The sequence below is a fragment of the Bubalus bubalis genome, chromosome 18 (genome assembly GCF_019923935.1).
Source record: "Bubalus bubalis isolate 160015118507 breed Murrah chromosome 18, NDDB_SH_1, whole genome shotgun sequence".
Classification (NCBI taxonomy): Eukaryota; Metazoa; Chordata; class Mammalia; order Artiodactyla; family Bovidae; genus Bubalus; species Bubalus bubalis.
Genome location: NC_059174.1, coordinates 43,567,858 through 43,820,669, shown reverse-complemented (window position 1 = coordinate 43,820,669; position 252,812 = coordinate 43,567,858). Strand labels below are relative to the sequence as shown.

Sequence of the window (252,812 nt, the reverse complement as noted above, 5' to 3'; positions counted from 1 at the left end):
CGAACCAAGGTCTCCCGCATTGCAGCTGGATTATTTACCACCTGAGCCACCAGGGAAGCCCAAGAATATGGGAGTGGGTAGCCTATCTCTTCTCCAGCAGATCTTCCTGGATCCAGGAATTGAACCAGGGTTTCCTGCATTGCAGGTGAATTCTTTACCAGCTGAGCTATTGGAGAAGCCCAGGCAAACTCTTATTTGCAGTATGTGGGATCTAGTTCCTTGACCAGGAATTGAACCCAGGCCCTCTGCACTGAGAGCATGGAGTCTTAGCCCCTGGACCACCAGGGAAGTCCCTATTTGTCCTTTGCTTTGGTTGCCCTGGCATGTTCCAGATCACTGCAGCTCCTGAAAGTTGTACAGGTATGACAGGTCCCTGAAACTTCACTGGGCTTACCCCCTCACCCTTTGGAGTGTGTGGATCCACAACATACTAGCTACATCTTGTTCATTCATTCTGATGAGCATGAGGTTATTGATTCAGCAGATCAATGCAGTATTTTGCAAGATAGAAGGCCAATTCAGATCTTTGGGGCCTATAATTGGACAGGGGCCTGAAGAGTGAATATATTTCTGGGGTAAGACTGTGAAGGTATACTATTAGCCATTCCAACTGAATACAAACTATTTTTTAAAGATTTATTTTGGCTGCAGCATGCGGGATCTAGTTCCCTGACCAGGGATAGAACCCAGGCCTCCTGCATTGGGAGCATGCAGTCTTAGCCCCTGAACCACCAGGGAAGTCCCTGCAAACTCTTTTTGAACCTCTTTCCTGTTAAGGATAGAATGTAATGCATTTGCCAGATCAATGGCCGAGTACTACGGACTGAGGCCGTGATAATTTGCACTAGCGAGACTGTCACATTTGTTACAGCAGCTGTGATTCTGAGTAGAACTTGACTGGATTTGCACTGTCATCTCTGAGATCTGTCTTGTTTTTGCAGGGGCCAAATTGGTCAGTTCCATGGAACTGTAATGAGGACCATTACCCTTTGATCCTTGAGCTTTTAACAGGGAGCTCCAATATCTGGTACCACCCTCCCCCTCCCCCATTTGGGATGCGATAGTGTGTGTTTTTTTAATATTTTTTAAATTTTTATTTATTTCTTCTTGGCTGTGCTGGGTCTTTGTTCCTGCATGCAGGCTACTCTCTAGCTGAGGTGGGTGGGCTTCTCCTTGCGGTGGCTTCTCTCGTTGCGGAGCCTGGGCTCTAGGGTACACGGCCTTTAGTAGCTGTGTGGCCACACGGCCTTCAGCTACAGGGGCTCCATTGCCCCATGGCATCTGGGATCTTAGTTCCCGGACCAGGAATCGAACCCACATACCCTGCATTGTAAGGTGGATTCTTAACCCCTGGTCTAGCAGGGAAGTCCCAGAGATATCATTTTTTTTTTTTTTTAATTTACTATCTCAGAAGGGAAAAGAAGTCAAAGTGGGGGTTGTGACAATTACTGTCTCTAATTACACTTTGGGGAGTGGGGAAATGACCACTGGGTGACGCTATGGACCCACTGGATCCACTGTGAACCAGGCCTGGTCCAGTATTCCATCTATCACCTGGGCTGTAGGGCCCCACTCTAACAGAGGGCCACCACGGCACACCAGAGCTCAGCGGATCTTTATCAAGCCGGACTCTGTCTTATGTCCTAGATTTATTCAGGTGGCCTCTTTCTGCGGGACACATTTTGGAGGAGGACTGAGGTATGATCACGAGATACACTTGCTTTGTGTTACCGGCTCATCCTGCGGGCTTGGTGTCTCCTTTAGTCAGTGGGTTCCAGATCTGAAAACTGACCTCCAGAAACTTGATGAGGAATCCTGACATTTTTGTTTCACTGGGAGGATTGCCCTTGGCCTCCTGACTGCCCGTTCTTGATTTCTTTGATTGTACAACTCGAGTAGGACATTTGTTGGCTGCCCATCTATTTCGCGTCCAGGGAACACCTTGTTCTCGAGGACTTCCTGTATGCCTGGTCACCTGGGGCCACTCTGACCTGACCACTCATTATAATGATTGCATCCACTTCTCTTTGGACGGGTCAGCATCACCACCAGACCTCGACTGTTTGGGGCTCCCTTGCCCTCGTTGCTGTTAGCGGCCCCTGTGCCGTGAGTGCTGACCCCACCAGCGCCGGGCCCACAGAGGCGAGCTGTCGTCCACCGTCTCAGTGATGCTGGGCTCCTCTTAAGTGCACGTTCCCTCTGCTAGGGGAAGCGGTGTGTCCACCAGGCCCTCCAGATGAGCGTACTCCTCCACTGGTTTTCCCCGCCTTAGGGCTTTAGCACATCCACTCCAGCCCACCCACTCCACAGAGCCCTTTAATTCTCCCTTCTACCATCTGACACAAAAATCCCGGCTTCCTAAACATACAGGCCATGCTGTTTTCTGTGCTTCTTTTTTAGCTTTTTAAAGGGTATTTATTTATTTGGCTGCACTGGTTCTTAGCTGCGGCATGTGAACTCTTAATTGTGGCATGTGGGATCTAAGCTCCCTGACCAGGGACTGAACCCAGGTCCCCTGCATTGGGAGCTCGGAGTCTTAGCCACTGGCCCACCAGGGAAGTCCCTTTCTGTGCTTCTAGCAGCATCTTCGCGCCACCTCCATGGTCCTTGCTAGGGAATCTTGCATCCCAGGAAAGTGCTGTCACGTCGATAAGATTTCCCATCAGTCTAGCCTTCTGTGTCTCTCCCACCATCTGACTTTGGATGATACACCTCCAAAATCCAGTCTCACCTGTGCTCTCCTGGCTCCTGCCAGTGCCTGTGGGCTCTAGTTCCTTTCCTTCCTTATCAAGTCCAGCACTGCCTTGGCCCGGTCATCGTGTGACTTGACCCCCAATTACAGGTCTAGTGACCGAAAGGGGAGATGGAGGCAGATCCTGGAGAGGCTTCATAAAGTCGCAGAACAGAGAGTCTGCATTTTTCCTAAAGGAATAAGGAAGTATTAACCCTTAATAGGGGCTTCCCAGGTGATGCTACTGGTAAAGAACCTGCCTGCCAATGCAGGAGACATAAGAGACACGACTTCCATCCCTGGGTAGGGAAGACTCCCTGGAGGAGGGCTTGCCAACCCACTCCAGTATTCTTGCCTGGAGAATCCCATGGACAGAGAAGCCTGATGGGCTACAGTCCGTGGGGTTGCAAAGAATTGGACACGACTGAAGTGACTTAGTAGCAGCAGCAGCAGCGGCAGCCCTTAATAGGGAAGAATGGGTTACTTCTGCAAGGCTCAGAGGGTTCAAGACAATTGAGAGATTTCAGATTTGGGGTGCATCAACTCAGATGTCCCATCTGAACTGTCAAGGGGCCATCCTCCCCCCATCAGAGCACAGTCTTGACACAGAGCTAAGTTAGGTTGAGTTTAATCTTCTTTGGAACTTGGCTGCTCTGAGATCCTCCTCTTTGCTCTCCCACCACAGGACTTGAGGACCTCCTTTCACACTTAGCTCTTATTTACTCTCAGCTTTTGGTTATCTTTTTTTCCAAAGGGCTAGTCAAGTTTAGCCATAGCCACCTAATTCCACTTATTTTGCTATTTCTCAGGGATCCAAATAGCTGCCCTCAGCATTGCATTTCCTTTCACAGGTGAACTATCTTAATTCATCAAAGGCGAACATTCTAACAATTGCACCGTCAGCGTGTTGTAATCCACCTACTCCTGTCGCCAGGCAGGAGATGGGTGAATTTGCCCCCACATCCCACCCAGCACCTGCTTTCTCAGACTCCTCAGCCCTTGCTGCTGTAGGAGGGGTTCCCCGGCAAGCGGAACTTACTAGCACGCAAGGGCTCGATAAGGGAGCGTTCCCAGGACCCAGAAGTCGCTCTCCAATGCTGTGTCAGTTTCCTGTTGCTGTTATAACAAGTTGCCGCAAACAGTGGCTCAGAGCAGCACAAGCTTACTACCTTACAGTTCCGGAGTTCAGAAGTTGAGAATGGGTCCTCAGGGCTGTGTTCCTTCTGAAGGCGCCAGGAAGAAGGCGTTTCCCTGCTTTTTCCAGTGTCTGGAGGCTTTCTGCCTTCCTTGGTTCATGGCTTCTTCCTTCCATCATTCTGACCTCTGCTTCCATTGTTTCCTCTTCCTCCCTGACTCTGACCCTTCTGCTTCCTTTAAGTTCTTTTTTAATTAAAAAAATTATTTCTTTACTTATTTATTTGGCTGCAGTGGGTCTTAGTGGTGGCACACGGGATCTTTAGTTGTGGCCTTTGACATCTTAGTGGCAGCATGTGGAATCTAGCTCCCAGCTGAAGGATCGAACCCAGACTTTCTGCATTGGGAACTTGGAATCTTAGCCACTGGACCACCAGGGAAGCCCCTGCCTCCCTTTATAAGGGCACTTGTGATTACATTGTGCCCCCCCTCCCCGGATGAGCCAGGATCACCACCCCACCTCTCAATCCTTAATAATAGTGGAGAAAATCTGTTGGCCCTGTAAACTAGCATATTCACAAGTTCTGGGGGTTAGGACGTGGACTCTTTGGGGGCCGTTGTTCAGACCAGGTAGGTGGAGCTTTGAGGCTGGATGGCCCTTCAGAATTGCTGTATGAGTGTGCCGGGCCTTTCGTTTCCATGTCGATTAGACACTGGGTGAGCCCTGGCTTTAAGCAAGCACCTGTCTTTAGCCTATGCGTGTGCCCGCTAAGTCCCTTCAGTTGTGTCCAACTCTTTTTGACCCCTGGGACTGCGGCCTGCCAGGCTTCTCTGTCCATGGGGTTCTCCAGGCAAGAATACTGGAGTGGGTTGCCATTTCTTCCTCCAGGGGATCTTCCTGACTCAGGAATCAAACCCATTTCTCTTGTGCCTCCTGCGGTGGCAGGTGGGGTCTTCATCACTAGCACCACCTGGGAAGCCCCTGTCTTTAGTCTAGACAATCCCATAAGAGCACTGTCTGCCAGCGGTGCTGCTGACCCTGGCGGCTCTGCCCTCCTGAGGGGCATCTGGGTGCCTCACCATGGCATCCACCACCATCCCTTTTCCTCCTTCCCTCATTGGCCACACAATCTTTTACCCCTGGACATTTGCACATGCTCTTTTCCTTCATCTCCCTCTTGTCCTGATCTGGGTGCAATCACCACTTCCTCCAGAAAGTCTTCCCTGACTTCTCTATCCAGGTCATCTGCACCACAGCCCTCCGGAGCTCAGGAAGCTGCACCTGCAGTGTTAACACATCATTAGCATCAGACTCCCCAGGTAGAGCGAGCTCTGTGAGGCAAGGATGGGGTTTGGTTTTGTTCACTACTGTGTCCCCTTCACTGAGTGCAGTGCGCCTCCCACAAGTGCTCAGAAGGTACTTGTTGAATAAGTGAATGAGGGGAACTATTGCTTTCTTAATTAGGTGGATACATCAAATTTGGCAGCATGAGTGGATAGCATTTGTCTATTTCTCTACTGATGACTATTTAAAGTGTTTCCAGTGTTTTAATAGCTAGTTCACATCATGCAGCAGTGATCATTTCCTGAATATTCTTGTCTTCCTGCCTGGAGTTTCTGCAAGACAGATTTCTAGAGATGGAACTGCAGGGCCCATGAGAGTGTCCCTGGGATGGGGACTGGGTCCAGTTCCTCCCTGGGCAGCGGGGTCATGGCGAGTCCCCTGCCTGAGTTTCTACTGTGGGCACAGAAGGAGCAGGGGGAGTGGGTGATGCACAGTGGGACAGAGAAGCAGCAAGCAGCCCTCCAGGGGAGCAGGGGTAAGCCCGATAAAGAGCCTTGGTGGCACTCCGGGTCCCGGGCTTGGGCCCCTGCAGCCCTTCTGTGTGTGTGTGTCCCCCCACCTTCCTGGGCCTCTCATCAGGTCCTCCTTCAACTGAAACTGCTGCCAACACTTTTCTTATACTTGCTACCAGAAGGCCCCAGCTGTTGTAAGCTCCAATCACGTCATTGATGTCTGAACATGTGACTTTTATATTTTACATGCCTTCCTTGGGAACTGAGGGGTGTGCGTGTGTGTGTGAGAGAGACAGACAGACAGAGAGATTCAGAAGGATCTGTGAAAACCTTTTTTAAAAATTTTTATTTATTCCTATTTATTTTTGGCTGTGCTGGGTCTTCGTTGTTGCACGGGCTTTTCTCTAGTTGTGACAAGCAGGGGGCTACTCTGGCTGTGGTGTGCTGGCATTCTCATTGCGGAGGCTTTCCTTGTTGCAGAGCACGGCTTCCAGGGCACACGGGCTTCAGCAGTTGCAGTGTGAGGGCTCAGTAGTTGCTGCTCCGCGGCTCTAGGGCACCGGCTCAATAGTTGTGGGGCATGGGCTTAGTTGCTCTGTCACGGGGGCTCTTCCTGGATTAGGGATCGAACCAGTGTCTCCTGCATTGGTAGGCAGATTCTTTACCACTGAGCCACCAGGGAAGCCCTGTGATAAACTTTTGTATATATTCCAGAGGCCTCTGAAAAGATGATGCATTCTCTGGGGGAAGTGGTGCAAAGTGACATTTATGCTATAAGCTTATCAGCGTTTCCTGAGGTTTGTGACAGGAGCTGGAGGCAGGCTGTTCCGGGAGAGTCTTTTGTGCACCTGCCCCGACTGGCTCAGACAGTAAAGAATCCGCCTGCAGTGCGGGAGCCCTGGGTTCCATCCCTGTGGTGGGAAGATCCCCTTGAGGAGGAAATGGCAGCCCACTCCAGTATTCTTGCCTGGAGAATCCCCCAGGACAGAGGAGCCTGGCGGGCTACAGTCCCTGGGGTAGCAAAGAGTCGGACACGACTGAGTGACCGCGTGCACACGTGCATGCACCCACCCTCCCCATCGTGTTCCTATAGGGGCAGCAGAAGCTCTCTGACCCGACTGAGTGGCTGAGGATCGATCCACGTGGGGGACCCACAGTCCCAGCGTCATCCCGCGTGCTGGGCCCTGGTTCTTAGCAGGAGCACACAGGAGCCAGCACCATGTGCCCCCAGCACCCAGCACAGTACCTGGCATGCGTGAAAGCTCAGGAAACCTGGTGTGGATGAGTGCCCATGGCCTCTCCTCTTATGGATCTTTCTTTTTTTTTTTTTCCTTTGTTTTTTATTTATTTATTTATTTTTTAATTTTATTTTATTTTTAAACTTTACATAACTGTATTAGTTTTGCCAAATATCAAAATGAATCCGCCACAGGTATACATGTGTTCCCCATCCTGAACCCTCCTCCCTCCTCCCTCCCCATTCCATCCCTCTGGGTCGTCCCAGTGCACCAGCCCCAAGCATCCAGCATCGTGCATCGAACCTGGACTGGCAACTCGTTTCATACATGATATTTTACATGTTTCAATGCCATTCTCCCAAATCTTCCCACCCTCTCCCTCTCTCACAGAGTCCATAAGACTGTTCTATACATCAGTGTCTCTTTTGCTGTCTCGTACACAGGGTTATTGTTACCATCTTTCTAAATTCCATATATATGCGTTAGTATACTGTATTGGATCTTTCTTTTTTTTTTTTTTTAAACGTTTTTTTCTTTTTAGCCTCACTGTGAGGCATGTAGGATCCTAGTTTCCTGATTGAACCTGAGTCCCCTGCAGTGGAAGCACAGAGTCTTAACCACTGGGCCGCCAAGGAAGTCCTTTTCTCAAAAAAAAAAAAAAAAATTATTATTTTATCTTTTGGCCGTGCCCTGCAGAAAGTGGGATCTTAGTTCCCCAATCAGGGATCAAAACTGCAAACCCTGCATTGGAAGGTCAGAATCTTTATCACAGGGCAGCCAGGGAAGTCCCTTATGCATTGTTTTTAACACATCTTTTTGGACATAGAAAAGCTGTCGCATCTCCAGATCTCAAAGCCCTCCTGTGGCTTCCCGTTGTTTCTAGCACAAACTCCAATCTCCTTATCACCACGAAGAGGTACTGTCCTCCCCACCCCACACACAGGAGGCAAGCGCCCTGCGGGAACTCAAGCCCACTCTGCCTGGGGGTGGGGGTGGGGTGGGGATTCCTTGGAGGGGTGTCCTTGGAGGCAGCCCTATGGGATGACACTCTTCTCGGCCATTGGGCTCCAGAGGCCGGTCACTCCCTGCCCCAGATCAGGGCCCTCAGCCTCACCCTGGGCCGTGCGACCTCACAGACCCCATTAGGCTGGCAACCCTGGCTGCAAGCCCACGGAGAGCCTGAGCCCTGAAAAATGATGGCGAACCTGGTCCTTGTGCCATTCATTCTCCTGTGACCCAGGCCTCCGCCAGGGTGAGTGCAGGGCTGGGCGCCGAGGGCACCTGCTTGGTGGGAGGTGCAGACAGTGTCTCCAAGTGAAATGCCAAGTGGAGACGAATGACTCCTGAGTTGTGGGCACCGGGTACGTGAGGCCTGGGTTGAGCCAGGTGGGGCCTGGGGGCTTGGACCCCCAGCCGCTCCCCCCACCCCTTCAAGGGGCAGAGCTGTGGGCTTTTCACCTTCACCCAGGTGCCCAGGATTTCCCAGAAACAGTTGCCTCGGCTTCATGCCTGAAACCTCAAACACAAATAATTTTCAATTTGCCTGGGAGTTTCAATCGCACAATCCAATGTTAAATAATAGATTAGATGCCTCAGGGAGAGAAACAGGATTTAAGCAGAAGAAATAAATAAAAGGAAAAGAAAAATTCAGCACATGGGCTTGGAGAGTAAGAATGCAGCTTTTCTTCCTGACCTACCTGCCTTCACTGCCCTGGTCCATCCTGTCTGGCTGGGTCGTCTTTCCCGAGTCAGCCCAAACTGCCCTTCGCCCACCTGGGTCTCCCCACCAGCAGGTCCCAGCCCCACTGCCAGGCTTTGTACCCCAAAGAGAGGCCCGACTCGCAGCCCAGGTGACGCCACCTAGCCCGCAGTCAGGCTGACCCACACACAGCGGTTCCAGATAGGTAGACACAGACTGTCCCAGGTGACAGGCAGGTGACAGGAATGACGTGATGGGGTTGGGTGCAGACACAGGTGTGGGACGAGGGCGTCCTTGGACCAAGAGGAGGCTGAAGAACGTATGTCTGTGAGGCATGACTTTCTACAAGCTCTGTGCTCCCCGCCGCCCACTCCCCTCCCCAGCCAGCTACAGTCGGTCCTTGTCATCACAAGAAATCACACCATCTCCAAGGTCACACATGCCCAACGCCCACCTTACTTCCTTTACAGAACCCCCCACCTTTCCCTGCCGGCAGCCCTTCCTGCCCTCACAGCCCTTCTTGTTGAGCCCAGATCCCTTGGGCCGCTGCTTCTGTCTCCCTTCCCTTCTTTCCACCCCATGTGCCCAGCAGGAGTCTAGTTCTAACCTTTTTCTGCAGAAGCATGAGAGCATGCTGGGGGATTCAAGGGCCAGAGTGCCAGGGGCTGAATCTTGGAACATCCTCTTCATAGCTGTGCGAGCTTGGGCAAATTACATAACCTCTCTGTGTGCCAGTTTCCTCTTCTGTAAAAACTGGGAGGATAAATGACTATACCTACCTTTCAGGGTTGTGGTGACGATTACATAAGGTAATATACATGAAATGCTTAGAGCAGTCTCCAGTATAGCAGTAAAGCCAGAATTCTTAACATTGCTTCAGAGGCCTAGGAGGGAACGAAGCGGAATCCTGGTGGTTCAGTGATTAAGATTCCATGCTTCCACTGCAGGGGACATGGATTCAATCCCTGGCTGAGGAATTAAGATCCCACATGGAAAAAAAGATGAAGGCACTTGACAAGCAGAGAAGTGCATGGATTCAGGATACACTTAGGGGACAGAGAGAATGACCTCCAGTCGGGGATGGAAGGCTGATGAGAGGCCTGGGGAGGAAAGCTGGGAGAGATGGGAGGTTCCCTGAGACAGCCGGCAGGGATGCGGTCTGAGGTCAGGGCTGGACGTGCCAGTTTGGGAGTCCACCGGACAGCAGAGTGTGGGTGGCGAGCTGGTCCAGGGAGCATGTAGATTGAGGGGTGACTGTCGAATTCAGAATATGGGATAGCTGGGGACTCAGAAGCGAGCCATTTCTGTGGGGGGGGGGGGGGCGGGGGGGATGGTGGTGTGGAACTGGCAGGCAGACCACAGTGGGTTCAAGAGCAAAAGGCTGGAGGAGGCGTGAGGTGGCGGGACAAGTTTTGCAGAGAAGGAGCAGACAGAAATGGGGCCAGGGCTGGAGGGCCTCTGGTTTGGGGGCTAAGGCTTCTTTGGTTTTGAAGACGGGGCGCTGCTGAAGCCTAATGAGCCAGCAGAGAGAGGGCAATGCCTCTGAGGAGGAGACAAGGGGCTGGGCTCCGAGACGGATTGGAGGGTGGACCCTGGCAGGGCAGGGGGAGGGGGGCAACTGGGCTCAATGCACTTGGAGCATCAGTTTGACAGAAGACGTGAGGGCCTATCTGGCCCTCCCCTTTCCTTTCACTGCACTAAGAGGCACTCTGTCAGTTCTGCACATTTCTGTGTGTGTGTGCACGCGTGCATGTGTGTGCCCATGTAGGCATGTGTGTGTGTGTGCACCCATGTGAGCATGTGTGTGGGGTGTGGCTGTGGTCACAGAAGGCTCGGGTCACCCTCTTGGACAGTGGAGGACGAATGCTTGCAGGCTGTTGGTGGCCCTGAGAGGTTTGTGATGGTGAACGTGCGGAGAGCCCAGCGAGTCCTCTCCTCTTGCAGCTGAGGGGGCAGGCTGCAGGGGTTGGCTGCTTTGGGGTTTGCCAGGGGCAGGAGACAGCAGGAACAATGGCCAAGGTGGGTCAGGGTGTGCCCCCAATCTAAGCTTGCCAAAGAGGGGAGTGAAGCCGGCAGGACTGAAGGCAGCACCCCGGCTGACCCCTGACCCCTCTGTCCGTGTGGACCGGTCTGTGCCCTCCAGGGCTTCCTGAAAGCTTACGTCCTCATTAGAGGGCGCTGGGGATGTTTGGGGTCCTCTGGAGCTGGTGGGTTTGAGACTGACCTCCACGGTCTGCCTGAAGAGAGAGTTGGGGAAGCACGGTCCCCGCGGCCCCAACCAAGGCTGGGAGGGGCAGCGGGCAGAAGACCAACACAGCCTCCTCTGTGTCTGGGGCACGCTCCGGACCGCAAGAGCCACACACAACCGGCGCGTTGCTGCCACCTCGTGGATCGGCCGGGGATGCTCAGGCCGCGGATCGGGAGTGAGGATTTAGCGCCCTCTGGTGGCCTAGTGCTGTCTCTGCCTGAGAAGGCGTGCGCCCTGCCGCGCCCCCTTCCCCGCCCGCTCCTTGAACTGCACTGACGTCGAGCGGGGCGGGGCGGTGGGCATGCACAAAAGCGAGGGCGCCCAGTCCTCTGGGTGGGATTCCAGCACCAGGTGCGGTTGCTGTGCAGCTCTGGGCGGGACTCCCTGTGCTTCAGTCTTTTCATCTATAAGGTAGAGGCGTGGTCAGGGCTGCCAGGAGGGGTGTATCAAGCAGCGCGTGGGCGTGGCCAGCATCACACCTGCCCATCAAGAGCGCTTTGATTCATGCCGGCACATTCTCGGGCCCCACAGTTTGGAATCACTCACTTTGACCTCTGACCCCGGACCCTTGTTCTGGGCTTCAGGTGCTCTCAGGAGCAGCCTGCCAGCCTACTCTCTCCCCTCCCCTCCTCTTTCAGAGGCCTACCCAGAGGTGGGGGAGGGGACCGAAGTTCCCAGGTGTCCCCAGCTCCTGCAGACCCCTGGGCACTGTCTGCTGTCATTTTGCAACTGAGTCTCCTGTGCAAAGGGCCCTTCTGCGCAGCGTGAGAAGTCAGGGAGCAGCGCCGGCCTCACCGTCAGGTCCGACCATCCAGAGGAGCCAAAGCTCAGGGCTTGCAGGCCCTCTCCCTCGCCTGGGCCCTGTAGACCCTGGAGGCCGCCCTCTCCAGCAAGAGGAGCCAAGGCTGACACACGCCGCCAGCCTCATCCAGGGTCATTGTACCCACCAGCATGGGGGCCCAGAGATGGGGCAGGATGATTTCAGCCCTGCTCAGCCCCAGACCGTCCACCCCCAGGTCCTGGAGAGCACCCTGGTCCATTCCTGGGGCCCTGTGCTTAGTGCTTAGTTGCTCAGTCGTATCCGACTCTTTGCAACCCTAGGGACTATATAGCCCACTAGGCACCTCTGTCCATGGGGATTCTCCAGGCAAGAATATTGGAGTGGGTTGCCATGCCCTCCTCCAGGAGATCTTCCCAACCCAGGGATTGAACCCAGGTCTCCCGCATTGCAGGCTGATTCTTTACAGTCTGAGCCACCAGGGGTCCTGGGGCCATGGATCAATACTAATCATCCTGTCCCAGCTCTGGTCCCCCAGCATTGGGTGAGGTGGGGGACATACCAGGAGGAAATTCGCTTGGTTAGCCATGGGTGCTCCCCAGAGAGGAGAGGGCTGAGAGGATGGTGGGAGAGGGAGGAGACCACCTCCTGCCCTCAGGTCTCTCCTGGGGCTCCCATCCCCCACCGAGGGGACTCAACCTGAGGATGAAATTGACAAACAAGCCCTGCCTGGAAGGGGAGAGGATGCTGGACAACTGTCCCTCCATCCACTGCCCACCCACCACTATCTGGAGGGCCAGGGCCCATGGTGACAGCAGACAGGAGGGTTTTGTCATGTCTTGGAGCCAGAGGTGCCGCTTGGCTTGACCTGGCATCTCATCTCCCCAGAGACTCTGGGGCTCACAGGCCTCATGGGGACCCAGGTTTGGGGGACATCTATTCTCTTTAACCGGCTTCCCAGGTGGCACTAGTGGTAAAGAACCAGCTTGCCAGTGCAGGAGATAGAAGAGATGTGGGTTCAATCCCTGGGTCAGGAAGATTCCCTGGAGGAGGGCACGACAACCCACTCCAGTATTCTCTCTTGCCTGGAGATTCCCACAGACAGAGGAGACTGGTGGGCTACAGTCCACAGGGTCGCAAAGAGTCAGACACGACGGAAATGACTTAGTTGCACACATTTTATTTAACACTCAGAGAGCTGGGCTCACGTCTGGGGAGGTCTTAGCCACTGTCAGGACAAAGGCCTGGTAGGGACTTCACTGTGGGTTGCCCCAGAAAGGGCCCTTTTGGAGGACCAAGCCCGCAAAGGGCACTGGGGGTTCAGTGGTTATTTTTTCTAACTTGATGGACCTGCATGACCCCTGGGGGGAGCCTGTAGCCCCTTCCTGGGTCCCTGACCTAAATGGCCCCCTTCAGACTATACCCCACAAAGTGGTGAACAAAGGAGAACTGTCCACAGTACCCCCAACCCCTCAACGCATATACAGGCTCACACGCATGTACACACACTCTCACCCCAGACACAGATGCCCATAAAACAGATTCCTGCCGCACCACTCACAAATATACACAAACACAGACTCGCATGCTACCTTCCTCCCCCAGAAACACACACACACTTTCCTGTATCAACAGTTAAGTCCACTGTCTCCAAGCCCTAGGGCTAGATGAGGCGGGGCTTGGGGGCTGGAGCTGGGTCCAGGACCACCTCAGTGTATCCAGGGTGAGGTCTCAGGGCTGGGCTTCTGGAGCTTGTGCTGGGAGCCATCAAATGGTGATCATGATCATGGCCTGGACTGTGTCCCCTGCCAGTACCACCAGAAGGAAAGACCCTCTTTGGTGGATGTTTTGTGTGTGTGCATGCGTGCTCAGTCACTTCAGTCATGTCTGACTCTTCAGTCATGTCCATGGACCGCAGCCCACCAGGCTCCTCTGTCCATGGAGATTCTCCAGGCAAGAACACTGGAGTGGGTTTCCACGCTCTCCTCCAGGGGATTTTCTCGACCCAGGGATGGAACCCCGGTCTCCTGTGTCTCCTGCATTAGCAGGCAGGTTCTTTACCGCTAGCGCACCTGGGAAGCCTGTGTTGTGTGTGTACATCTGCCCAACCCAGGCCTGGTTGTCTCTGTGAGATGACACAAGGTATCTTTTCCTACTTTCCAACACACACACACACACTAACATGGAAGGATGGTCCCCGGGGCAATCCTGATGGTCTCCAAGCAGCAGCACTGAGTGAAGGCACCCTGCAGGCTGCCCCAGCCTGGCTTCTCGGTCTCTCTTTGTTGAGCAGACCAGTGACATTGCCATGTGCGTACATACTAAGTTGCTTCAGTCATGTCTGACTTTGTGGGACCCTATGGACTACAGCCTGTCAGGCTCCTCTGTCCATGGGAATCTCCAGGCAAGAATACTGGAGACACATTTGCCAAATGTGTCCTCGACCAGAGACACTGTTTCTACATGGTGAATTCGGCCTCACTTTGTGGGCACCACAGCCCAGAAGAGGCAGTTTCTGGGTCATGGTGAGCCAGGCTCTCCCTGCCTCTTCTCACATTGACCTGGCCCTGGCCTGGGTATGGGTCAGCCTCTCAGCCTCTTCCTGCCTTCCACACCTTTAAGTCTCTCAGGCCCTGACCCCGGCCTCCTCCCTGACCCTCTGAATTCCTTCTGTCCAATGGCTCAGGTTGCTGTCAGCTGCAACCCAAGGAGAGGTCTTGCCCTACTCGGCATTCTTGGATGCCTGTGGCCTGGAGCAAGTAGGGGGCAGCCTCAACCCTCTTGTTCTACTACTTTTAGACTTTCTAGAGCCCAAAAAGAAAGATGGAGTAGCTCATGCCAGCGTGAGCCTGGCTGGGATCCAGTGGCCTGTTTCACCCTGCGGACCAGCAGCATCCTGTCAGGGTCTGGGCGCTTCCATCTTAGCACATGGGAACAGACAGGGAGCAGTCTCCCGGGAGGGATCCGCAGACAGGCCACAGAAAGACCCAGGAGGGCCTGCGGCAGACTGCTGGGGGACAGGCTGACAGAAAGATGAGACCCAAAGTGTCTGACAGACAGACGGCCCTAGAAACAGCCAGGCCGCACTTCCCATTAAAACAAGACCCCAAAACTGCCGTGGTCATGCCCACACTCAGAGCTCCAACACTTTCTCTGAGACCTTTCAAGAGTCACCCTGGCTTTTGACAATTTCAGAACCATTTCTGCATGTGACAGTGTAAGCTTTTGGAGGAGGTGGTTCCTCTACAGCTTCTCCCCTCCCTCCGCCAGTGCTGGTTCAAATAGAAGCAGGCAACCCTGGCGGCTTTGAGGTGTTCTGTCAGGAGAATGAAGTCAGGGATCAAGGCTAGTGTTGGGGGGTCTGCAGATGACATCATTGGGCCAAAGCCCTGCTTATCCCAAGGTTCAGAAAGCCAGAGACAGGACTTCCCTGGTGGTCCAGTGGTTAATAATCAGCTGGCCAATGCAGGGAACACGGACTCGATCCCTGGTCTAGGAAGATTCCACATGCCTCAGGGTAGTTAAGCCCATGCACCACAACTTCTGAACCTGTGCCCTCTAGAGCCCGAGCTCCGCAACAAGAGAAGCCACTGCAATGAGAAACCCTCCTACTGCAACTAGAGAAAGCTTGCGCACAGTAACAAAGACCCAGCACAGCCAATAAAATAAAATAGAAAAGCAAGCTAGGGGTGGCATCATTCTCACCCGGAAATGCCACAGCCCCTGAGACCCATGTGCAGTGGAGCAGTGACCGCAGGGGCAACCCCAAAGGACAGTTGGTCTGGAGAGCTTGTCAGTGCTTTGGCAGTCCCCAGAAAGCCCCCACAAAGTGCACTGATAGAAGGGCCTCCACGAGGGACAGGTATGTCTTCTTTCAGGATGAAGTGTGCCGGTACTGAGATCTCAGGACCTCGTTGGTGGCGTCCTGGCCTTGGGAGCCTGGGTGGAGACGCTACTGCGGGCCCTGAACCGGCACTGCTGGGGCCTCTGCTTCTGCGCATGCCCTGGGCGGGCCTGCAGGCGCCTGGCTCCCACCATCCTCCCAAGAGAGAAAGAGACCCAGAAAGCCCCGGGGAAGGGTCCCTGTGCTCCCGCACCAACACACAACGTATAGACACCCCTGCTCTGGAAACCATGTGCTTTATTTCAAACCTCATTCCAAGGGAAACTCCCCCCTGGGTCGTAGAAAAGCTGCAAACCCTGCGGTTTGGTTCAAGGCAATGCTAAGGGAAATCCCTTACTGCTGGGGCCCTCGTCCGCTGGGCCTCAGACTTCCCTGGTCATCCCTGGTCATCCTGACTCTTCACGGAGCTGGGTGTGGGCAGCCGGGACTCTGGAGTGTCCAGGTCACCGCCCTTCCCCACAGCCCCCAGCATCTTCCTTATTTGAGGAGTATGGAAGGGGGTTATGGGACGAGGGCCAGTGTCTGGTCCAAGGCCTGGGCCTCTGTCCCCCCCCCCCCCCAAGGGCCTGCGCCACCCTCAGAGCCCTGTTGCTCTGGGTACGTCTCAGCTCCCAGGTGAGGCCCCAAGGAGGTGTGGGATGCCCCTGCGGACCGGTGAGTGGGTGGGGCTGGCCCCGCCCCTCAGTACAGGTCTGCAAAGGGCTTGGAGTAGTTGAACATCAGGTAGTCCATGTAATAGAAGTCGTAGGTGCGCTGCCGCTGCAGGGTAGAGAGCTGGGCGAAGTACTGGTGGGTGATGCGGGCTGTCGTCCGCGCCTCCTCCGAGTGCCGGTCCTTGAACCGGGGGAAGGTCAGGTTCCGTGGCGCGTGGATGAGGCTCAGGAAGAAGTTGGCATCGTCCTCCATGCTCTCAAACTTGCCCACAAAGTCATAGTCGATGAGACAGGGGCTGCAGAGCCGGCTGACATGGTCCCAGTGGATGTCCATGCCCACCGGCCGGTGCACGTCCAGCAGGTACTGTACGAACTCGGGGAACCTTACGCCGGAGCCCGTCCGCAGGGCCTCCCGAGAGGCGTTGGCCCGGTACCGGGCCAGGATGGCCTTGCCGAAGACGGGGTGATAGTAGCTATTGGGGTGCTCGAACTTGTCGCGGAAGGCGGAGACCAGCCTCTCGAAGGGCTCGCGCACGAAGAGCATCTTGGTGTAGGTGCCCAGGCGGTGGAGGATGCCCTGGCGGTCGAAGGTGTCCAGCCGCTTGAGGGCGCTGCCGTAGTGCACGGTGTCGTGCTGGATGTCGGTGGTGGACGAGGCCAGCCCGGCCAGCACCATGAGCACGCGCTTCCAGTTGGAGCAGCCTGCCTTGGGCACCTCGCAGTACAGCACGCGGTGGCGGTCCTCCACGAAGATGCGGGACACGTGGCGGGGCGTGACCGCCCTGCGGCTGCTGCTCGCGCGGTACTTGGCGCACGCCTCCTGCATCACCCGCTTGCGCTCCCGCTGGGTCTCGCGCAGGCTGGCCCAGCGGCCGTCCAGGGCCCCGCGGGCTGGCCGGGCCAACGTGCCGGCCGAGCTGTTGGCTGGGAGGGCCGCCGCAGCCGGCATTTTCTTGATGAGCAGCCGTCGGCGGCGCTGCCGGGGTCGCAGACGGGCCCCCACGTTCAGCTGAGCTTGAGGGTCCTGGGACATCCGCAGGCTCAGGCCCCGCGGGGCGCGGCTGGACAAGTCTCGGGTGACCCTCTCCGTGGCTGCCTTAAAAGGACCATCCTGGGAACTGCCTGGTGGGAGGTCCTGGGGCGAGAAGAGAGGTTGGTTAGTAGCGTGGACAGATTGGCTGGGCACTAAGGCTCCCACGGGACCAGGCACTCGCCAAGGCCGGGGTCCCTGCCTCCTCTGTGGACTGAGGTTTTCTCAAATGAGGGCGAAGGGGACAGCCTGGCCCTGCAGGATGCAACCCCTTTGGTCTGAGCCCGCATACAGTCCCCAGAGCCCCGTCTCCCCTCAAGGGTCGTGGTGTGTGTGTGGCGGGGGTTGGGGGTGGGGGGCGGGGAGCAAGTGTTATTTTGGCCACGAGATGGCGCAGGTCTCCCAGGAACAACCTCCTGGCGAGGAGGCAAAGGGGGAGCTGGTGGCCTGAAGGAACCAGGCTCAGATTTAACGCTTCTATTAGCACAGGCGGGAGCCGCCATCCACGGGAAAGGGAAATTCATGGGTCCAAGGTCCCCGGCTTTGTTCCCAAGGCTCCTGGGAAAGGCAGGACACATTTTTCTTTCCAAGAATGGATTTAATGTGAGCTCTGAATTTCTTCCCTGGCCTCCCCAACCTTCCCCAAGCCGCCCATGCTGAGATTTATCAAACTCTCAGAACTCACGTTGTGCGGCTGCTGTGGCCTGATGCTGAACTTTATTCCTAAAAAGCAAACAGAGAGGATAGTATCGGCAGTGGAAGTACCACGTGGTCTCCTGTAAGCAGTGGAACCTGCCTGTAGGTTCCTGACTGTGGGCGCCTGGGCTTGAGGGGACTTGGTGTGAGCTTGATGAAAGAACAGTTCAGGGGGCCAGGAGGAGAGGCAAGGCATGGCGCAAGTGCCCCTCCACTTCCCTGACCCATGTGGAGAGTGGGGGTGCAGCAAAGACTTGGTCCCACCGGCTCCCACCTGGTGTTAACTTCTGAGCATCCTACATCCTAGTGTGACCTGGAGAGTCCAGAAGGTGCCCCGCCCACATACCTGCTCAATGGAGCGGCTGGGAACCTCACAGGCTGCCCCCACCTCACACCGTCATTAAGACACACGGAAGGGCCCCTTCAGGAAGATCTGTCCATCTTCTCTCTATGCCCTGGCTCTGTTAATATGGCACACTTGTGTCTGTACTTGGCACACAGGTCTGGGAGTGGACTCATTCCCCTTGGACTGGGGCCTCCCCACTGGCTCTGGAAAGTTCCTTCACCTCGGCATCTGCTTTGCAATTTGGGCCACTAGCTGGTCCTGGAGCTCTAGGATGAGCTGATCTCGTTCCGCCCACCCTGGTTTCCTCCAAAAGGCTGAGGAGAGCCCCACATAGTGGCTGATTGCAGGCAAGCCCTTACTGGGGACAAGGGGGAGATGGAGAGAGATCAGTGCATCACTGGCCACACCCTGACCCATGCCCTCTGCCCCCACCAAGAAGGTGCTTTGTCTGCACTGGGGCTGGGGTCACTCAGGACAAGTAAGCTTTGGAGAGGCAAATCTTTGGCCAAGGAGAGAGGATTTGGCCCATTTGAAGGGAGGTCTTGGGAGGATGAGAGGATTTCCTTCAAGGAGGTGGCACTATTTAGGAGTCTTGGCCTCCTTCCCCATCCCTACCGGGCCACAGAGGCATTGGGCTCTTCCCGCCCCTGTGCCATGTGAGTAGACATGGCTTCTCTGAGGCTTTGCCACAAGCCAGAGTCACAGTCAGAACCAACGATCCTTTAAACAAGCGGAGAGCTCCAGCTCCCAGCTGGCACAATGGAGCACTGCATAAGCCACACCTGGTTGAGTTCTGGCTGCTGCTTGGCGGGGGGGGGGGGGTTATTCTGGAGACACTTCCGCTGTTGTGTCTGTGCACTCGCAGAGTTCCAGTGTCTGGAGCCCAGCTGGCCAGGGGACAACCAGGCTCTCTGTCCCTGACCCAGGGACTCTGCCGATTCCTTGTGAGGTCCAGCTTTACAAGTTCAGCCCCTGCTATGACCTTGGCCTTATACTGCTCAGTCTGAGGATGTGCCCACAATTCTTCATTCATCAGCAAGTGAGGGTGGGAGGATGTGAGGTCAGCTCTCGGTTTGGAAACCTAAATTCCCTGAGCCTACCAGGACCTTTCCCAAGACCCCAAAGAGGTGCAAGTGAAGGCATAGCTTGTCACACTGCATCTTTCTTCTGCCGCAGTGCTCTTCTTTGACCTCTTTGTCCAGGGACTGACCCTTCCCTGGGCAAAGGGCAGAGTGTCCACACCTTTCTGGGCATCTCCCAGCTTATATGCATTATGTGTGCGTGTGTGCATGGGTCAGCTCTGAAACAGGCCTTCCTGACTCTTCCATGGAGAGAGGGAAGCTCCATGTAGAACTGACCGCACCCCTCAGGAGGGTGGGGTGTGAGCAGTGGGTGCTTAACCTTGAGGCAGAAGCCTCTAGAATTAAGCCCCTCACCAGGATCCCCCAGTCAGCCCACAGCCTCCTTTCCTTGGCTAGCCACCTCCCACCCCCACTGCACTCTCTCTTTATGCGGCCTGTCCCCAGGATGAGCTTCCTAAGCTCATTTCCAGCTGATATGCACGGGTTTCCTTCAGCAGCCGATGATCACAGATCCCTCCACCAGAAGGGCCCCTCTGCACACTCAGTTTTCCTCCACACTGCTGGGTTTCCTTAATTATTTTCTTCTGGTGACGGCAGCTGGCTCTGTTAAATCACCTCTCCTCCTCAGAGTCTCAGATACGGGAATTTACTCTGCTTGTCAATCCTGTCAGCTTGTCAGGGTGTGATGGTGCTTATTTATATTCCTTTTCTGGAGCAAATGAGTCATGCCAGATTTGGCCGAGAGTGGGGCTGAGAAGCCACTTACAGAAGGCATCTTGCCAGCAGGCAAAGTGAGACAAGGATGTGCTTGCAGAGGTCACAGCCTCTACAGCCATGACCTCCCGCTGGCACCATTCCCTCAGCCTGGAGGGTGGTGGACTGTGAGGCCTGACCCATTTTTATCTGTGCAGACTTCACAAGAGGGCCCTGAGCCTAAGGGCTTTCCAAGGCTGGTCAGGCCAGAGCTCTGAGTGCGGGCTGGCAATAAAGTTCTTGCTGACAGAGCCCAGGGCTGCGTGAGTCTCCTGACCTCTTGGGCACTTTTCCCCAACAAAGCCAACCTGGCCGCAATTGCCCCCTTTGAAAAAAAAAAGGATTACCTTGTGGAAAACCCAATAACAGATTTTATATGGAGCTTGAATTTGCCACAAGCTGAATGGTCATGACCCTTAAACTTATGGTAGCTTGTTTGCAAAGACTGTGAGCCCATCCCATTTGGCCACTTTGGAATAAAGAAACTTAACAATGGAATGTAACAGAAATGGCCCCATTGGCCAGAGGCTAAGTGTCCCTACTTTTTCCATCAAGGAAGTAGCTCTACATGCACTGCTCAGATAAAGGTTGAAAAAAAGACCACCTGCAGCTCTAAGATGTGACAGCTAGGAGATGTCTTGGGCATCTGAGACTTGGGGCGGGGGCGGGGGGTGGTGCGCGGGAGGTGGTCTGTGCATTCCCCAGAGGACTGCATTTCAGGACCCTGGACAGCTCTGGGGAGCCAGCCAGGGAAGTGCCTCTACTGCACAACCGGGAAAGTATTGCCACCAGGGGCCCTGGAACCCATGCCATGGGGAACCTGGAGGGGGCTTGGCCTCACTATAAGACCACCTGCCAAGCCCCCAAATAGGTGTACAACGCAGATGAAAGCCACAGCCCCGCCCTCTCTTCCATCCAATGTCACCACGCTGCCTCTCATCTCCTGTCCCCGGCCTTCACTCTGCGACAGGAACCCCCAGGGTCAGTCATGTATGCACTCTCCTTTCAGTGTCTGAGTCTCCTGTCCTCTCCCTTCAGCATAATATTAACTTTTAAGGGAGCCCTCTCCCCCCATACAGTAAGAAATAAACAACCACTTTCTCTCTCTGGACAGAGGACATTCGCAGAGCGGTTGAAACACATGCAGTACGATAAGAGTGAGCATCGGTGAGAATAAACAAGGCATGAGTTATTGAGGCTGCCAACTGTGCTCCACACTGTGAGCTCTTCATTGGCTGAAGGTTTTCTTCTGAGCGTCTGGCTGAAAAAGCTTTCTGGTTACCTGCCAAGGGGAGGCAGAGGCTGATGTGAGAGTGTGTGAGGCCAGTTTCCTATAATTAGGCCAGGCAGCCTGGACCTGAGGCAGAGCTGGGGAGGGGAGGTTTCAAGCATGTGGGCTGTTGAGGGGAGGGTCCCTTGCCCACCACTCCTCTCTGAATTACAAGAGGGAGACCTGCTGGGTTGCATTCAGAAGCCCCAATCCTGGATGCCCAGGACCCACTGGGGGTAGGGCTTGCAAACCAGTCTTTCAGTCAGGTTGTGTAGACAGGCAACACTGATGTGGGTCCAAACAGGACCCAAGTACTTAGAAAGGGCTGCCTCATGAGCCCCTGACCCCTTAGCCCCAGGTGGGTCATTTGAGGAGAGTGATTGCTATTCTGGCTGCTCAAATTCTAGCCCTGGGCCCTGACGGGCAGTGGGGAGAGGGTCCTGGCACTCTAAACACTGCAACCTTGGGGAAAGCATGGCCATCCAAAAGGAGTCAGACCTACAAAGTGGGGCAGAGATGGGAGAGAACTGGAGAGGCCACAGGACACGAGTGGAAGTTCAAAGACCCTGCCCTGTTGGGAGCTTCAGACTCGTGGTCCTTGGATTCCCCAGAGGTTTCTGCACTGAGCTGGGATTCCTTGGCTCCTTTCCCACAGCCTGGCTCTTCTAGTGACTTAGTCCACGTGGTGGACATCCCCATGCCCACACATCCACTTATGCTGCCCATCTGGCCAGGAACTCTAGGGGTTCAGGCTGGAGGGAGCCAGAAGGGACATTGAAGGCAAATCCCCCACTGCATCCTGGTTCCCTCGTGTACAAGAGTCAGCCTCCAGGCATCGGTCGCACCCCAGGTTCCCTGGCAGCTGCCTCTGGGGGATGAGTGCCGTCACCTGCTCTGCTGTTTCCACATCTCAATTAGAAAGAAATAGACACCTTCCACGTGTGCCAGGAGAAAGGCCTCCCTGCTCTGGGGCAGCTGCACAGCTGGCCAGTGTGCAGGACCTCACACAAGTGGTGATGAGCTACAAGGTGTGAAACGGGGATGCTGGCAGGAAAAAAACGCAGCCAGGGCACATGTACTGCCTTCCCACTGTGGTCAGAGAGGAAACCCCAAGGGAGCTGCTAGGCTCTACTCCACAGGAAATCTGAAAGGTTTCTGAATCAGGGTCCTCCAGAGAAACAACCAATAGGATATATATATATATATATATATATATATATATATATATATAATTTGTATATCATATAGCAGGGGGATTATTTTAAGGAATTGGCTCTTGTGATTGTGGGGGTTGGGTGAAATCTGCAGGGCAGGCCAACAGGCTAGAGATCCAGGGAAGAGCTGATGGTGCAGCTCAGGTCTGAGGGCCGTCTGGAGGCAGAATTCCTGCCTTCTTTCCTCCTGTGGCCTTCAACTGATTAGATGAGGCCCACCCACATATGGAGGTTAATCTGCTTTACTTGAAGTCTATTATTATTTTTTTTTTAATTAATGAGAAGGATTGGGGGGTGCTGTGCTAGGTCTCCGTTGCTGCACTCAGGCTTTCTCTAGTTGTGGTAAGCAGGGGCTACTCTTTGTACAGTCTTCTCATTGCAGTGGCTTCTCTTGTTAGAGCATGAGCTGTAGGTGCATGGGCTTCAGTATTTGCAGCAAGCAGGCTCAGCAGTTGCTGCATGCAGGCCCCAGAGCACACGGACTTTAGTAATTGCAGTGTGTGGGCACTTAGTCACTCCATGGCATGTGGGATCTTCCCAGACCAGGGATCAAATCTGTATTCCCTGCATTGGTAAGCAGACTGCTGACCACTGGACCGCTAGGGAAGTCCACTTAAAGTCCATTGATTTAAAGGTAATCACATCTAAAAAATTCCCTCCCAGTAACATCTAGACTGGTGTCTGACCAACTATCTGGGCACCATAGCCTAGTCAAGTTGACATATAAACTTGACCCTCACAGGAGGTATATTAATTTCCTAGGGCTGCTCTAACAGAGTATCACAAGGCTAGCTGGTTTAAAAATAACAAAAATTTATTCTCTCACAGTTCTGGAGGCCAGATGTCTGAAATGAAGGTGTCAGCAGGGCCCTGCTTCCTCTGAATGCTCAAGGGGAGCATCCTTGCTTGCTTTGTCTAGCTATCTGGCTGCCCCAGATGTTCCTTGGCTGCGGCAGTTTACATCCAATCTCTGCCTCCATCTTTTTAAGTCTTTATTGAATTTGTTACAATATTGCTTCTGTGTTGTGGTCTTTTGGCCAGGAGGCATGTTGGATCTTATCTCCCCAACCAGGGATTGAACTCACATCCTCTGCATTGGAAGGCAAAGTCTTGACTGTGGTACCACCAGGGAAGTGCCCCATGTCTCCATCTTCACAGGATTATTTTATGTACCTGTCTACTTGTCTCTTCTCCCTTGGCCATTCTGAATTTTTTGGTTGTTCAGTCATCATGTCTGACTCTGCCCCTCACCATCTCCCAGTTTGCCGAAGTTCATGTCCATTGAATCAGTGATACCATCCAACCATCTCATCCTCTTTTGCCCTTTTCTTCTTTTGCCTTCAGTTTTTCCCAGCATCAGGGTCTTTTCTAACAAGTCAGCTGTTTGCATCAGGTGGCCAAAGTCCTGGACATTCTGAATTAGGGCCCACCCTAATGACTTCATCTTGATGACATCAGACCCTATATATATATTATGGTCACCTTCACAGGTACTAGAGGTTGAGACTTCAACCTCTTTGGTGGGAAGTGGGGCACAATTCAAGCTCATAATGGGGGGGGAGTGACTTCAGGGGGCTTTAAGAGCACTGGCCAGAACTGCCCAGAGGAGGTGAGGGAACACTTGCACTGCAGGATTGGGTGGCCCAATCAGTAACAAAGGATTGTGTTAGTTCTCTGTGTTCTTGGGACAAGGACTGTGTCAATGTCTGGCACCAGGCCTGGCACACAGCAGGAGCTCAATAAATGCTTGAGGAAAAGCTGATGTTGCCTGAACTGAGAGCTGGCCCTGGAGTGGGGGATGGGTGTTGGGCTTCTCCAGGGTTCTGGCTGGAGTCCACCAACCCCCAGCAGGGCTTCTCCAGCTCAGCCTGGCAGCCTGGGGAGGGTCTGTGCATCTGGTGGCAGCTGCCAGCCAAGTGGCTGGATGGAGACATGTGCTGCCCTGGCCGAGGGTCTGTCCACCTACCCAGGCTATGCGGGCTTTGGGGGTCTGGGTGGTCAGAGCAAGGACACACTCAGCTGGCTGCCTCCCACTGCTACCTGGGGGGCCCCTGGCTGGGCCTGCCTCTGGGACCCCATGGTGGCCATTCCTCCTCTGACTCTTCCTACCAGCTCAGGCTCTGCCCTTTTGAGGGGCAAGCCCTGCCAAACCCCCTCTGGCCTCTGCCTGCCTACTTGTGAGCTGCTCTGTTCCTCTGGGCCGGTTGTTAATATATGCAGATTTGATGCAAAACAGAAGTTTAAACACTCTCAGCAATTAGAGGGCAGCTTGGACTGAGGGCACAGAATTCAGATGGAAGAAGCCTCACCAAAGGGCCTTAAATTCTCACTTGTGTTCACTGGAACATTCAACTCATTAAGTTCTCTGCTAGGGCCTCAGCGCACAGCCCTGCCATCTCTGCTGCCCCCAGGGCCCAGGGCACGAAAATGGGGCTCCAGGAGAGAGGGGGGCCCCAGACAAAGGTGCCGGCTGCTGCTGGAACCCAAAGATGGATGGCTCTGGGGTCGGAACCTGGACCTTGGGGAAAGGCAGGGGTCAGGCCAAACGTGCTCCCAGGCAGGACGGTGGGTGGTCCTGCAGGGCCCTGTCCTCTGGCCTCAGCCTCTGGATGGGGGAGCTTCTTCAAGTTGTTCTGAGACAACCAAACTCACAGTGGGGTCCCACAGTGACCCCTGACCCTTGGCCCAGACTTGAGCAAGGGTTTCCTCTCCCTTAACTGAGAGACTGCATCCCGAGTCACAGCTTTTAACAAGGGGTCAGTATATTGGGCTTCCCTTGTGGCTCAGCTGGTAAAGAATCCGCCTGCAATGCAGGAGACCTGGGTTCGATCCCTGGGTTGAGAAGTTCCCCTGGAGAAGGGAAAGGCTACCCACTCCAGTGTTCTGGCCAGAAGAATTCCATGGACTACAGTCCATGGGGTTGTGAGAGTTGGACATGATTGAGAGACTTTCAGTATATTTAAAGGGCTTCCCAGGTGGTCAGTGGTAAAGAGACCTCCTGCTAATGCAGGAGACATTGATTTGATCCCTGGAGGAGGAAATGGCAACCCACTCCAGTATTTTTGCCTGGAAAATCCCATGGACAGAGGAGCCTGGCGGGCTGCACTCCATAGGGTCGCAGAGTCGGACATGACTGACCATGCACACACAAGTCAGTATATGTAAAAAGAGGAAAAAAAGAAAATGAGAACACTGCTTTGTGACTTAACCTCCCTGAGCTTTAGTGTCCTCATCTGGTAAAGGGGATGAAAATACCTATCTTGTGGGTCTGCAAATGTGTAAATGAAGTGATGCACGGTGCTGGGCCCAGAGAGAGCTCAGAGGATGGAGGCCCCCGGCTCGTGATGCTCCCATCACCTGGGCACCTTTGCAGCGCCTGGGTTTCCCTGAGCCCAGCTCCTGCACCAGCGCAGGGACTCTGGGACCTGCCTGCAGGGGAGGGAAGTGGAAATCTTCCCGTTCTGGGCAGATGGGCACCTGACGGCTCTGACTGCTCCTTGCTTTGTTTAGTGATTCCATCCCCTCAACCCTATGATTAGGATCCACGATTCAGCTGAGTAGTTCCCTGTCAGCTCAGCCTTGGCTGTGAATTCCCTTGGAGCTGTCAGTGTGGCGCATCGGAGCTGCCTGTCAGTCAACCAGCCAGCCTGTTAGCTGCTCTGCAAAGCTCACAGCTGTGCTGCTGCCCACCCCCACACCTCTGTCCATCACCCGGTTGGGGGAGGGGTGTCCCTGAGCATCCTCTGTGTGCCTGCCTGTTCTCAGGGGAGGGGTCCTCAGCTCCCACTTTGAGGCTCCCCTCTGTCCAAGTCTGGGGTGACTCCATCGTGTCTGGGGGTGGGGGTGTGTGGCCCCCATGCACATGCCATGCACACGCAGCTACACTGCCGTGTGTGCACATCGATTAGAGCAGGAGTTGGTAGGTCTTGTGCTGTGTTTCACCACGAGTGCACCTGTGTGCTTCCTGCTGTGTGTTCTGGCCTGTGCTGGGTGGGGAGGGTGTGTTCACATCCAGGCACAGTTTCTGAGAGCATGTGGCACATGCTTTAGAGCAAGTCCCGCTTTTTTCTTCCTTTTACATATTCAACCTGGGCCTGGAAGGATAAGCAGGAGCGAGTGAATGCTGCTGCAGATGACAAAGAACCCAGTTCATGACACTTGCCAGCAAAGCCACAGTGGCCCCTGGCGGCCCCCATCCCTGCCTCCCCTGCATATAAGACCCGTGACAGTCACAGTCGCACGGGCGGCCACCATCTGTCCATTCGCCCCACACCGAGCACTGCATGTGCCAGGCAGTGTCTTAGGCACCGGCGACAGCGTCTTGGCTGTGAACGAGACAGTCATGGCTCTGCCCTCATGGAGTTTTCAGTCTAGTGAGGAGGTGAGGCACTGAACAGCAGCCTTCCATGTGTGAGGGGGCAATATAGGATGTGGTAGGCAGCATGTGGTGGGGGATGCCAGCAATCCCAGGGCATCAGGTGAGGTCTCCCTCAGGTAGTGACAATTAATTGACACTTGGGCTTCCTCAATGGCCCCATGGGTAAAGAATCTGCCTGCAGTTCAGGAGACACAAGGGATGCGGGTTCGATTCCTGGGTTGGGAAGATCCCCTGAAGTACGAAATGGCAACCAACTCCAGTATTCTTTCTTGGAGAATTCCACGGACAGAGGATCCTGGTGGGCTATAGCCTACGGGGTTGCAGAGTCAGATGTGACTGAGCAACTAAGTCCAAACGTGGGTAATGAGGGCATCTCTGGCAGACTTTGGTGGCCTTGCACCGTGATATCAGGTTTCATGGAAGGGCATCAAGAAACAGCAGGTCCAAGGCTGCAGAGGGCAAAGGCAGAAGGTCCTTCGCTTCTCTCCTAAGCCCTGAGGGGACGCCTAGAAGGGGTTTAAGCTGAGCGTTATTGTGAATTTAAGGGTCATTCTGAGGTGAAGAGTTGAAAACAGAGCAGAAAGTCTGGTCAGCGAATGTTGCCATTGTCTGGGCGGAGATGTCTGAGGCCTGGACCCAGGTGAGGATGGCCGAATATGGAGGAAAAGGGATCTTACCCGCTGGTGGTCCAGTGCGCAAGATGTCACCCTCCAATGCAGGGGGTGCAGATTTGATTCCTGGTTGGGGAGCTAAGATCCCATATGCCTCACATCCAAACTCCCCCAAACCCCAAAAAACATAAAACAGAAGCAGTATTGTAATATTCAATAAAGATGTTCCTTTAAAAAAAATCTTAAAGAAAGTGGAGAAAGATGTGAAGACTATTTCAGGAGGAATAGTCAGCAGTGGGCGTGCTGGTTAAGGTTTAACCACTGGCTCCGGGGGTGGTGGAGTGGGGGTGGGGAGGAGCCTAATTGGTAGTGTTTGCTGATTTCCGCGGTGTAAATACTCCTACCATGGCAGATTCCAAGCTACAGGTGTGAATGTGGAGTTGGGACCTCATGGGCTGGTACCAGCCGGCTCCCTGCATCAGCAGGACCCAGGGACTGACCGGGAGCAGAGTCAGGGATGCTGGCTTCTGACTTAAGCAGTGGGTAGATGCTGATGCCCCTTTCCGCAAAGGGAGGCAGATCCTGGCCGAGTCTGAGATGCCGATGGGTCTCCCAATGGCAGACATCCACGATCAGCATGATTGCCAATGCATGGCCATTTGGGGTGCCCTGCTAGGGACCAGCGCATCCATCCCTGAGCCCCTGGGCAGCCCTTTGTAGGAAACTGACTCCCCCAGGAGGCCTGAGGTGCCTCCCTCACCGAGTGGCCCCTGCAGCAGGTTGGGGGAGCATGTCAAGGAAGCATCAGCTAGATGGATTTACAGCTGAAGGAGGGGGAAGAAGGGAGGACAGGGTTAGCAGGTGTATAAGTGGGGGCACATTTGTGGCTCCTGGGGGGTCAGTGACAGTGTGGGACCAGCACTTTCCGAGGACAGAGAGCAGGGCTGAGGCAGCCAGTTACCTGAAGCCCCGGCAGTGAGCCTGGCCCGAGTCCTGCCTTTGTCCTGAGCCTGTGGGGAGCCACGGCTTCAGCTCTGAGTGGCCGTGGCCAGGTTAAATGGATGGATGTAATGTTCCTCCTGTTTGGCTGTCAGGGCCCCTGGTGACTGCTCTCCAGCCAGCTCTGCAGGAAAGGGCCTAGTTTGGCTTAAATATTGGTGAGTTTCCATCGGGGGTGGCCAGAAAATAAAAATGAGGGAGTCATTCTGGAGCCCGAGGCTGCAGTAGACCCACCAAGGGGCTGCCTGTTTGCAGGAAGAATGCCAACCACACCTACTGGCCCAGGCCTGTGACAGACGCTTCTTCACTGGAGCCGAGTCAGGTCATCAGAGGCTGCCGACAGGGCAGCCTCATTACCACGGTGGCCCGACCGCAAGATAATGATCGGTCTGGTTCTGGCCGGCTTCTGGATGTGACAATCCGGCCGCTGCGTCAATTACTGAGCTGTCTGTGGCTGTCAGACCCGTCACGGCTGTTGCCTGCGATACCCTGAAAAGCCACAAAGCAAATCCTTCTAGCTGATGCTTCCCTGAAGTGTCCCCCCACCCCCAACTGCTGCAGGGGCTGCTCGGTAAAGGAGGCGCCCCAGGCCCCCTGGGGGAGTCGGGTTCCAACAGAGCGCTGCCCAGGGGCTCAGAGATGGAAGCGCTGGTCCTTAGCAGGGTGCCCCAGATGGCCGTGCATGGCCACTGATCATGCCCAGAGGGGTCCCTGGCCTTGATTCCAGCACCACCCAGGCCCATCCTGTCTCTAGGGTCTCCTCCAGCCCAGCCAAGACCCTCAAGGGACAGCAGCATTTCAGAGGTCATCCTCTGTGTCCCTGAGCCGAATGCAGTTCCTGGTGACTCACAGATGGCAAAGGGCAGGCAGGGGACCCTGGCAGTCAACCCAGGTGTTCTCTGCCATTGGTCTGGAGAGATGCAATTCACAGCTAACCAGAACCTCAAGACAGGTCCTTGGAAGTGGAGTTGATCCAGTCAAGGATTGGGCCACCAGCAGCTCAGGAAGTCTCTGACCCGAGGATTTGGTCAGCTCTTCTTCCCTGGTAGCTCTGATGGTAAAGAATCCACTTACAATGCAGGAGACCCAGGTTTGATCCCTGGGTTGGGAAGATCTCCTGGAAAAGGGAATGGATAGCCACACCAGTATTCTTGCCTAGAGAATCCCATGGACAGAGGAGCCTGGTGGGCTACAGTCATGGGCTTGCAATGAGTCAGATATGACTGAGTGACTTAACACTTTTAGGGATTCCCTGGTGGCTCAGATGGTAAAGTATCTGCCTGTAGTGCAGGAGACCCAGGTTCAATCCCTGGGTCGGGAAGATCTGGAGAAGAAAATGGCTACCCACTCCAGTATTCTTGCCTGGAGAATTCCATGAACAGAGGAGACTGGTGGGCTACAGTCCATGGGGTTGCAGAATCAGACATGACTGAGTGACTATCACTTTTCCAAGAGGAAAGGCATTAACCCTGACCTTGGCAATGGCTGGCTGTGGAGATGCCCCTTCCCTGGACACCTGGCTAAAACCTACTTTCACTCCCTTCTGGCTGGCCAGCCCTTGGCTCCTCCCAGCTCAGCACCCAGAGGTCCAATCAGCAATGGACCACACTGGGCTCACAAGGGGCTGACCACAGCAGCCCCAGGCCATCCTCGGGAGCACAGACATCTGATCCTCCTGGCATTTGGGGGATGTCACTCTGAGAGGCACCCTTTGCAGGGAACGTGATGTCTGTGTTTGCCTGGGTGGGGCAGGGGCTGCCGGATTCCTGGCAGGCACTGTCTGAGGTCCTTGAACATTCCCTTCAAGGCTCAGTTCTCCTCTTAGCCTTGGCCTGCGAATCAGCAGCAAAGCCCTGGAAATTAGACCTGCCCACTTTGCAAAGAGAACACGGTCCCCATGTAATAGCTGCTCGAAGGGTGGTGAGGGTCACTGTGAACAGAGAGCTGAAGAAGATGTTCTGAGCTGTTTTTCTGCTTCCTTTGAAGTCCAACCAGCAGCTGCTCTCGGGACGACGAGCACAGATCACAGGCACAGACTTGGCCCCTCCCGGCTGTGTGCATTTCTTTCCGAATTAAGACTCCTGTCTGGATTGCCGGGCACGTGTTTTGGGCATCACTTTGCAGTCGAGAATGTGCAATTCCACAAAACAAAAGCAGCCCAACTCAGGCCTCCGTCCTTCCACATCTGTGTGCAGCAGAGGTGAGGGCCCACCCGTGTTAGTGTGTTTGCAGCCATCCTCTCTAGAATGAATGATTCGCTGGCTGGGTGAGAACGGCTCAGCCCACTGAGGCTTTTTCTGCAGGATTAAACGTCATTCCTTCTAATGACTTGATTTATGTCTGGAGGTTTACAGCTCCAAACAAAATATTGTGATGATGGCAATAAATCACACCAGGGATGCTTACAACGGCGACGAGCATGTTTGTTTGTTAGGGAGGTGATTACAGAATGAGGGGCTGCTGGGTAACAGCATATGTGGGGCAGGGAGTGTCTGGAGGGCATCAGGCAGAGGGACACCTGGATAGGTGGGTATCAGGCTTTGAATGCCCAAGGCTCGTGTGAGAATCTGTGGCTGGAGTTGGCAGAGATTTCGGAAGAGCTGGAAACTCACAGGGAGGTACCATCATGCTGGGTACTGGGGGAGGCTCATGGTTGGTGGACATCCCGAGAATATCATCTCCAGCTTTCAGCCACTGTCTGCCCTGCTGCACCCGCGCTGAGACTAAGAGCCAGCTGAGGTCGGGGCCCAGGAATCCACCCTCTCCGATTGAGAACACGAACCAGCTGAGGTCAGGGCCCAGGAATCCATGCATGCTTCTGGAGGCTACATTGCTCCTCTGTGCATCAAACAGCATCTGGAACACACTGGGGCCATTTTCCAGTCTGCAGCCCTGTCTTGGGTAAAGAGAGGACCTGGCTGGGCCAGGCTAGGATCACTTTGCAGGGCAGGACTCCTGGGTAGAATGAGGGCTGATTCCACTGCAGACAGGTGCCCCTGGCTGGCATCTCTCACTCACGATCTGCAAACAGAGGGTCTCCACACACCCCCTCCCACCCCCGCCCAACATACACTCTGGAGACCTCACCCTTCATAACAGAGTCCAGAGAGACTGAAGTCAACCTCAAGGCTTAGACAGGACCCCAGCCTGGGCTCAGGAAGAATTCCACAGCCCTGCTTCCCCAGCTCCCGTCCTCAGCTGAAGTCCTGAGGTCAGCCGAAGTCAGAGTCCTCAGGTGAAGTCAGAGACGCCATCCCCCGTGCCCCGAGTGTCTGTGAATGGTGGCAGGGCAGAGGCTGGAGATGGCACACAAGAGGGGGAACACTCAAGGGGCAGCCACAAAGCAACCTGGACCATTTCCACCAGCCCAAATGAAGCTCCCTTCTGGCCAGAAATCTGTGAGAGCACAAGCCTTTACGTTGGTAAAATGGATCCTGTCCCTGGCATCAAACTGGGGGAAAGGTGATGTGAGGAGGCTGGACTGGGGTCAAGTTTTGGGGAGAGGTCTGCTCATCCCTCAGGCTTCCCTGGTGGTTCAGTGGTAAAGAATCCACCTGCCAATGCAAGAGATGCAGGTTCGATCCCTAGGTCGGGCAGATTCCCTGTAAAAGGAAACAGCAACCCACTAATGGTATTCTTGCTTGGGAAATCCCATGGACAGAGAGGCCTGGTGGGCTACAGTCCATGGGGTTGCAAAAGAATCAGACATGACTTAGCAACTAAACAACAACAACTGCTCATTGCATGGGAACACAGCGGCTCTTCTGGTCCATGCACTCTCTTTCTAGGCAAAGAGATTGTTCTCAGAAGAGCCCAATGGCCTACAGTGCCACGTCAAAGACTGCGTGCCACTGGAGGTCATGACAAGAGGCAACTCAGGGATGCTGAGCACTGGGGGAAAGTGATGTATGACCACGTATTGGCTCCAGCCGCTGCTCACGGCACATTTAACTGGGAGGTGTGGGTGGGGAAATCGGGGCGGGGGAAGGCTCATGTGATACACATAGGATGTCTTCCACATCAGACGTGATGCAGCACAGGTGATGGATGGGAGATGGCATGTGAGTGGTGCAGAGGATAGTGGTGGGATGAGCAGAGGATGGCATGTGGGTGGTGGTGGTGGTGGATGGTGGGGAGATGGTTGGTAGACATGGATGGAACGTGGATAGTGGGTGAATGGGTTGAGGTCTGGGGGAGGGATTTTTTTAAAACAATTTTTTAATTGGAGTATAGCTGATCCCCTGGGAAAGGGAATGGCTACCCACTCCAGTATTCTTGCCTGGAGAATTCCATGGACAGAGGAGCCCTATGGGCTACAATCCACAGGGTCGCAGAGAGTTGGACAAGACTGAGAGACTAACACACACAGAGCTGATTTACAATGTTGTGTTGGTTTCAGACGCCCAGCAAAGTGAATCAGCTATGCATATACATACACTTGAAGCTGCACCTCCAATACTTTGGCCACCTGATGCAAAGAGACCGTTTATTGGAAAAGACCCTGCTTCTGGGAAAGGTTGAAGGCAAAAGGGGAAGGGGCAGCAGAGAATGAGACGGTTGGATGGCCACGCTGACTCAGTGGACATGAGTTTGAGCAAGCTCTGGGAGACAGTGGAGGGCAGGGTGTGCTGCGGTCCATGGTTCACAAGGAGTCAGACACGATTTAGCATCTGAACAACACACACACATAACCACTCTGATTTAGATTCTTTTCCCATATAGGTCATTACAGAGTGCTGAGTGGAGTTCCCTGTGCTGCACAGTAGGTCCTCATTAGTTACCTACTTGATGTCTAGCAGGCTGTACATGTCACTCAAGGAAAGGACTTGAGATGGAGGTTGGGCGAGGACTGGACAGGTGGGTAGCTGGAGGGGGGAGAGAGGGACGAGGAAGCTACACAGACACAGGCAGGCTCCAGCCCAGCCCCACTGGCCAACGATGCAGCCTGTGGCTGTGCCCTCCCTGGGAGCGAGATGGACAGAAAGCCCAGCCCCTGACCATTTTTGGCTTCCCTGAGGCTCAGGAGGTGGCCAGGGTACAGCGGCAGTGGTAACCCAGGACCCCCTCTGACCCCCTTGGGCCCTGAGTGTGCATCCTGGCTGCTTCAGAAGACGGCACGACCCTTTCCACCAAACGCGGAGAGCAATCTCCAGTATGTCCAGAGACAAAGCTTCTGTCCATCTTTGATGAAAACAAAGGCCAAAAAAAAAAAAAAAGTGTTGTCTGTTTTATAAAGTGTGGCAAATTTTGATAATGAAAACTTCAGAACATAGAAAACCGAAACCTTTCTAATTCCGGGCAGCTAAGGAATAATGGTAATGTGTTTCAACTTCAGAAGCAAGAAATAACCTTTTATCACCTAATTTAACAATGTTACTGGGAAAATATGTTAAGAGAATGTGAAAATGCTATTTAAATGATAAAATATGCTGTCCTGGATGGCAAGGATTCTAATTGCCACGCTCAGAGTCCAAACACACTTCCACGCCAGCTCCAACAGACACCGCTAATGACACGGTGTCCGTAACCAGGCACGGCAGAGAGGGTCAGCGCCTCTCCTGGGATCTGCCAGAACCCGACAGCTGTCTGGGCTCCGCGGCGCTCATCAAGAGCCCTGCCTTGTGAAGTACGAACCGGTTTGGTATTAATATTAATCGGCCAACACATTAATATTAATCAGTTAATATATACTTCCCATGACAACAAGAGATAAAGGAATCTTATTATGTGGGGGATCAGGGAACACGGAATTTCTAAGTGGATTTCTTTGGGATGCACGGCATGAAGGAGCCTAAGCCTCTTAGGCATGTCGTCTCCGCAGAGAGAGGAACTGGGGCGCGCATGTGGAAATATATGAGCAGGAAGCACCCGAGGTGGGATGGATCCTCTCCGGGGCAGCGAGACGTCTCCCCTAGCTGGTGAGCTGGTTGGTGGGAACGTGGCTGGGGGGAGGTGCGGGTGGCTCCCACATCCCTTCCTCTCTGAGGAAGAACCGTTCTTGGGGGGAGCAGCCTGCACAGCCCCCAAGGAGAGAATACAGTGACAGCCCTCGACCCCCAATCTTCCCGGTCCTGATGAAAGGGGGCTGGTGTGCTTCTGGAATTACTTACCTGGGGCCTGGAAGGTGCTGAGGACACAAGGGTGTCTCATGCACTTCTGCAGGGGAGGTTGTGCTGTTTTGCTTGAGGGCATGAGTCTCCGGTTACCTGTGTTGCTGGCGTCCAGGCTGCTGGCCCTGTCGGTGGCAGAGCCAGGGGCCAGGCCAGACCTGGCTGACTCCAGGCCTTTGTTCTAACCATGAGGTAACACTGCCTGCCAGCGTCTGGGGACAGTGGGCTGGCCAGGCAGGGCCTCACAGCAGGTCTCACCGAGTCATCACTACTGGCCTCACGTGGATAGGATGAGTACTCGGGCTGCCCACTCTGGGGTTCCTGGGAAGACCAGCCAGTTGGGCAGTGGCAGGGCCCTCTCCCACCAAGGACTGCCTTCCTGCACGCTCGCCTGCAGACAGCTTCCAGAGGCAAAAGCACATCTGAGCACAATTAACATTTTAAGCACTAATTATTTTCCTTGGGTGTCTAAGTCTGAGGATCCTTCAATCTCAGTTTAATTGGAGAAAAATGGTCATCAGTTATTGAACAGCGGGAAGGCGGCTCCACGCTTCCCCAGTACCGAGCCAAGCTGAAAATCATCCAGACATATGAGTCGCTGTGCGCGGGCCACAGGCAAGGGTGCGGTGGGCGGGCCTCAGGCACCCTGCCCTGCCCTCCCAGACATCTGCCCAGAAGGCTCTGGGGCCGAGTTAATTACTCGCCTTTTTGTCTTTTCCATTTTGCTCTACTTTCTGCAACAGCATCTGTTGCAAGAAAACCAAGTGCAAGAGGAAATGGGATTCATTATTAAAAGGAGAGCTTATAACGTTCCCTTCACTCCCCCTTGTACTTGATGATAATCTGAGCTCATAATGAAATCCTCAGGCCCTCCCTGGCGGGGCTGGGAGGGCTGGGGGGTTGGCAGAGGATGCCCTGGCCTGCAGCTGAGTGACACTGGTCCGAACACACACTGGCTGTTCAGTCCAGTGCCCACCGCTGCCTCTCCCCTCCCCTGGGGGTGGGCACCCGCTGTCCAGGGTCTCATGGGAGAACCATGAGGTTTTCGTGCCCACACTCGTGGAAAACCGAAAGGAACATTTTATTTTGCTTTGCCTATTTTTTCCCACTTTGATTCTCTCTGAGCAACCAATTAAAAGACTCATTAGTTCAGCAGCCCTGACAGGGAGCTGAGAAGGTGGCCCCCAGGAGCCTGGCGGCTGGTGAATCGGGGGAGTGAAAGCACTCTTCTGGCAGAACCTCTGTAGACGGGATGGCCTGGCCCAAGGCTGGGGGGCAGTGGGGTGGTCCGAGACACAGCCGGGTGCTAAATCTGTGGCTTCTCAGGGGACAGGCCCTCAGGTCCAAGTAGCCCTGGGGAGAAATGCACAAGAGACTCTAAGGAGAAAGGGTCTGACCCAGTGAGTGCCCTTGCTGGGGACCAGAGCCCCGGGTGAGGGCATCTAGTCGTGTGTGCAGCTGGGAAAGCTGAGTTCAGCTGTGTCCATCCGTGGTCATGTGACAGCCCCCTGTCCAAGAGCACATACTCCTACCCGCCCCCCGACTCCACTGGGTAACCTCCCCTAGTCAGGCCCTGTGACCCCACTCACTAATGACCCCACGGTGACACCTTCCTGCTCAGAATGCCCTTCTCCAGCCCCATGTCACTCTCAGCTTCCATATCCCTGGCCTCTCCTCCTTGGGAAGGGATCTGACACAGAGCAGCCTGATGCACTGATGCGGGGTCTGGGTCTTTCCTGGCCTGATCCCGCTGGCCTGCCTCTGGGTGCCATGGCCCCTCAATCACATCAGCTGCCTGGGATCACCCTTGACACAGGCTTTGGCTTCACCGAGGCCCTCGGGCCTGCAGGACTCAGGTGATACAGCCTGTGGACAGATGAAGGGCAGGAGCCACTCGGAGACCCGAGTGCCTGATACGGCCCCTCCCCATCTAAGATGGGGGCTTGCTGCACGTGCCTTCCCTCTGCAGGGGGCCCCTGCCTCCCTTCCCTGGAGCTCTGATCCTAGAGGGGTGGGTCTCCCATCTCAGCAACTTACCCTCAGCACCCAGAGACCACCCTGGGGGCCACTCAGGGAAGACCTCGCTCTGCTCCCACCCTGAGCCTGCTGTCCTGGTCAGTGAGGATATTTGTGTCGATTCCAGGTACCCTTGTAGAAACTCTGGACCCTTACAGAAGTCCACTAGGTTGGTGCCATTTTGACCCAAGTGGACTTACGAAGAGACGGAGATGCACACACATGAAGCCACCCAAGGACACACAGCTGGTCAGTGGCCGAGCCAGGATCTGAACCGAGTGCTCCTTGGCCCCGGGTCAGCTCTCCTCCCCACCACTGCTTTCTCACGGAGTCGTTCCTGCCTGGAGTCAGGGTCCTGCTGAGTGACGGACACAGGTGGCCTCGCTCCCTCTCCTCAGCACCTGGCCCCTCACCTGCACCCACAGGGCGTCTCTCAGGGTCGACTCCGGGGCAGGGGAATTTTCCTTGCTAACCCCTCTCCAGCTTCAGCCCTAGCCTCATCCAAAGCAGCATCTGGAACATCTCTGATGCCTTCAGGCATCTGTGTGCACCTGTGAGACGTGAGCTTCCCAACCTGACGTCTTTCTTTAGACTCCCCTTGGCTCTCTGCCTGCAGTCCCGGCTGCCTCCACCTGGGCTGTGGTCCCTCTTTTCCTGTGGCACCAGCTTCCAGATGAATGAAGGTGGCCTGGCCCTGAAGAGAGTCCCCACCAAGCCTGTGAGCAGCAGCAGTTCACTGGCCTGCAGACTCAGTTTAACCATCTCTATAATGGGAAATCAGTGGCTTTGTGTCCACAGGAAATTGTGTCTCCCAGAGGAAAGGGTGACATGAACAATCTGGTGAGGGAGTGTGCAGACCACTCCCCACCCATCCCCCAGCTGTGTTCTGATGGTAGGAGCCCCTGGGTGCCCAGGTCTGGATCACAACCTCCGTCTTCCCCCCACAGCAGGGAGCACTGCCCAGGCTGCAAGCAGAAGTGAACCCCCGGGAAGGAAGCCTCTGGTGAAGGGAACCTGGGCTGCTGGAGGGGACAGTGCTGGCACCAGAATGCAGGGGGTACCGTGTGACTCTGGGAGCAAGCCCTCCTGCTGGAAGCTGTGGCTCCATCTTCTGCCTTGGCAGGTTCCAGACCTGCTCCAGTATTTCATCTCCTCTCATGGAAAATGGCTTGATAACGATTACTGCGGGGAGGGTGGCAGGAGCTCATCCACTGGAGAGGAAAAGCAGAGTGCCCAAGCCTACGAAGTACCTGGGGTAAATTTAGATCTGAATGCTCAGTATCACAGGCTTCCCAGGTGGAGCTAGTGGTAAAGAACCCGTCTGCCAATGCAGGAGATATAAGAGATGCGGGTTCGATCCCTGGGTCGGGAAGACCCCCTGGAGGAGGGCATGGCAACCCACCCCAGTATTCTTTCCTGGAGACTCCCTTGGACAGAGGAACCTGGTGGGCTACAGTCTATAGTGTTGCAGAGTTGGACATGACTGAAGTGACTTAGCACGCGTGCTCAGTATCACACCGAGGGGTGGCCCGGCTCTCACAGCCCCTCCAGGTCAAAAGAAGAACTGCTTTGGATGAGGTGGGGGCAGATCCAGCCTCAGGCCTGAGGGCAGCCTTCCCCTTGGTTCCTGATAAGAGGTGGGTTCTGCACAGGGCAGTTCTGTCCATCATCTCCTCCTGCTGCCCATTCTGAGACAAACAGGAATCTCCATCCCCCAGACCACACTCAGAGCTTGTTAGGAGTGTAAAGTTTGCAGCTGCACCCAGGGGGTGGCTGCAGGGGGAATCAAGAGCAGCCTTGAGGCTGCTTCTACTGGTCTCTACCAAAAAGCCATGCCCCACGTGTGCAGGCGAAGACAAGTTCAAAGCTCAGAAGACGTCTTTAGAATTGCTTTTGTCACAAAACATTTCATTTACTCAAAATAAAATGTGTAATGGTATAAAGAAAAAGAATACAAACATCCAGGCATTCACCACCCAGCTTAAGAAACACAGCTTTATTAAATAGTATCAACATCACCCAGATTCCCTTGGCCCCTCTCCAACATCCCCATCCTGCCCGGCCAGGATGCCCACTGCACTGAATTCTGTGTTTATCATTCCCTTGCCTTTTAAAGGTCATTTTTCTTTTGCACGTGCTTATACTCCTAAGCAACTTGTTTATTTTTGCAAAGTAGCTTGGAATTGGCCATGGTGGGAGCAGTTACACCACAGACATTGGACAATGTGACAATGCTACACATCAGGGCTCGGTTGGCTTGTTCCCTGCCCCCAAAGCCCATTTCCCAGCGTGTGCCTGCTTGCAGGCCACCTCCGGGAGGGAGGCATCACCTTCTGGAAGAGGCTCCTGTCAGCTGAGGTCGAATCTCTGAATTAAGGGTGCAGCTGTGAGCCATTAGCAGTCCACACTTACGGTGGCAGGTGACAGGTGCATCACCGGGAAAGCAGAGCTGGGCGGGACACCCACAGCATCAACTGCAAAGAGTTATAGCAAGATCCAGATAAGATGTGGCCCCACAAATCTGTCCCCCTTGTTTTTTATTCTGTAGCTCACAGTATTTACAGGCCATTCCCTGGAGTCAAGCACATGCTTACCAGAGCTCTTCCCAACCTGAAATTATTTATGACTTGGCATTCAGGGAGGAAAAGCAATTTTCTCGAAATGTCTGATGTCATGATATATAGTCCATTTGACATGCATGTGCCCAAGCCCACTGCTCTGTGGGTCTGCCCCTCAATTACTATTACCCTGAATTAGCAAGGAAAATTAATACTGCTTGGCAGGGTACTAACTCAAATAGCATCCAAACAAAATGCCTAGAGAATCTTCTAGAAAAATACATACCTTGAAAGAAATTACCAAATGCACCGGTTATTTGGCCAGAGCATCGTTTCCCAGGGCTCTTTGGTTAAGTGATGCTGGAGTGAGGTCTGGTTTCATGGCTCATGGAGGCCCCTCCTAGCTACTCAAGGTTGCATGGCTGTGTACGGGTCACACCCCTTTACTGTAAACTCTAAGAACCGCGTGTATGCACGCTAAGTCGTGTCAATCGTGTCTGACTCTGTGCAACCCCACGGACCGTAGCCCACCAGGCTCCTCTGTCCACGGGATTCTCCGTGGACAAGAATTCTCCACAGGCAAGAATACTGGAGTGGGTTGCCATGCCCTCCTCCAGGGGATTTCCTGACCCAGGGATCGAACCCATGTCTCTTGTTTCCTGCATTGGCAGGTGGGTTCTTTACCACTAGCACCACCTGCATGAATGGAGAAACAAATTGTGGCATATCCATACAGTGGAATTTGTCCGTAAAAAGAAATAAGCTACACCATGGAGGATGCTCACAGACCTCGCGCTGAACAAAAGCAGCCTTTCTGTACATACTGCAGTATTTCAGATAAAATTCTACAACAGGCAAAACTAATCTCTAGTGTCAGAATAAGATGGGTGGCTACCCGAGGGATGGGGTGGAGGGAGGTGAATGAGTAGGCATATAAAACAGTGTTCTGGAGGTGAAGGAAATTCTGTATATCTTGATTGGGAAGATGGTATACATTTGTCAGAACTCACTTACACAGTGTTTTTCCTGTGTATAAATTATACCTCAATTAAACTGATAAAAAATTGTGTGAACACGTTTTAGAACTCTAAAGTGCCGTGTTAAAAACACTGCTATTTCCGCTTTACAGATATCATGCTCATATCTCAGAAACCAAATGGCAATTCCTGGAAGGAAAAGGCTTTTATAAAACTGAAAAAAAGAAGTGAATTCAATGACATTAGCAGGAACTTTCCTGGTAGTCCGCTGGCTAAGACTCCGTGCTCCCAATGCACAGGGCCCAGGTTTGATGCCACACACTGCAACTAAAGATCCCACGTGTTACAACCAAGACCAAGTGCAGCCAAATAAATAAACAAAAATAAATATAAAAGTGTTTTTCTTTTTCAAATAACATTAGCTGCAGTTAATTTTCAATGATTCTTGAGTAAGCAAAGCAATTTGGGAAAAAACTGCTCTCATAAAGGAAGCCTTTAGGCACATACGGGAGGGAGGAGCCAGGAGAGTGGGGGCTGGAAGTGCAGGGAGGCTGGGATCAGGTAAGATTTGGGGATGACTGGGTGAAGTGGCCACCATGGAAGCCCAGCGACACGACACTGCTCACAGCCGAGTTTCCCTCCAGAGATTGCTCTAGGCGGGGCTGCAGAAAGTCGCCTCACCCAAGGTCGCATCTTCCTGGGGCTGTCTCATCCAGTGACTGGCTGATGCAGACTGTGAAGGCTGCAGCCCCTTGCATGAATTCGGGGCCATCCCAGCTTCAAAGCTCCATGTGGGGCTGGCTGGCTACATCACAGTCTGACTTCTCCCTCTGCCCACTCTTGCTTCCCTCCCTTCCCCCACAGGTGTTGATCCAAGAGAACGCCCTCCTCACATAAATCCTGCACTTTCTCAGAGTCTGCTCTGCAGGAATCTGACCTTTGGTGCCAGAGATCTCAGAGAGTAGATGCTAAGGTGAGGGACAATGGAGTTGGCTGGCTCTTGCCTCTCTGGAAAGGTATCGAACGACTCTCATCTTCTGCAGCAAGAGGACCAGTCCTAGGACTTCACAGTAGGAGGAGCAGAGCTGCAGAGAAGGTTAATTCTCAGCAATGTCAAGCACCTGATGGAGAAGGAATGGGAACGGGAGAAATGGGGTGGGGATATCTGGATGGATGGATGTAAAGAGGAAAGGGACTATACTCCTGAGAGAGGTGAAGGACCCAGAAATATACATAGAACTTTATTCTGAGGGTGTTAGGTGAGAAATCAGAACATCAAGTTGAATGCTGCTGCTGCTGCTAAGTCGCTTCAGTCGTGTCCGACTCTGTGCAACCCCATAGACGGCAGCCCACCAGGCTCCCCAGTCCCTAAGTTGAATAAGGAGGGACAATTTATAGGGGAGCACTCTCCTGGGATACAGGATTGAGGAGTATGGCAAGGACCCCAGATGCTGCTGCTAAAACACTGCTAGGACGGCTCTTAGCAGCACAGTGAAGGCTATGGTCCACACAAATGAAGCAGACAAGATAGAACTGCTGTGGCAGACAGTGCAGGAAGAGATCAGAAGGCTCACAAAGGTGATCATGCCGGGGTGATGAATGAAAGGCTGGAGAACTCACCACATGACTGTGTTCTGCAGGAGGACTGGGGGGTGCTCCCCTATCTAAAGCAATAGAGAATGCACTGGTGAGAGGGGCACCAGTATCGATGAGAAGCTCAGTAGTGGCTCTCCTATGTAGGACAGGACTGAATAGAGAGCCATCATTAGAGATCAGGAGTCCCTGTTATCAAGAGATGATAGGCTCATGAAATAATATTACAAAACCCACATGGCAGTGCTCAGCCATCATAAACAAATTCTAATGAGCAGCAATGTCAGGGCATCAACCAAGAGGAGCTGACCTGCAGAAAGCTATGAAGAAGGATAATAGAACATGGCATCACAAGGGCAAGAAAGATGGGCAGCCATGAAGGGTATTGATCAACATATATAATGGGAAGAAGCCAAAGATGGACAACCAGGAGGCTGAGGGTAGCTGTTTCAATAAAATGGCATGATCTCTGGGCCAGTTTTCAAATCCAGAACTCAATGACTGAAGGGAGGTTGGGTCCCCAAGAGGATGAACCTTCTATCATCATGGCAACTGTGCATAGCAGGCCTTCCTCAAAGTGACTGGCAACCATTTAGTTGGATAAGTGCATGCTGCAGGGGTTGGGGGAAACAACACCTAAATATGTCTAGATTTTTATCTGAGTTGACATTTGTATCTTGGGACTTGGCTCTTGGAAACCTGACCTGTCATGTAGCCTTACTGGTAGAGTGAGAGAATATAGGGACCAGGTAATAAATTTGTCGACAAAGGTCCATATAATCAAAGCCATGGTTTTTCCAGTAGTCGTGTATGGGTGTGAGAGTTGGACCATAAAGAAGGCTGAGCACCAAAGAACTGATGCTTTCAAACTGTGGTGCTGGAGAAGACTCTTGAGAGTCCCTTGGACAGCAAGGAGATCAAACCAGTCAATCTTAAAGGAAATCAACCTTGAATATTCATTGGAAAGACTGATGCTAAGGCTGAAGCTCCAATACTTTGGCCACCTGATGCGAAGAGCCGACTCACTGGAAAAGACCCTGATGCTGGGAAAGATTGAGGGCAAGAGGAGAAGGGGATGAAAGAGGATGAGATGGCTGGATGGCATCATTAACTCAATGGACAGGAGTTTGTGAAACTCTAGGAGATAGTGAAGGACAGGGAAGCCTGGAGTGCTGCCATTCATGGGATCAAAAAAAGTCAGACACGACTGAGCAACTGAACAACAACAATTAATGGCCCATTAGCTGCTTCAAGTCAGGCTCACAGACTCCCCCACTCCAATGGTCATTTTCCCCATTACAACTGAAATGAACATATGTGATAGATGGCAGAGGCCCTATGTCCTGACCCATGGGATAAGAGCTACCATAGTAAGGAATGCCTAGGAAGCCTTTGGAATTTACTCTACTCCCTGAGCCAAGATATTAAATCAAAGGTAATATTTAATTTTCCATTTTGCCATTCCTGGGGAAATGGCAGAGATTAGTGATAACTTTAAAGACCTAAAAGATGCAGGAGTAGTCAAACCATCAAATTGCCATGTAATTCACCAGTCTAGTCCCTACAAATGACAAATGGATACTGGAGGATGACAGTAGATTGCTGCAGACTCTCAAGCTGTAGCCCCAACTGTAACCACTGTGTCAGGTGTGGTATCTTTGCTAGATTTACGTGGCCTCGGGTACATGGTATATGACCATGGTTTGACAAATAGATTCTTTTCCATCCCTGTCAAAAAAGAGTACCAGAAATAGTTCACGTTGACTTGGAATGGACAACAGTAGACGTTTAGTTTGCTCCAAAACTACTTTAACTCTCCTGTCCTCTGTCATAATATAGTTCCAATAAACTTCCTGCACATAAATCTCTGTCTCAGAGTCTGCTTTCCCAAGGAAGCAAGCATGCAAAAGCTTGAAATAGAAATACAGCTTTGCAATCAGAGGCTAAGCCCTGGTTCAAGGCCTGGCAAGACTGAGGCCCTCACAGAAGATCTGAGCAGAGTTGATTCAGATAGGATCATGTCCATAACTGCAAGGACTCATAGTGTGACTGAAGCAAAAGGCAGGATTCTTTCTGGAATCTAAGTTGTACTAAGAAGCATAGCAACTAGAAATTAGGTGATTGAAACCAGGCTGAGACCAGGCACTAAGACATGCCTGAAAATGGGAACCTGTGGTGGCAACTCAGCCAACTGGAAGAAGGGAGGCTGTTTTCAGGACAACGGACAGCTCCCAATAGCTTTTTTGGGGGGGCAGGCAGGTTGGGGGAGGGGCGGGCAGGTTGTGTTCTGCCAGGAGCCCTTGGAAATGCACAGTGTGAAGTCTGTCAAAAAACATCACTGTGGATAACCAGATGAAGTCCTAGCCATTAGCATGATCAAGTGAAATGACTGCAACTGAGTCTCAACATCATGAACTTTTCAGAAAGCTCAGAAGCAAAGATGCACACAGGATACCAGTTCTGGGGGCCAATATGAAAATAAAGCATTTATCTCTAGAAGGGCTCAATGTCCAGTGAGGAAGACTGGACAGGTGAACATGTAATGGCCTTTAGGGGTCCTTGAACCTCTGGAGATGGTAAGCTGGTAAGCAGGGTGTGAGTGTTTATGTGTGTACGTGTGTGGTGTGTGTGGTGTGTGTGTGTGTGTGTGTGTGTGTGTGTGTATGGATGAAAGAGAGAGAGAACAGGAGAAGAGAGAAAACAAGAGGAAGAGGAAGGCCCCCAAATGTTAAGATCCACTCCTCCGGTTGAAACTCCATGATGTGGTTTAATCTCAAGAGTCTAAGAGTATGTCTTAGGCTGCTGGCCTAGGCCTGTTTCACAGTGACTCTCCTCTGCCTAGAAAGGGTGCTTCCACTAATTCTCTGAAGTGACCTCGGCCAGCAATGTCTCTGACCCAGACTCACTTTCAAATGGCCACACAGCCCACAGGCCACAGGGAAACCCCAAGTCTTCTTGCCTGATAGGTGCTCAGACATTAAACTTTAGTGTGACACTCGGTTTTCACGACACAGATCTGCAAACATACCCACAGCCTTGGGGGTCACCGGGGCTGTCCCTTCACCTTCAGGGACTGGGAATTTCTGCTAAGGAACCCCACAACCCATAGTGAGGTACCCTTGTAGGAAGCTGCGAGAGGTCTGCTTGATGACCTGGCTTGACTTTCTCTACTCAGGACTTGCTGCACAGGTCTAGCACAGCCTCATATTTGCATTTAATTCCAGGACAAATTGTAGGCATTTATTACAAATTGATTTAGAAAATATTTTAAAGCACAGACTTCTTTTAAAAATTAGTATGGAAGGACTGATAAGGAATGTGACAAGGTCCCCATTCTTACTCCTGCTTCTTTCTGCAAGTTAACTTCCTCTACCTAGGCTGCACCTGACCAAAGCCTTGAGTGTGTGGCACCACTTTCCTGGCTTTAGGCTTGTCTGGTTCTCTACGTGTGTGTGTGTTAGTCACTCAGTCGTGTCTGACACTTTGCGACTCTAGGGATGGTAGCCCTCCAGACTCCTCTGTCCATGGGATTCTCCAGGCAAGAATACTGGAGTGGGTAGCCATTCCTTTCTCCAGGGGATCTTCCCAAGCCAGGGACTGCACCTTTGTCTCCTGTACTGCAGGCAGATTCTTTACCATATGAGCCACCAGGGAATGTTTATCAGCCCAAACCCCATCAGATCCCTTGATCTTCTCTTTCCGAGAGATGCCCAGAGCCTGGATGTCAGAGAAGACACAGCTCCCTACCCAGCCCTCACCCCTTCAGAAATCCATTTGTCACAGGGTATGTCTTGACCTTCCTCTCTCCATTTCTACCCACAGAGAGAAAGGGAGAAAGTGAAATGTAAGTTCATGGAGATTTTAGAAAGAGTCTCCTTTTAGCTGACTCTTGAAAATGAAGATGTCATTTTCAAACTATGACCTGAGCATTCAGGGAATATTAGAAGAGACAAATGTGTTTTTGTAAATACATAATACCTGTGAACTCTTGGGAACAGCGTTTTTGGGACTGGTGGAATAAGCCTTGAATTCCATTTAACACACGAGCAGACAGACGATTTCACACCCATGCATTCATAAATGTAAGTACTCCTCGAGTTTCATGCTGTGATTTTCAGCAAAAAGTAAATGAATGACTTAATTCTTATTTATTAGCTAGCCCTGAGCACACAGGATAAAACAAGTGTTATTTGGGATGAGTAAGTCCAGACATTGTGTGAAGTGTCTGAGGATAATCAGAGCCTCAGGGGAGGAAGACAACTGGTCACCCAGTCTGAAGAAGGGGAGGGAAGGAAAGAGGGAAGGTTTTCTGCTTCTATGACTTCCAGGGGAATGGGTGAAGATGGGGTGAGGCCAACCTTTCTCTGCTTGTTATCATTCTGTTTCGTGGGAGTGGGAGAAGTGTCAGCTTGGCTGGTAACAGCCATGGCTGAGAGTGGGTTGAGAAACAGATTAGGTGTTTGGAACACCTAACAGGAGAGTCACCTAAAAGGAGACTGTTTCTAAAATCTCCATGAACCTACATTTCACTTTTTCCCTTTCTCTCTGCAGGTGGAAATGGAGAGAGGAAGGTCAAGACATGCCCTGTGACTTTAATTGATAACTGGATTTCTGAAGGGGTGAGGGCTGGGTAGGGAGCTGTGTCTTGAATTTGGACACAGCCCACAACAGGGAGTTCAGCTGGAAGGGAGGGAAGGCAAGATTCTCACAGTCTTAATTAATCCTGGCAATTTCCTCTCCTCCCACTGTCCCCATCTCTGGCCATGCAAGCGTGTGTGCCCTTGTTAAAGAACTTGAGCCCCATCTTTCCAGATGTCCAAAAGAAAAAAGTTAAAGTGAAGTCGCTCAGTCGTGTCCGACTCTTTGCAACCCCATGGACTGTAGCCTACCAGGCTCCTCACTCCGTGGGATTCTCCAGGCAAGAGTACTAAAGTGGGTTGCCATTTCCTTCTCCAGGGGATCTTCCCAACCCAGGGATGGAACCCGGGTCTCCCACATTCCAGGCAGACGCTTTAACCTCTGAGCCACCAGGGAAGCCCCCGATGTCCCAGATGTCCAAGAGAACTGATATTGACATCAGAATAAAAGCACACACGTCTGTATTGGCTTTCTGACTCATTGGGTATCCATGACTCCCTGCATTGACAGAACTAAAGTTTTGCAGTAATATGGGAAAGTGTTTCATAAATTCCACTTGGCTACAGCCTCCCTGGGTTGTGGCATTTTGCCAAAAACCCAGGGATGGAGACCTCAGAATGGCCACAGAGTCTTTATAAAGGTTGACACAGGTCCTTCTGCCTCTGCAATCGTGCCATCTCCCCAATTAATTTTAATGACTCTGGGAAGGGCAGAGATCAAATGTTGCCCAAATTTTTGAAACACACATTTTCAAGGCCATTTGAAGTGGCCAGTCTGTGACCCCCATCCTCTCACCCTGGCCGAGGGCAGCCAGGGAGGATGGGAGACACAGAGTCCCCAGATCAGCTCTGGGATGTTATGAGCAGGCTGAGATTATGATATATTTATCTAGCAGAATGTTCTCTAGCTACATGTCATATCCTCATCAAGAATGGGAAAAGGGTAATTGGATTTAAATGTCAAGATGTTCCCAGTGTAGGGTGGAAGGCACACATCTATTTTCTCAGCTACACTGTTTTTTTGGTCTTATGATAATGAAAACTGCAACCACTTGTTGCTGAGGATGACAGGAGAAAATTCTCCAGGATTCGGAGCTAAATGCTGAGTCACAGCCCAGGGACCAGGTGGGCGAATGGCAAATGCAGAAGTCACGCGATAGGTGGTCAGAGAAAGAGGGAGAGCCCAGCATCAGGCACAGGGACAGGCTGGGCAGAGGACAAGCTGAAGGCCCCGGGGGAGCCCCAGGGGAAGTAATGGCTACAGCACCCAGCCCGGGAGGAGAGAATGACAAGCCCAGGTACTCCCTGAGGATAACTCCTTCTAGAAGTTCTGTCCTGCAGCCTTTTCCTTGATTTTGTGAAGCGGACTGTAAGGACCTGACAGCAAGGGGAAGTGAACTGTCTCAGCTCTAATCCAGGCCACCCTTATCCCCGGTCACCAGGCAGGTGATTTCTACTGCGGCTTTGAATGTATTTCCCACTGGCTCTGCACTTGGATGGAGAAGGACACACCACACATTGTTTCTTTCCTGTATGTTGGGGACAGAGCTGTGGGCTGCATCCTACAAGGCCACAGACCTCCAACTTTGTGATGGAGGGAGGTGGGGGAGCAGGGTAGTGTGTCCACTGGTGCTAGACCATCTCTTCAGGAATAGGAGGGGAGTCTGGCCAGGGCACTTCCCAAGCCCCAAGCACCTGGGACTTCTGCAGTGTCCCAGCCCCCCAAACTGCCCACACACACTGTCTGCCAAGTAGGCGGTCACCCGGATTGTCCTGGCAGGCACGTACTGCGCACCTAGTCTGAGCTGAAGCAGGGCTCCCTGAGTGCCTCACAAGGGTCCTCAGGGAGATCGCTTCTCTGCCAAAGCAAAGCCCCGCTCTCCAGAGAAGAGTGCATGTGTGTGCTAAGTCGCCTCGTTTGTGTCCGACTCTTTGCAACCCTATGTACTGTAGCTCACCAGGCTCCTCTGTCCATGGGACTCTCCAGGCAAGAATACTAGAGTGGGTTGCCATACCCTCCTCCAGGGGATCTTCTCAACCCAGGGATTGAGCCCCTGTCTCCTGTATTGGCAGGTGGATTCTTTACCTACTGAGTCACCAGGGAAGTCCCCTCTGGAGATGCAGTGCCTGGCTAAAGAAACAGCCAGGTGGGAGGGGAACTGGGTTAGCCCAGGGTGAGGTGGGGAGCCTTTTTATGTGCCAGCAGGAAGCACCACCCACTCCTTCTCTGGGAGGGCCCCTTGCGATTCTGCCTGCATCTGGGGTTGAGCCCTGGGTTAGACTAACACCTCCCCTGACAACATCCAGGCTTCTAGTTGACGAAGGGAGGCAGTCTCCCCAGGAGTTGGGATTGGAGTCCTAGAGGGCCCCCGGGGGTGGCAGGCAGGACCCCAGGGCAGTACTGAGTCTGACTTAATCAGTTCCTGGCCAGCGCTTCACTGCCGGTTCCCCCAAAGCACCTGGACTTTGAAGTTCTCTCTAATCCACCCTCCAGCCTCCGTTCCTGCCCTTCAGGGCCCAATTCTCAGTTCAGTAAGCATGACTGACAGGAATGGAAGCAAGTCATTCAGCCCGAGGGCAGAGTTTGGACTGCTGCTAGGAACTTGGTGGGGGCTTGCCTGGAAAATCCCACGGATGGAAGAGCCTGGTAGGCTACAGTCCGTGGAGTTGCAAAGAGTCGGACACGACTGACCGACTTCACCTTACCTTACCTCCCTGGTGGCTCAGTGGTAAGAATCTACCTGCCAATGCAGGAGACATGGGTTTGATCCCTGAGTCAAGAAGATCCCCTGGAGAAGGACATGGCAACCCACTGCAGTATTCTTGCTTGAAGAATCCCATGGACCGAGGAGCCTGGGGTGCTATGATCCATGGGGTCACAAAGAGTCAGACACGACTGAGGGACTAAACAACAACAGGAACTCCGAGGCGCACAGGCTTAGGAAGAGATTCCAGAGACTGCCTCCGCCCAGAAGGTCTCCAGGGCCATCTCCAGGCTGAGAGTCGATGCAGGGGGGCAAGGCTAGAGGCCCTTCCAAGAGGAGGCTGGGGCTCAGGTGTCTGTCTGGTCACCACAAGTTCTTGGCTTGGTTCCTCAACAGGGAGCTGTCCGCCTTATCAATGGTGGGATGACACCTTTGAAAAATGCCCCTGGTGGCTCAGACGGTAAAGAATCCGCCTGCAGTGCAGGAGACCCGGGTTTGATCCCTGGGTCAGGAAGATCCCCTGGAGAAGGGAATGGCTACCCACTCCAGTATTCTTGCCTGGAGAATCCCACGGACAGAGGAGCCTGGCGGGCTACAGTCCATGGGGTTGCAAAGAGTCGGACACGGCTGAGTGTCTTAACACACAAGGACATGGAGGAGATATTTGATTCCATTCACAGGTGTGAGTGATCCTACTGGTGGAAGGCAGAGTCTGGTTTTCTGTGGCTGATGTAGACAGAAGTATGTGTGTGTGTGTGTGTGTGTGTGTGTGTGAGACAGAGAGAGAGAGAGTGAGGGAGAGAAGACGGACTAGGGTGGACCCCCCTGGCCGTCGTGGGCTGGGAACCAGGACATGGGTCAGTGCTCAGCTGGAGGTTGGCACTGCCCCCTCTCCCATCCACGTCCTCACGCTGCCAGGGGCGTACTTGGTGCCTCTCCCCATCAATCTGTGAGTTCTCTTCTCCAACCCACCCCCGCTTACTCTGCGTGTGAAGTGTTTGAAGCCTTGTCTGGAGGTGCCCCCCTCACCCCCTGCTGGGAAGCAAGGTGGCTTCTGTGGTTGGATGAGGGGGTGGGAGAGGGAACCTGAAGCTGACCCCGCCTCTCCTCTCTTCCATCTCTCCCCAGCCAGGCTGTGTCCAGGGATTGTCTTTGTCTCTGCTAACAGCTGGGATTTTTCTAACAGAAAGCCAGGTCCGACACTGCTCCCCGCCAGCAAGCACATGCCTTTGAAGGTTGCCTCCTCCCAGCCCGGGGCCACGGGCTTTTCCACCTGAAATTGACTATAGCCTCTAGCTTCTCTTGACTGAGACACAGAGGACCCCGGGACAGAGACCCTGCTCACCCTCTGCTCAACTTGATGCAGGGAGCGGGGATGTTTGCTTTGGGGACCAACTGGGGGGGTTGATGGTTGTCACCGGGACCTCACCCCCAACTATCCAGGCACAATCTTTACTCTCCCGTCTCCTGGGTAGGAAAGGCACTCAGGGTAAGTCAGAGCTCCCAGGGAGGGGTGCTAGGCCTGATGGGAGTGGGGCAGGAAGCTGGGTCCCCACTCCCAGTGGACTCTGGAGCTGGCTCTCCTGCCCCACACAGGTGCCCTCCCGCCTTCTCTCTGCACTGAGCTCCTGTAACTGGAGTGACGAAGGCAGTGCATGCTCCTTGGAGGCAGGAGCCTGGGGTTTGGCCTGGCAGCCACCACCTCCTCCCCTTCCTCCCACCCCACCCGAAGGCAGCACCCCAAGTCATGTCATGGGGGCACAGCCCAGCAGACACACCCCAGTGCTGTCTGCTCACAGAGAAAGGAGCCTTAACTTGGAGAACCCACAGACGGTCAACCAAAGTCTCTGCAGCAGGCTGTGGATGTGCAGGGAGGCCCCCAGATCCATGCTGTTAGATGCCAGGTGTGCCACACACAGGAAGCCGCCACTCTGAGGTCACTTGTTCTCTGGGAGCTGAAGCTAGAACCAGGGCTGATCTATCAATCATACTCCATCTTGTGCAGGGAGGGTTATGGATGGCATACAAGATAAGACAGCATAAATTAAAAGAGGGACTGACAAAGGAAAAACAAGAGAGGGGCTATAAACGGATCCTGAAGCAAAGCTGAAAGGTGCATTTCACAATGACATATTCGCTTGAGAATAGGCTGTGATATAATAAAGAATATAACTGGTCTTTGTCCTCAGGTTATTGGCAGAGAGCTTATAAAAACCCTTGGAATTTCCTGAGTGGTAGGGGTCTTTGTTATGCTAACGAAGGGACTCTTGCTGGCCCTCCTGAGAGCTTCAGGATGGGAGCTGGTCACCAGAAGAAGGGTCAACCATCTGCTTAGAGGACAGGAACTTTTCAGCCCCTGATGGAAGAGGGGTGGGGCCCTGGAGACTGAGTTCCACCATTTGGTCAATGATTAACTGATCCTGCCTCCATTCAGAAACCTCAGCAAAAACACTGGACACTGAGGCTCAGAGGAGCTCCCGGTTAAACACAACGACGTGCCAGGAGGGTGACATGCCCTGACTCTACGGGGAAAGACGTGGACGCTCTGGATTCAGGACCTTCCCGTACCTGCCCTCTATGCACCCTTTATAATGAAACTGTAACTGTAAACATCCCACTTCCCTGGGTTCCATGAGACTGTCTAACTAGTTATCAAACTTGAGGGGATCAAGGGACCCCTGAATTTGAGCAGGGTGGGTAGCCTGGGGACCCCTCTTGTGGCTGGAGTCTGCATGACGCTTAGCTGTATGGAGGACTGTGGCCTCCCTGCGAGGTCTGATGCCAAGTCTTGAGTGTTGCAACTGCATTGTAGTACCCACCCCACTCCTAGTCACAGGAGAGACAACGTGGGCGCGAGCTTCCTGAGGGCCAGTGCGGAACAAGGGTTCTTGCCGATCTCATCCTTAGATTAAGGGGTCATGAGCTTCAGGGAGCTATTTTCCGGACCCTCCAAAGAAAGAGACAGCATCGCAGGGAACACATCCAGCTCTTGGCTGGGCCCAACGCTCAGTGTGGTGGCAGACCTGGCCGGGCTCCAGCATGTGCATGAAAGGCCCCCACACTTGCACCCCGATCTCTGCCACGTGATCAAGGTGCTGAAATGTCTCTCCTGTTTCCCCTGAGGCTATGAGCTGCTTCAGGTGGAAATGGGGTCTGAGGCAGCCAGCAAGGAAAACAGAACAACCTCATGCCTCTCCTCTGTCCAGGCTCTTCTTGGGCAAACCAGAGAATTGGGCCACACTTGGCCATGCAGGGCCCAGGGCTCCATGGGAAGACCTTGAACTTGTCCCCAATCATTGTGTGCAAGCATCCAGACACACAAAAACACACCCCATGAGCTGAAGGTCATGAGCCGAGTCCCCCTGAAACTGAGTTCCCCTACAAGTTTAGGGTTAACCTCTCTATCCAAAACTTTATTCTTTTTCCCGTCCTCTGCCTGTTTCTCTCAGGATTGAGGTGCAGCAAAGAAAAGGGGGAATCGAAGCTGAGCAAGACGCTGCAGGGCCTGCCTGGGTGCAGAGGCCTTTCTGTGGCCCGTTTATGGTTCGTAGAAAAAGGCTTCAGTCTCCACGGGTTTCCGTGAGTTTCAAAGAGCAGATTCAAGCAGTTATATTTAGGGAAATGAGGGAAGGCAGAAACAAAGGAAGAACAGTCAAGAGACAACAGTTCAGCAACAAAACAGAGTCCTAGTTCCTCCTCGAAGGATATGTGGTTGTTCTGCAGGAACTAAGACTCCCCCCGCCCCCATCCAGGTGGAGGCTGGTGACAACGTGCTGAAGACAGGTGTGTAGACCCCAGACTGGCTGGCACCAGAGGTTGATGATTGGGATTCCTGAAACACTACCAACCAATCAGAAGAAAGGCATTCCCCCTGCAGCCCTCACCCCAAATCTTACCTTTAAAAACCTTATGGCCCAGGGCTTCCCTGAAAGTCCAGGGGTTAAGACTAGGAGCTCCCAAAGCAGGGGGGGTGAGTTCAATCCCTAGTCGGGGAACTAAGATCCCACATGCCACATGTTGCAGCTCCCAAAATAAACAAGCAAATGCATGCTAAGTCACTCCAGTCCTGTCTGACTCTTTGTGACCCCACGGACTGTAGCCCACCAGTCCCCTCTGTCCATGGGATTTCCCAGGCAAGAATACTGGAGTGGGTTGCCATTTCCTCCTCCAGGGGATCTTCCCAACTTAGGGATCAAACCAGCGCCTCTTAAGTCTCTTGCATTGGCAGGTAGGTTCTTTACTACTAGTACCACCTGGGAAGCCCAAATAAACAAATAAAGTTAAAAAAAAAAAATCACCTTATGCTCTAGCCAGCCAGGAGGATGGATTTGAGACAAGCCTATGGGGCTTCCCTGGTGGCTCAGACGGTAAAGTGTCTGCCTGCAATGCGGGACACCCGGGTTCGATTCCTGGGTCAGGAAGATCCCCTGGAGAAGGAAATGGTAATCCACTACAGCACTCTTGCCTGGAAAATCCCATGGATGGAGGAGCTTGATAGGCTACAGTCCATAGTGTTGCAAAGAGTCGGACAGGACTGAGCGACTTCACTTTCACTTTCACTTTAAGTCTCACATCTCGGTTGGTGCTCACTCAATTAAGAACCCTTTCTGTGCTCTGAACTCTGATGGCTCCATTTGTTTGGCTTCACTCTGATGGTTCAGTTTGTTTGTGTGTCAGATACACACATCTGGGTTTGATAACAAAACAGCAAAGGGAGCAGCAGCAAATGCCAGACCCTGGGTGGGGCAGAGGCAACAATACCTTTGAATGAAAAAGAGGACAGGACTGCATAGCCCCAGGCTGAGCTTCATCCCCATATTATCTCATTTAATTCTCATAATGACCTTGTGAGGAAGGCTCTATGACTAATCTTGCAACCAATTTACAAATAGGGAAACTAGTCTCAGAGAAGTGAAGTTTCCCTGCTTCATCCTTGCCCCACCCGAGTTGTTCCTCCACACAGCACCAGAGTGATCCTTTACAATGTAAATCAGAAAATGTTATTTCCTTGTGAAAGCGCCTCAATCACATCCCACCTGTGGCCGGCCACTCCTCCCGAGCTGGTACCCAAGGAAGGTCCTGCCTGGTAACTTGCCTTGTGATCCCCTCTCCCTGCATGAGGGAGACCAGCCCCTAATACACAACACACAGGAGCCAGCTAATGTGATGCATGCCACTTCTGAGGGTAAATTATAGAGACACTGAGATGCCCCATCTGGTCTGCCCTGTCCTGCTTCCTTACTCTGAAAGAAGCCAGCTCCCAGGTTGTGAGTCATCCTATGGAGACGCCCACGCAGCAAGGAACCGAGGGAGTTCTTGGGCCTGGGAGGAACGACTCCTCCCAAAAGCGGTTTGGTTGAGCTTAGAAACAGATGCGCCCTCAGTCACACCTTCAAATGAGCCTGCCGCCCTGACTGCACCTTGACTGTGCCCCATTTCCCTCTGAGCTCTCACTGGATTTCCCTCCAAGTTCCATCAGTGACTGAGGCCTGGAGCTCTTGGGATGCCCAAAAGGCAGGGCATTCTGGAACAAAACTAGGGTGGACCCATTTCATCTGCATCTCACTCCTACTAGACGCCAGCAGAGCAGTTCCCTGCGTTTTGACAGCACCTGGTCAGATGCTCTTCCTGCCTGTCCCCAGCCCCTCCCACAGGACAAGATGCGGTCCACAGAGGGTGGATTGAAAGCTGGGCTAGAGCAGTCGGCACAGGGGTGTGAGCCTGCCTCCATCCTGAGGCCCAAGGCTCCCTCAAGGCGGCAAGCCTGCCTTAGGGTGCATTCTTTGCCTGGGAAGCCCCAGCCCCTCTGGACCCCAGCTCACAGTCTCCCAGGGAGCTGGAAGGGGTGGGGTCTACCTGCCTCCCTCCCCTGCTCCAGGCTTCCTCACACCTCTCTTCCCTAGTGGGCTCTGAGTCTCCTGAGGACAGGTCGGTTTAGTTCATGTCAGTCGCTCAGTCATGTCCGACTCTTTGTGACCCCATGGACTGCAACACACCAGGCTTCCCTGTTCATCCCCAACTCCAAGAGCTTGCTCAAACTCATGTCCATTGAGTCACTGATGCCATCCAACCATCTCATCCTCTGTCATCCCCTTCTCCTCCTGCCTTCAATCTTTTCCAGCATTGGGGTCTTTTCCAATGAGTCAGTTCTTCACATAAGGTGGCCAAAATATTAGAGTTTTAGCTTCAGCATCAGTCCTTCCAGTGAACATTCAGGACTAATTTCCTTTAAGATTGACTGGTTTGATCTCCCTGCAGTCCAAGGGACTCTCAAGAGTCTTCTCCAACACCACAGTTCAAAAGCATCAACTGATGCCTTTGAGAACAGGTACACACCTGGATACCTGCAGCCAGCCCCAGCAAGGCCAGAGGAGAGGCCAGGAAGCTGGATGACCCAAACCCAAGGATCAGGGGACATGCTGGAAGCTCTCTCCTGAGAGTGCTGAAGCCCCTGAGACATGGTTACATGAGGTCCAGCCTGAACATGCTCCTTCTTCACCTGGCACCAGTTGGCACTACTCCATCCCCCTTCTTTGGATCTAGCAGCACATCCATCATTGAGGGCTGCGCTATAAAGTCCTGGAAAAGCCGGGGGAAGAAGCAGATGCTATCCAGGAAGGTGAGGGTACCACCACCCCTGCATAGGAGCCACCCCAAAGCAGCAGCTGCATACGACCAGATGGATGACACAGACACCACCCCTCGCTCAGGCTGGAGCCGGGAGAGGATTCTGAACCAGATGGGGCTGTTTATTATCCTGACTTTGTCCAAGAAACGATGGGTTGGACAGAATATACCTGAAAGAGTAGCTAAGCAATCAGGCACAAAGTGGACTGGAGTGGGTGGTCTAGAGCTAAACAACTGAAATCTATTCTGGAAATAAAGTTCTGCCAGAGTTTTTGTAGACTGTCACAAAGGCGGGGCTATGAGCCTGCCACGAGGCTCAGGCTGGCTGGAGCCCCCGGGCTCTGCTCGTGGCAGGCCCACATCGGTGCCCATAGCCCTGCCCTTGACCCTCTGGGGACCACCCATGACCCGCCACAGGTGGTAGAGCCTGGCTAGGTTCCGGGCTCAGGCAGTGGGACCAGGGCAGCAAAGGGGAGGCATAGAGGTTTTGCAAACAGCACACAGAAGCTGGCCTGGAATGCAGCCACCCACCCGCTACAGCAGGAGACGTCCCCAGGGAGCAGATTCGCTTGGCACCTGGTCACAGTAATTACTGCTGAACTTTAAAACCGAACGCAGCAAAACCACAAATATTTAACATGTGGTCCTCCTCCCGGGGGGCACGCAGGAAACAGGAGCAAATGGCCAGCTTCACAACATGAACTCAGAGTCTGCTCGCACAACAGATTAATAAAGAAGCCAGCTGAGACAAGGGACCCCCAGCGAACAGCAGCCAGCCCCCCACTCCCAGTGCCACTCCTTGGGGCAGTCGCAAACTCCCAGCTCCCCTGAGGGCCACATGTCACACATGTGCACAGACACTCGTGTGCATGGATGCACCTGCTCACAGGCTTGCAGCCCGCTCCCCCTGCCCTGTCCTCGGGGGTCCCAGAGCCAGGACTCCTGAGGTGATGCTAAGAGCTGCTGTGAGAGCCTCCTGGGTTAGCACGAGACTGGTCTAGCCCTGTCTTTCCATCCTAAGCTCTGCAAATGGAAGGCCTCCAGGAGGGGATGCCCACAGTGCCGGATCTCCCTGCTGGCAGGAATCCAGGTTCAGCCTTGGAGCCAGAACACACATGATTCTGAAGACAGCCATGTGTCCAGCACTGTGACCTGGGCACACCTGGGGAGCCCGACACACAGCTGTTGGCTCCTGCGTGATTCTGGACAAAGCGCGTCATCCCATCACTACATGTACTTGGGAGGGGGACTCACCAGGTCGGGAGCAATGGGGGAGTGCGGCCAGGCCCGTGCTGTTGTGGGGGCTGTGGGGAGGGAGCAGCGCAGAGGCTGGGCAGATGGGAAGCCCCGATGTCCCCTTTTCCTCTGGCTCCCTTGGCTCACAATCCTCAGCCCACAGCTCTCTTGCCTCTTGCCAGGGGAGCCTCTCCTTCGTGGCGTGGTGGTCGTGATGAAGATGCAAACCCACAGGCACCTTTGCTAAGTGTAGGGCTGGCACTTTGTGAGGGGCAAAGAGTTGGTGGGTGTCTCTGCTCCCAGGAAAGGGACCCAGCTCCATCCTATTTCCCACCTAGCAGGGAGGTCTAGGGCCCAAGACCTTGGGCCGCCCCTAGGCTGATGCCTCACATTTAAGTGGCCCAATGCCCAGGGTGGCCAGGCCCGTGTGACCTGGCTCTGTCCCCTGCCCAGAGCCCCACCTTGCACTCCCAGGGGACAGCATGGCTATCTCAAGAGAGCAGTGGCCCGAAGACCCTCTGCCCAGGTGCACGAAGGTCTCAGGGCAGAGCCAGGTCCATTCCAGTTCCCAGCTGACCACCCTCTTCCAGGTCCAGCATGCCCACACCCCCATGAGTAATGCCGCTCCTGCCCCATCCTGGCTGTGCCTCTCTGGGCTAGTGGGGGCAGGCTAGAGCCCCGAGGGGCCCCATTCCAAGCATCCCCAGTGGCAAGTCCAGCTGAGCCCAGGCCCCCACCCAGTCCACCCTGAGCTGGGCCTCCCCAAAGGGTCTACCATGACCAGACGAGGGGGCACAAGGGGACACTGGGCCCCGGGGTGTAGGGTCACTTGTGGTTGGATGCCCCAGCCTGGGTCTCCCCGCCCTCCCCTCCTTTCCTGCTCACACCTTTTTAAGACCTCCCAGAGTCCCCGGTGAGGACCAGGTGGGAGGTGGGTGGGGGGAGGGAAGAAAGAGCCACAGGAAAAACCCCGACCTCCCAGTTGGGTGGCATTCGGAACAAAGGAGGAAGGGAAGGAGGGAGGAGTCAGCCCTTTCTACTAAGAAGGACACCAAGGCCCCTTCATGTGCCAGAAGAGGGGAGCGGTCAGAGCGGGGCATGCGCTGCCTCCAAGACCTCCCCCGGGGACCAGCAGGGAGGCTGGGCTGGCGCAGTGACCAAGGAATGTGGCTGCTGGTTTTTAATTTTCACCTTTCACAAATTTCATTACCGAAAATTTCAGGTTTGAAGGGAAGGGTTGGGACTTCAGGCTCAGCTCTCAGAATGAGGGTCTGGAGGAGCCTGACAGTGACCAGTGGATGCGCTCTGGGGCGGGATGGCCCTGGGGTGCCTCTGGGACTATGGGGGTGGGGTCAGCCTGGAGCCAAAGGGAGATGCCCTTCCAAGCTTGGGACGCCCCCAGCCCTGATCAAGGCTCTGTGACATGCAGAGCCATAGACCTGGAGACCGAGGTGTGACCCCTCAACCACTCAGATCCTGATGTATCCACACAGTATGACACACTTGCACACGCATGCTCATGGCCCTTGTGACTTCTGCCCCCCACCCTCAGCATGTCACATGCACACACAGCTCCCCAGAGCTCGGACACTCACTAGCTGCCCCCTCTCTCCATCACCTGCCGGGTCTCTCCACCAGGGAACTGCCTTGGAGCAGCTCCAGCCTGGCTCCTAGCTGGGATCAGCCCAGCTGTGGCCGTTCTCTCTCTGGGCCCCCTGGAACAGCTCCAGGAGGAGGAGCTGGTGGGGATGGCCCAGGCCCCTCTCTGGACCCTACCCCTCTGTGTGCAACCTGGTCCTTCCTGCTTTGCCATGCCTGCTTTGGGCAGCAGGCCCTCAGCAGACCCTCTGCCGCCCTGAGGGCTCCAAGGAGTTGGGGGGGAGGGTGGTGGAGGAGGAGACTGGCATGGGAATGGGGGGAGGGCAGGCCCAGAAGGGCAGGCTGGGCCATCCCTGGCAGACGGGAGTCACCCAGCTGCACCGCAGGTCTGGGCCTGCTCCTGCACGCAGTGGGGGAGGGGCGTCCTCCAGGCTGCAGACGCACGTTAAGGTGTCTTCAATTATTCATGGGCACTTGGAAGAGCTGCCTGCCTGCTTCCAGCAACCCGGCAGCTTCATGCAGAGAGCTGCTTGCGGCCCCTCTGGCTGGACCCCAGAGGGGCCCTGGGTGACTCCATCCAGGAAGGATCACTTGGGAGGGCAAAGACCCCACAGGCTGTACCTGACTCCGTGGGGCAGTGGGGAGAGGGGCTGGCCCAGCACCTCTCCCTTCTTCTGAGAGGCTACAAGGGGTTAGGGGCCCCACACCAGGGCACAGATACCACTTGTGGGTCAGGGTTCATCAGGAAGGGGGCAGGCAACAGAGCAGAAGATGGACAGGGCCTGCCCAGGGAGACTGGGGTAGGGTTTGGGTTTCATGGGGAGGAGCCAGTTCAGGCCCTGGGTGGCTGGTAACCAGTGGAGCCTGGTCAAGGGCACGTGGCCGGAGGCCATGGTCATGGAAAGCCTGAAACCAGAGCAGCTGTGCTCACCCAGGGCCTGCAGAGTGGCTGTCGTGAGTCCCCACGAAGAGCTGGGGCACCGAGGAGGTGGCCCCAGTACCCTTTAGGCTGTACCCGTTTCTGCCTGGGACGTGAGACCTACACCAGGGACAGCAGTACCCACACCCTGCTCCTCTCACCCCACCTCCCCGTTTCCATCCCACCAGCACCCGCTGCACACTCCCCCCCACTCTCAGTCCCTATAGTTTGGACGGAGTGACGCACACACACACGCCAAGAGGGACCTGTGCTCCAGCTGCACCAGCACGCTTAGTCCACCCCTAGCCACAGGCATGGGCTCAGGAAGGTTCAGGTGATGACAGACTAGGGTGACAGTGGAGGCCTGGAGATGCCGGGGCCGCCCCTTGGGGAGAGACTGCCTGGGAGTAAAGCCCTTAAAGAGAAACACAGGTGAAGAAGGGAGAAGCTGGGCGCGTATGACCAGGATAGCACCTGAATACAGCCCTACCTGATGCCGTCCCTTTCAACTGAGAAGTTCCCGTCAGCCCAGGACCCTTCTCCCTACAGACGCCCCTCCTCTCTCTAGCACCTGCTTCCTCCGGCAGCAAAGGGACAATGGGTAAGCACAGAGTTCCAGCCATCACTTCTCCCTTCCAGGCACCAGCTAAGGGCGCAGTGACCGTGAGATGGCCCAGAGTAGCACATCCTTCAGGCACCTTCTTCCAGAAGAGGACTCAGGAGACCTCAGGGGGCTGCAGCCTCTGGCATGTACAGCAGCACCCTGATGATGGACACAGGACACCTACCTTTATGTAGACACACACATGCACACACACTCACAGACATGGGCTTCTGTACACCAGTGCATGCACACACACAGACACTCAGATATGCACGCAGAGACACTCACACCTACAGGTACACATATTCTAAAATATGTTCACAGTCCTACGCACACCCCAAAGGCCGAGCTCTTACTCTCCAGGCTGCTCACATGCACAGATCTGTTCACACACACAGGGACACGTGTGCACACAAGCCCAGGGCGTGCTCACATTCCCACTAAGCCACACAATCGGTGGGATTGCATGTTGGGAACGGAATCGTGACCTGGGTGAGTGCCCTCAGCCTGCGGGGGAGGTGGGCAGAGTCTGACACCGCCTCCTGGTCTCCAGCAGGTCCCGGAGCAGAGCCGTGGATCTGGGGAAGGGTGAACACCAGGTGAAAAATGATTAGCTGTCACTCGGCACTTGACTGATGCCGCTTGCTCTTGGCAAAGGGCTGACACGCTATTGATCCATTTAGTGTACTCATGCCAGCAGCCCACAGCCTGAGCCAGGGCCAGCCAAAGAACGCGAGGAGCAGGGAAGACGAGGGCTGAATCGGCGTGAGGGGCGGGGATGCTGGGCCAGTAGTTTACACTGGGTGGGAAATGGTGGCTTTTCTCCAGGAACCTCATCTCGGTAGTCATGCCTCTTCAGGTTTGTGTCCTAGTCGTGAATGTCCAGCCCAGGTTGGAGAGGGGAAGGGGTGGACCCCCAGAGGTCAGAGGGAAACTTCATGACAAGACTACAGGAACCCCTGAATTTGAGGAAATATCAGCATTTGCACCTTGTTCCAGAAGAAGCTGGAAAACAAGCCTCCTCTCTGTTTCCCGAATTTAGTCCACAGGAAGGACTATAGCTTCAGTTGATCAATTAGCCTTTACTGCCCTCCCTCTGCCTTCCTTCTTATAGTACATTTACTTGTCCATCCCTCCATCAGTCTGTCTGTCCATCCATCCATTTATCCACCCATCAACCTGCCAACCCACCCACCCATCCATCCAACAGTTGATACGTCCATCTGTCTATCCAGCTGCTTGTCCACCCACCCACCATCTGTCCAACTCTCCATAAGTGCTTCCTTCTTTCCTTCTCTTTCCTTCCCTTCATCTGTCCATCTATCCATCCTTCTGTCCATTCAACACACAGCGTATTAAGCACCTAGCCTGTGCTAAGATCAGCACCCGCTGTGGTGATGAGAGGTGAGAAGGTGGCTGGAGGTGGACTGAGGCAGGAACAGACCTGGGCCCTGTCCTGGGGGTGCCCAGTCTCTGCAGACAGCGGACAGCGCACTGAGGGGAGACTAGACTGTCGTGAGCTGACTCAGGGCACCCTCTGCTGGTGGAAAGGCAAATGCACACCTCGAAAGCCAACATGGACTCTAGGAACCTCGGAATCGGGCTTCTGCGTGGGTCACAGCTCCCAGAAAGGGTCCCAAGGGACTGCCAATCTTCTTGTTGGGCCCTATCACCTCCCACAAGGTTTTCATTTGTGTATATGTGGACTTTGGTTTCCTGTTGCTACCCACCCGCCACATCTGAGACAAACGGCATTGAGCCTGGGGATGGCCATAGGCACAGGCCGAGGACAGACAGACAGACCATATCTGGTCAGACCAGCTTCCGCCACCCTGGCTTGGGCTGGGTCCAAGCACTATTACTGCCTGTGTCCAGGCTGAGCCAGAGCACAGCAACAATGGGCAGGGCCATCCGTGTTGTGGGCTCCCCCATCCCTGGCCCAGCTCTCGGGCTAGGCTGACCCTGCAGGGGGAGAGGAATCAAGGGGTGGCCTTTAGGATGGGAAGGTGGACTCCTGCACTGCACACCTCTGCCTGCCCAGCTTCCTGCCTGCTGTACCCTCATTGCTTTGGAGGGAAGGAGTCACCCAGCTCTCATCACGACGTGTGCTATAGACACGGTGGGAGCCCCAGAAGGCTAAAGGCAGGGAAGGGACTGTCACCCTTCAGCAGGCAAATGCCAGGTGCAGCAGCAGAGCTTCAGCTGTGCACGACTTTGGCTGGTGAACAGCAGCTGATGGGATGGAGTGTGGTGTGTAAGTGTGTGCGTGTGTGTGTACGTGTTATGTGGTCTGTGATACGGTCTCTGTGTGTGTGTGTGTGCCATGTGATGTGAGTGTATGTGTTATGTAGTCTGTGACGTGGTCTCTGTGTGTGTGCACATGTGTGTGGACGACAGGGCCCACACAGCTCCTCCCTGGCTCTCCCAAGGTATGGGGAGTCTTGGGTCCTTTCCCTCCTCTGCCAGGTTGGTCCCTGGTCAGGAAGGTCTGGCTGGGAGTTTTCACCACTCAGAGGGGTAACTCCCAGCCTCTGCAAAAGACAGCCATTCTGGCTGCGATCCAAAAGTCTATAAGCAATAAATGCTGGATGGAGAGGGTGTGGAGAAAAGGGAACCCTCTTACACTGTTGGTGGGAATGCAAACTAGTACAGCCACTATGGAGAACAGTGTGGAGAGTCCTTAAAAAACTGGAAATAGAACTGCCTTATGATCCAGCAATCCCACTGCTGGGCATACACACCGAGGAAACCAGAATTGAAAGAGACACATGTACCCCAGTGTTCATCGCAGCACTGTTTCTAATAGCCAGGACACGGAAGCAACCTAGATGTCCATCAGCAGATGAGTGGATAAGAAGGCTGTGGTACATATACACAATGGAGTATTACTCAGCCATTAAAAAGAATACATTTGAATCAGTTCTAATGAGGTGGATGAAACTGGAGCCTATTATACAGAGTGAAGTAAGCCAGAAAGAAAAACACCAATACAGTATACTAATGCATATATATGGAATTTAGAAAGATGGTAACAATAACCCTGTATACGAGACAGCAAAAGAGACACTGATGTATAGAAGTCTTTTGGACTCTGTGGGAGAGGGAGAGGGTGAGATGATTTGGGAGAATGGCATTGAAATATGTATAATATCATATATGAAACGAGTTGCCAGTCCAGGTTCAATGCACGATACTGGATGCTTGGGGCTGGTGCATTGGGACGACCCAGAGGGATGGTATGGGGAGGGAGGAGGGAGGAGGGTTCAGGATGGGGAACATGTGTATGCCTGTGGCAGATTCATTTCAATATATGGCAGAACCAATACAATATTGTAAAGTTTAAAAATAAAATAAAATTAAAAAAAAAAAAAGAAAGCTGTGGTACATATACACAATGGAATATTACTCAGCCATTAAAAAGAATACATTTGAATCAGTTCTAATGAGGTGGATGAAACTGGAGCCTATTATACAGAGTGAAGTAAGCCAGAAAGAAAAACACTAATACAGTATACTAACGCATATATATGGAATTTAGAAAGATGGTAACAATAACCCTGTGTACGAGACAGCAAAAGAGACACTGATGTATAGAACAGTCTTTTTGACTCTGTGGGAGAGGGAGAGGGTGGGATGATTTGGGAGAATGGCATTGAAACATGTATAATATATATGAAGCGAGTGGCCAGTCCAGGTTCGATGCATGATACTGGATGCTTGGGGCTGGTGCACTGGGACGACCCAGAGGGATGGTATGGGGAGGGAGGAGGGAGGACGGAGGAGGGTTCAGGATGGGGAACACATGTATACCTGTGGTGGATTCGTTTTGATATATGGCAAAACCAATACAATATTGTAAAGTTAAAAAATAAAAAAAATAAAGAAGACGACAGCCATTCAGACAGACAGCAAGGCTGCCCCACGTCCCAAATGCTACCCATGGATTAATCAGTGCTGAAGCTCCCAAGGTGGGGAAGCTGGAGCCCAGGTGTCTCCCTGTGGCCCTACCCCATCATCCAGTGGCTGACACCTTGAGTGTCCAGGGGCACTGTCACGACGGCCGGCAGCCTCCCTGGCTGGTTTGCAGGAGATGGTCATAAGCCATGTGAAGCCCGGCTTGCTGTGAATGGTTCTGGCCCCACTGCACAAGTTTCTTTATTTCTTGTAACCAAAGTACATTGCTCCAGGGACTTTCCTGGTAGCCCAGTGGTTAAGAATCTGCCTTGCAATGCAGGGGACAAGTGTTCAATCTCTGGATGGGAAACGTAAGATCTCATACACCACAGGGCAGCTAAGCCCAAGTGCCCCAGTTAGAGAGTCCACGCACCACAATGAAAGATCCTGCATGAGGCCACGAAGATCCCACATGCTGGAACTAAGACCCAACACGGTCAAATAGATAACAAATAAGTAATATAAAAATAATGAAGTAAATTGCTCCAGGCCCAATTCTGCTGAGAGGAGGCTCAGGCCCAGCCATTTTTGGCCCCCTCTCTTCTTTTGAGGGTCCTGAGAAGCCCCCAGGCTTAGACAGTCTGGGGTATCCGGGAAGGCCGTCTGTCTTTCGGTTCTGCTTGACCACTGCAGGTACGTGGAGGAACAACCCTCAAACTCTGTCCAGTCTCCCCAGATGTCCCTACAGACCCTGAGTTCTGAAACTTAAGTGTAAATAAAGAAAAAAATTTTAACTAAAAATAAAAGACCCCCCATCCCTTTTCCCAAGAACAGTTCCTCCATGAGCTCAGGCTTTCCAAAACAAACACCAGAAGTGGGGGAGTGTCTCCCCAGATATAAATACACTGCCCCCAAAGGACACACAGAGACCTCAGAAGGAAAAATTCAAACCAGGACTAAACACAGATGACTCTCACTAGGGATTATCTTGCAACTCAGCACCGCCTCTTCCTGCCTGCCCTGCAGGTCCCCCTCCCTCACAGGCACAGCGCCCCATCCTCCCACCCCAGGCCTGGGTCTCCCTCCAGGTCTGTCCTTACACCCTGGGCGGAATTCTTGCTCTGATCCAGCTTCTCCAGTCTTAGGCCCTTGCCTCCCGACCCATGCCCACTCGACAGAAGGTATTTGCCTTATATCAAAGGAAGTGTAAACGGTTTTTAAAAAACATTTTAGCAGCTTCAGAAACAGTTTGGAAAACATGTATTATTTTGGAGGTGTCAGACGCCCGCCCTGTCTCTGGCTGTAGAGTGTCACACCCGTGACATCACCAGGGGAAGAAGGGGCTGGCGGGCAAGGCGGTTCCAGGCCATGGGAACCAAGCCTTGTGGTCCAGAGACCCCCTCATGTGGAGCAAGACCTGGAAACCTCCTTCCCTCTCTCGAGTAGCAGCAGGGATTCAGGGTTCAAAGGGCAGCTCCACAGGCCCCACTCGCAGCCTCAGTCCTAGCCCACCCCCAAGCCCCAGGTGTCTGTGTTCAGGAAACCACTGACCAAAACCGCCCATCCTGGCCAGGCACCACAGTGACCATCTGCATGAGTCATTTTACAACAGGAGGTCCTGGTAAGGAACACGGAACTAACAAGCCACCACCAACCAGAAGAATCTGGGAAAGGTCAAGAGGAGACAGGAGACACCAGTGCCTATGTCCTACCGACCTCCAAGAATCCTCGCTGGCATTCATCTTGGCAGGGCAATGCGTGTGCCACCAGGAACGACCCTGAGTCAGACTGATTGGCCAGAAACAACCCGGAAACTAACCCCATCACCATGAAATGCGGGAATTTGAGCTGAGTCTATGCTGCTTCTGGGCCTCCCCACCCCCGACCCCTGCAGGCCAGGAGGTTTCTGGGTGGACACAGTGGGTTGAACATACACATTCATCTCATTGTCCTCCCAAGATCCTAGTGTAATGACAGCCAAAGGACGAAACAGATAGAGGCTCCATGGGAGCAGAGACCTGCAGGGGGACAGCAGATGACAGATTCCGACACGTATCTGGAACTTGGGGAGTTGGATGGAGGGTTGTAACAGAATCTTCAGGGTGACAGAGAGGCATAGCTGAGCTTATGGAAGTGCGTGTGGAGGGCTGATCTGCTTCCCAGAACCCAGAGAGGCTCAGGACTCAGAGCAGCTCAGCCGCCAGGGCTGGCGTGTGGGCTTGAAAGCCCGGCAGCCAGGTAGACTGTACCATAAGCACCACCTGCACCCGGACTGTACCGAGCAGGAGATGGAAAACTTCCCCTCTGAGGAAACTGCAAAGGGTCTGAGGGCTCCGGATTGGGAGGGGAGCAGGGCAGCTCTGAAATAAGAGGACTGACTGCATCCACCAGGGGTCCCCCCTCAGGCTGGAGACTGTAAATCTCTCCGTTACGGGTTAAGTTGTGTCCTCCCCAAATTCATATGTTGAAGCCCTGATCCTCAGGACTGCAGAATGTGTCTTTCAAGAGGCAGTGAAGTTAAAAGGAGGTCACGTGGGTGGGTTCTAATCCAATGTGATTGGTGTCCTTCATAAGAATTCAGACATAGATAAAGATATGTGAATACACAGGGAGGGGACTTCCCTGGTGGTCCAAAGGCTAAGACTCAGCACTCTGAATGCAGGGATCCTGGGTTCGATCCCTGACCAGGGAACTAGATACCACATGCTGCAACTAAGCGTTTGCATGCCTCAACTAAGGGTTGACACGCCTCAGCTAAAAGATTCCCTGTGCCTCAGTGAAGACCCGGCATATCCAGGTCTTATAAATAAATAAATAATAATGTTTTTTCAGAGAGACAAGGAGAAGACAGCTATCTGTAAGACAAGGAGACAGGCCTCAGAAGAAAGCAACGCTACCAACACCCTGGTCTTGGACTTCCAGCCACCAGGACTGTGACTGAACACACTTCTGTTGCTTGAGTCCTTTAGTCTGTGGTGGTCTGTGGTGGACCTAGCATATAACTCACACTTCCTTGGAAGACTCCAGTTAGATGGCCGATTCCTCCCCGCACCTCGTGAAGTAAAGCCCTGCCCCCAACCTTACATCATATAATCAGGTGTTTGGCGACTTGCTCTCAACTATGAACTGACATCTAACGGTCATCAAGCATTTGAGAACAGCGTCCAACATGACAGAGATCAAAAGAAGCAAACAGGTAAAGATGACCCCAGAGGAAACAGAAATAATTCACAAACTAGCCAGAAAACTGCAAACACCTTAAACATAAATCAATAGGGAGCTGGTTAAATAAACCAATGGTACATCTTTACAATGAAGACCTTTAGGCTGTTAAAAAGGGTGAAAAGAATCTTTACATGTCTTGTGGAAAGAGGTCCATCATGTAGCATTGCATGTGTGCAGACTAAGTTGATCCAGTCGTGTCCAACTCTTTGCATCACTATGGACTGTAGCCCACCAGGATCCTCTGTCCATGGGGATTCTCTAGGCAAGAATACTGGAGTGGGTTGCCATGCCTTCTTCCAGGGCATCTTCCCGACCCAGGGATGGAACCTGAGTCTCTTATGTCTCTGCATTGGCAAGCAGGTTCATTACCATTAGCGACACCTGGGAAGCCCCCGTGTAGCATCAGGTGAAAGAAAACAGATTAGAGTGTGAGGAATGTGATTGTGTTTATGCAAATTGCATATATATAAGCAGGGCCTGGCAGAGGGTGGTAAGCAGGCTCACAGTGTTTTTGTGTTGAGAATATCGTCTAAATGGACTCACAAATGTGCTGGTAAAAAAAAAAAATCTCTATGGCTTTCTTGACCTCCAGGCTTGCCCAGTTATCTTTGGACCCACAGAGGGCACTCCTGTTTGATCTAGAGGGCTTGGAACTCATATACTTTCCCAAAGAGGCCAGCACGAAGCCAGGCACACAGCAGACACTCAGGGACTGCTTACTGAATAAACGGATGGATGGGAGGATGGGTGGCTGGTTGGACATGATCACAGGATCTTGCAGGTAGCTAGATGACAAGTGAGGTCAGCAAATCCAGCAAAGAGGTGAGCAACATCTCGAGCACTGAGCTATCTGCCTGCCGAAGACCTGCACACCACCAGGGCTCCTGTCACCTCCTGCCTGAGCAGACAGCGATGCCCGGAAAAGGGGTTGAACCTGTTGAGTTGCCAAGGCAACCAGAAGCATGCTGGGATGCAGAGCTGACAGTCCCAGCAAGTCTTATCTTCCATTTTCTAAACCACAGCCCTGTCGGCACTACCTTAAGGTCCGTCTCTATCAGTTCCCAAACCAGTCCTCTAAGTCTGCTTCCCTCCCTGCCCCCAGTTCCCAAATCTGTCCTCTGGGTCTGCTGCTCTCCTGCCCCCAGTTCCAGGAGAAGCTGAAGGACTGAGGCCAAAACCTCTTGAGTTCCCCACACCTGGGAATGGGAGTTCCGGCTCCTGAAGGGGCTCAGATCATGCAGGAGACAAGGCAGGGGATGGGCCAGGCAGACAGTGGACTGGGAACGGCAGGCCACTCATAGCACACCCATGACTTGGACCAAACAGCAGTCCCAGGAGAGTCGGGAAAGGGAGGCCCACGGGTGTAGGGTGAGCTAGTGACTTGTTTGAAGGCAGAGCTGGAGTTCTTTACTGGCGGGAGCAGAGGGGCAGCTCAGATGGCAACAGGGTTAACATGAAAACAGCAGAGCAAGCATCCTGGACAAGCCCCCTAGAAGGAAGTGGATATGCGGGAGAAGGCGGCAGCCAGTGGCCTTGGTGCTGGGGTCAGGGGTCTGGGGAGGGTGGGGCTGACTGGCTCTGCAGGGAGGGTGCAGTGGGAACCCGTGTTGGAGCGAGTGCTGTGTGTCAGCAGGCTGTGCGCTCCCTCAGTGGGCAAGGCTGCTCGGCGAAGCTGCAGCCAAAGTCTCAAGGCTTCAGGCAGTGTGAGCAGGCCTGGTGTCAGGATCTCACACCAGGCAGGATGGGGAAGGAGGTGCTGAAGCATGGGGCATGGGGAGAGCAAAGGGAGGGCCATATCCAGCTGGGTCAGGCCCCAGAGTAGGAGAGTGAGAGAACGAAAGGGCTGTCAGGATTCTGGAAGGACCCAAGCCTGGGCTCTGTCATCTGATGACAAAGAGACATTTGCCTGTGACCCCTGATGAGGCCTGGAAGCAGAGAGGTCTGTCCCTCTCTCTAAGGCTCGCTGGGCCACTGGCGTGCATGCTAAGTCACTGCAGTCGTGTCTGACTCTTTGTGACCCTATGGAACGTAGCCCGCCAGGCTCCTCTCACCATGGGATTCTCCAGGCAAGAGTACTGGAGTGGGTTGCCATACCCTCCTCCAGGGGATCTTTCCGACCCAGGGATTGAACCCGTCTCACGTCTCCAGAACTGGCAGGCAGCTTCTTTACCACTAGTGCCACCTGGGAAGCCCTTGCTAGGCCATTAAAGTCTCCTAAACCAGCATGTCTCAACCTCCAAGTGCATCCAAACCACCTGGGAATCTTATAAAAATGCAGATGCTAATTCAGTAGATCTGGCAGCAGGCCGGAGAGTCTGCATCTTTAGGAAGCTCCCAGCGTCTTTAGGAAGCTCACAAGCTTTGTGGACGCTTCTGGTCCACAGCCACACTTTCAGTAGCCTGATTCCAATTATGAACGCTTGCTGTCAGCCATGCAGAATCCTGGGCACAACCTAGGCCTAAAGAATCAGAATCTGCATTTTGACAGGTTGTCCAAGTGACCTGCAGTTATGTTAAAGTCTGAGAAACACTATTCTGAATCCAGTGGCTTTCAAAATTGTTTGCGTAGTGGAGTTGCCTGGGGAGCTCAGAAAACTGCTGCTGCCTGGGTCTCTTTCCCCCAGGAGATTTGGATTTGATTGGTCTTGGATGGGAAGGCGGGGCTTGGTGGGGGCAACTTGGACATCAGATTTTTAACACTTCTTCAGGGTTTCCCAGGTAGTGCTAGTGGTAAGGAACCCTCCTGCCAATGCAGGAGACATGAGACTCGAATTCAATCCCTGGGGAAATCGCCAGAGGAGGGCATGGCAACCCACTCCAGTATTCTTGCCTGGAGAATCCCGTGGATAGAGGAACCTGGCAGGCTGCAGTCCATGGAGTTGCAAACAGTCGCACACGACTGAGTGACTGAGCATACAGGTGAGTCTAACACGCAGCCCAGGCTGAGAACCATTATTCTAAGTTGCAGCTGCCCCTTTAGGTGCCAGGTATGGAAGCTGGCTGCTCTCCCCCAGCCTTGCACTCCTCAGCCAGGCTCCGTCTAGAATCCATGGCTCAAAACACCTGGCAGATTCAAAACCCCAGTCCCAGCCTCTCCAGCAATAACAACTCGAAATGCTCGGGTTTTGCCTGGTAGCTACATGCCTCAAAGAATGGAGACCCTGGGAAGGGGAAAGAGGGTGGGGAGGCAACTCCCTTATCAGCACAACTGCCTACACCTTGGTGGCCTTTGAGACGGTACCTCAAAGGGCTGAGGTGGGAGCCTGCTGCTTCTTTAATGCTGCAATGGTATACCTACCAGGGGGACCAATCCCCATTCTTCTGCTTTGAGAGGAGATGCTGCAAGATGTGGCACTTTTCACAAAACACTGTGGACTGGGAGAAGCCACAAGTAGCAAGTGGAACCTCGTTTCAACCACCCGCTGAACTACGCTGGTTCCTGAAATGGCAGTGAGCAAGGCCCAGGCTCCAGACCCCTTGTGTGCATCAGGGATGAAGGGGTCTGTGGCAGGTGATGCTGGGCTACCTGTGGCAGGTAGGGGGTGTGAGTACCAGAAACCCCAGTGCTGGGCTCAGGGCCTCGTTGTTGGATCCTGGCTGTGGTCCATGGGGTGAGGGCCACACTTGTTGGCCGGTCTCCCTCTATATAATCCTTTCTTCCCCTTTTTAGAAATATTTGTATGTTTATTTATCTGGCTGTCCTGGGTCTTAGTTGCGGCCTGAGGCATCTCCAGTCTTTGTTGCAGTGTGTGGGACCTTCGGTTGCAGCATGTGGGATCTAGTTCCCCAACCAGGGATCCAACCTGGGCTCTCAGCATTGGGAGCATGGAGCCTTAGCCACTGAGCCACTCAGGAAGTCCCTACATCGTTTCTGAAGGAGTCACAAACTAGGCCTGGAGGCTATAGGTTTTTACAGCATGTGCCTATAAAATGGATATGAGGATGGACAGAATGTGGAGAGAGATGGATGTACAGACAGGCAGGGTAGAAGGGCAGAGGGTAAGGAGCAGGAACCAAGGAAGGTCCCAGCTTCTGAGCCAGGTTGGGGGGACTTCTGAGACTATGGCAAGAAGCCCCTTTTCCAGACCCTGGCTCAGGGCTGCCCCCACTCAGGATGAGGTATTTCTACTCTTAGGCTCCATGGGACAGTCTGCTGCTGAAGGGTAAGGCCTAAAATTAAGGCTTAACGCCACGTGCTGCCTGGTGAAACTGGGAGGGCCTCCAGCGGCCCAATGCAAGCCCCCTCCCCACTCTGCTCCTGCAGAGAAGGTCCTCTAGCCGAAACACCTATCAAGGGGACCAGACAGCTTCTGCTTACCCGAGTAGCAGGTTTCAGTGCCCCAGCAGCCCATGGAATCGTTCAAACAAGCCAATGACATCCTCCCGTGAGACCCAGGGGCCGCCTCACCCTCCTGATACTACTAGCCTGCCTCCTGTGGCCCCTGCTTTTTCTCTCTCCCTGTGACCCGAGGGGTGTGGCACGAGGGGTCCTGCTCCCCCAGGCTGTGACTAGTCCTGGGCTGCTGAGCTCATCTGTCTAGTATTGAGGGTTTACCATCCCCACAACCATAGGCTGGGAATCCCCTTTTACTAAAGAGGTGAACAGGTGCTCAGCTCTACACTGAGAGGGCCCAGTGCAGAGACTCAGAAGATATACAGTTTACTTCCAAGATTGAGCCACATTGAAAAGTAAAGTCCAAAGTTTATTACTATCTCATTTTGCTTTGTAACAAGATAAAGATCTCAGAACTTTCGAATCCAATTACTGGCCCCCATGCAAGCTTCCATGTTATTCCAGTTCCTAAACCCTCACAAGATGGGTGTTTATTTTTATTATTATATTTTATTTTTTGGCTGTGCTGGGTCTTTGTTGCTGTGCCCAAGCTTTCTCTGCTTGTGGCAAGGGCGGGGGCTACTCTCTGGTTGCAGTGGTCAGGCTTCTCATTGTGGCAGCTTCTCTTGTGGAGAACAGGCTCTAGGTGTTCGGGCTTCAGTAGTTGTGGCTTGTGGGCTAAAGACTGTGGACTCAGTAGTTGTGGTACGTGGGCATGTGGGATCTTCCGGGACCAGGGACTGAAGCTGGCAGGTGGATTCTTAACCACTGGACGACCAGGGAAGTCCAGGTTTTTATTATTTTTTAAAGTAAATATTTATATTCAATGACCTCATACACATGCTCAGTTGCTAAGTCATGTCTGATTCTTATGATCTCATGGACTGTAGCCCGCCAGGCTCTTCTGGATTCTCCAGGCAAGAATACTGGTGTGGGTTGCCATTTCCTACTCCAGGGGATAGTCCTGACCCAGGGATCAAACATGCATTTCCTGCACTGCAGGTAGGTTCTTTACCACTGAGCCACCAGGGAAGGATCAACAAATAGATCAGTGGAAAAGAATTAAGACACCAGAAACAAATCCTTACATTTAAAGCCAATTTATTTTGACCAAAGAAGTAAGGCAATTCAATGGGCGTGGGTGCTAGGAAACTGGATATCTACCTGCAAAAGATCACTGTGCATTCATTAGTCGCTGAGTCTTATCTGACTCTTTGTGACCCCATGGACTGTCAGACTCCTCTGTCCCTGGGATTTCCAGGCAAGAATACTGGAGTGGGTTACCCGTTCCTTCTCTAGAGGATCTTCCCGACCCAGGGATGGAACCCATGTCTCTTGCATCTCCCACATTGCAAGCAGGTTCTTTACCAACTGAGCCATCAGGGAAGAAAAAGACCATAACCTCACAAAGAACACAAACATTAACTCAAGATGTATCACAGACGTAGACAGAAGAGCTGAAACAGGAAAACTTTAAAAGGAAAGCAAAGGTGGAAAATCTGTATAACTTTAAGCTAGGCAAAGATTTCTTACATACAACGCCAAAAGAATGATCCATAAAAGAAAAAGAGAGAGAGAGAGAGAGAAATGTACTTCTTCAAATTTAAAAACTCTTTGTACTTCAAAAGACACCATTAAGAAAATGAAAACACAAACCACAGATGGGAGAAATTATTTGCAAATCTAATAAGTACTTATATCTACAAAACAAAATAACAACTCCATAAAAGACAAATAACTCAATTTAAAAGATGGGCAAAAGATCTGAATAGATATTTCACCAAAGAATATATTCAAATGACTAATAAACAGATGAGAATATGCTGAATCGCATTAGTCATTAGAGAAGGCAAATTAAACTTACAATGAGATACCCTCACACTCACTAGAATGCCTATAATGAAAAAGACAGATAATAACAAGTGTTGATGAGAATGTGGAGAAATGGGAACCCTCATACATGATTGGCGGGAACGTAAACAGTGTACCCATTTTGGCAACAGTTTCTTTAAAAATTCAACATAAAGTTACTAAACAATCTAGCAATTCTACTCCCAAGTATCTGCCCAAGAGAAAGGAAAACATATGTTCACAGGAAGACTTGCATACGAATGTTCATAGTGACATTATTCATAACAGACAAAAAGTATAAGCATTTCAGGTGTCCATCGACTGCTGAGTGGATAAACCAAGAAACCATGGATCAGAATGCTGCTGAACGATAAAGAGGGATAACTACCGATGCAGGCTATGTGATGACAAGTGATCACAAACACGATGCTAAGTGAAACAAGCCAGATGCAAAAGACTACATATTGTATGATTACATTTATGAGCAAATCTATAAAGACAGAAAGTAGATTAGTGGATGCCTGAGGCAATGGGGAGTGACTGCAAATGGCAGAGATCTGGGAAGGGGGCGGTAGCAATGAAAATACCCTAAAATTGGATTGTGGTGATTACAGAGCTCTGTACATTTATTAAAAAATCACTGAAGTGTGCACTTAAAACAGGTGAATTTTATGGCATGTAAATCATACCCGAATAAAGCTGTTTTGTATAAAAGGCTCCAGCCGCAGGCCTGGTGGCAGGCGTCCCCTGGTGCTCACCGCTTCTCGCTAATCCTTCTCACTTTCTGGTCCTGGGATTTCACTTTCCTTCTGGAGTTTTAAGGAAGTTGTAGGTTCTGTTTTACCCAGGGTGGGTGTGCATCAGCTCTGTCAGTCACGCTACCGATCTTTGCTTTCTTGGGATTCTGGCATTTTCTGCTCCCCGAGGAGTGCTGTGTATTCATCTCAGGGAAGCAAAAGGAAGAAACAAAGAACTGGCTCGGGGGAGGGATGGTCCAGCCTGGGTGTGAGCTCCACCTGACTCCTGCTGTTGGATCTCGTTCCCTCACCCCTGCTCGAGAACACAGGACAGCGGGGGTGGGGAGGAGGGTCACGCCGTGCCAATGCCCTTCCTTTCTCTTTCTCTGATGAGCAGGGAGCCCCGGCATGGTGTCAGCCTCAGACCTTAATTTGGGGCCCTAAAGTGGAAGGAAGAGGCAGTTCTAGACATCACAGGACTCCTGGGACCAGTCTGCTTTGGAAAGAGGTGGGTGGACACCAGGAATTCCCCATCAACCTACTTTCTGGGGCTTACCAGGTGGCGCAGTGGTAAAGAATCCTCCTGCCAAGAGTTTCAAGAGACTCAAGTTTGATCCCTGGGTTGGGAAGATGCCATGGAGTAGGAAATGGCAACCCACTCCAGTATTCTTTCCTGGAACATTCCATGGACAGAGAAGCCTGGCGGGCTACAGTCCCTGGGGGTTTCAAAGGGTCGGACACAACTGACCATGTGTACACACATTACTCACTGCTGAGTTCCATGAGCACAGGGACCTCACGGCACTATTCCCTGCAGATTCCCAGTGTCTGGCTATCCTGGGACTCAATAAACATCTCTAACATAAATGAACAAAAGTGGAAAAGCACCTCCTGCAGTAAGAACCCACCTCCTTCTGGCCGGTGGCCTTCCTGTCCTCACTGACTGTCACCCCATTCCCAGGCAGGTGCAGGCTGGCACACATTTTGCAAGCCCTGTATATTGTACGTGCCTGATGAGCAGACTTGGTTTAGCCCAGAAAATCCTTTAATTACTGACGCTACTTCTGGCTGGGTTCTGGGAAGGAACTAATTCGAGCAGCAATCACTCAACCTGAAATATTATGAATGTAATTTCATTATTTGGTCTGCTCCGGTCGCAGGCAGGGGGTTACAATAACTGGTTTGCCGAGTTCCTGCTGGAATGGTAATTAATTTCTCACCCACTTCTGTGGTGACAACCTGCAGACAACTCCTGCCCCGGTGCCCAAGTCACTTGCCCCAGCCCGGGCCCTGATTGTGTGTGTCCCAGGCTGCTTGTGGCAGGTGCGACTGTCAGTGTGCAAAACGAGGAGGCAGCCCCAAACTTCAGTGGGAAATGGTCCTTATGTGAGCTGCGAGCCCAAGGCGCGCACACACACACACACCCCTCATGGTTGTGTACATATACGCTCCTACACAGGACCATGAATGAGAGTCAGACATGCACACCCACTCACAGAGGTCTCCGTCCTTCACCAGGAGATCTATGAACAAACCAGAATATGTCTGCAACGCATAGGAAAGAAGTGCACCCCACACATCAGCGTGGCAGTATATGCAGGCACCCCGGCTGGTCCTCCAACACTGTGCGTCTCAGCTCTGAGTGGCGGTCAGTTGCTGTTCAGTCGCTAAGTCATGTCCAACTCTTTGTGACCCCATAACTGCAGCACACGAGGCTTCCCTGTCCTTCACTATCTCCCGGAGTTTGCTCAAATTCATGTCCATTGAATCAGTGACGCCATCCAACCATCATCTTCTGTCGCCCTCTTCTCTTCTTGCCCTCAATCTTTCTCAGCATCAGGGTCTTTTCCAATGAGTCGGGTCTTTGCATCCAAAGTGTTGGAGCTTCAGCTTCAGCGTCAGTCCTTCCAAGGAATATTCAGGGTTGATTTCCTTTAAGACTGACTGCTTTGATCTGTGTCTTTGGGACCCAAACACCCAGGTTCTAGTTTAGGTACTATTAGTTCCTCGTTGTGTGAAAGTGAAATGTGAAAGTGAAGTCGCTCAGGCGTGTCCGACTCTTTGCAACCCCATGGACTGTAGCCCACCAAGCTCCTCTGTCCATGGGGTTTTCCAGGCAAGAATACTGGAGTGGGTTGCTATTTCCTTCTCCAGAGGATCTTCCCGACCCAGGGCTCGAACCCGGGTCTCCTGCATTGTAGGCAGATGCTTTACCATCTGAGCCACCAGGGAAGCCTCCTTGGTGTGTAACCTCATGCAGCTGACTCTGCCTCTCTGGGCCTCAGTTTCCCTCACTGCTGTGAGGCTTCAGAGTAAGAATATTTATAAAGAAGGTCAACTGCAGTGCCTGGCACACAGCAGGCACGCAGCACTCATACCAACACACTGCTCACAGCACACCCCCAGGTGCCACCTCCCTGGATGCTACTGGGACTCTCAGGGGCCACTCACAGCCCCAAGGCCACTGCCCCTGACGTGGAGCCACTCCCTGACCCTTGACTCCCTGACATTTCTGCAGATCAGTCACCTTCTGGGTGTCCCACCCCAGGTCTCATGCCTGAATAGTGAGGGGTGATCTGGTGGAGCCCGTAAGCTGGGTAGGGGCCCCTCGGGCTCCAGGAGGCCACCATTGATCAGCAGACAGCTGGAAAAGCTCTGCCTGGGACTGGCTTGAAGGGAATCTTGCCAAGGCTGGAAAGAGTTAATGAGTTCCTTGTCCACCAAGGAGACCTACCACCTCTCTGTCCTGGGGGTGATGGTGGGGGTGGGTAGCACAAGGAAGGTGGGAGGGGGCAGGTCTCAGCCCCAGGAGGTTGGGACGGTGGACGGCCCCTCTCCTTCCAGCCCATCTGACCAACAGGAGGTGCCAAGTGTGACCAACTAACTCTGAAAACACTTTCTAAAATTTGAGCAGCCACTTATAAATCAGAAGAAATGACATAACTGTATGTTACAGATGTCTTGCTTCCTTGAAAGAATGAAAAGGAAGATCTGGCTATGCTGGGCCCACATCCCACACAGAACTCTTGGCTGGAGCTGAGCAGCGGCCCTGCCCAAAGAGCCAGGAGCCATCTGTCCCAACCCCGCTCCCGGTGGTCTCCCTGGCAGCTCTGTGCAGGGACATTTTCTGATGGGCCTGGTGACCCCACACTATTTTTTACTGACATCCCCCCTCATCCCTTCCTCTTTCTTATCTCCCTGTCCTCGGCACGCCCAGACCCTGAGGGCAAGGGGTGGAAAGCACTCACAGATGCTTTAGCCTTTGGGGAGCTGGGGTGGGGACCTCAGACTCCTCCAAGGCTGCCTTTTCTTCCCAGGATCTATGCACATTGAGATATATGAGCAAAATGCGGTGAGGGGTTCACAGATCACCCCCTGGGTCCAACCCCCTGGGAACTGCCTGGACTGAGTCACTGGCTGGGGACTGGACCCTTGACCTGTTTTAAAGAAAGAAAAATAGCGCTAAGTTGTGTCCTACGCTTGTGACCCTATGGACTGTAGCCCGCCAGGCTCCTTGTCCACAAGATTCTCCAGGCAAGAATACTGGAGTAGGTTGCCATTTCCTTCTCCAGGGGATCTTCCTGACCCAGGAATCAAACCCAGGTCTCCAGCATTGCAGGTAGATTCTTTACCAACTGAGCGACGTGGGACCTGCTTTGGGGCACCCAAGCTGGGGTGAGTGGGGAGCTTGGATGGGGCCAGCCTACTCTGTAGGTGGTCAGTCTTCAGCACTTCTGAGGAGGGTTGGGAAACACTGTGGCCAGGCTGTAGGGCTTAGGGAGAGGCGGCCCTCAGTTTCCTGCCTGTACCCCAGACCAAGAGCATGGGAAGAACCACACCCCCTCCAAGGGCTCCTCATCTCTCTGTTGGGAGCCAATCAGCTGTGCAGGGGCATCGGAGCAGCAGCTGTTGAGGGAATGGAACCTATTTAAGTTCGGCTGTTTTCCCCCATATAAATAGAAAATTTTAAATGAGAGAATTGTCCACCAAGTTTTACCATGATCCAAGTTAAAACTGTCGGTTTCCCTGGTGGGTCACTTGCAGTGTGGGAGACCCAAGTTCAATCCCTGGGTCGGGAAGATCCCCTGGTGAAGGGAATGGCAACCCACTCCAGTATTCTTGCCTGGGAAATCCCATGGACAGAGGAACCTGGTGGGCTATGGTCCATGGGGCCTCAAAAAGTCAGAGACTGAGCAACTAAACTTTCAAATTAAAACCGTAGAGCCACAAATCCTGAGGGATAAGCTTTATAATTCCATTTGGAAACATCAGCAGATACATAACAATGAGCTTCTGACTCAGATGAGATCTGCCTAAGTCCCCAGCTTCCCACAAAGATTTTGGGAAGGACACCCATAGTGACCCTAAAGCCACATGAAAAATGTCACCATAAATGGAAAGGCAGTTGGCAGCAGTTGGGGTTCAGGTGAGAGCCCCCACAGAGCCTGGCCAGAGGTACTCAGGTCTCAGCCCACACACAGAGCATCCCTGATGGGCCTGCTGCACCACGGACCCACAGAGGCTTCCAGAACCGTCCTCCAGCACTTCTGTTGTCATAACTACCACCGTGACCTTTTCCGGGTTGAGGAAAACACACACACACACAAGAACCACCCGGTGACATGGAGAAAGGCGACAATCATAGCAACAACCCTTGCCCTTGGATCAGGTTGCGGCACAGAACCACCTCTGTGCCGCCCACGTTAGCAACCTAGGACTTCTGGAAGGTTAGTGGGGCCTGGATAAGCATGTGTTAGGACCTGACCCGGCCCTTCCCCATGCTGGCAGCGAAAGTCACTGTGTCCTGAGCCCCCTCCCCACGCCCCCTCCCACTGCCCTGAGACTGCAGACCAAGTGGGGCTGAGCAGGGAAACAAGCCAGGCACGAGGCCACCCCTGGAGCCCTGTGCCTTGGGGACTGAGGTCTTGCCCTGCCCTCCTGCTCTTCCTGGCAGAGCTCTTGGGCTGAGCTGCAGGGGGTGGGGTTGACTCTGATGTCAAGTCAAGTGACCCCACTGCCACTGAAGATGCCTGGTTGGTGAATGGGCACAGAGTGGGGGAGGTGTGGGGTGCATGCCCCACTGCCGCCTGCCCAGGCGAGCTCACTGCAGCGACCCAGACCAGGTGTACTGCTAGGGCATCTCACACACAGATCTTGAGCCCCCCTCCTCCTCCCTGGGTTCCTCCTATTCATTCTGGGCGGGGCAGATGGGAAAGGGGTCAACCCACACCTGAGCCCCGCTCTGGGCCAACGGAGTAGTGACTCACACTGCAGGGGGAATAGAGCCTGATTTACCTCCCAGGTGGGGGCCCGGGGGCTGCGGAACAATCAGCTGCTGTGGAGACACAACCTGAAACCCGGGCTTCCGGGGGGGGGGCTTGAGCCTCGGAACCTCCAGCCCAGCTCAGGTCGCTCAGCCCCGTCCAGCTCCACCTGGACTGGGACACAAAGGGAGACCCAGTTTCCCAGCTGCACTGTAATTTCAGAAGGGGTCTTTGTGTGGGCTGTATTAACTAAGAAGCCAGAGAAGCCCTGGGGTTTGGGCAGGGAGTCAGGCTGCCAAAGAAATCTGCTGTGTGTCGGCAAGAAATGCCCTTTGAGAAGATGGCAGAAAGACATCAGAAAATGTAAGAACTGCTGACCGTGCCGTTAACGAGTGGCAACGGGTGAGGAGTGCAAAGTGAGCCTAGGAAGGGCTTTGCAAGCAGGCGAAGCTGCGTTTGAATCTGGGTTCTGCCACTCTAGCTGTGGGACTTTGGGCAACTGGCCTAACCTCTCTGAATCTAAGTTCAGGACAATGATGCCTGCATCTCACTGGGTGAAGGGAGATAAAGCAAAGGCACCCGAGACAGTGCCTGGCGCCAGTAAATGATAACTATTACTAGGCTTCATGCACACTGAAGCTTAATTACATTGTCTCATTTTAAAAATTATCATCGTACATGAGTGTAGAGCTCTGTGGTTTTCAAAGCTATCTTTGTCCATTACTTCATTAGAGCCTCACAGTGATCCTGTATTCTATTTTTAGCATTTTACTTTAGTTCCTTTAAAACATAAGTCTTGCTCTTATTGGATACGATTGTCCCAATTTTCCGTTCCGCTCTCCTTCTTAATTTCTCCACCCCGAGGAACCTTTAGCATAACAATGCCGGGACCATCTTCTATTAATATCAATTTTCAGATTACAGTGATAAGATGTCTGTTTCCTAATTTAATTAGGTGATTCCTGTATTTAGTTCCTACACGCTCATTATTTTTCATTTAGCGTCTTCTAAGTGCACCAAAGGAAAAGCGAGGCTCTGGCTGGTAGACCTCCAGGGTGTCTTCCGCAGTGGGGAGGGAGGAACCCAGGAAATGGGGCCACATCAGAGAGGCAGGTGCCAGGGGCCTGGGGGCTGGGGCAGTGTCTCAGGAGAGGGGATGGGGGCAGAGAAAGTCCTACTGCAGAGGGGCTCACGGTGAGCACCCCTGAGGGAGGGCTAGGTCTCTCACAAAGCTCCCCCCAAATGCAGACTTCAAAGAAGACTCCAAAGCCGGCACCCCCAGGGCCCATCAGCCCCTCTGGACTCTGGTGCCAACACTGGAAGGCCACGTGATCTTCTTTTAAAAAAAATAATTTATTTATTTGGCTGTATTTGGTCTTAGTTTCAGCATGAGAGATCTTGGTTGCATTACGCAAGATCTTTTGTTACGGTGCATGGACTCCATAGTTGCCTCATCGGTGCTCTAGAGCACTCGGGCTCAGTAGCTGTGGCTCAGCCTCAGTGGCTCCATGGCATGTGAGATCACAGTTCCCTGACCAGGGACTGAACCATGTCCCCTGCATTGCAAGGCAGAGTCTTAACCACTGGACCACCAGCGAAGTCCCTTGAGGGCTATGTGTTCGGACACATCCCCCTGCCTTTTCTGGCTCTCACTGATTGCCATGGAGGTCCCATGCCCCTTCGTCAGTACTATTCTCTGCACAACTCCAGGGGGCGCCCGTCACACCATCGTTTAAATCAACTCTACCCTGGAATCAGCACAGAGCAGTGTGAGTGGTGCCCCCAAAGTGTGAACGCCCTGCCTCAACGCTCCCAGTCCATCAAGGCGGGGCTCAGCCGTCATGCCACGGGCTCTGGTCACCCCTGGCCCCCAACCCTCCAACTATCCACACTGACCCGACCAGCTTTCTTCCCTCTGCCAGCACAGTGATAGCTGGGCTGATCTTGCTCATCGCCTGACCTGTGGCGCCAGAAGGAACCCCCACTACAGCCACTCGAGCTGAGGAAAGGGGGACAGGAAGCCCCAGGGCCACGCTTGGAAGAAGTACTGCTACAAGCATCCTGGCCGCAGTTGTGACTTTGAGAATCCATTGCGTTCTGTGTCACGGGGCAGGCCCTCCAGAGAACTGAAAACTCAGTTACCCAGCATTAATTTTGCTTTTGGTTTTGCATGTATGCGTGCTAAGTCACTTCAATTGCGTCTGACTCTGTGCAACCCTATGGACTGTAGCCTGCCAGGCTTCTCTGTCCATGGGATTCTCCAGGCAAGATTTCATTTCCTCCTGGAGGGGATCTTCCCGACCCAGGGATTGAACCCACGTCTCTGACGTCTCCTGCATCGGCAGGCAGGTTCTTTACCACTAGTGCCACCTGCGAAGCCCTTCTTTTTGGTTTTACCTAGCGTTAATTTTTCTTCGCTGTGGTCGCAGAAAGGCGAGGCAAGGTATGGCGGGTGAGGCAGCCTTAGAGAATCCGGGCAGCATTTGGTGAAGAGAGTTTGAACACACACGCTTGCAGGTGCATTGTTTAGAAACACTGAATTCTGAGAGTCCCAGCGTGCTGATTTTGCAATGATATATTGCCAGCTACTTAACAGGATGGATCACTGCAATTACATGTCACTTCTGATATTCACAGTCACAACAAGGAGGTGTCAGCTTCGCAAGGGTTGTAGGAAATATATATGATGTTCCGCAATGCCGTTAGGAAAGGGTTTCAGGAGACAGACTCAAGAGGATTCCAATAAAACCCACCTGCCTGGGCAAAGCAGACGGCGCCATGGAAACTGGAAGGGCTGGTTCCCCTGGCCAGGGAGGGAGTGTGGGCTTAGGTACCCGGGCTCCAGAGGCTGCCCATCCTCTGGCAGTGGAGAGGGGGCAGGATGGCCAGCACACTTCTGGTTATTCCATCACCCTCACATGGGTGAGCTGTTGAGAGCGACTCAGCAGTTACTCCTATGACCTTTGGCCTGGTGGTGTCTCAGGGTTAAAAGGGTCACACCCAAACACAGGCAGTCACTGCAGGAACAAGACAAATCCTCTGAGATTGTTCTGTAGCCTTCAGAGTTGGCACGGGCAGTAACCATGGAACCAACAGTGAGAGCCGCACTTTCTCTGGCCAGCACAGCCCTGCTCCAGGGAGCCAAAGGAGAAGTTCTGTTGATTTCTGAGTCAATTCTGGCTCTGTCAGTTCCTATGAGATATAGGGCACCATACTTAGCATCTGTCAATCCTAAAGGAAATCAACCCTGAATATTCACTGGAAGGACTGATGCTGAAGCTGAAGCTCCAATACTTTGGCCACCTGAGGAGAACTGACTCCTTGGTAAAGACCCTAATGCTGGGAAAGACTGAGGGTAGGAGGAGAAGGGGGCGACAGAGGATAAGATGGCTGGATGGCATCACTGACTCAATGGACATGAATTTGAGCAAACTCAGGGAGATAGTGAAGCAGAGAGAAGCCTGGTGTGGTGAAGTTCAAGGGGTTGCAAAGGGTTGGACATGACTGAGCGACTGGACAACAACAAACACTTAACATGCACTGGGGAGAGACACCCCAGGCTCTGAGTCTCACCCAAGTCCACTTTACTGCTGCTGCCAAAGGTCAGCGTCTTGTCACCTCTTGTGCCCTGGAGAAGGCAATCAAGCAAGCCACAGCTCCCCTCCTCCAGGAAGTCCTCCTGACTCCTCCAGTCAGGACTTTGCCCTCAGATGTGTGACAGCGAAGGAGTGAGTGTGTGACCTGTGTGAAAGGAGACGCAGTGGAGGAGGAGTGGGGCAGGGTGGGAGCTTTCTGCTCCTCTCACCTGTTCCTGTGGTCTGTGAGTCTGCAACCCTGGGTGGAGGAGACACAGGGCTCCACACACCCTGCCTAGCATCTCAGAGGCCATCTGCCCAAAATAGAACACGCGGTCTCTACTCCCCTCCCCCAACCACTCCCTGTCTGGCGTGTCTCCCTTGATGGGTGGCACCCCAACTCCCCTCTACCAATGCCAGAAACCCTGAGCCAGAGTCACCTTGAAACCCTGACAGCTGCCCTCCTCAGCCTCCCATCCATGTGGTTGCCAACTCTGCCCCAACCCTATGATGCCGCTGAACCACCCTCTCCTGTCCCTGCCTGCCTGCCCCAGGCTTCGCCCTCTCTTCTGTCCTCACTCCACCCCTCCCAGCTTCTCTCTGCGTGCCTGAGGTCTCTTCCTCTGCTAGTGTCCACGGTTCCACGATATGCAGTCACTGGAGTAAGCTCTCTGATGGCTGCTGCACCCTCAGGATCCCCAGGGCTCCCTGACTGAGCCTGCAGCAAAGGCTTGGGCCCCTGTGACACTCCAAGGGCTCACGGGAACCGGAGCCTGCCTGAGCCTTCAGCCATGAGTGTGGGTCCCTAAGTCTCACTCCAGCCCCTGATGCACTGGGAGCTCTCCCCACGCATATTTTCTCATGCGTCCTTGATCCACGCTCTGCTCTGGGCCCAGACAGGTCGGACTGAGCAAGCATCACTGGTGTTGAGAAGGCAGGAGGTCCTGTGGGCAACAGTTGGCTCCCTACGGATGAATCCCAGCATGGCAGGTAACCTCTCGTACCTCAGGAGTCTTGTCTGTCAAATGGTGTAATAGTATTTAACTCAAGGGGTCCAAAGGTATTGAAGGGGCACTAAATACCTGTCAGATGTGTGTCTTAGTGCTGAGCTCATAGTGAGCAACTGGGAGCATTAGCCCCATCAGTGTTGTCTGTGTCCACTCTGTATAAGCCTTGGGACCTCATTTACTGTAAGAATTACATGCACTAAGAGCTGAAACTCCAATACTTTGGTCATCTGATACAAAGAGCTGACTCATTGGGAAAGACTCTGATCCTGGGAAAGACTGAAGGCAAAAGGAGAAGCGGGCAGTGGAGGATGAGATGGTTGGATGGTTGGATCACTGACTCAGTGGACATGAATTTGAGCAAACTCGGAAAGATAGTGAAGGACAGAGAAACCTGGTATGCTGCAGTCCACGGGGCGGCAAAGTGTCCTACAGGACTTAGTGACGGAACACACACGCAAACATGGAAAGGCGGACTTCCCTGGTGGTCCAGTGGTTAAGAATTCCACACTCCCAGGGGGCATGGGTTCCTAAGATCCTGCATGCTGGGAGGCACAGCCACAGGGGAACATAAAACCACATAAAGGGCTTTGCACAAGACTTGGCATGTGGTGTACTTTTGTTATTACTAGTATTATTCCTGGATGCCCCGGAAGTAAAACCCTAGGGCTGGTTATGGACTGAGTCATCAGAGACTATCTGCAGGGCCCTCTGGGCCATCCCTGTGGCTGCCTTCCTCCCTGAGCATCCCAGCACTGGCCTCAGTCCCCAGCATCCCCACCACCCACAGTTCCACGGCTTTGGGGAAGCAAAGAGCCACTTCACTAAAATGTGGGGGTGGCCTGCTTTAATAAAAATCCACTCTACAAAAACCAAGCACTTAAAAAAATAATAATCCACTCTACAAAAACCAGGCATTAAAAAAAACAAAAAAACAAAAAAACCCGACTATCTGTAGTGTGCTAGCAACAGAATCTGTATCATAAGGTCACATTTTTGAAAACGTATCAACAAATAAGCCAGTCCATGCACTGTTCACTTTGACTTCACGGGTCACGAACAATGTCTCACCTCACCCCATTAAAACAAAATCCATCCCACTTAAAAGAATGGAGAAGAAATGGTACAATTAGAACATCACAGGGGAGGGAGGTGGGGGAGGGATGAAGCAGGAGGCTGGGTTTAGCAGATGTAAGCTTTTATATACAGAATGGATAAACAACGAGGTCTGACTGCATAGTTCAGAGAACTGTATTCAGCATCCTATGACAATCCGTAATGGAAAAGAATATGAAACAAAAGTAGGTATATGTGTATATAACTGACTCATTTTGCTGTAAAGCAATAATCAATACAACATGGCAAATCAACTATACTTCCATTTAAAAAATAAATTTCAAAAAGAACATTGAATTGTGCAGCCTCAACTGGATGGTCTAGGCCAGGGGGGCGCCAACCTCTGGGCCACTGACCAGTTTCTGTCTGTGGCCTGTTAGGAGCCAGGCTGTACAGCAGGTGAGCGGTGGGAGACAGAGCAAAGCTTCATCTGCATTTACAGCTGCTTCTCATTGCTTACATTACTGCCTGAGCTCCGCCTCCTGTCAGATCAGCGGGGGCTTGAAGTATCCAGAAACCATCCCCCTGCCCTGGTCTGTGGAAAAATTGTCTTCCATGAAACTGGTCACTGATGCCACTGAGTAGGCGGAGTGCGTGAGTGCTTAGTCACTCGGTTGTGTCTGACTCTTTGTGATCCCATGGACTGTAGCCCGCCAGGCTCCTCTGTCCATGGAATTTTCCAGGGAAGAATACTGGAGTGGGGTGCCATTTCCTATTCTGGGGGATCTTCCAGATCCAGGAATCGAACCTTCGTCTCTTGAGTCTCTTGCATTAGCAGGTGAATTCTTTACCATTGAGCCAGTTAGGAAGCCACAGGGTCAGTGGCTAACCAATAACTCAAAGCTGGGCAGATGTACTCCTCCCCAGAGAAGAACACAGGACCACATATGAATTCTTGCCAAAAAAGGGAAAACAAACCTTATCTGATCAACTGCAAATTTACGTAATTTACAGGGAGTACAAGGGGCAGAAGGCTATGTTGAGCTATACCAAACAGGCACGATCAGCAAAAATCCCAGCTGTGGGAAACTTACAGAACCTGTGACCCAGTTTCCTCCAGTAAATAGCAAGAGGGAAGTAAAGGCACACAGGACATCTTAGAGACTGAGAGAGGCTTAAACGACTTGCCCACCAGTTGTAACATGTGAGCCTTATCCGGATACTGACAAAACAAATTGGAAATAGAGGTATTTATCACCTTTGTGGGATGACTAGAAATGTGAACACTGGACATTTGATGAGATTAAACAATTGCTGAATGTTAAAAGGAAGAATTCTTATCTTTTCTACTAAGAAATACATTGAAATATTTATGGCTTTATGGTTATACAGGGAAGCGGGGGGGGGAGGGGAATAAATTGGGATTAACATAAACACACTACTTTACATAAAATAGATAACTAATAAGGACCTACTGTGTAGCACAGGGAACTCTACTCAATACTCTGTAATGACCTACATGGGAAAAGAACCTAAGAAAGAGTGGATGTAGGTACACGCATAACTGATTCACTTTTCTGTACAGCAGAAACTGACACAACACTGCACATCAACTGTACTCCAATAAGAAAATGTTTAAAAAGAAATATTTAGGGGATGTCCCTGGTGGTACAATGGATAAGAATCCCCCTGCCAATGGAGGGGACACAGGATCCCTGGTCCGGATGATCCCACATGCCGTGGAGCAACCAAGTCTGTGAGCCACAACTACTGAGCCCGTGCTCTGGGGCCTGAGAGTCAAACCACTGATGCCCGTGCTCCTAGAACACATGCTCCACGACAAGAGAAGCCACAGCGGTTAGAAGTCCTCACACCACAACTGGAAAAAGCCTGCAAACAGCAACAAAGACCCAGGGCGGCCAAACTAAACCAAGATACTTTTTAAAAAGAAATACTTATGACTGAACTGATTGGCCCTAGTATATATGCTTTGAAAAGAGAGAAGCGTATGGGGCTGTGGATGGGGTCCCATTGAGGCTGTTGGGTGCTCGGGACGTGGGGTTCACTGTACTATTCGAATCCACTTCTCTGTGTGTCCCAAGCTCTCCATAATATAAAGTTCTGCTTTGTATTAAAGCCTGTATATAAAGACGGGCCACTCATAACACACAGGTGGAGAGTGCCCTCTGCACCTGCAGAGCCAGCATGTTGGGATGTGTTATTCCCAGTTCTGGTCAGCTCTCTTCCACTTTGAGAAGGGGCAAGAGTAGTCTCCTGGGTCAAGATGTGAGTTTCCAGAGGTCTCAGGGCCTGGCAATATTGGAGACATGAAAAACAGTGGGATAGGTAGATTCTCTGATACCCAAGAACACCTAATCTTAGAATGAAGGTAGGTTAACCGGCAGTGGTTTATGTTCCAAAAGGTTTGATCTAAAACATAGCAAATATTTTGGAAAATAGCGCTTGGTTTACAGAAGGCAATCCCACAGGATTGCATCTAATGCACAAAGCAGGTGAGATTTGCTGACTGGTCTCTGAAAAGTTCAGGTGCTTTTAAGAGCTGGTAGCTGCATGGGAGAAATCTGAAGGACACACCAACCCCAAGGGACCACAAACAGCTAATGACTCTGTCCGCATTTTCAAGCTTGTTTCTGCATCTTCACCTGACCACTCTCCCCCTCCCACCTTGGCCAACGCCAGCAACAGCGGGTCCCAGACGGCATTCCCAGGAAAGTTTCTGCTACTGGAAAAAAACCCAGAAGAGCCCGTGGGGAATGTCCTCTGCAGATGGCCCCACCGCTTTGCTCAATCTGGATGACAGGGCAGCCTCTCTCGTCCACATCTCCCAGGGCCGAAATTCTGACTTGTCTAGGACTCTTGGGGCCAAACCACCCATGCAGCTGGATACATATACTTTGTAAGCACTGGTTTCCAACAGATAAATGTAATCAAGGTTTATGTGCACAGAGAAGACAACAGGATGGGATTGTTTCACTTGAAAGATCAGAAGAAAATTGTAACTAATGTTGTGGAAAATTACTTTGATATTGCTTTCTTGGTACCGAATCACAATTAGGCTGCCGTGAGAAGTACAGGGGAAGAATAAATGAATAGTAACAAATCAACACAAACAGCCTGTGTCAGGAACACTTTGCTCAGGGAGAGTAACGTAAGCATTACTTAAAGTTTTATGACTGCGTTTGAGGTGATATACGTAGAATGTACAGGTGCTACATCCAGGTGGTCTGGGCTCCATTTACAGCCAGAAGAAGGGAGCTCAAAACCCAAGCGAGCTCCACACCTGGGTCTGCCAGGTCCTCGCCATCCCCAGCTGCAGGGGGAGGCCGGCCTCAGCTTCCTGCCATCCCGCCTGCCAGTCTATGCTATGCTATGCTAAGTCACTTCAGTCGTGTCCAACTCTGTGCGACCCCATAGACGGCAGCCCACCAGGCTCACCCGTCCCTGGGATTCTCCAGGCAAGAACACTGGAGTGGGTTGCCATTGCCTTCTGCAATGCATGAACGTGAAGTTGCTCAGTCGCTCAGTCGTATCCGACTCCTAGCGACCCCATGGACTGCAGCCTACCAGGCTCCTCCGTCCATGGGATTTTCCAGGCAAGAGTACTGGAGTGGGCTGCACCCACCCCAGAAACACTCACTGTCTGCTGGGCCCCCCCTCCACCAGTGACGGAGGGAATCCACACTTGTGCACCGGGGTAGCTATGCAGGCCATGCCAGCTGGCGAGGACAGGAATCCACGACACAAGGGGAGAGGTCTCTGTGCCGTCAGCTGCTGCAGCAGCATGACAGGGCATGTATCGAGGTCACCAGGCAGCGACGCCACTCAGGACTATCACACCGGTCCCCAGAAGACACCACAGATGGGCACCCGGACCCAGTGGACACCACAGACACGCTCAAGCCTTCTCTCCCAGGCTTGTCCCACAGAAAGCAGACACAGGACATGAGAACCCTCTGCCCAGGTGTGCCCCAACCACGCATGCGCACACCAAGACGTGCAGAGGACACATGGCGCTGTTATCCCCAAGCTGCACCGAGAGGCCTTTTTCGGGAGCTCGCTCCCCCTCATACAACATACAACTGCAGAGAACAACTCTGAGTGCTCTGGGTGGCGCGGCCCATGGAGCTAGGTGCTGCTCACAGAGTCGCCGGCCACTCTGGGGCCCACGTGAAGCTGCAAAGCCTCCACAGAGGGACCAGCTCAGTCACGGGTCTCTGCTTCCGCACCTGGGAAGCAGCCAGACACATCTTTGACAGCCACCTCCGTAGAGGGTCCGGCCCAAGCGTGAGTCAGCACCAGTGACTCACCACCAGCCCCAGGGGATCTGCCCGGCGCTGGGCTGCTTCTCGCTGATGCTCATGGATGAGAGAAACGACTCACCAGCCTCTCCCGCCAGGGTCTCCAACAGCAGCTGCCAGGCCCAGCTCTGGCCTCCTGCTCCTTCTGCCTTTCCATGTGGCACCTACGGGCCCCCAGGCTGAGCTCAGCATGGGTGCAGGCTGCCCTGAGCATGTGAGCCGTGGCGGGCCCTGTGCCCTCCCCACTCAGGGCCAGGGACCCCCTAACACTGTGTCCTGCACTCCTGGGCTGTGGGCTGTAGGCAGAGATGGTGCCGGGAATCCCTCTGCCTAACCCTCCAGCCTCCATGCCCCTTTCCTTCTGTCCGTGTCCAGGAGCCCAGGGATGTCCAGCCATCAAGGACCCTCCCCTAACAAGGCCTCTGGGACCTCTGTTGTAAATGCAGGTGCTTGGCCTGGCAATCGTGCTTTCCCCTCATGTGATGCCAATGATTCCTGGCCTTGGCCCCACGCTGGCGGCCCTCCAGGTCGGTCGTGCTCTCTGGGGCGCAGCCACGTCACAGTCAGAGGGGCCTTTCCTGAGCGTCCCTCTCTACCTTCTGTCCACCCTGAGGCTCCAGGACCATCCTTCCTGCTCTCCCCTCACTGCCATCCCCACCTCTGTGAGTCCGGTGGGCTGGGAGGCAGCAGGTGGGGAGGCCAGCAGGAGGCTCTTCAGCTTTACAAAGCCAGGGGGCACCGAGGCACTCCAACTTTCTTGCCCAGGCTGGAGAGGCTGAATTCAAGAGGTCCCCAGCACTGGGCAGAGAATCAGAGTCCCATTGGGGAGGCCTGGGCTCAGGGAGAAGTCACTTGTCCTCTGATATCCCAGATCATGTGGGAGAGGACCCGAGAGGTGATGAGACCCTGAAATCTTAGTTTCACCAGAGGCAATGACCAGATGAGAGAGGGGCAGCCTGGCCATTCTTCCCAAGAGGAGTGCAAGGGCCAGAGGTCAGAGGTCAGAGGCCAGAACCATGTGGCCTGATTGCAGATACAGTGCCCCCACACTGCAGCTGGTGACTGGAACCTCTGCCTTGGCCCCGGGGCAGCACGGAGGCCTGCACCTCAGGTGGGAGAGCCGGGTCAAGCAGGAGGCGGGGCCGAGTGCAAGGGCTCACCTGGCGCCTGGTGGGGGGCGAGCTCCGTGGGGTCCTGCAGGCTGATGAAGAGAAGGAGTCCTGCAGCTCCAAACAGCAGGATGGACAAGAACATGCAAGCCAGTCGCATCGTTCCTGCTCGCGGGGACATCCGGGGCTCGCTCCGGGGTCACCTCTTGGGTGCGGGAGGTGCGTTCTTCCCTCATTGTCCACACCGGGTGTCCATCAGGCCAGGTCTACAGAGCAGTGGGGGAGAAAGACGGCCCATCACTGAGGCCCAGGGCCCTGGTCACTGCTCGTGACCAAGCAGAGTCCCTGGACCCCTCCACCCTTACTCACATGCGTCCCTTTGACCTTCTCAAGTCCAAGGAGGTGAAGGCTGGTCACCACCTGGGGCTGAGACACCAGCTTTCTGCCAGGGTCTCCTGTATCTGGACCTTTAGAAAAGCCACAGAGATACTCCCCAGCTCCTGCCCAGGGGGGGACCCTGGTGTGGACCCCTATCACCCACAGCCAGGGGACAGCAGCCACCCCCTGCACTGTTCAGGCAGGAATCCGGGTCCCTGTGGCTCACGATTGGCCCAGCAGACAGAGAAGTTCTTGGGTCTGTCTCTGCCTTGGCTCCTGTCTACAGGATGCTGGGGACAAGGGTCTCCATAGAACCAGAAGCTTTGAGAAGTGGCTTCTCAGGCCCAGAGATGTCAGGAACTGACTGACTCGCTACTGTGTTAGCCAGAGCTGTCCCTGCCCCCAACAGATGGAAGGATGAGCTGGGTGGAATCATAGCCCTGCTGGATAGTCACACCAACAGGGGCTGAAGTTCCAGCCAGATCATGGTCATCCCAGCTCTCGAAGCGGTCTGGAGCTGACATGGGGTGGCCATACCCAGATCTGACAGATCCCAGGCTCAGAGGCTGTGCCCCTGCAGATGGACACCTGCTGCTCCGGCCACTGCAGACCCAGGCCATGCCCATGTTGCTTGCCCCCACCCTCATCCCCCTTGAAGTAGAAGAAATGCCTGCCAAACATCCCGATACCAACTAGTGACATCAGTCGGGTCAAGCTTTGTCAAGACAGGGGCACCCTGAGACTTCCCTGGTGGTCCAGTGGTTAGGATTTCGAGTTTCCACAGCAGGGGGAATGGGATCGATCCCTGGTAGGGAGAACTAGGATCCTGTATGCCATGGGGCGTGGCCGAAAGAAAAAGATGACAGTCCCCCAAGGCCATCTGCCTAAAGGAAAGATGTAAGTTCCTGCATTGGAGGATGGGGTGGGGGTGGGCTGGGGGTGTGGTGGGGTGGTTCGAGCAAGCTATCACTTGTTCCCCTTATCTTCACCCGATCCTACCCACCTGGGTCCAGGGACATCACCCTCTTTCCACCTAAGAAGCCCTTTGGGAACTTGCCCCTGCCTGGCACAGGGCAGTGCCCGAGGAAGGCTGAGGCCAGCTGGGCAGTCCCCGGTAACCCCTGAGACACAGCAGGGTGCTGATCAGGCCCCAGACCAGTGTGCCACTCAACACAAGGATGATCCCTGCCTGGAGTCTCCTTGGCTTAACATTCTGAACAGGGAACCCATCTCTGACCCGGCACCCAGGTGCTGGGGGAGGAAACCCCAGCTTTTGTCCCTCTGTATCCAACCTGAAGATGGGGCACGAGGCAGGAAGTGATAATCAGAGAAACCCCACCCTCCCCTGCCCAAACACACATTCCCAAGGACTAGACAGTTCTCAGAAAGGCTCTGAGGCTGAGAGTTAAATTGCAGGTTTGGGTTTCTCCCCTCCGCAGTCTCTGTAATTATTTTTTCACTCAGTTAACTTTAATTAACCTGCCCCAGGCCTCCAGGCACGGGAACACGCCTGAATGCCAGGCTCTCTGAGCTGTGCGAGCAGGAGTTTCCCATGACCTCCCAGCTTCCATGTTTCAGAGGCAGTGCTGACCGGGTGCTGTTTGCCTCTAGCATTGGCTCCGGGGTTTCAGCTGGCCCTGACCTCCCTGCAACAGCCCCTTCCGAATCCCTCCCCACACCTCACTGCAGAGAAAGGCGGCTGCTTCCTGCCAAAACCAGGGATACCCTGCCTCCAGCTTGCAGTGGGTGAAAATGGGCAGCAACATGTCCCCAAAGGCTCAGCCTTCAGAGTGAGACACGAGGTCAGGAAACCAATCTGATCTAGGGTGAACCCCCAAATTAGGACATTTCTCAAGGTGGGGAGAAGAAAGAAGAGAGGAAGAAGGGAAGAAAGAATGGCAAGTCGATGGCCAGCAGACACAGTGGCCTGGTAAAGCAGCTAATAATGTGTTGCCCAATCTTGACCCAAAGACTATTTGATGAGGAAAAGGGACTCAGAGGCACGTGTGAGCATTATTGCATTGTTTGTATGGTGGCTGGCACTGCAGAAGTGACGACAGAAGAGCTGCTCAGTTTCCTCTTCTTTCTAATCTGTCACACGGTCACCGTTCAAGTCGGTACAGATTTTTCTCCTCCTCCAGCCACGACCTGTTCTCACTTGTTTCTGAACCAGCCCAAACTAAGCCCACCAACTGGAGCCAGGCTTCTAGCAGCCCGTGTGCCTGGAGCCAGGCTGAAGACCACATCCCTGACCCCAAATCTGGGGAGAAGAGAACACACAGCCCCAGAACCTGCACTTTCACGGTGGCAGAAGCATCAATCATTCAAGCATCTCAGTTTAGAGACTCTCTCCTTGTCAGCCCCCAAGAGAATATAAGCACTCTCTCTACACCCAGGGAAGATGATGTTAGAGACATGCATGGCTTCCCCTGCCCAGACTTAGCTTCTGTGCCTCAGACCCCAGCACCCACCCCTCCATTGGGCCTTTCTCCCAGGGTTGGCTCTCACTGGAGACCATCTGATTAGCTAACTCCCTGCTTCGTGCAAACAGGAATCAAAGGTTAGCCTGCCTCCTCTCCTGGGGGAATGGTTTGCAGCCTGACTGAGTCTTCAAGGCCCCAGGAGGGAAAGAACAACATCACAGAATCTGTAGGAAACTCCTTCCTTTAAAGAGAGGTAGGTGAGAGATCACCAACAGACCACCAGACACTCCAGACGGTGGGCACATCTGATCCCCTATAGTCCCCATGAGAGTCCTTGTCTTCAAAGTCACATGTTATTTTCAAGGCCACAGGGAGATGATGTTCAAAGGCTGTCTCCCTCTCCTGCAAGTTGAGCTGCTGCCTGGGGAGGGGACACGACAGTCAAGGCTGGAGGTGGGCTGCCCAGGACCCGACAAACACATTCACAAGCCCCCACTCCCAGTGGGACGGGTATAGGCTCAGCACACACTACATCACACTCCAATGATAAGTGAAGAACCTTCTCCTACTTCCCTTCTAAGATCAGCAGACAAGAAGAAAATTCAAATGATGGAGTGGAAGGGGGAGGGGTAAGGCAAGAAAAATAAATAGCCCATTGAGATTTCAGAAGGTCCTGCCCTCTTCACAGTTCCTAGAGCTCCCGGCGGCTTCTCTCCCTGAGGCCCTGAATGGCGTCACCAATTTTTACAGGAAGAAAGAGAAATCCAATTAATCTTGTAAACACCTCCTGGGACACAGGGCAGGGCCAAGGATTTCTCCTATTTCCTTATTTATCTGATTTAAAATTTTGTCTCTAGAAAATTCACTTCAGGGCACAAGCAAGGACTTGGGAATTCAGCCAAAACGCACGCACCTCCAGTGGCGAAGGGCCGGTAGGCAGACGGACGGACGGCTCCAAGGACACACTTGGCTGCGGATGCTCCAAGGCCTGGATACTCCCCCCAGTCACCCAGAGGACCCCCTCAGGTTGTGGAGACCCACCCCTGTGCCCCACTGGAGGCAGGAGGAGGCGTCCAGCCTCGCACCGGTGGGTGCATCCACTGGGTGTGCGGGCCCCAGGCCTGGGAAAGTTCTCTGTCCAGTCGCTTCCTCCTCGAACCGGCAGGAGTGAACAGTGACGTCCCTCCTGGCTGAGGGCTCCAAGAGAAGCTGCTCATCGGGAGAGAGGCTGCTATGGCAACTTGAGGAGAATGGAGCCAGACATTGCCGTCACCTTGAATCCGGCACCAAGCATTCCGCTACGGCAGCACAGCGGGCCACGCTTCCAGCTCTGCCCCCACCAAGGCCGGCGCTGGGGCTGACCCACCAGCTTCCCTCCTCAGCCTCCTGGCCTCGGTAACTCATTTGCTCTTTGCTGAAACAAAGCACACAGCCCAGTCCCCTGAGAACACCACCTCCATCTGTTTTTGTCAGAGTTCTTCCCTGTGTTCAGCTCCTGCTTACTTCTGAGATGGGGTTCTTCTCGATTTCAGCTCATTAAAATCCTGCAGCTAATTAAAACTGCTCTAACGGCAGCGGCGATGGCAGCCGCAAACTCTGGGACGAGTCCCTCCAGTTTTTATGCACAGGCATAAAGTTGCAATGCTCTTTGAGGATGACGGATGGCTGCAAGGGCTCAAGACTCTGAGGCGGGGCTGCAGACTCCTGCCTCACCGCTGACACGGCGGAGCGCTGACCTGGGTCCTGAAATGGGCAGGGCCCAGCCTCAGCACATCCGGGCAGGCACGACTGCACCCCATTCCTGGGGGAAGCAATTTACTTGATAACCACTCCCTTGTTACAAGGCAGGGATTCCCTCCAATCTCCCACGCTGTCTGCAGGGATAGAGAAAGGCGACCCTGAGGTGAAGGCCGAGGTACAAATCAGGTTCAAACTGCCCCAAACCTTGTCCCCACGGCCCCACAAGGAACACCACAGCCCAGCTCATACAAAGAGGACAAAGGGAAGCCTGCAAACACACAGCCATGGCAGGAGGGTCCTGAGAGCCTGGCCAAGATGTCACAGGCTGCAGTGTCCTCTTTGCTATTAGGAATAAACAAAACTATGGGTATCATCTCTGCCCAGAACTTATATTTTTAGGGTACTTTATTACCCTAAATAAAGGACAGGGTATGGAAAAATAATCCTACAGGTAAAAAAACTAACTCCCTCCCCACCAGCTTGCAGGCAGTATCCTCAGTCTTGTGAGCGCGGGTATCTCAGTTACAGCCCTTCCTCCACTATGTGGAGAGCATTCTCATGCCTGTTTTGGACTCTTCGCTCATCTTTGTATTCCCAGCACTTAGCACAGTGCCTGGCACAGGTGATCAATAACCTTTGCCACATGTTGAACGAGTGTGAGTTAATAGAGGTGATTGGACCATCTGGAGAGAGGCACTCCATGAACCTGGAATTTTAAAAAGGTCATTTCTGTTTCAGGGAGCTGAGGGTCTGTTTTGATCAGGTCTGAGCTGGAATCAGGTTCAATGAGTAGTCCAATCCTATGACTGAAGAAGAGACAAGGAACTGAGCTCAACCAGGGAACCTGACAAAACTGACCGCTCCCAAACACCCTAGGCACACTCACCACCAGGATGCCATTTCTGTATCTTCATGTCTGATAGAGCAGATTTCGAAACATGGGGCTTGAAGACTAAATGATGACTCTTTCTATATGTATGAGTATATTAGAACATACAATACAAATATTTGTCATTTAGATACTGTAAAATGGATGATTCTCAAACCTTTAAAATACAGTATGATGCAAGGGAACTCCCAAACAAAACTGTAGTTTGCATTGGTCAGTCGGTTCAGTCACTCAGTTGTGTCCAACTTTTTGCGACCCCATGGACTGCAGCACACCAGGCTTTACTGTCCATCACCAGCTCCTGGAGCTTGCTCAGACTCATGCCCACGAATTGTTGATGCCATCCAGCCATTTCATCCTCTGTTTCCCCCTTCTCCTCCTGTTTTCAATCTTTCCCAGCATCAGGGTCTTTTCTAAGGAGTCAGTTCTTTGCATCAGGTGGCCAAAGTATTGTAGTTTCAGCTTCAACATCAGTCCTTCCAATGAATATTCAGCACTGATTTCCTTTATGACTGACTGGTTTGATCTCCTTGCAGTCCAAAGGACTCTCAAGAGTCTTCTCCAACACCACACTTCAAAAGCATCAATTCTTCGGTGCTCAGCTTTCTTTACAGTCCAACTCTCACATCCATACATGACTACTGGAAAAATCATAGCTTTGACTAGACGGACCTTTGTCAACAAAGTAATGTCTCTGCTTTTTAATATACTGTCTAGGTTGGTCATGGGAGAAGGCAATGGCACCCCACTCCAGTACTGTTGCCCGGAAAATCCCATGGATGGAGGAGCCTGGTAGGCTGCAGTCCATGGGGTCGCTAAGAGTCAGACATGACTGAGCGACTTCACTTTCACTTTCCACTTTCATGCATTGGAGAAGGAAATGGCAACCCACTCCAGTGTTCTTGCTTGGAGAATCCCATGGACGGAGAAGCCTGGTAGGCTGCAGTCCATGGGGTCGCACAGAGTCGGACACAACTGAAGCGACTTAGCAGCAGCAGCAGCAGCAGGTCGGTCATAGCTTTTCTTCCAAGGAGCAAGTGTCTTTTAATTTCACAGCTGCAGTCACCATCTGCAGTGATTTTGCAGCCCCCCCAAAAATAAAGTTGATCACTGTTTCCACTGTTTCCCCATCTATTTGCCATGAAGTGATGGGACCAGATGACAGGACCTTAGTTTTCTGAATGTTGAGTTTTAAGCCAACTTTTTCATTCTCCTCTTTCACTTTCATCAAGAGTCTCTTTAGTTTCTCTTCACTTTCTGCCATAAGGGTGGTGTCATCTGCATATCTGAGGTTATTGATATTTCTTCCAGCAATCTTGGTTTCAGCTTGTGCATTTTGAGTGATGTACGCTGCATATAAGTTAAATAAGCATGGTGACAATATACAGCCTTGATGGACTCCTTTCCATATTTGGAAGCAGTCCATTGTTCCATATCCAGTTCTAACTGTTGCTTCTTGACCTGCATACAGATTTCTCAGGAGGCAGGTCTAGTGGTCTGGTATTCCCATCTCTTTCAGATTTTCCCACAGTTTGTTTTGATCCACACAGTCAACAGCTTTGGCATAGTCAGTAAAGCAGAAATAGATGTTTTTCTGTAATTCTCTTGCTTTTCCTATGATCTAACACATGTTGGCAATTTGATCTCTGGTTCCTCTGTCTTTTCTAAAACCAGCATGAACATCTGGAAGTTCTCGGTTCATGTACTATTGAAACCTAGCTTGGAGAATTTTAAGCATTACTTTACTAGTGTGTGAGATGAGTGTAATTGTGCGGTAGTTTGAACATTCTTTGGCATTGTCTTTCTTTGGGACTGAATGAAAACTGACCTTTTCCAGTCCTGTGGCCACGACTGAGGTTTCCAAATTTGCTGGCACATTGAGTGCAGCACTTTCACAGCATCATCTTTTAAGACTTGAAATAGCTCAGCTGGAATTTCATCATCTCCACTAGCTTTGTTCATGGTAATGCTTCCTATGGCCCACTTGACTTTGCATTCCAGGATGTCTGGCTTAGGTGAGTGCTCATACCATCGTGGTTATCTGGGTCATGAAGATCTCCTTTGTATAGTTCTTCTGTGCATTTTTTTTTTTTTAACATGGTGCTGCTGCTAAGTCGCTTCAGTCGTGTCCGACTCTGTGTGACCCCATGGACTGCAGCCTACCAGGCTTCTCCATCCATGGGATTCTCCAGGCAAGAACACTGGAGTGGGTTGCCATTTCCTTTTTTAACATGAGAACCCCATGAATAGTAGTTTACATGGGTTGATCAAAAACCAGTAAAAGCAATTCATGGTATAACATGAGTGAACCTTGAGGACATTATACTGTGAAAGGAGCCAGTTACAATAGGACAAATACTGTATGATCCCATGTAGACAAACTCAGAGACAGGAAGTAGAATAGCGGTTACCAGGGACTGCAGGGGCGGGGGAATGGGGAATTATTACTTAATGGGGACAGACTTTCAGTTGGAGAATATGAAAAAGTTCTGGAGAAGTGCAGAGGTGATGGCTGCATGACAATGTGAATGTACTTAATGCCTTTGGACTTAAAAAATGGTTAAAATGGTTTACATTATGTATATAAATAACAACAACAATATTGATTTTACTTCAATCAAAAATCAGTGAAAGCAAACTGAGCAGAAATCACTATCTTATCATTTCACTCATTCCGCAGGTGCAGGCCCAGGAGCCAAGAAGGACCAGAATTGTCAAGTTCATGCCTGTGTGAAACATGACCAGAATACAGAGGAAATGGGTTTACAAACCCAGGCAGCCGCTCCCCACAAAGTGGCCAGATGTCATGGGATGCCAGCAAGACTCAGAGCAGGGAGCCCAGGTTCTGGGCCTGGCTGTCCCTCCAGTTTAACTGCTGACCCTTAGGACTTGATTTGCCTAATCTTGGAATCAATCTGCACCCAGAATAAGCACTGTAGATGAGTTTCCAAGTTCCTTGCAGCTCTAGGGTGTGACTAACACGTTTTGGAGAACAGAAAGACATCTTGTGAATTGTATTTGCAGGAGGCCACTTTCAGGCAGAGCAGGTGGCACTCTGGCGAGATGTCCCTCACCCACACCTGCTGACTGTCCCTTGCCACAAATCTGGGTCAACGCTGTGTCTCTATGAACCAAAGCTGCCAAACTGTTTCCCTTCAAGAATATCTTATCCTTATTGTAAAGGACAAAGGACCCTCATGCAAGTGTCAAACTGGAAAATATGTTCTCAGGTTCTTTCTGGTCCACAGTCATGCCTGAGGCCTGCCTGGTTGAGGCGAGTCTCTCCTGGGTCCACTCTACCTAGGCAACCACTACACTATGTTTGAACCCATCAAGTCCAGCTGGGACAGTGCCTCATTTAATGATAAAAATCATTTTAAGGCAGAAGTCTAAAAGTCTAAACAGGGCTAATGATTTAAGTCCCACCATGTTCATGGTCACCGTTGTCATCTAAAAATCTTTAATTTTTAAAGAATGTAAAAGGGCAACATGAGGCATTCTTGTGGTGATAAAAATGCCCTCTAGTTTGACTGTATCTATGCCAACATTCTTACTGGGATACTACACTGCAGTTTTACAAGACATGACTACTGGGGGAAAATGGATAAAGAGTACACAGTATTTCTCTGTATTACTTCTTACAACCATATGTTAATCTATAATTATTTCAAAATAAGAAGTGTAATTAAAAAAATCAAGCCCTTGAAAGTTACTGGCCTTTCAGCTCATGCATAATGGAAGCCAAATTCTAATGTTGTGCATGTAAATAATAGATAACATTTTCATGGATCAGTGCCATCCTCTGTTGTATAAGAAACACTTTAAAGGTAAGGGAATATGCCTTTAACAGGAAAATTTGATGTGTTAGCAACTACTGGTTGATCTTTGTGCATTTTTCCATTGCAAATTGCACTTTAAAAATGCAAACAATTATTAATATTGATTTGGACTAAAACAATATTGAATTTCAATATATTTCCAGCTCTTTTATGAATTACCCTGTGGATACGTGGTGATTATGATAAAAGAGTATTTGCATGCTCGATTTCTTTTCGGTGAGGAACCTTGAAGAGGGCTGATGTGATCCATGGATAATGAACTTCACAGGGACAAGGCTGGCTCCACAGTCCTCTGCCAGGTCCTTAAACTTAGCAGCTGGAAGGAACTTTCAGGGCCACTCTCCCCTCTGGACTTTATCCAAACCAGTATCACAGAGCACAGGCTATGAACAACTGCTTTGCAAGGCCTGGAATGGGGCTTAGCATCAGTTTTTTGTTGTTTTTTTTTTAAGTTTTAAAAAATGTATTTATGTTTAATTGAAGGATAATTGCTTTACAGTATTGTGTTGGCTTCTGCCAAACATCAACATGAATCAGCCATAGATATATACCTGTGTCCCCTCCTTCTTGAACCTCCCTCTCAGTCCACTCCTCTAGGTTGTTACAGAGCCCTGGTTTGAGTTCCCTGAGTCATACAGCAAATTTCCATTGGCTACCTATTTTGTCCCAGCGGGGCCTGTCCTCAGCTTGTTGGGGCTTCCTTGGTAGCTCAGATGGTGAAGAATCTGCCTGCTAACGCAGGAGGCCCCGGTTCGATTCCTGGGTCGGGAAGATCCCTTGGAGAAGGGATAGGCTATCCACTCCAGTATTCTTGGGCTTCCCTGGTAACTCACTTGGTAAAGAATCTGCCTGCAATGCAGGAGACCTGGGTTTGATCCCTGGGTCAGGAAGATCCCCTGGAGGAGGGCATGACAACTCACTCTAGTATTCCTGCCTGGAGAATCCCCATGGACAGAGGCGCTTGGTGGGCTACAGTCCATGGGGTTGCAGAGAGTCAGACATGACTGAGATTAAGCACGTCTATTTTACATACAGTAACATGTTTCCCTGTTACCCTCTCCATACATCCCACCCTCTCCTTCCTACCCCACTTCCCATGTCTGTAAGTCTGTTTTCTATGTCTGTGTCTCCACTGCTGCATTGCAAATAAGTTCATCAGTACCATCTTTCTAGGTTCCATATATATGCTTTAATATACGATATTCATTTTTCTCTTTCTGGGTGTCACAGCTTTTAAGAGAAAAGGAATAAACATTTGTCATGCTTTGTTAATGTTCCAGGCATTATGCTGGGTACTACATAAACATCCCATTTAGCTTTCACACAATAACCTCTCGAAGTAGAAATCTTTATCCCTGTTTGTCACAGGATTGGTTTTCTGTAAGGAGAGGTTGAGATAGAGTTTGGGGTGCAAGATGTGCTCAAGGTTCAATATCTATGGAGAGAAAAGGGAGGACGGGGAAGTGAGTAGAAGGAGAAGTCGGTTAGGGACGCAGGTTTGACAAAGCCTTGATGGGAGCTCAGGAGTGGCTGTCGGCTGTCAGAGTGCCCAGCAGCCAGCAGAAATGGCTGTGCCTGTATGCTTCCACCTGATTCGGTAGCTGGATGTAGGGTTCCCAGGGAAGGGCATGACATGAGATGAGGCAGTTTCCTGCAGATCCTTAGGGAGCTTACAGCTGACCCCCCTGTCCCATGGGTGGCCAGTAAGTCCTTCCTGGAAGGGGCTCGAGGAAGCATATCTCCAAGTCCTCTGCTCTGTTTTACAAATGATAAAATTAAGACCCAGAGAGACTAAACATTGTCAAGGTTACACAGTAAATAAGCCACCCCGGATCTCTTTGACTCGCTTCTTCCAAACAAAAGCGTAGATCAGACTGTCCTGACCTTCAGTTACTGAGACACGAGGGTTTTAAAGTCTCCTGAGGAACAAGCAGAAAGTTTGACTGCATAAGCAGATACCTTCGTTTCACCTCTACTAACATCTCTGCAACACACACACATGTGCCCGTGCGTGCGCACACATACACTTACTTTTTGGCAATTATCTCATTGCTAGTGGTAGGCGGGGACATGGATTATTTGGGTTAAAAGTTCCCCTGACAGTACAGCCTGGAGAGCATCTTCCCTCCCAGCAGAGCTGTCGGATCTTGCCAAGAGCAGCAGACGATGTATGAAGCTGCACGGCCTCCTTTTACTTTTAGAAAGCACTGAGCTGTTCACATTTTCCAGCTGCTCTGACATCCAACAGCCACAGCAGGGAAAATTACAGGGAGGAAAAAATTGCATATTTACTTCTCAAAATTGAGAGTTGGGGTATAATATGGGCAGAAAGGAGTGTATGAGTAAACCCAGAATGCCCTGGCCCCTGGCAGGGTGCAGCTGCTGCCAAGTTGCAAATGGCAATCCATAGACTCCAGAGGAGGAGAGAATGGCAAGGAGGGCTGGCTTCCTTCCAGGGAATCCCTCTCCCTGTGCTGCCCCCAGAGGACTTGCCTTTGTGTTCCCAGCTGGCAAAAGTGCCTGGCACAGAGGAGGTATTTGGGCAATGTGTGGTGAGTGATGAAAGGTTAGGAAGAGGAGGGAGGAAGGGGAGGAATGCTTGTACCCTAGGGCCAGCTGAGTCCTTTTGAAATTGAGGTCATATGGAGCCTGGCAGGTATCCCCTGGGTGTCCTGTGGGACAAAGATGGCTTTTCTGAGCTGGCTCCAGGGCTGACCACCACATTCTTGATTTTTACTAGTCCAGCATGACTGTCCCTGGATTTCTTAGAACAGGCTGGCTCCTTCAACCTGAGGGCTCAAAGACTAAGAATATGGCAGAACAATCAAGTCTGTTGGCTCTGTCCTGATTGTTGTGTGGAGAATCGGGTCTCTCTCAAGCTCTCAGGAAGAGCCCAAGACTGTGAGTGACCTGGAAGTTCTAATGAGTGGCTATGCGTGAGGTAGGAGCCTGCCTTCTTCATGAGCTTCTGCCTCATTTCTTCCTCCACTTGACTTCCCGTATTTCAAGTCTCCTCCCCCTCAAAGCCTTCCCCCTCTTTCATCACAGAGTGTTGGAAAGCCATAAATTTAGGACCAACCTCCACTCCCTTCCTTTTCCCCCTACATCCAACTGTAGACTTGGTTCCCTGCACCTGTCCTATGTTTCCCAGCCTTTCGGGGAGGCTGATTCAGTACTGGGGTCATGGACAGCTCCCCACCTCCATCCCAGTTCCTGTATTGCATTTGCTGTCCTTCCCTGTTTAAAACCATCTGAGTGCCCCCAGTTCCCCCGTGGTCCAAGTTTAAATGTCTCAGCATGTCCCACAAGGCCTGTGAGTACCAAGTCTCATATCTTACCATTTCCTGACAGCCCCAAGGCCAGGCAAGGCATCTACCTTGTATGTTTTAAAGAGGCCGTGGGCTTTCCTCCGACACAAGTTAACAGTGAGAAGTTAGTGTAGAGAAAAGATCACTGGACTCTGAACTGTCAGCTTCTTAACATTAAATTTTCTCTCTAGGAGACTTTGAGCATCATTATTTTACATTTCTGAGCTTCAGTTTTCTCAACCAGGAAGTCAGTCTCTGGGAGACCGACAGCATAAGCTTCTTTGTGAAGATTCCTGCTGTGATGGGATGCTGTTCTGGGATGCAGGGAAGAGGCTCAGGGCAGGTGGAGTGGGCTGCTGGGTCCCCGCCCCTTCCCTGTGGAGCAGATGATCCCCACGGTTGATCTTGCCCCTCTTTCCAAATGGTTCTGTTGACTTTTTTGCTTACCTTGAACAACTTACAAAGCAAGGGTGGGGGTGGGGACGGGTCTAGCTTTTCTCTCCCTGAGCCTGTAATCTATTTTCTGAAGTCTTGAGTCCTAGATGTCCTCATCTTTCAGTCTCAAGGACACAGGCAGGAAAGGGTTAAACCTTTACAACCTTGAACATGCCATGCTTGCCAGGCTGGAATGGTGGGCAACACCCAGTGAACTGGGAACATCTGAAAGCAGAATGGTATCCACACAGGCCCCATGGTGTGCCCTGTACCACTCTGCATGTGAAGGGGCACTTGAGTCCTGACTCTCTACAGGTTGCTAAAAACAGGAAGACACGGGTGCAAATACATATTTTTATGATATGAGACTCAGAATGGCCAATCGATAGTCTTCAGTGAAGCTTTGTTTAAAGCAGCCCATTTCCTAAAATTGGTTTTCCTGATGGCTCAGATAGTAAAGCATCTGCCTGTAATGCAAGAGAACCAGGTTCTATCCCTGGGTTGGGAAGATCCCCTGAAGGAAGGCATGGCAACCCACTCCAGTATTCTTGCCTAGAGAGTCCCATGGACAGAGGAGCCTGGTCAGCTACAGTCCACAGGGTCAAATAATCATATGAAATTTCAATATGAAAATTCTTTTTTAAATGACCATTGGTAGTGGATCCAAATCTTCAGATTTTCCTGTTTGTAAACTTGGATTTGTAACTTGAAATTTCCTGATTCTCCAATTGGCAAGCAATGTACATTTTAAAAATAGACTTGAGCCAATAAAAAACTCATATTCAAGTTGGATTTGGCCTGGGCTCCACTACTGCTGCCTGTGCCATGAAAAGCAAAGCCTGGATTAAAGCAAAGCACCTGATCACTGGATAAAAATGATGCCTAACAGTTCAAGGAATTTTGTGCAAGATCAGCTAAGGGGAGAAAAAGCTTATGAGTCAGTCATGTTGGAGCAAAGCTGCAGCAGCCCCGCTGGTCAGGAGTGGCTTCCTACAGCTCTGGAAGTGGATGGCACTCAGGCAGAAACAGGGGCTTCCAGCCCAGGGCATCTATCTCTGCCTGGAGGACAGTCACTATGGTGAGACAGGGGAGTCATGACGTAGGATCCCCACAGAGTAGTGGCACACACACAGGCTCACATTCAAATGTGCCTGTTATGGACTGAATGGTGTCCCTCCCTCCCAGTTCATAGGTTTAAGTCCTAATACCCAGTACCTCAAAATAGGATCTTATTTGAAAAGATCATTGCAGAGGTAATGAATTAGAATGAGGTTACACTGGAGGAGGGTGCACCTCTAATCTAACAGGACTGATGTTCTTGTAAAAAGGGGAAATCTGGACACAGACATCCACATGAAGAGATGCTCTGAGAGGATAAAGGCAGAGATTCACAAGCCAAGGGGATGCCAAAGACTGCAGGCAATCCCCCAGAGGCCTGGAACAGACTCCTCCTCACCGTCCTCAAAGGGAACCACTTTGATCTCAGATGTCTGGACTCCAAAACTGAGACAGCACGTTTGGGTTGTTTAACCACCCCCAGCCTGTGGTATTCTGTTAATGGCAGCCTCAGCAAAGGAATATACCCCTGTAGCAGAAGACTCAGCCCTCACCTACAGGGCAGCATCCTCGGTGGGAGACGGAGGAGCTGGGGTGTTGCCAGGAGACCGGCTCTTGCCTGGTTCAGTGGTTGCCATCAATTGTGTTCAGTGTCAGGCTCAGCATTTGCCATGATCCCTGTGACAACCAGCACATGTTTGGAGGTGAATAATAGAAAACCCCAGCTTGGTGGGAATCTCAAAGTTTCACAGTGTCACTAGGACTCAGGTCCTTCCTGGGGCTCTACTCCTCTACAAGCACTATAAGGGTCCCTGAGACACAGGCTGTATCCTCAGATGGCTCCTTTATGGTTGTATGATGGCTGAACCACGGTCCAGCTTGCAGCCATCCTCATTATAACAGGACAGAGTCCCATCCCCAACTGAACCCTGAGCTGATGACCCCTCTGGGGCTGGGGGAATGCAGGCCTGGGTTTCCTGGAACCAGTGGAGGTGGAACTGGCCTCCCAGGAGCTGAGGCTGGGTTGAGTCCCTCCCAAACTCAAAGACTAGGGAACAAGAGGTGGAGGGAGGGGTGACCTGGAACTGGCCACTGAGTTCACTGCACAGTTATCTCGTCTGCTCCATACAAAAGCTGTGTGAACAACTATACCCCCATTTTAATGATGAGGAAACAGACTCAGAGAGGCTGAGTAACTTACCCAAGGCCACACTGCTAGGAACTGGTGGTCAGATTTGAATTCAGGGCTAAGCTAAAGGACATGCTCTCCACCATTCCTCTTGCTGACTGTGGAATCAACCGTGCCTGTGACCAAGGAAGGCATATTCCAGACACTCACCAGCAGAGACCTGTATCGGTCGGGGGAGGGGGTAGAGGACGGGGGTGATCAGGGCTGCTCTGCTGCTCTCAGGAGCCCTCTCTAAGCCACACCTTGCCTGCAACACTGGCCCCCTGGCTCCCAAGCAGACACTTGAGACACAGTGAGAGCTTGAGGGACCACAAGAGCGAGGAAGAGGGCCTTCACTCATGCATGAATGCTTATGTGACTACATGGGTGCCCATATATGTGTAAACAGGCAGACCTGTCTCTGTGACTCTGGCCTATGGATGGAGTGGGTGAAGGCCCATGTGCTTGTGCCTGGATGAATATGTGCATGAGTAGACATATGTGTGGATGTGTGTGGATGTGTGTGCCAATGTGTGTGGGATCCAGAACCTCTCACCTCCCTGCCCTGTGGCCACCAGCTGGGAGCAGTCCAGCTGCAGCCCAGGCCATTCCCAGCGCCTGGACAATGACCGCAGTGGCCCTCACTCCCAGCTCAGCGGTGCTCCCCCACCCCAACCGTGCTGCCTAGGGTCAGGCCTCCTCCCTGGCAGAGGAGAACAAGGCTCCCTTTTCTGCAGGGCCCAGAGGGAAGGCAGTGAGAGGCTGGGCTGGGGGGGAGCACTCAGGGGTGGCAGCCCAGCAGGACCATCTGCCATCCGTGGGGTGCCCCCCTCTCCCCCCTCCGTCCTCCTTCTGCCTCAGGGTGCATCACTCTGGCAACCCCTGGGAATTGGAAGCTAATTTTCCACGATCATTAGTGATGGAAAGACCTCAGGTTCTGCCTTTAATTAAAGTCAAATGTGGGGCTGAGGAGACGCGCTGCACGCCGGCGTCCTCTTCTCACTTGTAAAAGCCATATGCAAATAATTAAGCCAGGCATGGAAGCCATAATTAAAAATTTCACAAACCCTCTCATTAGCTGAGCAGCCTGCATGGAGGAGTGGAACTGAGTCCCTCCCCCATGTCGGTGGCAGCTCCAACAGATGGTTAATTGGGACTGGGGTTGGGGGAGGGCTTCACCTAGGTGACCAGGCACCTGGCAACGAGCTGACGGGATGCTGACCTCCCAGACCAGCAGTGATGACCTCTCACCTCTGTCGAGGAAGCTTCCAGCTAAGGACCAGGGCTCCCAGAGTGATGTGGGTGAATCCAAACATCCATCCACCTATCCCAGGGCGAAGAGGACCACGACACAGGACCCTGGTTCCCAAATCTCACAGCCCCTCTGGTTCGAGTCCTCATGTGTACAACTAGAGACTAGAGATGGCTCCAGCTGGACCTCATCAAAGTCCCTCCCCTCAGTGTGTCCAAGAGGGTGGCGGGACCCTTGGATGGAGGCAGGCTCAGCAGACCACGTCTCTCTCCCAGCAGCTGCATGTGCAATGGCCTTTAATCCCCCTCCATGCACACAGATATTCCCAGGCCTGGGGGCCATTGTGCAGTGAATGATCTATCTGAAGATAGAGGCCTCAAATAGGATCCCCCGCCCCCAACATCCCAGAAGCATTCCATCAGCCCCAGTTTCAGTCAGCATCCAGAGAGCTGTGAGTGGAGTGACATGGCAACCTCATGGTCCCAGTCATTCTCTGGCTCTCTCTCCCCCTCCAATTCCCGAGCCTCAGCCCCTTTAGACATCTGGTCCACCTTGTGTCCTGAATTGATCCTGCCCAGCCGGTCATCGCAGGCATAATCTCTGCATGTTCTCTCCCACTGCCAAGTGAATATTCACTTGTCACGATAGCCACCACTTGTTTTCCGTCCTGCCTGATCAATGGCACTCCTCTGAAGGAGCTGTACTTTCCAGAGGCATTGGTCAACACCTGGGAAGCTGCCCATCAAGCATGAAGACAGGATCTGTCCTGGCTGTGACCAGCCCTCCTCATCTGTAGACCACCGGCCGTGGCCGTCAGAGTGTTTACACAGTTGGCGCTCAGAAACTGGCTCTCCTTTTGCGGATTTGGGGATCTTACGGGGCCACAGGAAGTCACAGAGCCGAGATCTGAGTTCTGTCCTGCTCCGGTCAATCTCAACCCAGAGGAGCCCCCATCCGAGTTTTTCACCAGGTGCCTGAACTCACCCCTTTCCACCTTCCTGGTGGCTTGGGAAACATCATTCCTCTTTCTGTCTCTCCTCTGGAGAACAGAAGGGACGTGAGTCCTTCTGCCAAGGACCATCAGACACATCCCTTACCCCCTCAGCATCCTGCTTATGGAAGCTGGCCCGGTGCAGCCTTACTCTTGTTTCTCAGCTGTCCCCAACATGCTTTGATGGGCAGTTCTGCAAGTCAGCTCAGGGTCCCTTCAATTCGCCCACCCTCCAAGTCAAGCTGCCCTGATGGTCAGAGCCCCTGCCCCACCTTCTCCTTCTGTCCCTCTGTTACTGACCAGGGTTCTTGGCTTTCCTCAATCAATAGAAATTGATAAGACCAGATAAGAAACTCACACAAGGCTTTTCTGGGGCCCCTGCTGCAGTGAGGGAGAGTGAGTTGTTTCCTTATGTGGGGTGAGGGTAGGGGTGGGTTCAGGGGTCAGGCCAGAGGGGTGGCTTAGGTGGTTTGCCCACTCCTTTGGTGATGTTGCCTGCGGGGGCATGCACGGTACCCTGCTTTTGCTCCTGGATCTTCAGAGTGGCAGTTGGGGTTTTCGGTATTCTTGTATCTTGTTGTCCGTAATTTGCCCCAACTTCACAAGCACACAGTTAGTTTTAGTCACTTATAGTTTTCTTGAATTTTGTTGTTCCAGGAGATATTTGGCCAGGTACACGCACTGTAAGGGTCCCAGATCTCAGGTCCCAGCCTGTCTCACCTCCACATCCCCCAGTTACAAATGCATCTCCCTAAGAATCTGAAGTTGAAGCTCCAATACTTTGGCCACTTGATACAAAGAGCCTGGTGCTCATTGTAAAAGACCCTGATGCTGGGAAAGAGTGAAGGCGGGAGGAGAAGGAGACGACAGAGGACGAGATGGTTGGATCGCGTCACCGACTCGATGTACATGAGTTGGAGCACGCTCTGGGAAGTGGTGAAAGACAGGGAAACGTGGCATGCTGCAGTGCATGGGATCACAAAGAATCGGACACAACTTAGTCACTGAACAACAACAAGAACCTGAACTCTTAGCCACTGACACAGGATGGTTCAGTTCAGGTCAGTTCAGTTCAGTCGCTCAGTCGTGTCCGACTCTTTGCGTGTCCAACTCATCCGACACAGGATGGTACACAGAAGTAATTCATTTGGATGGGGAAGGGGACTATCCCACTAATATGAGCCATTTATAAATCTTACTTTTTGACCCAGTTTGATTCTTGAAAATTCACTGTGAAACATTTCAGACAGACAAAAAATATATTAAAATAATATAAAGAACAACCAGTATACTTACCCTCAACTTAAAGAATAGGCCAATTACTAATATTTGGAGTCTCTTTTGTGTTCCTTCCTACTACTTAACCCCTCCCTTCCCTCTAGAGGTAACCACATAAGTAATAAATATTTAGTGAGCACCTACTATGTGCTTGGCACTCTTCTAGGCAACAGGGATCTACTGGTGAACAAAACAAAGATTCTGCCCTTGTAGAATTATGTTCCAATCAGGGTTCCCCTGGTGGCTCAGATGGTAAAGAATCTGCCTGCAATGCAGGAGACCTGGGTTCGATCTCTGGGTTGGGAAGATCGCCTGGAGAAGGAAATGGCAACCCACTCCAGTATTCTTGCCTGGAAAATCCCATGGGAGCCTGGCAGGATATAGTCCATGAGGTCTCAAAAGAGTTGGACATGACTAAGCAACTAACACACACATACACACACACAGGAAAGAAATAGTGCTACCAAAATAATAAATTAGTAAATTACAAATAATACTGCTGCTGCTGCTGCTAAGTTGCTTCAGTTGTGTCCGACTCTGTGCAAACCCATAGACAGCAGCCCACCAGGCCCCCCATCCCTGGGATTCTCCAGGCAAGAATACTGGAGTGGGTTGCCATTTCCTTCTCCAATGCATGAAAGTGGAAAGTGAAAAGTGAAAGTGAAGTCGCTTAGTCATGTCCGACTCTTAGCGACCCCATGGACTGCAGCCTACCAGGCTCCTCCATCCATGGGATTTTCCAGGCAAGAGTACTGGAGTGGGGTGCCACTGCCTAGAGAGTGATAAATGCTATGGAGAAAAGGAAAATAGCAGGGTGAAGTGTATAGGAGGGTTGGAGGATAGAGGTAGTCTTAAGACCTAAGCATGTGAGTGGAGGTTTCATTGAGAAGTGCCATTTGAACCATGTGGGCATCTAGGGAACAGCCTGTGCAAAGGCCCTGGGGTGGGAGCATTCCTGACACCCAGAGGGTTGGGAAAAATGAACATAATGAAGGTGAAATGAGATAAGGTAAAAGAAGTAATAAAGGGCCAATCAGGGACCATTGAGGGCTTCCCAGGTGGCACTAATGGTAAAGAATGTGCTTGCCAATGCAGGAGACATAAAAGACACGGGTTCAATCCCTGGGTCAGGAAGATCCCCTGGAGGAGGGTATGGCAACTCATTCCAGTATTTTTGTCTGGAGAATCCCATGGACAGAGGACCCTGGCAGGCTATGGTCCATAGAGTTGCAAAGAGTCAGACATGACTGAAGCGACTTAGCACACATGGACCACTGAGAGGGTGCTGGCCTTGACTCAGTGAGCTGGGGAGAGAAGAAAGACGTTATCTGACTTGATTTCAGCAGGACCCCTACATTTCAGCCATGTAGGTAGGTAGGCAAGGGCAGAAACAAGCAACAGGCAATTGTAATAATCCAAGTGAGAAATTTCAGCTACAACATGAAAATCCATGTCTGCCATTCTCATGAGAATTGGCACTTTTGGAAGACAGCTTTATTATGACGTTGAAAATTACATGTTTTTACTTTGATGCTCGGATATCACTGCGTGTCTCAGGTCCACTTGCTGAGCTTTTCTCAGGTGAGTATTCTGGATTCTGAAAAAAACTGTAAGTTACTCTTTACATCAAGCCTGGCCCTCCCAGCTGGTTTTCATACCCAGCAGTGCAGGAAACTCAGCTGCCTGGTATATGTGAGCAAAATGGAAATGAGATAATAAGATGTACAGTGATGACTGAGAAGGCCCGGAGTGGCCAGGTTGCTTGGGTCCAAATCCCAGCTCCATCACTCATCAACTCTGTAGCTCCTGGGCAAGTGACTTAACTTCCTCGTGCCTCAGTTTTCCCATCTGCAAAATGGGGGTAATAATGGTTGCCTCCCCAAATTGTTATAAGGACTGAATGAATAAAGGTGATGCTCTTAGAGAAGTGCCTGGCACACAGACAGTGCTCCGTCATGTTAGTGGCTGCTTTGGGGAAGACAAACAGAGATCCCCAAAAGTGCTTTTTGCCAGGCAAATCCATCAACCTGGACCCAAAGAAACAACTGCTTCTAGCAAAGCCTGAAAATCAGCAAGAACTGGGAGCTGTGGAAGCTTCCAACAGGGGTCTCTGATAAATGTTTCAGGGACTAAGGCTATAGGCAGACCTACAGAAAAATGTGACGTTTCTGGAAAGGGCCTCCATGAAACTGGCCCTCAAGCACTTCATCAAGAAGGGAAAATAAGCAGCCGTTCCAAGCACTATGCCTCTGCAGCCTGTGCTGGCCTTGGGCAACCTCTACAACACGTATCACGATGAGCAATGGGGTTGATATTTATTCTGAAGTTCTGTGTTTGCAAAACTATTTCAATCATGTCTGCTGAGTGTGCTGAAAACTTCACAATGATCAATTTCGTAAGTTCAATGCAGTTGGTCTTTTCCCTGATGATTAAAAATATAATACAGTCAGTCGTTTAGTCTTGTCCGACTCTTTGCAACCCTCTAGATTGTAGCCTGCCAGGCTCCTCTGTCCATAGGATTTTCTAGGCAAGGATACTGGAGTGGGTTGCCACCTCCTCCTCCAGGGGATCTTCCTGACACAGGGATAGAACCCAGGTTTCCTGCATTGAAGGGCAGATTCTTTAGCACTGAGTCACTTGGAAAGCCCCAAAATATGGTAACGTCTACCTTCAGCCCATTTATTCACCAAGCGCTTTTGACAATTTCAGTTCAGACCTAGAGAACCCAGTGGGCAATCCAAATTCTTTGGCATGCAAATTTTCACAGAATTAAGGAAACAGCACGGCATCCAATGCATTGGGTGGGTGTTTCTGGTTCTTGTGAGGTGTTTTTTTTTTTTAACAAAATTAATTATTTTGCTAGCGAGGTTGACGTCTTCTTTAAAAATTGGCAAACACTGAAACTTGGCAGAGAATGATGGAGTATATTCTGAAAATATTTATGAGGCTTTCCCTTGCATCCACACACACACAGACACACAAAGACACACACACACACACACACACACAGAGGCCTTTTCTTGAATTTGGCATTGCAAGAACACCCCTAATGAAAGTCTAATATTATTTTCCAATTCAGCTCATTTACTTCGAAGAAATTTGACTCCAGTTCAGAGACATAATCAATTCTATTGGTAGTCTCCAAGGCTTAGAAAAACAGCATTTCCTCTCAGATTGGCTCCCGAGCCATGGATCCCACACATTTACGTAGCTATGCATGGTTTCCTTTATCACCCATTCATCACAACTAATAGCCAAATAATAGATCTGACCTTTTGCAAAACTTTTACCCTGCCACCCTCATAATGGATTTCCTCCAGGCTATGTTTTCAGCTTCTTCACTAAGGCAAGGTCTGGCTGCCTCAGTGTAGATTTCATGGGAGCTTTCAAAAGGTGAGAGTCTGTATCCTTGAAGTGTGCAAGAGTTTTGTACAGGTTGGTGACAAGATCCTGATAATGCTAGTTTCTTTCATGTGAAGCAGAGAATGACGTTTTGCAGGGGAAAATTAGACCCACAGACTTTAGAATAAATTTCATGTGATCTTGGCCCAACATTTTAAGCTATGAGGGTGGTTTGGCATGACTGACCAGAATTTGCCAAGGAAGGTGCACCTCATCTTTGCACTACAGACAAATCTACCCTTGATATAAACCTCATGCATCATTATTATTAGTTTTGTCCCAGAAAGGGCCAAAGAAAGCAAAACTTGATGCTCAATTTGATTTGTAGATGGCAGTGTGACCTTCAGGGACAGCAGGCAGAGGGTGGTGGGGCAAGCCAGGCACCCATCCAGACATAGGCTCCAAGAAGCAGGAATATGGCTATGGGTTTCTTTTGCATCATAAGTGGTGAGCACAGTGTACTGTGGTGATGGAAATGATTTTACTTTGATTTCCAGCTTGTGTAGTGTTAGGACCAACTTCAACTCTTGGAAAGGATAGAACTGAAGATGTAACAACCTCACAGTCTCTTTTTTGTGCTACTCTTTAGTAAAAACAAAAATCAAACTTTTCCCCAAAGCATATCTTCACTGTAAAACAGAAACTGCATATGTTTATGATGTATAATGGGAACTACAGTACACATGTCAACATAAACACACAATAATAGTCCACAATATACACAACACAAGTGTCAGAGAGTAAAAGCTCAGAATCTCTTTCATTCAAAATTCCAGATTCCCACCTGCCAGGAGAATTGAGAGAAGCTTTCCTTTCTATGGCTTGATTATGAAAATCTAATTTTATATTTTGAACCCTCTCCACAAAACGCCTCTCCAATGACAAAATATTCTTTTTCAAGCCTTTCAAATCCTCCTCTCCCTCCCCAGATACTGATACACCTGCCGGAGCTTCATCTGCCTGTCCCTCTTCCTCCCATCCCCCTGGAGAATTACTACTGTTGACCCTCTGGGGAAGGTGGTGAAACAATACCACTTGTTTTTCCAAACCCTATTGCTCAGAGACCTTCCTTCCCTCCCCCACAAAGCCACAGTACCTCTTCCCATCTTGGTCAGGACCAAGCCCCAACATCCATCATGCTGGAGGGTGGAGTTCCCCGAGGCTGTGTGTCCTCCCAGCCCATGAAGGCTCTCCAAAGGTAACCATCAAGGACCCACTGCATAGAACAAGCAACTCTGATCAGGATTACGTAACAACCTAAATGGGAAAGACCCTTGAGAGTCCTTTCGACTGCAAAGAGATCAAACCAGTCACTTCTAAAGGAAATAGATCCTGAATATTATTTGGAAGGGCTGATGCTGAAGCTCCAATACTTTGGCCACCTGATGCAAAAAGCCAACTCATTCAAAAAGACCTTGATGCTAAGAAAGACCGAAGGCAAAAGGACAAGGGGGCGACAGAGAATGAGACGGCTGGATGGCATCACCAACTCAATGGACATGAATTTGAGTGAACTCTGGGAGATACTGGAGGACAGAAGATCCTGGCGTGTTGCAGTCCATGGGGTTGCAAAGAGTCAGACATGACTTACTGACTGAACATCAGCAACAAATGGGGGAAGGATTTGAAAAAGAATAGATACATGTATATGTATAATTGAATCACTTTGCTGTACACCTGAAACCATCACAACATTGTTAATCAACTATACTCCAAAATAAAATAAAAAGTTTTTTTTAAAAAGGAAGGCAGGGGCTTACGCAATATGCCTAGTATGGAAAACCCAGGGTCCCCAAGCTCTAAGCCGCTATCCCCTGGCAACAATCACTCAGACGCAATTTAGTTAATTCCCTTCCACATCTCAGCACTCATGGCAGCCTTCCCACATACAATAGCAGAGGGGGCAGAGTTAGGGGCATGGAGGGACCTCAGAATCATCCTTTCTCAAGCCAAGACAATTAAAAACCAAGTGTCAGATTTGCTCTCTGACATGTGCAGGGTTATGGCCACTCTCGTTCTTCCCTTCAGGCCCTGTTGTTTTAGGATGATATGAGGTGACTCTAAAAATGGCCAATATTTCTCCACCGACACAAAGGCATAAATCACTACATCTTCGGTGCTTTCTTCGTGGTATTGATTCTTCTGAGAATGAAGGCAGATGGTTCCGATATGGCATCATCTCATATTCCCCCAGCCAGATTTATAGATTTCTTTGTGCATTACCTGAACATAAACCAGTCTTGCATTATTTCTTGCATGCTTGTCAAATTAAGATAAGATATTCTTGTTGACCTTTAAACCTTAAAAAAAAAAAAAAAACATTAAATATGACTGAGACATTTTCCAGCAAGCATAAAAATGAGCTGGGTCCTCAGATGCCAATTAAGAGGATGTAATTATGAAGGGGATCGTTGTGCTTTGGGTAATGACTTAATTTTAGTTTTAACGTGCTCATTCAATGGAGGAAAAGAAAATAAACTGGTTACGAATAGTTTCGTGTAAGAGACGAGAACAATTTGGCACCATTTGTCCCGTAATTTACCAAAATGGGAAGGAGCTGGGGGAGCTTGGCACCCCAGCCTTCCAGAAGGGAAGGAACGCCTCTTGAAAGGTGCAGAGAGAAGCAGCAGTGGCAAGCACCAAAATAGAGACAAGGCGGCCGTTTGCTGTGATGTTATCAAACAGAGCCGGCACCAGCCTTCAGGCTGTGTGAGGGTGTGAATTGGATCTAACTTTCAGCAGGGGAGGAAATTCCGTTTGGGCGCTGCGTTAAGGCTTTCTCCTATGTTGTTTCTCCCTCTGCCCTTCCCACTACCAAGCCCAGAACCAGGAAAAGAGTCTCTGGGCAACATCCACACGAGGCTGGTATTATCTGCTGGGACACAGACACAACGAATGCACCATTCAGTCTTCTACAAACTCCACGCTTCAAGGCTAAGTGATGTTGGCTGCACCTATGTGGCCCAGCCTCGGTGTGTACAAACCCAGGAATGCACACACGCATAGCCCATGAGGCTGACTTTGGCATGTTTGAGGTCCCTTTCAGAAAAATACCGACTCAATGCACTTTAATCATTTATGAAGCTAGTATGAAGGTTGAAAGACAAAAGTAGTATAAACAACTGTGATTACAACAATTAGTTAAGGGACACAACAGATAAAAAGATGTAAAATGTGACATCAGAACCATAAAACATGGGGAATGAGGGAATGGGAGAGGAATAATGTTAAGCTTTGCCGTGGGATCAAACTGAAGTTGTTATCAACTTAAAATAGACTATTACAGCTATAAGTTGTTATGTGTAAGCCTCATGGTACACAAAGCAAAAACTTATAGTAAATACTCAAAAGATAAAGAGAAAGGAATATGAGCATGCCTCTAAAGAAAGTCATCAAATCACAAAGAAGGCAAGAGAAGATAGGAGCAGAGAAGCACTATAAAACAGCCAGAAAACAAAGAATAAGCACATATGTATCAATAATTACTTTAAATGTACATGAACTAACTTTTCCAATTGAAAGACATAGAGGGAATTCTCTGGTGGCCAGTGGTTAAGACTCTGGGCTTCCAATGCAGGGGGCAAGGGTTTGATCCTTGGTTGGGAAATAAGATCCCACATAACATGTGGTGTGGCCAAAAAAAAAAAAAAAAAAAAGACATAGAAAGGAGATAGATACAAGAACAAGACTCATTTATATGTTGCCTATAAGAGACTCACTTTGGATGTAGGAATACAGGTAGATTGAAAGTGTAGAGTGGGAAAAGATAATCCATGCAAATGCAAACCAAAAGAAAGTTTAAATAGATATACATCAGACAAAGTGAAGTGAAGTCACTCAGTCGTGTCCGACTCTTTGCAACCTCATGGACTATAGCCTACAAGGCTCCTCTGTCCACTGAATTTTCCAGGCAAGAGTACTGGAGTGGGTTGTCATTTCCTTCTCCAAGGGAGCTTCCCGACCCAGGGATCGAACCCAGGTTTCCCACATTGCAGACAGACACTTTACTGTCCGAGCCACCTTCACACCTCAAGGAACTAGAGAAAGTACAAATGAAACCCAAAATTAGTAGAAGGAAGGAAAAGAAAAGATCAGAGCAGAAATGAATGAAATATGGGACATCCCTGGTGATTAGGTGGTTAAGAATCCACCTTCAAATGCAGGGGATATGGGTTCAATTCCTGGTCATGAAACTAAGATCCCACATGCCACAGGGCAACTAAGTCCATGCTCCATAACTAGATAGAAGCCTGAATATGGCAACTACCGAGCTCATGCACTCTGGAGCCCTCAAGCTGCAATGAAAGATGCTTCATGCCACAACTAAGACCAGACAAAGACACAAAATAAACAAATAAATTTTTTTAAATTAATGAGACAGAGACTAAAAGGACATTAGAAAAGATCAATGAAACTAAAAACTGGTTCTTTGAAAAGATAAACAAAATGGACAACCTTTAGCTAGACTTACCAAGAAAAAAAGAGAGATGACTCAAATAAATAAAATCAGAAATGAGAGAGAAAACAATACAACTGATATCACAGAAATACAAAAGATCAGAAGAGACTACTATGAACAATTACACATCAAGACATTTGCTGACCTAGAAAAAAATGGGTAAATTTCTAGAAATATACAACTTGTCAAGACTTAATCATGATGAAAGAGAAAATCTGAACAGGTCTTCCCTGGTGGTTAAGAACCCGCCTGCTAATTCAGGGTACTATGAGTTTGATTCCTGCTCTGGGAAGATTCTACATGCAGAGGGGCAACTGAGCCTGTGGGCCACAACTATGAAGCCAGTGCTCTAGAGCCCACGTGCCACAATGACTGATGCCCGTTCACTCTAAAGCTCATGCTCTGCAACAGAAGAAGCCACCACGATGAGAAACCCACACACCGCAACTAGCCAGTTGCCCCAGCTTGTCACTACTGGAGGAAGTCCATGCGCAGCAATGAATACTCAGCACAGCCAAAAATAAAATTAATTAATTACTTAAAAAAGAAAATCTGAACAGACTAATTATTAGTAAGAAGATTGAATCAGTAACCAAAAACCTCCTAACAAACAAGAGTCTAGAGCAAGACAACACCCCCTCTGGGGAATTCTACCAAACATTCAGACAAGAATTAATACCAATCCTTCTGAAACTCTTCCAAAAAGAGGAAGGAAGGAACTCTTCCAAATTCAAGGCTAATATCGCTCTTATACAAAAACCAGACAAAGATGCCACAGGAAAAGAAAACTACAGGCCAATATCCCTGGTGAACATAGAAGCAAAATCCCTCAACAAAACATTACCACACCAAATTTCACAATACATTAAAAGAATCATATATCATGATCAAATGGGATTTATTCCAAGAATGCAAGGATGGTGTAATGCCTGCAAATCAGTGTAATATACCACACTAAAAAATGGAAGATAAAAATCATTTGCTCATCTCAATAGACAAGTAAAAAGCATTTGACAAAATTCAACATCTATTTATTATTAAAAACTCTCAACAAAATGAATATAGAGAGAACATACCTCAACATAATAAAGGCCATATATGACAAGCTAACAGCTGATATCATACTTAGCAGTTAAAATCTGAAAGCTTTTCCTCTAAGATCAGGAAAAAGGCAAGGATGCCCACTCTCACTGCTTTTATTCAGCATAGTATTAGAAGTCCTAGCCGCAAAAAAATAGGCAAGAAAAATTAATAAATAAATAAAAGGCATGCAAACTGGAAGGGAATAAGTAAAACAGTCACTAGCTACAGATGACATATTATATATAGAAAACCCTAAAGACTCATCAAAAACTGTCAGAACTAAGAAACAGATCCAGTAAAGTTGTAGGGTACAAAATCAACACATTAAATCTGTTGCATTTCTATATACTAAAAAGGGACTATTAGAGAAATTAGGAAAAACAATCCTATAAAATTACATCAAAAATATAATAAGTTTAACCAAACAGGTGAAATACCTGTATATTGAAAACTTATACATGTTAACTTAAGAAACTGAAAAAGACACAAATAAATGGAAAGATATTCCATGTTGATGGACTAAAAGAATTAATATTGTTAAAATACTACTCAAAGCAATCTACAGACTCAAGGCAATTCCTATCAAAATTCCAATGACATTTTTCGCAGAAATAGCAAAATAATGCTAAAATTTACATAACACCATAAAAGACAACAAATAGCCAAAGCAATCTTAAGAACTGGAGTAACAATCTTAAGATACATGGAGCTAACAGGCAAATTTGGCCTTGGAATACAAAATGAAGCAGGCCAAAGGCTAACAGAGTTTTGCCAAGAGAACTCACTGGTCAAAGCAAACACCCTCTTCCAACAACACAAGAGACGACTCTACACATGAACATCATCAGATGGTCAATACTGAAATCAGATTGACTATATTCTTTGCAGCCAAAGATGGAGCCTCTCTATACAGTCAGAAAAAACAAGACCAGGAGCTGACTGTGGCTCAGATCATGAACTCCTTATTGCCAAATTCAGACTTAAATTGAAGAAAGTAGGGAAAACCACTAGACCATTCAGGTATGACCTAAATCAAATCCCTTATGATTATACAGTAGAAGTGACAAACAGATTCAAGGGATTAGATCTGATAGAGTGTCTGAAGAACTATGGATAGAGGTTTCTGACATTGTACAGGAGACAGGGATCAAGACCATCCCCAAGAAAAAGAAATTCTAAATGACAAATGGTTCTCTGAGGAGGCCTTACAAATAGCTGAGAAAAGAAGAGAAGCTAAAGGCAAAGGAGAAAAGGAAAGATATACCCATTTGAATGCAGAGTTCCAAAGAACAGCAAGTAGAAATAAGAAAGTCATCCTCAGTGATCAATGCAAAGAAATAGAGGAAAACAATAGAATGGGAAAGACTAGAGATCTCTTCTAGAAAATCAGAGATACCAAGGGAACATTTCATGCAAAGATGGGCACAATAAAGGACAGAAATGGTATGGACCTAAAAGAAGCAGAAGATACTAAGATGAGGTGGCAAGAATACACAGAAGAACTGTACAAAAAATATCTTTTTGACCCAGATAATCACGATGGTGTGATCATTGACCTAAGCCAGACATCCTGGAACATGAAGTCAAGTGGGCCTTAGAAAGCATCACTACGAACAAAGCTAGTGGAGGTGATGGAATTCCAGTTGAGCTATTTCAAATCCTGGAAGATGATGCTGTGAAAGTGCTGCATTCAATATGCCAGCAAATCTGGAAAACTCAGCAGTGGCTACAGGACTGGAAAAGGTCAGTTTTCATCCCAATCCCAAAGAAAGACAATGCCAAAGAATGTTCAAACTACTGCACAATTGCACTCATCTCACAAGCTAGCAATGGCACCCCACTCCAGTATTCTTGCCTGGAAAATCCCATGTACAGAGGAGCCTGGTAGGCTGCAGTCCATGGAGTTACTAAGAGTCGGACACGACTGAGCGACTTCACTTTCACTTTTCACTTTCATGCATTGGAGGAGGAAATGGCAACCCACTCCAGTGTTCTTGCCTGGAGAATCCCAGGGACGGCGGGGCCTGGTGGGCTGCCATCTACGGGGTCACACAGAGTTGGACACAACTGAAGCGACTTAGCAGCAGTAGCAGCAGCACAAGCTAGCAAAGTAACGCTCAAAATTCTCCAAGCCAGGCTTCAACAGTAAGTGAACCATGAACTTCCAGATGTTAAAGCTGGATTTAGAAAAGACAGAGGAACCAGAGATCAAATTGCCAACATGTGTTGGATCATAGAAAAAGCAAGAGAATTCCAGGAAAACATCTACTTCTGCTTTATTGACTATGCCAAGTCTTTGTGTGGATCACAACAAACTGGAAAATTCTTCAAAAGATGGGAATACCAGACCACTAAACCTGCCTCCTGAGAAATCTGTATGCAGGTCAAGAAGCAACAGTTAGAACTGGACATGGAATAACAGACTGGTTCCAAACCAGGAAGGGAGTACATAAAGGCTTATATTCTCACCCTGCTTATTAAACGTATATGCAGAGTACATCATGCGAAATGCCAGGCTGTATGAAGCACAAACTGGAATCAAGGTTGACAGGAGAAATATCAATAACCTCAGATACGCAGATGACACCATCCTTAAAAGAGAAGAACTAAAGAGCCTCTTGATGCAAGTGAAAGAGGAGAATTAAAAAGTTGGTTTGAAACTCAACATTCATGGCTAACAAACACATGAAAAGATGCTCAACATTGCTTATTATTAGAGAAATACAAATCAAAACTACAATGAGATATCACCTCACACCAGTTAGTATGGCCCTCCTCAAAAAGTCTACAAACAGTAAATGCTGGACAGGGTGTGGAGAAAAGGGAACATTCTTGCACTGTTGGTGGGAATGTAAATTGATACAGCCACTATGGAAGACAGTATGGAGATTCCTTAAAAAACTAGGAATAAAACCACCATATGATCCAGCAATCTCACTCCTAGGCATATACCCAAAGGAAACCAGAATTGAAAGAGACACATGTATCACATTGTTTATTGCATCACTATTTACAGAAGCTAGAACAGGGAAGCAACCTAGATGTCCATCGACAGATGAATGGATAAGGAAGTTATACCCAATGGAATATTACTCAGACATAAGAAGGAATGCATTTGAGTCAGTTGTAATAAGGTTGATGAACCTAGAACCTATTATACGGAGTGAAGTGAGTCAGAAAAAGAAAGATAAATACTGTATTCTAACACATATATATATATACGAATCTAGAAAAATGGCACTCAAGACCTTATTTACAGGGCAACAATGGAGAAACAGACATAGAGAATAGACTTATGGACATGGGGAGAGGGGAGGAGAGGGTGAGATGTATGGAGAGAGTAACATGGAAACTTACATTACCATATGTAAAATAGATAGCCAACGGGAATTTGCTGTATGTCTCAGGAAACTCAAACAGGGGCTCTGTATCAACCTAGTGGGGTGGGGTAGGGAGGGAGATGGAAGGGAGTTTCAAAATGGAAGGGATATATGTATACCTATGGCTGATTCATGTTGAGGTTTGAGAGAAAACAGCAAAATTCTGTAAAGCAATTATCATTCAATAAAAAATAAATTAATTAAAAAAAAACCTTCAACATTCAGAAAACTAAGATCATGGAATCCAGTCCCATCACTTCATGGCAATAGATGGGGAAACAATGGAAACAGTAAGAGACTTTATTTTGGGGGGCTCCAAAATCACTGCAGATGGTGACTGCAGCCATGAAATTAAAAGATGTTCTTTGGGAAAAAAAGCTATGACCAACCCAGACAGCATATTAAAAAGCAAAGATATTACTTTGTCAACAAAGGTCCGTCTAGTCAAAGCTATGGTTTTTCCAATAGTCATTCATGTATGGATGTGAGAGTTGGACTATAAAGAAAGCTGAGCACCGAGGAATTGAGGCTTTTGAACTGTGGTGTTGGAGAAGACTCTTGAGAGTCCCTTGGACTCCAGGTAGATCAAATTAGTCAATCGTAAAGGAAATCAGTCTTGAATATTCATTGGAAGGACTGATGCTGAAGCTAAAACTCCAATACTTTGGCCTGATGAGAACTGACTTCTTAGAAAAGACCCTGATGCTGGGAAAGTTTGAAGGTGGGAGGAGAACGGGACAACAGAGGATGAGATGGCATCACCAACTCGATGGACATGAGTTTGAGCAAGCTCTGGGAGTTAGTGATGGACAGGGAAGCCTGGCGTGCTGTAGTCCCTGGGGTTGCAAAGAGTCAGACATGACTGAGTGACTGAACTGACCTGAATCTTAAGAAAGAACAAAGCTGGAGGCATCATGATCTCTAATTTCAAGTTATATTACAAAGCTATGGCATTTAAAACAGTATGGTGTTGGCATAAAAACAGACACATGGATCAGCTGAATAGAATAGAGATACCAGAAATAAACCCTTGCATACCTGGTCAATTAATTTATGACAAAGGAGTCAAGAATATACAATGTAGAAAAAAACAGTCTTGTCAATAAATGCTGTAGAGAAAACCAGACAGACATCACATGTAAAAAAATGAAACTGAACCACTCAGATCAGATCAGATCAGATCAGTCACTCAGTCGTGTCCGACTCTTTGCGACCCCATGAATCGCAAGCACGCCAGGCCTCCCTGTCCATCACAAACTCCTGGAGTTCACTCAGACTCACGTCCATCAAGTCAGTGATGCCATCCAGCCATCTCATCCTCTGTCGTCCCCTTCTCCTCCTGCCCCCAATCCCTCCCAGCATCAGAGTCTTTTCCAATGAGTCAACTCTTCGCATGAGGTGGCCAAAGTACTGGAGTTTCAGCTTTAGCATCATTCCTTCCAAAGAAATCCCAAGGCTGATCTCCTTCAGAATGGACTGGTTGGATCTCCTTGCAGTCCAAGGGGCTCTCAAGAGTCTTCTCCAACACCACAGTTCAAAAGCATCAATTCTTTGGCACTCAGCCTTCTTCACAGTCCAACTCTCACATCCATACATGACCACAGGAAAAACCATAGCCTTGATTAGACGAACCTTTGTTGGCAAAGTAATGTCTCTGCTTTTGAATATGCTATCTAGGTTGGCCATAACTTTCCTTCCAAGGAGTAAGCGTCTTTTAATTTCATGGCTGCAGTCACCATCTGCAATGATTTTGGAGACCAGAAAAATAAAGTCTGACACCGTTTCCACTGTTTCCCCATCTATTTCCCATGAAGTGATGGCCCCAGATGCCATGATCTTCGTTTTCTGAATGTTGAGCTTTAAGCCAACATTTTCACTCTTCACTTTCACTTTCATCAAGAGGCTTTTGAGTTCCTCTTCACTTTCTGCCATAAGGCTGGTGTCATCTGCATATCTGAGGTTATTGATATTTCTACTGGCAACCTTGATTCCAGCTTGTGTTTCTTCAAGCCCAGCGTTTCTCATGATGTACTCTGCATAGAAGTTAAATAAACAGGGTGACAATATACAGCCTTGACGTACTCCTTTTCCTATTTGGAACCAGTCTGTTGTTCCATGTCCAGTTCTAACTGTTGCTTCCTGACCTGCATACAGATTTCTCAAGAGGCAGGTCAGGTGGTCTGGTATTCCCATCTCTTTCAGAATTTTCCACAGTTTATTGTGATCCACACAGTCAAAGGCTTTGGCATAGTCAATAAAGCAGAAATAGATGTTTTTCTGGAACTCTTTTGCTTTTTCCATGATCCAGCGGATGTTGGCAATTTGATCTCTGGTTCCTCTTCCTTTTCTAAAACCATCAAACATCAGGAAGTTCATGGTTCACATACTGCTGAAGCCTGGCTTGGAGAATTTTGAGCATTACTTTACTAGCATGTGAGATGAGTGCAATTGTGTGGTAGTATGAGCATTCTTTGGCATTGCCTTTCTTTGGGATTGGAATGAAAACTGACCTTTTCCAGTCCTGGGGCCACTGCTGAGTTTTCTGCCAGATTTGCTGGCATATTGAGTGCAGCACTTTCACAGCATCATCTTTCAGGATTTGGAATAGCTCAACTGGAATTCTATCACCTCCACTAGCTTTGTTCGTAATGATGCTTTCTAAGGCCCACTTGACTTCACGTTCCAGGATGTCTGGCTCTAGGTCAGTGATCACACCATCGTGATTATCTGGGTCATGAAGATCTTTTTTGTACAGTTCTTCTGTGTATTCTTGCCACCTCTTCTTAATATCTTCTGCTTCTGTTAGGTCCATACCATTTCTGTCCTTTATCAAGCCCATCTTTGCATGAAATGCTCCCTTGGTATCTCTGGTTTCTAGAAGAGATCTCTAGTCTTTCCCATTCTATTGTTTTCCTCTATTTCTTTGCATTGATCGCTGAAGAAGGCTTTCTTATCTCTTCTTGCTATTCTTTGGAACTCTGCATTCAGATGTTTATATCTTTCCTTTCCTCCTTTGCTTTTCACTTCTCTTCTTTTCACATCTATTTGTAAGGCCTCCCCAGACAGCCATTTTGCCTTTTTTGCATTTCTTTTCCATGGGGATGGTCTTGATCCCTGTCTCCTGTACAATGTCACGAACCTCATTCCATAGTTCATCAGGTACTCTATCTATCAGATCTAGGCCCTTAAATTTATTTCTCACTTCCACTGTATAATCATAAGGGATTTGATTTAGGTCATACCTGAATGGTCTAGTGGTTTTCCCTACTTTCTTCAATTTAAGTCTGAATTTGGCAATAAGGAGTTCATGATCGGAGCCACAGTCAGCTCCTGGTCTTGTTTTTTCTGACTGTATAGAGAGGCTCCATCTTTGGCTGCAAAGAATATAATCAATCTGATTTCGGTGTTGACCATCTGATGATGTTCATGTGTAGAGTCGTCTCTTGTGTTGTTGGAAGAGGGTGTTTGTTATGACCAGTGCATTTTCTTGGCAAAACTCTATTAGTCTTTGCCCTGCTTCATTCCGTATTCCAAGGCCAAATTTGCCTGTTACTCCAGGTGTTTCCTGACTTCCTACTTTTGCATTCCAGTCCCCTATAATGAAAAGGACATCTTTTTTGGGTGTTAGTTCTAAAAGGTCTTGTAGGTCTTCATAAAACCGTTCCACTTCAGCTTCTTCAGCATTACTGGTTGGGGCATAGACTTGGATTACTCTGATATTGAATGGTTTGCCTTGGAAATGAACAGAGATCATTCTGTCATTTTTGAGATTGCATCCAAGTACTGCATTTCTTACACCAAACACAAAAATTAACTCAAAATGGATTAAAGACTGTAAGAGCTAAAAATCATAAAACTAGAAGAAAATATAGTTTGTAAGCTCCTCAACATAGGCTTGGTGATGATTTTTTGAATCTGACACCAAATGCCAAAGTAACAAAAACAAGTTCATAGATACAAGTAACGGATTGGTGGCTGTGGGAGGCAGGGGGCTGGGGGATGGGAGAAATAGTGAATTCTTCTGAGGGAAGCTATAAACTAATAAACTATTTAAACTACAATAAATGGAATTTTTTGCTGGAGAGGGTGTGGAGAAAAGGGAACCCTCTTATACTGTTGGTGGGAATGCAAACTAGTATAACCACTACGGAGAACAGTGTGGAGATTCCTTAAAAAACTGGAAATAGAACTGCCTTATGATCCAGCAATCCCACTGCTGGGCATACACACTGAGGAAACCAGAAGGGAAAGAGACACATGTACCCCAGTGTTCATCGCAGCACTGTTTCTAATAGCCAGGACACGGAAGCAACCTAGATGTCCATCAGCAGATGAATGGATAAGAAAGATGTGGTACATATACACAATGGAGTATTACTCAGCCATTAAAAAGAATACATTTGAATCAGTTCTAATGAGGTGGATGAAACTGGAGCCTATTATACAGAGTGAAGTAAGCCAGAAAGAAAAACACCAATACAGTATACTAATGCATATATATGGAATTTAGAAAGATGGTAACAATAACCCTGTATACGAGACAGCAAGAGACACAGATGTATAGAACAGTCTTTTGGACTCTGTGGGAGAGGGAGAGGGTGCGATAATTTGGGAGAATGGCATTGAAACATGTATAATATCATATATGAAGTGAGTTGCCAGTCCAGGTTTGATGCACGATACTGGATGCTTGGGGCTGGTGCATTGGGACGACCCAGAGGGACGGTATGGGGAGGGAGGAGGGAGGAGGATTCAGGATGGGGAACACATGTATACCTGTGGCGGATTCATTTTGATATATGGCAAAACTAATACAATATTGTAAAGTTTAAAAATAAAATTAAATTAAAAAAAAATAAATGGAATTTTTAAAATGCCCACTTAACAATCAACCTCGAATTAAATCTACCCCCAAAGCTCACTAAGATAACAAAAGGACCCTACTGATAATGCCCAGCTGCCTACTGGAGCCCTGTCCCCATCCTGTCTCCATATCTCGCATGTATGCACAGAGGCTGTCTCCACCCCTCTCCTCCGAAGGCCGAAATGCCCTAAACCCCTTCTCTGCTTGAATCAGGCTCTGAGTTCCATGGCCTGCCCAGCCACTCTCACCTTCCACTCCCTTCTTTTCTCTGCTGTGATAATTCTGCACTTTCCTGGGTAAACCTGTTCTTTCTTCCTTCAGGGCTTCCCTTGTGGCTCAGCCAGTAAAGAATCTGCCCACAATGCAGGAGACCTGGGTTCAATCCCTGGGTTGGGAAGATCCCCTGGAGAAGGGAAAGGCTACCCCCTCCAGTATTCTGGCCTGGAGAATTCCATGATCTATACAGTCCATGGGGTCGCAAAGAGTGAGACATGACTGAGTGACTTTCACTTTCTTTTCCTTCCAGGACTGATGACCTCTGTCTTTCTTTCTCTCATTACCTTGATTACCTTGACTACACAAAGACCTGGGAAACACCAGGCAGAGAGAACTCTCCTTATGAGGCTGGAAGGAGGGGATGCTGGGGTGTCCATCTGTTAGAGATTGTTTCCCAGAAATGCTTATCTGCAGGCATCTGTATGTGTATGTGCATACACACACACACACATGCATGAGTGCTCATTCAGTGTGAAAGGAAACACACACTCCCTAGCGGTTCCCTGTCCCCCTTGGTCACACGGGGCATGAAGTGCCCAGTTCCAGACACAAGTGCTCCATCTCAGGCCACATGTCTAATTCACATGGCCTACGTAACTGAGCACTAATGCATCCTTCCTGTCCTGCAGCCCATGGCGCTCAACCTCAGCCCAGTGACCCAGGAGAAAACAGGATAAGACAGAGGGGTTCCGATGCCGCAGTCAGAAGGGCTGAGGCTGGGGCCGGGAAAGACCTGGTTTTCAGCAACCAGCTGCAGGGAGGCCACTTGTCTCTTCCCAAAACTGATGATGTCACTCACCTGCCTCAATTTGACCCTGTCCACGACCTCCCCAGGGCTGGGCAGGCCACTCAGAGCCCTATTCAGGCAAACAAAGCTTACAGAGTGCAACCGTGTGCAAGCTCAGGCTGCCCCAGACTGGAACAGGGTTGGGGAGCACCTCCCAGAAAGCTTGCTTCCTCAGAGGAGAAGTCCTCATACTCCTTCCTGAGAGAGGCCTGGCAGCCAAGCCTCCCCTGGTCCAGCTGGAAGAAGCTGCAGGACAGTGCTTAAGAAAAACAATGGTTTTTCTTTTCCCTTTGGCTTTGCAGATCCTCAGTTTTTTTCAGTAAGATAGTTCTGATTGGATTTCTAAAATATTTCCATTTGCCTTTTTTCTCTACTTTCACACCCACCTGTGTCTTAAGGATCAATTAAACCCTGCTATGTGCTACATGCTAAGCCACTTCAGTCGTGTCTGACTCTTCAGGACCCTATGGACTGTACCCACCCGACTCCTCTGTCCATGGGATTCTCCAGGCAAGAATACTGGAGTGGGTTGCCATGCCCTCCTCCAGGGGATCTTCCCGACACAGGGATCAAGCCTGCATCTCCTGCGGCTCCTGCATTGCAGGCAGATTCTTTACCGCTGAGCTATAGGGAAGCCCAATTAAACCCTAGGAGTCAGCCAACTATGGCCCACAGGTCAATACCTACCAGCAATCTGTTTCTTTAAATAAAGTTTTATTGGGACACAGTAATACTCAGTCATTTTCGTATCATCTATGGCTACTTCATGTTCTGACTGCAGAGTTGAGTAGTTTCAGCAGAGACCTTTTGGCTCACAGAGCCTAAGATATTTGCTACCTGGCCTTTTAAGCAAAAGTTTGCTGACCTCTGACCTGAACTACACATATAATTCACTTATAAGTCATTAATCAAGTAACCTTTTGAGATGTCCAATAAATTGGGTAAGCCATTCAACAGGGCTTCCCAGGTGGCAGTGGTAAAAAAAAACTCCCTGGCCAATAGAGGAAATGCAAGAGACATAGGTCAGAAAGATGTCCCAGAGTAGGAGATGGCCACCTGCTCCAATATTCTTGCCTGGAAAATTCCAAGGACAGAGGAGCCTGGCAAAGGGTTGCAAAGAATCGGACACAACTGAGCATGCACACACACACACCACACACACACACAAGCCACTCCACACCATCACTCAAAGAAATGAAAATCCCAGAAGCTCAAGGTAAACCATATAGAATCCCACTTCTAAATCCATACATCTCTTAAAATGACACACATACACAGGAATACATTCTCATAGGAAAAAAAACTTCAAACAATACAATTAAAGATCATTTTAAAAGCTCCTCAATCCTGGGATAATTGGGCACAATTCCTTCCAGACTTCTTTCTAGCTATGCATTTATAATTATGTAAATACAGAATATACAGTTTGGGCTTTTTTGCATGCATATATTTTTTAGCTGTAAATGTATATAAGTACATACTGTTCACAGTCTGCTTTTTAACTTAACAATACGTTTTGGACATTTTTCCCAGACAGTACATACATGCTTTTTAACCATCTAGAAAATGTGAAGATTGGGTGTTGCAGATTCTAATCTCAATGCACAGAAACATCTGGAGTGGCCACTGAACTTAGCATAACCAGCTCTCCTTCTTCCTAAGAAAGAGGAGCCAGTGTCCACAGGGCACATCAGAAAGCAACCTTTCAGCTGATGCGCTGCAGGACCCTGACACACACACACACCCCATCTATCTGAAGGTAACACCCCACCTCCGAGAGCCCTGCTCCTCCTCTACAACTTGTGCCCCATCAAGAAGTCTTTGCATGACCCTCAGCCCCTCCTGGCAGAGTCCCTAAGATCCATGACTCCAAAAACACCATTCAAAGGAGCTATTTGAAAGGAGAATCACTGTGAATTTAAATGACTTTCTCAGAAGCTTGACTTTTAAAAAAGGAAGATGAATCTGGCCCTTGCAAATACAAAACAGATTGAGAAGCTGAGCTTCGTGGAGTGACTTAAACAGGCATTCAGAGCTGGCACCCACTGGGAACAGTGCGGCAAAGGCGGGCGTCAGGAACAGGCAGAGCCTGGAACTTGGCTCATGAGCACCTGCCTCCTCCCACCTTTGAATCGCCTCTTCATTGCCCCCTGCCTTCATTATCACTCCTACCTTCACCTCTTCCCTTTATTCCACAAACCCTCGCTGAGCACTGCACCCACTATGTGCCAGCTTGTATATACTGCCCTTGAAGAGGTCCCAGCGATGCCAAGACAGTCCCAAAGCAAGGGGCCGTGGCATGTGGCTCTGGTCTGGGAAATGGAAGAGCCCTGTGCCCAGGACATCAAGGTGAGAACTTAAGGAGGAGAGGGGCAAGTGAGGATGGTTGAGGGGTATGAACCTCTCCCACCAGATGCATGCAATTTTCCCTTTAAAAAAGATCCACTCTGGAGACTTCCCTGGTGGTTCAGTGGCTAGGACTACATGCAGGGGGCCTGGGTTCAATCCCTGGTCAGGGAACTAGATCCCACATGAAACAACTAAGACCCAGCATGGCCAAATAAGTAAATAAATATTAAAAAGAGATCCACTCCTGCTGACAGTGAACACATCTGTGGGAGGGAGTTGCTCTGTTCATCTGCTCTAGCTACCCAGGGGAAGCATGAGTGGTGCGGGTAAACACTGGCCATAGGCACAGGGGACCCACACACACTGGGCAGGGGCTGTACAGACTGCAGAGAAGAGCATGGCTGGGTGGTGGGCACTGCCTCTCTCCTGAAGGTCCAGCCATGATGGTCCGGCCATGGACACACGTGGGGCTCAACCTCGGGTTGGGTCCCTCTTCGTTCATTGATTGGAATCAAGACCAGTCTGCCAGCTCCACACAGCTTCTGTGCCCTCGCGTGCTAGAAAACTTCCTGCCATTAATGCATGTATAGATGGACGTCATTCACCTGGACACCTGGGGAGTCTGGGGATTAAGGAAGGAGATCAAGCTGAGTAAAGAAAGAACATTCATGCCTGGAAAAGCAGTTGTTGGAAGGAAAGGGACTTCTGTGTTAAGGATGACAACAAACACCATTTGTCTAACTTCTTTCCTTCCAAACTTTCATTGAAAGGATCAAATAAATTTAGAAACGGGCAGGCTGTGAGTTTGAGCCTATGTCCATGGAGGAAATTTGGTCAGGGCACAGGGCAGGAAAACACATAAACAGGAATTCCAGCCAGCCCAGTGCAGTGGGCACAGGATGGGTGACAGGGCAGCCTCTGGGAGGTCAGGGTACCTGGAAGAGTCCAAGGACCACAAAGGAGGTCCAGGAAAGCTTCAGGGGGACGCCAAGGGTCAACCCCATGGAGTGACCTCCACAGGTGGGTACTGATACATCTCACAACATAGCTTCAGGGTCTATAAAGCAAATGATTGGGGAAAAGGAGACTTGACATTTCCCCAGTCGTAAAGGTTTTTAACGCTTTTTAAATGATAAATTATGCAAACAAAATTAAGTGAGAATATTAAAGGCTTGACTAATAAAATCTGGCACTCCCTCTCACACCTTTGTGCTCAGCGAACAGAATACAATTTTCTCAATCACTCTCAGAATATTTAGAAATATGGGCTTATATTAGACTACAGAAAAAAATCTCAATAGAAGTCATTATTTTATCATGATGCAATAAAAATAGAATCTAACAAACAAGAGAGAGGAAAAAATGTTGGCTACAGCATTGCTTTTAATAGAAAAAAGTTCAAAAAATATAAATTGCCACTAGTAGAAAAATGTTTAATTAAATTTTGGTCCATCCGAACTCTGGACTCCTATGCAACTGCTGAAAAGAATCACCTCATTCATCTAATAGAGCTCCAGAAGAAGAGAATGGGGTGCTAGTAGAAAAAGTAATAAATTGAGGGAATATGACTGAGAATGTTTCAGATCAGAAGAAATGTGATTGCTTTTTGTCCTGAAAATGTACATGCAATGCTAAAATCTGGGTAAAAAATTTAAAAATTCACCCATCTTGGTAAAGCTCTAGAAAACAAGAAAGGAAAATCTTAAACTTTACCAAAAAGAAAAGACAGATCATCTGCCAACATTTAGACCACAGTAGACACCTTAGGGGCTTCCCAGGTGGTGCTAGTGATAAAGAACCTGCCGATGCAGGAGACATAAGAGATGCAGGTTCGATCCCTGGGTTGGGAAGATCCCCTGGAGGAGGGCATGGCACCCCACTCTAGTATTCTTGCCTGGAAAATTGTATGGACACAGGAACCTGATGGGCTATGGCCCATAGGGCCGCAAAGAGTTGAACACCACTGAAGTGACTTAGCACAGGCATCTTAGCATCAAGAGATGCTTAGAAGACAGTAGAGGAATATAATTTTTTGTAGGTGTTATAGGGAAATAAAGGTTATTCTATTCAATTATTCAAGAATGAGGGCAAAATAAAGACATTTCCAGACACCCAAAGCTGCAGGTGTGCCAGCTAAAATAAAAGAATTCTTAAAGGATATATTTCTTTAAGAAAAATGAACTGAGAATGAATGGTATTTAAAAAAACAGGAACATGGTAAAATATGTTAGCAAATTTAACTATCAACTCTACATATTAAATATACTATTTTTGCATTAAGATAGCAAAAAATTCTCAACAACAAGGAAGATGGAAGGAGAAAGTGTTTAGTATGCCGTCCCCATGTGCAAAGATGCTTGATTGTTTTGGAGGACAACAGAGATAATAACTTTAGACTTGCTAAAAAATTTATAGTTAAATATGTATGTTAACATTTTGAGGGTACTCAATTAAATGATTAAAAAAAATCTATAGTTTTCAAATCAATAAGGAAAAAAGAAAGGAAAAAGAAAATTGCATTGATTGGACAAGAAGTAAGAAAGGAACATAAACAGAAGCCACAAAAAAGATGATATAAATAAATCCAAAATATTAGTGATAACAATAAATATTAAGATTGTGTGTTAATTCGTTCTGTCATGTCCAAGTCTTTGCGGCCCCATGGACTACTGTAACCCACCAGGCTCCTCTGTTTATGGAATTTTTCAGGCAAGAATACTGGGACAGGTTTTGCCATTTTCTACTTCAGGGGATCTTCCTGAACCGGGGATTGAACCCACTTCTCCTGCTTCTCCTGCACTGGCAGGCGGATTCTTTGTCACCAGTGCCACCTGGAAAGCCCTTCAGAGATTGCTGCTGCTGCTGCTGCTAAGTCGCTTCAGTCGTGTCCGACTCTGTGCGACCCCATAGACGGCAGCCCACCAGGCTCCCCCGTCCCTGGGATTCTCCAGGCAAGAACACTGGAGTGGGATGCCATTTCCTTCTCCAATGCATGAAAGTTAAAAGTGAAAGTGAAGTCACTCAGTCGTGTCCGACTCTTAGTGACCCCATGGACTGCAGCCTACCAGGCTCCTCCGTCCATGGGATTTCCTAGGCAAAAGTACTGGAGTGGGGTGCCATTGACTTTTCCGCTTAAGAGATTAAGCCCTCTAATATTTGGCGATGCTCACTATATGCCAAACTGTGGTATAAGCATTTTACATATATTGCCTTATTTAATCCTGCAAACAAGCGCATGAGCTAGGGACATTATAATTGCATTTTATAGACGGGGTAACTGAAGCCCCACGAGGTTAAAGAATGTGTACAAGTGCCTGCTGCCAACAGAGAGCGGAGCCAGGATACAGACTGGCACATGCAGAATCCCCAACCCATACACTCCCTCATACTCTCTGCCTTCAGAAACAGTGCTTATACACACACAGAGCCTGCTGCCAGCCAATGAAAACCATTAATTTTGATGGTAAAATCCTTTTAAAAGCAACACAGAAAGGCTGGAAGAAAGTAGCTGGAAAGGGGAACGCTAGGAAGTACTAACCAAAGGAAAGATGACATGATATTATTATCAAACAGAAGTAAATTCAAAGCAAAAAAAGAATTAATAGGGGTAAAGAGAGGCACAACACAAGAAGAAAAAGAACAATCTGAAAAAGAAGGTATAACAATTAGGAACTTGCAGGCATCTAACAACAGAACCTCAAAATACATAAAGCAGAAAGTGGCAATCACAAGGAAAATTAATAAATCCATCATCAGAGTGGGAGATTTTAACTGGTCTCACTCAGAAATGGGAAGATCAAGCCAACGGAAAAAATTATAGAAATTATAGAAAAAGTATAGAAAATTTCAAAAGCACAGTTGCAAAATTGACTTTATGTATGCATGTGTATATGTGCATATATGAAACATGCAAATATAAATATGTGTGCATTCTTATAGCCAGCAAATAGAGAAGATACATTATGTTCAAGAACATGTAAACATTTATAAAAATTGACTGCATACTGAATACCAGATTACAATGTATTTTGAGGAACTAATATACTACAGATCATATTCTGACCACAATGTACTTATATTTATTTTTTAATAATTAAAAAATTTATTAATTTATTTATTTTTGGCTGAGCTGGGTCTTTGTTACTACATGTGGGCTTTCTCTAGTTGTAGCAAGTGGGGGCTACTTTCCATTGTGGTGAGTGGGCTTCTCATGGTGGTGGCTTCTCGTTGCGAGTGTGGGTTCAGTAGTTGTGACTCACGGGCTCTAGAGCCCTGGCTCAGTAGCTGTGGTGCATGGGCTTAGTTGCTCTACGGCATGCGGGATCTTCCCCGACCACGGATCGAACCTGTGTCCCCTGCGTTGGGAGGCGAATTCTTAACCACTGGACCACCAGGGAAGTCCCTGTACTTAAATTTTAAAATGAATGATAAACTACATACTTTATGCATTCTAAGATTTACGTTTTCGTATCATCTCTGAAACCGTGATACATCTGACTATAGAGGGGATGTTAGAATTTAAATAGCAGTGATTTTTTTTTCTTTCTTATTCTCATATAAAATAATGGTGTACATTACAGACAGCATCAATTTAAATTTCACATAAACACAGTAGTTTTTTAAAATGTATGAGATATAGCATTATCTAACTAGAAATTAATAACAAAAAATAAAGAGTTTTAAAATATTCTCCTGAATACCTCTTTTATATCAAAGAGAAAATAAAAATAACAACTTCAGACTATGAAAAATTATGATAATGACAATTTATGCACATCAAAACTCACGGAATACAGCCAGAACTGTACTCAGAGGAAATTTTTTATCGCTTTAAATGTTTTATTCTTAAAGAAAAAAGGTAACAAGTGAACTGGACATTCAACTTAAAATTAGAAAATGAACAAGATAATAAACCTTAAAAAAGGATTAAAGATGAAAGAAGAAACTACAGATCTTTCAGAGTTCAATAGCAGGATGAAAAAATTCAATAATTGTTTCTTAGAAAAGATCAATAAAATATATAACTCTCTGGTAAGTCTAATCAAAAAAGAAAGAGAGAAAAGCATTAATGAGAAAGAGATATAACCAGAGATGTAAAAAAAAGCCTATTAAAATATAAGAATACCAAGTGGAATTCCATGCTAATAAATTTTAAAATCTTGATTAAATGTATGATAGTCTAGGGAAACAGAAGCTACACACTCTGATTTAAGAAGTAGAAAAGCTGAATAGAAAATAAGTGTTGAAAACAATCATTCCCACCCCCAGAGGCGTTGTCTTCAGACAGATTTCACTGGAAAATTTCAAACCTTCAAGGAACAGAAATTTTCTATGCTATTTAAAATGTTCCGGAGGATAAAGAAAGGAGAGAAACTTCCTAATTAATTTTATGAATAACACATAACCCTAGCACCAAAACCTGCCAAAGATGAAACAAAAATAAAATCGTAGACTAATCTTGCTTGTCACTCTAGATGTAAAATTCCTAAATAAAAGATCATGGCAGACACACGGCCCCACCATCACCACCCCCAGATCCAAATGCATGGAAGTGCTGGATAAAATATAATATCAAATAATTAAATACTTAATCCGGCTTAAAGGAAAAAAGCGAAATCTTTGGAGGCAAAAAATGAAGAGATGTGAAAACCGGAGCAATAAGCTGTCAGCTGGTGCCCAGAGGCCCAGAACGGCAGATGGCAGACCCCAGAGGCCAGAGCTCCAGTGTTAGTGTCCACAAGGGGCAGGGGAGCCAGCCTGGCTCTCCTCTCTCAATAAGAGGAGCTGCAACTGAGCTCCTGCTCCAGAGGGGATCTGACCTCAGTGAAATGGGGGCTGGAACACTCAACCTCTGTCTGGGGAAATACAAAAGATCTTAGAGAGAAGCAGTTTCCAGAAAGAAAGGCAATCCCAACCCTGTACTATGGCCATGAAATCCAAATTTACACCATATGTGTGGTGCTGGAGTTCCAGCATGCAGACGTAATGGGGAAAACGAGTCCCAACTGACGCATTCATGGAACTCTCAGCAGAAACAGTTTTTGAAATGTTCTGAAGCAATGCTTTTACAACCCAGGAGCCACAAAGCTACCATCAAAAAGAAAAAAAAGAAATCACCCATCTTAAATTAGCTTGTGTAATTTTTTGCTTCCCTAGAATATCATACAGAAATTATAATCTGCTCAAGGAAATGATTCACCATGAGGGAAAATCAGCAGATAAACAAACAGAAGGACGAGCGCTCCGTGAATACAATAAGGAGAAACCCAAAAAGATAATATGTTTTAAATTATTGAGTGAAAGAAAGATTAAAAATAATGAAAGAACAAAAACTACAAAAACAAGCATGCAGACTTAAAAGGTCTCCAGAGAATTTCCAGAAATTTAAAAAAAATGATTGAAGTTAAAAATACAGTACAAGAGTTTAATAACAGAAGATGTAGCGGCCCAGGATATAAATCTCACATTATCCCCAAAATGCATACATAGAAAGGACAAGACTGAGGTTACAAGCAAGTAAACAGATGAGACAGTCCCAGATAATACTAACAATCATGGAGACTCTGGCAAAAACGCATCCCCAGGGACTAAAACAAAGTCAGATCCTTCTAGAAAACTTACAATAATGATCTTGAGACAAATATTAGTGTCAGTGTAGAGTCTCTGAAGCATTCCAGGGAACTCTAATAACTAAGACTTACATAGAAATGACCATGTTCCGGGAGCTGTTTTAAGTACTTTACATATAAAAACTCATTTATTATCACAACAACCTAAGAGTTTGGCAGTGAGAAAACCGGTAAAGAGTTTATGTAATTCTCCTCCACTATTACGCCTTGAAGTAGAGTCAGATCCATGTAGCTCTGTGCAGAGTTCATGTTCATAACCAACATGCTATACCGTTCCTATATATGAGGCTGGCATTTCAAGAATAAAGGAAAACAACTATTGGAAGAAATGATGTCTGAAAATATTTCAGAACGTTAAGAAAGTCATCAGAATGAATAAATGTTTCAACTTCCCAGCAAGAGAAATAAAATTATATACCTAGATATATCTGAATGAAGCTGAGGAAAATCAAAACAAAGAGAAACAATGAAAAAGCAAGGAATGTAGAAAACACAAAATAAAACAGAAAAAAGAATGCAAATACACCAGTAATCACACACACACAGACAGACACAGATTAATCTTGCTATAAGAAACTCTTTCAAAACATGATTCAGAAATGTTAAAAATAAAGAGAAATTACAGAGCTACCCCATCTAAAAGACAACAAAAATTGTTTTTTACAATATTAATATAAGGTAAAATAAAATCTAAGGCAAAAAAGCTTCAATGGGGTTTTAAAAAGTTCTTAGAGAAAAAAGGAATAATTCACTAGGAAGATATAACAATCTTGAACCCATATGCACCTAATAATAATAATATAGTTTTTTTATATAGAGTAAAAATTGATAAGATTACAAAGAAAAATCAACAAATTGATAACCATAATAGGAGATTTTAACACATCTCATCTTGAAATTGATAAATTAAGCAACCAAAAACTTAATGATACAGCAGATACAAACAATACAATTAACAAAACTGAGCTAAAGAATATATATATATAGATATAGATATAGATAAAGGAATTCTGCACCTAACAGAGGGTATATATTATTTCAAACATAACAGAACAAGAAATGACCATATACTAAGAAACAAAGCAATTCTCAACTAAAATTAAAGAATCAATAACATGCAAACTACTATCTCTGGCTATAATGCAGCGAAATTAGAAAGCAGGAAATAAAAATATGCCCTTGAAATGCTTAAGAGTCTAAATAATTCATGAGTCAAAGAAACACAAAGGAAATTATAAAACTTCTGGCTACTGAACAAGCAGTATAATATAATAATTATGTACCCCAATAAATTAAGATTAATCCAGAAATGCATTATAGAGTGGCTCAATATTAGAATATCTGTTAATATAATTGATTGCACCACTAGGTCAAAGGATAAAAATCATGTTTATCTACATAAATTAAATACATCTGCAGGGGAGGAGGAAAAAGATTACATATGTTGTTGTTTTCAGTCACTAAGTTGTGTCTGACTCTCTGTGACCCCATGGGCTGCAGTGTGCCAGGCTCCCCTGTCCTTCACTATCTCCGAGAGTTTGTTCAAACTCATGTCCGTTGAGTCACAGATAAACACTAGAAAGATAGGATACTTTGTTTTTCTAAGTTATGAAATTCTTATCCCATAGACAGCATCATGATTAATAATGAAACATTAAAGTCAGGAATAGAACCAGGGAAGCCAGCTATTATTAAATATTGTCCTGAGAAGACTTGCCAATTTAATTAGAAAGGAAAATTAAATTAAAAATATATACAAATAAAAAGGAGTAAATCTTCATGACCTTGAGTTAGGCAAGGCATTTTTAAATACAATACCAAAGCACAGCAACAAAAGAAAAAAATTTTAAAAACTGGACTTCATAAAAATTAAAAACTTTTGTGCTAAAAATGACACTATCAAGAAACTGATAAGATAACCCAACAAAATGGGATAAAATATTTGCAAATTATATATGTGATAAGGAACTTGTATCCAGAATGTATTAACACAAAGAAATCTTACAATTTGATAGTTAACAGAATTAATTTATAGACAAAGGATCTGAATAGACATTTTCTGAGCACATGCTGAGTTGCTTCAGTCCAACCCTGTGTGACTCTGTGCGACCTTATGGAGTAAGCCTGCCGGGCTCCTCTGTCCATGGGACTCTCCAGGCAAGAATACTGGAGTGGGTTGCCATGCCCTCCTCCTGGGGATCTTCTGGACCCAGGGATCGAAACTGTGTCTCTTATGTCTACCTGCATTGGCAGGCAGGCTCTTTATTACTAGCATCACCTGGGAAGCCCAGACATTTTCCAAGGATGTACAAATGACCAATAATCACATAAAAAGATGCTGAAATTGTTAATCATTAGAGAAATGCAAATAAAAACTACAATGAAATCAAATACTAAATGCAAATCAAATACTACTTCACACTCACTAGGATGACTAAAATCTAAAGGACAGACAAAAACAAATTGGCAAGAAAGTGGAAAAATGAGAATACCCATACACAGCTGGTGGGAACACGAAATGGTACAGCCTTTTCGGAAAGCAGTCTGGCAGTTTCCCAAAAGGTTAAGCATACAGTTACCTAAGGACCCAGAATTTCCACTTCTCTGTATATGCCCCAAAGAGATGAAAACACACACAATCACACACACACACACACACACACACACACAAAGAAATTTGCCCAATAATGTGTACACACCAACTTTATTAATCATAGCCAAAAGGTAGAAACAACCCAAATTCCATCAACTAATAAAAGGATAAAATAGTATATGCAGCACATACATCACAATGGAATATTATTCAGCCACAAAAAGAATGAAGTGCCACAATATGAATGAACCTTGAAGTCATTATGTTAAGTGAAAGAAAGGAAAGAAAGAAAAAGACCACATATTATACGACTCAATGTATATGTCCAGAATAGGCAAACTTATAGAGACAGAAAGTAGATTAGTGACTGCATAGGACTGGGGAGGTATAACTAAGGAGTGACTGCTCATAAGTACAGAATTTCTTTTGGGGTGATGAAAATGTTACTGATGGTTGTACAATGATGTGGACATCCTGAAAACTATTAAACTGTACACTTTAAATGGGTGAATAGTATGGTATGTAATTATATCTCAATAAAGTTGTGTGGGTGGGGGTGGAGAGAGAGAGAGACAGAGAAGGAGACAGAGAACCTCCAGATTTCAATCACCGTATTGGCACCCGCTAGTCTGTCTTCTCAGCTTTCTCTACACTTTGCCAGAGGTTAAGTGTCTGTGCTCCGAGGATCAGTGCCCCCACTTTTTACCAACTTCAATGCTCTCTTACATTTTCTGGAACTTTGAACCAGCAGCTCTCCCCTCTCCCACCTGCATCTCATTGGATCATTCCCATCGATATGATATCCTGTTATTTCTCCCAATGAAATACCAAACAAGAACAAAAAACCTCTCCTCTTTCCCCTTTCCATGTCTTTGCTCTCTTTCACTGCAAAATCTGAGTGCCATGTTCACAATCTCATCTCTTGCCATTGTCTCATAGACCCACTTAAATCAGAACGTTGTTTCCCCCACTTCACTGAAGCCACTCTTGCCAAGGCACATAGTGGATCCACTGGTCAACCCTTGGTCCTCATCTTACCTGACCTGCCACCAACATCTGACACAGCTCCTCCATGAAGTACCTTCTTTACTTGGCTCCTAGGACACGATGAAGGTGAAAGAGGAGACTGAAAAAGCTGGCTTAAAACTCAACATTCAAAAAACTAAGATCATGGCATCTGGTCCCATCACTTCATGGCAAATAGATGGGGGAACAATGGAAACAGTGATAGACTTAATTTTCTTGGGCTTCAAAATCACTGCAGATGGTGACTGCAGCCATGTAATTAAAAGATGCTTGCTCATTGGAAGAAAAGCTATGACCAACCTAGACAGCATATTAAAAAGTAGAGACATTACTTGACCAACAAAGGTCCGTCTACTCAAAGTTGTGATTTTTCAAGTACTCATATATGGATGTGAGAGTTGGACCATAAAGAAAGCTGAGTGCCAAAGAATTGATGCTTTTGAACTGGAGAAGACTCTTGAGGGTCCCTCGGACTGCGGGGAGATCAAACCAGTCAATCGTAAAGGAAATCAGTCCTGAATATTCATTGGAAGGACTGATGCTGAAGCTAAAGCCCCAATACTTTGGCCACCTGATGCAAAGAGCCAACTCATTAGAAAAGACCCTGATGCTGGGAAAGATTGAAGGCAGGAGGAGAAGGGGCGACAGAGGATGAGATGGTTGGATGGCATCACTGACTCAATGAACATGAGTTTGAGCAAGCTCCAAGAGATGGTGAAGAACAATGAAGCCTGGCATGTTGCAGTCCACGGTGGTAGCAAAGAGTTGGACACAACTGAGCCACTGAACAACAACCACAAGGACACGACACTCTCCTGCCATTCTTCCCACATCCCCAGTCACTTCTTGGTCTCTTCGGTTTGTTCCTTCTCATTTTCCTGACTTCTTCATGTTTGAATATTCTTGGTCTCAGTCTTTGGTCCTCTTTTCTTCTCTATCTACACTTGCTCCTTTACTGACCTCAGTCAGTCTTATGGCTTCAAAAGGCACACGCTGATGACTCCCAAATTTATACTGCAAGCTCCCACCACTCTCTGTAACCCCTGACTCATATCTAACCAGATATTCAACATCTGCAGTGGGATGTGTGTTGGACATCTCAAATACTGGGTGTCCTTAACTGAATCCCCTCCAACACCAGTTCTGCCCTCTGCCATTCCCATCTCAACTGTGGGTAACTCCATCTTTCAAGTTGCTCAGACAAAAACTTTCTTTTCCTCACACCCCATCTATGAAAATCCATAAGGAAATCTTGTAAGCTGTCTTCAAAATCTCTGGAATCTGATGCAGTCTCTCCACGTCACGCTACTATCTCGGCCCAGACCACCAGCTCTCACTGCAACAGCCTGCCAGCTCTCTTTGCCTTCATCTGGCAGCAAGAAAAGAATGATCCTCTCAAAACATAACTCGATCATGGCACACTCCCCTGTTCAAAATTCCACAGCTGCTCCCACCTCACATGGAATAAAGTCGGATTCCTTTATCCTGCCCTGCACAGCCTGGATCATCGACCGTCTCCCCATCCACCCTCCCTCCCCTGGCCTCATTCCCAGCTGCCCTCCCCTCCATCTCTCCACCTCTTTGCTGTTCCTCACTCCTGGCTAAAGACCTTTCACTAAGTGTCCCTCGGCCTGGAAAATCTTTGCCTGGATCAGGATTACTCAATCTTGGCACCAACAACACTTGGGGCCAGACAATTCTTTGTTATGGGGGCTGCTCTGTGCCTTGTAGGATGTGAAACAGTATCTCTCGCCTGTACCCACTAGATACCAATAGCACCTCCCAAGATGTTGCCAAATTCCCCAGGGCAGGCACAATCACCCCAGGTTGAGAACCACTGTCCCGGATCACCTGCCTGGCCTATGTCCTCCTTTCCCCCAAATCTCACCTTTGAGGCCTACTCTGACCCACCCATTCCCTCCTCCCCGACCCCCAGCTCCAACCCACTTTACCCTGCTTGGCTCTTCAAAGCAACTCTCGTCATGGCTTCATGGGGGACTGGGATCTTCCTCTCTTTTGTTTCCTGACGGGTCCCCAGCGCCTGACACACAATTGGTTTCAACACATATTTGTTGAGTAAATGAATCAGAAGACTCAATATGGTAAAACACAATAAATAAAGTAAAAGGTCAATTTATCTGCAACCTTCTCCTAAATTTATCTATAAGTGAAACACAGTCCAAATACAAATTTCTATTGGATAGTATTTGAAATTTGACCCAATATTTCTAAGAGTGTACCTAAATGAATAAAAATGTGATACCACACAAGCACAAGAGGAGAGTTGCCCTCTAAGGTATTACAAATGTTTATTTCTAAGCTACAATCATTAAAATAGTGGGTTCTGGTACTAGAATAGACAGACAAAAACAGAAGAGACCCAAAGCAGCTCAGTAAATACAAGAATTAAGCAAATGATGAAGCTGGCATTTTACAAAAAGCAAGCTAAGAGTGAGTGCTCAATAAATAATGGTTGGCTGGCCATTTTGCACCTGCAGTATATATGCATGTGATGTGGAAATAAATATAGAAGTAGTAATACACACCAGGGAAATAGCTCAAAGAGTTCTAGGGAGTTGCCTCTGGGGAGCAGGGCTGAGAGAGGTGGGGAGGGATGACGCAGGAGATTGCTGGATATATTTTACACCTTTTATTCTTATGCTTTTAAAATGACACATACATATTGCCTTGATGAAAATACAAGTTATTTCAAAAAAAACAATAGGCATGTCCCTCTTTAACCTGTCAAATTGACAAAGATTTTAAAAAATAAAGATTTGCTGGTATGAAAAAAGGCACACTCCTGCACCACTGAGTCTTTCTGTAAGGTGATCTATCAGGAAGTATTAAAAGTCTTAAAAGTGGGCATACCCTTTGAGCTAACAATTCCACTTCTAGAAATTTATCCTGAAATTACACAAAGGAATACTAGCAAGAAAATTCACATCAACGTTCTTTAAAACTGAAAAACAAAAATGAAAACCCCCCAATATGTCCAACTGGGAATGGTTTATATAAATTATGATAAATTCATTGGAAGGAACCCCATGTGGGTGTCAAAAGCAGGATGAAAAGAGATCCATTACCAGGGAAAGCCGTTCATGATGTATAAAGTAATTAAACAGGTTATGTGCAGTGGGCATAAAAATTATCACAATTTTTTAGAAAATGAATATGACTTATGAGTTTATGTACATAAAGTGATTAAACAGAAGATTCTCCCACTCTGTGACAATGGATGGGAACCCCAGATACAGAGTAGTTTGGGCAATGAGACTTTTCTTCTTTTCTGCTCTTCAGGCATTCCTGCAGGGAATCACTAAGATTTGTGAAGGTGAAGGCAGAAAGCTTCAGGTGAGGTCCCTCAGATATGGGGTGGAGGAATCTGCCGAGGTCCCTCTGCTACCCATTCACCCACCAAACCCCACGCTGAGTGGTCCAATTGGCCAGGGCTGGACTTGCCAGGATCCAGCTGCTCTTGGGGTCCAGCCAGCAGCTTGATGCCTGCAGCCCCAGCAGTGAAGACCCCCTTCCAGCAGACTATGGATGGGGGATGTCCCAGGACAGAAGCCCCATCTGGGCTGCCTGCAGCCCGACAGTTCTTCAGCATGGCCTTCAGTCTAGGTAGTGACCGTCCCTTTCCAGAGCTCTGGCCCTTACCCTCCAGGGGGAGAATTGATCACCTTGTCAATGAAGCTCTGGGCTCCAAATTCCTCCAGCCCAGAAGCCAAATGCAGCTCGTGGGCATATTATGTAAGACTTTGATTTTTAAATTCTGAATTAGTCTCCAGATTTTTGAAAGGGAAAGACTTCATGTAAAAATCTACTGATTGTTGAATATTCAAATATCTGGTTACCCTGAACCAATCACTGCGATGGCAGCTGGATCTGAGCTCCCTTCCCCTCTTCCAAAGAGACAAGTGTCCCCAGGCACCCCAGACTGCACCACCTCCTTTCCAGGAGGCCCGGCTGCACTGGGGGGCTGAATTTTCCACCCGGCGGGAAAATTCCATGTCTGGGCTACGTCATGCTCTCTCCCCACCTTACCAGGCCCCTCTTTCCTCTTACCATTGGCTGTGGGAACCAGTGCTCACATCCCAGTGCCTTCAGCCCCTGCTCTGATCTGGGCTCAACAAGTAGGCTTTTAGTACTATTTGTTTAATGAATAATTAGTAGATTACTACTAAGTAACCTATCATGTGAAATCTTTGGGACAGTGGGGGGTTTTGTTGCAGAAAATCTCTCCAAGTTTGCCCCCTATCCAAAGCAGCTCAGATCCGGGGGAGTCCTTTGAGCCTGCTGCTGCTCAAACTCTCCCCAGGGAGACCTGGACTGAAGTCAAGGCCTGGTCCCTGCCTCACCCGGGCCCTGGGCTTAAGAAGGGGACACAGAGCAGAAAGAAGGATCCTGATCCTTGGGGACTCTGATTCCAGCAGAACAGACTCACCGGGCAGACAGTTCGTTTAGGAAAACCAAAATCCCCAAGAGCTTAGTTTCCTGGAAACGCTGAGGTTTATTGGGAAGGGCTCTTGGTAGAGGCCCCTGTGAGGAAATGAGGAGGGCAGAAGTGGGCAGATGGAGAAACAGACCTCAACGCCTCACAACTCAGGCCTGAACCGGCCCCACAGGGGGATCTGGAGTGGGGATGGATGGACACAGCCAGTCATTGGATGCAGATGGGGTGTAACCTTGGGTGATTTTTTTTTAAAAACGTTTATTTATTTGGCTGTGCCAGGTCTTAGTTGCGGCACTAAGATCATTAGTTGTGGCATGTGGAATCTAGTCTCTTGACCAGGGATTGAACCTGGGCCCCCTGCATTGAGAGCGTGAAGTCTTAGCCACAGGACCACCAGGGAAGTCTTGTGAGGGCAATTATTTGGTGAGGAGGGATGCTGTTGGGAGCATCAGCTGCAGATATTCCCAGCAGCCCCCATGGTAGCGTCTGGCAGAGCATCACTTGGGGATGGTCAGGGAAGCATCTGGAGGGCCACTGCCAGCCTGAGCGCTAGAGGCAGCCTCTCTGGAAGAGGCAGGGGTGGGAGTGGGGGCGGCTCTGAGAGAGACTCCTTTCTCTCAGGCAAGGCCTTCTAGGGAGAGCTAGACACACAAGAAGAGAGTGCACTGAAAATTCAGTCACATCCCAGCATTTATTTGAAACACAACATTAATTCTGACTGTCATTAGAGTCTATTTCAATTTTGTAATAACATAAAAAGTTAAGAGTCTAATTTATTCATACAAATCTTGTTAGCATCCAATTTCCACATAATGTAACATATTCCTTAAAAAGCTGACAAAGCAGGAGAAATTAAAAATGAGGGGGAAAAAAGACATCCATGGGCGCTCGCTGTCACAAAGCCAAAGGTGAGGGGGAGAGCAGAATGGCTCCAGAAAGGGCTGGAAGCTTGGAACAGGAACTGGTGGACCGTGGAGGGGCAGCTGTGCCGCCTGAAAGATCTGGGGATCATCACATCCCAGGCTGCCCCCCAGATGCTGTGGGGGGCGGGGGCTCCTCTTCACTACCTGCATGGCCCCCCATCCCAGCAAGCCTCCCTGCCCTTCCAGCTCCACAGACAGCTCCCTAACACTTTCCTCAGCAAATCCACCCTCGAGAGCCCGTAACTCCTCTTAATTACACGTCTGCAGTGTTTGCATTAGATAGCTGTCACCCTGTAATTTACCCATACATGGATTTTAATTGTACATTAATCTTTCCTACACGCCACTCCTTTGCTAGAATCCATAACAGCAGCACTTTGGGCCATTTTGTTTATTCCTTAACCAAAAATAGCTGATGAATGTAATTGCAGACTGTCCCTCTTCTTATTTTCCAGGATTACCCGCTGTGTGCTGGGGAGAGACTCCTGTCACCTGCAGGCTGCCTGTACACACAATATTGGGCTGTTTCGCAGCTGGCATAAATCTCAGAGGAAAGGTCAGCAGCAACAAGCAATCTTCCAATCACCTGCCACGCGCTCCCTGAGAGCCTCTGCTCATATGGGTGCTGGGAGCGCTCGCTTGGCTTAGGGACATTCTCTCAAGAGATGATGACAAAAGAGGGCAATGTGTCAACCTAAGGAATTGCCGCTCGGAGGTTCCAAGGTCACTCGGAGAACCAGGTCAGAGAACTATAACTTACAAAGCCCTGGATGGCTGCCAGGGCCCCAGGAAGCTACATTTAGCGTAGATTCTCCCAGCAGCAGGAGGAAGGTTTAACTCCCTTTCCAACAGGATCTGAATGGAATTTGTTACAGGAACATTGTGATTGAAATATCACCAATTGGTTTTTCATGAGAACTCTACAGTAGATCGCAATTGTGATGGTTTTGTTGGTGTGTGTGCGCGTATGTGTGTGTGTGGCGGGGTTGGGGGTGGCTGTTGTATTCTCCAGCTGGCCAAGGTGGCAGGAAGAGAGCCCCATACAATATTTATGAAATCCAGATGAAGCCCTACACTGGCAGTGAGCTGATATCATAACACAGATTTCAAAACTGCCTTGACATTTGCTCAAGATCAAATCTCCCCCTTTGAAGCCCCATGAGGCTCCGTGCCAACAGTGTTATGCCCACTTGCCCCCTCCAGCAACCTTCTCCATTTAAGCCCTGTAATTAACACTAGATGGGAGGAATCGAGGGATTGGAGTGGTACAGACTAGACTAATATCAATGGAAGTCCGACTTTCCCTTGGGAAAACAGACGCTGTGGTTTTCAGCAATGAAAGACAGGAGTTTTGATAATTTTTATTGTTAAACACTTTTCGACATGCAAAACAAAGCACCAAACTGCGATGATCTCCTTACTGAAGAGGCTGTGACAGCATATTTGGATGAAGAGAGATGGGCAGAGAGGATCCATCACACATCAGTCCAGGAAACAAAAACGAAAGCGCGAAATGTATTTCCTCAGGGCCGCAGATCTCGTTTGGTGGCTCAGTGGTAAAGAATTCACCTGCCAATGAAGGAGATGCAGCTTCGCTCCCTTGGCTGGGAAGATCCCCTGGAGAAGGAAATGGCAACCCACTCCAGGATTCTCGCCTGGGAAATCCCATGGACAGAGGAGCCTGGAAGGCTACAGTCCATGGGGTCGCAAAGAGTCGGACACGACTGAGCGATTAAAACAACAACACAGATCTCATTTAATTGCAACCTTTGATTTGTTTCAGGAGACCCCCTTACAAAGAGTGTCACCAGCCTTCCCAGGACCTGGGTATCAAGTCATTTCCTAAGAGGTCCCTCAGGGCATCCTCCACCCAAAGGGCTCCCTCGTCTATCACCACCCAGTACCTGTGGCTTTTACAGACAAGGTTGCCCAGGTACCAGGACCCGGGAGTGGTGAAATTCTGCATGAAATGCTGCATGGGAAACACTGCATGAAATATTGTATGAGATTCAGGCCTAAGTCCCCAGAGATTGTTTACGAGTAAAAGGGGAGGGCGATTTAGTTGGGTTTTATAAACACTTCATATAGCACATCCTAAGAGGAGCAGAATCCTTGTCAAGCATGCATCTTTATGAGCTGTCCGCCTATAAACCTTGCATGAAAGGTCCATGCTTAATGTTGGTTTGGCAGTAAATTGGCGCGATGCATGGGTCTGCTGCATCAAATTAGCATCAACCCATAAAACGTTACTGAACGATTCCTCAAATCTGCCAAGTCTTCAAATCAATTTGGAGAAAGCGTCAAAGGTTTTTTGTTTTTTTTTTTAACTTTGATAAACTTTTCATATTAGTTATCACAGAAGAGCATAAACCTTTCTAATCTGTCTTTTCACAAAAAAAAGGTGTTGTTTTTCCCAAACTGCTTTTAGCTCTTCCATCTTTGCACACCCGCCTCCACATCGCATAAACAATATGTGTCATGGATTCTTTGTTGCCCTATTTTAAAGCGATTGGTATTTAGCTCACACTGTCCCTGCCACACAACCCTGGAGAAAATTTCTACTGACACCAGGATAAAGTTCTCATCCCTGGCCTTTGACATGCAGAACCACGTCTCCTCCGGGAAGCCTTCTATAATTCTCCAGTGAGATCTGATCACTGTTCTATGAGGGTCATGTCAACTAGACCAGAGTTTCCTGGGGGCTCAACACACTTCTTTCCCTGAGGACGTCACGTTTTGGACCCACAGGGGTGGGGCTCACAGTGGGTGATCCTTGAGGAGTCATCTCCCCCTCCCCATCTCTGAAGGCCAGCCCATGTCCCCCTTTCTATAGAGCCCCTTCTGGCAGATGCTCTGGCTAGAATCCCTTGCCCTCACTCCTCAGCCCCAGAGATCTCGACCTCCCAGGCACCTCCCCATGGGTTGCATCAGAGTTGTATGTGAATCTCTCTCTGGAGGCAATGGCTGGGTCCCCGAACCAAGCAAGAACAGAATCTGGATTTGAACCTGGGTCTGACTCAGAGCTCTCATCCCCCACTGGCCGTGCTGCTCTCCAAATAAAATGATGTCACACTTGAGGAGAAAAGGACCAAGCCACCCCCAAAGAAAGGAGGCTTTATCATGGTCCCCATCGAAATGTGATGCGGCAGGAACGGGTGAGGTGATAATACACATGGTGTTTTCACCTTCACTTCACCAGAGGGCATGTCCTCTGCGCCCTTTGCATGCCATCTGTGAGAAGCTGGTGTTGAAAAGCTGAGGAGGCGGCTTGGAGGGGGGATGGAGTCTTGCTTTCTACAGAGGGACCCAATGACAGATAAGCCCATCAGGGACGAGGGGCCCAGAGGTGCTTCTAAATGGCCAGTGCCTGGAGCCCTGGGGGTGAGCACGGCTGCTGGAGGGGGTCTTTTAGAGCAGTGGTCGCCAACTTTTCTGACACCAGGGGTCAGTTTTCTGGAAGACAATTTTTCCATGGACCAGGTGATGAGGGAGGGTGGGAATGGTTCGGGCAGTAATGTGGGCGATGGGGAGAGATAGGGAGTGGCAGATGAAGCTTCCGTTGCCCACCACTCACCTCCTGCTGGGCAGCCTGGTTCCTAAAAGGCCACGGATCAATGCAGGTTGGGTACCCCAGAGTTAGAGGAATGGAGCACCAGGATGGGACACCCTCCAGGGTTGGTGAACTCAACTTCCAGAGCCCTCCTCATAGCAGCCCAGGCTTCCAAAAAGCCCTGTCCAGTCATCTGGGGTGGGAGAGGACAGAAGCCAAGGGGCCACACTCTGTTGCCTGGCCCTTCATTCAGTGGGTGTTCACGGGTCCCACTCTGCACCGGGACTGTCCTAGACACTGAGGCACGGCTGCGCATACGACACATCGGGTGGTCTCAATGCTCCTGGATTGGTGAAGGCAAAGAAAGACAAGCCCCGGAGAGTGCAATAGACCATGGGAATTCATCCAGTGATTCTGGGACAGGTGCCCAGGCCCCCAGCTTCATCCAGAGAAACACCTGTCCACCTGTTGCTAACAATGTGGCGGATTTACACCTGCTTGGCAGAGGGAATCACCGGCACCCTAGATATTTAAGATACTTCATGTTTTAGAGATGGAAATGAATTTTCAAATTTGTTCAAGAATGTTTTCAACGTCAATGCATCCCTGGCCAAAAAAAAAAAAAAAAAATTGCATTAGTCGCCTGGGGAATAAAATGGAAACCACAGTGTGATACCTCTACACACTCACAGAAGCGCTAAAGGAAAGAAACTGACAACACAAAGTGTGGGAAAGGAAGTGGAGCACCTGCTACTCTCAGTGCCTGGTATGCGTCAGGGGGATTAGCACCACCACTGCAGAAAACTGCCATCGCCTATGGAACGAACATGGGCATATTCTGAGACTCAGCAATTCTCTTCCAGGTACGTGTTTATTAAAATGTGTACCCACGCCCAAGAGATACACGCAAGAAGGTCCACAGCAGCACCGTCCATAAGCCCCAAACTCTGAACAACCCGAATGTCAATCAACAGGAGAACCAAAAAAGAAATCGGGATGTCTTCCCACCATGGGATCCTCTACAGTAACAAGAACAAACAAACCGGGACTTTCCTGGTGGTCCGGTGGTTAGGATTCCAGCTTCCAATGCAGGGACACAGGTTTGATCCCCGGTCAGGGAACTAAGATCCAACATGCCACAGGGCAACTAAGCCCACCAGTAGAGAGTGCACCCACTACACAGAAGAGCCCGTGCTCCACGACAAAGACCCAGAGCAGCCAAAAAGAAAAGGGAAAAGGAAAAGAACAAGCTACGACTATCTACAGCCACGTGGGGAACTCTCACAAACGTAATGGAAAGCCAGACACAAAGGTATGCGGACTGAGGACTCCACTTCTGTTAAGTTTAAAAAGAAAGAAAACCAATCCACGCCGTTATGAGTAAGAAGAGTAGTCACCCGTGCTGGAGGGGAAGTGCCTGGAAGGGGTCTCAGGGATGCTGCCATGTTCTGGTCCCTGCTCTGGGGCAGGGCACACAGCCTGTTTTGTTTGCAGATATTCATTGCATCATATACCACAGTCTGTGCGCATTTCAGAGTGCATACTGTATTTAGAATAAAAAGTTTTCAAAAGGGATCCCACCTACACTGCTGGTGGGAATGTAAATTGGTGCTGCCACTATGGAAAACAGCATGGAGGTTCGTCAAAAAACTAAAAATAGAGTTGCCATTCGATCCAGCAGTCCCACTCCTGGGCGTATATCCGGAGAAAACTCTAATTCAAAAAGATACACACACCCCCAGGTTCACGGCAAAACTATTTACAATAGCCAAGACAGAACAACCTAACTTCCATCAGCAGACGACAGGATAAGAAGATGTGGGACATAATACAACGTAGTATTACTCAGCGATAAAAAGGAATAAAATAACGCCATCTGCGGCAACATGGATGGACCTAGAGATTATCGTACCAAGCAAAGTTAATCACAAAAAGAAAGACAAATACCATGTGATATCACTGACATGTAGAATCTAAAATATGATGCAAATGAACTTATTTATGAAACAGAAACAAACTCAAAGATATAGAGAATAGACCAATGGCTGCCAAGAGAGGTTTGGGGGAGGGAAGGACTGGGAGTGTGGGCTTAACAGATGCAAACTATTATACGTAAGATAGATAAACAACAAGATACCACTGTACAGTACAGGAAACTATATTCAATATGCTGGGATAAAACATATTGGAAAACAATATGGAAAAGACTATATATTAATATTTACATGTATAACTGAATCACCGCTGTATAGAAGTAATTAACACAACATGGGAAATCTACTAAACTTCAATAATTTTTTTTTTTTAAAGATTTCAAACGTACTGAATACAGGACAAGGAAGAGGCATCCATAGGAGACTGCTGAGAAAGGGGACACCACTCAGTAGGGCCACATGTGCCCCTAAGCCTTTGGCACATCACTAGACAAGGCCCTTGAGTGCCAGGTTTCCTTGCTTCTGAGATGGAGAAGGACAGTTCAGTTCAGTCGCTCAGTCGTGTCTGACTCTTTGCGACCCCATGAATTGCAGCACACCAAGCCTCCCTGTCCATCACCATCTCCCGGAGTTCACTCAAACTCACGTCCATCGAGTCGGTGATGCCATCCAGCCATCTCATCCTCTGTCGTCCCCTTCTCCTCCTGCCCCCAATCCCTCCCAGAATCAGAGTCTTTTCTAATGAGTCAACTCTTCACATGAGGTGGCCAACGTACTGGAGTTTCAGCTTTAGCATCAGTCCTTCCAAAGAACACCCAGGGCTGATCTCCTTCAGAATGGACTGGTTCGATCTCCTTGCAGTCCAAGGGACTCTCAAGAGTCTTCTCCAACACCACAGTTCAAAAGCATCAATTCTTTGGTGCTCAGCTGACTGAACCTTGGCTAAAAGACCAAACGTAGGAGTTTATGAAGATGATGAAATAACAGCAGTTGCCATCTACCGTGGGCAGGCTATCTGTTAGGCACAACAGCTCTGTGAGGTGTAATCTACTGTCATCTCCGTTTTATAGGTGAGGAAACTGAGTCCCCAGCCCACAGAGTGACCATGTGGTGAAGCTGGGCCTTGAACCCAGGCAGTCTGACTCCAGGAGCTTCAGTCACAACCCCAAGGCGGCAGCGGGGTAGAGCGAGGGGGTGGAGCTGGTTGCCATGGCTGTCCATCGACACTTTAATTCATGGCAGAGGGAATTGAGAAGCGTTAAATAATAGGCATAGATTGTGTTTTCCCAGGGATGAATGGTCATGAAATTAAATTTGCAGATGTGCCAACCCTCAGGAGGTGAAATGACTTCAGCGGAGATGGAAGCCCGGAATCTGGGCAGGAGATGGCAAGATGGACCCAGCCTGAAGCAACGCGGTTCCCCACACACACCGAGACAGTGCTGCTGTTCAGTTTTTCAGTCGTGTCCGACTCTTTGTGACCCCATGAACTCAGCACGCCAGGCTTCCCTGTTCTTCACCATCTCCTGGAGTTTGCTTAAACTCACGTCCATTGAGTCGATGATGCCATCTAACTATCTCATCCTCTGTCACCCCTTTCTCCTCCGGCCTTCAATCTTTCTTGGGAGTAACTGCTGTGCTGAATGTTGAGGTGGCCGTGCCCACTGACAGCAGGTGGCCCCTGTATGGTGGCAGTGGCAGGCTCAGTCCCCGAGCACAGCGACAGGAGGGGGCATCCAGCTGAGGGCACCATATGGCAGCAGGTCACCATGCCCCATGCGCACACCACCCCCAGTCCTGTGCCAGCCTCCACCAAAGAGATCCAACCAAGACGTGGGAGACTGAGGGAACCACTGAGAAAAGCCCCTTGGAAGGAAGGCTCAAATTGGACCTAGATGTGTATAAGGGAGGGCTTCCCAGGTGGCGCTAGTGGTAAAGAACTCGCCTGCCAGTGCAGGAGACATAAGGGACACGGGTTCAATCCCTAGGTCAAGAAGATCCCCTGGAGGAGGGCGCTTGGCAACCCACTCCAGTATGCTTGCCTAGAGAATCCCATCGGCAGAGGAGCCTGACGGGCTACAGTCCTTTGGGCACAAAGCGTCAGACATGCCTGAAGTGATTTAGCATGAATACATGTGTATAAGGGAAAGGATAAAAAAAGAATATTCCTGGTGAACGAGGCAGAAGGAGTCCCCAAAAGGCTGGCTGCATCACCCACCATTTGCATCTGCGTAGACAAATGGCTTACATCATGAACTGGGTTCAACCAGTGTAGACAGACTGTGTTATACCTTGGGCTTAATCACCGCAGCTCTGGGAGACACAGCCTGACGGTCAGGGCCTTGTCGGAGGGGAGGCTGGGTTGAGCTGAGCTCGGCCACGGGGAAGCCCCCAAAGCCAGAGAGAGTTTTAGAGTTTGTACAAAGACTCCACTGAAAGTGGGGCAGGCAAGGACTAAATGAAAGATTCCAGGGCTCACGCCCTTGACTGAACCAGTGTAGACAGACTGCCTGCACCATGCACCGGCTCAGTTGGTGTAGACAGAGTATCTGCATCACACAAGGGCTCCACCAGTGTAGACAGACTGCAGGGTTAAGCACACTCTGCCCGTCATCACTGACCACCTTCTCCATGCAAAGCTCATCTCAGCCAAGACACCAGGGAGACCAGGATTTACATCAAGCCCTGCTGCGTTCGCTCGGCTTCCTCCAGACCTGGCAGGAGGTGCAGAACATGGCAGGACCACCGTCAGTGTTTGCTGGGGGTCTGGGTGCTCCCTGCGGAGCAGGGGAAGCAGAGCCCCCACTTCTCAGGGCTGGAGGAGGGTCCCGGTGCCCACAGGCTGGGACAGATGGGACTCTTCCAGGGAGATGAGTCAGCCCCCCAAGAAGAGGCAGCCTCGGAAGTGGGGACAACCAGTCTGCCAAGTATGAGTCAACGTGAGCCCGGGCTAGGGTCTGCTGGCGGGGCACTCTCCTGGGTCACCTTTCCACTCTTGAGGCTGACGAGCACAAGGGCATGACCTGTGGTCCGCAGTGGCAAGGCAGGGGCGGGGCAGCAGCCAGAATCTGAAGAGGCCAAACTCCAGACAAAGAGCCCAGGGGCTGGAGGAATCAGCCCCAGAGAGGCCTGGGGCCCTTGGAGTGGACCTGTGCCTCCCAGCATCCTCTCCTGGGCTCTCCTCCCATCCCGGCGTCCAGCCCCACCAGGGAGGAGCTGGCTCAGGGCCAGGCAGAGTGAGGACAAGGTGACAGTGACCCGGGCTGCTGCCAGCAGCTCAGCACGGCCGCTCGGCTCAGGGCCCGAAGCCAGCAGCGTGGGAACAACGGGAAGCGGGGTGACTCACAGACCTGCTCCCCCCACCCGCGTTCTGGAAGACAGAGCCGGGGGGGACCCAGCTGAGGGCTGCAAGGAAGCCGGGGCCTGAGCTGAGCTCAGCCAGCCACGGGGAGCTCACTGACATCGGAGGGGGGTTAGGAGCTTCAGGCCATGGGCAGAGCCCCTCGCAGAGGGTGGGGGCAGGCAAGGAAAGGAGAGAGAACCAAGGCAGGGCCCAGGAGAGGAGCTCTTTCTGAGGCAGGTGCCCACCAGCTGTGGGTCAGACTCAAGAGGGTGGCAGCTTAAGGACCTACCAAGGATGAAACCTCTGGCCAGCAGGGGGGCATTAAGGAGGGTGTCCAATCAGCTGTCCTCATGAAAGCACCAACCCTGCGCAGTCACCTGTTGTGCGCCCACCACGAGCCAAGCCTAAACAGTGAACGCCTGGGGGAAGGCAGCGGAAGACCCAAGGGCTCAGGGGTTGGCTGAGGAGGTGAGACAGGTGGGCAGGGGCACAGAGGCAGGGCCGCACAAGTGGCAGCCTGACCTGCCGGCCCTGGGGGATCGAACCCAACGAGAGTGGAGGAGCACTTGGAACACTTTGGTCCGAGGGGCCCTGCCTCAGGGTGCTGACGTCTTCCAGTCATGGTCCTGACCATCTCATGTCCCCTCGTCTTCTCTGCTCTGCACTGAACCAGGCCCCAGTAGATTCAGGTCCACCGTCCCTCTGGAGGACCACAGCTGCCTCCCTCCAGGATTACTGCGGGTAATCCTCCTCGCTGGGCTCTCTGCTCTGCAGCAGTCCCAGGTCCCTCCCTGGCCTTTGAGGCTCTTTACAGTCAGGACTCTGTCTGTGTCTTCAACCCCATCTCCCCCTTTCACCCTGCTGGCCACATGGGCCTTCCCACAGCTCCTGGTCAGCTCCATCTCTCTCACTTATTCACATTCTACACTGGAAAGCTCCCTCCATGTTTAGTTACAGCTCTTCTTTCAGAGCTCAGTGGGAGAGTCACCTCCTCAAGGAAGTCCTCCAGGGCCGTCGGTCTAGGTCAGATTACTCTATCGTAAATCTCTGTCTTGCAACCACACAGATATTTCCTCTACACATTCATCAAGGCCTAGAATCACACATGCGTTGGTGACCTGTTTAGTAATGGGGCCGTCTGGCACAGCATGAATCGGTGCGTGACGAGTGGATGGTGATGGAGTTTCTGTTCCACCAGATGACAAAACCTGCAAGAGGAGGGACCACTCTTAGTTTGGCCTTTCCCAGAGCCTGATCCAGTAACAGACACCAAATACACGCTTGTGTTTGGTCACCGAATGGAGGGCAACAAGGAGTCTGAAGCTGGGAGTATGGGACACAGCATTCTTTAGCTTTAGGTTTCAACGTTAATAGTTCTAATTTAGGTCAAATAAATGTCACTGACCAGGCCCAGCTCTAGCCTTGGGTTGGCAGGGACAGGGTGTCTTGCTCTCAGTCACCAGTAGCAAGAAGTACCGATGTCCCAGGAGTGCGTGACCTTCAAGGTGGGGAGTGGAAATGCTGGGACCCAGGCCCCCTTCCTGCAGACACTCTGACTTCCCCAAAGGTGGCTTTCACGATGGAATTTTGCTTCTCGCTGTCAACCCACCCGGATTGCACGAAGGCCGCTCCAGCCTGCCAGTGGCTGAGGATGCATCTGTGGCCAGCAGGTGCAGGCTGGAGCACCAGATCACAAATGACAGGTAGTTTTGTACAGGGTAAAAGTCACAACTTTTTCCCACGGCCAATTTGTAAGTCTCATCTTCTGTCGCCGTGATTTACCGACCGCAGGGTCACACATCCTCCAGCCGGAAGGAAATGAGACGTTGTCTCCTGTGTCCTCTGCTACCTGAGCTAATGCGGCTCTGTCCTCCGGCTGCCTGAACTCAAGGGTTTCCTCTGCCTTTGGGCAGCCTTTTCCCAGGAGGGAGGGAACACAGCTGCTCTGGCGTCAGACGAGCTTTGGCACTGGCTCCAAAGACAGAGCTGGGGCGCCTACTGTCACCACGCCATTAGCACGCTCTTGCCTGCCCCCAGCAAACATCCCCAGGCTCCCAGATACTGTGGCCACATACACATCCAGACAATCATTCTTGATCGCTTTTTTATGTCTCGTTGTCCCATGTCACAGTCACATTGATCTCCTTGGGCCAGCACTACATAAATTTCCTGTTTATAACTCATTACCTTCTGATTAGCTGAAAGGCTGGGTACTTATTTCACAGTGTTTACTGACTCTAATTGCCGTAGTTATTCATGAAAGAGCTACCATAATCCTTTGTCCATTTTCTTGCCCATATGTTCCTTCCAAGCTCCATGTTTCTCCCACATGGTTGCCACACATGGGTAAACCAGGGAGGTGTGGCAGGTATGGCTAAGACAGGTGTCTGAGACTCTAGGCCAGGCAGCAGACAAGAGATCGGGCACCACACCTTCCCCCATCATCCCCCCAAAGATCCCAGTGCCTACTGTATGTGCCTTCAACCAGATGCATCAGCTAGCAATGAATACAACTCCCATCTCTTCGATCGGCACAACCACAAATAGCCTATCCAGCCACCACTGACACCAACCAGAGTGATGAGCAGAGAAGCAGGCTGCATGGCATTTCCAATCAGGAGAATCTGATGTTCCTTCTTTAGAAGGTGAATTCTGAGATGAGCCCACCAGGCATATTTTCCCAACAACCATATGGCAAAAAAAAAAAAAAGTAGTTACTGAACTTTCTCAGACTTATTAGCTTTCATAAACAGAGATTTGAATAAATGTTTAAAAAATGAAATTCCCTTGATACTCTGTAATCAGTAAATGTTCATTATGGAAACACAGCAAATATGCATGAAATTTCCCAAGTGATATTCTGGCTACAAGATTAAAAAGGCATCTCCAACTGCAGGCTGAGTTACAGAGCATACTTCTCCGGTCACCATTCAGGACAACTCTGCGAAGCCCAAGAGGTCAGACAAGGCTGTTTCTTTACTAGCCGAAGCAGAGAAAATCAGAAGATGCTCCCTTTTGCCTGCTCAGGCAATCTGGAAGTGAGCCCCTCCCCCCACTGATTGATTGATGTCTCTCTATAAATAATTAACCCTTGACCGTGCTTTAAGAAAGCCTTGACTTTTTAATTTGGGGTCTTTTTAAAAATCAATACAGGGGGAACATAATTCACTCTCACGGAGTCTGATTGCAGGTAAATAAATAAATATGCTGTGCCTTCCCTCTGTCCCAGGGTGAATGGGCCAGGCAATGGATGGGGTCAGACTTTGCGGGGGGCTTTTTTCTGTTCAACTGCTATTGGAGTATCGATCATCCTATGCGGCTCAATTCTCTTCTGAGTCTGAATGTTATCCCTCCTTTGGGTCACTTCACAGAGGCAAGTCTGACGAAGTCTTTGGAACGCACTTCACGCCGGCCAAAGGCTCCCCACAACACGTCCTGCCATATGCAGTGGGCTGTCTGGATTAAAACAGGGCCTCCTCCAGGGACCAGAATGTCAACCTTCCTGGTGGCCTGTCTGCCTTGCCTTTGGGACAGGAGCAGAGGGTGGCTAGGAGAGGCTATGGCAGCTGGGAAATTTCAAAGAGGGCTCTGCCACTCTTGCCTGGAGGCTGCACTGTTCTAGGGCTGGACTTAGGGAAAGTTCTCTACCCCACGGGCAAGGGTCAAGGTGAACTCGGATATGAGAGATCAGCGGAAGGAAGGGATCTTGGTAGTGCAGCTTGTAAGCAGCCCAGGGATGGGAAAGGGGCTTGTCTGCCCCTAACCCCTCTGCAACCACCACTCCTCCCTGACACTGGTCCCTTCACTCACTGGCCTCTCCTTCAGGCTCTGCTGCCAGGCCAGATTGCGGCCAAGCATAAACAGGGGGCCCAGTCCGCTTCACTTAGCAGAGCCAATCACGGCCCAGGTTCCAGCTGGGAGGCGGCCCAAGGACCAGGGTCCACCACAGTATTGGGGACCGCTAAGGGACAGGGAATCCCGGGGTTGGCCCCTACTTTTCGGCTAGGACAGACAGCCGGGCAACGAGTGCCCACAGCCCAGGGCGCTGCGTGGTTGCCGCCAGCTCCAGGTCGGGGTCGCAGGGCCTGGAGCCCTAAATGTACCGCCAAAGTTAGGGGAAGAGACAGGGGTCACCTCCGACACAAGCGCCAGCACTGGCATGACTAAATCCCGCGAACGCGCCTTGGCCGGGCGGGGACAGCCTCGGGCGAGGCCAGAGCTGGTCGCAGAACTAGAAGCCAGCAGCTAGAGCTGCAGCCGCGGCCGGAGCTCGGCTGGGTCCCGCGGCAAAGCGGATCCTTTCACCGCCCACTCCCGGGCTCCTGCACTACTGCACTCCTGGACACGCGCACGCACACACCTTCACAGGATCACTGACGCACATACACTCTCCTTGAGTACAAAACAGGCTGGTGCGCCGGAGAGTCGTGGGGTGAGGATGCGCGCAAATGGAACGCGGGCGCACCTTCCGCCGTAGCGTAGGAAGCCAAGAAGGTAGCCTCTAACTCCTCCCTCGGGCCTCCCCGTCACAACCTGTCCCCGAGTCCCCGTCCCCAGCGCGCGGGAAAGCTCGGGGAGCCCCCGGGCTCCCGCACGGCTCTCTCCAGGGCCGACGCTGCCTCCCTGCGCCCAGCATGCAGGGCGAAAAAGAGGAGCGGAGGATCCGCAGGGACCGAGTGAGCCCGCGGGGTGACAGTTCGCAGACGCGCGGCGACGAGCAAAATCCAAGGAGCAAAAGTCTAATTAAAGTTCCCGCTACTGGAGCCAGTCCCCAAAGTGCGGCCAGACTGGAACCCCGCGCTCTCTATCCCCGCTCGCGGCTTGGAACTCTTACCGCGTCGTTTCTCGGGGCTTCTCGGGGCTGGGGCGCAGTGCAGCCCCAGGGGACCCTTCGGGGCGCCTCTCCCGGCGGGAGCCGGCACAGGGCGGGGACGGGGTGGGGCGGGGGCGCAGCGCACTTACTTGGCGCAGCCGGCGATTTCGGGGCCGCGGGAGGCTCCAGCCCCGGCGCGGTCCTCCACTGCGAATCCTCCGTTTCGGGGCGCCCGGGCAGCAGGGCGCCCTCCGCCCCGGCTAGGGCCCGGCGTCTCCTCCAGCTCCGAGCGGAGCCCCGTGAGGTCGGCGAGGCGAGAGGCGCAGGGCCGGCAACCGGAGCGCGCAGAAGAGGGAGAGGGCACGGCGGCGTGTTCCTCGTCTGTCCCCGGCTCCGGTCCGCCCCCCTCCCGTCTCCCGCCGCCTTCGTCTCCTCTCCTCTCAGCCCCGCTGGATCCGGTTCTCGCGCCAGGAAGGCTCCTAGCGAAGTGCGAGCGGAGCCTCCGGCGAGGCTGGAAATAGCGCCGCGCCCGCCCGGCGCCCCGCCCCCGGCCTGGGCCCCGCCCCGCGGTGGTGGCGGCCGCGGCGGTGGCCGGGTCGGGAGGGGATCACACCTCAATCGACTCTTCCCTCCCGGGAGCTCTCAGGCGCCGCGCCCACGCGCGCTCTCCGACTCCCGCGGCCCCACGGGCGGCTAAGCTGGGAGGGAAACGCCGTTGGGCGCGGTCCGGCGGCCCCGGGGGTGGGGGTGGGGATGCCCCGAGCGGCGCCCGTCTCCCAGGTTCCCCCTGAGCAGGACTCTGGGCTGCCACTTGGCTCCAGACCGCAGCCGGAGCGCTGCCACTGCCTCGCTGGGTCGCACGCTGGCGCGGACCCGGGAAAAGAACAAGGCGTCACCAGAGCGGGCCGTGACCGCAGCTGGGCAGGAGGGCGCGCCTAGGACCCGACGTTGCGGGGGCTCGGGGCCGGCGGAACGCAGAGGATAGATCTGAAGACTCTGAGAGGTTCCTGGGCTACAGCCTCGGTGGGTTTCAGTCAAGGTCTTGGGCAGCCTCGAACCCTGTGTCCGCATGGATCCCCAAATTCCTGGGGCTCTGGATTCAGCTGAAAGTGCCCCAGGCTTTCCCGTGAAGGCTATCTCCTTGAAGTCCCTGTTGTGTCAGGGCGTAGGGGTCAGCCTGGGTCCACCAACGCCTCTACCTACGCACCCTACAATAACAGAGTGGACACGTGACATATCCATAGCCACACAACCCCAGGGCAGAGCCGGGAGGCAAAGGGAGTGGGTGGGGGGGCTCTGATTCTTGTCCTTTTTCTTTAGGAGAAGCGGCAGCCCCCACCTGCAGGGGGCAAGCAGGTGCTGGGAAGGAAAGCAGGCTGGCTTTCACAGAAACTGTATGAAACTGTAAATCAGTCACCTCTTCATCTTGAAGGGATGCTCAGTATTTTCAGAAACCTTTAGGAAAATAAAGTGAAGGATGTTCACCCTCCTCTCATGGTATCTGCTGATAGGCTACCTTGATCTCCCTTAGTTCCTGCAACAACAAACCAAGTGTTATTATTCCTGTTTTATAGAGGAGGAAACTGAGGTTCAAGTTTGGCCCCAAGCATACAAGTCACAAGCCACCAAGTTGCTGGAATCCACACATCTGGAGGATGGCAGAGCTGGCACTGGGCCTGCTGATTCCAAATAGAATAGGTTGGATGCTAGGATTTCCTGTCTAAGACTTTGAGCTCAGAGACTGTCAGACCCAGGACCCTAGCCCCAGCCACAGCTCCACTGGCCACATGTTACTTCTATGTGTATGGGAGAGGGTGAGAGGGGGCAGATGTATACAGCTGAAATCGAGGTGCTTCACCTCAGTCAGGTGCAGATTGGAGGGGCTGAATACAAGGGACAAGCATTCAAATGTCAGGAAGAGCAGGGCCGTTCAGTTCAGTTGTTCAGTGGTGTCCGACTCTTTGCAACCCCATGGACTACAGCACGCCAGGCCTGCCTGTCCATCACCAACTCCTGGAGCTTGCTCAAACTCACGTCCATCAGGGTCTTTTCCAATGAGTCAGTTCTTCACATCAGATGGCCAAAGTATTGGAGCTTCAGCTTCAGCATCAGTCCTTCCAATGAATATTCAGGACTGATTTCCTTTAGGATTGACTGGTTTGATCTCTTTGCAGTCCGAGGAGAGCAGGACAGTAGTGTCTTTATCCATCCCATGAGCAAAAGCTGTCAGAACAGACCAGAAGGAAAGATGGCAAGAAGGAGGGCTGTGGTTGTTGGTGAAGTGAGCAGAAAGCTACTTGCCCGAGGAGGAGCCCAGAGTGCACTGCCCCATCCCAGCCCCTGTGCCCTTCCTCCCTACTCCTCCAGTCCCCTCTCACCACCTGGGGTCCTGGCTGTGCAGCTGGGCTGGTTGCTGAAGAAGCCTGGTGGTCAAGGGAACCTCTTCAGTACTATGCACACTCACTCAGACAAACACACACACACACACACACTGGGCAGTGGGGAAAGGATGCGGAGAGGAGTTTCTGTCCCCTGACCCCAGCCCTGCAGCCAGGAAGAGGCTCTGGACCACAAGTGTTTCCCTTGGATGAGTCTACACAAGTTCTACCTCCACAGGACATGTCTACACAGGTTTTCCCCGGGCCAGGCCAGCCGTGAGTGTGGCTGGTCAGGCTGTCTCAGCTGCCCTGTGCATCTGTGCACAGTGATCCGACTGGGAAAGACGGTTTTTCCATTAGCTTTTCCCACTGTACTTATTAGCACTTATTTGCATCTAATATTCAGGCAGACCCGCTAAGAATCAACAATGCTGCATTCCTTTGATATACACTACACGTTCAGTTTTGCACTCAGTCTTCCTTCTGGTTTCCAGAGGCCCTCAGGAAAATCCCCAAAGGGTGTCTGCCAAGCATGGCACCAATGTACACTGAGTTATCCTCCTCGGGATTTGCCCAGAGCTGTATGCCCTTTTTTGAAAGTCAGGCTCGGCCTCTGCGGCAAGGAAGGTGGAGAGATGCTGCAAAGCCGGCATGGAGCCCTTTGCGCTCTTACAGTTCTTGATATGTGTGTCTCTGCTGAAAAATCAGTGGCAAACTGGTCCCTTTGCATCCCAACTAAGGGAAAAAGACATATGCACTAGATGGCCTCCTGAGTCCACATCCCAGGCCCCAGGAGAGCAAACAGAGGCTTGGGAGCTCTTCTGTTGCCACCAAAGGTGTGGGTGCAGGAGGGGGCCTGTGTAGGTTTGGCTGAGGGCAGTGGGCAAACCACCTTTCCCCTGCTGGGCCCCAGACCATTCCTGGGAGCAGCAGAGATCCTTACAGGCTTGGGGCAGGGAGCTGAAGGCAGCAGAGTGGGGGATGCACTTTGTGTTTGATGCAAGGCATGCAAGCCCACTGGTAGGACTGAATCCTTAGTCCTAAACCTTCCATTCTGTTGCAATGAGAAGCACCAGGGCACCGTTCTCGGGAGGCAGATGGAAGCCATCTGGAATGGCAGGTCTGGGAGTACCTGTCTCCGTTATCCTGTGGGAGAAAGACGAGATTGATGGGATGGACCGTGGGCCTGTCTCAGCTCTCCAATGGCTAGCTGGATGGCCTTGAGTGCATCTCCTAGCCCTTCCCTGAAGCTCTGATACTTTTGCCCACCTGCTGCAAAGAGCTGACTCATTGGAAAAGACAGGAAAAGATGAGAGAGGGAGGAGAAGGGGGCGACAGAGGATGAGAAGGTTAGATGGCATCACCGACTCAGTGGACATGAGTGTGAGCAAACTCGTGGAGATAGTGAAGGACAGGGTAGCCTGGGGCACTGCAGTCCATGGGGTCTCAAAGAGTCAGACACGACTTATCGACTGAACAACAACAACCCTTCGCAGTCTGTTTCTTCATTAGCAAAATGAACAATAGATGCCACCCTGGTATAGGGCAGCAGGGTTTCACAGATAAGGTGAAGGGTGGGAAAGCATTTTGGAAAATGGAATCCATGGCTGGCCTGCTCTGAATGACACTCAGATCAGCCACCTTAGGGCTTCGGCGTCCAGCATCTGGCCCTATTGTTGGTGGTGGTGGTGGTTTGTTGCTAAGTCATGTCGGACACTTTTGCAACCCCATGGACTATAGCCCATCAGGTTCCTCTGTCCATGGGATTTCCCAGGCAAGAATACTAGATTGGGTTGCTATTTTCGTCTCCAGGGGATCTTCCCGACCCAGGGATGGATCCTGTGGCTCCTGCGCTGGCAGATGGATTCTTTACCACTGAGCCACCAGGGGAGCCCTACACTGGCCTCTAAAATATCTGACCCCAGCATTTCCCAAAGTCAGTTCAACACACCTCTGACATGCTGATTTGAGCACCATTTAGATGGGAGACTCTCTCTTGGGGAACTTGCTGCTTCGCAGCGGCTCTGAGATGGTGGCCAAGCCTCCCCGCAACCTCGCCGCCCCATTTGAACAGTGAGGGGAGTGCAGCTCAGGCTCTTGAGGCCCCCTCCAGGCCCGAGCTGTGATTCCACAGTTCCTAAAACTTCCTCACCTGGAAAGGAGACCCAGAGATTCCTTTGGCCACCTGGAACCTTGTCAGATGAATGTTCCTTCCCTGCCCTTTTCCTCCACTTCCCATGACCTTTCTCCTTTTCTGTGGCCTCTTTGGTTTCTGAGGAGCTGGAAGAAATGGATTGCTCTGTTTCCTTCTATGTTGAGTGGCCTGAAATTCCCTGAATGTCAGAGTGCCTGTGTGAAAGTGGGCTGTATTAGCAATGCTGTTGGGGTTCCAGGCACCCACGCATCCCAGACACCTGCTAGAATTTCTCAAAACTCACCATCGTAAGAATAGTTTCTTTGTAAGATTTTTTTTTTTTTGGCTGCACCGAGTCTTAGGTGCCCGATGGGGGATCTTAGTTGCAAGTTGCAGGATCTAATTCCCAGCCTGGGTATCAAGCCCAGACTCCTCTGCATTGGGAGCTTGGACACTCAACCACTGGACCACCAGGGAAGTAGCCAACAGTTCCTTTTTAAAGAGCAAGTTTCTGGGTCAGACTAATGTGACACCAGTGTTTGTCCTTAACACAATGAGAGTGGGGGAACAGAAAAGGTTTGCTAAGTAGCACACAGTAGAAACAGACTGTGGTTAAATTAAGTAACAAAGGAGGGCTTCTTGAAAGGACATTGGGGGTCTCAGAGCAGAGGCAGAGCCTAGCATCTGGGAAGGAGGAGAGCAGCTACCAGGGCAGAGGGTTAGAGGACCCTTGGGGTCTCCAGGAAGGGATACCCAGCTTTCCATCTAATACCTGCGCATCTGCAGATAGATTTTTCTTGACTCTAGAGTCCAAGAAGGAGCCAGATCCAAGTCCACGTCCAGCCCATCCATGCTAACTGGGCTCAGAGCCAGCCTGGTTTCTCTCTTGAGGTCTTGCCAATTTCAAGTTCATTCTGGTGTTTCTTAATTTAAAAAAAAAAAAAAAAGAAAAGAAAGAAAGAAAGAAAACCACTATGGAGCTAGTCTGCTGGTCACTCCTTGAGTTCCCACGAATCTTTAAGCCCCACCATCCTCTGATGGTCCGCATATGGTGACTGCAGGAGGGGATCCAATAGACCCTGAATATAAATGGTGGAGATTTTTCTTCATACTTCGGGGTGAAAAGTGTAAAATTCTAGACTACTTATGTGTCACAACTCATAAATGCGATTTAATTTGGACCAAACGAATTCAGCCTTCACATCATGTGGGCTGAGTTGAAGTTTACTTGTTTGGTGTCAAAGTCAATGGGAATGGGGTAGGGGGGCATATCTCCCCTACCTTGGAAGATAAACGGGCATTGACTTTTCTTGCCGCTGCAGTGTTTCTGTGCATCTATCTGTATCCAGATACAAATGAGCTCATTATAAGAAGTTCTTCCTACTCAATCAAGGTCACTTGGCTGACCTTTTTTGGGGCTATGTGCTGTTAGTCATTAGCTGAGGTGACTATTAAAATGAGGAATTACTGTATGATATAAATAAATGGCACTTCTTTTTAAACACTCACTGATTGGGAGAGCTTGCGGATTCTCTAGGACTCCTGGCTTCGCCCAGACTGGCACAACTCAGCTTCCTTTCTTGTGCCTACCGGTGGCTCCCCGGAGTAGAGTGGCTGTAGGTTACTCAGCTCATGCAGGGCTCTGTGGGATCTGAGAGAGGCAGTGGGGTCTCTGAGGGCAGAATTTCATCTCTAGCATCATCAGCTTGTGTGCCCTTACCACAAAAGTCATGGATCACTTCATCTCTTTCCATTATGTGGTAAGGAAGTGGGGCTTAAGTATTATCTGAGTTCCTGAGATAGCTAAAGGCGTTTTTTTAAAAAGGATGCAAACTTGAATGCTATTCTAAATTTAATGCTTCGTATTAAGAACTGGGTTTGGAGATTTTTGAAAAGAAAGGATCGCTTTGAACTGAACAAAATATTTCCATGGGAACACTCTAGAAATATTTATCAGATGCCACTGGGAGCATGCCGTTGGGAAAGGAGGGGCACCCTGAGACTTCCCTGATTGGGGGGAGGGGAATATATCATAAGATGAGCTTAGAAACATGACTCAAAGAGGACACTCAAGTGGCGATTTCTTAGCCAGACTAGAAAAACTACCTTCTAGAAGAGCCATAGGTCTGAGCCCACAGAGCTGGAAGGCAAGGTGGTCACTAAGCTCTGTTACAGTGTGTACTTGTCTGAGGACAGGCACTCTCAGAATCTCCCAGATGCAGTGTGTTAGTCTCAAGATTTTCTCAGACCCTTCTGGCAAAGGCAATGTGTGCCTGAAACCTTGTGGGTGGCCACAGAGGAGATGGAGGAACAGCAGCAGGTCTTGCCCTTCTTCTCCAGGCAGTCCTGAGCAAGTGGCATTTTTGAGTATACCAGGAGCCCACACAGCGCCTGGCAGCATGCATCTCTCCACCGGGACTGAAAACAAAAGCCTGGTGAATGATGCATCCAAGGAAACAGATCAGAAGTCCATCAATCAGGCAGCACGCCCTGCCCCCTCCCAGAGCGACCTCCAGGGCAGCAGATCAGAAATGCCTGTTCCTGGACCAGCATCCAAACCAGGTCCCTAACCTGCAGTCTCTGCCATCCACTCCTCTGTGCGAAGATGCTGCCACAGGAAACAGCTAAGTTAACGTTGGTGGGAATCACCTGAACCTTTCTCCTGCACATGAAGGAGAAACTGGAAAAGTCTGAGAAAGTTTGACTCCTGAGCCTCTCCAGAGGTTTTTCAAGCCTGGCATGTCACGGAGAGCCAGCCAGCCACCCAGGAAACTCCCGTCCCAGCCTTGTGAAGCCATCCCCCAGAGCAGAGAGCATGCCAAGGTCACCAGGCTTTGGAAGCAGATGACCTGCTGAAGGTTTGTCGGGGAAAGGATGTCTCCAGCCTCCCAGGACTCCTGGGTGCAGAGGTGTTCTGCAGCAAAACCCTTTTGGGTACCTCGTGAAATTAAACCCTGTCAATGACAATAGAAGGCAGTTGTGGCAGAAACTGGGATAAGCAACTGCCATTTCATCACCAAGTTCTCCCAGAGCTGAGGAAACTTCATCCTTCAGGCAGAGCCCGAGATGCTCTGGAGTTCAGAGCGCTGCCCAGTGGCGTCCTGTCAGTAGCTATGGAAACAGCGAGCCGGATGCCTCCCTGTCGGCTTTTGTACCAGAGACATCTTGCTGTCAGTAGTGTTTCAAGTTGGCTTTAAAAAAACAAGACAACCCAAATATCCTCTTTTGACACCACGCAAAGGGCCCTGTGGCATGGAGGCAGTCCTGCAGGTCCCAGCGTGATGCCTGTCACACTCTGTCCCTCATCCCTGTCCCCAGACAGGGCTTCCTAGCTGCCTGTTCTTAGCAGTGATGTCTTAGGATCAAATAAGTCCACCTTTTGTGCTTGTCCCAGCCTTGGTGTCTTGGTCCCAAGATTTAGGGCAGAGGGGTGGGGGCAGGTGGGACATAACCCTGGTTAGAGGTGTGCTGAGATGATGAACCAGCTGGAGGCAAGCCCAAGGGTGAAGCCCAGCCCCTACTGTGGTTTCTAGCCTCCTGCCCTTAGGCACAGACTGCCCAGCCCCACCTTCTTTGAGGAACTGCTAGGGGCAGGATGGGGGAGGCAAAGAGAAGAGCAGCTCCCAGTCAAGTAAGAAGGCTGATGGATGGACTAAAATTCAAGGCAGATCATGATGGCGCCATGAGAGAGATGGTTGAGTCATCTTGCCGGGGAATCAGGAAAGGACTAAGTGGAGGAAGTGGCATTTGACCTGACCTAATCTCATCTGGCCTGTTCTTACTCGTAGACTCACAGCCACAGAGAATCAGGGGGACTATAATCCAATGTATATTAATATTTTGTTTAACATGGTATTCTTAATTAACATGAAGAATACCATAGCTAATAGATACAGCTAATGGCAAGTTGCTGTATAATATGGGGAGCTCAACCTGGTCCTCTGTGATAACCTAGAGGGGTGGGAGAGGGTGGGAGGTGTGAGGGAGGCTCAAGAGGGAGGGAACATATGTATACCTATGGCTGATTCATGATGATGTATGGCAGAAACCAACATAACATTGTAAACCAATTATCCTCCAATTAAAAATAAATAAAAAAGAATACCCTGGCATCGACAGATAAAGGACTCTCATTTCCATGCCCAGAAAAAGGGTAGACTCTACAATTAGAAGGTAGGCTTGCTGAATTCTGGAAAACATGGGTAGCACTTAGAAATGACAATGTCTAGGGGAAACAATCAGAGCCTTTTGAGGGAGTAAAGAGGGTATAGACAAGGCAAGACAAGCATTTTATTTGTGTAGAATGAAAGATGTCTCATCAAAGGCGATTAAAAAATATGACGCCTACATCATTCTATTTTCTAAAATCATAAGCGGGTTGTACCACATGAGAGATGTTTGAAACAGGGAAAGCCACTGGAGCACAGTTTAGTCTCTGTCTTGGGTTATGGTCCCCAAAGGCAGACCCAAGACAAGTATTTGGGTTCAGGAAATTTATTTGAGTGTGACCTCAGGAAGCCTATGGCAGACCAACAACCTTTGATGGCACCAGGGAAAGCTCTAGAGAGAGAAGAGCGATACAGGAGCTTAAGGTTGAAAACATCTCCGGGGTTGAACTCAGATGGGCTGAGGGGATCAATAGGGTTTGCTACAATGTCATTACCAGCACAAGACACTCTACACAAATCACTGTTTACATAGCTTTTCTCCTCTGATTCAATCGTGATAAAGCATGCCTTGGTGGTGTTAAAGTGCCAATATTAAAGGTTCTCCCTGTGGTGTTTTTGAGAAGATGGCAGCAGTATAATTTTGAATCCCCTAATGAAAACAGCCGGGGCTTCCCAGGTGGCTCAGTGGTAAAGAATCCGCCTGCCAATGCAGGAGTTGCAGGTTTGATCCGTCTGTTCGGATGATCCCCCGGAGAAGAAAATGGCAACCCAGTCCAGTATTCTTGCCTGAGAAATCCCAGGGACAAAGGAGCCCGGTGGACTACACAGTCCACGGAGTGGCAAATGAGTCTGACACAGCTTAGCAACTAAACGGCAACAATGACAACAGACAGACCAGCTAGAGAGTTAGACTGAAAACCGGTGGGAAACGTTCTCAGTAAAACGAGGGGGCAATGGGACTTCCCTGGAGGTCCAGTGGTTAGGACTCTGTGCTGCTGCTGCCATGAGTGTGGGGTTCCATCCTTGCTGGGGAAACTGAACAGCCTGCAAGTCATGCAGCATGGATCAACAAATAAGAACTAACTAAAAACCTAGTGAGCAATGTATCCCCCACAAACAATAGAATAACTAGCAAAAGGAAGAAAGAGGGTGCTTGTCATGCCTGAGAGCTGGAGAGTCCCCACCTGAAACACCCAGCAGGTATTCACTGGGAAGCACAGACATCCAGTTTTAGAACAGTAGCTGAAGCTGGGAGGGGTTTTGTCCCCTCCAACATCAGGTCAAGTGCAGAAGGCATGAGATAAGATGATTTAAAGAGGATGGAGCATCCTGAAACTGGCCAGCCCGGTCTTCCTTCCAGGAGGAGACACTGCTGAAAGAGGAATCAGAACTGAATAGAGCAGGAACAAAAGAGGGGCAGGAAACAGAAGATCCAGATAAAAGTGGAGACATGTTTATAAGAGCAAAGAATGCTGGAAATCAAACTGCAGGATCTTTTAACTGCATGAGATGAAAGAGGGAGTTTTGTGAAGTTAGAAAAGCTATCTTGAACTAAACTTCTTCCTAAATGCTAATAAAAATTAATGTCATTTTTATGGAAATGAGCACAAGAGAAGAAACAAGGTCATACTCCACACAAAGTAAAAAAGAGAGAATAAGGAATAGAATATCATCCCTTCGGACAATTAAAAGCATACAGAAAGACATACCTACAAACAAATAGGAAGCTATAACCTACTATTTGCAAAAACAAAAGCTGTAAGAAATTAAGGAAATGGTATAACAAACAACATAAATCAGAAATGTTAAAAAACTCAGAAATGAAATGACAAACTCAGGAAGGAATTTGAGTTAAAAAACATTTCAAAAATTAAGACTGAACTAGGAAGAACACTGGAGCAAATAAACATGACAGATATTGCACTAGAAGAAATAGGAGATTGGGAAAATGGAAAATATTAAAAATCCAAAAGAAATGAACATGATACAAAAGAGTCAAGAGAAAATGACAAATATTGAAGCTAGATCAAGATGACTTAATGTACAGAGAATAGAAGTCCCTGGAGGAAAACACAAAAGTAGAGATCAGAACAAATATTAAAAGATATAATTCAAGGAAACCTTTCAGGAAAAAGTAAGGGTTGACATATGACCCAGCAATCCCACTACTGGGCATATACTCTGAGAAAACCGTAATTCAAAAAGACACATGTATGCCAATGTTTGCTGCAGCACAATTTACATTAGCCAGGACATGGAAGCAACCTAGATGTCCAATGACAGATGAATAGATAAAGAAGATGAGGTACATATATACAATGGAATATTGCTTAGTGACGAAAAGGAACCAAACTGGGTCATCTGTAGAGGTGTGGATGGACCTAGAGCCTGTCACAGAGTAAAGTAAATCAGAAGGAGAAAAGCAAATATCATATATTGATGCATGTATGTGGAATCTAAAAAAAAAAGGTACAGATGAACCTATTTGCAGGGCAGGAATAGAGATACAGACTTAAGAGAATGGATATGTGGACACGGGCTTGAACTGGGATGAACTGGGAGATAAGGATCGACGATACACACTACCACGTGTAAGATAATAGTCAGTGGGAAACTGCTGTGTATCTCAGGGAGCGCATCTTGGTGCTCTGAGATGACCTAGATGGGTGGGATGGGGCGGGGGTGGGGGGAGATCTGAGAGGGAGGGGATACATGTATACATGTAGATGATTCACTTAGTTGTAAAGCAGAAACCAACACACAATTGTAAAGCAACTATACTCCAATTTAAAAAAAAGAAAGAAGAAAGGGTTGAAACTACGCATTGAAGGCTCATATTACGCTCTTCAGAATATCGACCCAGAATGACCAACGTCAGGGTATCATTTTTAGTAAAATAATGAGGCTTTCAAGAAAAATAAAATTCCTTTGAGTAAGCAGAAATAGCAAATGACTTGTAAGGGGCAGAAAATTGGCTTATTGTCAACTTTTTGACTGTAACACGTGTCACAAGAAAATAGAGGACTTTACTGAAGATATTCAAGAAGATAAATTGTGAACCAAGGATCTAGGGAAACTGACTTTCAAGTATAAAGGGTACAAACTCTTACCAGGGGGCAAAAATTCAGGGACTATTGGCACCTTCCTGGGAAATCTACCAGAGAACCAAAGTGACTAGAGAAACATCAACATAAAGAGGTGAACACTAGCACTAACTATTTGGTTGTTTATGGAATTAAAAATAAACAAGGATAAAAAATGAAAGAGTATAGTATATGTAATGGCTATACATTATGATAATATAGATTATATAACAGCTATTTATTGGGCTTCCCAGGTGGCATAGTGGTACAAAAATCCACGTGCCAATGAAGGAGACACAGGAGACACGGATCCATCCCTGGGTTGGGAGGATCTCCTGGAGGGGGAAATGGCAACTTATTCCAGAGTTCTTGCCTGAAAAATCCCATGGTGAGAAGCCTAGTGGGCTATAGTCCGTGGGGTCACAAGGAGTCACACATGACTGAGTGCACATACACACAGCTATTTATTAATGGGAGGAATAAGAGAATGGGGAAAGAATATGGAAACAATTTTAAAAATATTTTAAAAGTATAATAATTTTATTGTATTTCAGTTCAGTTCAGTCGCTCAGTTGTATCCGACTCTTTGCGACCCCATGAATCGCAGCACGCCAGGCCTCCCTGTCCATCACTAACTCCCGGAGTTCATTCAAACTCATGTCCATCGAGTCAGTGATGCCATCCAGTCATCTCATCCTCTGTCGTCCCCTTCTCCTCCTGCCCCCAATCCCTCCTAGCATCAGAGTCTTTTCCAATGAGTCAAAAGTATTGGCCAAAGTATTGGAGTTTCAGCTTCAGTATCAGTCCTTCCAATGAACACCCAGGACTGATATCCTTTAGGATGGACTGGTGGTTTTAGGCTTAATAGAAGTCAAATAACATCTTGTTATATCTGTTAGAAATTTGTCAGCAAAAATATAACTTGGTGTGATAAAATTATTTTAGTTTTAATTGAGATATAGTTAATTTACAGTGTTGTTTTAGTTTCAAGTGTAGAGCAAAGTGATTCAGTTACATATGTATAATATATGTAGAAATATATATATATATTCTTTTTCAGATTGTTCTCCATTATAGGTTATTATGAGATATTGAATATAGTTCCCTATGCTATACAGTAGGTCCTTGTTGGTTACCAAGTTTTAATGCAGTAGTGTGTATATCTTAATCCCAAACTCCTAATTTATCCCCCCCGCCCCTGCTTTCCTCTTGGTAACTGTAAGATTGTTTTCTATGTCCATGAGTCTATTTCTGTTTTGTAAATAAGTTCATTTGTATCATTTTTAAAATTCCACATGTAAATGATATCGGATGGTATTTGTCTTTCTCTGTCTGACTTACGTGACTTAAGATGATAATTTTTCGGTCTATCTAGGCTGCTGCAGGTGGCATTATCCCATTCCTTTTATGGCTGAGTAATATTCCATTGCACATATGTGCGTCTTCTCTCCCCAGTCGTCTACTGATAGACATTTAGGTCTCTTCTATGTGTTGGCTGCTGTAAGCAGTGCTCCTGTGAACACTGGGGTGCATGTATCTTTTCAAATTAGAGTTTTCTCCAGATATATGCCCAGGAGTAAGATTACAGGATCATATGGCAACTCTATTTTTAGTATTTTTTAAGGAATCCCTATACTGCTCTCCACAGTGACTGCACCAATTTACATTCCCACCAACAGTGCAGGCAAGTTCCTTTCTCTCCGCACCCTCTCTAGCATTCATCATCTGTAGACTTTTTAATGATGGCCATTCTGACTGGTGTGAGGTGATGCTTCATTGTATCGTGAATAATTTTTAACCATGATGTTGATTGAGGTAGTATTAGTGTTTTACACTGAGACTTTTGTGCATGTCATAGGAGACAAAGCAAATAAGTAATAGTTGGATATTCTGATTCTGTCATCTTCTGTGCTCTTGAGAATTATGATTCTTGGGTGAGAGAAAGGAATTCAGGTATAAGAAAAACGAGTTTGAATAAATACTCAAGAATTCTCAACTTAAATTGGAAGAATCAGTACACGCTTGTGAGGCATGGTAATCACTTTTTTTAACTCATAGAATTAGTTTTTAAGAACTGATTTAGGTTCACAGCAAAACTGACTAGAAGGTACACAGAGTTCCCCCTCCACCTGCTCCCACTGCGGAACACAGCCTCCCTGGCCACCAGCACTCGGCGTCAGTGCGGTGTCTTTATGACAATCAGCCAACACTGACCAACCGCAACGAGGGTCCACTGTTTACACTGGGGTCCCGTCTCTGTACTGTATGTTCTGTGGATTTTGACAAATGTACAATGACGTGTACCCACCATTATATCAATAGTATACAGAATATTTTCACTACCCTAAAAATCAGAACCATAGAGACGTAGAGTTTTCGAATTGGCTTCCCTCATTTAGCAATATGTGTTTAAGTTTCTTTCATGCCTCTTTGTGGCTTGATAGCTCATTCTTTTTATTTCTTTGTATACTTTGGATAGCAATCCTCTATAAGATTTTACAATATTTTCTCCCAGTCTATGGTTTATTTTTCATTTTCTTGACATTTTATGTTTTTATTAAAAAGGTAGATAGAATTCTATATCTAGAGATAACATGGAGACTTGCAGTATTAAAAGATCATGTCAAAAGGACGTGGAAACCATCTGTAAGAGGCTCCCAGGGGCCAAATATGGAACCATTTGAGCTGCAATAAAGATTATAATTGTAATGAATTGAAATCTATCAAATGTATTTAAACCTTTAATGCATAAAGCTACTTAAAACATAGTCACCTTCAGAAGAGAAAGAACAAATTTATTCTCTCAAAAGCAGGTAAATAAAGGGCAAGAATCAAACATTTATCCTGCCTTTAAAATGTAAACTGCACCACTGAGTAGCCCAACAGTGCATGAGTGGAAGCACTCAAGTTAATATATGAAAGAGAAAGGGTAGAATTAGAATACCACGATTTTAAAGCCCCAGTGAATGAATGGAGCTAGGCATTGTTCAGCAACAGCTGTTAACCACACAGAGGAGCCGCAAACTGACTTTATGTGTCTCCTGATGAAATAACACAACACCACCTATGGTCTCGCCAAAAGGACTGAACTGAGTCTGGTCCACCCTCTGGATTCAGCTCCCAACTTGCAGGAAATACAGAGGAACACCTTGAACGCCACCAAGAGTATCAATCAGCAGAATCCAGGCAGTGGGCACCTCTGGGTCAAAAGGCCAGATTCTTCAACAGATAAATTGTAAAGAACAGAAAGGGGTGGAGGAGGAAAGCCTGTCAATTAAAAGAGACTCAAAAGAGATATGGGATTTGAAAGATGGCAAGACTACAGCACCCGTGTAGGAAGGCACTTGGGTGATAAAACTGTCAAGAAAGACAAGAGACCAGATTCCTATCAGAGTCCAGAGAGGGGTCACTTCTGTAGGGAGGACGGCAGCTGAGTTAGAAAGCAGGGACATGATGGGCATCTGTGAGCATTCAGATGAGGTTCTATTTCTTGATCTGGGTGGTGGTTGTTATAATAAATCTTCAAGGTATACATTTGTTGGGCTTATTTCCCTGTTTTATTTTACAATGAAAATACTTCTTTAAAAAAGTCCTCCTCATCCCCAGTTTCATCCTCAAGGCTGTGACTGTGACTGGTTTCCTGATATGATGTCTTAGGGCTTTGGCTCCAGAGTAAGGATGCTGGGTGTCTAATTAGAAGGACCCGACAACCCACCAGCATATATAGTCCAGAAGGCCAGAGAGCATGCCTGTCGTGTTCACTGCCATAGTCCCAGCTGCACCTGACGTGTAGAAGGTGCTCAATAAATATGCATTGGATTAATATATGACAGGAGCTGGACTCAGAGGTTTCACTTTGTTGGGATGAAACACCAATGTAATTGGTCATAGAAAAGATAACTGTGACCCCACCATGAAAAGGCCCATCTCTTCTTGTTTCTGAGTTGGTCGTATCCACAGCTCTGAGGTCAGGTTCTGGCCCACCATTGGATACCACCCACCCTGGTCGCTCAGATGGTAAAGACTCCACCAGCAATGTGGGAGACTCGGGTTCGATCCCTGAGTTGGAAAGATCCCTTGGAGAAGGGACTGGCAACGCACTTCAGTATTCTTGCCTGGAGAACGTCATGGACAGATGAGCTTGGTGGGTTACAGTCCATGGGGTTGCAGAGTCAGACACGACCGAGAGACTGAACAGCGACAATGACCTGCGCATAGATGGTCCCACGCACGATGGCATCTCCCATACTTGACTAGAAAAGGTGAGCAGGTGGTTTGTGGGACAGGAGGGAGCTTCCTCTTACCTGGAGTTTGTTTGCAGTTCTCTTCCCAGAGCACGAATACTATCTGCCCTTCTGCACGCACCTCCGCCCTCCTCCTAGCTTTCCAAGAGGAGTTCTAGAAATCCCGGGGACTCTGATTCCCTACAGTCAGACCTCTGGGTCACCTATTCCAGACAGTCACTGGCTGAGACTCATCCTAGCACAGGGAGCTGATGATTCCTTCCACATCATCGTCATCCTTGGAAGCATCAGACTCAGAGTGACTAAGACAAGCCTGGACCTCCCCTCACAGCTTATCGCCTGGCCAGCAGACATTAAGACCTCCGTGCCTCGAAATTTCCAGGAGAGGATATAGGTTCCCTTCTCTAATAAAAAGCAGAAGAAAAATAGATTAAATCATATTTCTCTCAGGTAACCCTCTTCTCCACCAGTTAAGTACAGTAAACCTATTTTAAGAGCGTCACTCAGGAGGCATAAACTTTATTTCACTGCATCGTATAATCCCCCGTAATAGAAAACCAGTAATGAGGATGCCAGCGGCAGGTGCAAAAGGCAGTTTTACATCAATAGAAAATTCAATTCTAATTAATCTCTTCACAGCCAACATAATTGAGTCTTCACGGGGACCACCTAGACTCACCCCACCCCACTCCCACTGTTCGCTTCCACGGGCCTGTCTTGCCCACTGCTGTGCTGGAATTTGTCTGGAAACAAAGGGAAAAACAAGGCTGATACCATCTCTGGCAATGTGGGTTTGCAGAGCAGTCTCTTTATTTCCATCACCGAGTTATTACTGACATCCAAGGCTCCAAGCAGTCTCAGAGGTCTTCCCTGGGTATGTAAATAGCATCCTGCTTTGTTATTTATTTCTCAGTTCTCTTCTTCCCTCCCCTGCCCCCAGGGTTGCTTTCCGGTGCTTTTTTTTTTTTTTTTTCCCAAAGACATCACAAGGGTCACATCTCTCTCTGCTATCACAGTGCGCTCCACTTTTGCAGCACAAGAAAGAATTATGAGCTGGTGAGTGCCTGTGTCCTACGCGCGGGTGTATGTCTTGTTGGCCTCCCCATCCTCCCTGGTTGAGGCCATAATTTGTGCATGGGTGACAGCCAGTTTAAAAGCCATTCCTGGGAAGCCATAAGAAAATGCACAGGATTCATAAACTCCCGATATTGCTTCATCTGATCTATTTCCTTCATTGCTTTCTTCTCCCGATGTTAAACTGTGATCAGCCTTGGCATGGAGCGAAGTTGCATCAGCCTCATGTTTCAGACCAGCTCTGTTAATTAAAATGCTCCCTCTCTGCCCATTTCCAATAGGCTCTCCTCCCAGGAAATGTGAGCGCACAGAAAAAGCCCAGATCAGACTTGGATTGGATCTTCACGCCCACTGTGAGCAACAAGCCAAGCAGAGATGGGTGGGGGCACTGCTCGAAAGCTACGGTCTGGCACGGAAAGAGGATGCTGCAACTTCAGAGCCCTCCTTCTTTTAAAAAAAGATTTATTTCTTTGGATGCGTTGCCATGTGGAATCTTTCCTTGCGGCATGCAGGCTTCTCTCTGGTTGAGCTTCTCTCTAGTTGCAGCGTGCAGGCTCCAGAGCATGCGAGCTCAATAGCTGTGTCATGCAGGCTTAGTTGCCCTGTGGCGTGTGGGATTTTAGTTCCCCACCCAGGGATCGAACCTGTGTGCCCCGCACTAGAAGGGGGATTCTTAACCATTGAGCCACCAGGGAAGTCCCTCAGAGCCTGAAGAACCCTTGAAGCAGGGTTCATGGTCCCTGAAATCAGAACAAGCAGATTGCCAGGGTGAGTGATCTCCCACCTTATTTGGAGTCTGAGGTTTGCTTTGGATGCCTTGGAAAACTCTATACCCTCTGTTGCTAAAGGTAGATCTGTGTTTCTGCCTCGCCCGGGTGAAGTGTTGGCACTGCCAGACGAGGTTGTGAACATCATCGGGTGTGGGTGGAGTGGTCCTGCCCACCCAGAAGCCCATCACCTTCATCACCACCTGATACCCATTTGCCAATGACCAAAGTCCCCATCCAGGAATCAAGGGCTGGGCTTGAGCAGAAAATCAGGGTCCATCTCCTGCTCCCCATCATCCTTGTACCTTGGAGTCCCAGAAGCTAGGAACACGCAGTGCTTTCATGCTTGTGCCAATAAAGACAATGAGGGCAGCAGAAAGCCCAGAGGACCAGAGCAAGGCTTGGTAATGGGATCCAGATAGACTTCTTGGCACTAGGGTTTGGGCTCTGTGGTACAGTTTGGGGTCAAAGGACCAGAGGGCTCTCTGTCAAGACTCCCTCTGTATTGATTTCCCTCGAGGACTTTGAAGTGCCCTGGTTTCCCTAGACAAACACCCATTTTTAAACACACACTCACTTCCCAAACCCCTCACAGGGCCAGCCTCCATTCACCTGCTCCCCTCCGTGTCCCCCAGGGGTCATCCCTCCTCCCTTGCCTGCTTGCTGCCCACCTATTCCTTATTGCCCTGCTGCTGTGGGTGCTGAGCTGGCTTCTTCCCTCTAGTCTTCAGGTCTGAGATCATCCTCTGGCTGCCTCTTGCTCTTCTTCTGCACTGATGGCTGGATAGAGAAGATAGGAAAGAGGTCTAAATGACCACCCTGATGATGCCGGGAGGAGTGGGGAGGTGTTGGCACCACAATGAGTCACCATCTCCCAGGCCTGCTCCCCATTCTCATATCACACCCTCGAGGTCCAGCCATCCCCACTAACCTAGAGGGGCTCACTGAAGCCCCAGACTGTTATGGGGCTAAACTAATCAAGGTCAGATACTGGAGGAGGTGGGTGCGGAAGCCTTGACCATGGGGGGAAAGTTACCACCACTTTTTGATGTTTTAGATATTACACTAAAGGCTGGAGTCAAAACCCTTTGAGGCCTGAAATCTTGAGTTTCTGTGGATTGCTATTTAGGTGACATTCAACAACAAAAATAAATTCCACAAAATCCTGTCTCCACGTGGAAGTATGACTGAGGGTTATACTTCTGGAGGGTGAGACAGGGAGGGCACAGGGCCTGCCCTTAGGGAGAGCCATCAGCTCGGTCCTGCCATACTCGAACCTCTTCAGGAGAAAGCACAAACCTCCCCATGCTGCACAGGGCCCCAGGGCTTTAGGACCTAACCCTAATCTCAGTGGAAGTCTAGGTGTTGCTCTTTACAGGGGGCTCCAGCTGACACTCCTACACAGCCCCGATCCTCACCGCCTCCCCTCTGACGACTCATGAGGTCTTAACTGGTCACCCTTTCTGAGTCTCATGTCCCTGTGGCCCTTCCTCCACTATGCTTCTAAAATACAACTTGTCAAGTCAGATCCACAATCTCTACCCTGGGAATTTAAGACCAGCTTCTCCTTGCTTTGCACCATTCTCTAGATATGTCACTGCTTTCCTCCTGCCTGAGATGGTGGGATGGCATCACTGACTCGATAGACATAAGTTTGAGCAAGCTCCGGGAGTTGGTGATGGACAGGGAAGCCTAGCATGCTGCAGTCCCTGGGGTTGCAAAGAGTCAGACACAACTGAGTGACTGAACCTGAACTGATAGTCCTGTTCATACTGTTCTGCTGGAATGCCTGCCCTGCCACCCACTGCCACCCTGTACCCTCTTATGCCTGCTACTGCCTCTTATCCAATACTGTTCTGAGAGTCTTAGCCTGTGCAATAAGTCAAGAAAAAATATAGATATGTATAATGATGCAAAAAAGAAGGTAACTACTTGAAGATTCTGTGCTTTTCAAAAAAAAAAAATGAAAAATGGTAAGAACATCAACAACAAAAAAAGAAATGAGATCCATAGTTTCCCTATATACAAATAGTAACTTGTTAAATATAGTGAAAAAGTCTCATTTACCATGGCAACAAAATATTTGAAATATCCAGGGATAAACCAAAAAAATACATAATAACTGTACCAGAAAAATCTATAAAACTGTTCTGTGAGATATAGAATAAGAGCTTAATAAATGAAGAGCCATGTTATGGCATAGGAAGACTTCATAATAAAAATATTTCAGTTTTCCCTAAATTAATCTATAAATGTAACTTCAATAAAAAAAATTCCAGCGGGATTTAAGGAGAAGAACATGATAAAATTCAATTGGAAGAATTCCAAATGACCAGGAAGACCTGTTTTTTTAAAGAGAAACAATGAAGGAAAATTTGGCTTATTGGCTATTGAAACAGAATATAAAGGGATGCACCTTAAAAATAGAAATAGACAAAACAACAGAATAAAGAATGGGTCCACAATAAACAAATGGATCCTCACATGTGCAGACATTTGGGATTACTAAGAATAAAGGCAGATACTTAGTGAATACTTCCCTTGTGGTGGGTCCTGTTCTAGGTACTTTACACACATTGATTCGTTTAATCCTGACAACAGCTCTGGCAGGTTGGTTACTGTTACTATCCCAAGTTACAGATGAGGAAACTAAAACAAAAGAGGTTGAATAATTGGTCAGAGTGACAGACGAAGTTGGTGTAAGAAGCATAGTCTATAAATACACGTCAATGGGATAAAAGGAAGAAAATGGAATTAGATTCCTACCTCAAACCGTGTACAAAATTGGATTCCAGATGTGGGAAAGGTTTCAATGTAAGAAGAATCAAGGGTACTAGATGCTCATAGCATCACTAGTCACAGTCTCCAAAAGGTGGAGACAACCAAATGTTCACCAGCTGATGAATGGATGAGCAAAATGTGCCACATCCACGTCATGGTATATTATTGACCCATGGAAAGGAATGAAAGATTAATACGTGCTACAATGTTAAGGAAACCTTGAAAACATTACACTGAGTGAAAGAAGTCAGGCACAAAAGGCTACATGTTGAATGATTTTATTTAAATGAAACATCCAGAACAGGTACGTCTACACAGGAAACTCTACTGAATACTCTTTAATGACCAAATGCTTGTGCTCAGTCATGTCTGACTCTCTGCATCCACATGGACAGCTGCCCCCAAGCTCCTGTGTTGATGGAATTTCCCAGGCAAGAATACTGGAGCCGATTGCCATTTCCTATTCCAGGGGATCTCCTGACACAGGGACTGAACCCCTGTCTCTTATGTCTCCTGCAATGGCAGGCAGATTGTTTACCGCTAGTGCCAACTAAGAAGCTTGTAATGACCTTTATGGGAAAAGAATCTAAAAAAGAGTGGGTATTTGTGTACGTATAACTGATTGGTTTTGCTGAACAACAGAAAATAATACAACATTGTAAATCAACAATACTCCAATAAAAATTAATTAAAACATCAGTTCAGTTCAGTTCATTCGCTCAGTCGAGTCTGACTCTTTGCGACCCCATGAATCGCAGCACGCCAGGCCTCCCTGTCCATCACTAGCTCCCAGAGTTCACTCAAATTCATGTCCATTGAGTCGGTGATGCCATCCAGCCATCTCATCCTCTGTCGTCCCCTTCTCCTTCTGCCCCTAATCCCTCCCAGCATGAGGGTCTTTTCCAATAAATCAACTCTTCACATGAGGTGGCCAAAGTATTGGAGTTTCAGCTTTAGCATCAGTCTTTCCAATGAACACCCAGGACTGATCTCCTTTAGGATGGACTGGTTGGATCTCCTTACAGTCCAAGGGACTCCCAAAAGTCTTCTCCAACACCACTGTTCAAAAGCATCAATTCTTCAGCACTCAGCTTTCTTCACAGTCCAACTCTCACATCCATACATGACCACTGGAAAAACCATAGCCTTGACTAGACAGACCTTTGTTGGCAAAGTAATATCTCTGCTTTTCAATATGCTATCTAGGTTGGTCATAACTTTCCTTCCAAGGAGTAAGCATCTTTTAATTTCATGGCTGCAGTCACCATTTGCAGTGATTCTGGAGCCCAGAAAAACAGTCTGACACTGTTTCCACTGTTTCCCCATCTATTTCCCATGAAGTGATGGGACCAGAGGCCATGATCTTAGTTTTCTGAATGTTGAGCTTTAAGCCAACTTTTTCACTCTACTCTTTCACTTTCATCAAGAGGCTCTTTAGTTCTTCTTCACTTTCTGCCATAAGGGTTGTGTCATCTGCAAATCTGAGATTATTGATATTTCTCTTGGCAATCTTTATTTCCAGCTTGTGCTTCTTCCAGCCCAGCGTTTCTCATGATGTACTCTGCATATAAGTTAAATAAGCAGGGTGACAATATACAGCCTTGACATACTCCTTTTCCTATTTGGAACCAGTCTGTTGTTCCATGTCCAGTTCTAATTGTTGCTTCCTGACCTGCATACAGGTTTCTCAAGAGGCAGGTCAGGTGGTCTGGTATTCCCATCTCTTTCAGAATTTTCCACAGTTTATTGTGATCCACACAGTCAAAGGTTTTGGCATAGTCAATAAAGCAGAAATAGATGTTTTTCTGGAACTCTCTTGCTTTTTCCATGATCCAGTGGATGTTGGCAATTTGATCTCTGGTTCCTCTGCCTTTTCTAAAACCAGCTTGAACATCTGGAAGTTCACAGTTCATGTACTGCTGAAGCCTGGCTTGGAGAATTTTGAGTATGACTTTACTAGCCTGTGAGATGAGTGCAATTGTGTGGTAGTTTGAGCATTCTTTGGCATTGCCTTTCTTTGGGATTGGAATGAAAACTGACCTTTTCCAGTCCTGTGGCCACTGCTGAGTTTTTCAAATCTGATGGCATATTGAGTGCAACACTTTCACAGCATCATCTTTCAGGATTTGAAATAGCTCAACTGGAATTCCATCACCTCCACTAGTTTTGTTCGTAGTGATTCTTTCTAAGGCCTACTTACTTCACATTCCAGGATGTCTGGCTCTAGGTGAGTGATCATACCATCGTGATTATCTTGGTCGTGAAGCTCTTTTTTGTACAGTTCTTCTGTGTATTCTTGCACCTCTTCTTAATATCTTCTGCTTCTGTTAGGTCCATACCATTTCTGTCCTTTATCAAGCCCACCTTTGCATGAAATGTTCCCTTGGTATCTCTAATTTTCTTGAAGAGATCTCTAGTCTTTCCCATTCTGTTGTTTTCCTCTATTTGTTTGCATTGATCGCTGAGGAAGGCTTTCTTATCTCTCCTTGCTATTCTTTGGAACTCTGCATTCAGATGCTTATATCTTTCCTTTTCTCCTTTGCTTTTCACTTCTCTTCTTTTCACAGCTATTTGTAAGGCCTCCTCAGACAGCCATTTTGCTTTTAAATAAAGATAAATCAGGATAGGTAAATCTACAGAGACAGAAAAAAATAAGTTAGAGGAGATTTGGAAGTGACTATTTGATGAGTATGTGTTTTTCTTTTAGGATGATGAAAATGTCTTGTAACTAGATGGAGATGATGAAAATGTCTTATAAGTAGATGGAGATGGTTTCCCAACATTGTGAATATACTGAGTGGCATGGAACTGTAGACTTTAAAATGGTTAATGGTTGATTTTATCTTAGGTGAATTTTACCTTAAAATAGTACAAGAACACATTGTAGAAGAGTGAGTTTAACACCTTGTGGTCGAGCGTTGCTATACTGGCCTCCACTGAATCACATTCCTCTGCCCCTTTGCAGTGTGATTTTGGTGCTCCTTCCATCATGTGTTAGTCACTCAGTCGTGTCCGACTCTTTGCGACCCCATGGACTGTAGCCCGCCAGGCTCCTCTGTCCATGGGATTCTCCAGGCAGGAATACTGAAGTGAGTTGCCATTTCCTTCTCCAGGGGATCTTCCCAACCCAGGGATCAAACCCAGGTCTCCTGCATTACAGGCAGATTCTTTACTGTTTGAGCCACCAGGGAAACCCTATTTCATCAGGAGGTAGAACCTATCTCGCTACCTCTTGAAGTTTAGGCTGGCCTCGTAACTTTCAATATAGTGTGGGGAGGTGACACCGGGATGCGTCTGGATCCTCTGCTGTAAGGAATGTTACAGTTTCTACTTTACCCACTCATGCCACGAAGAAGGCCAGGCTAGCTTCTTAGAGCTGGAGACAGAATGTGTTGGAGAAATGAAAGCACCCTAGCCAAAAGCCGAAACCAACTGCAGCTTTAGCCATGTGAGTGATCCCAGATGAGATCAGCAGAAAAACCACCCAACTGCCGTCCGGAAAATCATAAGAAAATGGCTAATATTTTAAACCCCTGTACTTTGGACTGGAGTGTTGGGCAGCAATAGATAAGTGATACATTTGGGTGAAGGAAGGCTTTTTTCTTTATATAGAGGTGAAAGAAAGGATAGTGACGAAATAAAAATTCACATTTTTAGGCAAGACAGGAAAAATTTAAACCTGAAACCTTTCCTCTGCCCTTCAGCACCCCCCCTCTTTCTAGTGTGCTTTGTGCACACGCATCACATGTTAACCAGGCCTCCCCCGTGGCAGAAATACCTGCTCAATCTTAAGATCAATTTTCCTCTTTTGGCACCAGTCATGCAATTCCTTAGACAATAACATTCCCTTGTCAGTCCTATAAGGGGTCGCGATGACCCAGCACTCATCTTGTATGTGCAGACATCTTAGGTGAACTTTATGTACGATGCCAATATATCATTTCCCTTAAAGATAGAGATTGTGCAGAACAGACTAGTCAGATGCCCTGGAGAGATACTGGGCCGCACCTAATGAAAGTCCTTAGCTGAAATATTTACTTACGACCTTATTAATGCTACTAGCTATGTTTTTGCCTTCCACTTATTATACAACATTTCTTGCATTACCAAATAGCGTGACAGCCTCAGATAAAATTAATGATGACTAGGGGACTTGATTGGTCAAAAATATATTATTGGGACTTCCCTTATGGCCCAGTGGTTAAGAATTTGCCTTGTAATGCAGGGGATGTACATTCGATCCCTGGTTGGGGAACTAAGATCCCACATGCTATGGACCAGCTAGGCCTGTGAGTCACAACTACTGATCCTGCACAGCACAACTAGAGAGTCTGTGTCCTGCAGTGAAAATTCCCATGTGATACAATGAAGATCTGATGCAGTCAAATTAAAAAATATTTTAATACTATATTGTATTTTGATCAATGGTTCTAGGGCATTCCCTGGTGGCTTAATGGTTAGGATTCCAGGCTTTCAACTGCCATGGCCTGGGATTCAATCCCTGGTCAGGGAACTGAGATCCCACAAGCTGCATGGTGTGGCCAAAACACGAAATAAACAAATGTGTGTGTGTATATATATATATATATATATATGATTTCTATAAGATCGATGATTGTAATAGTACAAATTCTACATATGGGAAGGAGCAACAAGAGGGAGCCATTTCCAGGACCCTAACAGACTAGTAAGACAGGTGGCCCAGAGGCCTTTGGTTACTGTTAACAGGGCCTGGTCCAGTAATAGCACATTGAATGTTCCATCAACAAAATCCTCACCTGACCTAAGAATGAGCATCCCTACATGCTCCATGGGACAAATTGGCCACACGAGACCTCCCTAACTTTGGTTGTAATTAAGACCCAAAAGGGATTCTAACATAAAGAATGTTGCCCACCAGCCAATTCCACATGAATCAAGTCATTAGGCACTGCAGCTGCTGACCTAAAATACACCCAGAAAGGAATTCAGAGTAAAGATCAGGATGAGACACTGTGAACCTCTGGAAAATGGATAGAACTGGCCCTTGGATATTTTCAGGAGAAGATTGTGTGAACCTAATTTCTGGCATCTTCCCATACTTAGAAAAACACTAACACCATTAACTAAGGTGTCTGTCCTGCATTTCTAGTAGCAACCTTCTATGAAGATGTGTGTGATGGCATGTTCTCCTTTGCCAAAATCACATATATACTGGCCTTCCGGTTGACTTCTTTGGAACAGTTCTCAGAACTCTCTGACACACTGTCTTCCAGGCTATAATCCTCAGATCGACATGAATAAAGTTTTTCATTTCTTTCTTAGATTGACTATTTATTAATTTTTTGTGGACAATAGAAATAGGACAAATTTGACTAGGTAAAAAATGTAAAACTTGCATGCAGCAAAGCCCAGACAAAACACCACTAAAAACTGGGGCTTATCCTGCTGCTAAATCACTTCAGTCGTGTCCGACTCTGTGCGACCCCGTAGACAGCAGCCCACCAGGCTCCCCCGTCCCTGGGATTCTTCAGGCAAGAACACTGGAGTGGGTTGCCATTGCCTTTTCCAATGCATGAAAGTGAAAAGTGAAAGTGAAGGCACTCAGTTGTATCTGACTCTTCACAACACCATGGACTGCAGCCTACCTGGCTCCTCCATCCATGGGATTTTCCAGGCAAGAGTACTGGAGTGGGGTGCCATCGCCTTCTTCGGGTGCTTATCCTGAGGGTATATCAAAATTGCTTGGGGAACTTCTCAATGTGCACATATCAGTCACATTCCAAGGCAACAGCTCAGACTCTCCAGGGTTTAGAGTGCATACATGTGGTCTTAGGTCATGGTTAAAGCAAGGACCCTATAGACAGGCCATGGCTTGAATCGTACTGGCTGGTTGTGTGCCCTTGGACAAAATGTATCTCCACCTATAAAACTGGTACAATAATAGTACATGCTTCATAGGGTTATTGTTATATGGGTTACAACAAGTTCATACATGTGAATCAATTAGAACGGTGCCTGTCACATGTGTTAGTTACTCAGTTGTGTCTGATTCCTTGAGACCCCAGGGACTGTAGCCCACCAGGCTCCTCTGTTCATGAAATTCTCCAGGCAAGAATACTGGAATGGGCTTCTCCAAGGGATCTTACTGACCCAGGGATCAAACCCAGGTTTTCCTCACTGTGGGAAGATTACCTTCTGAGCCACCAGGGAAGCCCTGCCTATCATATAGAAAATACTTAATAAACGTTAGTTAGCATGTGAATACTGAAAAATTTTCCAAGTGATTCCCATGTACCTACCCACCAAACCAGAAAACAAAATTTGACTGGAGTGTTGTGTATGTGGGCAGAGATTTGCAACATATTATGATGGGCAAAGGGCTTTCCTGGTGGCTCAGATGGTAAAGAATCTGCCTGCAATGCAAGAGACCTGGGTTCAATCCCTGGGTTGGGAAGATTCCCTAGAGGAGAACTGGCAACCCACTTCAGTATTCTTGCCTGGAGAATCCCTATGGACAGAGGAGCCTGGCGGGCTACAATGCATGGGGCCGCAAAGAGTCGGACACCACTGAGCGACTAAGCACACAGCTGCTGCTGCTACTGCTAAGTCACTTCAGTCGTGTCTGACTCTGTGCAACCCCATTGACGGCAGCCCACCAGGCTCCTCCGTCCCTGGGATTCTCCAGGCAAGAACACTGGAGTGGGTTGCCATTTCCTTCTCCAAAGCACACAGCATGATGGGCCAAAGGTCATTGTCCTCAACCTACAGAGAGGTCTGAATAATCAGTAAGAGAAACGTGTAATAACACATACAATCAGTGCCAAAAGAAATGTAAATACAAGACAGACATTAAACGACATTCAACTTTAATGGTCATCAGAAATCTACATGAACACAATATGTTTCTGGACTTTCATATTTGCAAAATGAAAAAGGATAATTACCAATATCGATGAGCATGGGGGAAAACAGGACCTTTCGTACTCTGTTAAGCAGATTCTGAATTGTTTCCACCTTTCTGAGACCAACATAGCAGGAATGGATGCACAGTTGTAATGTGATGCATTTCTTGGTTTATCATAAGGAAATCATCAAATGGAGATTCATAAAATAAAGATACAAAGCTATTTTCAGAGCAAAGTGAATATGGCAGAACCTAGGACCTACTTTTGTAGAAGGGCTCCCCTGCTGGCTTGAATGGCAAAGAATCTGCCTGCAGGAGACCCAGGGTCGATCCCTGGGTCAGGAAGATCCCTTGGAGAAGGGAATGGCTACCCACTCCAGCATTCTAACCTGGGGAATTCCATGGACACAGAAGCCTGGCGGGCTACTGTCCATGGGGTCACAAAGAGTCGGACACAGCTGAGAGTCTAACACTTTCAGTTTTGTAGATACATACACAGAGGCTGTCACTAACCACTGTCCTGGCTGTTGGGTAAGGGGATGGTGGTGGGTATAATATTAGGAAGCCCAGCAGGGGCTGCAGATCCTAGGGAATTCATATCGGCCTCATTATACCCAAAGCTGATGATTTCATCTCCATCTGTCTGATTACTGAATTTTATTTTTCAGTTGGTTCGAAACCTGATAGGAAGAGAAAGGTATTGTTTATTGCTCACCTCAAATGCCAGCAAACCCTTCATCTTCCCTCATTTTTTCACAATAGGCCTGATTTGATGAGCCATTAAGCCCATCATTTAGCAACCAAAACTTGGTTGCCCTTTCTTTCCTCAAGGGCAGGAAGGGTTTAATATGCAAACCTTCCTGCAGGAGAGATGAAATATTTGCATTCTGTCTTTCCAATGCAACAAAAAGAGAAAAAAGATCAAAGAACTTGGCTTTTTTAATAAAGCAGGCTGAGCATGCAGAGTCTGCTACCACATATACGTAAAATTTATTATAAATAACTGAGAAAAAAGACTGGAGGGATGTGTATCCAAGTGGAGGTGGGGCTGGAGAACTGAACAAGTTAATTGGATAGATGAAATCAAGGAATATTTCCTGTTTTCTTGAATTCAGTGATTTTTCTGTAATTATCATGTATTTCTCTTGAAATATAGAAGCAGTCTTTCAGAACTTTCCTTGTGGTCCAGTGGCTGACTGCGCTCCCAATGCAGGGAGCTTGGGTTCCATCCTTGATTAGGAAACTAGATCCCACATGCCACAACCAAGACTTGGAGCAGTCAAATAAATTAAAAAATATTTAAAGAAACAACCTTTTTATGCTATTGTATTTTTGTCTATCTTTCAGAGATGTCTCCCCAGTGCAAAACCACCTCTAATCCCAGTCCCTTATTTTGACAGTGTTGGTTGGTATCTAGCTGCTGTTTTGAGCAATGTACTTAAATGCTCTCAACTCCCAACCCTGCCTCCATTCTGGACAGAAGGCTGAAGCAAGGGTGGATAGTGTGGACAGGGAATGTTGCCTGCCATCCAAGTAAACCATGTTGCCCATCATTCCAGTTCTACAAGGGTCGAGATATTAGTCACTAAAGCTGCTGTGCCTCATAATACATCCTGAGGGGGTTCAGGATGAGGAAAAACAGGGTACAGTCCTTACATCATTAAGATGTGTTTTTCAGCTGCTAAATCATGTCCAACTCTTTGCAACCCCATGAACTGCAGCACATCAGGCTTCCTTGTCCTTCACTATCTCCAGGAGTTTGCGCAAATTCATGTTCACTGAGTTGGTGATGCTATCTAACCATTTCCTCCTCTGGTGCGCTCTTTTCCTTTTACCTTCAGTCTCTTCCAGCATCAGGATCTTTTCCAATAAGTCAGTTCTTTGCATCAGGTGGCCAAAGTATTGGAGCTTCAGCTTCAGCCTCAGTCCTTCCAATGAATATTCAGGGTTGATTTCCTTTAGGATTGACTGGTTTGATCTCCTTGCAGTCCAAGGGACTCTCAAGAGTCTTCTCTAGCACTACAATTCGAAAGCATCAATTATTGGGCTCTCAGCCTTCTTTATGGTCCAACTCTCATATCTGTACATGACTAATGGAAAAACTGTAGCCTTGACTCTACAGACCTTTGTCAGCAAAGTGATGTCTCAGCTTTTAAATGCACTGTCTAGGTTTGTCTTAGATTTTCTTCCAAGGAGCAATCGTCTTTTAATTTCATGGCTGCAGTCACCATTTGCAGTGATTTTGGAGCCCAAGAATATAAAATCTGTTTCTGCTTCTACTTTTTCCTTCTATTTGCCATGAAGTGATGGGACCAGATGCCATGATCTTAGATTTTTGAATGTTAAGATGTACATCTAAGTAATAATTTCAATGAGCCCAGGCTCTTGCATTTTCCAATAAATAGAAAATCATTAACCTGAGATGCTTGTTTTCTGAGCTTTCCAGTAATCTTTTGATGTTTGATTACTTTTCTTTTTTCAGCAAAAAAACTCCTGTACATCCTGGCTCCTCCCTTACCACTCAGAAGCAGTTCCTCAAGGCTCTCTGAGAAGCTGTCTCTGGGGCTGTAGTCCTCAGTAAGTTTCCCAAATAAAACATAAATTGCAATTTTTACATTATGCATTTTTGTTCAGCTGACAGCAGTTACCAAGCAGGGCGAGTCGAGATCTTCTGACCAGGAATTTGAAATCAGGCTGAGAAAGTCAGTCCTTCTGGGTGACTAAACCTGTATCCTACACAACTAGGAATGCTGGCAGCCCTGTTGGTATCCATTCCAGGCTCTGAGTGGTGGACCTTCATGAAGTACCTGTTCAGAGGTTCTACAACCTTTAAAAACCCATGTTTTAAAAAGCTTATTTATTAAGGAATAATTGCTTTACAGTGTTGTGTTTATGTCGTACAATGAAGTGAATATGCATGCAGGTATCCCCTCCCTCTTGGGTTCCCACCCCCTGGCCCACACGTCTAGGTCATCACGGATCACAGAGCATCACACTGAGAGCCCTGTGCTTTACGGCAGGTTCCCACCAGCTGCCTTACACATGGTGAAAGTGAAAGTCACTCAGTCCTGTCCAACTCGTTACAACCCCATGGATTATACCATCCGTGGAATTTCCAGGTCAGAACACTGGAGTGGGTAGCCTTTCCCTTCTCCAGGGCATCTTCCCAACCCAGGGATCAAACCCAGATCTCCCACATTGCAGGCAGACTCTTTACCAGCTAAGCCACAAGGGAAGCCCAAGAATACTGGAGTGGGAAGCCTATCCCTTCTCCGACTCAGGAATTGAACCAGAGTCTCCTGCATTGCAGGCGGATTCTTTACCAACTGAGCTATAGTGTATATTGCCAATCCCAATCTCCCAACTCATCTTCCCCTTCCCTCCCTCTGTGTCTGCACATCCATTTTCTATATCTGCATATCTATAAAAATGAATAAATAAAATAAGCTGTGTGTTAGTCACTCAGTCATCTCCAACTCTTTGCAATCTTATGGACTGTAGCCCACCAGGCTCCTCTGTCCATGGAATTCTCCAGGCAAGAATAATGGAGTAAATAGCCATTTCCTCCTCCAGGGGATCTCCTCTACCCAGGGATCAAACCCTTATCTCCTGCATTGTGGGCAGATTCTTTACCATCTGAGTCACCAGGGAAGAATAGCTTGATAAAACAGTAAAATTTATTCATTTATATTTTTATTGCTATGTTATTTAATACATTTTATTGATTTTTAGTTCTATTAAATCTCACCCCTTTAAGTCCATTTTTTAATAGTCTGTGTCACACACCAGGAGTGTCACATAAAGCCAATTATAATCAAAATATGGTGTCATCTTGATTTAAAAAAAAAGTAAACAGGTTTTTGTTTAAGCCTATTCTATTTGGATGGTATAATCGGCAGAGTATTAACAGACAACAAGCTTGGTACCAGAAGTGGACTTACAAGTAGACAGTCCTTGAAAGGCAATGAGCTGTCTGAGGCAGGATGGGAGAGAGGAAGACCACGGTGAGGAATCCCATCCAACACTGAGAAACCTCTCAACTGAGACAAATGCTGGAGAAGCCATTGCGATGCTTGTTGGCTCTGGTTCTCAGGATTAGGGGCTACAGAGGACCCTCCACAACTAGATGGCTTAAGTTTTCACAGGAGACGTATTTCCAGGAGGAAAAAAAATGTCTGGCCAACAGGGACTTGGGATTCTTAGTCCCTCGAGAAATTCACAATTCTGAGCTCAGGCTGTAGCTGGAGGTAAGCCATCAAGGTGGTCAGCCCCTGCGGGAATCTTCCCCAGGGGTCCTCCCTGGAAGGACCCCACAGAACACTGGCCTGGGGACTCCCCTCATGACCAGCAGACCCTGGGGTGGCTGTTGGCCAGGGAAGCAAGTCACTGAAGAAGTGTGGAAAACAAGAATCCACAGATTCCTTCTGGGCAGGAAGAAATGGTGTCTGTTTTGGAATGGTAAGACATCTCTGTTCAGAAGGTTCTTAACATACTCCAATCCTATAAATGAAATTCACTGCTCTTCATAGGAAGTGTTTTTATTCAGCCCAGGGTGGTACCATGCACAGATGGAGTCAAGTGACCTGCCCCCTGTAAAAAGAAGATGAGCTCTGGAGAAGAGGAGCCTCATGACTGCCTGGGGGGTGGGGGGTTCGGGAGACAGGGACAGGTGGGTTTTAGGTACGCTCCACTTGGGAGGAAGTCCTCTGATCTAGGATGGGGACAGATGGACAGGGAGGAGAGACTGTACTGTTAGCTTTATATTCCTGGATCCAGGCCTCTCAACACTGGCTGCCCTCCTGGCCTTGGGTTCCATGGGTAAATACTGCATCTTTCAAAATATGTGTCCTCTTATGGGCTTCCTTGGTGGCCCAGGCAATAAACAATCTGCCTGCAATGCAGGAGACCCAGGTTCAATCCATGGGTTGGGAAGATCCCCTGGAGAAGGGAATGGCAACCCACTCTAGTGTTCCTGCCTGGAGAATTCCATGGACAGAGGAGCCTGGTGGGCTACAGTCCATGGGGTCACAAAGAGTCGGTCATGACTGAGCAACTAACGCTTTCAGTTTTCTTTCACATGCTCAAGTTAGCTTCAGTTGTGTTCTGTTACTTGCAACTGATAGTCTTGAATTTTTTAAATTAATTTGTTTTTTACTAAAAAGATCATAACTGAACATGCTAAAAAATTCATGTAGGTCAAAGGGTAGTCAATTAAAAAAGTAGGTCTCCCTTCCTTGTTCTTTTTTTCTGGAGGCAATAACCATTAACAATTTACAGAAAGGGTTTCTATAAACCCTTTCAGGAACTGTTCATGCATATAGAAGCACTTGTATATAGTTCTTTAAACAAATAAGAGTTTAATGTATACACTTTTCTGAACTTTGATTTTTGTTCTTTTTTTACTTAATGATATCTTGTAGATCATTTCATACACTAACTCATTTTTTAAAAATTTTACTCATTAGTTTTTAATTTTAAAATCACCTAAATTATTAAGTAGTGTGCTGATAGTTAACCCCTTATGAAAAGTATTAAATTAGTTTCCTTCTGTATGCATGTGTGCATGCTAAATCGCGTAGTCATGAAACCCTATGGACTGTGGCCCACCAGGCTCCTCTGTCCATGGGATTCTCAAGGCAAGAACACTGGAGTGGGTTGCCCTGCCTTCCTCCAGGGGATCTTCCTGAAACATGGATCGGGCCCACGTCTCTTATGTCTCCTGCATTGGCAGGTGGGTTCTTTACCAGTAGCGCCACCTGGGAAGCCTCTTCCTTCTGTATACCACGCACCAAAATTAATTCCAAGTGGATTAAAGATCTAATTATAACAACTGGAACTCTAAAAAGTAACAGAAGGAAACGTGGGTGAGTGATCTTCACATGGTGGATCTTTTTTTTTTTTTTCCTTTCCCATGGCGGATCTTGAGTAGGAAAAAAGTCCTCCCAGGCCTGATGTGGAAACTACAAAATCCAAGGCCCAAAGACTCAAGTGAGCCTGTGGGTTCTCCCTAGACTCTTTTTCTCCTATAAGGAAAGAGTGTCTTGGAAAGGGCTCCCCAAAAGCAGACCCCACGATGAACACCCACGTGGTTTATTAAGGAGTTGGGCTTTTATACTCCTGCAGCTGTCAGTCATTGATTAACGGCTGGCCAAGGGACACCACCTCCCTATGCCTCTGGGCAGAGCAGCTCTTGTAACCCAGGGAGGTCCTGAGAAGTTGAAACCGCAGCTCATAGAATCAGGGCACGCATGCCCCAGTGTGGGGATCCGAGAAGCTGAAGGAGAAGCATCAGCTGTGTCCACTGCAGAGGGGGTCTTTCACAGAGATGGGAGCTGGGGGAGGCGTGTGGGGGTCAAGGCAATGCCACAGTCAGCTGGAGGCCAAGACATGAAGCTACAACTCTGAGCTTGTGGTGAAAATCCCAAAAGGATGGGAGCTCTGGGCCCTCACACCCACAACCAGCTGGCCCCAAGCCCAAAGGCATCTTTGGGGCAGGAGGTTTATGCTGTGGGCTTCCATGGAAGGATGTGAGAAGTGCAGGAGTAGACAGAGAGGGAAGCCGACCACAGTGGGGTTACAGCCAAGGCCCAGGCCAGTCCCATAAGCGCTCTGGAGCTGGGGCAGCCCTTCCAAGTTGCCTCCTAATTGAGGCAAAGAGCAGGCCCTGACATCATTGGAGGCAGGATCACCCTGGGGAGGCATAACCTTGGGAGAGGTGCTTACTGGCTGCCAAAGTCATTCCCGTTGAAAGACACAGTGAAATTCCCAGCAGCCGAGGGGGTGGCAGCCCCAGTCCTGGAGGGGGGCCTGGGTGGCACCCCACAGAGTCCTCTCCATGCGAAGATGGGGAAGTCTCCTCTCCTGGAGGCTCCCAGCTGCGGAGCTGAGGACAAGACCAGGAAGTCGCAGATCCAAGGCCATCAGGATGGACTCACCCTCAGGGAGATCCCCTCGGTGGAGCCCTGGGGAATGTGGGAAGTAGGTGGGGGACCTCGTGTTCCCTGGCAGAGTTGCCACTGGGAGAGATCTCAGAGAAGATGTTCTCAAAAACCTAGTGAGAGGGAACACTAAGGGTCAAGGGTGAAATGCTGGCATGGGGGCTGCTCCAGCTTGGGGTCTACTCCCCCCAAGCTTTGCTGTAGGAAGGGGCATGGTCTGATAGAGTGGTCAGCGGTCCAGAGCAAGGTGGAGTTCAGTGAATTCCCTGCCCCTCTCTAGGCAGAGAGGCCGTGGGCAGCTTTACCTTAGTGAAAAGGGCTCCCATGGGCTTCCCAGGTGGTGCTGGTGGTAAAGAACCCACCTGCCAATGCAGGAGACATAAGAGACTCAGGTTCGATCCTTGGATTGGGAAGATTCCCTGAAGGAGGGCAGGCAACCCACTCCATTATTCTTGCCTGGAGAATCCTATGGACAGAGGAGCCTGGCTGGCTACAGTCCATGAGGCCGCAAAGATTCAGACATGAATGAAATGACTGAGCACGAAGGGTTTCCACGGAGGGTAGCAGTGTTGTGGGGTGTGACGTGGCCGGGAGCCTACTACTTGGCTTTCCAGCTGCTGGATCAGAAACGCCGAGAGAAGTGCCAGGAATGACTGGGCCTGGCCTGGCTTGGAGAGAAGGGCTGCCTTGAGGCTGGGAGGTTTGTTTTGGGCCCCATCCTCCCATCCCGGTCACCTCAACTGCTGTTGCTTCTAAACAGATTATCCTGAGAAGGAGAAGCAGAAGAGGGATGTGGGCAGCAAGGCAGCCAAGGGCCCATGGGCAGGAGCTGGGCGAACGACATCCCCTTCTCAGATGAGGTTACAGCCAAGGGCAGCCCTGGGAGCCCAAAGAGGCAGTGATGGAAAACGCAGGCCAGGGCAGGGCAGGGTGTGGTCACCCAGGGAGGGTGTGGACCCCTGCACAGCTCGGGTCCAGCCGACGGGTGGGGTGGGCCCTGAGGGCAGCCTGGACTGTTGCCATTCCCTGTGCCGCCCAGTGCAGGGCGGGAGTCGGGGTCTCAGGAGGATTTGGCTTTGGGTCTGGTTGCCAAGATACAGCACAGCCCTGCCTAAGCATCCCTGGAAAGCTTGTTTCCCTGAAACACCCCCGACCAGGGCCGGAGCAGAAGGGCCGAGCCTCATTACTGGCTGAACAGACGGTTCTCAGCAAATTGTCCTCAGCAGACAGGGACGTGTGGGCAGCTCAGTCCCACGGGGAGGTCTGGGGAAGTTCCAGGCACTTGGCGCTGAGAGGAGAGGGGTTCGTGCGCCCCCACATCGGGGGCAGCGAGGCTGTTGGCTGGAGGGGCTGTCAGCCAGCTCAACCCCAATGCCCCCTCTTTGGTCTCCCAGGTCTGTTGCCAGGACTCTGTGCCTCCGCCCTGACTGGATGCCCCACTCCTTGGCAGCCCCTCCCCCACCCCGCTCCAGAGCTTGTGGGGGCCCAGGCACCAGGAGCCAAACATTATGGATTATGCCCCAAACCAGTTAGGACAACTAACAACTCAGGCCAGAGCTTGCTCACACTGGTATTGATCGTGGCCCTGCAGTGGTACGGAGGCCAGCAAGAACCAGGCTCACTTGTGCAAGATTTTCTGCCTCGCAGACACTGAAGGTTTTCATCAGCACAGTACATCTCAGGACAGTGTGTTTCTTGCCACCCGCCCCCCCACCCCACCCCCACTGTACTCTGCAGGGATGCAAAAGTGGCAGCTCAGGCAGTCAGAGCTGGTACATTTGGGGTGCAAGCCCAGGTCCTAAGCCAAAGAGGGTTCCCTGGACTTAGGAGCCTCATTGCAACCAGCTCAGGAGAGCATTTGTGACCCAGCTCAGGTCATGCCCAGTGGAAGGACAGGGAGGGCAAAACACCCGCTCACATGCCCCAGGTTTCTGATGACGGCTGCAAGATGGACTTGCTCCAGGGAGAATGTTCAAGGAGTGGATGAGATGGTAACTTCGGCATTTCATCCTCAGTGGCTCCCAACCCCCATTTGAAATGTGGTTCCTGGCAGCTGGGTTTTCTGGAAGCAGGCCCTGGCGAGGAGCGGATGGGTGCAGGGTTGGTGGGGCAACTACTACTGCTAAGTCACTTCAGTCGTGTCCGACTCTGTGTGACCCCAGAGACAGCAGCCCACCAGGCTCCCCCATCCCTGGGATTCTCCAGGCAAGAACACTGGAGTGGGTTGCCATTGCCTTCTCCAATGCATGAAAGTGAAAAGTCAAAGTGAAGTCGCTCAGTTGTGTCCAACCCTTAGCAACCCCATGGACTGCAGCCCACCAGGTTCCTCCGTCCATGGGATTTTCCAGGCAAGAGTACTGGAGTGGGGTGCCATTTTCTTCCTAAAGAGAAGACACTGTTTCCAGTGTCCTTCAGGGCCTCGTTTAGGGAAGTCTGGACAAGTGGAGCACGCTGTGTCCGCTCAGCTGGGGGGTGGAAGAGGTGGGGAGGTGGGGCAGGCAGATCCTAAAGGAGGCAAAAGCCCTGAGATGTGGCTTCCAGAGGATGGGCCCCAGGACCATGTTCGTGGAGGTGGGTGAACATCTGGGGGAATGCAGGCCCATCAAGCCTAAGAAACGGCTCTAGCAGTCCAGGGCGTGCTGGCCTCTGTCCCCTTCTATGGTCCTGGACCTCATCGTCTGGAATCCAAAGGGAAGGGCTGGAGGGGAGGCCGATGTGGCCAAGCCAGCAGTCACTGGAAGTGGCCTCCATGGATGCTCTATCTGGGAAGCTCCAGCACTGGAAGTTTGCCCTTGTCCTGGAGGCTGGACATGTCCCTTGCACCCTCCACTGCCCTCTCCTTGCGCGCCGCCCCCAGAGCCAAGTGGAGAGGACCACTTAAATATGGGTCATGTGAGTGTGTACCCTAAAGATGTGGAGGCCGGCCAGGAGCATAGAGCCCCTTTAGCACAGACTGTGCTCAAAGAGTCGGACACGACTGAGCGACTGAACTGAACTGAGCTGACTGTGCTCAGGAGCCCTACGAGCTCCCCCTGCAGGGGAAGCAGGACCTGCAGCTTCACCCATGGGCCAGCTTCCTGGAGGGCCAGAGGGCCTCCAACCAGGCAGCACCTCTCTGAACCTCTGTATAGACCGTGTCCTCTGGGAGTCCAGGGGTCCTGGCCACCGTACAAAGAGGAACTGGACCCGAGGTGCCCATCCAGGGCTGCCAGGGAGATGGAGAAAAATGCACAAGCGCCGCCTTCCACATGCTTAGGACAATGCTTCTGGGAGAGAGAGGAAGTTTCTTCAAACTGGGATCCTGGGCCCACGTGGGAAGGAGACCCTCCCTTCAGGGGCAGCAGAGGCATCCAGAATCCTGCCTCAGCTGTTCCGGGTGAGTGAGGCACCAGCCCTTACACTCAAACACTCGACCACGGGCTTCCCACCAGAAGCCTACAGAGTGAGCTGTTTGGGATCGCCAGAATTAAAGTCTGCGCATCAGTACATTCATTATTCATCTTAGTGTTCTGCTAAGGTACACGGTGGCCAGACCACATGACACGTCTCCCCGCACACAGGCACACAGATTGTGTGTCTTGCCGGCTGTCAGGAAAGACCTCTGTTACCATCACATCCGCAGACCACTGTGAGTCGGTCACAACCCACAGCTGCTGTTTTTCTTCACTTATCAAGGTGGGGGGTGGATATCATGTGCCATGGAGGAAAAAATTGCTACTTGAAACTTATGTTCTCTTCCAGGTAGAAGGAGCCTAGGGAGGGAAAAGTGATCATCCCAGGGCCTCCACTGTCCTTCTCAGAGGGTCTGCTCTTTGTTCGGCCCAAGTGACCCTCAGGTGTGTGTGTGTACAATTATGCACAGCCATGGTGGGCCAGGAGCCAGCTGTAGAAAGAAGAGCTGAGAATCCTGGGAACAGCCACCCCTGGGATGGAGGTGAGAGTCAGGACCAGAAGCCAGGAGCCCAGGCCTGAGATAGACACAAGTTGTGTCTAACGAGCAGCACCTCCTCCCAGGTCCACAAGCTCGCAGGTCTCAGCTTGCCTTCGTGGTTGATTTGGAGAGGTTGGGGAAGGTGGGCCGTGATAACCGACTCCCAGCGGCATGATCGAGAGCAGAGGATAAGAATTCAGCAGAAGCGGCAGCTGGAGCCAGAAGCAACATGAGAATATAATTCACCCCCACTCTCAGGCTCAGCTTTGCAGAGAAATCTCAGGAGAATTCTTAGACTTTCTGTCACATGTGAAATATTATTTAGATCACAAGGGGCATCTGAGTTTATAGTTGTTAGGTTTTAATATTGTTTTGTTTAATTTTTTCATGTTGTTATTAAAGCAATGCAGGCACATAGTTCAAAAAGTCAAATATGACCGGAAGATTTATATAAGGAAAAATACTTCCTTATCTTCCAATCTTGTTCCCAGAGTCAACACTTCTGCCTTCTGGACCTGCTCCCTCAGATATTCATCTTCATGTTTCCAAGCCTCATTCACAACCACAGCCCTCTCTTCAGTCGATGGCTTCTGTTGTTCTGCTTTGATATCCTACCCCGGGAATGAGTCCCTAGCTTTCCTAAGCCATCCTCTCCCTCCTCTCCTCCACTATCCCCCATCACACTTCTGGTTACAGTTACGGGCAGTGTTATTGCCCGTATGTTATTATGACCATGCAGACATTGCCTATTGTCTTTTCTAATTGTTCAAGGTGTAGCTGGCTGTGCCAGGCCTTAGTTGCATCGCATGGTATCTTTCAGTTGTGTCGTATGAACTCTTAGTTGCAGGAGGTAGGATCTTGTTCCCTGGCCAGATGGAACCCGGGTCCCCCGAACTGGGAGCTCGGAGCCTTAGCCACTGGACTGCTAGAGAAGTCCCTTGTCTATTGTTAAGTCAAGAGTATATCACCAGCTCATCTCCCTTCTTATCCAACCTTGTCTTTTTTTCCCCTCTAGAGTTGTTAATTGCTTCTTTTTATTTGCCTGGTTATCAACATATATATCATTAATTTTTTCCTGTGTTTTGAAATCTCTGCCACAGTCTCTTAGTAATAATTTTTGATACATAAAAAGTGAAAGTGAAAGTCACTCAGTCGTGTCCGACTCTTTGTGACCCCATAGACTATAGCCCGCCAGGCTCCTCCGTCCATGGAATTCTCCAGGCCAGAATACTGGAGTGGGCAGCCGTTCCCTTCTCCAGGGGATCTTCCCAACCCAAGGATTGAACCCAGGTCTCCTGCATTGCAGGCAGATTCTTCTGAGCCACCAAGGAAGCCCTGGTGATACTAGAGGTTCCCTGGTGGGAAATCGTATTTTGATAGTAGCACTTTGATGCATGCTATTATCACAACTCCTGAAGGCTACACCAGGACATCGCATGAACATACAGAAGCCCCAAGGGATATCCTAAATTTCTGAGAGAAATACAGTGATACTCAACATTTGTTGGCTGCCACAAACTACTAGCATAAGGCAGTTTACTGTTTAAATGTCACTGTGAACTACATTTCTTCAACTGATGTCACATTTTTGCAAAGCTGGGTTTCCAGCATTTACTGTGATAACATGCAAGTACTGGATAAATATCAGTGTGAAACAGAAAATGAGGGTGGAGGTGTATAATCAAATTCAAAAGTCTTAGCAGCTACGCAGCGTTCAACAGATACACACGTCTCATTAGGAAGCAATTGTGATTATTAAAGAACAAAAGTCAAATATTTTCATTTCAATTTATGTGTACTGGTTTTTCAAAAGGCTACTAGGTTGTTAAGACATGAATATTGATCAAGTTGTTCAGATCTAACTATTTAATAGGCGGAACAGTCAGGTATTTCTTTTAAACTAGGAGTAGCAAGAAAAAATTACCAAGACAAGGACACCATTAACCGAAAAAATCTGGGACCCTCTGCTCTAACACATTCTGTCTTACTCATGAGGATGTGTTTCATGGAATTTTCTCCTTTTTCCAATCTGCTGTAAAGCAATCACTCTAGAAGCAGCTTTCACTCTTTTCCCAATCAAACCTAGATTCCTTAAAATCTAGGAATAGAACTACCATATGACCCAACAAGGGCTTCCCAGGTGGCACGAGTGGTAGATAACCTGCCTGCCAATGCAAGAGATGTAAGAGATGCAGGTTTGATCCCTGGGTCGGGAAGATCCCCTGGAGGACAGCATGGCAATCCACTCCAGTATTCTTGCCTGGAGAATCCCATGGACAGAGGAGCCCGGTGGGCTACAGTCCATAGAGTTGCAAAGAACACTCATGCACACATGACCCAACAATCCCACTACTGGGTATAAACCCTGAGAAAACCATAATTGAAAGAGATGCATGTACCCCAGTGTTCATTGTTGCAGCACTTTTTATAATAGCTAGGACATGGAAGCAGCCTAGATGTCCATCAACAGACAAATGGAGAAGGCAATGGCAACCCACTCCAGTACTCTTGCCTGGAAAATCCCATGGATGGAGGAGCCTGGTAGGCCGCAGTCCATGGGGTTGTGAAGAGTTGGACATGACTGAGCGACTTCACTTTCACTTTTCACTTTCATGCATCGGAGAAGGAAATGGCAACCCACTCCAGTGTTCTTGCCCGGAGAATCCCAGGGACAGGGGAGCCTGGTGGGCTGTCATCTCTGGGGTCGCACAGAGTCGGACACGACTGAAGCGACTTAGCAGCAGCAGCAGCTTGTATGTGACCAGTTGGTTCTCTCTTACTGCTTTCAAAAATTCTCTCTTTAGAGCAGTTCTCCTGGGTTCCCTTACCCTACTGCTCTCCACCCGGGTGCCCTTTCCCAATAAAATCTCTTGCTTTGTCAGCACATGTGTCTCCTCGGACAATTCATTTCCGAGTGTTAGACAAGAGCCCAGTTTTGGGCTTGGAAGGGGTCCCCCTTCCTGCAACATACCCAGAAAGGGAACTGCTGGATCATATGGAAATCTATGTTTAATTTTTCAAGGAAACGCCATACTTTTTTTCACAGAAGCTGCAGCATTTTACCCACCAACCATGCACAAGGGTTTCAATTCCTCCAGTTCCTAGCCAACACTTCTTATTTTCTCTTTACTTTTTTGCATAACAGCCATCCTGATACAGAAGTGCTACCTCATTAGAAGAGCGATGAGAAGGAAAGTCCCATCAATTAACATGTTAAATAAGGATGTTACAACCCCTCCCCCACAGCCTCTGCCCAGGTTAAGGGTAGCTCCCAGGCGAGGGGCCGGCTTGTTTCCAGGAAGTGGGGAGGACACAGTTTTAGGCTGGGTCCAAACTTGCTTGGCTCTGGGCGCATTTCTAGAAACGCCCCTAAACAGCTGTTAATTAACCCATAGAGTTTAAAGAGACGTTCTAACAGGGGTGTAAAACAAAACAAAAAAAAGAAAAATTCTCTCTATCTTTGGGTTCAGCAATTTGTATATAAATCGGTATAGCTCTCTTTGAGTTTATCCTATGTGAAATTAGTTAAACTTTCTGGATGTTTGTATGATGTCTTTCGTCACATTTGAGACATTTTCATGATTATTTATTCAAATACTTTATTACCTTTCTCTCTCTCTCCTGTAATTCTTATGATGCATATATTCTTATATTGATGGTATTCCATAGGTTCCTCAGTCTGTTCGTTTTCCTTCATTCTTTTTTCTTTCTGCTCCTCAGAGTGAATAATTTCAATCATCTTATCTTCAAGTTTGCTGATCCTTTCTTCTGCCTATTCAAATCTTCTGTTGAACCCCTCCTGTGATATTTTATTTCAGAATTACTGTATTTTCAGCTTTAAATTTTTTATTTAATTCCTATTTATAGCCTCTCTTTATTGAAATTTTTATTTTTAAGACATGATTTTCCAGATTTCCTTTAGTTCTTTGTTCATGGTTTCCTTTAGGTCATTGACTATATTAAAGACAGTTGACTTCATGTCTTTGACTAATAATTCCTATGTTTGGTCTTCTTCAGGGACAGTTTCTATCAAACTTTTTTTTATCCTGTGAATGGGCATCACTTACCTATTTATTTTGTTAATTTTGTTGTTGCTGTTGAGAACCAGACATTCTGAATATTATGCTGTGGTAATTTTGGTATTCAGATTGTCCCACTCTTCAGGAACTGCTGACTTTTGCATATTGAGGGCTGCTGCTGCTACTGCTAAGTCACTTCAGTTGTGTCCGACTCTGTGTGACCCCATAGACGGCAGCCCACCAGGCTCCCCCGCCCCTGGGATTCTCCAGGCAAGAACTCTGGAGTGGGTTGCCATTTCCTTCTCCAATGCATGAAAGTGAAGAGCGAAAGAGAAGTTGCTCAGTCATGTCCAATTTGTAGCGACCCCATGGACTGCAGTCTACCAGGTTCCTTGAGGGCTGAGACCATCTAATTTTTAAAATTTTTTTCTAAATTATTTATGCAAAGTGTATATTCTTTACTGTGTATGATCACTGAAATTTCTATTCCATAGTCTCTGTGATTATTCAGTGACTCGATAAAGATTCTCTTAAATGTCTGGGAGAGGGGGTAACTTTCTTTAAATTCCCTCATGGTGGGGAAGCTGCTTTAGTTCATGGGGCTTCAAACAATGACTGGCCTTTGTGCCAGCCCCTCAGTGATTGAAAACAGCGTTCCACAATCAAAATACAGAACTTTGTTTTTGGAGGAAAAGGTTCTTATTGCCCACTCTGACACCAGGAAGTCATACTAGGGGGTGCTATCCCCATGACTGCCTGCCAAGGAGCTGGTGGCTGGAGCATGGCCAGTACTATGTAAAATGTGAGAATTTATCAAAGCTGATAATTTCCAGATGTACAAGCTGGATTTAGAAAAGGCAGAGGAACCAGAGATCAAATTGCCAACAGCAGCTGGGTCATAGAAAAGCAAGAGAATTTCAGAAAAACATATACTTCTGCTTCATTGACTATACTAAAGCCTTTGACTGTTTGGATCACAGCAAACTGTTGAAAATTCTTAAAGAGATGGGAATACCAGACCACCTGACCTGCCTCCTGAGAAACCTGTATACCGGACAGGAAGCACCAGTTAGAACTGGACATGGAACAACAGACTGGCTCCAAATTGGGAAAGGAGTACGTCAAGGCTGCCTATTGTCACCCTGCTTATTTAACTTATATGCAGAGGACATCAGGTGAAGTGCCGGCTGGATGCAGCATATGCTGGAATCAAGATTACTGAGAGAAATAGCAGAAATCTCAGATATGCAGATGATACCAACCTAATGGTAGAAAGTGAAGAGGAACTAAAGAGCCTCTTGATGGAACTAAAGAGCCTCCTTCATCAAGAATGAAAAAGTTGGCTTAAAGCTCAACATTCAGAAAACTAAGATCATGGCATCCGGTCCCATCACTTCATAACAAATAGATGGGGAAACAAAGGAAACAGTAACAGACTTTATTTTGGGGGGCTCCAAAATCACTGCAGACAGTGATTGCAGCCATGAAATTAAAAGACATTTGCTTCTTGGAAATAAGGCTATGACAAACCTAGACAGCATATTAAAAAGCAGAGACATTCTTTGTTGACAAAGGTACATATAGTTAAAGTTATGGTTTTTCCAGTAGTCATGGGCAGATGTGAGAGTTGGACCATAAAGAAGGCTGAGTCCTGAAGAATTGGTGCTTTTGAACTGTGGTGCTGGAGAAAGCTGTTGAGAGTTGAGAATCCTTGGACTGTAGCGAGATCAAACCAGTCAATACAAAAGGCCATTTCCTTCTCCAGCGGATCTTCCCAACCCAGGGATGGAACCCAGGTCTCCCGCACTGTAGACAGACGCTTTACCATCTGAGCCACCAGGGAAGTCCAATCCAAAAGGCAATCAGCCCTACATATTCATTGGAAGGACTGATGCTGAAGCTGAAGCTCTAATATTTTGGCCACTGGATGTGAAGATCCAACTCATTGGAAAAGACCCTGATGCTGGGAAAGATTGACAGCAGGAGGAGAAGAGTGCAACAGAGGATGAGATGGTTGGATGGCATCACTGACTCAATGGACATGAGTCTGAATAAACTCCAGGCGATAGTGCAGGTCAGGGAAGCCTGGTGAGCTGCAGTCCATGGGGTCGCAAAGAGTCATATGCAACTGAGCAAGTGAACAAAAACAACACCCCCCAAAATTTACCAGACACTTCATCAAGCTCTCCCCTGGAAGCTGCACGTTCAATCAGATTTCAGAGTTCCAAAATGATTGCTTCAGACCACTCCAACTAACTCAACAGTCGTTTGGATGGAAGAACAGGTTCCTGTAGCATTCTACCCTGCCATCTTCAATGACACTGCCCACCCCTTCCTGTTTTTAATCACCTTAACCTCCCAGCCCCGGCTTCTAGAACTCCCCCTCCTCCCCCCCCACTATTATGCCTGGGCAATCTGTGGCTAATGGGCTCATGCTCACCAATGCCCCGCTCCAGTGCACCTCCAGTGATACTACTTGCTTTGCTCAATCAGAATGCCCTCCTCCCTCTATTTTCTGCCCTCCAAAGTTTATTGAAACCCCTCATTGCTACTCTTCCCTGGTTTGTCTTTGTTCTTGTTGGTTCCTATCTTTGAAAATTGCTTTACTTTCATGGTGGCAGAGTTGGGACGGGGAAGAGAAGATGCCTGAGGTCAAGCCACTGTTTAATGTTTGTTTGTTTAAAGTATTTATTTATTTAGGCGGTTGCATCAGGTCTTGGTTGTGGCACATGGGCTCTTTCATTGCAGTGCACAGGGCTCCCTCTGGTTGTGGCACGTGGGCTCCAGAGCGCTGGGCTCAGTAGTTGCAGCACACGGACTCTCGAGTTGTGGTGCGTGGGCTCAAGAGCTCGGGAGTTCAGTAGGTGTGGCCCCACTGCATGCGGGATCTCAGCTCCCCAACTGGGGATCTAACCCTCATCGTCTGCATTGGAAAGCGGATTCTTAACCCCTGGACCACTAGGGAAGTCCCAAGCTGCTGGTTTTTAATAGGAACTCACTCCAGGTTTGGCTCCTGCTAAACCCCTTGTTCCAGTGCAAGGAAACACTGTTATTATTTTATCGCTACTGTGTCCCTTTGTGTATTGACTATCATGGTCTGAAGAAATGGTGGAATAGGAAGTTTGCAAGGGTTTGTCCAAGTAATGGCAAGATAGTCAACCCTGGGTTGCATTTAGGGAAAGATGGGTCAAAGTGGGGATTCCTGGGAATATTACAGGAGGGGATGCTGAATCTTAAGCGTGCCAGTATACAGTCTTGCTGAATTCCAAAGCAGCCTGCTACTTTGACTTTGTTCTGAGTCTAATCTCTGCCCTTGAACTGAATGCATGAATAACAGGCACCTCTGATGCTATTCATATATCTATAAACCTCTAGTTGAGAAAAAAACTCAGTTTGAACATACATACTAAATTTATTCATAAACATATCCATCAGCAAAAGCTCATTCAAGGAGAATAAGCAGGGCTTCCCTGGTGGCTCAGACGGTAAAGAATCTGCCCCCAGTGCAGGAGACCCAGGTTCGATCCCTGGCTACCCACTCCAGTATTCTTGCCTGGAGAAGTCCATGGGCAGAGGAGCCTGGTGGGCTACGTATAGTCCATGGAATCACAAACAATTGCACACGACTGAGTGAACAATAACACTTTCACTTTCACTGATGCTAGGAGGATGCCTGAGTCTTTAGGGTTTAAGAGGAGTAAGAGGCCTCTCCTCTGAGCGGGGCTCAGGCCCCCACACACTTGCCCATATCTAACTACAAACAGGTAGCAATATCCTCACAGGTGAAGAGAAAGTACCTCCTTTTTCTGTTCTTTGGTGTTTAATACTGAGTTTCAGCCCCGCTCATGATCACAGCTGCTGTCAGAGGACCTACAGGAAAATCCGTTTTTATTGAAGCTGAAAAGGTCAATTTTCTTGGACGTCTCCATGGTGAAACTAATAAATGCAGCACATTCAGACCCAGTGTGATATTTAGGCTCTCCGGCTGGAATGACCGTTGGGAACAAACACCCGAGATTTTGATTATGTTTCTCATCTTTCCGGGCAACAGCTGTTGCAAAGGAGACCAGTTGGTTTCTACCTGGGTCACAGGGTAGGTAGGTGGTCAGGGACTTGGCAGCCCTGCTCGGTGTCATCCAGCTTAGCCTGGACGTGTTCTCAGGGGGCCTTCCTGGCTCAGGAAAGCAGGATACCCATGCGGTCTAAAATGTGGCCCAATACTTACGTGGCTTCTGCTTCAGTTCAGTTCAGTTCAGTTCAGTCACTCGGTTGCGCCCGACTCTGCGATTCCATGGACTGCAGCACACCAGGCCTCCCTGTCCATCACCAACTCCTGTCCATTGAGTCGGTGATGCCATCCAACCATCTCATCCTCTGCATCCCATTCTCCTCCCGCCTTCAAACTTTCCCAGCATCAGGGACTTTTCAAATGAGTCAGTTCTTTGCATCAGGTGGCCAAAGTATTTGAGTTTCAGCTTCAACATCAGTCCTTCCAATGAACACTCAGGACTGATCTCCTTTAGGATGGACTGGTTGGATCTCCTTGCAGTCCAAGGGACTCTCAAGAGTCTTCCCCAACACCACAGTTCAAAAGCATCAATTCTTCAGTGTTCAGCTTTCTTTATAGTCCAACTCTCACATTCATACATGACTACTGGAAAAACCATAGCCTTGACTAGATGGACCTTTGTTGGCAAAGTAATGTCTCTGCTTTTCAATATGCTGTCTAGGTTGGCCATAACTTTTCTTCCAAGGAGTAAGCGTCTTATAATTTCATGGCTGCAATCACCACCTGCAGTGATTTTGGAGCCCAGAAAAATAAAGTCAGCCACTATTTCCCCATCTATTTGCCATGAAGTGATGGGACCAGATGCCATGATCTTAGTTTTCTGAATGTTGAGCTTTAAGCCAACTCTTTCACTCTCCTCTTTCACTTTCATCAAGAGGCTTTTGAGTTCCTCTTCACTTTCTGCCATAAGGGTGGTGTCATCTGCATATCTGAGGTTATTGATATTTCTACCGGCAGCCTTGATTTCAGCTTGTGCTTCCTCCAGCCCAGAGCTTCTCATGATGTACTCTGCATATAAGTTAAATAAGCAGGGTGACAATGTACAGCCTTGATGTACTCCTTTTCCTATTTGGAGCCAGTCTGTTGTTCCATGTCCAGTTCTAATTGTTGCTTCCTGACCTGCATACAGATTTCTCAAGAGGCAGGTCAGGTGGTCTGGTATTCCCATCTCTTTCAGAATTTTCCACAGTTTATTGTGATCCACACAGTCAAAGGCTTTGGCATAGTCAATAAAGCAGAAATAGATCTTTTTCTGGAATTCTCTTGCTTTTTCCATGATCCAGTGGATGTTGGCAATTTGATCTCTGGTTCCTCTGCCTTTTCTAAAACCAGCTTGAACATCTGGTAGTTCACGGTTCATGTATTACTGAAGCCTGGCTTGGAGAATTTTGAGCATTACTTTACTAGCATGTGAGATGAGTGCAATTGTGCAGTAGAGCATTCTTTGGTATTGCCTTTCTTTGGGATAGGAATAGAAACTGACCTTTTCCAGTCCTGTGTCCACTGCTGAGTTTTCCAAATTTGCTGGCATATTGCTGGCATATTGAGTGCAGCACTTTCACAGCATTATCTTTAGCTTCTGCTGATTGGGGCTTATCTTACTGATTGGCCTGAATTTGCAAGATGATAGGATCTCCCCTCTATCTCAACCCCACTTGAAGATAGGAACCGCCCTTCTGAGAAAACTTCTGGGCATTGCCAGCCTCTGACTCCCTAAGGACCCTCCTACTCTCTGGGGCAGCTGAGCAGCCTAAGAACAGGGCCACTGAGACCCCATGGACTGTAGCCCGCCAGGCTCCTCTGTCCATGGAACTCTCCAGGCAAGAATACTGGAGTAGGTTGCCATTCCCTTCTCCAGGAAATCTTCCCATGCCAGGGATTGAACCTGGGTCTCCTGCATTGCAGGTGGATTCTTCACTGTCTGAGCCATCAGGAAAGCCCTAGTATATCTCACCTGGGATTAACAAGATGATAGACCCAGAGCAGGGGCAGGGAGGGGTCATCAAGAAAGCAGAGAAAGAGACGGAAAGTTCAAGATAAGGCTCCACTCAAGAAGGCCTGGGTGGGAGGGGTGGAGAGAGAAAATTTATGACCAGATCGGTGTTGATGTCTTTGTGGGTACTTATTCTTCATGAATCCAGGAGATTAGATCGTTTCTCCAGCTCTCGCTCTTTCTTTAAAGTATTAGTTTGTTCCTTTGGCTGTGTCAGGTCTTAGTTGCAGCACACAGGACCTTCCATTGCAGCACACTGACTCTCTAGTTGTGGTCTGTGGGCCCTGGAGTGCAGGGCTCATTAGTTGCGCCGCGTGGCTTCGTTGCTCTGCAACGTGTGGGATCTTAGTTCCCCGAACAGGGATTGAACTTTCGTCCTCTGCGTTGCAAGGCAGATTCTTAAACACTGGATCGCCAGGGAAGTCCCACCAGCTCTCTTTTGATGTTCATTTGCTTTGCTTGGTATGAAGTGAACCATTTCAACCTACAGATCTACATCTGTGCATCTTCAGATCAGCAAGATTTCCCCCTATTTAATTTTGGTATGTTTTTTCTTTTCTGCTCACTGTGTTTCATCAAATCTCTCACTCTTTCTGGATCTTCAATATCCTGTCTCCAAAGGTATTGTCTTCTCTCTGATTAGCTCCAACTTCCCTTGTTCTTTTTTTCCCCTACATCCTAAAAAAGCCTCTCAAACTCACTCTCGCATGTTACTGAGTCAATTGTCCACATGCCCGCTCCAGGCTTTTACTGTTGCTGATGCCTTTTAAAAGTCTGCTCCAGGAACCAAGAGTCAATTATACAGAGTGAAGTAAGTCAGAAAGAGAACAAAAATAGCATATGTTAATGCATGTGTATGGAATCTAGGGGCTTCCCAGGTGGCTCTAGTAGTAAAGAACCCACCTGCCAATGCAGGAGACATACGAGATGTGGGTTCCATCCCTGGGTCGGGAAGAACTCCTGGAGGAGGGCATGGCAACCCACTGGAGAATCCCATGGACAGAGGGGCCTGGAGGGCTACAGTCCATAGGGTTGCAAAGAGTCAGACACGATTGAGGCAACTTAGCACGCACACACACATAAAATCTAGAAAGATGGTACCGATGAACCTATTTGCTGGGCAGCAATAGAGACACAGATATAGAGAACAAACTTATGGACCTGGCAGGTGGGGGGAAGGAGAGGGTGGGACAAATGGAGAGATTAGCGTGGAAACAGATACACTACCATATATAAAGTGATAGCCAGTGGGAATTTGCTGTGTGACTCAGGGAACTCAAACCAGGGCTCTGTAACAGCCTAGAGGGGTGGGATGGGGTGGGAGGTGGGAGGGAGGTTCAAGAGGGAGGAGACATATGTACACCTGTGGCTGATTCGTGTTGATGTATGGCAGAAACCAACACAATATTATAAAGCAATTATCCTTCAGTTAAAAATTAATTAAATAAATAAAATTTAAAAGACAAAAAACGTCTGCTGCAGAGCTATTTGTGTCCTTCGATCGTTTGCCCAACTTCCAGCTCCATTTTGATTATAGTTTGTTGTCATTCTTTCTCTACCTCTTGGTTTTCAGATATTTTCATTTTGAAAAAAAAAAAATCTTTGTCTGTTTCTCAGAATAAGTATTTTCAAAATTCATGTTTTTTCATCTTCCTTGATAGTACGAACCATATAATTTTCTGTTCTGTTCACCTTTCTTTCAGGTGCTTGCTGTGTGGCTGAGTTCACTCTCACACCTGGACTTCTACCTGCCAAGCTGGGCGTGTTCCACGAGGGTATATCCCTCGTGCTCAGGGCAGGGTCCCTGAGGGCCTACTGAGCCCACTGCAGTGGTGAAGGGGCAGTTGGAGAAGAGTCTTGACCGCAGAGTTCTGCCTGGTGCGAAGACTCAGGCTTTCTAGGCTCAGCACAATCTCCTCTTGGCTGGTGGTCCCTGGGCACAAAAAGGGCTCGTGGCTCTTGGGTACCCCTCCAAGTTAGAGGATTCAGGAAGGAGTTCTCCCACACTAGTGGATGGCCAGTTCAGAGAAAGCTTTGAGCACCCCAGGGCTGCTTCTTGGTGCAATCAAGACCATGCTCATGGCCCTGCGGCTGGGGCCTCTGAAGGCCTTTGAGACATGGTGGGCACGGGCCCCCACTGTCCCCATGAGTGTGCTTGTGGCATGCCTCACCGGGAGAGGAAAGAATGTGTGTGATGCTTCATCATCATCTCCATTACTTACTTTCCTGACACAGCACTTTTTAAAAATTACTTTTTAAAAGATTTTTTGATATGGACCATTTTTAGTCTTTATTGAATTTGTTACAATATTGCTTCTGTTTTATGTTTCGGTTTTTTGGCCCTGAGGCATGTGGGATCTTAGTTCCCCAAGAAGGGATCGAACCTGCATGCCTGCATTGGAAGACAAAGTCTTAACCACCGGACCACCAGGGAAGTCCCAACACCATACTTCTTTTCACTTCTTACCATACCCAGGAAAGAGGGCTGTGGGTCTATGTCAAGCCACCACCTCACCCTGGTCTCAGCTGCCCAGCCCCTGGCAGAAACTCCTTGAAGCCTGTAAAATATGGCTGCTGCTTTCCTTGAGTTTCAGCAGGACTTTCCTGATTTTTGTTCTCTCTTTTGCATGTTTCATTTCAGGGAAGGAGAGCTGAGACCTTTCCCTTACTTGCCCTTCACACATCTCACGCCGAAGATGTGGTCTAGACGCTTTTTAACCACACATGTCAATGGCTAAAGAGTTTAATGAATCATCATTACTCCAGTGAAACTTTCCTAAGGGACAAAGAAATTTGTTTTGTAATGAGGTGGATAGTATGTCTCTGGGAAAATGTGGAGATAAAGAAAGCTCCGCTTCTTTATCTGAAGACAGGAAAATAACAGCAACCTACCTCTGGTTCTATGACTTGAATTAATTAAGACAATCAATATCTGTGAAGCACTTAGAAGAGGGCCTGGCATGTGGAAGTGATCAATAAGTGGTGCTTAGGCCTTATTTATTATAATCAAAATCGTCACTCTGACTTCTGGTCTAACACGACCTCCATGGGGTTAGATCACTACATTATGCCGAAATCACATTCTGTGTTTACGTGATGTGTGGTGTGTGTCTTCAGAATACAGATGGCCTGAGGCTGGGATTATCTTCTTACCTCAAATTCAAGCTTTTACTAAAGAACATCGGTGGATAAGTATACCTCTTTCAAAGGGAAATAAAAGACCACTGTGCTGTTTAAGTTTATTTCATAATCTTGTCCCAGACTCATCTAGGGATAATAAATTATATATACACACACACCCACATTATACACACACCTGGATAAACACACATATACATGTGTATGTATTTTATATATATATATGAAAAATATGTGTATATATACATAAATATATATGTATATGCACATGCATACATTATATTAAAATATATGTAGGTATATATTAACATATTATACATGCACATATGCACATACAAGCATGTGTGCTAAGTCGCTTCAGTTCTGTCCAACTCTTTGTGACCCTATGGATTGCAGCCCATCAGGCTCCTCTGTCCAAGGGATTCTCCAGGCAAGAATAATGGAGTGGGCCGCCCTGCCCTCCTCCAGGGGATCTTCCAACCCAGGGATCGAACCTGCGTCTCTTATGTCTCCTGCATTGGCAGACGGGTTCTTTACCACTAGCGTCACCTGGGAAGCCCTCAGTGGTCCATGATTGGCCCATATGCACATACACACACAATAATGCCTATGAGGGACTAATTCATACATAATTTTGTGGCCCTTTACAACCATATTGAACGTACTTTAGGCTCTTCTTTGGGGCCCAGAGTCAGCCCTTCTTCCCTCAGAGCCTCTGAATCCTGGAAGGCAAGCCCAGAGTTCTACCCTTTTCCTAAAATTCAAAATAAAGGACTTTTCTTTCTTCCTCTCAGAACAAAATTAACAAATGCAGACAACTCTGCCAGCAAGGATGTGTGGCCTGGGCCCTGAGATCAAAGAAAAACCTTGTGCATGAGCTGATACCACAGCCACTCAGTGTCTGCACCGGGATATTTCCCCATCTCTGGACCCTGAGATGGAAGGTCTCAGGACCCTGAGGTCTTGGTCCGGCCCTGCCGTCTGGCTGGAGTGGCAGGAGAGGAGGACTGCGTGGAGGAGGTGCTGTTGTGGGCTCAGCTGACATCGGTGCAGGTCACAGGCAGCTACATAACCTCCCTGAGCTTTGGTTTCCTGGTCCGGGAACTGAGCTCACAGCACCCATCATGCGTAAAGAGGGCACCTGCGGGGAGAAGTGCTCTGCAGATGGACCCCCTGTTAGTCCTGCTCAGGCACTTACTTCCGCCTTTGCCTCTGGCCCAGCTGCCTGACGAGCTGTCACACTTCTGTCTCTCTGACTCCCCTCCCAAATACCGCCTGGCCCACTAGGCTCCTGTGTCACAGCCTGACTGTTGTCACCAAAGTGGCAGATTCCACTCAGTCACCAAATGCCTTACCACCCTCCAGTTCCTAGCCCCTCCCCATCCTTCAGCTTGAAGAAAGGAAGTAAAACAGGGCTCGAGTGACTTGGCCGCCCAAGGAAGAGTCTTAAACCTGGTAATGACCCTGAACCTGGAGGCTCTGCCATCAGCTAATTGCCAAAAAGACTTTTTTTTTTAAATTTAAATTTATTTATTTTAATTGGAGGCTAATTACTTTACAATACTGTATTGGTTTTGCCATACATCAACATGAATCCACCACAGGTGTACACGTGTTCCACATCCTGAACCCCCCTCCCACCTCCCTCCCTGTACCATCCCTCTGGGTCATCCCAGTGCACCAGCCCCAAGCATCCTGAATCCTGCATCGAACCTGGACTGACGGACGATTCATTTCTTATATGATATTATACATGTTTCAATGCCATTCTCCTAAATTATCCCACCCTCTCCCTCTCCCACAGAGTCCAAAAGACTGTTCTATACATCTGTGTCTCTTTTGCTGTCTTGCATACAGGGTTATCGTTACCATCTTTCTAAATTCCATATATATGCGTTAGTATACTGTATTGGTGTTTTACTTTCTGGCTTACTTCACTCTGTATAATAGGCTCCAGTTTCATCCACCTCATTAGAACTGATTCAAATGTATTCTTTTTAATGGCTGAGTAATACTCCATTGTGTATATGTACCACAGCTTTCTTATCCATTCATCTGCTGATGGACATCTAGGTTGCTTCCGTGTCCTGGCTATTATAAACAGTGCTGTGATGAACACTGGGGTACATGTGTCTCTTTCAGTTCTGGTTTCCTCGGTGTGTATGCCCAGCAGTGGCTTTAAGAAGAGAACAGGCCTCCAGGGCAGGCAGTGAGTTCCCATCCCACTGCGACCTGGGGGTGGGGTGCTGGGGGATGCCTTGCACCCCACCCGCTGGGCAGGCTCTCCAGCACTTAGCCCAGTCTGTTCCCTGCACAGCACTGAGGCTGGCGGGTAAGAGGGCCAGCATGGGCATTGGGGGGAAGGGGAAGACATGTACCCGTCTCTCGCCCACCCCCACCCTCCTTGGCTGCAACTTTGGGTAACTCTGTGATCAACAAAGGGGCTTCCCTAGTGGCTCAAACAGTAAAGAATCTGCCTGCAATGCAGGAGACCTGGGTTCAATCCCTGGGTCAGGAAGATTCCTTGAGAAGGGAATGGGAACACACTCCAGTTTTCTTGCCTGGAGAATACCAGGGACAGAGGATCCTGGTGGGCTATAGTCCAAGGGGTCTCAAAGAGTTGGACATGACAGACCAGAGTCCCTGGATCAGGAAACACAGATTGTGAGCACACACAAATACAGGCACCAATATGCTTATCTATGTGCACATGCATTTGTGCACACACACCAGGACCACACACACCCGTGTGCACATACACAAACACACAGGCATCTGGGTACCTTTTCTGTCTATGGGGCCACTGAGGCTGCCCCGGGCACCTGACTGTCTTTAGATGCTCTCTCACCGCCCCGCAGCCTCCCAAGCCTGGCCTAAGCAGTGCCAGGAGGCTGTGCTGCTATTCCATTTTCCATTTTCTTCTTCTCACCAAGGAGGCCTCAGCAACATGAGCTGCGCAAGGGTATGAGCAGTGTGCAGAGCTGCACGAGATTCATTCAAGAAGCTCCAGTGGTGGCGGTGGTGTCAGACTGTCAAATCCACAGTGTCAGACTTTATTTAAAAAAAAAACTGTCTGGACTAGACATGGATCCTCTGATGGACACTCGTGCACACATACACACACATTTACACAACAAATCCTCAATGGCACACATGAGCACACTCAGAAGCTTGCATGCTCACACATGAGAAATTCACACACCAACACATGTGCATGGGCTTACACAGATGCAAGCACCCCATACACATTTTCACTCATGCACCATGCACAGCACAAACACAAGCAAGTACAGGTGTGCACACACACACATACACGTAGAGTGACGAGCACACAGATAAGCACATGCACACGAACCAGGCTGCATGCACACACATACCAAATCTGGTTTGGGAATCCTTCCCTGTCTTCTTCTGCCCTCTCATTCCAGGATGGGATCCTTGGCTGAGTGGACGGGAGACACACTAACCCAGCTGACCTCCAAAAGAAGGTGTTAGTTGGCTCAGTTGGGTCTGACTCTTTGCAACCCCATGAACTGTAACCTGTAGCCCCTCCAGGCTCTGCTGTCCGTGGGATTCTCCAGGCAAGAATACTGGAGTGGGTAGCCATTCCCTTCTCCAGGGGATCTTCCCGATCCAGGGGTCAAACTCAGGTCTCCTGTATTGTAGGCAGATTCTTTACTGTCTGAGCCACCAAGGAAGCCCTGACCTCCAAGGGAAGGGACGGAAAACACCGGTTCTCCCTTCTAACTACTTTTCACACACAGGCCCTCTGTTAGGGAAATTTAAATGGAGGCAGTCCTGTTCAGGCTTCAGAGCAGGAGAGGAAGCCTCTGACCTGCTTCTGACCTGCCTGGACACTGCCTGGACTCCCTGCCTGCCTACAAGCACAACAATTGTTACTAACAAGTTAGGTGGCACTTTAGATAAGAGAGGAAGTGGGTCTTGGAAGTCTTCAGCCATTGGAGGTCTGGCCAACCCCCAGGGGTCTAAAAAGTTCACTCACAAGATGAAACAAACAGCATTGTAAAAGTTAAAGAGAAACCAGAGCTGCAGTTTTGCATTCATACTGATGATGGTATCAGTTTGCTGCCTAGGATTTTAAGCAGGAGCCCCCAAAACTGCAATTTGAAGTTTTGTCTGTAGGGTAGACGCACTGCCTGGGACCCTTTCCCGACTGGGGCTCCACATGGCTGTTATTGTGGGACTTCCTAGTGCTGTTCAAGTCTGGATGTAGGTGTCAGCTCAATTTGGTGACATATACGCTGTTACTTCTAGTGTTTCTTTTCTTTTAATGACCCTGTATTGAAACTAAGTCAAACCATCTTCCATAAAAAATGGAAATTGACTATTTGTGTGTAACAAGTGGTTTCTTTTGTTAACAAATCCTTCTCACCTAAAACAAAAGTTGACTTTTGGCAAAACACCCTCTCTCCAGGATCCCTACCTCCCCAACCCCTCCCCCATAGGAGCGATCTCCAGGTCACTCTGAACCCCAGCTCTGAGCCGCAGAGGTGCTCTCAGGAGCAAGCCCAGGCACCTTAGCCTGATGCCTGTCTCACCCCAAATTGCCCCTCTCATGGACAACCCCCCACTCCCCAACTCCCATACTCTAGGGACTCCACGGCCTCCTCCCTCCCCACATCTCAAGGCAGTGGGTGCCTGCTTCAGATTCTGATACACCCCTCCAGGCTGGCTTGGATGGCCCATTCTCTGATGCCCCCTGCCCCCACCAGGCAGAGCCGGGCCCCCGTCCTCTGCTGTCTCTAAGCTGGGCATCCTTATCTCCATGACTGTCCTGCTCACACTGTCATGTAGCTCGGCTCCATGCTCTCTGCATACTCGAGAAATCCCTTTTGGAATCGTGGGCTCCATTTTCCTCGTCTGAATGTGCCAAGAGCCTGGCTGGCGGCAAATTCTCAATAAATATAAGTTGGCAGAATGAAGCAAGAAATGAAGCCACCAAGGGTGCAGAGTTGAAGTCAGTTCTGCTCTGTGTGGAGACGGGGACCTGGGCCAGCTGCAGAACCCTCCCTCTCTGCTCTACTGTTTGGAGTTCAGCTGTGTCCCCAGGGGGAAGGACCTGCAGAGAAAACTCAGCGAGGTAAGTGCCATCTCCTAGGTTCATCCATCTGCAAATGCCCGCCTTCCCCGGGAAACTCCATTCTCTAGGTGAAAGGGGAAGTAGAATCAGATGGTCTGTGTTCAAACCTGTATGAATCCAGATCCTTGACCCAGAACTTTGTACTATCACCCAGCTGTGGCTCAGATACATCAATCACCCTGAAGGGAAACGTTCCTCCACAGCAGAGGACAGATATCCCCTGGTGGTGGCTCCAACAGAAGGAGGTCAGTCTGTTCCCACTTCCATAGGCTGAACCTGTGCCCAGCGGACACCTGCAAATGACTAACTTCTCTCGAAGCCCAACGTCCGGACGTCATCTTCTTTTTGTTTGGGGGCCGCGCCCTGCCTCATGTGGGATCTTAGTTCCCTGACCGGGGATTGAAACTATGTCCCCTGCATTACACGTATGGATTTTTAACCACTGGACCACAAGGGAAGTCCCATAACATCTTATCCTCACATGCCCTGGTAAAGTCAAGCTCCCCTCCCTTCACGCCCTACCCTGCTGCTGCTGCTAAATCACTCAGTCCGGTCCAACTCTTAGTGACCCCATGGACTGTAGCCCCCCAGGCTTCTCTGTCCATGGAATTCTCCAGGCAAGAATACTGGAGTGGGTTGCCATTTCCCCCTCCAGGGGCTCTTTCTGACACAGGGATTGAACCCGCATTTCCTGCACTGTATGCAGATTCTTTACCGCTGAGCCGCTAGGTAAGCCCTCCCACTCTCCCCTAAGTAAGTTCACCTCACCCTGATCTTAGCTGAGGTTTTTGCCTTTTAAAGGCACTACAGATATTTTGGTTCTTGAGTTTCCACATTTATCATTAAAACAATTATCAGCTAAAAATGCCCTGTTTCCAAAAACAACGCAATCAGACAGCAGGAGCAGTATTTGAAGTTATAAATAACATCCTTTCTCCCTGCTCCTTGTTTGCGGCGCTATATAAATCTTTAGGTGTGCGAGTTTCATCATTACTAATGTTCTTTAAAATGTAATAAAACTTTTCTCATTAAAAAAGCCAGCCAATCAAAGTAAGCACCTCGCAGACCAGCGCCACGGTATTTGCATTGCAGAACAACTGTAATTTTATTCATGGGTTGGCATAGCCGCAGCCCATCAGTAATTAAACGTCGAACAGCTGTCACTCTGCGGCATCCAAGGCAGACGGGATGGGATAATGAGCCCCTGTCCCTGGGCTCTGCGCAGGGGACAGACGTGGGAGGAGAGGGCTGTGCAGCGAGGGGCTGGTGCGGGCAGGGGCTGGGGTGTTCTGGATCGCTGGGCTGGGCTCAGGGCTTTCCCCAGGCTCACCCATTCCAGGCTCCCCTCCTTGACTCTGCAGGAAGAAGGGCTTAGAGAGATAGTTGAGGGCAGGCTTGCATTTGCACAGACCTTGGGCTCCTGGTGGAGATGGACTGGGGTGGGAGACACTTCTAGCTTCTACCCTATAACTTCTGTGCTGTTTGAAATAGGTTAACAGGCCGGTGGGGGATGCCTTTTGTAATTGACAGAGGTGATTTTTAAAAAGGTGCTGAGTGGTAAGAGCACAGGAAGGGAGGGGACTTTGGATTTCCCAGAGGCTTGGAGGGCTGGGTCCTAAGTCTCTAGCTATAGAAGCCAGAAGGGGTATCTGCAACCTTCTGATCCAATGCCCCCATTTTGCAGATGAGGACAACTGAGGGGTGGAAAGGCACAGAGGTTTGGGGCACCTCAAGTCACTGGTAGAGCCCAGTGCAGGACTAGTGGTCTGTAGGTCTGGGTTGTAGACACCCGCAGTGGAACCCAGAGCAATTCTGCCTCCCTCTGGGTCTCCATTTCCTCCTCTGAACAAGGAGTGGGATGGGGGAATGGGTCTTTAGGGCTCTCAGCAAAGATATCTGGGAACAGAGTCTTCCTGGGGTCCTTTTGGGGATGGACTTATTTATTTCTCATGAGCGCCAAGATGGGGAGCTGGGGGTGGTAGTACAGTTTGCTGTCTCTCTGTCCTTCTAGGAGTCCCACCCTTATACTTCTCAAATGTGCTGTTGCTGCTGCTAAGTCACTTCAGTTGTGTCCGACACTGTGTGACCCCATAGACGTCAGCCCACCAGGCTCTCCTGCCCCTGGGATTCTCCAGGCAAGAACTCTGGAGTGGATTGCCATTTCCTTCTCCAATGCATGAAAGTGAAAAAATGAAAGTGAAGTCGCTCAGTCGTATCCGACTCTTAGCGACCCCATGGACTGCAGCCCACCAGGCTCCTCCATCCATGGGATTTTCCAGGCAAATCTCCAATGTGCGGCATCTGCACATTGGCTTCTCTGAGGGTCTCCCTGTCTCTCCCTCCCTCTCTCCCTCTCTTCCAGGCACTTCCAGTTGTGTATGTCACCCACCCTCAGTCACAGGGGGCATGGATGATGTCTCCCAGAGCCCCCTGAGGAGCTCACATCAGGGGTCTGAAAGCAGGACCCACACTCCTGCAGACTGAGCTCCTTCCCACCACCGGATGCCTGCTGACCATCCTGACCCAGGCCTCCTGCTGCTCTGGAGCCCAAGGGAAGAGGGCCTTCCTCCATGAGGGATTCTTGGCCTGTCCAGACCCCAGGGCACTCTTGTCTTTCTTGATCGCTGCCACACTGGAGTCAGGGAAGCACTGAGCAGATTAACTGGCTAGACTGTGGCAGGAGACACAAGGCCATCCCTTCCAAAGTCTAGCCATCCACCCCGGCTGCATTGGGGTGGAGAGGAGAGGTCTTCTAGGAGTGGACGGGCAGGTGCTGACTGTGGCCTGAGATCAGACATACTCATGCCCTGTATCCACAGTGACAAGAGTGGCAGAGGGGACCCCACTCAGTGCCACTGGTGGGGCGTTATCTGTCATGGGTGTACAGACGGTGATGGGAAGTGTCTGTGGGTCCATCTGTCTGGACGATGGCTTGTGGGAACTTGGGGGGGGTGTGATCCGGAGGGAAGGAAAGGTAGCTGGGAATCTCTTAGGCCACCACTGTGGGGTGAGGATTGCCAGGTCATTTCTGGGGAAGGGAGGGGTGTCCCCATTGCCAAGCTTCTAGAGCCCAAAGAAGGGGAGGCCTATAACCCAGACCCAGGGGCAGGGGTGCCTCTGTCGGACTCACACTGAGCCCTGGAGGCATGTCTGGGCATCGCCCTGTGGCTGCAAGGATTTTAGGTCCTGCTGGGCCTGGTGTCATCTGTACCTTCATGCTGGGCCTGTGACGGTGGCTGGATTTTCATACCCATCTGAACCACCCGAGGGCTGATGACAGAAAAGAATGTTTGAAGTCAGGGACCTCTGGTGAGGCTCCTGGGGGTGGGTGGAGAGAATGTCCCACTGGGTAGGTAGGGCCCATGTTCACAAGGACCAGTGAATGCTGGATAATGCCTACCCTTGAGGCCAGAGACCCTGAGGACTAGGAGGACACGGTCTGGTCATCCAGGAGAAGGGGGTCTCCTGGGCTGATATCCCACATACCTGAGGTTTTTGGCTACTGCAGAGGTGCACAGAGAGGCCCCTTCCCAGCCTCTGGTATAGACAGAAAAAGCAAATGAAAAAGAACTGAAAACAGGAACTCACACAGATACGTATATAACAGTGTTTACAGCAGCGTTCTCCACAATAGCCAACAGATGGACATAGCCCACATGCCCATCGACAGGTAAATGAATAAAGAAAATATGGTGTATGCCTATAATGGAATATTCAGATCAGATCAGATCAGATCAGTCGCTCAGTCATGTCCGACTCTTTGCGACCCCATGAATTGCAGCACCCCAGGCCTCCTTGTCCATCACCAACTCCCGGAGTTCACTGAGACTCATATCCATGGAATATTATTCAGCCATAAATAGGAATGAAGTACTGATACGTACTACAGCATGGATGGACCTTGAAAACAGTATACTTAGTGAAACAAGCCAGACACAAAAGAATAAATATTGTATAACCGCACTTATATGAGGTTCCTAGGGTAGACAAATTAGTAGAAACAGAATAGTGGTTACCAGGTGCTGGGGGAAAGGAGATGGGGAGCTGTTCTATAATGTAGAGTTTCTGCTTGGGATGATGAGACAGTTCTGGAAACAAATCGCGGAGATGGTGGCACAACATGGTGAATGTAACACTGAGAGCTGCTGAATCGTGCACTTAAAAATGGTTACAATGGAAAAAACGGTTAAAGTGACACGTTTTATGTTATGTGTGAAAGAGAAACTGTCACAATACTCTATGCAGTGAGAAAGGGAAACTGGTGGTCGCTCAGTCGTGTCTGACTCTTTGTGACCCCATGGACTGTAGCCCACCAGGCTCCTCTCTCCATGGAATTCTCCAGGCCAGAGTACTGGAGTGGGTAGCTGTGCCCTTCTTCCAGGAGATCTTCTCAACTCAGGGATCAGAGACCCAGATCTCCTACACTGCAAGTGGATTCTTTACCATCTGAGCCACCAGGGAATTTTACTGCAATTAAATCAGTCACAAACTGTATCTAGGAAAAAAAAAAAAGAAGGAAAAGCAAGGGCTCTGAGGCATGTGAGAGTATATGTGTGTGCAGTATTGTGTACCAGAGTGAGTGTGTGTGTCTCCACTGAACCAGGCAGTCTGGAGAGCCAGGAGTCCCAGGAGCCAGCTGGATGTTCTGGCCCCAGCATCTCTCTTGGTCCTTCCTTCCTGAGCAGTGGACCCATCAGATAAGCCCCGGGAATGGAGAGCATTGCTTCTCCCAACCCACCGCAGGTAGACACTGAGGCTTTCCCTGCAGCTCCCACTGCCATTTAGGACCAAGACAGGGCGTGGCTCAGAGGTTAAAGCGTGTGCGTGCAATGTGGGAGACCTGGGTTCGATCCCTGGGTCAGGAAGATCCCCTTGAGAAGGAAATGGCAACCCACTCCAGTATTCTTGCCTGGAGAATCCCATGGATGGAGGAGCCTGGTGGGCTACAGTCCACGGGGTCGCAAAGACTCAGATACGACTGAGCGACTTCACTTAGGGCCTGAATCCAGCAAAGAGAGAAGGCTTCCTTGGGGCAGGGTGGTTAGGCTCCCACTGCCTGTTAGCAACTTGGACAGATGTGGTGTCCTGGGGCAGAAGCTGATTTAGGAGAGAACTCTTGCTCAGAGTAGGTGGGAGGGGCTCACACTTCTTCTGGCCACAGTGGCTGATGGTGTTGCAGGGCTGGTGGGCACTCAGACCTGCTGGGCTCTCAATGCAGGGCCTGGAGGCTTTGCGATGTGGAGGGAATGCTGAGGTCCATCCGCTCAGCTGAGACTCGGAAGATGCTGAGGAGCACCACGGGCTGAGCACCATCGGTTGTGTTAGACGCCCCCAGGAGGGGCCCTGATGGAGAAGGAGAGCGAGGTGTCCACACCAGGAGAAAGCTGCTCCTACCACCCATGAGCCTCCCAGTAAGCCCCAGGCCCCTCCTGGGCTGCGAAGTCTTCTGCTAGACCCTCCCTGCTCTCTCTTCTCACGTAAGTTATTTTCTATTTTTTCCCCCCATCTGTGAACAGGCATGTTGTATTATGTAACATAGTTTGAGTCTTCCTGACAGACTGTTGGCTGCCTATTTATCAATGGCAGCTATTTATTGGTTGACAATGGGAAATAATGATATTCACCTGACCAGTGTTCTCTTAAAGCCGTTTCTGTGACAATCAGTTCAGTTCAGTCGCTCAGTCGTGTCCGACTCTTTGTGACCCCATGAATCGCAGCACGCCAGGCCTCCCTGTCCATCATCAACTCCCGGAGTTCACTCAGACTCAGGTCCATCGAGTCAGTGATGCCATCCAGCCATCTCATCCTCTGTCGTCCCCTTCTCCTCCTGCCCCCAATCCCTCCCCGCATCAGAGTCTTTTCCAATGAGTCAACTCTTCGCATGAGGTGGCCAAAGTACTGGAGTTTCAGCTTTAGCATCATTCCTTCCAAAGAAATCCCAGGGCTGATCTCCCTCAGAATAGACTGGTTGGATCTCCTTGCAGTCCAAGGGGCTCTCAAGAGTCTTCTCCAACACCACAGTTCAAAAGCATCAATTCTTCGGCACTCAGCCTTCTTCACAGTCCAACTCTCACATCCATACATGACCACAGGAAAAACCATAGCCTTGACTAGACAAACCTTTGTTGGCAAAGTAATGTCTCTGCTTTTGAATATGCTATCTAGGTTGGTCATAACTTTCCTTCCAAGGAGTAAGCTTTTTTTAATTTCATGGCTACAGTCACCATCTGCAGTGATTTTGGAGCCCAGAAAAATAAAGTCTGACACTGTTTCCACTGTTTCCCCATCTATTTCCCATGAAGTGATGGGACCAGATGCCATGATCTTCGTTTTCTGAATGTTGAGCTTTAAGCCAACTTTTTAGCCTTTGACTGTGTGGATCACAATAAACTGTGGAAAATTCTGAAAGAGATGGGAATACCAGACCACCTGACCTGCCTCTTGAGAAATCTGTATGCAGGTCAGGAAGCAACAGTTAGAACTGGACATGGAACAACAGACTGGCTCCAAATAGGAAAAGGAGTACATTAAGGCTGTACATTGTCACCCTGCTTATTTAACTTATATGCAGAGTACATCATGAGAAACGCTGGACTGGAAGAAACACAAACTGGAATCAAGGTTGCCGGGAGAAATATCAATAACCTCAGATATGCAGATGACACCACCCTTATAGCAGAAAGTGAAGAGGAACTAAAAAGCCTCTTGATGAAGGTCTGTGATAATAATGGGGCCCAATTACATTTTTTCTTTCAGTCACTTCTGATAGATAACATATTGGAAGAAATAAAAATATCTGAAATATACATCAAAAATTGGTAAACAAGCAAGCATCTGCATTCCACGCTGCTCCTGACAACAGCCACGGCCACTGATCGGGAGGACACTGTGCTTGGTGCTGGGTAAGCACTTCCCTCTGCATCCTTGTAACACACCCAAGAGACGGGTGCTACTGCCCTCCACCTTCATAGAAGTTACATCAGCTATAATTCTTTAGATCATAGGGACTAAAGCCTGGCTCAAATAGGCTTAAACAAAAGTGGGATGTGCTGGCTCCTAACGACTGGGAACAGCCCTAGCTCTAGGGCTCTGAATGGACACATGCTTGGCCCTGAACCAATCCCAGTGGCTGGGGAGTGTGACACTCCGATTGGTCACTCCAGAGTTGGCATCACAGATTCAATGGACATGAATTTGGGCGAACTCCAGGAGATGGTGAGGGAAGCCTGGCGCTCTACAGTCCGTGGGATCATGAAGAGTCGGACGCAACTTGGCTACTGAACAACGACAACCAGAGTTGGTAGGGGCCATCAGCTGCTCCAGAAGCAGGACAACAAAGAGTGGGGGGTCCCCAGAGAAGAATGAGTGACCAGAAGGCAGATGACTCTGGCTGGGTGGCAAAGCCCACCATGAAAGCCAGATGTGAACTAAGGTTTGGGCAGCTCCAGAAAGCCCCACTTCTCCAATTTCCTAAGGTGTTCTGGGGTCACTGGGCTGGCATTTGTTGTTGCTATCTAATGGCTAAGTCATGCCTGACTCTTTTGTGACCACATGGACTGTAGCTGACCAGGCTCATCTCTCTATGGGGATTCTCCGGGCAAGAATACTGGAGTGGCTTGCCGTGCCCTTCTCCAGGGGATCTTCCAGACCAGGGATCAAGCCCGCGTGTCCTGCATTGGCAGGCAGATTCTTTACCACTGAGCCACCAGGGAAGCCCCTAGATCTTTACTATTTGGCCCCTGACTGTGGCCCAGGCCTTGGGGACCTGTTTCTGTCAGCATCTCTTCTGCTCTCTCTTCTGGGAGGTGCAGGGTGCTGGGGCGGGACAGCTTCGTCTAGCACAGGCTGTCCAAGCCAAGGCCCCGGGGAGTCCCATCGAATTGTCGCTGCAGTTACATAACTTAAGTATATGGGATGTCATTATTTTTTTAAATATACCAATAAAATTGTCTCTGATTATTTTAGTCACAATACAAATAGCCTCAATTAGAGCAGAAATAGGGCGCGGGTTTATGGCTCACATGAATCTGAGAGCAACCTCAGTTCTGAGACAAGAAAGCCAGAAGCTGCTGCCTGCCCCTGCCCCTGCCATGAATCCTGCGGCAAAATGTTCCCGATTCCAGTGTGGGCTCGGCAGTCACCTGTACAAGGCCCGGACTCCCACTGCTGGACTGAGACAGGGAAGGTCTTCAGCCCTGCAGGAAGTCTGCACGCCAGGCTAAGGACTCTGGTCTGTTTATGGGTCCACACCCCCACCCTGCAGCCCGATTGTCTGTCCCTCTGTTACAGCCTGAGACCTGCAGGACCTGGACTAGCCCCACTCTGGACCATACTCCCAGGCTCTCCTAGGCCTTTAGCTCTGTTCTGGCCCACCCAGCCCTCCCAGCCAGCCTGACTCCCAGCTTCCGTTTTACAACACAGCAATTTCCACCTTCTGCCTCCAAAGGCAGCCCTGTTGGAGAGGCCCAGGCCCTGATCCAGCCAACCCCACCGCACCACCCCCACCCCACACACATTACAGATGGAGAAACTGAGACATCAAGGGAAAGAATGGGCCAGGGTCAAACAGCAAAAGACACAGCTGACCAGGCAGCCTCAACGCTCTGCTCCCGTCCTGGGAGCCACAGGAGAGGCCAGGGCAGAGGTGGGCAGAAGCCCTTCCCTTGGCCGGAAGCCTCACGGTCCTCCCCACCCTGCTCTCCTCCTTCCCTCTCCTCTGAGAATTGGCATGGCCACTGAGACCGTGGAGAGCCCAACCCAGCCCCTTCTATGCGGTCAAGATGGAGGAGACCTCATCACGCAGTTATCGTCACAGACCGAGACTGTGAGCTGGGCTCAGCCATGGCGCCCCCAGCCCTGGGGGCACTGCCTCTCCCTTCAGGAGACTCTCACTTGTGTATTGCAGATTCAGTACATACAGCAGGAGATCCCACCTGACCGGAGCCACCCACCCAGGGAACAGCATCAGGGCCTGTGGACAGAGAGCCGGCACGCTCCTGTCCCATGGCGACACTGGCTGTGTGTGGCCGTGTGGCTTCTGCGGGGCTGAGGCAGGGGAGGGGTGTCTGATGCATGCGGAGAGCAGTGCCCCTCAGCCCCGCCCCGCCTGCTCTGTCTGATGAGCTTGAACCTCTTTCTCTCAAACGTCTGTGACAATGTGTTGGGGACTTTTAAAACTGGAAATTGTAGTAGGAACGCAGATGAATCGGGAGAGAACTGAGATCTTCACAAGCGACTTTTCCCATCCCAGCAAGGATCATTTCTCTCTAACCGGGCGTGTCTGTTTATCCTTTTAGTGTTTCAGGATTTTCTTCATCTGGGCCTTGTTCAGTTTATATGCTTTGTAGCTTTATTGAGGTTGTGAATGACGCTCTTTTTTTCCCCTCCCATTTCATTTCCCACGCAGCTATTCCCTGATACTGGGAAACTTATGGTTTTTCCTCCATGTACCCTCCCTCAGTCCACTTTTCCAGGCTTTCTCCATGGATCAAATTGTTGTGCAATTAACATTCTTGGATCTTTTCAGTAAACATAAGCATATTGTCTGCCAATAATGAGAATATTGTCTTCCTAATTTGGGGGTTTTGTTTTCTCTCCATTTTCAATTTTATTGTGTTGGCTAAATACTCGTTTATATACACGGCTATGTATAAAATGGATAACTGACGAGAACCAACTGTGCAGCACAGGGAACTCTCCCCAGTGCTCCCTGGTGACCTCAATGGGAAGGAAATCCCCCAAACACAGAATATATGTAAACATATAGCTGGTGGCTCAGATGATAAAGAATCTGCTTGCAATGCGGGAGACTCAGGATCGGTCCCTGGGCGGGGAAGATCCCCTGGAGAAGGGCATGGCAATCCATTCTGGTATTCTTGCCTGGAGAATCCCATGGACAGAGGAGCCTGGCGGGCTACAGGCCATGGGGTCTCAAAGAGTTGGACATGACTGAGCAACTAACACTTTTGCTTTCTTCACTTTTCATAGCTGATTCACATTGCTGTACACCAGAAGCTAACACAACATCATAAAGCAGCTATGCTACACTCACTCCCCCCAGAAAACCTCATGGATAAAGGGACTAGCCTCCAGCTTCTCAGTGAGGCCCTGGAGATGGACCCTTATGAGCCCTGTCAGCGTTGCTCGGGGCTGCCCTTCTCAGCACATCAACAGTTTCAAATGCCTTCCCTTCCCCCAGACTATCTCTTTCTTCTCCGGGGTCTCCAGGATCAGGCTGGGAGTGTGTGTGTGTGTGTGTGTGTGTGTGTGTGTGTGTGTGTGTTAGTCGCTCAGTAGCGTCCAACTCTTTGCGGTTCCATGAACTGTAGCCTGCCAGGCTCCTCCATCCATGGAATTCTCCAGGCAAGAACACTGGAGTGGGTTGCCATGCCCTCCTCCAGGGGATCTTCCTGCCCTAGGGATCAAACTCTAGTCTTCTGCATTGTAGGTGGATTCTTTACCCTCTGAGCCACCAGGGAAGCCCCAGGCTAGGGGTGGAGGTGGGCAATCCTTCCAGCCCCTTGTGCTGGAGACTCCAAGGGAGATTTTCCTGGCTTGTCCCCACGTGTGCCTCTTCTTGAGGACCCATGGCCCCTGGGCACCACAGTGCTGACCACAGGGATGAGCTTCTTTCCTGAATTAAGACCAATCTAGGTATCTCCTAACAAGAGCTGTCAGGCCAGGGGGCTTCATGATCCTGGCCATAGAACCATGGTCCCTCCTCCCATCTGTGTTCTCTGATCCTCTATCCAACACGTGTTAGCGGGCACTCATTGCTGGCCACATCCAGCACAGCAACTGGGGGTCCAGGGAAAACCAGATAAGGATGGGGGAGGAGACTCGCCCTCTGCCCAATGAGATTGGCTAGGTACATGGTTTAAGAATGGTGGGGGAAGCTGTTGCGCTCGAAGGTAAGAGCAGCCCCTCCTGCTTGGCTTTGCAGTTGGGTGAAGCACCCTGAGGGCAGGTGGGGGGGGTCACCTGGTGGAAAGAAGGGAACACTGTGACAGGTGAGCAGACAAAAGCCCAGAGTGTGAAAGAAACACCGACTGCCCAAGTCCTGGGTCCCACAGGATTCCAGGTTGGATGGGAGAGGACTTGAGGCTGTGGGCAGATGGGAGTTTGGGCAGGGAGGCTTAAGGTAATGAGCTTGAACTTCATCTGGAGTGTATCAGTCTGAGGCTGAGGAGCCCACGTAAGAAAGATCACAGCTGAGGGGAAAGGGAGACAGAGGACATGCTGGAGGATTCTCCACCACCCCTAAACTAATGGTATTTTAAAAAATAATTTTACTGATTTATTTTTGGTTGCACTGGGTCCTCTGTGCTGCTTGGGTTTTTCTCTAGTTTCAGAGAGTGGGGGCTACTCTCTAGCTGCGGTGCATGGGCTTCTCATTGCCGTGGCTTCTCTTGTTGCAGAGCATGGGCTCTGGGCAAACGGGCTTCAGAAGTTGTGGCGTGTAGGCTCAATAGTTGCCGTTTCTGGGCTCTAGAGCACAGACTCAAGAGTGGTGGCACACAGGCTTAGTTGCTCCGCAGCATGTGGGATCTTCCCGGATCAGGAATCGAACTTGTGTCTCCTGCATTGACAGGTAGATTCTTTACCACTGAGCCACCAGGGAAGCCCCAAAGGCATGTTGATTTGACTAGTTAGAAATCTGAGCTAAAGTCAGGTGATTTGGTTCCCACCACACTAAGGGAAGGAAAACAATGACAACCCCGGCTTTGGCTTAGCTCTGGCTTCCAGAGGTCAGGGGAGGATACACAACAAGGGCAGTTGTCTGCTCAGATAAACCTTCATCATGGAATTGCATCATATACTAGTGATATTAAAAGGAAAAGTGTGCAACTATTAATTAGGGTAAGAAAAGTTAGGGTGACCTGGATTGCAATGGTAGCAGCACCGACATTTTAGCAGCTGCTGGCAGGACGTCTCTCCTCCCTCAAAGTCCTGCACTTTCTCTAGGAAGTCCTTGGTACTCAGCCAGCCAGGCCCTGGCAACCATGCCCTGGACTCAGGCCTGGCCAAGTGGATCTTCTTTCCTGGGAAACAGAGGTGGTGAAGCTGAGTGCCCTGTTCACAACCAGCCCCGGGAGAAGAGGAGCCTGGAACTCTGGCCCCCAGGCCTTTGGACCACCCTGATTTTGCTCTGCCCCCTTTTTGATCCAGGGACCACCTTCATGGTATTGGTGTAGGACTGTCCAGCACCCATTCCCTCCTCTCTTGATTCCTTCTGTGTTCTCAGCCTGCATGGCTGGGGCTGTGCCCTACATGGGGCCAGCTTGTGACCCAGGACCCAAACCCGTCAGAATGCTGTTCCTCTGTGATGTGTCCTGTGCTGTGCGTGTGACTCTGGCCCCATGGTCAGGCACCATTAGAACTAAGCCCGGGGTTTTCGTCTGAGCCACTGCGATGCAGTGCCTACCATATCTCAATGGATCTACACCTGGACGGATGTGAGGAACGACCTGACCACCACCTGGAGCCCATGAAGGTCCTCAATGGGGTCAACCAGAGCCCAGAATCCATATTCCAGTGATAGAGGCTGAATCCAGCCCCGCCTGAGGCTACTCTGCCCAGGACAGGGTCTGCTCAGCTCATAGTGGACTGGGTGTCCTGCCCCGTGCCTCCCCAAGAGACCTCCCCATGCCCAGCATCCCTCCAGCAACCCCTTCCTTCACTTCTCTAGCTTAAGTTAGCCCAAAGAGGTTTCAGCTGCTGGGCAGAGAATCCAGCCCCAGAGGGCAGCTTTGTTCAAGTTTACAAGAATGGGGAGACCCTAGGACCTCCCAGTGGTCCAGTATCTAAGACTCCATGCTCCCAGTGTAGGGGGCCTGGGTTCAGTCCCTGGTCAGGGGACTGGATTTCCCATGCCTCATCTAAGAGTTCACATGCCTCTACTAAGACCTGGTGCAGTCAAATAAGTAAATGAATAAAAATATTAAAAAAAAAAAAAAAGAAAGAAAGAAATAATGGGGAGACCTAGCTCTAGGAAGGCCCTGGAGCTGGCCCCAGTACAGGAACAGATAAACCCAGTGTTGTCTTTTGGGGGAATTCCTCCTAAGACAGACCCTGGGATGGGCCTCAAGATCACCTGGGGTACAGGATAGCCTGGGGCAAAGTGGCTTGAGCTGGGCCTTGGTGGCGCTTGGAATGGAGGCGAGCATGCTGGTGCGGGACACCCAGGGGCCAAGGGCCCAAGGCGAGACTAAGTGAGGAGGCCTGGGTCCTGAGGCCTGGCTGTGTGGAGGTGGGTGCAGTCTGGCAAGCAGACGGGGGAGTCTGGGTTTGACACCCAGGAAATAGGACATCATGGCAGTATGATTTACTCCAGATGGGTGATCATTGATTTAGGACTCCTGACAGGTGTGCTATTCTGAAACTTGACAGAGAGAAACATTAAGTCCAGGAGTCCCCATTCTGCATGGAGCAATCCCATTTCTCTACGCCTGGTCAATTCTACAGCCAAAGCACTTTTGTCCCCTGGAGGGAGTCAGGATGGATTTGAATTAACCAGGAAGTTCTTTGACTGCTATTTTAAAACTTCTCTCTGCTACCTGGCCTGACATAATAATTACCTGCCTGTGATTTATCTCTGGCAGATTATGAGCGATGATAGGGTTTGGGGTGATAATTGAGTGTGTCGAACACCTCACCTCCTCCCTCGTCATTCAAGCTGAAACAGCGCTGGTTTTCTCTCTGGGCTGCTGGTGTTTGCTACCACCTTGTCGAGAGTGGGTTACAGAAGGAGGTGGGCATTTTGCAGTGAGTCCTGTCAGCTCACCTAGCACCCTGCTGTGCTCAGTCAGACTCCGTGGGGGTCTTTCCAGCTTGGTCTTGGGCCAGCATCTTGTAAGTCACCCCTTAGATGGAGACCCACAGCCCAGATGCTAAGCCACACCTCTGCTCTCACCTTCTCCCAATATTTCCTGGGTTCCTACTGTGTGTCTGGCGCTGTTCTGGGGACACCTTAGTGAACCAGATGGAAAGATCCCTGCCCTCAGGGAGTGGGAAGGGAGCATGAGGGGCAGGGTCACACAGACTCGTAATCAATCAACAGGAAAGGAACTTCAGAGATAGATGTGCTAAAGAGGAAATGCAACAGGACTCAGGAGGGCCCTGGAAGGCAGCATTGGAAGTGGGAGCCAAGGATCCAGCCAGGAAAAGGCTGGGAGGAACAGATCAAGCAAAGGGAACAGGGAAGGGTGGGGGAGGATGGGAAGGAGATGGGGGGTGGGGGTGAGGGGAAAGTGGAGGGTGTGAGCTCAGAGAGGTTGATGGGGGCTGAGAGCGGTCTCCTGAAGCTGGGGGTGAGGTTGCCCCAGAAAGGAAGCCCCCATCCTCCCCTAGAGGAAGTCTTGGGGAAGGGGTCGCAGTGTGGCCAGTAGGAAGCCCAGGATGGAGTTCTGGAGAGTCTGCAACCAGCACGATCAGCGGCTCCTGGAGGCAGAGCGCCTACATAATTGCAGGGCCTGGTAGGGAATGAAAACGCTGGGCCCCTTGTTCAAAGAGCAGGGAAAAACCTTTCCCATTCTTCAACAATCTCTCTAGCAACCTGTCATGGGATTTTAAATTTTGCTACTTAATGCTGCTCTCCCTTAGGCATGGGGAAACTTGTGGGGTGAATGCAGATCCTCATGGGCGCCCAGCATGCCACCCTGAAATTCAGAGCTTAATCTGGTCTCCTGCCTATGCTCAGACCCCCAGGAGTGGAGGGCGACAGCAGTCGCCTGGTAGGGCACAGATTAGGTGGTTGGGATGTGGGAGGTGGTGGAAGGAGGTGACTCTGGGCCCCAAAACATGGTCCATTATCCCTTTGAACTTCACTTTACAAAGTGCAAGTTCAAAGATAAATATTATTAAGACTCTCAGGAGTAGGGGACTTCCCTGGTGGTTCAGTGGTTAAGAATCCTCCTTCCAAGGCAGGGGACACTGGTTCCATCCCTTGTTAGGGAATTAAGATGCCACATGCCTTGGGGCCACTAGAGAAGCCTCCAGGCCGCAACTAATGAATCCATTCGCTCTAGAGTCTGTGCGCCCATGCTCCAAAACTACAGAAGCCCCCCCCCACCTCCACGCCACAGTGAAAAGCCTGTGCACCTTGACAAAGGCCCAGGGCAGCGCCCCCCCCTCCGCCCCAAAAAAAGAATCTCTAAAGTGGGAGGTTCAAACGATGTGGTATAAGAAAGGTGTTTTCAATGCTGTCTCAGCAGTGGCCAGTAGGTCTCTGTCCACACAGGAGACTTGCCTCCACCCCTCCCCTGCTGAGGAAGCTTGCAACCCCTAAGCCCTGGACCCTGAACCCTGGCTGGCTGCAGCAGGGGAGTTAGATGGGGGTGCCTGGCTTGTTGGTGCTTGTGGTCTGCTGGGCACAGGGCCATAAACCATGGGGTGGTCCCACAGTGGGTATATTTCCTAAAAGGTCTCAGACCTGGGCTCTGCCCTGGTTCTGCCATCAGCTTCCTATGAGTCCTTAGGGGAGACATCATAATTCATCTTGGCCTCAGTGTATTTATCCATGAAACGGGCATAATGCCTTCTTCGTTCCAGGTTTCTGAGAGCTATGGTGAGTGTTGTGAAGGACCTGGGGGTCAAGGAGCTGCTTGGCTGGAGCTGGAGTGCTGGGTCGCTGGACTTAGTAGCCACATGCATTAAGTTTCCATTGGCCCATGGGGAAGGGAGAGAAAAGAACTTAGAAAAATAATAATATGTAACTTCCTGGCTCGAAGAAGAGAGCAGTTGGTAGGTATCCCATTTATCAGGATGGGGAAGCGTAGGTGAGAGGGGGCAAAATCCAGAGTCTGGGTCGGGACATTCTAGGGACTGGGGCAGCATCGATTTCTAGAAGTTTGCTCAGCATGGTTCCTTCTGCATCCTCTTCTGATGACAGAGCCTGTCCTCGATGGGCTCTGGAGTGGGGTGAGGCTGATTCCTAGCCCTGGCTTGAGTGGGTGGGACCTGACCTAGACCTGGCCAATGAGAATACCTCATTCCCTAGGCCACTCTGATTGGCTCAGTGATGGGCATGTGACCCAAGTCTGCCAACCAGAGTCTTCCTCAAGACTTTATGGGATGAGGCTTTCTCTGTCATAGGAAGCTGGGATGTGGAAGTGATTTTGAAAACACCTGTGGCTATGTTGGCTGCCAAAGGGAGTCAGCATACCTGAGAATGAAACTGATAACACGAGGAAGCAGAGCCAAAAGAGGGAGGGTAGACACCTGATGAGATTGCTAGAACCTCTAGATCCTGCTATATCTGAAGGAAGGCACCCCTTTGGACTTACCAGTTGTGCAAGTCAGTCAGTCCATTTTTTCATACAACAATATCGAGCACTTAGTAAATGTCCAGGACTGTACTGGGCACTGTGGAAAGAACATGAGTGCCGACAGACATGGCAGAGCTCCGAGCTATGAATCTAACCGGAGTTTGTCAATTGAATCTTTGAGACGGTTGTGAACAACAGAGCAGATAGTGTCTGTAAAGAGCAGGCTTATGGAAATGCAAGAAAATGAGAGAATGATATGAGACGTCGTTTAAAAACAGTTCTGTGTGAAAGCAGAGAAACACAGTGCTGGTGTGTAACTTTTCCGGGCCTAGAGAATCTGTGATTGGTTGGCTTGTCCTCTGTGCCAGCTCTTCTGAATGATGATTATCCTATAAAGATAATATAAGCATACTAACAAACATTTGGACACAGAAAAATATCCCTTTTAGGCCCACAGTCCTAACACAGCTGTGGTTTGGTTCAGTTCAGTTCAGTTGCTCAGTTGTGTCCGACTTTTTGTGACCCCATGAATCGCAGCACGCCAGGCCTCCCTGTCCATCACCAACTCCCAGAGTCCACCCAAACCCATGTCCATTGAGTCGGTGATGCCATCCAACCATCTCATCCTCTGTTGTCCCCTTCTCCTCCTGCCTTCAGTCTTTCCCAGCATCAGGGACTTTTCAAATTAATCAGTTCTTCACATGAGGTGGCCAAAGTATTGGAGTTTCAGCTTTAGCATCAGTCCTTCCAATGAACACCTAGGACCGATCTCCTTTAGGATGGACTGGTTGGATCTCTTTGCAGTCCAAGGGACTCTCAAGAGTCTTCTCAAAAAAAAAAAAAAAAAAAAAAGAGTCTTCTCAAACACCACAGTTCAAAAGCATCAATTCTTTGGCGCTCAGCTTTCTTTATAGTCCAACTCGCACATCCATACATGATCACTGGAAAAACCATAGCCTTGACTAGACGGACCTTTGTTGGCAAAGCAATGTCTCTGCTTTTCAATATGCTGTCTAGGTTGGCCATAATTTTTCTTCCAAGGAGTAAGCATCTTTTAATTTAATGGCTGCAATCACCATCTTCAGTGATTTTGGAGCCCCCAAAAATAAAGTCAGCCACTCTTTCTCCATCTATTTGCCATGAAGGGATGGGACCAGAGGCCATGATCTTAGTTTTCTGAATGTTGAGCTTTAAGCCAACTTTTTCACTCTCCACTTTCACTTTCATCAAGAGGCTCTTTAGTTCTTCTTCACTTTCTGCCATAAGGGTGGTGTCATCTGCATATCTGAGATTACTGATATTTCTCTGGGCAATCTTGATTGCAGCTTGTGCTTCCTCCAGCCCAGTGTTTCTCATGATGTACTCTGCATAGAAGTTAAATAAGCAGGGTGACAATATACAGCCTTGACGTACTCCTTTTCCTATTTGGAGCCAGTCTGTTGTTCCATGTCCCGTTCTAACTGTTGCTTCCTGACCTGCATACAGGTTTCTCAAGAGGCAGGTCAGGTGGTCTGGTATTCCCATCTCTTTCAGAATTTTCCACAGTTTATTGTGATCCACACAGTCAAAGGCTTTGGCATAGTCAGTAAAGCAGAAATAGATGTTTTTCTGGAACTCTCTTGCTTTTTCGATGATCCAGCAGATGTTGGCAATTTGATCTCTGGTTCCTCTGCCTTTTCTAAAACCAGCTTGAACATCTGGAAGTTCATGGTTCACGTATTGCTGAAGCCTGGCTTTTTAAAATTAAAAAGTAATTTTAAGAATTTCTTTACTAGCATGTGAGATGAGTGCAATTGTGCAGTATTTTGAACATTGTTTGGCATTGTCCTTCTTTGGGATTGGAATGAAAACTGACCTTTTCCAGTCCTGTGACTCCATTATTTGGATAATATGATGGTAGAGACTTTGGTGTGGTTGATGAGCCAGTGTGGTGTATCCATTATTCCATTCTTGGCTCACTCTGGGCCCCAGGCCTGGCCTCAGAGGCGAGGGTAGGGTGGTAGAGTGATTCTGAGGTCAGACCCACTGGGTTTGAGTCCTGCCCTATCTGTTTCCAATGCTGGAGATTTGGGTTAGATCCCTGGGTTGGGAAGATTCTCTGAAGGACGGCATGGCAACCCACTCCAGTATTCTTGCTTGGAAAATCCCACGGACAGAGGAGCCTGGAGGGCGGGCAGCAGTCCATGGTGTCTCAAAGAGTCGGACACGACTGAGTTACTAACACTTTCACTTTCTATTTGCTTAAGAACTGTGTATTCTGGGCAAGTTGCTTAGCCTCTCTGAGCCTCAGTTTCTTCATCTATAAAATGGGGATAATAATGGTACCTATTTCATCAATATATCAGGAGACTGAAATGAGATGGAACTGAGAAATACTGATCCTCTCCTTGCCCCCCTGCCTTAGTCACTGCATGTGCATGGCCACACACCTCTGGTCCTAGCTCTGCACCATATCCTGAGTCCTCCAGCAAGAGCCACTGATGGGGTATCAGGGGGATGTCACCTCCATAAGGAAAGGCTGCCTATCTCATGTAGGGATGCGGTGGACAGGTGTGTGTTCTCTCATTCTCTCTACACTCTTTAGGAGGGGTCTGAGGTCAAAGCAAATGTCAGGGATGAAGCTCCTGTTTCCTCCTGGGTCCCTGCTGCCCTACAGGCTCCTTTGAAGGTAAATCCCCTGATGTACTGATATGGACAGCATCTCCCATGTGTGGCTTTTCAGGAGGCCCAGCTCTGAGGGCTCACAGTCCCACCCTTGTTACCAGAGAAACTGAACTCCTCATGGTGCCTGGCTGACTGCATACTGCTCTGCACCTGGTCATCATGTGTCAGCCTTCACTGTCTGCAGGGAACTCAACTGATGCTGGGAGAAACTATTTACACACAGCCACCATGGGGACACTATGATTTAGGAAGCTCAGGGGCTTCACAAAGCCTGCTGCGTGCCCAATTCAGGCATGTACCACCCCCAAGCACACGGGGCCACTCATTCAATACCTTCCTAGGCTGGGGTCTGTGCAGGATGCCAGGCTCTCTGAGATGTGAACAGGAGATGCTGTAGTCCCAGAACCCAGGCTACAGGAGGGGCTGGAGCATTGTCTCTGCCCAGAGAGGGGACTTGCTAGCCAGAGATCACACAACAAGTCGAGGGGCAGAGCCAGGCCTTGAATCCAGGCCTCTTGACCCTGAGCTGAGTGCTTATCTTTAGGAGGAGTTGACAAAGACAAGGAGGGTGTGTCGGCCAGGATTGGGAGGGGGCTCTCAGGTTCCTTCCACACTCCTGAGACTTCCCTGGATGGCCCTCTTCCCCGTGATCTGTCTTATCATCTTGGAGATGCCAGCATGAATGCCAGGGAAAAGGGTGGATGCCTGCTGAGCCCAGAGGTAGTGGGTTGAGTGGTGGTTCCCCCAGAGATATGTCCACCTGGAGTCTTGGAATGTGACCTGATTTGGAATAAAGATCTTTGCGGATGTTGTTAAGGATCTCAAGATGAGATCATAAACCCAATGATGGATGTCCTTATGAGGACAGAAATAGAGAAGACACAGAGCCTGAGGGAGAAGACCACGGAAAACCAAGGGATGCCAGGGCCTTCTAGCTAGGAGAGAGTCAGGGAACCATCCCCTCTCAGAGACTATGGAAGGAACCAGCCCTGCAGACAGCTCAATTTTGAACTTCTAGCTTCCAAACCATGAAAGAATAAGTTTCTGTTGTTCTAAGCTACCCAGTTACAGGAGACCTAGAAAGTCAATACATCTGGGGAGTCCAGCTGAGGGCAGCGTCTCTGCCAGCCCAGCTCCTCCTGGGTCTTGGAGGAGCTTGGTCAAGGGCAGGAGCTTCATTCTGGTAGAGGTGGGGATGAGCTCGCTCACATCCTGCCTGCCTTCCACTCAAGCGTGAGTTCTAGAGGATGTCCAAGAAATTCAAAGCCAGACCGGAGATAAAGGCAGTAAAGCCAGATCTTCAGGAACCACTGCAGTAGGAGAAAGGGACTCCAGTGTAAAACTGAGCTTGAGTCCTCCATGTAGAGGCCACGGGGCATTTTAGAGGGAGGATGAAGGGGTAGGGAGGGCTTCCCAGGTGGTGCTAGTGGTAAAGAACCCGCCTACCAACGTGAGACACATAAGAGACGTGGGTTTGATCCCTGGGTCAGGAAGATTCCCTGGAGGAGGGCATGGCAACCCACTCCAGTTTTCCTGTCCAGAGAATCCCATGGACCAAGGAGGCTGGTGGGCTACGGTCCATAGCATCACAAAGAGTCGGACACAACAAAAGCAACTTAGCATGCAGGCATGCACGCATGAGGGAGTAGGAAAGGGGACTGGCAGGGGCGGGGAAGAGTCAGGGAAGTGAAAAACTGCAAAAAACAGGCAGGAGCTGGTCAGAGTGATTAGGCCCCTGGGTTTGCTCACTGGAGCTTATGGAAGTCAGCTCCTATCCTCCCCCAGACACCAGGAGACACGGGTCCCATCTTCACCATCAACTGGAACAGGTAGTAAATTTATTTGGCAGTCTTGAGCTTTCCCAGTCAGGAACTTGAGGAGGGTCTGGGCTGTTCCAGGGATACAGTCTTGAGCTGGTTTTTTCTCATCCTCTCGCGTTGGTGTGGGAAGTGCATGAAGTTGTGCTAAGAGGTCTCATTCCTTACAGGCCAAGGTGGACGAGGGCTCAGAGGAGGCTGAGTTTGGTCAAAGAGAGAGTCTTTGTCAAGGAGATAGAGGCAGATGCGAGCCCCCTCTCAGCATGGAGGAAAGACAAGTCAATAGGCCTCTGGAGAGAGTGGGGTGAGTTAGAAGGAAGGACATCTGAGCAGACAGGGGGCAGAGCTGTCAGGGAAGGAAGGAAAGTCCAGACTGGACCTGAAGATGGTGAAGGCAGAGCCGGCAGGGAAGGTGGCCGGGGAGCAATATATCTGATGTATGAGACTTGGAAGCACAGGAGCCAGTGAATCAGGAATGTGGAATTAGGAGAGGTGAGCGGGGACCTTGAAATATGGGACCTGGGCTGACCACAGTGGGCAGGTGGAGTAGTACCAACATCCGGGGTCCCCATGTTGGGACCAGATAGAGCATCGTTAAAGCCTCTCCAGGTGATGCTAAGATGTAGCCCTGCTTGAGACTTGACTGATTTATCTTAAGGGGAATGTGCCCCTCTGAACAGCTGTGAGCAGCTGGGAGGGACGAGATCAGATATCTTTTATTTAGAGGATCCCTGAGCAGAAGCTGGGAGAGTGTCATTGAAGGTTCTGGCAATGACCTAGGGAGAGAAGAGGAAGCCTGGTCCAGGGCAGTGGGCGTGGGAGCAGGGAGGGATTCCAGTGGTACTTGGAGGAGAACTGGCAGCATTTGGTGACATGGGATGTGCCTGTGAAGGTGAGGTTGAGGCAGGAGGTAGATGCCCCTCCCCCCATCTCTACCCAGAGTAAAGCAATTGGAGATGCATTCCTTGTGGACCGAAACTCTAAAATATCAACAGCAGGACAATTCAGAGAGGAGATTGGCCCCTGCCCAGATAGAAGATCACTATTTCTCATTCTCGAAGTCAGGAGACCTCCCTGACTACACATGAGCAGAAAGGCTCCTTGGAAGTCAAAAGAGGAGTGATGCTAAGACGCTCTACCCATAGCCCTCTTTGGTAGACTCCATCATGGCTAAGAAATGCATGTGCATCCTCATGGGAGGATCCAGAGATATACCAAATATGGACCTTGAACCAGGCAGATCAAAATGATTGACCACAGGAGACCTGGAAGGAATGCCCCATAAAAAGAATTCAAACTTCCATAAGCGTGCAATTCATGGACTCTCCTTCTAAGTCTGCCCATGTGTCTGTCTACATGTATTGTACTCTTTTTTCCTTCTAATAAATACTTTACTTGTTTCACTACTTTCCGTCTTTGTGGAAATTCTTTTTCTGCAAAGCTGAAGGGCCAGAGTCTTGTTCCTGACCATGGGTGTTCGGTGGTGCTCTCACCACTGAGACCTGACCTCAATCTCTGGCTGGGAACCGAAGCCCTCCTTCAAGCTGCTGCAGGTTGAGGTCACTCAGGATCAAAGTGACACCAGATTTCTTTGTGGACAGCTAACTGCATGGCTACTAAGACAGAGAATCACGATGGGCAGAGGGGCCATCAAGGAGTGACTGTGTGAGGCTATTTGTCCTGCATGCCTGACTGGTGCTGTTGGGAGACACAGAAATAGAGCCAAAGGGAGTCTGACCTGGGATGAAGCTGCGGTAGTTGCCAGCACGCGGGCAGCAGTTAGAGATGGAGGACCTGCAGTAGCATCCTGGGGGGTTTCATTTTTTGAGGAATGGCTTGAGTGTCAGCAGTTGGAGAAGGTCCAAAGAGAGGCAGAAGGAAATCAGGAGAAGGTGGGCAGCTGAGAGACAAAGCAAGAGAGAGTTTCAGGAAGGAGGGAGTCATCCCCAGCTCCCTTAGATGCCAAGAAGCCGGGTAGGATGAGGCTTAAAGATGCCCAGTGGATCTGGAGGGACAAAGAGCGTGGGCTGGACCAGGTCAGGCTGGCTCTCCTCCTGTCTCCTTCTCCTGGTCCACAGGCTGAGGCTTGCCCTCTACTTGGAGCTTCAGGCAGCCCAGGTGTCAGGGGAGAAGGCAATTTTGGGGGCTCACAGGGAGAGATTTCCAGCAGGATGTAAATGCTCAGCTGGCTTTAAAACAGGAACTTCAGAGGTTAGGTTTCTTCTCCTTTCCTGCTTAGGAAGAGGGAATGCAATTTTCCCCCTCATCTTCATGTCCTCTTCCAGGACAGCCTGATTAATTATAGGAAACTTTCATTCAAGTGTCACGTACAGACTGAAAAATGAATACTTCCTAAATGTGCAGCTCTGTGCAATTTCACACAATGAATATGCCCATGGAGCCACCCAGATGAGTCCAAAAACCTCTGTAGCTTCAGAAGTCTCTTCAGGCACTACTGGCCACAGGTTACCATGCTTTTGACTTCCAACAATTTAATGAGCTTTTCCAGTGTTCTTTTTAACTTTTTTTCTTTTTCGCTGATTTTGTTTTTATTTTCTTATGAACAGGTAACACATTCCTCCCTAAATTCTCTGAGAAAAGAAAAATTCTGCCAAGTAAATTTAGAGATCTAACTGGCTTAATTCAATGAAACAGGGACCAGGCAGCATCCCATCCAGCAGATAAAAAGGAGCTCCAAAGAGCTCCAAGGAGCTGCACAAAATGGAAGACTTTTATAGGCAGAAGGAGGCAGGCAGGGAAGTTGTTCTAGCAAAGGGCGAGTTATTTCTAGGCAAGGTCACCTTCCTGTTGGGGAGGGGACCCCAATCTCAGGAGTGCTGGCCAAGTAATTCCAGATTGACTGGTCAAAGGTCACCTTCCTGGGAGAGGCTGAAACTGCAATGAGGTTAGGCATTGTCTTAATTTGTTGATGTTGGGGCTTAGCATAAGTGACTCCATTTTAGCCTTAAAAAAAAAGTGCAAAACCCAAAGTGATATAAAAGAGTGTGTCTACTGAAAATTCTGGCTTCTATCCCTGTTCTTTTCCATTCCCCCTACCTTACAGACCATGAGTTGGCAAACTTTTTCTGAAAAGGGCCAAAGAATCAATATTTTAGGCTTGCAGTCCCTGCGCGCTCTGTTGCAATGACTCAGTTCTGCCGTTGTCATGGAAAAGCAGCTGAAGAATCACACAGCACGTGCTCTTCTGTCAGGCTGATCTCGCTCACCATCATGTTTCTGAGATTCATCCTCCCCGTGGCATAGATTCCACTGCATGAGAGTACCACTCTATCCAAGCCACGGCTGATGAGTGTTTGGGTAGTCCTAGTTTGGGGCTTTTCTGGACAGGGCAGCTATGAGCAGTCTTGCCTAGGTCTGCCAATTGACAGATGCTCATGGTTCTGCTGGACGAGCACCCAGGAATGGAGTTGCTGGGTCAGAGGTGGGCACTCTATTTTAAGGTCTCAGATGAACAGCTTCCTAAGTCATCCAAGCTGAATGTGAAGATGGAGACAGAATTTGCAATGACTGGTGGAGGGACAAAGAGGATGAGAGAGCAGGGACTGTGGGCAGCCTTCAGGAGACAGGAGCAGAGTGGATGGGTGGGGAGTCAGTGGAGAACTGGTGTGAAGTTGGTTGGGAGACAGAAGATCCTGCCTGGGGACCACCCTTGCCTTCCCTCTTGTGGGACCCCACTGTCCCTGCCAACAGTGCTGGGGAAGTCTGTCTTAAAGTTTCCTTGATCTTGGCTGCCAGGAGAACCAACCGAGATTTTCAAAAATCCCAAATGTTCTACCTCCATTCCTGGAAATTCTGATTCAGTTGTGCTGTAGTGAAGTGCAGGCACTAACAGCTTTTAAAGACTGTCTAAAATAAATAAATAATAAATAAATAAATAAATAAATAATAAAAAATTTAAAAAAATAAACTCTAAAAAAAAAAGACTGGGAGATTCCAGGGAAGCCAGAAAAGAGGACCACCGGGCCTCATGTAGTAGTGGTCCCTAAGATCACAGATGGTCCCCAAGAATCTAACTTGCCCATTGAAGACCTCCCACCCACTGGTAAACTTTGTGTTGGGCAGAGCTCCCAGATATAAACAACAAGACTGGACTTAAGTAAGTGTATGCTGAAAGGATATCCTTGGGAGGGTGTGAGGCTGCTCTCAGAACCTCCTGGGACCTGGGCTGGAGAGGAACCCATGGTGGGCCGCCTTGGGGACTGCTCCCTTCCCAGCCTGCCCAGCTGCCTGCTCTGGCTCTGATGGCAGCTCTCCTGCAGCCTCTGTGAACCTTCTCTGCCTGAGCTGCACCCTGGACAGGACAGTGGCCAGGCTGTACTTGGCGCCTGCACACCCAGCAGCCCTCGAAAGGGTGTGGGGGAACAGGGCAGCCCCAGTGACCGTGCCCAGGGGCCCCGGCAGTGTCAGGGAGGGGTGGAGAATGCTCTGCCTGTTCTGGAAGGGGCTTAACTGGGCAGGATAGACACTCCCTGGTGGACGATGGTCAGTGGCTCCCCACTGTGGACCTTTCTCGCCCTCTCTCCAGTGGCCTGGATTCAGCAGCAGCACTAAAGCCCTAGACACACAGGACCCAAGTGAACTCTTGCCTGGGCCCCTGGATCCAACAGAACAGAGACTGAACAGCGGTGTCCTTGGCCCCTTCCCTAAACTATCCTGCTCTTCTCACCAACAGCGTGACCTTTACCAGCCAGTTTGCATGGTTTCCCCTCTTGCTGTGGTCGCTGCTGGCATTTGCTGGCTGAGGGCGACAGTCCCTCCGTGAGCTGGCTTTGAGATCGGTCAGGGTACAGCATGTTTCCCCCTGGGGCCACCCAGGAGGATAAAATGTGTCAGGTCCCCAGGGAGTCCCCAGAAAGCCCTCTGGAAGCCCGGTGCCCCTCCAACCTCTGAGGTCTATGGGAAGAAGGGGGGCCGGCAGGGGGGCCTGTGGAGCAGCTCCAAACCCCCACCCTCCACGGACTGGACCACTTCCCTCACTTCCCTCCCTCTCACTGTGGGCTCAGGTGCTAGGAGCAATCTCTGAATCCATGGAAACCACACAGGAGACAGAAATCAGAAGGGAGGAGGGGGCTGAGCACTGTCTTGCAAATCCAGGGGAGGTAGAGGGGAAATAGTCCTTTCCTCATTAGTTAAAGCCTGAAACACCACATTTTTCTCCCTGGCAGTCACCCCATCGAGGATGGACTGGCTCCCCTTTCTCACCGGGGCATAGAAAGGACAACAGGGGGATTGCTGCTCTGGGAAGAGCCAGTAGGTCAGGAGGGTGGGGAGATGGGTCAGGGGAGGGGAGGAGGGCCTGGGGAGCAGGTGTTGGGGGGACTATGGATCAGGCCATGGTGGGTATGTGGAGGTGGGGGTCAGGGCTCAGGGCTCTAGGGCTGGCAAGTTGGGAAGCAGGGTTCAGGAGTGGGGAGAAGCAGAGGTGCGGAGGTAAGGATGGGAGTTGGGACGTTACGGGGTGGAGACATGAGGTTGGTCCTATAGGGTCTGGGCTCCTGTGAGCCAGAGTCGTCCCCCTGTCCAATGGCCCCAACTTTCCAGCTGTCCTCTAGCACTGCTCTGGAGTGCTGTCTGTGATCCTCATCAATAATATTAATAACCAGACCTCTTCCTGCAAAACACAAACCAACCACGGGTCTCCCTTCCCAGACAGAGTCTGACTGTGTGACTGGGGCCCCAGGAACTGGAGGTGGGATTGGACCAGGCTAGGAGCTGCAGAGGGTGTTGGGGGCAGCTCCAGCAGAACGCGTGGCCCCACCTAAAAACAAGCTCCCCAGTTTTCAAAGAAACTCCACAGAGTACAACTAAGATATGTTCTTTTTTAAAGTGATTTTATTTATTTATTTGATTTTTTTAATGTGCGCCCCTTTTTTTGAAAGGTTTTATTGAATTTGTGACAATATTGCTTCTGTTTTATATTTTGATTTTCTGGCTGCAAAGTATGTGGGATCCCAGCTCCCTAACCAGGGATCAAACCTGGACCCCCTGTATTGAAAGGCAAAGTCTTAACCACTGGACCTCCAGGGAAGTCCCTACTACTTTTTAACATCACCAATACCTGAATATATTCTCCTTAAAAAAAAAAATTCGGCCGTTGGAGAGAGGCACAGCCCCTCCAAGTTGCCTCACAGCCCCTTCTGCCGTCCCTGAAGACAGCACCGGTGTATCTTGTTCCAGACTTCTTAAACACTTTTACAACATAAACACATGTCCGCAGTGAATTCACAGACCTGTCTATTGTTTTACAGGCTTGTAAACATAATGATACAACACAGGATGCACTGTTCTTCAACTTTTCACTCAACAAAACGCTGTTGAGATTTTTCCAAGTCGACACCTGTAGATCTAGGACATTCCTCTTAATGCGTCTCAAACGTGAGAGCGGAAAAGGGTTCACGTGTGGATGAACGTGCCAGACGGCTTCTAGTTTTTCGCTATCACAAAAAATCCTTCAGTGAGCTTGCTGGTTTATGGCTTCTCCCTTTTAGGAGGCAGAATTCCTTTAGGGTAGAGAATGAGGATTGTGACTATAGGTCAAAAGGCTTTATTTATTTTTAAAATTTTGTTTGTTTATTTTTGACTGTGCTGAGTCTTTGCTGCTGCGTGGGCTTTTCCCTTGTCGCAGAGAGTGGGGGCTGTTCTTGGTTGCAGTTCATGGGCTCCTCACTGCGGTGGCTTCTCTAGTAGCGGAGCACGGGCTCTAGGGCATGAGGGCTTCAACAGTTGCGGTTCCTGGGCTCTAGAGCACAGGCTCAGTAGTTGTCTTTCTAGATGGAGGATCTAACCCGTGTCTCCTGAATGCAGGAAGATTCTTTAAAACTGAGCCACCAGGGAAGCCCAGAAGGCTTTGTTTTAAATTTGGAGGGGGGCAGGTTATAGCTATTTGCAAGGGGCTTTCCTGATAGCTCAGCTGGTAAAGAATCCTCCTGCAATGCGGGAGACCTGGGTTGGATCCCTGGGTTGGGAAGATCCCCTGGAGGAGGGCATGGCAACTGACTCCAGTATTTTTACCTGGAGAATCCCCATGGATAGAGGAGTCTGGCATGCTATAGTCCGTGGGGTCTTGAAGAATCAACACAACTGACTAAGCACAGCACACAGCACCAAAGTAGGTGTGCCAATTTATTTTCCCACAGCCTTAGAACACTTGATGGGTTACAGGTTCTTTAGGCAACAGGAACAGGGGGTCCATGGGCACCAAGGGTCCCTTGGCCAGTCCAGCGTGCTTTTCTGATTGGGCCATGGGGAGGGCAGGAGGAGGGGCCTTACGGAAAAGTGGGGCGTGAAAGGGCCCTCACCAAGGGGGAGGGAGGAAATAAACTTGTGGATGATGGGGGTGATGAGCTCAGGACCAATGCCCAGTGCCCATGCCTCATCCCTGGAGAGGCAGTGAACAGGCCCGGCATAGGAGTGTATGTGACCTGAGGGCACAAGAGAGGCTGAGCCGCCTTGGGTCACCATCCACACAATAAGCCCCAAGTTGGCCACGAGCCACCAGTGATTGGAGTGCTGATTAAAAGTCCACGTGCCTGAGCCACACCTCAGCCCACCAAATCCAGATCTCTGGGGGGTGGGCTGCATGTCTGCCCCACCCTTCACAGCCCCCAACAACCACAGTGAGAGAGCTTGGAGCCTGTCCTGTGCTGGGCGGGCCTTCCCCAGGGGACTTGGACCCCTTTAGAAGGGGGTTGTCTTAGTCTTCACACAGCTAGTGCCCTTGGTGATAGAAGGGTCAGAGTCTGCTGTTGGTACCAGACCCAAAACTGGTTCTCCCTACAGCCAGTTCTGTAGATGGGTTCAAGGAGCATCTGCAAAGATTCTGGGAGCTCTTCTCAGCCCAGTTTGGGCCTCCCTGATGGCTCAGATGGTAAAGAATTCACCTGCAATGCAGGAGACCTGGATTCAAACCCTGGGTTGGGAAGATTCCCTGGAGAAGGAAATACCCACTCCAGTATTCTTGCCTGGACAATTCCATGGACAGAGGAGCCTTGTGGGCTACAGTCCATGGAGTCACAGAGTCAGACATGACTGAGCAATTAACACTTTCAGTTTCTCCTCTAAGCAGAGGTGGTGTCCTGGGTGGATGATAGGTTGTTTCTCCTCTCAGGCCCCCTTAAAGAAGGCCTTGCTGCCCACCCCTGACCAGCCCTGCTGCCTTGGTCACCGCCCAGTCTCCCTGGGAGGAAGCTGGCAGGGGCCCCAGGCTGGGCGGGCAGCTGGCCCTCCGGGTGGATTCGTGGTCTGGGAGGGGCCGCATGCGCAGAAGCTCCTGCCTCCAGCATTTCCACTGTGAGATGATTTTCAGTAAATTCTCCCTCAAGCCCTAAATATTGATCTCCAAGCTCTGGAAATAAAATTGTAATTTTCTCAAAGACAGTTTGAACAGAACGTCCAGGCAGGATGAGGAAGCGAGTGAGACCCCTGCCGGCTCCTGAAGCTGCCGGTGAACTTGGCATCGGCTATGCACTGTGAACACAGTGGAAGCAACATCTTGGGTATCTGTTAGTCTTTTTTTTTTTTTTTTTTTTTTTTGGCTGTGCCAGGTCTTAGTTGAGGCACTTGAGATCTTAGTTGTGGCATGTAGGATCTAGTTCTCTGAGCAGGGATTGAACTCAGGGCCCCTTGCATTGAGAGTGCGGAGTCTCAGCCACTAGGCCACCAGGGAAGTCCCTCTGTTAATCTTTTCAACTGATACTCTGGATAGAATGACCAGCACTTGGAAGTGGGGCAGGTGTTCAGCTTGGACCGTCTGAGCCTTGGATGCAGGCAGGCGTCTCTGCAGCAGGAGGCTGGTTTTCATTCATGTGAGAAGGTGCTTTGCTTTGAAAAGAGCAGAGCTCACCTCATGTCCTGTGCTTGGCCTCCCTAGAGGTTTGGGTCTGTCTGAACAAGGGTAGCCTGGGGATTCCCAGGTGCGCTAGTGGTAATGAATCTGCCTGCCAATGCAGGAGACATAAGAAACATGGGTTCGATCCCTGGGTTAGGAAGATCTCCTGGAGGAGGGCATAGCAAGACACTTCATACTCTTGCCTGGAGAATCCCATGGACAGAGGAGCCCGGTGGGCTTCAGGGTACAGTCCATAGGGTTCCAAAGAGTCAGACATGACTGAAGCATGCACACGTGAGCAAGGCTCACCTAGGGGTGAACTCCCTGCTGACTGTCACTTCTCAGCTACCCCTCCAGACTACCCAGCTACAACCCCAGGCTATGTGCGCCCCACACTAGCCTTGCTTTGGGGTCTGACAGTGCTGGCCAAGTTCCCAGGCTGGGCTCACTGGTTTTTGGCTCACAAGAAGCTCCATCAACTTAATCATTTGGATTTAATTGGTTCCAGTACCATCTCTATGACAGGAGCCCTCCAGCCCCCTTAAAAGTCTCTTTTAGGCATTTCTCCGGGCGGTCCTCAGAGAGAGTCTTACAGAAACTCAGAGACCTCCCACTTCCTGTGCTTTAAGTCGGTTGCCCAGGAAGCCCCACCGGAGTCCCCCTGTCTGCAGCACCACTGCCCAGCCTGCCTCGTGCAGCCACAGAGCCATGTGGGGGTGCAGCCACATGGTGCGCCGGCCACCTCTGGGTGCCGAGGTCCCTGCAGCCAGACTATGCTCCAGGTAGGGCTGAGGTGATGGTCACACTTTCTCCCCAGGGCCCAACAGTGGGTACTGCTGGGACCCTGCACTTCCCAGAGCTCTGTGTGGAAACAGCCCCTCCAGCAGCAGTCCCCAGCCTCCCCCTCGGGTGGGAGTCCCAGGCTCCCCTCCCTCTGCCCTGTGTGATAACCCAGGGTCACAAACCACCCAGTGCAAAGGCTCCAAACAGCCAGTTAGATTCTGGATTCAGGGGCCGGCTCAGCAGGTTTCTGTTGGACTCATTCATGGGTCTACAGTCAGTTCTCAGGTTGGCCAGGAGCTGATAATTCAAGCCAGCCTCGCCTGTGAGTCTGCTGGTCAGCAAGCTGTCCAATGGGCATCTTACATTCTGGCAGGCTGACCAGGGCATTGTCACCCAGTGGTGGGGCTCCCAAGAGCAGCAGGAGGATTCGGCTCCAGTGGGTGAGCCCCTTCTGAGGCCCCGGCTTTGGCAGATGTCTTATTATCCAAAGTAAGTCACATGGCACTTCAGATTCAAGGGCTGGTGAAATAGACTCTGCTTCTGGATGGGAGGGGCTAAGCATCACTAAGCAAGGACGAGGACGCAGCAAGGAGAATTTGAGAGTGATTTTGCAATCTACTGTGTGTTCCTAACCCCTCTCACAAACCTCCTTGCAGCCCCTCTTCCCTACATGCAAATCCAGGCCTACTGGCCTGCTGGCTTTATAGGCAGGACCAAAAACCCCAGGTCCAGCCAGGGAGGCCCTCTCTGCAGCTTTCCTTGCTCATCTATTCCCCTGCATCTCTTAAGCATCTCTGTGTTTGGCTGGACTGCCAGCTCACGTACAGGGAGCAGGACTGGCTCACCATGGCCAGGCAGCCCCCCAGGACCCAGCCAGTCCTCTGGAAGGGGTAAGTGCTGACCACCTTGGCTTGCAGATATGGACTCAGCCATTTGTGTCAAAGTTGCTCTGTAGGTGGGCAGGGCTCAGAGTGACCTCATAGGGCATCTCGCCCACCTTCACGCCTTGAGGATCAGGGTCCCCGTGCTTTCCTGTTGCCCCTACTTCTCACATGACCACTGAAATAAGGACGACAGCCATCCTGAGTTGGGGACTGTGCTGAGTGTCTCGTAGAATCACCCAACTAATCTCTTCAACAGTCTTCTGAGCTAAGACCCATCACCCACAGTTTATTGAGGAGGAAGTGGAGGCTCAGAGAGGTTGGGTAACTTGCCCACTGCCACACAGTGAGGCAAGTTTAAGAAAGCCAGGAATGGAACCTAGACTTCTGCATCCACATTCCCAATCTCTATATACATGCTGTTGGATAATAAGCACCACAATAAATATCAGAAGTGACCCCTGCCACATTTGTTTAGTGCTAACTGTCCCCCGGACTTCCCTGGTAGCTCAGCTGGTAAAGAATCTGCCTGCAATGCAGAAGACCCCAGTTTGTTTCCTGGGTTGGGAAGATCCCCTGGAGAAGGGATACGCTACCCACACCAGTATTCATGGGCTTCCCTAGTGGCTCAGATGGTAAAGAATCTGCCTATAATGCGGGAGACCTCGGTTCGATCCCTGGGTTGGGAAGATTCTCTAAAGGAGGGCATGGCAACCCACTCCAGTATTCTTGCCTGGAGAATCCCCATGGACAGAGGAGCCTGTCGGGCCACAGTCTATGGGGCTGCAAAGAGTCGGACATGACTTAGCGACTAAGCACAGCACAGCAAACAGTCCCCCAAGGGCCCCAGAGTTCATGGCCTCCTTTGCCCCTTGGAATTGCCTTGTTAAACAAAAGCACCTTTTCGTCTCAAAATGGGGAAGTCGGGACCCAGGCTTCTGATTTTGAAGTCCACATGCACTTCTTTTCTTTCTTCACTGCACGATTTCTAACGGGCTGTTCATGCTTGGGGATATTTGCTTGGCAATGTTACAGAGGCAGGACCAGCTAAGGCCTTTAGAGTTGAAGAAATGAAAAAATGATGTATCCTCTCATGTAAACTGAAAAAAGAAAAAAACCCATGAAACAAGAAAGTCACTGTTGTGTTGATATGAAAATTGTTGTGTTGATATGAAAATTGCTGCCTTCTAGACTTTTAAACTGCAACATTCAGGACTAGTCTGTCCAAGTTGAACTTTTCAAGATACTATTCGGGGGCAGCTGCCGGCTCATTGGGACCTGCAGTATTGTGTGTCACCGGGACTTATGTACATCTCCCAGCATTTTAACCATCACCTGTTTGGAGAATGGGACTCAGTGAGATGCCAGGCACTCAACCCTTCCCTCCCCATCGCAGAAATCCAGAGGGACAAGATGGCCAGAGTGTGGGCATGAGTCTTAGGCTCGATCAGCGGCCACCTTGCCTTCGACGAGCTTTGATTGTGCAGAGAGTGAAGCCAGGATGCTGTGATAGTCCAGGGTGATGTCCAAGAATAGGGGTAGTGGTAAAAATTGGGGGCAGCAGTGTGTGGTGTGGCCTGGCTGTGCACTTAGCTACCAGCCTATCTGGTCCCCTTCTGTTTCCTGAACCTGCCTCTCCTCCATATTGTTTCCTGACATCCCCCTGCCACATCCTCCTCTACTTGAAGTTGGCCAGACTCAGGGACTCTTGGCTACCAAGAACCCTGATGAGCATGGAGCTTAAAAAGGGAAGAGACTGCGAAGAGGTAGGCAGCCGGCCAGCCTGGGAGACTTGGCAGTCACAGGAGGGGAGTGGGAAGGGGCTGCCAGAAGGGAAGGGTGGGAGGGACGGGGGGAGACAAGGCACTGAGGAGGAAGGGTAGACAGGTGTCAGGTCAGGAGAGTGAGCAGTCACAGGTCACTCCAGTCTTGCAGGTGGTGCGGACAGGCTAGGTGGCCGCTGGGGACATGGTCTGTGGGTGATTTCATGAAGGGTTGAAAGCAACTCCCTGACAGTAACCCAGGAGACAGGCAGTTGTGAACGTCAGAGAGGATTCAGTAGCTTGCAGCTGGGTAGAGGGAGAACCCATCCCCCCAGGAGATTTCTCTCCAGGACACAAGCCACAGAAACCAATTTACCCAAAAAAAAAAAAAAAGAAAGAAAGAAAGAAACCAATTTCCCTGCACTGGGACGCAACACTCCTACCTCTGAATTTTGTTCATTTTATCAAGATTTTGAAATGTGGTAAATAAAGTTACACCAATGAATAGCCTCGCGCAACATGGCAAATGCAATAAAGGTGAAAGCAATAAAAGGTGGATAGACCAGCCACTAGGCACCGATATGACTCCTAAGAAATAAAAGTAATTATCACCTGCACAACCCGGCCAGCCCATTCCTCGTGCGCGAAAGAAAACCATTTCAGAACTTTATTTCCTATATTGAGTGTTGATAATTGGATGTATTTATAAGTCTCTCTGGAAGAAAACAGCTTGTGATTTCAAGATGAGAAAACAGTCTTCCAAACAGTGAAAAACAATATATCCCCCATTTTCACACACACACGCACACACACACACACACACACACACACACAAAGAGCTTGTTTCTTCCGCTGTTTTTAAGGTGCTGTTGGAATGATTTGCCTTTCCGAAGGCACCGTTCCATTTCTCATCTTGAATTGCCACGTAGACCCTGGCAGAGCACACAGAGGGGACCACTTCATCTGAGCCGGTGACGGGGCTTCCTAGGGAAGGCCCCCGGGGCTGCTGCCTGCCTCTTTTCTGCAGGAAGATGGATACCCAGGTGGGCTGGGCGGGGCCAGCGAGGGCAAGAGGAGTGTGAGGTGGCGTGGGGGTCCTCTGGTGCTGAGGGATGGAGGTGACAGTTGCGGCGTGGCCTGGAGGAGGCAGCAGGCCAGGCTGGCCCCCGGAGTCGGAGAGCTACGGCTGCTGCTGCTGCTGACATTGCAGAGGCTGAGGGCTGGGATCTGCCAGAACCATGATGGAGAGGTGGCCTCCTGGGCATTTCATTTCCATCACACGCCTTCCTTCCCCACTCGGGAAGAGGTTGGGTTAGACTATACCACCCCCGCCTCCCCTTTTCACAACCCTCTCTGCTTTCTGTTCAGTCTCTTTACTGCTGGTTTTCTGAGCCCCGTCTTCCATTGTCAGAAAAAGCAAAGAGTTACAGAAACCTCACACGCCACCCCGTGTGGGGTGTCACCCTCTGCGGCTGGTGCTCCCATACAGCTGGCACAGAGCCTCTTGTCAGCTCCTCCAGCCCCAGACATGGACTCAGACCCCACTGCTCTTCTGCTCGGAAGCCCTCAGTAAACCCCCACTCATCACATACCCCTGCTCTAGGCCTTCCCAGATGGTGGGCTCCATGGGGATAATGCTGGGGGCCCCTCTTCCTCCTCTGCTCCCAGACCTCCAGGATCTGCACGTGGGACAGCTTGATAGCAGGGGCAGAGCCAGCATCCAATGTGGTGACACAGAGCCTTCCGGCAGACCAGCATCCTCAGTATGTAGTAGAAGACGGAAGGCGCCCAGGTCCTGGCTCTTCCAGGGATGCCCCCGTGAGGCCCCGAGTCAGAGTCTGGTCGGTGGCCACCTCCGGCCAACCATCTCCAGGCAGCCAGCTGTCAGTAGTGTCCATGGAGCTGCAGGAGCATGGTGTCTGGGTCAAGCAGGGTGGGCAGAGCAGGGAAACCTGGCAGGACATGTTCTCACAGGGACAAAGGGAGCCCTGGGAGCCCCAAGGAGAAGGTTTCTTGGGACCAAGGTCCTTTGTGGGCTCTGGCCGGGGCGGGGCACTTCTCGAGAGTCACAATGCCCCGGCCACCGGACTGGCTTAGCGCAAACACCTCTCAGCCACTTGTAGGTCACAACGAGGGGCGACTATTTCAGCTAAGGGTCTGTGACCTCAGAGGGGACGCTGCGTGAGGCCTGAGAGTGCTGGCTGGAGCTCTCCCTTGCTGATTTATACACTCTCGCTCCAACCCTCTGAAATCAGTCTTTCCCCAATTGCCTCCTGGCTCCCAGCAGCGTTCAGGGTCGGCCCTGCATGAGTAACTATGCAATCTTCTCCCATTCCCAGGGCTGCTTCTCTTGGAGCCCCTGCCAGAGCCCTGATAAGGAGGGGGTGGGAGTGGGGGCAGCCCTGCCAGAGACTCTGATGGGGAGGGGTGAGCAGTGGCGAGCAGCCCTCTGTGCCAGGCTCACTGGCAGGGCAAGCCCACCATCCAGACAGATGTGGGTAGGCAGGAATTAGGGGCAGCAACACTGCCCGCAAACAAGGGCACTCCACTCAGTCGGTAGGTGCCCTCCCCCTATTATTTTGTGACTGTTTAGGATAATTACTTCTTTTTCATATTAATAAACGCTCAGAGCTGGCAGCTGGCTTAATTCTGACATATTTTCTGTCAAAAGAAAAGGTGGAGGGGTGGTGATTAGCTCCAGGGCAGGTTTTCCTTCCACAAAAGAGCATGAGAAGCTCATTCTGCTCAGTCTTTGTTGTTTTTAAAAACTGTCTCTTATTAGAGAATCAAGTTTCTCCAGCTGAAGGTAGAAAACTCCTTAATGGAAAAGAGGGTGGGGGAGTCCACATTCTCAGGGCGCTGGGCTGGGCAGTGGGTGTGGCGCTTGCATCTCTGCTCAGCTCCCTGGAAATGGACAAGAGGGCAGATAGATCCTCTCTGGGGTCCTGCCTGGAGGAAGTGGGAAGCGGGAGGAAGGATGGGGGTCCCCTCCTTCCATCAAGTCTCCTTGGCTTTATCTGGGTCAGGGAGGTGGGAAGGACTGTCTGGAGGAGCCGCTGTCCTCCTTATGACTTTGGCCATTTTAGTTGTGCCACAGGCCGAAGGTGCCTGGATGTTTGCTTGTGAAGTCCAACAGCAGCCCCATGAGGCAAGAACCATTAGCTCCCACCTGACAGATGAGGAAACCGGGGGTGGTGCTGGGACTGGAAGCAGGCACGCTTCAAGTCACCCGCCCTGTTTATGCTTTGATTTGCCCTCTCCACCTATTTAAGCGGCTGCTCTCTTCCCAGCTTTGTGGGGGCAAACAGCAGCTGTTTCTCTGTCTCACAGTCCCTGGTGGTTCCTTAGCTCAGCCACAGTGACCCACATCCTCGTCCTGACAAAGAAGCAAGAGGCACCCCAAATGCCAGGTCTTCAAACAGAAGCTACTTCCAGTTGTGAGATAGCTAGGGGCTGTGGGCATGTGCTGGGCCCCTCCTCCTGTCCACCCACATCTGCACGGCCTTGTGTGGCGCAGGACTCAAGGGGTACCCCTTCCCACCAGTCCTGAGCCCCTTCCTTTACTGAGCAGGTGTGAGTTATCCCAAGTCACTACTGCATGAACTCAGCCCCTGTGTGAACTTGGGTGAGGTATTTATCTCTCCGAGCCTCAGTTTCCTCATCTGTAAAATGGTATTAAGGACAAAGCCCACCTCACAGGGCTACTGCGCGTATTCAGTGAACTGACATTTGCAAAGCACTGGGGCACAGTAAGTGCTCCATATCTGTTAGTGTTACTATTATTCTAAGGTACCAGCAGCGTAGGGAGCTGCCTTGTGTCAACTACAAATTGGCACTTAACAAGAGCATTGCCAACAACTGAACGACAAAGGCATTTGCCATCTACCTCTATGGAGATTGAACCCCATGCTGCCATAGCTGTTGACCTTCAACAACCCCTAAGGGAGTTC

General features: G+C 49.5%; 1 protein-coding gene and 1 non-coding gene across 4 annotated transcripts; one reads left to right on the top strand and one right to left on the bottom strand.

Moving 5' to 3' along the window:
• Positions 1–15,749: 15,749 nt before the first annotated feature.
• On the bottom strand, positions 15,750–159,417 carry CHST8 (carbohydrate sulfotransferase 8). Of its 3 annotated transcripts, XM_044932191.2 has the most exons (5): positions 159,286–159,403; positions 155,442–155,531; positions 90,564–90,778; positions 17,898–17,935; positions 15,750–17,317 (listed from the first exon to the last, which is right to left on the bottom strand). In XM_044932191.2, exons 3-5 carry the CDS (start codon positions 90,691–90,693, stop codon positions 16,211–16,213), a joined length of 1,275 nt encoding a protein of 424 aa, XP_044788126.2. In that variant the 5' UTR covers positions 90,694–90,778; positions 155,442–155,531; positions 159,286–159,403; the 3' UTR covers positions 15,750–16,210. The 3 variants fall into 3 exon arrangements, with proteins under 3 accessions (XP_044788126.2, XP_025124809.3, XP_044788127.2); XM_025269024.3 differs by lacking the exon at positions 155,442–155,531 and having other exon boundaries at positions 159,286–159,417; XM_044932192.2 differs by lacking the exons at positions 155,442–155,531; positions 159,286–159,403 and adding an exon at positions 94,227–94,243.
• TRNAY-GUA lies at positions 29,811–29,882 on the top strand. The gene has a single exon. It is a non-coding gene; the product is annotated as a tRNA-Tyr (tRNA).
• Positions 159,418–252,812: the final 93,395 nt, after the last annotated feature.

Excerpts from the sequence above, each read along its gene's own strand:
- CHST8 (XM_025269024.3), bottom strand. The coding sequence starts at position 90,693 with ATGTCCCCGCGAGCAGGAACGATGCGACTGGCTTGCATGTTCTTGTCC. Across the intron at positions 17,936-90,563 it reads CGCCCCCCACCAGGCGCCAG|GAATAAAGTTCAGCATCAGG; the intron begins GTGAGCCCTTGC and ends TTTGCTTTTTAG. Across the intron at positions 17,318-17,897 it reads GGCCACAGCAGCCGCACAAC|GACCTCCCACCAGGCAGTTC; the intron begins GTGAGTTCTGAG and ends TTCTCGCCCCAG.